Consider the following 288,358-nt stretch of genomic DNA (forward strand, 5'->3'; position numbering starts at 1 on the left):
TGCAACTTTGGAATGATCCAGGTCCAATATCTAGGTTACATCATAGATGATTAAGGCGTGCATGTGTATTCAGTTAAGATCCAAGTCATTTGGGATTGGCCAGCCTCAGCTTCTCTAACAGAGCTTCGTAGCTTTTTGGGCCTTACAAATTTTTATCAGAGGTTCATGTTGGGATTCTCCCATATAACTTGGCCTTTGAGTCAAATTACCAAGGGCAAAGCGAAAGAAAAGTTTCTTGGCCTGAGTCCCAACATAAGGCATTCATTGAGCTAAAGCACCACCTCTTCTTTGCACCTGTACTCACATTACCAAACTTGTAGCAACCATTTGAAATTGAGATAGACCCCTATGACTATGCTATTGGTGCAGTCATCACTGAGCACAAGCATCTAGTGGCCTATCGTAGTGAGACACTTTCTGATAAATTTGGAAGTACCCCACCTATGATAAAGAGATGTATTATATCATGCACGATTGTCGAAAATGGAAACATTATGTTCTGGGGAAGGAGACGGTTATCCACATTGATCACCGAGCCCTTAGGTTTATACAGACACAAGGGAAGTAGAAGAACAATCGATATCAGAAGTGGCCTACATATCTGCAACAATTCCACTTAAACATTAAATACATGAAGGTAGCACTAATCATGTTGCAGGTTGCCTCAACCAATCCCCAGTTGTAACATTGACTACTGTTCTTGAATCTTTTGGTCATGAGACCTATAGATGGCCGCAATTATACAAAAATGATCTAGAGTTCGCCATCACATACCAAATGCTAGTGGATGGCAATAAAGTTCCTGATTTCCACCTCTGGGGCATTGTTATGCTACCTGGGCCACCTTTGTGTTCCTTCAAGTGAACAGGTGAAGATGATTTTGGAAGCACATTATAGTCAGGTCACAAGACATTTTGGTGTGGAGAAAACTATGGTCATACTACATAAGTATTTTTATTGGCCAAAACTCTAGCAGGATGTTGGAAAATATATCAGATCTTGCACTTCCTATGCCATCACTAAGTCACCCATCAAGAAGCAATGTCAATATACTCCTCTGTCTACTCCCAGCCAACACTGGGAATCCATCTCCATGGGATATCTGTCTGGCCTCCCTTCTACCAAGCATGGTAATGACTGTGTATTTGTGGTCATGGAAAATTTTTCTAAGATGGCTATATTGGAAGCCTGCAAGAAGAGTATCACAGTAGAAGACACTACCAAACTCTTATTTGAACAAGTGTGGTGTTGACGGTGCTAGACCCGCCAACATTCAGGGGATCACTTCGGTATGAAGTCCCAACTAAACCTCACACCATTTAGTGTGGGAGACCCATCTGGTATGATGGCCCGGTTGCCATTGTCTTAAGGATCTGCCTCAACTCTTGCTTGTCAGCACATGAGAGTGGTTCGTTTTGTCTTCGAGAAGTGAGGTTCGCGTGCCTGGTGAGTGTAAGTGTACTCGTGTCAATCGTTCTTTCACTGTGAGGGGAAAAGGTGAAGGTGAGTTCCAGGTTGAAAGGGATCAATCCCAACTCGGCTAGGAACACACAACACAAAGGACATACACAAATTCGCAAAGCAGTCCACTTGGATGCAACAGTCACAACATACAAGGTAAGATAACACGTACAACACTCACAGATCAATCTGAGATGAGTGCAACAGTTGTTACAGCAAGGTTCATGTGAAAGTTTTGTCTGATGTCCGGCAGAGCAATCAACACGAACGGGACAGCATTAACAGCATATACAATACATTTCCATTAACAAATTATGCATTACAACAAATGAATCAGTTTAGATGTAGAACACATGGTTAAAAGCAACATGCATTACAAGTGTTAAAGATCAATATTACAACAAATACAATACATGTGTGAAAACATGTTGGCTTGTTGACAGGCTTCTGAATTAAGAGAAAGTTCCAAGACACATCGTTACACCGTACATCACTAGCCCCGTCAACGGGGTGTTGGAGCCACTACTTACTCCTCAAAGAAAAGATTATAGACTCTATGGCTATGTGGGAGGAGATGAGGTGAAAAGTCACTTCATGTATAAATGAGGGGGGTATTTATAGGCAAGGGTGAAACTTACCCTTGTGGTTGTTCGACTACTCATGACTGTTCGACTTCCATGACTTTCTGACTTACATGACTCTATATTCAACAAGTGGGCCTCTTGGACTTCCATGTTACATCACATTGATTGACAATAAGCCCATAGTAGATATGTGGGCAACATGACTCATGACTTGACATGACAATGCCGGTACATCCGTGCTGCTGCTGGAGTGCATGTTGAGCTACAGTGCTGCTAAGTGATGGATGTTTTCATGGTGTATCTTAGCTTCACCTCCACATGGCGAAGTGCACAGAGTCTTTGATGGTCCTGTTAGCTCTGCTACATGTTTGAGCACCTTTTAGGGTCATCGAAATCCTGGCAGCATTGTTGGTGCTTGAAGGAGCTCGCAGCGGTCTTTTCACCTTATCCTCCTTCAATTTTGTGTAAACTCTTAGCCCTCTGTCTCTCTGTTTTCCTCCTGAAACTTCTTCATTTTTAGCCTTATCCATATTCCTCTGCTTAATTCCTTTTACCCCTCGGCCTCTGTTTTATCTTCATAACTCTGCAATCCCGTTTTTCTTCTGGCCCCCGAGCGCTAAACTGTAGTCTCTATATAACCTAATCATACAGCTTGGCGCTATCATATTACCCGCCCTCGATCTACACCGTTGATTGCCCATGATCTAATGGTCAATTTTCATTTTCCCGTGCAAATTAAACCTCTCGCATGTTTCCTCCCATCTCACCATCCATCGGAGATCCGACGGTAGTCGCTTTCCCTCTTCGTGCGAACTGCTCGCCCTTTAACCCGCGGGGGCGGCAGTTTCGGGCTGCCACGCGGCGTTCTATTGTTGGATCGTGGTAGTCTATACGGAAACCGCCGAGCCCCGGAAGGCGGTGCGGGGAATACTACCCGCCTCCCAAAACCGTCCTCCCGTCATTTAAACATCATGCATCTTCTGTGTGCGATTGTCGTCTGATCATTCTCGCCCATGATCCGACAGCCCAAATTCATTTACCCACAATTTCTTCCGTTAGCTCTTCCCAATGTGATCGTAGCCATTGATCTATATGATCTGAAGGCTCACGATGCTCTCCCCACTCCCCTGTTTTCCGATAGCCCCTTCCACGCGATCTCCACCGTTGATCCATATGATCCGACGGCTGATGATCGTCCATCTCACGATGGCCTCCATAGTCTGATCTCCGCCGTTGATTTGTATGATCGACGGCTGAGATTCATTCCTATGTTTCAAGTCTGCTTCCACCATTCGGTTCATGCCCATAACCTGTCTTGAGCTCCACCATTCTGTTCTCCCCCGTAACCTGCCTTGAGCTACCGAGGAGAAAGCAACGATCTGCTGCCCTCTACCTACACAATTAAAGCTTCAGCAACTGCAATTAATCAACAGCATGGCCGAGAAGGAGAAAGCACTACCTCGAGTAGTTAAAAAGCATTGAATGGGTATGGGTTTCATGCATTTTTCACTCTACCTGTTCAGGAAGGACCGCACAGCACCAGAATGATCAAATTCATCCATTAAAATCAGCAGACTGTATCAGAGCCCATTTCTAAATGTAAATGTGGTTGGTGGTCATTTATTGACTCCACGCTTAATGTAGCAGATTGTTTGTAAACCAACCTCTATAAAAACCCGAGAGACACAATGTAATAAGTTGATGAGTGTTGGATGAGTGTTATTGTGCTGTAAGGTTCAACTTCTGGAAATTGTAACTGTTGTGATACCTACAGCGTCTGGTCTTCATTTTCAGCTAATGCAAGCTTCTTTTGTTGTTAATTGCTCACCGTCCACTTCTTCTTCTTGTTCCAAGTTGTGCCTGTTTTACATTTATTCATGTGTTGTTAATGTTTAGCATTAGAGGGGCTATCATCCCACCTCTGTGTTAGGATTTAACATGCATCATTGAATTTGTTTGCAGGTTTCTGTTCTTTAATGCCAGAGAGTTGTCATCCTGTCTGTGTGTTAGAAAACAGATTTACAGACCTTGTAACTAGTTGCAGCCGGCCATCACAGGGTCCTGTGTATCTACTGGTGTGGTCAATCCTCTCCATTATCACCTTATTCTCAAACTGTGAGTAATTGGTGGTTAAAAGCCTTGTAGTCCGGGGGTGTTCACCCATGTCTGGGGTTAAGCATAGTAGGAGTGGTTATCTGGCTTGAATATGTAGCATTTGTTTCATTCATCCACCATTTTTCCAACATTTTTGTTGAATTTGTAATGTTCCCGAGCATCCCTGATATACAACCTAGGTGAGTTTCTTGGGGTGATAACATTAATTGGAGTAGTTGCTGGGGAAAGGAGAATTGAAGCTCAACTTCCCTGGGAGAACAACACAGCTTCAAGCTTTGATGACAGACAAGGTTTGAGCACAGTTTCTAGTTGTAATTATCTGTCTAGCGACTCCATTTGAGGAAGACTGTTGGGACTCAGAAATGTCATATTTTCATCCACCTTTTTCTTCACTATTCCTTACATTTCATCATCCCATTAACATTTTATCATATCATTTTCATAAATACATTTGGGTTTCACCTTCTTATTTTCCATTTTATTCATTTTTGTATTACAAGTGAATTTATGATTAAATATTAGCAAATATACATATTTTTATATATCTCAAGAATATGTGAGTTTTGTGATGTGTAGGAAATATGTGAAGAATTAATTCCAAGAGACTTATCCATATCTCCTCCACTATATTAAGGAGATAATTATGCAAGCCTATTCCTAAGGAGAAAATCATGGAGAATTTGGTTGGCATATCTTATCCAATTCCTAAGGAGAAGATCATGGAGGAATTTGGTTGGCATATCTTATCCAAGATATGTGAGAAATTTGTGGAGGATTCAAAGGGATCATATTTTGTAATAATGGGAAAGTAGTTAAAAATGGTTGCGAGATTTATGGAACTAAAGAGAGACTAGTGGATGATCATTATGAGTTTGTTACTCATCCCATTGTATAAATAGGAGTACAATCTCCTCCATTTGTAATCTGGAAGTTTTTGTAATCTTAGAATTTTGGAGTATGTAATCTTAGAAGCTTAGAGTTGTAATCTTAGAGTTGGTTTGTAATGGAGATTTTGAAATAAAGGATCACACTTCAATTTTGCTTCTACATCTAAGTCTCCATTGAAGTGGTGTGCTTGTGGAGTTATGGAAGGCCCCCATGGCCTCACTTGCATGCTTATTTGTTATAATTTACTTTATGTTTTTGTTTGATTTCAGCTTTCAAGTTTTATTAAATGTTCTAATATTGGAAGGATATTATTTGAAAGTGTTTTTGTAAAAGAACCATAAGATCTCGTACAATGATTAGATCTAGGTTTACTTCATTTTTGCTTTTAAGTTCTAATTAGATGATCTCATTTTGGAAGAGATCTTGTAGAATCTGTTCTTGTAAGCGAATCATAGATCTCAAACAATTGTTAGATCTAGGCTTGATTAGTTATTGAAAGAGATCTTAATGAATATGTTCCTGTAAGGGGACTTTAAGATCTTGGACAAATTAGGAATCTTTCTAGATCTATATATTTTAGATAAGCACTTCTAAGTTTACCTTCCCGGGTTGACATTAAATTAAACTCTAATTTGCATCCGCATTTTAGACCACACATTTTGGCGCCGTTGCCGGGGAAGTGCAACTAGAAGGATTTAGTAATTGTTTTTATGCATTTGTTTTTATGGACTAATTTGTGGAACTTGGTGACAGCAAGTTCGTAAAAGAGTTCAAAGTTTGGAGCTTTTTTATTTTCGTACATAGTTATTTTAAATTTAGTTTTTATTTTAAACCCCTCATATCTCACTAATCCATCTACGGATGATGAATTTGACAATGTTGAATAGGTATTTCTTGGAGAGCAAGGACAATAACCTTGAGCCAACTCTAAGACAGGATTCTCACATACTTGCAAAACATAATGTAAAATTTGTAAATCTTGATGTGAGCATGTTCGAATTTTTAGTCCGTAGATGGCTTCATTGGAAGCATTCTTTTACTTAGAAAATAAAACATCTTTTAAATTAATATAGAATAGATTAGAAAATAAAAATGAGATCTCATTAGAAGTCATTAGAAGTCGTTATCATTAGAAGTTTTTAGTTTTGTTTTCCAAAAATAAAAAGAACTGCTTCATCTTTGCATTTCTATGTCTTGTTTCTGTATCACGGGTGAGCCAAGACCCTGATTATCGGAAAGATTTGTCTTGCGAGAGTCTAAATGCCCCCGCGACATTGCAGAAAGAGTGTAGATAATGCAAGGTTTTGTCGCAGATTTATTTATTTATTTATTTATTTATTTATTTATTTATTTTTGTCGCAGATTTTAATAGTGTTTTATCCATCCACGCTAACCTGCATAAAAAAAAATAAATAAATAAAATAAAAAAAATAATCAAGAGATTAGTATGCTATCTTCCCACGCTTCATGCGATCTAGAAGATCAGAAAATCTATTGATTTATTTCAAATAAAAATACTCTTGCTGGAGAACTAATCTGCAATGCGACAATAAAAAAAAATTGTGAATGAGTGAAAAATCATCTTAAAAAAATTTTAGATAAAACTTAGTCTTTTTAAATTTTAGTTTTTTTTTTTCTAAAAACTAAAAAAAAATTCCACATATAATAATATATATATATATATATATATATTATTGTTAAAAAAAAAAATAGCCATTTTTTTTAGAACGGTTACATTTCACTTTTAACAAAAAAAAAAAAAAATTAATTAAAAAAATAAATAAATAAATCCAAAACACAACCAAATGGAGTCATAAAAAAAAAAAAACCCAAAGTTAAAAAAAAAAAAAAAAAAAATTCCAACCATACAGCACACAATCACACGAATATGTTCAAAAGAATGGAACAAGGCTATTGCAGAAACAATGAAGGATGTTGGTGAGTGAAGTCCTGGCGTCGAGAACTCACCCCGAGATTTTTCTGCAAATGGTACCAATCTGTCGTGTTTTGAGATGGGGAAGGCGGTAATCGCCCTAATCTTAGCGAAAGCACTTGATTTCGCCCTTCCTTGATCAAAGACTTTCAAGCTCTTGCTTCTTCCACGATATAGACTCCAATGATAATACAATGGATTTCCTGTCCTGCGCATCTCCTACCCACATCGGAATCTCCTGTCATCTGAAAAAAAAAAACCTTGCTTGAACTCTTCAGATATCTGCGGATTCTGTATGCAGCATCTAATCTAGATGTCTCATTCGTCGTCTTCTACATAAATTGACTCACGACTCCCAACCATGTTTCTGAACTGAGACATATCTTCAATAAACTCGTTTTCCTCTATGGTGACACATAACCCCCACATTTGCGTGTCCGCCTTTTGATTCAAACGCTTTCATACAAATGGATTTTCAGGCTATATAGGCATGCTACGGCTGCTTTTATTCTTTTCTCTCGTCCACTGTGGGCCGCAATCTCTGGTTTCACACTGTAATACTCATTTCCAAATGCGCCATAGTGCTATCGCCAAATTCTGTAACAGTCCAAGGGGAAACAACGTTCAGTGTCAGGCCTTTGTGATAAAATGTACATCATGTCTACTCGGTCCCTTTATCCACAGCTCATGTGTAGCGCCTCGGAACCAATGGCATAGTTTTCTACCCCTTATCGTTGGGTTCCTTTATCATTTAACCCCAACACCAAACCACATCATATCATATTTCATGGACAAATTGGAACCCCCAGGTTAAAGTCGGGTTAAAATTGGGGTTTTGATATTCCGCTCTTGTCCTGCGATAGCATTCACTCTCTCTGAGAAGGCTTGGGTCGCAAAAACATACGAAATCTGAAAGTGTAACCTGTGCTTGAATTTTCTTGTTTCGTTCTGTGTACTTGGCAGCCCTTGAATTTAAATAAAGAAGACAATATGTCTGACGAGGACAACCATTTCGAGTCCAAGGCCGATGCGAGGGCTTCCAATATGCAATTTTTACCAGACTGGTCGAGCAATTTCATTCCTCTCCCTTGTCATTCCTAGGATCGACAGTTCCACCCCATCCCGTTAGTCCAGTTTTTGCCCTTTGTGAATAATCGATTCGCCCAGTTGGAATGACAATCATCGGAGCAACCCTTTGAATGGTAGCAAACGTAGCTGGGTCAGATCACCCCTCTATCTCTATATATAATGCATGCAGTCATTATTCATAACTCGGCTCAGTACTTAAAAATAAAAAAATGAAAAAAATAAAATAATAATAATAATAAATAAATAAATTACAAAAAAAAATTCATGCAGGTTTGAAAATAAAAAAATGGAACACTTGGAAACAAATTTTGAGGATCGATTTATCAAACATTTGGAGGATTCTATAAATGATGATATAGCTTCAAGTTGGCATAACATATTTCTGTTGAATGCTTTTATATCACATACTAATATGCAAACCACAACAGATCTTTCTAATGCCAATCTTTTTTCCGAGTATATTTCATCTGACCCAAACAGGGAGTATTACTTTTCATGGTTATTTTAAGAATGGATTCATTTTAATATCATGATTAAGTCAATTTCAACACTTTGATTGTCCTTAATATGTTTTATTTGGTATGAAATTTTTGCGTAAAAATCATGAAGGAAATGGCCATTTCTTCTTGAACACACTTATGTTTTCTTTCTGCCAAGTTTTTTTTACAGTTTACAGGATAATCAAGTGATCATAAGGAGATTATATTGTGACGACAATTGGTCTTCCAAAGGCTACAATTCATGAAAAATTCTAAAGACAAATCCAACTCCACAACCACTACCTTGCACCTCCCTTTTTGGAAGCAAATTTTGAATTCCACCAATTGTAAATCCATAAAGCATGACATTTTCATATCCATTTTTCACAGCAAGAGTTCATCTTCATACACCATGCATTTCCTTACATCCATTTTTGGACGCTCGAAGGAGCTAATTCTTCACTGCACATATCATGACATTTTCCACTACACAACGATCCTTTTGTGTCATGATTACTCCCTTTTTCCTTCCAAACGCCTAGACCATCCCTATGTTGCAGCCATCTTCCATTACCTTATCTTTCACGACTTCATGCACGCCTATTTTTCTGAATCGCATACATTCCTTTATCCTTTTCAGTTTATTTTTGCCTTCTAGTTTTCCTTTTGAATAAAACTCATTCCCTTTCCATGATTACATTGCCTTGTTTTCCTCGCCATGCTGATCCACACTGCTTGTCTATGAGTTCTTTCCATTTATAGTCCTACCAAATCTTTTTGTACAAACTCGCGTTGACTGATGTGGGATTCCTTAAGGCCCACCTTTCAACAAGTCTTGCCCCATCGACATCAGCACCTTATCTGGGAAATAGACTAGAGTTCCTTTTGAGTACCTAGAGGCTTGCATGCCTTAATGGCAAGTTCTCTCGCTGACGATCATGGGAATACATCAATGTCCCTTGATCTTCAGATCTTGCAAGTGGCTCGACCTCGACACATCCATTCGCACTTCGCAAGATGTACTCGGGTACCTTGGCACTCATTGACATCAATGGTGGGTTGCCTCGCATTGGTTAATGGCATACATCAATGGCCGGTAATCCAATGATTTCTATTCATGCTCGACATCGACATATTCTTTCGCATGATTAGAATTGTACCAAGAAGTTTAGTAGCAGGTGAAGACTATACACTTTTTCACGACTCCCTCAGTAGTTACAGCAGCATGAATTCTGATCTATGAGAGTACCACAGTTCCACTTTCAGCATTTATCTTTTCCATGATTCAACATCAGCAGTTCAGATTCCTTCATTTCCCAGGATCTAGTAACAACAACATCAGTCACATTTTCCTGATCCAGCAGCAGCTACATTCCTCTTGCATAGTTCATCATTCTTGGGTCAGTAGAGGTATGTTGTTTTCTAATCTTTAATCATGCAATTCCTTATATGCTAACTTGAATATTTTGGAAAATTCCCTCACCATGCTACATTTCCTTTCATGAGCCATGCCAAGTTGCATGAGGACATGCAACCAATTCAGTTGAGGGGGGGAGAACTATATTCACTTCCATGATTCCATTCACTTCCATGATTCCATTTCTTCACCACTATCACTCCATTTTTTCACATTTACCATTCACCAACATTTATTTTCCAATGATACTTTGTTGCACTTTGCTTCATACGTAATATTGGCATGCTTTATTAATATTACAAAAGGGCTTTCTTATGCACATTGATAGCTTATGATTTCCAGTGAGTGTTTACATTATTATTGAAGAAAAGAGAGCAGAAAACGAAATGAATGTTGTTAACACAAGAACCAACATTCTTTGTATTCATGGTTGTCACACAAGAACCAACCATAAGAAAATGTAAGTTGTTACTCATGTCTTTCACATATCCTGGAAACATTCATTATTAAAGACATCATCATATAAATCCAAAGTTGTTCAAGATGCCAAATGTTCTTAAAGAGACCCATGCATGGTTGAATGAGGACATGCAACAAGTTCAGTTGGGGAGGATGTTGAGACTCAGAAATGTCATATTTTCATCCACCTTTTTCTTCATTATTCCTTACATTTCATCATCCCATTAACCTTTTATCATATCATTTTCATAAATACATTTGGGTTTCACCTTCTTATTTTCCATTTTATTCATTTTTGTATTACAAGTGAATTTATGATTAAATATTAGAAAATATACATATTTTTATATATCTCAAGAATATGTGAGTTTTGTGATGTGTAGGAAATATGTGAAGAATTAATTCCAAGAGACTTATCCATATCTCCTCCACTATATTAAGGAGATAATTATGCAAGCCTATTCCTAAGGAGAAAATCATGGAGAATTTGGTTGGCATATCTTATCCAATTCCTAAGGAGAAGATCATGGAGGATTTGGTTGGCATATCTTATCCAAGATATGTGAGAAATTTGTGGAGGATTCAAAGAGATCATATTTTGTAATAATGGGAAAGTAGTTAAAAATGGTTGCAAGATTTATGGAACTAAAGAGAGACTAGTGGATGATCATTATGAGTTTGTTACTCATCCCATTGTATAAATAGAAATACAATCTCCTCCATTTGTAATCTAGAAGTTTTTGTAATCTTAGAATTTTGGAGTATGTAATCTTAGAAGCTTAGAGTTGTAATCTTAGAGTTAGTTTGTAATGAATATTTTGAAATAAAGGATCATACTTCAATTTTGCTTCTACATCTGAGTCTCCATTGAAGTGGTGTGCTTGTGGAGTTATGGAGGGCCCCCATGGCCTCACTTGCATGCTTATTTGTTTATAATTTACTTTCTGTTTTTGTTTGATTTCAGCGTTCAAGTTTTATTAAATGTTCTAATATTGGAAGGATCTTATTTGAAAGTGTTTTTGTAAAAGAACCATAAGATCTCATACAATGATTAGATCGAGGTTTACTTCATTTCCATTTTTAAGTTCTAATTAGATGATCTAATTTTGGAAGAGATCTTGTAGAATATGTTCTTGTAAGAGAATCATAGATCTCAAACAGTTGTTAGATCTAGGCTTGATTAGTTATTGAAAGAGATCTTAATGAATATGTTCCTGTAAGGGGACTTTAAGATCTTGGACAAATTAGGAATCTTTCTAGATCTATATATTTTAGATAAGCACTTCTAAGTTTACCTTCCCGCATTGACATTAAATTAAACTCTAATTTGCATCCGCATTTTAGACCACACAAAGACCATCCTTTGGCGACTCCACATTGAAGTTCTGGCGCAGTTGGTGAGGTATGTTCAGAGATATCTTCAGAAATCAGCAGCTGACCAGTGCCTAATCCTGAGAAGACCGTTAAACAGAAGAAATACTTTGCATAAAGGAGCAGCAGGGTCAAGTAAGCCTTAAAGAATTTTTATATATCTCTACCAGTGTAGAACTACCTTCATAGATTCATGCAGCTCCTTATTATTCATTTCCCTTTCGGCCCTCAGTTGAAAGAAGCATCCATGTTGTCCATCATATTCCTCTGTCTCCATTATCCTTTTTATTGATTCATTTCACTCAGTCCACCAATGTCCCTTTCGTATACCTCAGTCATGGCAGGCCAGCGAGCTCTCACAAAGATAGAAAGAATAGTTGCTGCTAGGTATGGACCTTTAGTCTTGCCTACCCCTTTGAATGCCATGCCTGCAGGAGATTATCAAGAGTTTATGCCGAAGTTTACTGGTGCAGAAGGATTATCAGCTGAAGAGCACCTTGAACCTTTATAGCTATGCTGATAACCTAGATATCAATGAAGAGGATGTCTGGATGAGGATTTTTGTCCAAAGCCTAGATGGGGAAGCTAGAAAATGGTTTAGAAATTTACCCCCTAGGTCTATTGCAGACATTGATGCTTTAGATGATGTTTTCCTAAAGCACTGGGGAAATAATAACAATCTGCTCTTTTATCATGAGGAATTTAGGAACTTGCAGAGAGGAGATGGTGAGCTGTTGTCTGATTTCAATATCAAATTCAATCATATGTACAGCAGAATGCCAGCTGAAATAAGGCCTACCCCTTCTTCTGCTATGATTACTTATGCCAATGCCTTCGATTCTCACTTCTGCCTGCTATTAAGAGAAAGAAGATGTACTTCTTTGGCTGACATGCAAGATGTAGCTTTTGAAGTTGAATCGAACATTCTTGCTGCAGAGAAACTTGAAGGTGATGCTGAAAGAAGAAGGTAGGCAGGTGAATCCTCATCACCCTCAGAGCCTGAGATAAATGAATTAGCTAGGATGATTGAGTTTTTGGCCTCTGAAGTTTCCAAACTGAAAGCTGAGCAGTATTTTGAGGAAGCAGGAGCTCATTGTTCCATTTCTTTTCCAGCTCCAAATTTATGTAGAGAAACACATGAGCATGTGCAGATTTTGCAAAGAAGCAGAGATACAAACGAAGATCAAAGGGTAAAGACCCTTTGTCAAAATATAGTCATGGAAGAATTGTAGCAAGAGGAGGAGGTCCATGGTTTGGAAGGTGCTCCTTTCCTAACAAGAGCTGCATATGAAAAAGCATTATCAAGAGGCACTGTTGGTCAGTTTGTTGTAGTTGCAGAACAACAAGCTTTTCAGTAACAGCAGAATCAAATAGCAGCAGATCCCTTTGTCCTCCAAGAATCTGAGCTTGAAGCCTGCTCATCTTCACATGGCTATGAAGATCTGCAAGTTGAACTTTTGCTTTCATCCCCAGTCCAGTGATTAAAAAGGGAGAGGAAAGCTCTCCATCATCTTTTGTTTCTCTGTCTAATCAAATGACAATCCCTCACAGTTGCCCCTTGAAAACTGAGACAGGAAATAGCTCAATGCTCAAGGCTGAGACTGATCACCTCAGTTTTTATGTTCTAAAACCTGCTCAGATGGCCTCCACACAGATTGAAAGGGCAGCTTTTCAGATGACAGAGGAAGAGGAGGCACAATTTTGAAATCCCTCTTTGGATGAGGATTGTTCAAAGGAAGATTCAGGAGCAGATAATGTTTCTGTGTCCCCTACACATGAACATATTGGTACTCTATTTATATTTATTGTGTAGGCCAAAGAAGACACAGACATGTACACAACAATAGTGGTTATTCAGCAGGTGTACAAAGGCTCCTCTAAGGAACATCCAAGGAAGCAAATACACAATAGGGAAATGAAATTTGATCCCTATCTGCCTATCAAGGTCAAATCTCCCAAACTCTTTGAGGTAGAAGATCAAATAAATCTTGTCTTGTTGATATATGATGAATCGGATGACAGGCAACAAATTTGATGGCCCATCAATTGGCCAATTTTTGAATATTGATGTTGTTTAAGGCTCTAAAGCCTTAGAGATTGTAATAATGTTCTTTTACAGGTTTCTGTGGTAGGCTTAGTTGACTCCATGCCCAATGGATACTGGGCATAGTTTTTTAAAGCTGAGTTTTGCATAAAGGCAGTGGTCTGCAGGTTCTTGAGACCTCACAGGGAGGATCTCATCCCTAGAAGGAGCCAATGTTAGCTCTGCTACATGTTTGAGCATTTTTTAGGGTCATTGACAGCTTGGCAGCGTTGTTGGTGCTTGAAGGAGCTCGCAGCGGTCTTTTCACCTTATCCTCCTTCAATTTTGTGTAAACTCTTAACCCTTCGTCTCTCTGTTTTCCTCCTAAAACTTCTTCATTTACCCCTCGGCCTCTGTTTTATCTTTATAACTCTGCAATCCCGTTTTTCTTCTGGCCCCCGAGCGCTAAACTGCAGTCTCCATATAACCTAATCATACAGCTTGGCGCTATCATATTACCCTCCCTCGATCTGCACCGTCGATCGCCCACGATCTAACGGTCAATTCTCATTTTCCCGCGCAAGTTAAACCTCTCGCATGTTTCCCCCATCTCACCGTCCATCGGAGATCCGACGGTAGTCACTTTCCCTCTTCGTGCGACCTGCCCGCCCTTTAACCCGCGGGGACGGTGGTTTCGGGCTGCCATGCAGCGTTCTATTGTTGGATCGCGGTAGTCTATATGGAAACCGCCGAGCCCCGGAAGGCGATGCGGGAATACCGCCTGCCTCCCAAAACCATCCTCCCGCCATTTAAACGTCATGCATCTTCTGTGTGCGATCGTCGTCCGATCATTCCCACCCATGATCCGACGGCCCAAATTCATTTACCCGCGGTTGCTTCCGTTAGCTCTTCCTGATGTGATCGTAGTCGTTGATCTATATGATCCGACGGCTCACGATGCTCTCCCCGCTCCCCTGTTTTCCGATAGCCCATCCCTCACGATCTCCACCGTTGATCCATATGATCCAATGGCTGATGATCGTCCATCTCACGATAGCCTCCATAGTTTGATCTCCGACGTTGATTTGTATGATCGACAGTTGAGATTCAATCCTCTGATTCAAGTTTGCTTCCACCATTTTGTTCTCGCCCGTAACCTGTCTTGAGCTCCCGAGGAGAAAGCAATGATCTGCTACCCTGTACCTGCACAATTAAAGCTTCAGCGACTACAATTAATCAACAGCATGGCCAAGAAGGAAAAAGGACTGCCTCGAGCAGTTAAAAAGCATTGAATGGATATGGGTTTCATGAATTTTTCACTCTACCTGTTCAGGAAGGACCGCACAGCACCAAAACGATCAAATTCATCCATTAAAATCAGCAGACTGTATCAAAGCCCATTTCTAAATGTAAATGTGGTTGGTGGTCATTTATTGACTCCTCCACGCATAATGTAGCAGATTGTTTGTAAACCAACCTCTATAAAAACGCAAGAGACACAATGTAATAGGTTGATGAGTGTTGGATGAGTGTTATTGTGTTGTAAGGTTTAACTTCTGGAGATTGTAACTGTTGTGATACCTGTAGCGTCTGGTCTTCATTTTCAGCTAATGCAAGCTTCTTTTGTTGTTAATTGTTCACCGTCCACTTCTTCTTCTTGTTCCAAGTTGTGCCTGTTTTACATTTATTCATGTGTTGTTAATGTTTAGCATTAGAGGGGCTGTCATCCCACCTTTGTGTTAGGATTTAGCATGCATCATTGAATTTGTTTGCAGGTTTCTATTCTTTAATGCCAGAGAGCTGTCATCCTATCTGTGTGTTAGAAAACAGATTTACAGACCTTTTAAATGGTTGCAGCCGGCCATCACAGGGTCCTGTGTATCTGCTGGTGTGGTCAGTCCTCTCCATTATCACCTTATTCTCAAACTGTGAGTAATTGGTGGTTAAAAGCCTTGTAGTCTAGGGGTTTTCACCCATGTCTGGGGTTGCATAGTAGGAGTGGTTATCTGGCTTGAATATGCAGCATTTGTTTCATTTATCCACCATTTTTCCAACATTTTTGTTGAATTTGTAATGTTCCTGAGCATCACTGATATACAACCTAGATGAGTTTCTTGGGGTGATAACAGGTCCTTAGTTCGCTTGATGAAGCTCTAGCATGTCATTCCTTGCTTTCATGTTGGAAGGCTTGACAGGCTCACTTGTTCGCAAAGGTGCATGTTCGTCGCGTTCGTCCTCTTCGCATGCTTCGTTCGTTTTTCCGCTTCGCATGTTTTGTTTGTTCGTCCATTGGTGAACCTGTTCATCTGCATGTGCTCCCTTCGTTCATCTCGTTCGTCGCCTTGACATGTTTGTGGGTGTACTTGTACCTGCATTCACTCATGACGAGACGGCATCAAATCCAAAACCTCCTAGTCTACCAAGACACATGATCATTTGGATGCGGGTGACGGGAGAGGTAGCACGGCTGTGATGCGGGGTAATGGCTATGGGCAACTACTGATGAAAATTGTGCAAGAGTCACTAAGAGATGGAGACAAATAATCTGAGTCGATCGTGACTATCTGCAAGGTCTGGCTTGGCTAGGAGGCAAAATTGCGCAAATTTTAGGAGGGGAAATCCGAGCTACAAGAGGGCAAGGCAAGCGTGCTCTACGCATTTTCCAGAACGAACAGTCAACAGGGACTGGACAACCAAATTTGCACAATTTTCTAGAGAAACGGGTCGGGCTGCATGAGGGGTCAGCAAGCAGGGATTGCACAATTTTTCTAGGGAACTACTCGAGAGACTGGCAGCCAGAACTATACAATTCCCAAAGGGAACTGCCAGTTTATTGCTGGGATCACCAGCAGCCAGACTTGAGCAATTCCCAGAGGGAACTACCAATTGGTTGTTGGGGTCACTGGCAGAGAGATCTTTGCAATTCCCAGAGGGAACTGCCAGTTGGCAGCTCAGTCACTGGCAGCAGAAACTGCACAATTCATAGATGGAATAAGCACTCTGCTGCTGGGCGCTGCTAGCTGGGAAAATTGCATTAAGGTCGGAAAATCGGCCTGTTGATCATCTCTGCACAATTTTCTAGCTGAGCTGACTGATGGGCAGCAGGAAGCTTGCTCATGAGCACTGCACAATTTCTAAGATGAAAAGTCGGTCCACTGTCCGGGTGGCCAGCATGAGTGTTGATTAAAATGATTGTGGAAAGCACAGCTTGAAAGAACTAGCTTGGTTCTTCTGCGTTGCTCTGGTTGACAATCGATCGAGTCAAAGGTAAGGTGATGGTTTGGATGTCAGTGAAGAGTCTAGTCGTCAGAACATCAACAAAAATGGCTAAGTGTGTGAACAGTCGAACGATGCATAGGTGATCACACGGACACACACTCGCACGACTTGACGACGAAATGACCAAACCATCCAGATACGTATGTTAAACATGACTGACTGACGGTGCAAGTGGCAAGCGCGACACTCATGATTGATCGTTCATGACTGAGACAACGCTTGCGCGACGGTGAATGTGACTCCGTGTGTTGGTGCAACAAATGCTTTCATGGCGAACACATCAAACACATACGAAGCAAAAACTTTGAGCATAACCAAAAAATGGTCGCAAGCATGACTTAGACATCAACATGCAGAGACTTGAGTGCAATAAACAAGCAAGGCGAATGTAAAGACTCACACGAGCTCATGGAATGAACTCGAGTGTGTGCAGTGATCAAGTAAAACTCTCCAAGGGAGGCTTCGAAATTGGTGCAGGCCAAAATTTTGGAGTGTGGTTGTAGCTACCACAACACTTGGCGACACACTAGTAGAAATCCAGCTTCTCTGTTTCGGTTCATTTCTAGCACAAGGCCTTGGTCTTTTTGGAAGTATTGAATCATTGTGTAGGTTACTTCAATTTCCCCACTTACCCCATGGACATACATGGTTCACCCTTTTCCAACTCAGTCAAACACAATCAAAAGTTCAGTTTAAATCTTAGTGTTTCGAATCTGGGAAGGGTAGTTTAGTTCGCGAGTTGAAGATTTTCAGAGTATAAGCTTTCATCTCTAATGTTGCTCCACTGCTAGCAGGCCTAGATAATACCCCGGTAGAGTCACGCAAGAACACACATATTTCTCCACTGCCAGCGAGCCTGGTCAGTACCCCGATGGAGTTGCATGCTTCACCTCTCTTCGCAGCAAACCTTTCTTTTCTTTCGTCTTTGTATTTTTTAAGAAAACTGTGCATAGGCACTTATTTATTTTTTGAGGCGAAAGAGGGATCTCGACTTATTGAGGGCAGAAGAGGTTGTTCCTTCAGAGAAGCATGTAATACCTCTGACATAGGTTTGCTTGTTTAGATTTTTACCCTTCTCCGTTTCTACTAATTGGATTAGCTTCAATACAGAGAGCAGAAGGCTGAGTATAGGCATGGGGCTTTCCAGTGTGGACATAGGTTCACGATTGGACCAAAGCTTCCCTTACAGACGGTTCGTATTTTCCGTCAGGACTTCATCGGTCGAAGGTTGTAACCAAGCACAGAGAAAGTGGACACAAGACTAGCCAAGTGCTGCAGTGTCACAAGTCTCTTCAAATTTCAGCCACATACTCTATTCAAAAGCCAGAACGTAGTAGTTGGCAGCACTTATTTCCAGAAACGAAAATAGTAATATATCAAACAAACAAAATGAACGTGAACAAAAATAGTAATCAGAATAAAACAAAGCAAAAGCAAAGATAATAAGCAAAACAAATCAAATGAAACAAAAAGCAGCAAGAAAGCTATGTACATGGCACAGGCGCAGCCCGACCTATTGGAAATAATGCTTGTGATCTTGGTCGTTGACAGAAGGTTGTCAATCCTCCCGTCGAGTGATTGCAAACGATATGTGTATGGGCCAAGCTTCTTGTGAATTGTGTACGGGCCAATCTGCAAGGACTGGAACTTCGTATGTTTTCCTTTGTCTTCATGGGGTTTATCCCATTTTAGAACTAAGTCATCCACATCAAAGCTAGCTTTCCCTGCAGACTTCTTATCGAACCACCTCTTGATACGGTTCTAATGGAGTATGAATTTTTCGTTTGCTTTCATCCTTTCTTCCTGGAGCTTATGGAGAGCATCCATCCTACGCTGAATCAACTGGCAAGGTTCCTGGGAAAGCTGAAGAGCAGGAAAGTAGATATTTGGCAGGAGGATGGCTTCTTTACCATAGACCAAGAAGTAGGCGAGGTGTTCAAAGAGGGGCTAGGTGTTACACGATCAGTCCATAATACATTCGTCAAGGCGGTATGCCAGTTGCATTGTTCAGAGAAAACGGTCTTCTTGATTATACATATGAGATTGTTATTTGTAGACTCTGCTAGACCATTTCCTTGTGGATAGTAATTCGATGAATGTTTTAACACAATACCATTTTGTAATGCAAAGTCATAGAGTTTCAAAGACGAAAAATAAGTTGCATTATCAAAAACAAGTGATACCGGAACGCTGAAGCATGAGATGGTATTCTACTGTAGGAAGTTGATGACCTATTTGTCGTTCACTTGTTTGAGTGGAATTGCCTCTGTCCAACCTCCAATACCTGAACCCTATGGCATGGAGTACCTCCCAAGCTACAAATCACAACACCCCCTCTTAGCGAGGGAGGTACTTCCAACACTAGGAAGTCTCCATCGTCGTCATATCCGGCGACACTAGCCCATCTGGCGTCCACCACTGCAGCATACTATATAGAATGAACCCTGCTATCTCAGTAGTGCCTTTGCATCATCACATCTGAACCTGAAGATCCCAAACCTCCATAGTGTTGCTCCCTTTGAAGCTAGACTCCCTCTAAGCCTACACGATCTCCACTAGCTCATTCTTGCAAGCACTCATCCTCCTGGATCAAACACCACTCGCGCAAATCCCTCTAATCTTGGATATGCAACATCACGATGTGATGAAGACTCTGGCCTGCCAATCTGTAGTCCATCACATGAAGCAATCTCGATCATCCTGATCTCATCCATGCCAAAGAAATCCTCGAGTTGTCCCAACCATCCATAACAAGTCATGGGAAGTCCACAATCAACAACCTATACTACAACAAACTATTGTTCACTAAGCTCTCCACCAATCCACCAGAACTCCCAACCAAACTTGTTGCCAACGCAGTCAAGGCCACATCTCCATGTCTTCAGCTAAACCCTCTACTCCATGATTTATACAAACCAGCTCCCTCTGAGTTGCTTCATTATGCATACTTTGATTCACTGGACCTTGAAAGTAGCTCAGGAACACTCTGATACCATGTTGTTTTTCCACGATAATTGTTAAAATTGGCAACTAGGGCAAAACTTCATGTGGGTCATCTTATTCATGGCTGATAATATGTTCATTAGATTCCTCTCGTTCAGAGGTGTAAGATTGATATAAATATCATCCAATTTCGATAAGTATTCATGGAGACATGAATTTATTTTGATTACGGAATTATTAGCAAGCTGACCTACAACTCATGTAGGCTCAGAAGCCCAACAATCGCATCTATTCAAACACCAACATTGTGTATAAATATAGGAGGACTTTTCCTCATTTGGACTCACTCATCTCATCACATCTCTCTCTCTCTCTACTCTGCAGAAAAGAGTATCCTCTCTACTGCGTAGAAAAGGGTCTCTCCCTCACACATGTGAAGCCGGAAGCTGCTGAAACTAACGCTGCAACTGCAGAAATAAAGTTTGACCTACGTAGACTAGAAGATCTCCTCATCTGAACTACATTGTAGGTTCATCTGAACCTCCTCTGAAAGCTGCAACTTTTGGTGGTGGAATCAAGTCAATCCGACGGACGGTTTGCAAGATATCGACTACCCTAGTTTGAAGGAAGTTGTTGACACTGAAGCTGCAACTGCATAAGTGAAGTTTGACCTGCATGGACTAGAATATCTCCTCATCTGAACTGCATCGTAGGTTCATCTAAACCTCCTCTGAAAGCCACAACTTTTGGTGGTGGAATCAAGCCGATTCGATGGTCGGTTTGCGAGATATCGTCTGCCTAGTTTGATGATGAAACCGCTAATACTGATGCTGCTGATCTAGGGTTTGCTACTGCGGATATAAATCAGATTTATTGTACTATTTCTCTCTGCTGAATTATTGAAGATAAAAGAATATTTGATCAAAGGGTTTGCCCACACATTGTGGGGTTTGTCCCTGGGTAGCCGCCACATCTTGTGTCTCTTGTCTTGGCTTGTTTTTTGTCAATCGTTTAATGTTCTATCTGCACTTTACTTTATGTACATGTGATTGCTAATCTGTGGAATATAATAAGAAAAATAAGTAAACTGTTATAAGCATAGAACATACCATAACTTAACAATAATAGTGTCTATGATAGAATCTTAAATCATTAACGCCACCAAACCAAGTATCACAACAAGTCTACTTTGCAACAGCGGAACAATATACAGCCGTAAATCAACACATGCACAATATAGACAAAATTTTACAAAATTTATACAACCCAACTTTGTTATATTAATCCAATTGAATAATACAACAATCTAGGGCTCATGTACCAAGGATAATGGCCTTCATACATCCACGGATACATGACTACAACAACAACTAGGGCTTGGTGTCTGTTGTAATGACCACCAATCTACCCTGAACAAGATACTTTGACCATCTGGCTCTAGCGCACTCTCTCAGCTCCTCTCGGTCGTACCCTAAACACATTTCCCCATTCCTTTGGCTCTTGATCTACAAAAACTACCTCTATCAATGCACCAATTCTATCCGGCCATTGAATCTTGGCTCCACCTGCTTTCTCGTTGATCGTTAGTCCTTCAACGCATCAACACATCAAGACTCATGTCAAGTTGTTCACAACTATGTTTGTTAACAACTCTCATGTGCCCATTGTTGCTCCTCAGCTACTTAGAGACTTCAGCCCATTATAGTCTTTCTACGCTTCTCCAATGAATACTAACATAGGGCACGGAGGGTTGCCACCTATCACCATCAAATGTCACTTCTCCAATGATGAACACAAGCTCCAACAATCTTCTCCTCTGGTTAGCCAAACCTTTAGCTCCAACAATTGCCACTCCTAACAGCCCTTAGTCCATCAAGTCACTGCACATAGGGCCCCATACTTGGACACTCTCACCATGCCCTCCAACAATGCACAAAAACCCAATCCAACACAAACAAACACGTCCTTCAGATCTACTCAAACATCAGCCAACTAGAGCTCTGAATATCGTCCCTTTTCTCTGCAATAGAGAAGTTATTGCGCAAATATAGGCACCCAATCACCATTGTAGCATCTACCCACTAGTTAGCGCTTCTAACATGCCACGTCAGCCCTACCTCATAACTGCTACTATCATCCAAATGCATATCATCTAATCTGGTCTAAAACTAGACCCAACACCTAAACATAATCCAACCATACAACCTCATGAACATACCTTCATGTTTCATGTTTGGGACTGTTTCTATTGTTGTAGATTTCTGTTTGGTTAGAGCATGTTACAATTAGCTAACAACCCTTTTCCTCTGCCCAGAAATGACCTAATAGTTGCGGCCCTCCTTGTTTAGTATCTTTCTCTAACTCATTTCCCTTAGGACTAATCTTCACACCCTTCTAGCCCTCACAACCCCTTCAAATAGGCACCAACAGAACTCGAGTCCTCCTGCAATCCACCACAGGTCTATATCCTACAGAAACAAGGAAAATGTGCCACAAAAACTCGCAGAAAATCAGATCTCCTACTCGGCCCTACTGCAAGGTCACTTGGCATCCAAAACAATCACAAGGAGGCTCAAACTAGCCCTCCTTTCCTTCATTGGAATTTTCCCTAGTTTGCGACCCAATCAGAGATGTCAATGAGGTTGAATTACTCACATGTGTTGCTCAAGGATGGTGCTCAAATGAATCTCCTCCACCTTGTATTTATACTAAACACAAATGCTTCAACAATTCATCCAAGAGGCATTGACAATTGTCATAAGGTCACTCAAACACCAAGCCGACCTTAACTCTTCATGCACAAGCCCACACTCTAACTTCAAAAATTCATATCTCCATTTCTATAGCTCAAATTTCAACAATTTTTTATTCCTCTAGTTGTTCTCGAAATCCTCTATCATCTCCATCACTCACATGTCAAATTTTCCTTATGGTTTTGGCCCCACACCGAGGGGTACAAAACCCCAAGCTTGGGTTCCAAGCCCACAAAGTGATTTTGTGGTGCCCCAACCTCCAATCCCTGAACCCTAGGGCTTGGAGTACCTCCCAAGCTACAAATCTCATTTGGAATAACTATCTTTTTCTATTTGTTCACTTTGGCAAAACCCTAACCTTTTAATTTTTAGGGTTTGTTGATGGTATTTAGCGCATAAGATAAAACACTAGCTTTTTAAGGTTTGATGATATTATCTAGGTTTTATGATAAAAACCCTAGTAAAAGTTGAAATAAGAGTCTAGGGCATGAAAGTGTAACCCTAGTTGATTTTCGCTATGATTGTGACCCTAACTAGGTTTAGGTTTTGAATATATAAAGTTTAATTTCTTCTTCAAAGTTTGAATAACCCAAGATGCTCCCCTTGTAATAACATGATAACCCTGGTTTGATAAAGTTAACTTCATGCTCTTATATGTGTGTGTGTGTGTGTGTGTGTACTTTGATGATATTTGTAGGTACAATGTTTTCAATAGGTTGTAAAGATGTATACCTACCTCATACTTGATGATGACTTTATGATGATACTTGATAATGACTTTGATGAGCATGATGGAAAGAGGGAGTTGTGAGAATACAGATGACATTAAAGTTAATATTGATGATTGAAAGTTGAAGATAAAAAGAATGCTGTCTCGAAAGGTTGAAGTTCTCTAATGACATGTTGATGCAAACGAAAGAGCATGTGTAGCTAGAAAAACAAAGTTGTTGATGATGGACATATCCCCTTAGTTGAAAGGGAGCTTGGATGAACGAAAGTGTATGTCCTCCATAGTTGAGAGGGATGACATGATGTGTCATGACTAACAATCGTACGCCTAGTGTACGCCTAGTGAAGGCCATGAGAAGAGAATGAGATTGAAGAATAGCTAAAGCACTATTAGTGGTTAGTTTTGATGAAGTAGTGAATAAGACTCGATTGTTTTGAGAAGTGTTGAGGCCAAGGTTGGTTCTGCTTGAAAAATTAGAAAAGGAAGCTTTCGTCATTTTGGATATTATAATGAACTAAGCAACATGAAAATGGTTGAGGACCCCTGATTTTATGCTAGCATATTGATAGTAAGAACCAATATATTGGAATATTGATATTGAAGTCTAATTGGGGTCGTGGAGCTACAGTATGTTCTGATGTATGAACAAGTAGTTGATGTCTTCATCTCTCCTTGAGAAGTTTGAATATTTGATAAGCATGCTTGGATTGGAGGATATCTCTAACTTGATTGAGAGGGGGAGATTAGTACCTTAGGTTTTGTGCCTCTATGACAGTACTTGGGAGGACATCTAGCCTTGTTGGTATTGAGATCTAAGTTATAGTTTGGCCTTGATGATGTCTAGATCCCCTGTGTGGGAGGAGCTTTGTTTTAGTGACGATATCTTGACCTTGACAATACCTAGATCCTTGTGAGGATTGGTGTCTTGGAATGTAAGCCTAGATGGTCATCTATATCCACTTGGAATGATACTAGGTTTGTAGCCTGATGGTACATGGTACCCATCACTTTGTGGGTGATATCCCTAGGAGAAATTTTTCTCCATGATGACCCTAAATCAGCAGCGAGTAGCCCCGTGATGCCTCCTACTAGCTCGTTGTGCCATTGCTCTGCCACCTGAGCCAGCCATGTGGTCCCTCACCCACCTATATTGATCGTATGTTTGAAGGTGGGCCTCCTGAATCTAAAGGTATGTCTTATCATTTGGTAATTGAGTATTGGGTTTACTTATCATGGATACTTCTAGGTATGGATTGATGGGGGGAATTGGTGGAAAGAGTGGACTTAATTTGTACTCTTGTCTCCTTGATCTCTTTTGGTTGCTACCCTTGGATCTTAGTCCCGTGGGATCTCCTTTATTGGCCATTTGGTTCTAGGGTAGTACTACTTGGGAAACCCCGACTTTGGGTGTGTGGTCCTGCTCATTTACCTGCACATACTACTTTTCCACTCACTATACCCCTATTCATCATTTCTCCCACATGGGTCCACATTCCCATTCTGGGTCCACATAGGGCTAGCCTCCCTATCCCCTTTGCCCCCACCTTGTGTCAAGCCTAGAATGATGCCCTAGAGGTTGACACAACTAAAAAGAAGAAGAAAAAACATAATTGGCCACATTTAACAGGAAATTGTACCACAAAATGCAAAAGATGGCCAGGACAAAAATAATTAACACGTCGGCAAAGGCCGACACATGAGCTCTACCCCATTCATGGCCCTAGATGAGCCTCCTCTATCATTCAAGAACCCATGATTGTCCCAACCCTTGGCGGGTAATAAATCGCCCTACCTCAAAAGGGGTAATCATTTTTATATTATACACATCATGCTCTTGTCGTTTGAGCCTCGAGCAATTAATTAAATAAAATTCATAGAAGGAAAAAGGCATATTAAGAAGGGTATAAAATCAAGTTCGGGGCACCTCATGTACCACGACTGCTCCCTCCTATATATTATATACCCAGGTGTGGGCTTCCCCTTATCTAGCTACCCCTATGCCCCATTATGTGGCTGGGGTTGCTCCACTCATTCCCTATTCCATCTCACCTATTTGTCAGTTGACACCCTCATTAGAAGGGTGTACTTTGGACATACTATCCCCTTTAAGGGTTGAAACCACCTAATATGGTACTTGGCTAACCCACTTTGGAGTTTGGAGACACTAGCACATGCCACAGCCCACTACGGAAGGGCATTACATCATGAAGTCCCACTTTGTTATCCATGGTTTGTAAGCTCCTTTACCCGATTATTCTAATGACTGATTGTACTGGAAGCCTAAGGGACGCATTGGGTCTTATGCAGGATTAGAGGTGGTTTCCGTTTGTGTTTGGATTCCCTATATGGGATCCTGACCCCCAGAGGTCCACATTGGCACATGTAAGGTGTGCATAGAGATCCATGGGCCTCCACAGCAGCAAATAGCACTCCAGAGATCTTCATGGATGTTCAAAGAATACTAGTGATCCGCTTTTGGGACAATGGTGACATGATTGGTACATGATGCCCAGCAGGGCCCCACAGGAGCCCCACATTATTGGCAAGTGTCCCAACACTTGTACGATGTCATGGCATCATCCATTCCACCACCTAGACCATTGTAGAGGATCTACAGACATCTCTGATTCATATGGAGACCCATGGGGTCATTGATGTGCCCTCAGACCCACTAAGAGCACCACAGGTCTACTACTCGGAAAACAAGGGACCACCCCCTTGTCCATCATATTCCGAGGAATTTATTCCTCAATATGGCACTTCAGGATGTTATTGAGTCATTGGAGGGCTCTACGACATGCATACATCATTATTTGGCCCCTTGTGAGGCTTGTTTTTACATTATAAGCTAATATGGTGGGCTTGTAACCATTAGGGGTTATTATTTGCACATTATTTTATCATTAGGGGCCCAGAGGCTAATTAGAATTCCTTAGGAGGCTATATATTGATGTTAGATACATTCATGTGCATCATCACTTAACTTCGAATCTCTCTAATCATAGAGAATTTTCCCACTTTTTCCTTGGTGGATATGTTTGGAGATGGATGAATTTTGATGTATGAGTTTGGGTTATTTCTCTTGTCTTGGAGCTTTATTGAGAAAATGAATTGTTGGTTGGATATAATCTGTAAAGTTGTAAATAAATTTTGATGCTATTATTCTTTTTGTTGCATACTCCTAAAATTAGGGCTAGTTGTTGCATTATCGAAATGTGGAATTGAGCATGTTTTAGCTAATTTAATGTATGGGCCAATGTTATATGAATGAAATGTCCTAGAGATTTATTTATCTCGAGAAGCTTGCATCATTTTCTTTGAAGTATAAATGCTTGAAGGTCACTTTTCTTTTCTATCTCTCAACATTGGACAAAGTTGACTTTCTGGGCCTCCTTGATCAAGAAACCAAGTTCTTACTCATCAATATCCTTGACTCCATATCCCCAAGTGAACTAGGCACTGATCCCTCAAAAAGGGTGATCATTTCAACCCTCTTTTAACCATTTTCCCCTTTTTCCCCAAGTCTAGCCCCATTAAGTCACCTAAGGCAGCAATTTCCTAGAAATTGACCCAAGGAAAAATTTATATCTCCTATAGACTATTGCATTGGTGGGTCCCCTCCCTCTCCAAATTTGAGGCAATTCTAACGGCGGAATCTTCGGGAATATCAAGCCCTAGCTTTATGATCGAATTGTGCCAGGCATCCTCAAGGCTAGACCTCAATATGATCAATTCAACCTTTTGAAGAAAGTATTCTTGTTTGGTCCTTTCCCCTCACCTTGTCCAGGATAGGAACATCATTGGTTGCTACATTCCATCCCGGAACCTGGGTTGGGTCCACTTGGACCCATGTGGTCCTACTTCTCAATCAAGACTATTTGTCAAGGACCATTTGGGAATCCAATTTTCCCAAAGATTATAGGAATTGAAAAACTTGTTCATAAGCCTATCCTTTCTCCCTCAACCCTCCAATCCTCACAACTTGTTCATAAGCCTATCCTTTCTCCCTCAACCCTCCAATCCTCACCCCTTATCCTTGGTGGACCAAGTCCCTTGCTTAAAGAGCAAGCAAGCTCCATTCTTCACTCCATCCTTGGGAAACGGTTTTTAGGGTCACTATTAAACACACATGGGCAGCAACATAATCTAAAGGATAAAACATGAGAATCCATTTTTATTAACAAGAGATATACATTTATAGTACATGGTTTGACCGTTGGGTTTCACATCCCAAGGTCTCTTAGACTCCTTTTGTCTATTCAGCTTCCACACTAACCCATTGAGGATTAGGTGTCCAACATTCCCTTCCTTAATCTGAAGGGTTATGTATGAGTCCAAGAAGAGAGTTGTAATACAAAATATGCAAAAATGCATGACAACACTAAGCTGAATGTGCTCTCTCAAATGTTGGTATAAAGGGTGGTGGTTTAAGGATTACCACCAACACTGGAATTCTTAGTGCAATTCCCGGAACTCTTCCAAAACTAGCAAGAAGTTGAAGTCTTCTGCTAGAGGAAGTGCTCCTATTGTTTTGAAGAGGGAAACCTTCAACCATGAAAGGGAGGTCTCACCCTGCATAAAAGGGAGAACTTCAACCTAAAAAGGGAAGTCTCAACCTGTGATAGTTTAAGGATGACCAACAACTCTGGAATGCATAATGCAATTCCTGGAACTCTTCCAAAACTGACAAGAAGATGAAGTCATCTGTTAGATGAAGTGTTCTCAATTTTGTTCCTGGAATTCTTTCGAAGCTTGCAAGAAGTTGAAGTCTTTTGCTAGAGGAAGTGTCCCAGATTCTTTGAAGAAGCATTACCAAATGAAGGCATGCTCAGGGGCATCTTTGTCTTTGGCTACAACTCTGAATCTGGTGTGACAAGTTGTGGCTCAGGGTCGCTTGATGTGGCTTTGAAGCCTGTAGATGACCATCATTGCCCCCCTGTCAGATACAAGGTGAAATGATGGGGAAAACTCAACTGCAAGATTGTTCAATACTCTGGAAAAAGTTCTGACATGTGATTGGAACATCTTCTTGGCTGTTGATGCCCATTGCCAAGAAGCGGTCCATCTAATATGAATCTTTGTTCTTGCAGAACGTTTGTTTCTGAAGCATTTGTTTGAAGAATCGCTGGTTTTATGACAATGCTTACATGGATGAAGATCAAAATAGTGATCTTTCAGATGGCCAACTCAGTCATAGTGTTGGCATTTCACAATCTATTGTTGTTGTTGTGGATGAGGGGCAGAATCTGGAACAGCTGGAGGTGAACTTTTATGAATGAATCCAGCACTTTGAAACTGAATGGGCTTTGAGTAGTCTGGAATATGAAAGGACAAGTCCTTGTCATATCCAAGACCAGTTCTGTGCTTGTTGTGGACAAGTTGTTCCCAATGTCTGATGATGAGCTTAGCAAGTGCAGACTGAGTTTCTGCATCTGCATGTACAACTGCTGCTATATTGGATACTAAATATGAACCAACTGTAGCATTATTGACTTGCTTCTGATGGGTTGCAGTCTCAATGTTCTGAACAGAAACATGTTCAGAATGACTCCTCTATTTTAATTCTTCTTGTTGTAGCTGAGATTCAAGCTACAAAAAATAAATTTTCTCTTGTGCATTTTGTAGACAAACCTGAATGTCTACAAGAGAAACTTTACTGACTTTTAATGTATCATGAGTAGTAGACAATATGAGAGTTTTGAGGAACTCTAATACTTCATTGATTCTGGCCATTTTTTTTTCTTCAATGTCAGAATTACACCTTAAAAAACTGAACACAACTACTACTCAATGCAGAAAAGTAATATCACTCATAGTACACAGCAATATCCTTTATAAATGTGTAGCAAATGATCAGTGTGCAACCAGCAAGCACCAATTACAATCCATATAAAAATAAGAGTTTATTCATGACCAGCGCTATGTTCTGACAATTCAACCGACTAAACTTTTCTCCACAAAAGATAAATTTTATTTGTCAAAACAATCACAACCTTTATACAGCCTACTAGACTCTTATGCAGCAGTCGAATCAAGGAATCAATGCATATATATGTAGACAAAAATGAGTTTTAAATACAATGCCATACTGGGGCAACAGCAACTGCAAACTTACTTAGATCCTTCAAATACTCCTTCACTTTCAAAGCAGAAATGATGGCTATCAAAACTTCAACAACTATAGCACCATGTCATGGACAGGACTTGAATGCTCATATATAAATACTTTGACTAGGGTACAATTCAATATTCTCTGATCTTGCCACTTTCTTCAAAGAAAACAATAGTCCACTGTAAGAAACCCAACCGGAATAACTAAGAGGAAACCACAAAGAGTCCTGAGTTTGTATTTTTTTTAAGTATAAACGCAATACCAGAGATTTTAACATACAATATTTAAGGTTTCTCTCAATGTCGCATTCCACGTTGAATTATACACGAAGACCAATGCTTCATTCACTATTTCAATCGTAATAGCATCACCACATATGTAATCTGATGTTTGGTATTCCATAGAATTTACTCTCACCACACAATAGGTTGCTACCATACACATATATACATCGTTAAACAAACCTTCTCAGGCCAACGCTCCATTTGAAGGTTCCAATTGTTGTGTTCACACCAATATTCAATCCAGGTTCCAAGCTGGTATGATCTCAATCGTTTAATCAGGTTCTTCATACGTCACCCTCATTCCAACCATCACTGATGCTGGCGTACTCTAACCCGTTCTGATCACTACTAGACTTAACTATTGCTTAGATACCATAGCACGCGTCCTTTTAATACCACTAGCAACAATACTAGAAACTTCGACGTACAACAAGGGTGATTCGTAAAACAAAGAGAGTAAAGGGAATTAGCCCCTTTCTGCACTATTGATTAGACCCAACTAGAAAGATTCTCGACCAACAATTTACACAGGTGGAAACACGACCTCTTTTAACTGCAACTTCTCCCAAACAACCACAGAAAATACCTTATACAAATTAATCTCAATGTCATCTCTCAAGATGAAACTTTGGCCAACAAGAAAACGAATCTTTGACACTTCAACACTTCTCGCTTGATGGAGACTTCATAAAAATAAATCTCGACCTTCAGCACTTCGATTTCAACCTCGTAAATCTGAAACATTACTTCAATAGAGTTTGCATATATCGGCCTTTTAGGAATATGTTTTTGTGACAGCACACCCAATTTTCACACACGATTTCCAACGTACATCAGTCAACATATAACAATACTCCTAAATGAGTTTCCATCATACCATTATTCAATGAAGAGATACCATAACCTCTCTTCTTGGACTTCAGGGAACCACACCCAGCACACAAACACGTTGCTTCTTTCAGATTCTAACCATGGAAAAATCGACCCCTTGACTGAAGATGAAGGGCCAACAAACATCAAACTCGTCTCTGCTACACACATAGAGATTTGACCTCACATTCTCCTTCAGAACTCGTTCCTTTCAGCAGTATGGAGCTTGGTCACTAAAATCCTCCTTTTTTTTTGGAATAAGAGAACCATCATTCAATTTAGAGAATCGCACAAACCAAGGCTCCATTCCCACACTATTTCAATGCACTATTCAATTGAATTACCCAAACGCATTGTTCAACGATATTCATAAGACAGGTAATGGCTTCAACGCATTTTGACGCACGTACAGATATATATGAACCAACGTAGCATATAAAGTACGACGTTCATTGTAAAAGGACCAGTGCAGAGATTATTCAATAGAAAATGTGTTGATCAAATGCAGACGGACAAACTAAGAGAAGTGATAGAATTAAACAAAATATGGGACAACGTAAATTCTTTTACGTAATACAAGAATGGAGCAGCGTTAAGCAACGGAGCCGTGTTAAACACTGACAGCAAACACTGAGTGTAAATATATGGGTAGCGTAAAACATATATGGGAGCAGCGTTAAAGCTGATGGTAGAACTATCACGTATGAGATTGGAATGGGGGATTCACCCCATAAGGATTGCAGAAGGTAAATGGCTTCAAAATTAGCAGTAGAGCATTTGGATCGTGTTTCACTGAAGTTTGAGTTTAGCTTGAACAATATTGAATCTCTGGTGCAGACGTGTATGACTACACTCTCTTCAAAGATTGTTAATCGATGCAAGTGTATGTTGGCTGAGATTGTTGTGCTAGCGTAGCCAAAGCAGTGCTTGTTGTTGCAGGGCGAACCAGAAAATATAAAACGTCTATAACACTGACGCAGTGAGACAGCGTTTGCAGTAGGTCTCTTGACAAAGGGCGAAGTCTTGATAGAGGTGAGCAGTGTAGAGGACAATACAGGAATAGTAATGAACAGCGGATTATATGAAACAACGTCAGGGCAACACAGCGTTACATGCAGGGGATTATAAAAACTGGTCAGAGAATAGCAGATACCAACAGCGTTATGGGCAGCGTACTAGTAGGGTATTATATGTCAGAGGTGGATGCGGCAACGGAATGCGGTAATTAGAGGATTGTCCAACGTTCTTCATAAACGGGCGCCATTTCTGGCATCAAACACTCAAAGCTCGTCAGAATCTCTGACAGAACCAACCACTGGCGCAAATGCCATGAATAGCCCTTATAATGCCAAGCGCTCAAGGCAACCTAAATGATAGGTCAATATTCGCAGGAAAATAATGGCTCATTATAATGACTCAAAATGGAGCAGGACCAACAATCGCCTGCTCTGATACCATGTTAAACACACATGGGCAGCAACATAATCTGATGTTTAAAACATGAGAATCCATTTTTATTAACAAGAGATATACATTTATAGTACATGGTTTGACTGTTGGGTTTCACATCCCAAGGTCTCTTGAACTCCTTTTGTCTATTCGGCTTCCACTCTAACCCATTGAGGATTAGGTGTCCAACAGTCACTTCTCACCTATCCATTGACAGATATTTTACAAGTGAATCCCTACACTACCGGGACTCCTCCCATCAATGAAAGTCCGTAAAGAGCGGGAAACTTAGTTGTGGTGACAGTGGGCTAAGCCTTCACAGTTTCCCTTGACCTAGCAGTTGCCCTTTTAGGAACCCTTTAGGTCCCCTGCTGGTTTGAATGGTAACATTTCTAGGGTCGTTGTCAGGGACACGAGACGTGTGTTTTGTTCCTCATACGACATATCGACATATCATTATTGGTGACTCCATTGGAAGAACGAAGCCCTAGTTCTTCATTGAACTTTAAAGTCGATGCTTATAGGGTGAAGCAAACATTTTTCTAGGCATCTTTAATTTCACCCTGGAAACTCCTACATATGTTTCATGTATATACCTCAAATAGGCTATCATTATTTCATAAATTTCCCGCTGTGGCCATTGTTATCATCCCTGGACATCCTAATCATGTTGCATGAAGGATGCTATGTGGGATGCTCGTATTGGATGGTGATCAACTCTCTGCAATCAACCACGTAGAAAGATTTAATGTCCATACTTCAAGAGAGAAGGTTATCCACCAGGAGGTCCTTATGTTGTTATTCTTTAGTTCTCTCTATGGTCATAACTCATGGTTGCAAAATCATGAACGTAGGAGCATCTCATCTATTGAGGAATTCATTGATGACTTTCTTAGGCATTTTCAAGTATGCCCCGCATTAAGCATTCAAGAGGAAGGCTTCATTGAGCATCATCAAGGCCTTGAGAATCCAAGTGATGAATGGGAAGATGAGTCCTCCTTGGCTCCACATGATAAAGAATGATTTTGAGAACACGTTTTGGGAAGGATGAGTCTTTGGAAAGTGAAATTGGGAAGGATGAGTCTTTGGATTTGCATTTGCTTTGGGATTTGTTGCACGAGTAATCATATAGGCAAGCATCTTTATATTGACTTGATCATAAGTTGGTTGCACTGGCTTTATGATTACACTTAGTATTAGCATTAATATATGCATGTTAGGGTAGGATGCATTGCATGATGATTTTTGCATTAGAACTAACCGCATATGTTGTTTCTCATGATAGATTGGATCACATAAAATAAAATATAAATAAATAAAAATTGCATATTTTATTGGTTTATGAGCTAACATTAAGCATGGGTGATCATCGGACACCGTGAAAAACATGTTGTCCTGTGGCTTTGATCTTTGACATGTGCAGATAATAGGTCTACGATGACCAAAAGATTGTTGGAGTTCTCGTGACCTCTCGTTCGAGCAGCCTCATCCACTTCTTCGAGAGATCATGTCCTAGTTGGAGCCAGATGTTATCCACCACTTTGTGGGTGATATCCCCATGAGATTTTTTTTCTCTATGATGAGCCTCAGTCGGCAGCTAGCAGCCCTTTGATGCCTCCTACTAGCTCGTTGTGCCATTTCTCTGCCACTTGAACCAGCCATGTGGTCCCTCACCCACTTGTATTGATCGTATGTTTGAAGTTGGGCCTCCCAAATCTAAAGGTATGTCTTGTCATTTGGTAATTGAGTATTTGGTTTACTTATCATGGATACTTATGGGTATGGATTGATGGAGGGATTTGGTGGAAAGAGTGGGCTTCGTTTGTACTCTTGTCTCCGTGATCTCTTTTGGTTGTTACCCTTGGATCTTAGTCTCATGGGATCTCCTTTCTTGACCATTTGGTTCTAGGTCGGTACTACTTGGGAAACCCCAACTTTGGGTGTGTGGTCTCGCTCCTTTACCCGCACATACTACTCCCTTTCCACTCACTATACCCCCATTCATCATTTCTCCCATATGGGTCCACATTCCCATTCTGGGTCCACATAGGGCTAGCCTCCCCATCCCCTTTGCCCCAACCTTGGGTTAAGGCTAGAATGATGCCTCGGAGGTTGAAGCAACTAAAAAGAACAAGAAAAAGCATAATTGGCCACATTTAACAAGAAATTGTACCACAAAATGCAAAAGATGGCCTGGGCAAATGATAATTAGCACGTGGGCAAAAGCTGACACACTAGCTCTACCCCATTCATGGCCATCACCCTAGTTCCGTAGGCCCCTAGATGAGCCTCCTCTATCATTCAGGAACCCGTGATTGTCCCAACCCCTAGAGGGCAATAAACCGCCCTACCTCAAAAGGGGTAATCACTGCAATATTATACACGTCATGCTCTTAGCCTTTGACCCTTGAGCAGTTAATTAAAGAAAATTCATAAAAGGCAAAAGGCATATAAATAAGGGTGGAAAGGCACCTCTTGTACCACGACTACTCCCTCCTATACATTATATACCCAAGTGTGGGCTTCCCCTTATCTAGATACCCCTATGCCCCATTATGTGGCCCAGGGCTGCCCCACTCATTCCCTATTCCATCTCACCTATTTGTCACTTTCCACCCCCATTAGAAGGGTGTACCTTGGACATATTATCCCCTCTAAGAGCTAAAACCACCTAATAACGTACTTGGCTAACCCCCTTTGGAGTTTAGAGACACTAGCACATGCCACAGCCCACTATGGAAGGGCATGCCATCATGAAGTGCCTACTTTGTTATCCATGGTTTGTAAGCTCCTTTACCCAATTATTCTAATGACTAATTGTACTGGAAGCCTAGGGGACACATTGGATCTTATGTAGGATTGCAGGTGGTTTCCATTTGGATTTGGCTTCCCTATATGGGATCCTGACCCCCAGAGGTCCACATTGGCATATGTAGGGTGCGCATAGAGAGCCATAGGCCTCCACAGCAGCAGACAACACTCCACAGATCTTCATGGATGTCCAGAGAATAATAGCGATCCACTTTTGGGACGATGGTGACATGATTGGTACACGATGCCTAGCAAGGCCCCATAGGAGCCCCCACACTATTAAAAGGTGTCCCAACACTTGTACGATGTCATGGCAACATTCATTCCACCACCTGGACCATTGCAGAGGATCTACAGACATCTTTGATTCATATGGAGACCCATGGGGTCATTGATGTGCTCCCAGACCCACTAAGAGCACCACAGGTCTACTACTTGGAAAACAAGGGGCCACCCTCTTGTCCATCATATTTCGAGGAATTTATTCCTCAATATGGCACTTCAGGATGTTATTGAGCCATTGGAGGGCCCTACGACATGCATACATCATTATTTGGCCCCTTATGAGACTTGTTTTTACATTATGAGCTAATATGGTGGGCTTGTAACCATTAGGGGTTATTATTTGCACATTATTTTATCATTAGGGGCCCATAGGCTAATTCGAATTCCTTAGGAGACTATATATTGATGTTAGATACATTCATTTGCATCCTTGGGATCTCTCTAATCATAGAGAATTTTCACACTTTTTCTTTGGTGGATATGTTTGGAGATGGATGAATTTTGATGCATGGATTTGGGTTATTTCTCTTGTCTTGGAACTTTATTGAGCAGAAGAAATGTTGGTTGGATATAATCTATAACGTTGTAAGTAAATTTTGATGTTATTATTCTTGATGTTGTATACTCCTAAAATTAGGGCTAGTTGTTGCATTATCGAAATGTGGAATTGAGCATGGTTTAGCTAATTTAATGTATGGGCCAACATTATATGAATGAAATGTCCTAGAGATTTATTTATCTCGAGAACCTTGCATCATTTGCTTTGAAGTATAAATGCTTGAAGGTCACTTTTCTTTTCTTTCTCTCAACATTGGACAAAGTTGACTTTCTGGGCCTCCTTGATCAAGAAACCAAGTTCTTACTCATTATTATCCTTGACTCCATATCCCCAAGTGAACTAGGCATTGATCCCTCAAAAAGGGTGATCATTTCAACCCTCTTTTAACCATTTTCCCCTTTTTCCCCAAGTCTAGCCCCATTAAGTCACCTAGGGCATCAATTTCTCGAAAATTGACCCAAGGAAAAATTTCTATCTCCTATAGGCTACTGTGTTGGTGGGTCCCCTCCCTCTCCAAATTTGAGGCAATTCTAACGGTGGAATCTCCAGGAATCTCAAGCCCTAGCTTTAGGATCGAATTGTACCTAGCCATCCCCAAGGTTAGACCTCAATAGGATCAATTCAACCTTTTGAAGAAAGTATTCTTGTTTGGTCCTTTCCCCTCACCTTGTCCAGGATAGGAACATCATTGGTTGCTACATTCCATCCCCAACCTGGGTTGGGTCCACTTGACCTCGTGTAGTCCCGCTTCTCAATAAACACTATTTGTCAAGGACCATTTGGGAATCCAATTTTCCCTAGGATTATAGGGATTGAGAAACTTGTTCATAAGCCTATTCTTTCTTCCTCAACCCTCCAATCCTCACCCCTTATCCCTGGTGGACCAAGTCCCTTTCTTAAAGAGCAAGCAAGCTCCATTCTTCACTCAATCCTTGGGAAAGGGTTTTCAGGGTCACTTCTCACCTATCCATTGACAAATACTTTACAAGTGAATCCCTACACTATCGAGACTCCTCCCATCAGTGAAAGTCCGTAAAGAGCGGGGAGACTTAGTTGTGGTGACAGTGGGCTAAGCCTCCACAGTTTCCCTTGACCTAGCAGTTGCCCTTTTAGGAACCCTTTAGGTCCCCTGCTAGTTTGAGTGGTAACAGTACCTGTTAGCTCCTCTACATGTTGCTGATTTTCGAGGAGGAGGAATAAACCCGGTCCGTGTTTGCTAGCTCAGAGATGGTCTACACTGGTTATCCTCGCCTTTCCCTATTCCCCTGCTTACTTCCTTTCACCCTGCTGCCTACATTTTATTCCTCTAAAACTCTGCATAACCCATATTTCTTTAGCCCCGGGCGCCGAGTTCAAACGGTCATATAACTGTGACCCACATAACCGCGCGCCTTCGCAAAAAAACGCTATAAGCCCTTTTTCCTCATCGCAATCGACAAATCGCTATAAGGGCATGCCCCCCTTGTCTTCCACCGACGCGATGTTGCGATTGCTCCTCCACCGTTGATCGTTTTGATCCAATGGTCCCCGCCGCCAAAACCTTTTTTTCCCACGCGCGTTAAACTTCGTTTGTTTTCCCCACCGTCCGACCGTCCGTCGCGTGATCCGACGGCGTTTTCACCTCCCGATCGCGCGAGTTTCCCGCGCGTTAACCAGCGGGGAAAGTGGTTTCCCGCCAGTCCCATCCGCCACGTGTCACGCATTCAATGGTATCGCACGCCCGTTGTACATTTACCGCCACCTCCGAAAAGCGGTGCGGGGAATACCACTTACCGCCGCCCGTCCCTGCGCACTATCTCCCGTGCATCTTTGCCACCCGATCACCGTCAAATCTGTCCGCCCGAGAGCCGACAGCTCACGATTGTCTGCCTCCCGTTTCTACCCGATTCCTCCCGCCAATGATCTCAGTCGTTCATCTGCGCGATCCAACGGCCGATGATTGTTCCCGTCATGCTCATGCTTCCGCCATGCGGTCTTCGCGCCCTTGACTGTTCTGTGCACCCGAAGGACAGAAGCGACCATCTATCAGTGTTTGGTGCATTACTACTTCAACTACCGCATTCAACAAACAAAGTGGCCGAGAAGAAAAGGACTAGCCTCGAGCAGTTAAATGCATTCAATGGTTATGGAATTTCATCCATATTTCACGCCACCTACTTAGAGAAGGACCGCCGAACAGCAGAAAAGGTCAATTTGTTCATTAAAGCCAGCAAATCGTAGCAGAGACTCCATCAGAGAGTTAAGGTGGTTGGTGGTCTATTATGACCCCTCCACGCATAGCACAGCAGGATTTTTGTAATCAACCTCTATATATACCCAAAACAGCGATGTAATCTGGGATGATGGTTGATGGTTGTAGTTTTGATGTAAGGTTCAACTTCTGGAGACTGTAACTACTGTGATACTTGCAGCATCTGGTCTTCATTTTCAGCTAATACAAGCTTCTTTTGTTGTTAATTGCTCATTTTCCATTTCTGCTATGTTTTAGGCTGTGCCTGTTATGAATTTTTCATGTGCTCTTGATGTTTCGCATTAGAGGGGCTGTCATCCCACCTCTGTGTTAGAATCTAGTATGTATCATTGAATGTGCTATGTAGGTTTCTGTTTGCTTAATGCCAGAGCGCTGTCACCCTGTTTGTGCATTAGGAAATAGATTTGCAGACCTCTTTACTGGTTGCAGTCAGCCATCACATGGTCTTGTGCATCTGCTGGTGTGGTCAGTATTCTCCATGTTCATCTAATCCTCAAACTGTGAGTAATTGGTGGTCTAAAGCCTTGTAGTCTAGGGGTGTTCACCCATGTCTGGAGTTAAGCATAGTAGAAGTGGTTATCCGGCTTGAATATGCATCATTCCTTCCATTCATCCATTTCCAACATTTTGTTGAGTTTGTAATGTTCCCAAGCATCTCTGAGATACAACCTAGGAGAGTTTCTTGGGGTGATAACATTAATTGGCGCCGTTGCCAGGGAGAAGAGATTGAAGCTCAGCTTCCCAGAGAGAACGACACAATTCCAGATTTTGATGATAGACAAAGTCTGGGCACATTTCTGGTTGTAATCATCTATCTAGCGACTCCACTGGAAGAATACCAACCTTTGGCGACTCCAAAGTATAGTCCTAGCTCAGTTTGTGAGACACACTCGAAGAAATCCTTAGAAATCACCAGCTGAACCAGTGCCTGACCCTGAGAAGATTGTCAAACCGAAGAAAACATCATAGAAAGGAGCATCAGGATCAGGTAAGCCTTAAAAGTCCCATGCATCTCTAATAGTGAAGAATTCACCTTTAGAGATTCATAAAGCTCCTTAATCATTCATTTCCCTTTCGGATTTCAGTCCAAAGAAAGCCTCCCATACAGTCCATCATATTCCTCTGTCTCTGTCATCCTTTTCATTGATCCATACCACTCAGTTTACCAGTATCCTTTCATATACCCCAGTCATGGCAGGTCAGCAAGCTCTTACAAAGATAGAAAGAATCGTTGCTGCTAGGTATGGACCCTTGGTCTTGCCTGTCCCTTTGAATGCCATGCCTGCAGGAGATTATCAAGAATATATGCCTAAGTTTACTGGTACAGAAGGAGTAACAGCTGAAGAGCATCTAGAGTCTTTTTATTATTATGCTGATAACCTGGATATCTATGAAGAGGATGTGTGGATGAGGGTTTTTGTCCAAAGCCTAGATGGGGAAGCTAGAAAATGGTTTAGAGAATTACCCCCTAGGTCTATTGCAGACATTGAGGCTTTAGATGATGTGTTCCTAAAGCATTGGGGGGATAAGAGAAATCAAGATGCAAACAAAGATCAAAGGGTGAAAACCCTTTTTCAGAGCATAGTCATGGAGGAAGAGCAGCCTGAAGAAGAGGAGGAGGTCCATGGTTTGGAAGAAAAGGGCAGTGCCCCTTTCCTAACCAGAGTTGCCTGTGAGAGGTCATTATCTATAGGCACTGCTCACTAGTTTGTTGTGGCTGCAGAACAACAAGCTGATCAATAGAAGCGGTCAGCAACAGGTCCTACCATCCTCAACGAATCTGAGCCTAAAGCCAGCGCATCTTCTAATGACTATGCAGATCTACAAATTAGCCAACCTGCTTTTGTCCCCTACCCAGTGATCAATAAGGGAGAAGAAAGCTCCCTATCATATTATGTTTCCCTGTCTGCTCAAAAGAGAATCCCTCACAGTTGCCCACTAGGCACTGAGGCAGGCCATAACTCAATGACCAAGGCTGATACTGATCATGTCAGTCTTGATATTCTGATGCCTGCCCAGGTGGCCTCCACACAGATTGAAAAGGCAGCTTGCCAGATGACAGAGGAAGAAGGTGTACAGTTGTGGGACTCCTCCTTGGATGAGGACTGTTCTAAGAAAGATGCAAGAGAAGATGATGTCTCTATGTCCCCTGCACAAGAATACAATGGTTCATCATTCATATTAGTTGTGCAGACCACAAATGACAAAGAGAAGTACACAGCATACATTATTATCTAGCAGGTGTACAAAGGCTCCCATGAAGAACATCCGAGGAAGAGAGTATACAGAAAGGGGATGAAATTTGATCTGTATCTACCAGATAAAGTCAAATGCCCTAAACTCTTTGAGGTAGAGGATCAAATCAACCAAATTTTGTTGATCTATGATGAACCGGTCAAGAGGAGGGGAAACAGTTTTGAGGGTCCAATAGATGGCCCGTTTTGAAGATTTATGTAGTTTTCAAGCCTTAATGTTGTAATTGTGTTCTTTTTAATATAGACTTAATTAGACTCCATGCCCAATGGAATACTAGGCAAATGTTTTTAAGCTGGTTTTATATCAAGGCATTGGTCTGCAGTTCTTGAGACCTCACAGGGAGGATCTCATCCCCAGAAGGAGCCAGTGTTAGCTCTGCTACATGTTGCTGATTTTTGAGGAGGAGGAATAAGCCCCGTCCGTGGTTGCTGGCTCAGAGATGGTCTACACTGGTTATCCTCGCCTTTCCCTATTCCCCCGCTTACTTTCTTTCACCCTGCTGCCTTTGTTTTGTTCCTATAAAACTCTGCATAACCCATATTTCTTTAGCCTCAGGGGCCGAGTTCAAACAGTCATATAACCGCGACCCACATAACCGTGCGCCTTCGCAAAAAAGCGCTATAAGCCCTTTTTCCTCATCGCAATCGACAAATCGCTATAAGGCTACGCCCCCTGTCTTCCACCGACGCGATGTTACGATCGCTCCTCCACCGTTGATCATTCTGATCCAACGGTCCCCACCGCCAAAACCTTTTTTTCCCCCACGCGTTAAACTTGGTTTGTTTTCCCCACCGTCCGACCGTCTGTCGCGTGATCTAACGGCGTTCGCACCTCCCGATCGTGTGAGTTGCCCACGCGTTAACCAACGGGGAAAGTGGTTTCCCGCCGGTCCCATCCACCACGTGTCGCGCGTTCAATGGTATCGCGTGCCTGTTGTACGTTTACCGCCACCTCCAAAAAGCGGTGCGGGGAATACCACTTACCGCCATCCCGCCCGTCCTGCGCGCTATCTCCCGTGCATCTTTGCCACCCGATCACCGTCGGATCTGTCCGCCCGAGATCCGATGGCTCATGACTATCCGCCTCCCATTTCTGCCTGATTCCTCCCGCCAACGATCTTAGTCGTTCATCTACGCGATCCAACGGCCGATGATTGTTCCCGTCATGTTCATGCTTCTGCCATGCGGTCTTCGCGCCCTTGACTGTTTTGTGCACCCGAAGGACAGAAGCAACCATCTATCAGTGTCTGGTGCATTACTACTTCAACTATCGCATTCAACAAATAGAGTGGCCGAGAAGAAAAGGACCAGCCTCGAGCAGTTAAACACATTCAATGGCTATGGAGTTTCATCCATATTTCACGCCACCTGCTCAGAGAAGGACCACCGAACAGCAAAAAAGGTCAATTTGTTCATTAAAGCCAACAGATCGTAGCAGAGACTCCATCAGAGAGTTAAGGTGGTTGGTGGTCCATTATGACCCCTCCGCATAGCACAGCACGATTTTTGTAATCAACCTCTATATATACCCAGAACAGCGATGTAATCTAGGATGATGGTTGATGGTTGTAGTTTTGATGTAAGGTTCAACTTCTAGAGACTGTAACTACTGTGATACTTGCAGTGTCTGATCTTCATTTTCAACTAATACAAGCTTCTTTTGTTGTTAATTGCTCACTTTCCATTTCTGCTATGTTCTAGGTTGTACCTATTATGTATTTTTCATGTGCTCTTGATGTTTAGCATTAGAGGGGTTGTCATCCCACCTCTGTGTTAGAATCTAGTATGTATCATTGAATGTGTTATGCAGGTTTTTGTTTGCTTAATGCCAAAGAGCTGTCATCCTGTCTGTGCATTAGGAAATAGATTTGCAGACCTCTTTACTGGTTGCAGCCAGCCATCACATGGTCTTGTGCATCTACTGGTGTGGTCAGTATTCTCCATGTTTATCTAATCCTCAAATTGTGAGTAATTGGTGGTCTAAAGCCTTGTACTCTGGGGGTGTTCACCCATGTCTGGAGTTAAGCATAGTAGAAGTGGTTATATGGCTTGAATATGCATCATTCCTTCCATTCATCCATTTCCAACATTTTGTTGAGTTTGTAATGTTCCCGAGCATCTCTGAGATACAACCTAGGAGAGTTTCTTGGGGTGATAACAGTACCTATAGTGGCAAGTTTCCTTGATGAAACCTTAGTCCTTGAGTTAGTGTCTTCGCAGGTAGCTTTGATGACACTTGATTAATACCTTCGCAATTTTTTGCCTTGATGGTATCTAGCATTGGATACGTTGTTGTACTCTTCTTAGAACACTTCAAACTGAGTTCATACTTGTACATGTTTGTACAATTATGAATACCTCCCTTGTTAAGTGGGAGTGTTGAAAATGTAACCAGTATCAGTCTTCATAATTGATGTCTAGCTCATGACATGATGTAATTTATATGTAGTTGTAAAAAGAAGAAAAGAAAATTTATCGTAAAGATCAAAGAAAATTATTTTTGTGAGCATTCTATTTATTATATTTCTAGGTCTAAGCACTCATTGTGTGCTTCTAGTGTTGAGTCATGAGTCATTGTCATTTTCATTATGTTCTAGACCCGTCTTGGGCTTATTATGTCAAAGAAAGAAAATTTATTTTATGTAATTTGGTCATATATTACTCCTCTGGCAAGTCCTTCGCAAGAGTTGTCGACCTAATGAAGGGAACTTGACCTCACAAAAGACTATATATAAATGGTGAATTTGACCTATTGTGGCATCCAATCAACAAGAATTTGATCTCCAATTTCTAAGTGCAGAAAAGAAGAGCGAAGAGCCTAAAAAGAAAGGTCTACATCATCACAAGAGAAGGACAATCATAATGAAGGAAAAAGAGACACTTGTCTAGCTAAAGGAGCCAAAATTTGTGTGCTTTATGCCACACGTGCGAGTGGACTGAGGTGAGTTGCAAGGTCGAAGGTACAAGCCGAAATTTCAGAGTTGTAGGGAAGGGTCTTGACCCTTGGAAGTGTTGACTTATGTTGGCATTTGAAGAAATTGACTAAAGTTTGACCGATCTTCTTGGATGGTTGACTTGGTGGATTGGAGATGGTCTTTGTCTTGCCCAAAGGGTCTTGGTTGTCTCATTTGATTTGGTTCTTGAAGAGAAGAGAATTTTTGGGTTTTCCCCTAGAAGAGGGGGTTTTCCCTAGTTGAGAGCCTACATCATGTCTCCTTATTGTTTTGATCTTCATGCATTTATGTTTTGGTAGTTGCTTTGATAAGAATATAAAAGAAGATAATAAGCAAAATAAGAATTCAAAAGTAAGATTTTCAAGATAAGAAAATATTTCTGCCTTTATGATTTTCTAACAATAGGCAACTCCTGATCATAGATCATTTCCCTCCCTGCCTCCAAGATGGTCCTATTCTTCCTCTCGATAACCCCATTCTGTTGAGGGTTGTAAGGTACCATGAACTCCTTAATCCCTGCCTCCCTACAAAAATTCTGGAACTCATTAGAGGTATACTCACCCCTATTATCATATCTCAACACCTTAATCTTCTTTCCAATCTGGTTCTCCACAAGAGCCTTGAACTCCTAAAATCGATCGAATACCTCATCCTTGGTCTTTAGGAAGTAGATCCAAGTCTTTTTGGAATAATCATCCATGAACATTGCAAAAATTATAAGGACCCTGTGATCAATGTTACAGACATAGGACCACAAATATCGAAATGCACCAATTCTAACACCCTTTGACCTAATCTCATTGTGAAGATACGCGACCTTGGCCTGCTTGTCAAGCGCACACCGTTTACACACTCCATCCTGCTCCACCTGAATCTTTGAAAAACTTGTAACCATCCTCTGCACCATACGAAGAGATCTGTAGTGTAGGTGCCCCATCCTCCTATGCCAAATCTCGCTCTGGTTGTCACTCTCATGAATGAGATAGTTCACCAGTTGTCATCTCAATAGAGAGAGATTCCTCTCCCTTTACCAATCCCCTGCTTCTTATTGAAATTGGTCTCGTTCGGCCCAACAACCACTTCACCTCCCATAAAGTTGACCTCCAGTCCTCTGTCTTCCATGGCCAAAACTGAAAGGAGATTTTTATCCAACCCCAGTACATATAAAACCTCGTTCACCTCCATGATGCCACTTAAGTCCATATGGAACTCGATACTTCCAATGCCCATGAGTGCATACTTGGCCTTGTCACCAAGCTCCACATGTACATCTTTGAGACCCTTGGTCATGTTGGTGAAGAAGTCCTGAGATCCTGTCATATGACAAGATGCTCCATTGTCCATGAACCTGACACCTCTTGTGATGTCCAAGAAGGCAAGATACTAAGGTGAATTTTTTCTCAAACTTCTCTACCATATTTGTGCAGTAGTTGTTGTAGCATTCTTACCCATTCCCTTCTTTTTATTAGGACACTGACTAGCAAAATGCCCGAACTTGTGACAAGCAAAGCATTTAACTTTGTTCATGTATTTTTCCTGCTTGCTCTATGAAGATGCTCCTCCGCCCTAGTTATGTTTGGCCTTCGCTTTGCCCTCTTTTGCTTGTGAAGTAAGAGCAAGCTCATCTTTCTCTTCTCCGCTCTTTCACTGTCCTCCGGTTAATGAGTTTTCCTAGATCTCCTTCTGGGTGAAGTCATCCCATAACTGGCTGCAATCAGGAAACTATTGACGAGCAAGAATCCTATCCACAAAAGTGGACCATTGCTTTATGCACCCCTTCAGAGCAATTTTGACCAACTCTAAATCATGCACAATTTCCCCAACAGTTGCAAGCTCATCATGAGTTTGTTGGACCCTCGTGAGATAAAATGTCATGGTCTTAGATTTGTTGATTTTAATAATGTTTAACATTTCCCACAACACCATTTTTTTGTTCTCGTTTGTTCTCTGATAAAGACCAACCAAAGCTACCCACATTTGTCTTCTGGTGTCCTGCTCCCATATGTGAGGAATTATATGATCCCTCACACCATCCAAAATTATGCAACTCACTTTCATATCCTTGGCCTTATGCTCTGTTGAAAGATTCAGATCTAAAGGAACTTGCATGTCTCTACTCATTGGATCCTAAAGACCATTCATCTTTAGAATATACGTAATTAGCTCCTTCCAGGGACTGAAATTTGATACCACGTCCAACCTGTCTTCATATCTCAAACTGCTCAATGATGCCATCTCCACAAATCAACCACGACCATAAAACCTAACTGCGAATTTAAGAAATAATTGTGTAGTTGCAAGAAAGAAAACTCGTTGCTACAAACCTTCATGATCTCATATCTCCCTTCAGAGTCTTCGAGATTTCTCTAATTGTTAAATTTCTAATACCAACTAGATTTATTTTCCCACGGCAATTTAATTTATCGCCAACAATTTATCTATTTGCCCAAAAAAATACTAAATAACCAAAAAATAAAATCACCAGTATTTTATCTTCTAGAATTAAATATATGCAACGGAAATAAACCAAAGAAATCAATCTCACATTGCGAAATAAATCACCCACAACAATTCTCTATTATTTATCTGGAAAATCTAGGTTTTTCAACTCACAAAGATACAAGGAAAAATACAAGACTTGGAATGAGTTACATAGCTTCCTCATAATGAATTAGACCCAAGGTAACTCGGCCTCAAGGAAATTTGCCTCCAAATGAAATTGAACTGGGGAACTCAGCTCAGCTACTCTACTAGCAACTCGACTTGTGCACTCCTTGCATGCTACTAATGTGCACTAGGGAAAACTTGACCCTCTAGCAACTCGACCTCCTCCAAATAAATTCAATCTCCATCCTGCAACTCAGCACTACAGTCTCCTCTTGTTTGACCCTGTTGGATTCACACAAACCCACTCGCACTTCTTCTTTGTGCACTGGCCCAATGAGCCACTCGCACTTAGAAAAAATCGCTCTCTGAATGATGACTGGCTCACACAACTTGAGCTCTTCATGTGCCTTCACCTCTTCGTTGGGCTCCCTTTATAATATTCATTGAGTCCAAATCCCTAACCCCAATCTCCCTTCTAGAACCATCTTGGAGATCAAAGGTTGAAACTATTTCAAGTCATTAAATAATTAAATTATTTATCCTTAAAAAATAACTCAATAGTACAAAATAATTAATTTACTTTAATTATTGTACTTTTCCTAAGTTTGACTTAGAAAAGAAAACATAAATCATTAGAAGAGGCAAATAATGTCTTCCACATGATTAGACCCCAAGCCTATGTAGAAGACCTTCCAAAACTACCACTCAAATCAACAACCCCCTTGGCCTTAAAAGAATTAGCCAAAAAAGAGATGAGAATTATATTGAAGTGGCAACGGTACTTCTCCTAGACTTACCTCATGGTTACATTGGAGGATGAAAACTTTTTCTACTTAGATGTGAATTGAAGAGGCAACACCTCGCAGTCTAGAATCCAAATGAACACCATATGAATCTTCTAGTCATCTCTTTGGCATCCATATAGTTTAAATGAGCTAATCTGATTGAAATCACAAGTCATGACACGTTGGACTATATGAGGGTCACAAAACGCTCACATCCTATAGACTAGTGGCATTTTCTTACGTAATAATCGACACCAAAAACAAATATTGATATCTATTGCAGTAACTGGAAATATGATATTCACTTGGTTGTCCTATCTATCAAAGCAAATTGGTTATTGAGATTTAACTTGGACAAGCATAGCATACTCCTGTCATTTATGTCAACAGGTTAGATTGCTTTACAAATCTCAATATAGAATATTATGATGTTAAGAAAAAATTATGTTTCAAAAACTCTTCAAATGATAATAGTTTCAGAAACCAAAAATTTCCATGCCACGAGATCACTCGTTAGCATTTAGATTAAAAATAAAAAATAAGGAATATACGTTATGCATAGACAATTGCATAAACCATTTTGAACATTGGATCCTGGTCTGGCCTGCCAGGGGACCTTTACATAAGGGAGGAAATAAATCTCGTGGAAGCTATTTGTAAATAGCCAAAAAAACGAATCAACTCTTGTAGATTTATATGTTGATTAATACCATTTGAATCATCCAATCATTGTTATTTGACATCCATACAGTCCAAATGAAATAATCTGACTAAGATCAAAAGTAATGCTGGGTTGGCCCAAATGAGGGTAATGGAACGCTCATATCCTTTTATTTAACCAAATGGATTGGTGATCTTTACACAATATCTGTTTACATGATAAGATATGTAAGAATCCAAGATCAACAATATATTACAATATATTATGAAATTCATTTAGCTGTGATATATCAAAGAAAATCCTCTCATTGGATCTAACATTGACAAACACGGCAATATTGTCATCATGTTGGCATGGTCGGTTGCTTCACAAGTCTGGATCTAGAATTTTATGAAGTTGATAGAAATTTATGTTTCAGAAACTCTTCAGTTGATAATCGTTTAGCTGTCAAAAGATGTTCACACCAACATTTCATTGGTTAGCATTTGAATTGAAAAAAAAAGCACATCCTTTCAAGAAAGTAAACTTCGTAGTTAATATATGTTATGCATCAACAAATGCAAACACGATATAGAACATTGCATCTTGGTCCACTCCACCTAAGGCCTTTACAAAAGGGAATCTACATCTCATGAAAGCTATTTGTAAAGACACAAAAAAACAGAAGGTAGACTTCTACCTGGATTTTGACACAATAACTTTGTACAGATATCAATACAATCCGGGTGCAAATCTGATAAAATGACTTCAGGGAATGGCAATATAGTACAATTTTTAATATTCTGAAGTAACTGCAAGCCACAAATTTTGAAGAGTCAGATGATAGCAATGATATTTATATTATCGGTTTTTGAAAGAACCTCACTTTTAGGAATAACGAAATCAAAATTACTTCTTTGAAATGAGAATACAATTAATAAAGAATTACTTTGTAGCTATGCTTCTATGGACCTTTTGAGCTCTACATTACCCTGTTTATCATATTAAAGAAGATAAAACGTAGAAATAAAGTGATATATCTTAGGTTGATTAACGGTCATCATTTATATCTGATCCTTGTGCTATTATTTCATGTTATACACAATATTCTACAGTACAATAAACTAGGTGTATAATCTACAATAGAAATGAATTAGTTTCTAGACTACGCTCTTAAATCTCAAACTAGAAAGCCCAAATGAGTAGCCTTGAAATGGTACCACTCTCTGGGAAATTGGTGGTAAATAGTACCTCCATCTATAACAAACTGAAATGAAAGTTGGCTTAAGAGACCGGAAGTTGCAATGATTAGGATGTTGTCAAAGTTCAGACTGAACCACAGCTAGCATGTTAACAGCCACCCAAAGTCATAGAATTAGAACTTTTAGCATTACAGAAACTTATCTAGTGAAAATTAACCTGAAGTTCAATTTACTATCACTATATTTTCTTAATATAGATCTATGTCGTTTTTTTTTCTCTGAAAAAAAAAATTGGCTGTCATCTTATCAGTTGGAGATACGGTAGTGGATCAACCACTGTTATTTACAAGACTTTGTAAATTTAATAATCAAATAAAACATGAAATGCTTAGAATAAATCTGAGTCTTAGTTCTTCAAGGAAGAGCGGAAAGTTGCTCATATGGTTTCCTTTGTACGAGAGTGTGGCCAGTTTAAAAGGGCCCACTGTCCTTTCCTCTCTTCCGAATAGCGTGGGAAAAATAATGCTAGAACTATACCGGCTAGCATTGGATATGGTTATGCAGGTAAGGGATCTTTTTTCCTGCCATCAAGGTCCTGGTCAACCCAGCCAGTAAGGTCCTAACCCTTCTAACGCAAAGTAAACCCTCCAAAACAAGTGATGGGGTATATTAAAGGTTTAAATATAGAATTGTATATATACAAAGAAAAATTAAAAATAAAAAACATAAACTGATTTATGGAAATAAGCAAAGCTTCATATTCATTTTCAGATGAGTCATCAGTAAAAACATTCAAACTTCAACTCAAACATTTGTCATTCATCAAATGAAAATTTGACATTTATGATTCAGAATTCTCATTCAACATTGAGTAATCACAATGATTAGAAAAACGATAAAGTTATCGTTATTGTTAATAGCTTTCAAATATTAAGTGGTTGCAGGTGATGTGAGAATTTCTGAATCTACACAACAGAAATCCTACTGCAATCACTGGTTTATCATCTCCTACTTGTTCTTTACATCAACAAGTTATTTAATTATTTAAACATCGATGAAAACACTATTGCAGACTACACATACAGATCATGAACTGAAATAAAATGAGACAATCACACAAGCGACACTGTTATTTTTGGACAATCGTCCCCAGAAAAACCCAATGCGCGAAAACCTATGCAACATATAGAGGGTTTGTATTATTATGCAGAGTTTTGGATACAACTAGGGTGCCAAATCCGACTCACCCAACAGAGAATAAACACGGCATAAGTACCTCTATCTGAAGACAGATATTTTGGTGGATCCAACAATTGGATGAACAAACCCCACAAGGGACTGCGCTGTCCCCGGTGTTGTGCAGCAACAACTGCTCCCAACTCTGCGCTAGGACTGCATCACCTCCTCTAGGAGCCGCATCACCCTCCCAGTGATCCTTCCCGGCTCAGAAATTGATCTGTTGAATTGATTCCCAATCTGACTCACAGAAACCCCAGCGCTGCCTCTACATGACTGCGTCAGCCCTCCAACTTCTGTGTCACCCTCTTAGAGTTGTGTTCTCCCTCCCTGGTGTTGCATTGCATCTCTGTTATGGATTCTCGGCCTTGGACGAAAGTCTCGCTACTGAACTGCCCCTCTCTGCACTAGAAGCTTACTCCGAAATTCCCAGCAAACCACGCCCAAAATTTCAATCTAGCTCAAGTATTGCTCTCCATGTGTGTGTGCGTTCTCCCACTAACCCTCAAGCCTCCTCTTATAATTTTCCTGTTGATGAATCAACGGTCGTGATCTAATCTCTAATCAACGGCTAAGATTAAAACAAGCTTGATCCTCGTCACTTAGAACCTTCTCACCCATATTCTTATTAATATCCATTAATATTTTTATTTTCCTAAGTTTAGACTTAGGAAGCCATTAAAAATATTAATTATTATAATAACTCCTCATCTGGGTGGAATTTCTCCAAACGATTTCTAGGTTTTGGAGATCTCATGTGTTTTAGCCCCTCCACAAAATTTCAGAGCTAGAGAACATCCGATACTCCCCAAAAATCCACACTCCCTCTTAGGGAGGAATGTGCTCTAACAATACTTCCCAACATAAGTACTACACTGATCCACTGCATCGATCCTCTATGTTGTTGATACTTGGCCAGGTGCCCTTCATTCACTGCGCTGCTACTTCCTATAATACTGCCCATGACTCGGACACTGCCACTGCTACATTTGTACTACAGCTCCCTCTCAAAATGTTGCCTCATGTTGCCCATAGCATTGCCACTGCTAATTGTTGCACCGCAACTCAGTTACTGAGAAGAAGTAACCAACACTTCACCTAAACACTGACATCCTGGTTAATATGGATGCCTCGTGATCCTAAAGCTACCTCTGCTGCTAATCTGTGTTGACCCTCTGCTGCCACTGCACTGCTATAAACTTCTCTATGCCTCTCGCACTACTACAACATCCACTGTGATGCCTCAGAGTTTGGCACTCTAGCTTTGCCACTATCGCTTCATCACACCTCGCTCCAACAGACACCCGTCATTTTGCTACTGTCATTAAGGGCTCCCGTAGCCGTATGTGATCCAAGAGTTTGGGCACCTCAAGGATCCTGCTCGCTCATGTAGTCCTCTCGACTACAACTCCATGTCAACCCACCTCTTCTCCAGAGGCACATGAGCACTCATGGCACAATCGTCATCCTTGTCTTCCTTGAACGCTTTCGTTGGAGCAGCCTTTGATTCAGAAGCTCCCCCCTTGCCCTTCTTCCTAGGGAATTGAGTGGCATAATGTCCCACCCCCCACAGTTGAAGAATTTGACCTTGGTGATGTCCTTCTTCTTTCTCTTCTGCTTCACTTGTTGTCCCGACGATGCAAGAGTTGCATCCTCCTCCTCCTTCTTGACTCAGGCTCCCTTCCCACTACTCCCTATCTTGGTCATCTTCCTGAGCTCTTCTTGTCAAAGAGTTGCCCACATCTCCTCCCAACTGGGGGAGAGTTGCTCTGCCCAAGATACTTTGGACAAAAGTCTCCCAGTCTTCAGTGACTGCATTTAGGGCAATCTTGACCATGAACTCAGGATCTGGTGTAGACCCCACTGAAGTCAACTGGTCACAAATCCCTTGCAACCTGAGAAAAAGGGGATCGATCTCCTCTCCTTTCTGCATCAGGTACTATCTTCGCTGATTTTTTAATAGCATATTCCGTTGGATGAAAGATCCTTGATACAAGGTGGTCAGTGCCTCCCACATCTCCCTTGTTGTGTCCTTCTCAGCATTGTGTGGTGCTACATGATCTTTGACCCCGTCTAGGATCATGCACTTGGCCTTTGCCTGGGCCTCCTCGTACTTCTTCAACGGATTAGTGTCGACCGGAACAACAACTAATTTCAAGGCATATTCCTTGATGCGATGTTTGTCTAGAATTGCCAGGATCCTAACCTTCCAGATGACAAAATTGGATGCTCCATCCAATCTATCCTGATCCCTCAACCCATTCACTGCCATCTCTACTCTAAAACAAATAGGATTGGTTCTATTTTCTCTCTCCTGTTGTCGATCTAGTAAGACTTGGATCTGGATTTCTTTGGCGCAAGAAACCCTCTAAGGAACAAGCTCCTTTAGACTCCCTCTGAGTCCTAATTTCCTTCACAGAAATATTCCCACCAACTGTCAAATCACTTCCTCTCCAATCCTCCTTTGTTGCTGTAACCCAGATCTAGATTTGTTTGGCTAGAAATCTGTCAAGGCAGTGACTCCCTCTACCTCAGCTTTGTCTCCACAGACACTATTCTGCACCAACAGCGACAGCATCCCACTAGCTCCTCTGATTCGATCTGCACTGCTCCCTCTACCCCAGCAAATGAAGAATCTGAGCTCCTCAAGCTCTGCACAGTCACTATGTGAGCTAGATCAGTTCCTCCTGGCCACTGCGTCACTCCTTCCATGCTCAGAAAGTTGACGTGGTTCTACATGAGCCTGATCCGCCCTTCCCTGCTTCTGCGCTGGTCTAGAAAGCTAATGCAATCACTGCGAGGGCTCCTCCCAGCTACTGCATCACCCTCTCTTAGCTCAGAATGCTAACGCAAGCACTGCATGAGCCTCTGTGTCACCTCTTGTGCACTGCGTCGCTCTCCCTTCTACGTCTCTGGATCTAGAACAGCGCTGTCACTCGGGATAGTTGCCTCTCTGCAGTAGATTTGTTGAATCTCCCGACTGATGGCTTTAGTGTCCTATGATCTAAAATGCTCTGATACCATGTGAGAATTTATGAATCTACATATCATAAATCCTACTGCAATCACTGGTTTATCATCTCCTACTTGTTCTTTACATCAACAAGTTATTTAATTATTTAATCATCGATGAAAACACTATTGCAGACTACACATATAGATCATGAACTGAAATAAACTGAGACAATCACACAAGGGACACCATTATTTTTGGACAATTGTCATTGGAAAAACCCAATACAGGAAAATCGGTGCAACATATAGAGTGTTTGTATTATTATGCAAATTTCTGAATACAACTAGGGTGTCAAATCTGACTCACCCAACAAAGAATAAACCCGGCAGAAGTACCTCTATCCAAAGATAGATATTTTGGCAAATCCAGCAATTGGATGAACACACCCTATAGGTGACTGCATTGTCCAGCGTTGGGAATGCGTCACCTCCTCTAGGAGCTACATCACCCTCCCGGTGAGCCTTCCCGGCTCAAAAATCAATCTGTTGAATTGATGCCCAATCTGCCTCACAGAAACCCCAGCGCTGCCTCTACATGACTGCGTCAACCCTCCAGCTTCTACGTCACCCTCCTGGAGCTGTGTTGTCTCTCCCTAATGTTGCATTGCCTCTCTGTTATGTATCCTCAGCCTTGGACGAAAGTCTCACTGTCGAACTGCCCCTCTCTGCGCTAGAAGCTTACTCCGAAATTCTTAGCAAACCACGCCCTAGAATTTCGATCTAGCTCAAGTGTTGTGTGTGTTCTCCAACTAACCCTCAAGTCTCCTCTTATACTTTTCATGTTGATGAATCAACGGCTATGATCTAATCTCTAATCAACAACTAAGATTAAAACAGGCTTGATCCTCGTCACTTAGAACCTTCTCACCCATATTCTTATTAATACGCATTAATATTTTTATTTTCCTAAGTTTAGACTTAGGAATCCATTAAAAATATTAATTATTTTAATAACTCCTCATCCGGGTGGAATTTCTCCAAACGATTTATGGGTTTTGGAGATCTCATGTGTTCTAGCCCCTTCACAAAATTTTGGAGCTAGAGCACATCCGATGCTACCCAAAAATCAACAGGTGATGGGAGCTCAATCTTCAACCTGGAAAACATCAAGAAAACACCATTGAATGGAAACTAGGTAGTGAGGCATTGGCTCTATTCCAAAAATCGAGGATTATTGATGTAAGTTACATGAAAGGACTTACTGTAATTGGGCATTTGGCATTAATTATAAAATTAATGCTTATAAGAACTATCAAGAGAATAAGAAAGGAATCCACTATGTTTGAAGTGTAGTACTTTCATATTGTACAGACAATTTTTCCGGTAAAATCACATTACATTTATTTGGTTGACACATTTCGAACCACCCAATGTGGTTCATCATCAGGGCTAAGATAGAGTGTATGATCTAAGCACACAATTAAATAATGTAGAGATGCAAAGAAGAAAAAAAAGTTCCAACAGTTAAATCTTGGTGGAAATAACATAAATCATTTAATAATATTTCTATTTGAATTAAAATATTATTAATCAAATGAAACATCAAAGAATAAATTAAGTACTAAATTATATAAAAGAAATTAAAGAGTTCAAATAAGAAATGGTATTAAAAGGATCATATATATAATAATAAAAAAAATTAAAATAATGAATTGAATTTAAAATAAAAATTAATGAATAATAAGAAAAAGACCAAAACAAAGTACTAAATTATATAAAAGAAATTAAAGAGTTTGAATAAGAAATGATATTAAAAAGATAATCTATAATAATAAATTTAAAATAATGAATTGAATTTAAAATAAAAATTAATAAATAATAAGAAAAATGACCAAAACAGATAAATTTATATATTAGAAAGAAGAAAATAATGAATCAAAGAAATAAAACAGGATTAGAAGAAAATCCACCATGAAATATGAGTCTAGAATAATATATATTTTAATCATACGTATTAATTCGTATTATTAAAATAAGAATTAATATATTTTAATCATTCTTATTTTAATAATAAGAATTAATTCTTATTATTAAAATACGTATATATATATATTATTCTAGACTCATATTTCATAGATGGTTGATTTTCTTCTATCTTGTTTTATATCTTTGATTCATTATTTTCTTCTTTCTAATATTTAAATTTATTTATTTTGGTCCTTTATCTTATTATTTATTAATTTTTATTTTAAATTCAATTCATTATTTTTAATTTTTTGTTATTATATATGATCCTTTTAATATCATTTCTTACTCAAACTCTTTAATTTCTATTATATAATTTAGTAATTAATAGGTTCTTTGACGTTTCATTTGATTAATAATATTTTAATTCAAATAGAAATATTATTAAATCACAGAAGAATTGTCTAAAGAATATGAATCACAGAAACTTGAATTCAGAGATTTCATATGGCTCTTTGCTCTATTCAATCAGGTTTCAAATTGGGGCTCTGAAATGGACTTTGGTTCTCTTTTGTGGGTTTATGAATTGCCTTTGTAGGACCTTGGCTCAAGTTATCTTGGCTTTGGTTTGCATGGCTTTGGATCACACAGCTCTAGCTCTCTTGGATTCAGTTCTCATGGCTTTGCCAGGTGGTCTAATGGGTCTGGTTCACTTGGACCTGTTTGGTTCTTCAGTTTTGGTGTGGGTCATTTTCTAGTTCAGGGGCCTCGGTTCTTCAGTTTTGGAGTGGGTCATTTTCTAGTTCAGGGGCCTCGGTTCTTCAGTTTTGGTGTGGGTCATTTTCTAGTTCAGGGGCCTGGATATCGTATATTATTCCTGAAGCCTCCAAGTCCTCTCTCTATGTGGAACAATCATATTGAAACTCACATAGGCATGCATGATAGTGAGAACTCTCGTGAGAGAAACCACCTAGATATGGAGGGGCATTAGGCCTCTAGACACACCTAGTGGTCCTTGTGACAAATTGCAAAAGGTGTGTCCTCTCTCAAACCTTCTACTCTACTATACTCTTTCTGAGGGAGTGTTGGAGAGCGAACAAACTGTTGGTTATGCTAGATTGTTACTTGTGGGTGAGGATAAGGTATTCTTTTATGAGGATAAGTGTTATGTAGTACTATCAGTATAGATCATGGGCATCATGAGAGATGTCCACTGTGTGAGACCAACAACATTCACAAAACTCTAGAAAGGCAAGAAGAGTATGTCACCAATAATAGGAACTCAATTTTCTCAAGTATTGGTAGGATGCATATTTCCAAGAAGAAACCCTAAATATGCCTTCATACTAGAAATGCTACATAGTCAAAAGAGACAAAATGAAGAACTTCAAATTGAGTGTGTTGCATTTTGAGTCTGGTCAAAAATATTACTTCAGCTAATTCAAATAATGTTAGGTTGTCAACTATAAGATGAGAGTATGCAACAACAATAAGAGCATGTGGAAATGTTGAATGTGGATTAGAACTTTCTGGCCAACATAGGGAACTAAGAGGAAGCTTACAATCATCATGCTTTTATTCAATAATTATGCTTAATGTTGTGTAAATTTTGCTTATTGTTAGGATTTCTTTTTCAAAATCTACACTATTATTAGTTATCAAGGATTGTTGTGCATCTATAATCTAAAATTTTGGATAATTTCTAAGAAGTATTTTTGGACAATTATCATATACTCATTATTATGCAACTTTATAATATAAAGTATAACCATTCATGTTAAAAAAAAATGGTTTTTGAATCTTAAACCAAATACATCTTACATTCAAGAATTGCCTAATAATATTTCCAAAAATGAAAAGGAAAAACAACACACAGAATTCCTCAAGGCAAATGTTCTAGTGCTATTGCACCCTCATCATCAGCAACATTGCTAAGGTCCTCACAAACAAGCTCTTCCGGTAATCATCACTCTCACTCAAATTTGCAACGATAACTGGAGGTATCTTGACGAGCCCATCTGGTTGCACCTCCTTATGCATATATATAACATCCTCTATGTATCAGTCCCATCTTTGGAAAGGACCCTCCATTTATCTTAGGTATTTCTAAGCAATAAGATGAAGTGTGTTAGGAATCTAGACAAGTTATTTGCCTTCTTTGATCCCATCCAGTTTCACTTTAATGAATGGATGAAAGAATAAATGTTCCAATCCCTCTCAAATGACAAGGAATTGGCTACCTATGAGAGTCACTATATGAAAAAAGCTTACAACTTGAAACGTCAAGTTCAACACTTCAAGGCCACAATCAAACACTAGGATCTTTGTTCCTACACCCATCTCTCAAAGTAGTATTTGAAGCAAACACACCTCATGCATGTGAAAATTGAGCAAAATGAGAATGTATGTTGGATGCATCTTCTATAGAACCATAAATATTTTAACAAGATTCATGAACCCTTTCACTACCTCTCTATCTTGGGGAGGATAACTCCTCCTTGTTATTGGACCATACCATTTTGGATTGATTAAATACCCTAACATATGAAGTCGGGTATCCAATGTATTCAACCACCCATGTATAAATGTTTTCAGTTGTACGACAAAAAATAAGAATTGAACTCACTGCCAATTATTAATAATTTAGGATGAAGACACTAACTTGTACTCCTTTTGGACTATTACAGCAAAATCTAGCAGGCCTAGTGCAAACACTCACTAGGCAACCTAAGTCTTATGGAACAAGAAATCAGCCACCACTGTCACTTCAATGGCTTCTCTCTAGCTATTTAGTGGTGGACGTTATCCCCACAAGGGAGGCTTCCCTACAAAAGATCACTAGAAAAATATTCAACTAAGAAGGGATCAATAGTGATGCAACGTATAATAATTGGAAAAAGATACTTGCCAAGCCTTGAAAACCTGAGATAAGAGTTGCCTAGATTTTTAGATTTTTACACTTTTCTGTATACTTTTCTAAGACCTTTATAATTTGGAAGAAGGTTGTTATAAGCTAGGGTTTGTATGAAATGCAGATTTTAGGCATGCAATGGCATATAGCACCTTGAAAAAATAGCCTGAGTGATAAGATCAACAGAGTAAATGATATGGAGGCAAGCCAGGGTTAAATAAACAATGTCTTTTAATGGCGGAAATTGCATACGACAGTATAAGTCACCAGGTTTGTGTTCGTGTTCGAGTTCGACGACCTTGAAATTTGAATAAAGTTCAGCACCTAAAATTTTGCCGATAAAGTTCGACATATAGAAATTCGAAGAAAAAATGTATATATATATAATAAAAAAAACAATTTAAAGTAAAATTCAAAGTCCATAATGCACATTGCAAACACATAAGATTATTGCTCAAACATTTAAATCATTTCCACATAATTTTATAAACCATGAAAGCGAGTGCCAAATTCCAATAAAGAACCTACTTCCATACATAGTAAACAAGGTGAGAAATTCATCATAAACATTGGCACCCATATCAAATTCAACAAAACCATGGGCCATATCAGATTTCATATATTGAAAAACAATCTGATAAAAAAGTATTCAAAATATATAAACTCAAAAGTTTAAAGTAGCTTGGTAGTTTTAGAAAATTGTTCATGCAAAAAGTAAACTAGAAATCTAAAACAGGAACACAAGTTTTATTCTTGATGTTCCTGTGGCCCACTTGTTATATCAACAAGTTCTATATCATCAAGAGCAATAGGCGCTGTCAATCCGCTAGATGCTTCAGCATCAGATTCATCAGTGAATTCCCTGTCAATGTATAAATCAGCTTCATCCATTGATGCATTTCGAACAGGATCGATCCACGGAGTAGAGGAATTGGATGACTCTTTAGCCACATTTTTCAAAGTCAACTATAAGTTACTACGAACATAAACAAGATCTTCTAATCTTCCAGATAACAATCTATTTCTTTTCTTGAAATGAATGTGGTCAAAGCAACTCCAATTCCTTTCACATGTTAATGCACTTGATTCCTGGCTTAAGATACGAATTGCAAAAATTTGTATTTTTGGTGCCCCTGTCAGGCTAGGCAGTAACTCCATTAAGCAAAAATTGATTCGTATTATCTATTCCATCGAGTAGGTCTGTTATATACATGAGGGAGAGACTATTCAGTTCATCTCCCGATGACTGTTCACATTTCTCATTTATTTATTTACATATATTTACCCAATCACAAGGATTAGGTGTCAACATTCCCCCCCTTAATCTGAAGGGATGTTGGTGAGTCCAAGCATCGTTCTGAATTGTTCAAGCTTTTCTCTTCCAAGCGCTTTGGTGAAGATGGCTGCAATTTGCTCATTTGTGGAACAATGACAGAGATGGATTGTTTTGGCCTCAACATGATGTCGAATCAGATGATATTTAGTATTGATGTGCTTCGTTTGATCATGGAACTTTGGGTTCTTGGCCAACTTTATTGCAGAGGTATTGTCAACCATGAGTGGAGTTGATTGTACTTGTTTTACCTGCAAATCTTCAAGAATTTTCCTGAGCCACACAATTTCTTTTGTTGCTTCAGTTGCTGCCACGTATTCTGCTTCTGTTGTGGAATCTGCTGGAACTGATTGTTTGTGTGATCTCCAGGAGACAACTCCTGATCCAAGACTCATAGCATATCCTGAAGTTGATACCCCGGTTTCTTTGTCTCCATCAAAGTATGAATCAGAGTATCCAATCAAGCTGAAGTCATCCACCTGTGTATACTTGATTCCAAAGTCTTGAGTTCCCTTCAAGTACCTTAGAACTCTTTTTGCAGCAGACCAATGTCCCTCACAAGGCTTTTGCATAAATCTAGAGAGGATTCCAACAACAAACAAAATGTCTGGTCTGGTGGTAGTTAGGTAGTTGAGACTTCCTACAAGCTGTCTATACTTTGTTGCATCCTCAAATTCTTTTCCTTCAATAGATGTGAGCTTTGAGTTTTGTTCCATTGGAGTAGTAAGAGGATTGCACTCTGTCATGCCAAACCTGTTCAACAGATCTCCAATGTATTTCTTTTGAGAAAGAAATATGGACTTTGGATGTTGGGTTACTTCAATGCCAAGATAGTAATGAACATAGCCCAAATCAGTCATTTCAAAACTTTTCCCCAATTCCTTCTTTATGGATGCAATGTAGCTTTCATTGTTCCCTATCATCAAAAGATCATCTACATATACCATAAGGTATACAACTGTTTTGCCAACTTGACAAATAAAGTTGCATCATCAAGATCAAAATGTTTGAAATTGAGTTTCAAAAGATGCTCAGTCAGTTTTTCATACCAGGCTCGCGGTGCTTGTTTGAGGCCATACAAGGACTTCACAAGTTTGCATACTTTATGTTCATGTCCTTTCACAGCAAATCCTTCAGGCTGGGACATAAAAACATTCTCTTTTAGATCTCCATTCAAGAAAGTCGTTTTTACATCCATTTGATGGACTTTCCAACCGTTCTGAGCTGCTAGTGCAAAGAGTGTTCGGATGGTAGCCCATTTTGCTGTGGGGGCAAAAGTCTCCTCATAATCGACCCCTTCCTTCTATGCAAAACCTTTTGCCACAAGCCTAGCTTTGTGCTTGTCAAGTGAGCCATCAGCTTTATACTTGTTCTTGTAGACCCACTTGCAGCCAATTGGTTTGGTTCCTAATGGAGGATCAACCAGCTTCCAAGTGTCGTTCTTTATGAGGGCATCATACTCCTTTTGCATCGCTTCTTTCCATTCATCATGAGAAGCAGCTTCTTTGAAGGAAGTTGGTTCAAAATCTGTAGACAAGTTCAATTCACAATCATAAGAAACATCCATATCAACAGGTGAATTAGAGTCATCTACATCACCTCCATTTTGCCAGTTTGAATTTCTGGTTCCTGTCTTTCCAACTTCATCAGGATGAACACTTTAAAGTGTCTTTGTCACCCACTTTGGGGGACCTTTCTGAGATGGTCCGGGCTACTCCATTGATTGAGTTGGAACTAAATCAAAATTGAGTCTCCCAATTCTATCAATTACATCACTTAAAGCATCATCCGTTGTTGGAGTTTCATGCAGGGGAGAGTGTTTTTCAGAAGAAGATTCCACATGTTGATCTAGTATAGGAATCCCCCCTTCAAGATGTGGAATCTGATTATCAAATTCTTGAAATGATTTTGCTTTTGCGAATCTATCCAAGCGATCAAGTTGCCACTCAACAACATTGTCGGTTTTGGATGATTCAAGGAAAATTACATCTCTAGATACAACAAATTTCTTATTTACTTCATCATAGAGGCGGTATGCTTTGGAGGTGTTTGAATATCCCAAGAAGATACACTTACGACTTCTAGCACCAAGTTTGTTTCTATGTACCTTTGGTATCAAAGCATAATAGGTGGAACCAAAGACCCTGAGATGTTTTACCGAAGGAACATGTCCATACCACATTTCATATGGAGTCTTGTTTCTTATAGCATTAGATGGACATCTATTCTTTATATATGCAGCACATAGAACAGCATCAGCCCAAAACATTATCTTTACATTTTTGAAGAAGAGGATGGATCGTACCATATTTAAGATTGTCCTATTCATTCTTTCAGCTACACCATTCGGTTGGGGATTATAGGGCACAGTTGTTTGATGTTTGATCCCATGTTGGCGAAGATAGTTTTCAAATTCATTTGATGTGTATTCTTTTCCATTATCAGTGCGAATAGACCCAATATGAGATTGTGCATCATTTTCAATCCATTTATGAAAATTCTTGAATGTTTGAAAATCATCATATTTGTTCTTCAATAAATAAACCCAACACATCCTGGTGTAGTCATCAATAAATGTCATGATATATTTATTTCCATTTGCAGAAGGAACAGGCATTGGACCACATAAATCTGAATGAATGAGTTCAAGTTTCCTATGTGCTCTTGAATGTGAATCATGAAAGGACTGTTTGCTATGCTTTCCTAGAATGCAAGCATCACATTGCTTAAGTTTCCTAGGAATTGTAGGCAAACCAGCAACACCATTTTTCTTCAGCAAGTGGAGATTGTCATAGTTCAAATGTCCAAATCTAGCATGCCATAATAAACTTGATGGAAGTGTACCTTCTTCATGATGAGAGATGTATGAGAAATGTTGTGCATGAGCAGAGGTTCCTTGCAGTTTGAGAAGCCTTTCTTCTTCTATTCCCCTCATGAAAAGTGAGTGGTAAGATGCTTTTCTTACCTCAAGCTTGCCATCAAACATATGAATGGAGTGACCTTGCTGGCGGATGTGGACCAAGGACAGCAAGTTTCTCTTGAGCTGTGGGAGATATAGAACATGATCCAGAAGAAAGTCTGGAAGACCAGGCAGTTTAAGCCTGATTGTGCCAAGCCCTGATGGCTTGATTTTTGATTTATCTGCAAAGTATACTGCTCCATCAACATTGTCAGTGAAATCTTCAAAAAAATATTTTCTATGAGTCATGTGGCAGGTTGCTCCTGAATCAAACAACCAATCATTTTTCCAAGAATCAAGTGAAGCATTAAATAGATCTTCATTTACTCCAATGTTACAAGGATTGGTTTGAGACCAGGGCAAAACCCATTATGGGGAAAACCCTTGCAAATTCTTCTTCTTAGATCATCATCAAATGATTTAGCAAAAGAGAGTACAATGATTCATATCTTTGTCTATGCAACTAACCAATAAAACAACTATGACATCCATGAAATGAACCTAATCATGCTTATACTCAAAAACCCTGATTTTGAGGATTGTAATGTACTGTCACTGTCTGTAGTCAACTGTTGAACACTATTGTCACTGAGTGGAGTCTTCGAAATACTGAAATTTCATCTTTTAGTCCTAGACGCACAGAGGAGTTGTGCGAGCGTCTATGGCAATCTTGGACGCTCCCTGGTGAACTGTATGTGTGCATCTGGGGACCAAATTGCCCAATCTGCTTCAAAAACCCCAGATGCTCTCTTCAGGCTACTGTGCAAGCGTCTGAGACATCCCAGACACACCCTTGACCACTCTATGTGTGCGTCCAGGGACCAAACTTCCCGATCTATCTCAGAAACCCCAAACGCTCCCTTCAAGCTACTGTGCAAGCGTCTGAGACTTCCTAAACACACCCTTGACCACTCTGTGCGTGCGTCCAGGGACCAAACTACCCGATCTGTCTCAGAAACCCCAGACGCACCCTTGAACACTCTGTGCGTGCATCTGGGGTCGAAAATGCTCAGTTACGTGTTTGCGTCAAGAAACAAAAACCCTAGATCCGTGCGAGCTTCAACCTTTTAGTTTCGGCCCCTTGTGTGAATTTCCTCTGTCAGACCTATGCGAACCAAGACCAGACAAATAGAAGAGAAGAGAAGATGGCTTGATCAATGTGTCCAAATGAGCTTGAAGTCTCTTCTATTTATAGGCTTCCATGAGGGTCCACTTCATGTTGAGGCCGACCTATCCAATTGTACATGTGCATAGGGCCAACCTAATCCAATATACATGAGTAGGAACATAAATTCAAAAGCCAAGTTCTTGTCCAAATGAGGTGATATTTAGGTCGATTTTGGTCCTCTTGAAAAAAGGAAGCTATTGCCATTATTATCTTCATCATATAAGTTGTCCAAAGTGGAATTTGACTGCAGTTGCATAATTTTAACACCAAAGACTAAGGAGGGACCAACAAAACGAACACAGTATTCAGATGAAGAGGAGGAGCGAGATGTTCCTTCGAGCTATACCATGAGCAGGTCGAGATGGGCCAAGCAAACCTTGGGGGATGCAAAGGAGCATGCAGAGGCTCTCAGTAGGACCTTTAGAGAGAGTAGACCACCAACCAGATTTTCTAGTTATTTAGCCTTAATGAGAAACATTAGTGTGTCCAATCCTTTTACCTTTGAGGACGCAGCTTTGGAGGGAGGCCATGGTGGAAGAGTATAGTTCCATATGTTGAAAAGTGTAACTAGGTTCGGTCTTCATAATGACATATAATTGTGATTTTTGCAAATGATATAAAGAAGAAAATAAAATTATTATTGGCTTGTTTCATGGGTTTCATGAGCAAAAGATTTTATTTTAGATGGCTCCCATTGTGAGCCTCTAGGAGTTGTTAAAGAATTAATGTCATGTATGAAGAGCACTTCTTGGGCATGTTACAAATGTATTCTAGTCTATAGGAAGAGGAGAAGCGAGATGTTTCTTCGAGCTATACTAGGAGCAGGTCGAGATGGGCCAAGAAAACCTTGGGGGATGTGGAGGAGCATGAGGAAGCTCTTAGTAGGACCTTTAGAGAGAGTAGACCACCAACTAGATTTTCTAGTTATTCAGCCTTAATGAGAAACATTAGTCAGTCCAAGCCTTCTACCTTTGAGGAGGCAGGTTTGGAGGGATGCCATGGTGGAAGAGTATAGTTCCATCTGTTGAAAAGTGTAACTAGGTTCGGTCTTCATAATGACATATAATTGTGATTTTTGTAAATGATATAAAGAAGAAAATAAAATTATTATTGGCTTGTTTCATGGGTTTCATGAGCAAGAGCTTTTATTTTTAGATGGCTCCCATTGTGAGCCTTTAGGAATTGTCCAAAGAATTAATGTCATGTATGAAGAGCACTTCTTAGGCATGTTACAAATGTATTCTAGTCTATAGGATTGTAAAATAGCCCTCCAAAGACAAGCATTGTCCTCCTCTTCAAGTCGGCCTCCAAATGAAGTAAATGGCACATGTCGGCTCACCAAAATTAGAGACACATCCCTTCGTTGAGGTCATGTCAGCTTATATACGGACAAACTACTATATATAGGGACCTCGGCCTATTCCACAGTTAGAGAATTTTGGATACATCTCTGAGTTTTTCAGATGGATTGTTAAAGGGACAAGTGCGGATTTCTTTGGGATTTTGGGTGGCCTAATGCAGAGGCAAGCTCGGATATCAGTGCGAGGAAAGAAGCTCAGATAGGGTACAGAACTACAGAGATCAGTTTGGTGTCAACATGCTGTCAAAGAATTCAATGTACCTCTGAAAAATTCAAGTGACAATTACAGTGACACAGTTCGGTACAACTCGGTGTTCAAAGGACACTACAATTCGATGAAGTATCAAAGGTGAAACTCTGTCTCAGTAAAGCAAGGAGAAACTTAATGATATCACAGTGATCAAGTAATAAAGGCTCAGTGCAGCGTTATCAAGGACTCATAGAAGTAAGGTCTCAGTTATAAGACAGCGAGGATATCTCACAGTAAAGGAGATCTCAGTGTGAAGACAGTAATAATATCTCGGTAATGCTAAGAAGGTCAAAGTGGAAGAGGAGACAAGAAGAAGAGTGACCGTCAAGAGAACTTGTATCTTGGTCTTGGAGTGGCAAATAGGTCAAGGGTCCTGGTCTTGGTATTCGTCAATTGGAATCTCTATAAGAAGAATTTGTGTGGGTTTTCCTCTCAAAGAGTAAGAGGTTTTGACCTTAGCTGATAGCCTACATTCTGTGTCTCTTGTCTATTTATGTTCATGCATTGGTTATTGTTTGATGAAGAAAAACACTAATAATCTAAGAAGAATAAGATTCTAATCTAAAGAAGGAAAAAGTATTCACAAGCAGTTACTAATGGAAGAGAAATGACCTAATGCTAATGCCCTAGATTTCTCAACATGGTATCAGAGCTAAGGTGACAGTTAAGGAAGGGCGTCTAATCAAAAAGACACTCAAGGATCGGGTTTCAAGGAAGGCATCAAAGCGAGTTGAAGGATATCAAAGTGAATTCAAGATCTACATCAAAGTATCAAACCCTAAATCAAAGAAGAAATCTACATCAACAAAAGTTTTGGATCAACATTAAAAGACCACGAAGACCCTCACCAAGAACAATGTAAACTTTAAAACGGAACTAATACGATTACCCGTTTTGTTGAGGTAGCAAAAAGGTCAACCGATTCTGAAAAGTGGTGATGCAGAATACATTTTTTCGAAGCATATTTTTGACACTTTAAATTTTCTTATGTATCAAATATAAACATTTGTTTTTAAATGTTAGTGATTTTCATGCTGATTTTGAAACGTGTTGTTGCAGCATCAACCCTTTCTTTAGAGGGCTTATTTTTGACACTTTAAATTTTCTAATGTATTAAGTGTGAATATTTTTTTTAAATGTTACATTTTTTGACACTTTAAATTTTTTTATGTCAATTTTTTTTTGAAATCATGATTACTTAACAAATTTTCTAGTTGTCTTATTTCTCTTTTTTAAATGTTGATTACTTAAAAAAACAAATATAAAAATATATATAAAGACAAAAATAAAAAAAAATAAAAATGTAAAAAAAATTATCTTGTAAACCATAAAAAATTGAAAAAAACAAAAAACAAAATTTTAAAAAATAATAAAAATAAATAAATAAATATAGAAAATTTAAAAAAACGTTAACAAAAAACTAAAAAATTAAAAACAAATTAGATTAAAAAAAAAAAAAAAACTACTAAAATTAGATTAAAAACATTTAAAAAATAAAACTAAAATTTAAAAAAATATATTTTTCAAGCTTTAAAAAAACAATGCGCCCCCACGAGCTGTCGGGCGGCTAAAGGCCGATTCTGAGAATCGGCCTTCAGTGGCCCCAGCGACAGAGCTCCGTCGCCAACGGCCGAGCCCCCACAGATCGTCGAACGACCGAAGTCCACGTGCACCTCCACCACCCAAGGCCCTGAAGGCCGATTTCTCAGAATTGGCCTTCAGCCGCCTGGTGGCCCGTAGGGGCAAATGTTTTTTTTTTATGTTTGAAAATATATATATATATATATATATATATATATTTAATTTTAATGGTTTTTTTTTTAATTTGAGTATTTTTCTTTTTTTAGGTTTTCTTTAAATGTTTTTAATCTAATTTTAGTAAAAAAAATTGTTCTTTTTGCTAATTTTCTAGTTTTTTTTAATTTTAAATCTAGTTAGTTTTTTTTTTTAATGGTTTTTTAAATTTTTGTATTTTTATTTACTTAATTTTATAGCTTTTTAAATTTTGTTTTTTTTCCCAAATTTTTTTATGTGTACGAGATAATTTTAGTTTTTAATTCTTATCTTTTATAGGTTAACTCTGTTTTTCTATTTTAACATTTTTATTATTGATTTCTTTTTTGTTAATTTATTTTTTTGTTTGATTTTTTGTCTTTTTTATATATTTGATTTTTTTTTTATTTTATGTTTTGTTTCTAATATATATTTTTATTTACGTTTTGTTATTTTTTATTAAATTTTTTTCATTTTTTTTTTTTACTTTTAATTCTTATCTTTTATAGTTAATTTTTGTTTTCATTTTCAATTTTATGTTTTCATTATTCTTTTGAAATTTTGATGTTTTTCAGAGTCATGATAAAATCTTTTACACATTATTTCAAAATGTTGAAAATTTATCCCGAAATAAAATTTAAAAAAAAAAATGTTTTTAATTCTCATCTTTTATAATTAATTTTTGTTTTTATTTTTAATTTTATGTTTTCATTATTCTTTTGAAATTTTGATGTTTTTCGGAGTCATGATATGTTAAAATTGGCAACTAAGGCCAAACTCCATGTGGATCACCTTATTTATGGCTTCTGATATTTTTCCTAGATTCCTCTCATCGAAAGGTGTAAGATTGATCTAAAGATCATCCGATTCCGATATATATTTATGGAGATATGAATTTATTTTGATTATGGACAAATTGTCAAGGTCTCAAAAGCCCAACAGTCACGTCTATTCACACTCAACATTTGCATATAAATACAAGGAGACTCCTCATTTGGACAATTCATTCACTCATCTTTTCTCTCTCTCTCCTACGCACAAAAGGAGCCCCTCTCTCTCTCACACAGGTGGCTGAAAGGAAGACATCCTAGGGCAAGGAAAACGCAAAAAAGATGCTAGGACAGCAGGTCATCTCTTTGACCAGCGTTGACCAAGTGTTGACCATCCAGAAGTGCAGATTGGGTGTGGTTGCCTCTCCTAGGCAAGGCGCAATTTTTGGCACAAAAATCAAGGTGATCTGACCTCTGGTTTGACCGGTGTTCACTGCCCTAGTTTAAGGCTGCAAGTTGACTTCAGAAATCTGCAAATTGACTGAACTTTTGAGGCTATTCAAGGATTGTTTCTTCAAGCTATTCGAGGACAAGTTGACCCGAAATTGACCAAGTATTTTAGAGATCAATTTCAACTAGTTTGACCAAATTTGACTTTGCTGATCTAGGGTTTGCTGCTGCTGATATAAAATTACAGAATTCAGATTTTGTACTATTTCTCTCTGCTGAACTATTGAAGATAAAAGAAGATTTGATCAAAGGGTTTCCCCACATTGGGGTTTGTCCCTGGCTAGCCGCCACATCTTGTGTCTCTTGTCTTGGCTTGTTTTCTGTTGATCATTTAATGTTTTATCTGCACTTTACTTAATGTATGTGTAATTGCTAATCTGTGGATAATAAGAAGAAAAATAAGTAAATTGCTCTAAGCATAGAACATACCTTAATTTAACATGGCATCGGAGCTGAGGTGAAGACAAAGCCCAAGCAAGAGCAAGAGCAAGAGCAATCACCGAAGAGAAGGTTGGCAAGGCTATCTGAAATAAATCATGGGGTCCTCAACACACTTCCCTGCTGAAGACAAACTCTGTGAGAAGTCTGACTATCACAGATGGAAGATGTCTCTCGATCTAACATTAGAAGAATAGGAAGTGTTGGACCATGTGAGAGGCGGAATTGTTGAGCATCCATCAAATGCATCCGCTACTACTAGGAACAAATGGACCAAGGGAGAATTCAAAGCAAGGAAGATCATCCAGGACTCTATCGACAAGCACTTGGTAGCCTATGTTTCCGAGCTGAACACCTCCAAGGAAATCTACAATAGACTAGTGAGTTTATTTAAAGTTAATGATGCAAATCAAGTCTTGTTTCTTAGAAATAAGCTTAAGGAAATTAAGAAGGGCAAAGATGAGAGTATGCAAGCATATTTCTTAAGGATCATCGAGATCAAGAACGATTTCCTATCTATTGGGGAAGTAATTCCTGACAGGGAAATGACACTCACAACTCTTGGAGGAATGGTATATATTCAGAACTACTCTTCTCAACAATAACGTAATTCCTGGATTTGAGGAATTAATGGCCAGATGCATTCAAGAAGAAACGAGGATGGAAGAGCAAGAAATGCCCATACTTAAAAGGACATCCCTCTGCCTTTCTTCTCATAATAAAAGAAGAAACGATTCCGGGGCTAAATTCAAAGGAAAGGTTGGACCAAAGGGTGGAAGAAAAGGGCGATGTTACAATTGCAATAAAACTAGTCACTATGCAAGGGAGTGCCCGGATAAAAGGGACTCACACCGGGACGATGATCAAAATCCCTCTCATGGCAATCAAAGGAATGATAGGTCAAATGTCAGAAGTAAAAGAAGTGCCAAAATCAAGGAAGAGGACAACCATTCAAGAAGGCAAGAAATTCCAGGTATGAATCTAACACTGTTAACAATAAGCAAGATGAATATTATCTACCAGCAGCTCTATCTACTACTACTCCCCCGGACTCGCTGGGAAATTGGCTTATTGATAGTGGTGCCTCAAGGCACTTCACTGGTTACAAAGAAGCTCTCTATAATCTGACAGAGAAGGAAACCAACCTGGAAATTGTTCTTGGAGATAATTCAAAATATCCCGTGAAAGGCATAGGAAATGTCACTCTTCAATTGAATCAGGGTAATACCATCCATTTACAAGATGTATTATATGTACCTGATCTCGAAAAGAACCTGGTGTCCATTTCGACAATGGAAGACAAAGGCTACAAGGTGGCCTTCAGCGATGGCAAGGTACGTGTATGGAAAAAAAACTTTAAATATGCTTTTACTCTTGGGTTTCGAGTTGATTCATTACATCAAGTCGGAGGAAGTCCACTGGGTGTCATGTCTTGTGACACATTGCTTCAGTCCGAACTACGGCATTGGAGGTTTGCTCACCTTCATTATAAAGCTCTACCCAATGTAAGAAAAATGGTGACCGGGATGCCCGAGTTCAGATTAGAGCAAGAAGGTGTATGTCCAGGATGTGCCGAAGGAAAGCTCAAAAGGGGACCATTCCCCTCAAGCCAAAGCAAGACCTTCGATATATTATAGTTGGTTCACTCAGACATATCCGGTATGATGCCTGTGAACTCCTTGGGAGGATATCTATATTACCTCACTTTTACAGATGATTATTCTCGCAAGATTTGGATATACTTCTTGAAAAAAAAGGATGAAGTGTTCTCCTGGTTTTGGCACTTCAAAGCCTTGACCGAGAATCAAACCGAAAAGAAGATCAAGACCTTAAGGACTGATAATGGGACTGAATATGAATCCAATGAGTTTCATGACTTTTGCAAAGAGGCTGACATTAAGAGGGAGACTACTACGCCATATACTCCTGAGCAAAATGGTGTGGCGGAAAGGAAGAATCGTACAATTGTGGAAGTTGTCCGTGCTATGCTCCATGATCAAAGACTTCCGAAGTTTCTATGGGCCAAAGCTGCAAATACCGCCATATATGTACAAAATCGATGCCCTCATCAAGCATTAGGTTCCAAGACTCCCGAAGAAATTTTCACTAGTAAAAAACCTGACGTATCTCATTTTAGAATTTTTGGAAGCCCTGTATATTTTCATGTGCTGAAAGAGAAAAGGAATAAATTGGATGCATCTGGAAAGAAAGGAATCTTCGTCGTCTATAGCGAAAATACTAAGGGCTATAGAATCTATGTAGCTAGTCAAAGGGAAGTCGAGATTAGTCATGATGTCACCTTTGACGAAAATATGGCTCTTAGCAAAGTAGACAATCTTCCTACTTTAAGGGGATCTAAAGAAGTTGACACTGGAGAACCGAAGGAAAAGGAAGATGAGACAATGCCCGAGGTGGAAGAACCTAGGATCCTATTGATCCTCCTCCGCAAGAGCCTTCCTCTTCTAGGAAGAGGCCTTCATGGCTCAGGGGGACACTTGATGATGCTGAAGGACACATTGCACCTAGAGGAACCTTCCGTGAAAGTAAGAAGCCGAACAGGTATCAGGAATACCTGACCATCATGAGCACGATCATCCAAAATGAGCCTTCGTCATTCACAGATGCTGTCAAGCATCAAGTATGGAAGGATGCTATGATCGAGGAATATGATTCCATTATGAAAAAACATGTTTGGGATGTGGTCCCCAGACCCCAAGACAAAGCAGTTGTCACTTCAAAATGGCTTTACAAGATAAATCATGCAGTTGATGGAAGTGCGGAAAAGTATAAGGCTCGTTTTGTCGCTCGTGGCTTCTCCGAGAAGGAAGGTATAGACTATGACGAGATATTTGCCCCTGTTGCCCGATATACCACCATCCATTCGATCATAGCCCTTGCTGCTTCACAAGGATGGAACCTACATCAGATGGATGTCAAGACTGTGTTCTTACATGGTTTGATCAAAGAGGAGGTCTATGTGGAGCAACCCGAAGGATTTGAAATTTATGATCGAGAATCTCATGTGTGCAGGTTGAAGAAGGCCCTCTATGGGCTAAAGCAGGCACCCCGAGCATGGTATGAGAGGATCGATAGCTACTTGATGAAGCTGGGATTCACTAGGAGTGAAGACGACCCTAACCTTTACTTTAAGGTTATAGATGACAAGCCTCTCATACTGGTGCTATATGCTGACGACCTCTTTCTAACAAATGCAGACCCTCTCATTCATGAATGTAAGAGGGAGTTGGCTTCTGAGCTCGAGATGAAAGACCTAGGACTTATGCACTATTTCCTAGGACTAGAAGTCTGGCAGAAACCAGGGGAGATTTTCCTATCTCAAGGAAAATATGTCGCGAAGATATTGGAGAGATTCGACATGGTGGACTGCAAGCCCGTAACTACCCCAATGGAGCTTGACTTCAAGAAGTTAAGCGGTAGTGTTGCTGGACCTGTTTTACGAAATGCTACCGAGTATCGTCAACTCATCAGAGCATTAATGTTCTTGGTCAACTCCCGTCTGGATATATGCTTTGCAGTCAACACATTGATTCAACATTTGGTTGAGCCTCACCACTCACATTGGATTGGTGCCAAGAATCTGTTGACATATCTTTGTGGCCCGATCACTCATGGGTTGAGATACACTGCCGGAAATGTGAGACTACTTGGGTATACTAATGTTGATTGGGCAGGCAGTGTGGTGGACCGAAAGAGCACTTTCGGGTGTTGTTTCTCTTTGGGATCTGCCTCGATATCCTAGATGAACAGGAAGCAGAAGTCGGTGGCTTTAAGCACCGCCGAGGCAGAGTACATAGCTGCTAGCATGGCCTCCTGTGAGGCAGTCTGGTTGCGAAAGCTCTTCAGTGAGCTATTTGGTTTTACATTGGATACCACCGTGATCCTGTGTAACAACCAGAGCGGGATCCGTTTATCAAAAAATCCTGTATTTCATGATCGCTCCAAGCATATCGATATCAAATACCACTATATTCGAGATATGGTGCAGCGAGGAGCAATAAGGCTCCAACATATCGGTACAAATGAACAGGCCGCCGACATTTTGCCAAAGCCCCTAGGAAAGGTCAAATTCCTGACTTTTCAAGAACAACTTGGTGTCCTTCAAGACCCTCTTATGAGGGTCGAGTATGATGTACTGAGCTCTAGGAGCTCCAAGGGGGCGCGGGGTACTTCTTGGAGCGACATGTGATCATAGGGTGACTCACCATCCCCTGGTGGTGCACTATGTACAGGGTAAAGGTTCAACCTTCCCATGTGACACCCCGTGGCGACTATGGAACAGGATGATTAGTTCTCCTATGGGCCAGGATGATTCGTTCTCCAAGGTGACTGTGGAGCAGGATGATTAGTTCTCCTATAGGCCAGGATGATTAGTTCTCCATGGCATCCACTGGACAGGATGATTCGTTCTCCTGTGGACAAGATGATTAGTTCTCCTGTCGAGGTATCCTACCCATGCAGTCTGGGACTCATGGGAAGTACCTCTCATCTGTTCAATGAGCAGGGAAATGAGGATAGGGACCATAGTAGTACTATCGATGAACGCATCGTTGTATCTACCGTACTCCCTATGCTAGGATGACCTCCAGTGATCTGGGATCAATGATACTGATCTGGGATCAGTGAGAGTGTTTCACACTCTAAGACTGACTTCGGGTCAGTGGAGGATGGTATGATACATCCTCGGTCATTTCTTCTTTTTTATAGTTCGAGCAAAGCAGAACAAAGCAAAGCAGAGTGGGGTCAAGTTGTACAGGACAGTGCATTTGATGGATGGAAGGCAGTGACGGTCCGACAGATTGCAGATGAGGTTTGCAGATGCGGTTCTCCCTAGTTAAGAGGGTGTGTTAAAATTGGAAACTAGGGCCAAACTCCAGGTGGATCACCTTATTTATGGCCTCTGATATTTTTCCTAGATTCCTCTCATCAAGAGGTGTAGGATTGATCTAAAGATCATCCGATTCCGATATATATTTATGGAGATATGAATTTATTTTGATTATAGTCAAATTGTCAAGGTCGGCCAGCAAACTTATGTAGGCTCAAAGCCCAACAGTCACGTCTATTCACACTCAACGTTTGCATATAAATAAAAGGAGACTCCTCCTCATTTTGACAAGTAAATAAAAAAAAATTAGTTTTAATTCTTATCTTTTATAGGTTAATTATGTTTTTCTTTTCTAACATTTTTATGATTGATTTTGTTATTTTTTTTGTTTACTTTTTTTTTTGTTTTCTCTCACTGTTTTAATTTTTGTTTTTATTTTTAATTTTATGTTTTCATTATTCTTTTGAAATTTTTATGTTTTTCAAAGTCATGATAAAATATTTTACGCCACTATTTCAAAATGTTGAAAATTAAATTTAAAAAATGTTTTTCGGGGTGTTTTTTGCAACAATTTTTGCACAAAAAATTGGTTTTCACTGCCATTTTTAAAACATGTTGAAAATTTACCCAAAAAAAAAAAAAAATATTCTAGCATCAACACTTTCACTTTTCGTTTTTAGAACTGTTTTTCATGTTTTTTGGGGGTTTCTTGGCTAGAGTTCCCGTTTTGAGTTTATAGTTCATGTTTCAAAGTTTACATTGATCAAGTCAAAAAGATCTGCAAGCAAGGTAGCTCAAAGCATAGACATCCAAGAGAAGCATTTCTGATATGCGCTCATTCACCACCGAGAAAGTCGAAGTATCTTGAAGGCCAGAAGGCATTGTCATCATTTTCAAAAAGCTATAAGGCAAGTTCCCTCTCATTGAAGGTTGTTCATCCATAAAAGGCTAGATCGAAAGGTGTTGTCATGAAAAGGAGGCAGTCTCCCCCTCGTTGAAGCAAGGACCTCCTTATTTTAAAAGAAGATCATCCAAGGAAGCATAAGACATCCTCATCAATCACCATCATCAAAGGGAGCTAGATCAAAGGCATTGTCATCATAAAGGGGGCAGTTTACTTTTATTGAAGAAGATCATCCAAAAGTGCATTAATACATCTTCATCAACCACCATCAAAGTGATCAAGTTGAAGATTTCATCTTCACTTGTCAAATAAGTATCTTTTATTCTACAAATCTAATCGAATAAAATGACTTCATTTCGCAAGGAGATCTATAAGTTGGTTGGGTCATCGAACTTCCTTGCATGAAGAAGGACGATAAACATAGTCCTCGAAGAAAGTGAAGTCATTGATCATATCAATGGAAAAGTCTCCTCTTAATACATGGAAAGGGATCAAAGGACTCGAGGGATTCTTATGAAATCAGTCAAAGGTCCCCTCATTCCTTATATAGCACATTTGGAGACATCAAAAGAGATATATGATAAGTTCGTCGAACTATTCTCTGAAAATGCAATAAAGAAGGTCATATCACTTAGATCTGATCTACACAAATTGAAGGTATCCAAGGACGAAGTGTATCTTCATAAGATCTCAACTGCAAGATCTGGGAGAGATGATATCGGATAAGGCAATAATCTTCATTGTTCTAAATACACTAATTGATGAACAAGGTAACAAATATGAGGAAAAGAAGGCTATCCCATTCAACAACTTGTGGTTTATATGCAAGATAGAAGAAGACAGATTGAGGGAAAAAAGTATTTAGATATTTGTCGAAAGGAAAGAAAAGCATAGCTAAGATTCAATGTTATGAATATTACAGGAAAGATTGACCTAAGCTTAAGAAGGGCAATAACAAGAAAGATAGAGAAAAAGTCCATTTCACCAAAGAAGTAGAGGAAGCTGAAAGAGGAAAAGCATTAGAAGTAAGAGCTCATGACATCACCATAGGAAACATGAAGGATGTCTGATAGTCAACTATGAAGGATATAGCTCTTGGGAACCTCATTGGAAACTTAAGGAAAGGAAGAAGTCATTTAGGACAAGGCTCATCATACATCAAAATGTAATATCTGCTAAATAGGAATCTTCATCAGAAGATTCACCGATCTAGAGAGGAAGCAAGTGTTTCATCAGGAACTCCAACTTGTGGAATTCATGGGATGATGGTATGATGACATAAGAGATGAAGCAGATCATGGGGTTGAAGCTCTCTTCAATCAAGGAAGTTGTTAAAAGAAGCCTAGATGACCTAAAGGTAAATGAGGTATGTATGCTTGTATTTAATATTATAAAGTCATGGTTGCAAGTAACATGGATCACTGCTCGATCTCGAGAAGCATAATCAAAGGAAAGGAATCTCCTCCTATGAAGGGTTGCTAGAAGGCATGGGTCACACCAGATAAAATCAACATAATATGTCCTCATATGAAGTATGAGGTGGTTGACTACAATTGAGGAAATCTGAATGGAAGCTCTTGGGAATGAAATGTGCGAGGAAAGGAAGGAAGAGATCGCAAGATATGCAGCGATGGTAAAGGCAATCAACATCCGAAAGACCAAGAAGATTTGACTAAGAAATCTCCCAAAAAGATATGAAGACTTTGATGGAAGTCTGAAAAAGATGGAGACTCTTGACAAGAATATCTTTGGGAGATGTGTCAACATGTATGTAGGATGCTAATACCTACAGGAAGCTGTCATGATGAAAGACCATCACAAAGGTAAGTCTGATTTAAGTGTTCATTTCTTATTTTTGAACAAATATCTGGATGGGCTTATGCAGGGCTACCAAAGGAAGAACTATGGATGTCTTATCAGAGGACCATGTAGAAGGATGTAAGATCCTTTCGAAGAAAATGGTATGAAGAAGGCAGCATGAGATGAAGCAAGCCCAGATGTAGACTAATGGATCACTTTCTGATAAAAGGAATGATGACATGACTAACTCATGAATGAAAGTGATGGATGGTTTGTGCCCTATGTAGACGTCCCAAACATGAACACTCCTAAATAGCTAAAAGAAATTCATGACATCGAAGGAAGGAGTTCTTCAAGCAGCTGGTTTTCCCATCATCTCCACCTAACGAGTTGTTGTAAGTCCCTAATTAAGAGGGAGCCTCGAAACAAGTTTCTTACTTGGAAGAAACTTGGAAATTCCTAAGCCAAGAGGGAGCTTAGGTACATTCCTTATGTAAATGAGTACATTCATTTATTGGAATAGATATGTCCTCCCTAATTGAGAGGGAGAGATAGACACATCATTGGAATGAAATGTGTGAAGAAAGGAAGGAAGAGATCGTGAGATATGCAGCCATGGTAAAGGTAATCAACATCCAAAAGACCAAGAAGATTTGACTAAGAAATCTCCCAAAAAGATATGAAGACTTTGATGGAAGTCTAAAATTTGACAAAGATATCTTTGCGAGATGTGTCAACTGTATGTAGGATGCTAATACCTACAGGAAGATGTCATGATGAAAGACCATCACAAAGGTAACTCTGATTTAAGTGTTCATTTCTTATTTTTGAACAAATATCTGGATGGGCTTATGCAGGGTTGCCAAAGGAAGAATTGTGGATGTCTTATCAGAGGACCATGTAGAAGGATGTAAGATCCTTTCAAAGAAAATGGTATGAAGAAGGTAGCATGACATGAAGCAAGCCCAGATGTAGACTAATGGATCACTTTCTGATAAAAGGAATGATGACATGACTAACTCATGAATGAAAGTGATGGATGGTTTGTGCCCTATGTAGACGTCCCAAACATGAACACTCCTAGATAACAAAAAGAAATTCATGACATCGAAGGAAGGAGTTCTTCAAGCAGCTGGTTGTCCCATCATCTCCACCTAACGAGTTGTTGTAAGTCCCTAATTAAGAGGGAGCCTCGAAACAAGTTTCTTACTTGGAAGAAACTTGGAAATTCCTAAGCCAAGAGGGAGCTTAGGTACATTCCTTATGTAGGAATGAGTACATTCATTTATTGGAATAGATATATCCTCCCTAATTGACAGGGAGAGATAGACACATCATTTTGGTCTTCACTTGGCAAGACAGAATGAAAGGATTGGGTAATCATTTGGCATCTGATATTCTTTGAGAATGAGATAGGGCATCCAAGATAAGAGTAGTCATGGAGGACCGACATTCTTTGAGGATTGGGGAGTCCAAGATAAGAATAGTCCTCATGGAACACACCCTGAGAACCCGGGTGGAGTATGTTCCAGGAGAGACAATGATGAGAGTGTCTATAACTCAGTGGTCTCGCCAGCATTGAGCTCAGATCTTGTGGAGAGATAGAGTTGTTAGTCAAGGCATTGCTATATAACAATGCTGGTTGATATGATGCTATACAAATGGGTTATCGATATGATTCTTATTATGAGAAATTCTTCAGATTGAATATGACCAAGTACCATTATGAATACCTCCCTAGTTAAGAGGGAGTGTTAAAAAATGTAACTAGGTTCGGTCTTCATAATGACATGTAATTGTGATTTTTGTAAATGATGTAAAGAAGAAAATAAAATTATTATTGTCTTGCTTCTTGGGTTTCATGAGCAAGAGATTTTATTTTTAGATGGCTCCCATTGTGAGCCTTTAGGAATTGTCAAAAGAATTAATGTCATGTATGTACTATGAAGAGCCCTTCATGGGCATGTTACAAATGTGTTCTAGTCTATAGGATTGTAAAATAGCCCTCCAAAGACAAACACAGTCCTCCTCTTCAAGTCGGCCTCCAAATGAAGTAAATGGCACATGTCGGCTCACCAAAATTAGAGACACATCCCTTCCTTGAGGTCATGTCAGCTTACGGACAGACTACTATATATAGGACCTCAGCCTATTCCACAGTCAGAGAATTTCGGATACATCTCTAAGTTTTTCAGATGGATTGTTGAAGGGATAAGTGCAGATCTCTCTAGGATTTCAGGTGGCCTAGTGCAGAAGCAAGCTCGAATATCAGTGCGGTGAAAGAAGCTCGGATAGGGTACAGAACTATAGAGATCAGTTCGGTGTCAAAGAGTTCAATCTACCTCTGAAAATTCGGTAGACAATTACAATGACAGTTCAGTACAACTTGGTGTTCAAAGGAGACTACAATTTGGTGAAGTATCAAAGGTGAGAATCTATCTTGATACAGCAAGGAGAAACTTGATGAGATTACAATGATCAAGTAATAAAGGATCAGTGCAGAGTTATCAAGGACTCACAGAAGTAAGGTCTCAGTTATATGACAGCAAGGAGATCTCAGTGTGAAGAAAATAATAAGATCTTGATAATGCTAAGAAGGTCAAAGTGGAAGAGGAGACAAGAAGAAGAGTGACTGTCAAGAGAACTTGCGTCTTGGTCTTGGAGTGGCAGATAGGTCAAGGGTCCTAGTCTTGGTATTCGTCAATTGGAATCTCTATAAGAAGAATTTGTGCAGGTTTTCCTCTCAAAGAGTGAGGGGTTTTGGCCCTGACTAATAGCCTACATGCTATGTCTCTTGTCTATTGATGTTCATGCATTGGTTATTGTTTGATGAAGAAGAAAACTAATAATCTAAGAAGAAGAAGATTCTAATCTAAAGAAGGAAAAAGTATTCACAAGCAGTCACTAATGGAAGAGAAATCACCTAATGCTAATGCCCTAGATTTCTCAACACCATCATGAGGAACGATGTGTGGGAGATAGTATAGAGGCCTAAAGGGAAGTCAGTGGTCACTTCTCAATGGATCTATAAGATCAAGCATGCAGCCGATGGCAGTGTCGAGAAGTATAAGGTGAGGTTTGTGGAGAGAGGGTTCTCCCAAAAGGAGGGAGTAAACTACAAGGAGACCTTTGCACCTATCACCAGACATGCATCTATTAGGGCAGTCATATCTATTGCTAAGTCACTGGACACATCCCTTAGGGTCTTGTCTCCCGTATCCCTCGCGTCGGACATAACACGAGCGATAAAATGTGTCAGACACAATTTTCATCGTGTCCTAAAATCATGACACATTTTTGGACCGTGTTAAAAACGTGCCCTAGCATATTTCGATTTTAGGATACGTTTCCCACGAAAATCCCCAATTTAAAACACTGCATCTTGGTTTTTAATCATTTTTCTATCTATGTTCGTGAGGTATTCCATAATCCAGTTTGTTGTTTGCATTTTCACATCTTGCTAGAGTTGAGACAATGCTTTTAAGTTTTCACCTTTTGCTCGCACGCCTAATTGAACTCGCTACGTCTTTTCTGAAAGCCACAAACTAGCACGAATCAACCTCAGACTAGCGTGAATCAACCAGGTAAGATAATAATTCTATTTACAAGTTAAATGAATCTGGGTATGAATGCGTCTAGACAGGGCCAAAGAGCATGATACCTCACAAGTCACCATACATGCATGGCCTGATCCTGTTCCTTTTTCGTTTGGGTGTAAGCATAAAAAATAAGAATTGAAACCAAAAATATAGAGTTTGTACTATGTGGGAAGTTATGAACCTAAACCAGCATGATAAGAAAGGGGTTCTCTGAGATTTGACTCTGCATTACTAACCCCAACAAGAAAGAGGTTGTATAAGATTTGAATTTTTATTGAGTATGTGGGAAGTTATGCACCTAAGTCAACATTGTTTGTTTATGAATCTAACTATACATTAATAATTTAATAAGAAAGGGTTTTTTATGAGATTTGATGTGGGAAGTTATGAACCTGAACCAACATGATAAAGAAGGGTTTTTTGAACCTGAGTCAACGTTATATAACTTTGTATAGATTGGTTGTTATATAACTTTGTATTGGTTGGTTGGTATATAATGTTATATCATTGATGTAGTAAATTAATAAACTAACTAGTTCTAAATTGTAAAATTGTAAATACTAAATTAGTAAATTACTAAATAGATATCATCATGATTCTATATATATATATATATATAACCTGCCCCCTATGTCCTCTTTTTGGGGTCGCCATGTCTTGTGTTGAATACTCGTATTTACGTGTCCTCGTGTCATGTGACTTAGATCTATTGCTTCAGAGATGGGGTGGAGGATACAGCAGATGGATGTGCAGAATGCCTTCCTCAATGGGGTGATTGAGGAAGAGGTATATATTGAGTAGCCTTAAGGCTTTCAGGTGCATGCCAGCATGGGAGGGAGTCCCATGTATGCATATTAAAGAAGGCCTTATATGGACTTAAGCAAGCACCTCGCGCATGGTATTCTAGGATTGATGGGTAGCTACTTGGTTTGGGCTTCAACAAGAGTGATGCAAACTCCAACTTGTACTATGTACATGTTGAGGGTGAGTCGCTCATCTTAGAACTCTAGGTTGACGATCTCTTGCTATAGGGATGTGCAAGGAGGACCTTGCTGATGTGCAAGGAGGACCTTGCTTCAAAGTTTGAGATGAAGAACATTGGATTGATGCACTACTTTTAGGGATTGGAGGTGTGGCAGCGGCAAAGAGAGATTTTCCCAAGGCAGGGAAAGTATGATGTTGAGACCCTGAAGAGATTCAAGATGGATGACTGCAGACCAATGCATACACCTATGATCGCCAACTTGAGGAAGCTAAGTGCTTTTGAGGGTGAGTTGGTGGATTACAAATGGTTGATTGGGTCCTCGATGTATCGGGCAACATTATGCGAAATATTTGTTTTGATGCAAACACGCTTAGCTAGTTTATGGTGGAGTCGAGGAGGTAGGTGGCAATAAAGCATGTGCTCAAGTATCTTCAATGTACAGTGAACTTTGGACTGAGATATGTCAAAGTTGGTCGAGTGCAGTTTCAACGCTACATAGATTATGATTGGGCAGGGACTGCAATGGATAGGAAATCTACTTCTGGATGTTTTAGCTTGGTATCAGCTATGATCTCGTAGTATAGCAAGAAACAACACTCAGTGGCACTTAGTTCAGTAGAGGCAGAGTACATGTCAGTGATTTTGACGAGTTGTGAGACAATATGGCTTCGCAAGATGCTCACGGGATTATTTGGTCTTGAGATGGGGCCAACTATGATTCACTATGACAATAAACGTTGAATTAAGCTCTCTTAAAATCCATTGTTTCATGATAGGTCCAAGCACATAAATATCAAATACCACTTCATCAGAGACAAAGGCCAGAGAGGTGACGTGAAATTGCAGTACATCTCCACAAAGGAGCAAGTAGTAGATATTCTTACCAAGCCTCTAGTGAAGGGGATGTTTGTGTTTTAGAGAGATAAGTTGGGGGTGGTGGAGAATCCCTTCCTTGCTAGGAGGGAGTGTTGAAGTTTTTGTAGCTTCAAAATGTTGAATTTTTAGGGATCTTCTTATCTGATAATTACTTCGTATGATTTGTTAATTTAATCTTTCATTCATTCAATTTCATCATAAAGAAATTACACAGAAGATCTTCAACCATAGACATTAGGATCATAAAGAGACAGCCAAATCAAGAACACAACCATTTACCCTGGGAAAACCGACATGGGGGAAAATCCCAACAACCTTTTCCTTAGAGAAATCATCAAGTTCAATAGAGATACATCAGTCAAATAAAAGGTCAAACAGACCAACAAATATAGCTAGGTCACACTTGGTCATGCTTCCCTCTAGTCAAGTCAATAATTTGCTCTGCAAACTCGTCCTTGATTTGCCAAAATCAGAATTTCATTATGCCAAAAATTCAGCCTCCTTCTTCAAGGCTGCTCCTTAGATAACCTCAGAAAAATTGTCATAGATTTTCCCTTTGTCTACTTCTTTGTTGGCCTCAGACATGCTTTTGTGATAGCCTTAGATATGCTTCCTTCTTGGCCTCAAACTCACTCACTTTATTTGCCTCAGATAGATGTCTTTCGTTGGCCTCAGACTTCTTCACTGACCTCAGATGGACCGATTTGCTTGGCTTGGATGTGTACCTCTAGAAGTTGAGGCCAACCTGACTAGAGGGGAGCCAACTTAACTACTTTTTGGAGCCAAAAATTCATATTTCAAAATTCAAATTTTCTCTTTTAATATGGACACGAATAACATGCCTTAATATTTTTCTTTTGACACCAGCATGAAGAACATGCTTTATATTTATCATTATAAATACATCAAGACCAAAAATATTAATTATGAAGACCAACCATAGCTAACAAATTCAACATAGTAGGCCTTATACATAAGCCTGGTGTCTTAGCATGTAGAAGATATTTGATTGCCTCTTTAGGTGCTTGCTTGGTGGAGCAAGTGATTTTATGATTTCTTTCCTAAAAAACTGGATTCATTCCTCAACCCTCACGTGTCCCAAATCGGGCGAATCAAACACAATTCGGTGGGACACATGTCCTCCGGATCATGTCTGAGCGTGTCCCGATTCTAGGACACGAACGTGTCCCGCTTTTTTGACCTCCATATTAGAATATTCCTATTCCTATTTAGTATTTAATGCTCATTCTTGTAGCTGTTGCTATTTTTATTCTTTTAGCAGTTTCTTAGATGAAACTGATTGTTTCCATATTCTACATAGAAACTTGATGTTTCTATTATTGTAAATATCTCTGTATTATTATTGAGCTTTAGCTTGCTCATGATTAATTAATTCATTTGGAAATCCATATGCGTTGTTCGCACTGTTTTATGGTATCAGAGCACAGGGATTTTTTTTTCGAAATAATTTTTCATAGTTTGAAAAATTCAGTAGTTCATTTCGAAACTGCTCTCAGGGTCTGTTTTTTCTGTTTTCAAGCTGGTTGCTCACGAGCGAGGTTAAGAGATTTCTTGAACAGTTATTCTCTCTGCATCCTAATCTCTTGAGTTCTTTCTTTCATTCATTTCTAAGGTCGAGCCCTCTGTAAGCCAGGTAGCCTTCACTGAGTCTTAGCCTCGACTTTGCTCACTGTGATAAAAGCTTACAGTCGTCTATCTCGATACAGAAATGGATTCTTCTCCTGCATTATCATTTTTCTGAGGAATTAAAAGTTGAAGAAACTCTTGGATCTGGTTTAGAACAAAATTCCTGGCATCATCATTTTTCTGAGGAATTAAAAGTTGAAGAAACTCTTGGATCTGGTTTAGAACAAAATTCCCTTGCTGGTATACCGATCCTGTTTGGATAATCGCTACAGCACTTTATGGCGGTGACCGTCTCGTAGGCGCGGGATTCGTTCTCTGGCTGGCTGACTCCGCCATATTTTTTTTTTACTGTTGAACTGCATCTTTTTCATTTCCAACGCAGCATCACCAGTTTGCATCACAACCTGGAACCCCAGGAGCTGGATCGCAGTGTTATGAGCAGCAGTCTATTTGTCGTTTGAAGCCGTGTGTCGCTGGGTTGGGGGGGGCTGTTTGCCTCTCAGTGACGTGCTCCAGACACTGGTCTCGTTGTGGCCCTCGTATTTTCTATTGGTCAATCGTAGCAGAGACGTCAAAATTTGAAACAACGGCATTCACCAACAGCCATACGCACAGCGAAGCATTTATATTCATTCATTTGCATTTCGCAAGCTTGGCGTTCCGGACGGACGAACTCAGCTAGATTGAGAGACCCCGGGGATCGATCTCGGCACCTCCTGTTGTTTTTAGGGCGCATGCTTGATTTCTCATTCTCCGACAGTTGGTAGCAGAGACGTGACGGCAGCGTGGGTTTATCAAAACGACGGCTCACGTGACGGCATTCTCCGACCGAAAGACTCGAAAAGAGACGCAGACAGTGTGCTTGGCCATGTTTTGAGATTTAAACTTATTCGCTGATTGACGGCTTCCTTGGCAAATTATTCCGGTAAGCTGCCGCTTCTACGTAAATCGAAATCTCAAATTCTGATTTAATTATTCCATCTAGCACGTATCTTTCCGTAACATCTCACCGGAAATGAACTATAATTCTAGTTCTTCTCACGACATATTTCTATGAGCACATAGATGCGTCTGTTTGTCCAGCAGAGAGAGAAAATCAAGGATTTCAGTAACAGCTCATTTGCGTTTCTTAGACAGCAAAACGCATTCACAAAGGGTATTTTTTTTCCTGTAGAAGAGTGATAAAATTGAAAAGCAGCATTATTTTTGTCTTAGTCATGAATCCTTTACGCTTTCTGGCAAAATTTCATTAAATAAGCCGATATTTTCTGAGTCAAAATCTGTCGTTCAAAAGCACTATCTTAAGCAGCAGAGTTTGGGAAGAAGTTCATTCAAGTAAATTTCTGCCTATGCCTGTGGGCCCAATTTGTTGATTATTCCTATCTAGTGTTTGTTTAAGAAAATTGTGCTTATTACGGTAAATCAGTTTCCTTTGGGAATCATTTCATTTTTATATCAGCATCTGTCAAATTTTGTCTGGATTAGCCAGCATCCGCATTGAAATCTGTGCAGGATTTTTTGTTTTTTCCATATCTTGGGAAACGTGCAGATGGCTTCGTTAACCAATCTCATGTAGGAAGGCATCGACTATGAGGAGACTTTTGCTCCTACAGCCAAGATGAGTACCATAAGGCTTGTGCTTGCCCTAGCCGCTCAGTTCAATTGGAAAGTTCATCAGATGGATGTAAAGAGTGCTTTCCTAAATGGTGATCTCCAAGAAGAAGTCTACATGACGCAGCCTCCAGGATTCAAGGTTGCTGGTCAAGAACAGAAAGTGTGTCGGTAAGCTAAAGCAATCTATGGATTGAAACAAGCTCCTCGGGCTTGGTACATGAAAATTGATCAGTACCTGACAGATCAGGGTTTTCAGCGGAGCCCATCTGATGCAAACCTGTATATCAAACATACTGGTGATGATATCTTGTTTGTGGTTGTCTATGTGGATGACCTTATCATTACTGGCAGCTGTGCACATTTGATCCATGGAATCAAACAAGATTTATGCAGAACTTTTGAGATGACAGACTTGGGACTTCTTCATTACTGTCTGGGGGTTGAAGTTTGGCAGACTGAAAATCAGATCTTTCTCTCTCAGTCCAAGTATGCCAAAAATCTTGTGGACAGGTTCAGAATGCAGCATTGCAAACCGGCCACGACTCCTATGGAACCAGGGCTCAAACTTTCAGCACAGTCATCCTCTCCCCTTGTGGATGAAACTTTATTCAGGCAATTAGTGGGCAGTCTCATCTATCTTACTGCTACCAGACCTGACATCAGTTTTGCAGTAAGCTACATTTCCCGCTTCATGTCAGCTCCTAAAGATGATCATTGGAAAGCAGCAAAGCGTGTGCTACGATATGTGCGTGGCACTTCTGATTAAGGTCTCCTATACACTCAAAGTTCCAAACCTATACTCCGTGGTTACACTGATTTTGACTGGGCTGGTTTGGTTGATGACTGTAAATCTACAGCTGGGTATGTGTTTAGTCTAGGATCCGGTGCTGTTACTTGGACTAGTAAGAAGCAACAGGCAGTGGCTCTCTCCTCAACAGAAGCAGAGTATAGGGGAGCAGTTAAGGCATCCTGTGAGGCAGTTTGGCTTCGACGTATGCTTGCAGATATGCATGTTTCCCAGACAGGGCCTACTTCTTTGTTTTGTGATAATCAGGGAGTGCTCAAACTTGCCAAGAATCCAGTCTTTCATGAATGAACAAAGCATGTGGAAACTCATTGCCACTACATTCGCCAGCTTGTTGAAGACGGCTCAGTTCAGTTGCAATATGTTCCCACAACAGAGCAGCCCGCCGACATTTTCACCAAGCCTCTTGGTCCTGATAAATTTGTAAAATTCAGAGGGTCTATTGGTGTTGTAAATAGATTGAGCATTAAGGGAGGGTATTAGAATATTCCTATTCCTATTTAGTATTTAATGCTCATTCTTGTAGCTGTTGCTATTTTTATTCTTTTAGCAGTTTCTTAGATGAAACTGATTGTTTCCATATTCTACATAGAAACTTGATGTTTCTATTATTGTAAATATCTCTGTATTATTATTGAGCTTTAGCTTGCTCATGATTAATTAATTCATTTGGAAATCCATATGCGTTGTTCGCACTGTTTTACTCCACGCGGCCATAAAAGGCCGATTTGGGCCATTCTAACATCACAATACTCATTTTCTCTTGTTGTGGGTTTGTTGTGGGTGTGTGAGAGCGAAGAGAAAAGTGTGTGGGAGCATTTTGGAGGTGATTCAAGCAAAAGGTAAGTGAATTTTGTCTCTATTTTTTTTGCATTTTTATTACAGCAGTTTCCATGTGCATTTTTTTTACAAATTTGTGCATTTTTTCTTTATTTTTTTACAACATTCATGGCTCAATCAAGGGCAGCAAGGAAGGGTAAGAATGTCCCCATTGGAGATGCCCCTCCTCTTCCAATTTCATCAGGGTCTGCAAGTGTTTCCTCTATTGGAAGTGGGGCTGCAACAACCCCTTCAAATGTTGAGGGAACGCAGCAGCCTCAAAATAACAAATATCTCTTGTGGAAATATGTCACAAGAGAGCAGGAGCCAAGCAACAAGATGAAGGGAAGAGGCAATGTTGCTTGGAAATGTTACTATTGCAGCAACCATTTCATAAGCACATATTATTGTGTGAAAGCTCATTTGTTGGCTTTACCAAGTTGTGGAATTGCAGCATGTATACAGGTGTCTTTAGCTAAGAGGAAAGAAATGGAAAAAGAGGCCAATGTTGGTATGGCAAAGGTAGCTGCAACATCTAAAAAAAACAAGAATGATGATCCCCTTCCATTCTTGAAGAAAAGCAGCAAAAAATTTCCATTTGAGAGTTCTGGTGGGGGTCAAGCAATAAAAAAAGAGGCAATGGCACTTGGTCCAGTGGACAAGATTTTTCAAAAAGAGAAACAGGAAGAGCTTGTTCTCACCATTGCAATTTTTTCTACCAAAACTTTATATCCTTTAATGTTGCACGCTCACCTTTATTTATTGAGATGTATCAAGCTCTAACTCAAGGGGCTCCATCAAGGTATGTGCCTCCTGGGTCAGAGAAGCTTAGAACCACATTGTTGACGAAGGCAAAGAAAGAGATGGACAAAATGCTTGAGCCTATTAAACCAAAATGGCCAACATCGAGGGTTAGCATTGTCTTTTATGGATGGGCAGATCCAGCACGGCACCCACTCATCAACTTCATGGTGTCTTCCTTGAATGGTCCAATTTTCTTGAAATCAGTGGATGCACTTGGACAATACAAGGATGCACAATATATGGGTGAGTTGTTTATTAAAGTTATTGAAGATGTAGGTGTTGATTCTTATGTGCAAATCATTACAGATAATGCACCTATTTGCAAGGTTGTTGGCATGATTGTGGAAACTAAATATCCACAAGTATTTTGGACACCTTGCATTGTCCATTCTTTGAATTTAGCACTTAAATCTATTGCTTCTGATGTGCTTTGGATTGGAAGCATTATTGAGGATGCACGACATATCTGCAACTTTGTACAAAATCATACAAATGCCCTCACTATCTACAAGGAGTACACCAATCTATCATTGTTGAAGATTGTGGATACATGGTTTGCCTCTTCATTCATCATGTTGAAGAGGTTGAGGGAGGTCAAGACCGCTCTTGGGGCCATGGTTATTTCAGAATTTTGGTCTTTTTGGAGAAAGACAGATCAAACAGCCTCAAAAAGAGTGAAGGACACAGTGTTAGATGATGCTTGGTGGGAGAGGGTAGATCTACTTATTCAGATCATGGACCCTATCATTTCTTTGCTTCGATTTGCAGATACAGACCAACCCATCCTAGGAGAGGTTTATGAGGGATGGGATTCCATGATTGAGTCTGTGAGGAGCATTATTTTACAGAGTGAGTGCCCCAAGTATAAAACATCATCAGAGGCGTTCTTCACCACCATACAAGATATTCTTGTCAACAGATGGGACAAGAATTGCACACCTTTACATTGTTTGTCTCACTCATTGAACCCAAAATACTACAGCCATGAGTGGCTAAATGGTGGACCTTCCCGCAGATTCCCTCCTCACATGGATGGTGAAATTTCACAAGGGAAGAAAGATGCATTGACGCAGAATCTTCATGATAGAGAGCATCCCTTGATGAGGTGGAGGATGCCTTTGCAGAGTTTTCCACTAGCACTAGTCGATTTGCAGGATATGATGTGATTAGAGACAGTGGGGCTAAGAAGCCCTATTCTTGGTGGGCAACTCATGGGGCAACAAGCCCTCCTCTACAATAGTTAGCCATGAGGCTCCTCTCTCAAGTGATTTCATCCTCTTGTTGCGAGAGGAGTTGGAACACATATGGGAATTTGTATAGTGTCAAGAAGAGCAGGCTTGAGCAGTCTAGGGCAGAGACAATGGTGTATGTGGACACCAACCTTCGCCTTATTTACAGGCAGAGGCATGAGTGGTTGAAGGGAAAAACAAAGATTTGGGATGTCTTTCCTGATGATATGGGTTTGGACAGCAGTATTGGCATTGGCCAACTTGGATCTTAATGAGCTAGTGTCAGAGCCTATCACTTTCGATGATAGTTATATTGTAGAGGGGTCATCCTCCACACCAGTAGATGCAAAGATGACATTGGATACAAAGGAGGATGCAACAGAGGAGAGCAGTGGTGACCATGATGATGAGTACAGTGATGTTGATTTTGATGATGAGGATTGATGACTCATGAGCTATCTACTGCCTTGAGGCTTGTAGTTGTTTTGTATTTGCTATTTCTATTTGCCATTGGCATTGTTACTACCTATGTAACACATTTTGATTTTGATAACTTAATGAGAAAACTACAAAATCTTGTCTCTCCTATTGGATCATTGAGGAATATGTATTATGTCACAATTGTATTTGTATGCATAATGTTACTTTGTAAAACTTACATTTAGATGAAGATCTATGTTTGAATCAATGAATTTGTATCATGAATGAGAATTTGTGTAAGAAATATCTAATTTTTAATATATATATATAGATATATATAGTGTCCTATTCCAGGGGGTCAATGTGTCTGTGTCCAACAATCAAATCTTCATGTCCTTCGTGTACCGTGTCCCCGTGTCATGTGACTTAGTTTATTTCCTATTGATATAATCTCAACCGTTGATCTTGTTGATTTTTCAAGTGCAATATATACAACAACAAATTTCTGAAACATTAATAATTACTTCTAATGATGTATTCTTTTAACAATTCAAGTTTATCATTAAGCAATTAGAAATTCAATCATAAAAGCACAAGGGCTGTATAGATCACAATGCACAAAGAGAAGACAAGATTTACCCTGGGAAAAACCAACAACCTTTTCCTTACAGAAATTCTTCAATTCAACAAGAGATACACCTAATGCAACTAGTCAACTGAGGTCAAACTAACCAACAATATTATGGTCAAACTTAAAAAGCGCCTTACCCCTGATAGTGAAATCACTCCCCGGATTTATGGAGCCCCTAAAGTGCACAAAAAGTCCCCTTAAGACCTATAGTCAACACTATAGGCTCTCCCACTTATGAGCTAGCAAAATATGTTGCTGGCATCTTGTCCCCTCTAGTGGGCAAAACCAGCTCTTACATTAAAGACTCCAATCAATTTGTCAATTTCATCAAAAATACCAAATTAGATCCTGAAGACAAGCTGGTTAGCTTTGACATAGTCCAACTCTTCACCAAAATCCCCCTTGATGAAGCTATTCAAGTAATCAAAGAAGTAGCTGACCCCCAAACTGCAAAGTTAGCTGAAATTTGTCTCCGCTCAACCTTCTTCTCCTTCCATGGTGAAATCTTTGAGCAAACTTCGGGTGTTGCTATGGGATCCCCTCTTTCCCCAATCGTCGCCAATCTCTTCATGGAAAAATTTGAAACCAAGGCGCTTGAGTCATACCCCTTAAAACCCAAGTTCTGGGTTAGGTTTGTGGATGACACCAGTGTCAACTGGCCTCACGGGGAGAAAGAACTCAATAACTTTTTAAAGCATCTCAATAGCATATCGGAAGACATCAAGTTTACAATGGAAGTTGAAGAGGACAACTGCATTCCTTTCCTTGACATCCTTCTCATTAGAAACAAAGATGGTTCCATAGGTCATAAAGTGTTCAGAAAGAAAGCTCACACCGACAACTACCTCCATGCTCACTCACATCACCACCCAGCTCAAAAGATGGGGGTTCTGCAGACCCTCTTCACTAGGGCTTGTAGAATTTCAGATGATAACCACACCGATGAAGAAATTACATACCTGAAAAGAACTTTCGCCAACCTAGGATACAACAGTAAAAGCATCCTCAAAGCTATTAATAAGGCAAAGACTGGAAGCAATATAAATAAAACAATAAACCCTGTAACTTCTAACGCCTACCTTCCATACATTCAAGGTGTCACGGACAAGATAGCCAAAATTCTCAGGAATAAAGACATCAAAACTTCATTCAAACCCCTGTCAACTATTAAACAAAATATGAAATCTGTTAAAGACAGCCAGGATCAGCTTCAGGGGAAAGGTGTTTATGTCATAAACTGCTCATGTGGTAAACAATATATAGGAGAAACCGGCAGGTCTGTAAGAATAAGACTCAAAGAACATAGCGCGGACATCCGGAGGGAAAGAACTCGCTCTTCTGCCTTAGCTGAGCATGTAGGTAAAACTAACCATCACATATGCCTCGAAGAAACCAAAGTCGTTGCTAGGGAAGAACACCATTTCAAGAGGAAAATTCGTGAAGCTATTGAAATCATAAAACATCCTAGTAACCTTAATAGGGATGGAGGCTGGGACATTAGTAAAAACTGGAACTCTCTGCTTAAAGAAAGTTATTCCCCCCACCCTCTGCATTCCCCTTCCCCCTCCCATATTTCCTTGTCTTAACTTGCCCCTCTCTCACCCTTAATATTCATGCTTCCGTTAGAATTGATGTCCTGTAGCCACCAAGGTTTATCTTTAATCATAATCATATTTGAAATCTAATGAAATAATAAATAAATTTATATCTAGGTCAGTTAAGCTATATAGTCTAGATTAATTAAACAACACAAAACCTAATGTATTAACTTTATTAATTAACATTATAGTCAAAATTGAAAAACAATATAAAACCAAATTAATTAAACATCATATAACTAAATTAATTACTCTATACAAATATAAAATAATTACACAATACATAGAAATATATATCCAAGTTAATTGAACATTAGAATCCAAACTAATAAAACAAATATATAAAACCTAGTGCATTAATCAGAGTTAATCAAACAATAAGCATCTAAAATAAAAAACAAAATAAAACTATCCTAATTAAAGCAACATAGATTTATGCAAATTATTCAATATAAAACTTTATTAATAGTAATAATAATAACAATAGAAAACTAAATCAATTAAAACATCATATAACTAAGTTAATTAATACAAATCTAAAATAATTACACATACATAGATAAATATATATCTAGGTTAATTGAACAATAGAACCTAAGCTAATAAAACAAACATATAAAACCTAGTGCATATAATCTAACAATGAGCAACTAAAATAATAAACAAAATAAAAACTATACTAAGTAAATATACAATATAATACTTAATTAATATAATACTTAAATATAATACTTAAATATACAATATAATACTTAATTACACAATACATAGATAAATAGATATCTAGGTTAATTGAACAATAGAACCTAAGCTAATACAACTAATTTATAAAACCTAATGCATATAATCGAACAATAAGCATCTAAAATAAAAAACAAAATAAAAACTATACTAATTAAATATACAATATAATACGTAATTAATTATACAATATTCAAATCCTTCATGAAATTTTTTTTTAAAGAATAGTCAAGTAAAATTAATAAAACCTAACAATGTACAGCGGCAAGGCTAGGGCATATCCAATTAGTAGCTTAAACAAAATGAAAAATTTAATAATTTATTAAATGAGCAATGGTCGGCTAAACTCCCAAGCTGTCATCCTTCACCATATTTATCGCAAATTCTTTTTCTTCTTCTCTGTATATCATGTCCTGATGATGAGTCTTGCTCTAGACTCGAAACGTCGACAGAAAAAGATGAACACTGTGGATGATCCGAATTCAATCTCTCAAAAACCACTCCACAGAAACCTGCAATCCAAAAATGGTCAAACTTGTTCAAGTTGTTGATTTGTGGTAGCATCAGATGTGCTCTAGCCATGAAAATTGGTGGAGAGGCTAAAGCACATGAGATCTCCAAGACCCAGAAATGGTTTGGGGAAATTCCACCCAGTTAAAGAGATATTAAAATAACTAATATTTTTAATGGAGTTTCTAAGTCTAAACTTAGGAAAATTAAAATATTAATGGGCATTAATATAAAACTGGATGAGAATGTTCTAAGTGACATGGATCAAGCCAAAACTAATCTTAGCCGTTGATTAGAGACTTAATCTCGGTCGTTGAAGACTCAACAAGAAAAGTATAAGAGGAGGATTAAGGGTCAATTGGAGATACACCAAGATTGATCAGTCAGTTCGATTTTATGGATTGGGGTTTGCTGAGAAAATTCGAACAAGTGATCTGAGTTGCAGCAAGGGGCAGTGAGTACATAGCAGAGAGGCAGAGATAGTGCTAGAGGGCAAGCGCAGTGATTGAGGAGGCTACGCAGAGCCAGCAGGAGCCACGCAAAGGCAGCTAGAGACTGCGCATAGGCTAGCAAGGCCTGCGTGGGTGATGGAGAAGGCCAGAGAGCTGACGTAGTGAGGCAGAGGGCTGACGTAGGGTGTTCCAGAGCTACACAGAGGCTATCAAGGCTGACGCAGAGCCTTGGAGAAGCGCAGGAAGGTTTTTCGTGGGGCATACTAGTGTTGAGAAGCTGAATATCTGCTTTCGAGAAGAGATATTACTGCTAGATAGAAATCTCTGTTGGGTGAGCCAGTTTGGCACCCCAGTTGTACTCAATAACGCTGCTTAATAATAAAACCCTCAGAATTGCTGTGCCGATTTTCCCAAGTTGGGTTTTTTTGGGGACGATTGTCCAAAAATAATGGTGCCCTTGTGTGTTTGTCTATTATTTCAGTTGATGATCTGTAGATGAGTTGAGACTGCATTTGTGTTTATCTTCAGTATTTATATAATTAAATAACTTGGTAAAGAATAAACAAGTAGGCGAAATAAACCAGATAATGCAGGAAGAATTTCTGAAGTGTTAGACTTAAAAATTTCAACATGGTATCAGAGGGTTGCAGATCATAGGAGGACTAAAGGCACCAGCAATATCAGAAATTTGCAGTAGTAGCAGTTGTCCCAAGAGACAAAGTTGCTCCTAAGCAGAAGGCAGCAGAGAAGGAGTGACGCAGAGGGCCTGGGTCATCATTTCAAGCCAAAGAGACGGCCAGCGCAGAGGCAGAGAGAGGCAGAGAGAGGCAGAAGAGGCTCACGAAGAGCCACGTCATCCCACTCAGCCAAGTAGGCTTGCCGCAGTTGGCCAGAGGAGTGATTCAGCCTTTGCCGGGATTGCACAGAGCTAGAAGGCTCAGTTTCTTCAGTTGTCGGGGCTTAGAGAGCTGTGGGCAGATTGTGGAGCTGGTGGGGTATTGTTTCTGTCGAAGCAGAACAGTCCCTAACGGGATAGAACCAAGGTAGAGGGAGTCGCTGCCTTGAGGGATTTCTAGCCAAGAAATCCAGATCCGAGTCGCAATTGCAAAGAGGATAGGAGAGGAGTGGATCGACAGTTGGCGGGAAGACTTCCAGGAGGGAAGTCAAAACTCAGAAGGAGTCTAGGAGAGAACTTCCAAGAGGGAAGTCGAGACTCAGAGGGAGTCCAAAAGAGGAGCGGAGATGGCAATGAACAGACTGAGGGATCAGGACAAGTTGGACGGGGCCTCCAACTTTGTCATCTGGAAGGCCAAAACCCTGTCTGTTCTGGATAGACATAGCATCAAGGGCTTCGCCTTGAGAACCATGGCTATCCCAGTCGAGCCATCTGCTAATGAAAGGTATGAGGATGCAATGGTGAAGGCAAAGTGCATAATCCTTGATGGGGTCAAGGATCATGTAGTACATCATATTGCCGAGAAGAACACAGCAAAGGAAATGTGGGATACCTAGACGACATTATATCAAGGCATTTCCGTACAGAGGAAGATGATGTTGGAGAATCAGCTGCAGTCGTATCAAATGCAGAAGGGGGAGCAAATAGATCTATACCTCAACAGGTTGCAAGAGATTCAGGACCAACTTACTTCCATAGGGACCACGCCGGATCAGGAGTTCATAGTGAGGACCACCCTGAACGCAATCTCCAAGGATTGGGAGACATTTGTCCAAAGTATTTTGGGCAGAGCTACTCTTCCAGGATGGGAAGAGATGTGGGCAACTCTTCGCCAAGAAGAAATGAGACGATTGACCAAGGTGGGGAGTAGTAGCAAATGTCTAATCAAGAAAGAGAAGGAGGAGGATGTGGCTCTGGCATCTGCGAAGCAACAGGGGAAGAGGAAGAAGAAGGACATCTCCAAGGTAAAGTGCTTCCATTGTGGGGAGTTGAGTCATTATGCAACCTAGTGTCCCAACAAGAAGAATAAGGGAGAGGCTTCTGACTCTAAGGCAGCTCCGGCTAAGGTGGAGAAAGAAGTCGAGACGGATGACCACTGTCCCATGAGTGCTCATTCACCTCTAAAGAAGAGGTGGGGAGACATCGAGCTATAGTCAAGAGGACTACAGACGATGAAGTGCAAGATGCTTGAGGTACCCAAACTCTTGGATCATATCTGGCTACGAGAGCCTCGAGTGATAGTAGCAGGATGTCAGTAGAAGCAAGATGCAGATGGAGCGACAAGGTAGTGCTAGAGTGCAGGGGTTTGTAGCAGCACAAAGATGGTTGTTGCACAGTGCAGTGTAGAGAGGCACAGAGGTGGTTGCAGTAGTGCAAAGAGGCACAGAGGTGGTTGCAGCAGTGCAAGAGGCACAGAGATGATGGAGCAACGCAGAGGCAGCACAAGGAGCACAGGATAGCAACAGAGGTATCTTTAGCAACAGGGGGCTTCTAGACTGACAAGGATGTTAGTAGTTGGGTAGATCACTTACTTACTTCTCGGTAACTAAGTTGCAGTGCAGCAGTTAGCAGTGGTAGTGTTATGGGCAGCACGATGCAGCATGTTGAAATAGAGTTGCAATGCAGATGCAGTGTTGGGAGGAAGGACCAGCAGCAGCACGAATGCAAAGGGAGCTGCAGTACAGATGTAGCAATGGCAATGGCAAAGCCATGGGCAGCAATGCACTGGATGTAGGGCAGTAGGCCCAACATCAGCACAGGTACCGGTAATGGAAGATCAGTGTGATGTTCAGTGGTGGAGCATTACTAGAGCACATTCCTCGCTAAGAGGAAGTGTTGATTTGTGGTAGCATCGGATGTGCTCTAGCCATGAAAATTGGTGGAGAGGCTAAAGCACATGAGATCTCCAAGACCTAGAAATGGTTTGGGGAAATTCCACCTAGTTAGAGATATTAAAATAATTAATACTTTTAGTGGAGTTCCTAAGTCCAAACTTAGGAAAAATAAAATATTAATGGGTATTAATATAAAACTAGGTGAGAATGTTCTAAATGACATGGATCAAGCCAAATCTAATCTTAGCCGTTGATTAGAGACTTAATCTCAGTCGTTGAAGACCCAACAAGAAAAGTATAAGAGGAGGCTTGAGAGTCAGTTGGAGATATACCAAGATTGATCAGTGAGTTCGATTTTCTAGAGCGGGGTTTGCTGAGAAAATTCGAACAAGTGATCTGAGTTGCAGTGAAGGGCAGTGAGTACATAGCAGAGACGCAGAGATAGTGCCAAAGGGCCAGCGCAGTGATTGAGGAGGCTAAGCAGAGCCAACAGGAGCCACGCAGAGGCAGCTAGAGACTGCGCATAGGCTAGCGAGGCCTGCATGGGTGACGGAGAAGGCTAGAGAGCTGAGGCAGAGAGGTAGAGGGCTGACGCAGGGGGTTCCAGAGCTACACAAAGGCTAGCAGGGATGAGCTCTAGCCATGAAAATTGGTGGAGAGGCTAAAGCTCATGAGATCTCCGAGACCCAGAAATGGTTTGGGGAAATTTCATCTGGTTAGAGAGATATTAAAATAATTGATATTTTTAATGGAATTCCTAAGTCTAAACTTAGGAAAAATAAAATATTAATGGGTATTAATATAAAACTGGGTGAGAATGTTCTAAATGACATGGATCAAGCCAAATCTAATCTTAGCCGTTGATTAGAGCTTAATCTCGGTCGTTGAAGACTCAACAGCAAAAGTATAAGAGGAGGCTTGAGGGTCAGTTGGAGATATACTAAGATTGATCAGTGAGTTTGATTTCCTAGAGCGGGGTTTGCTGAGAAAATTCGAACAAGTGATCTGAGTTGCAGCGAAGGGCAGTGAGTACATAGCAGAGAGGCAGAGATAGTGCCAGAGGGCCAGCGCAGTGATTGAGGAGGCTACGCAAAGCTAGCAGGAGCCACGCAGAGGCAGCTAGAGACTGCGCATAGGCTAGCAAGGCCTCCGTGGGTGACGGAGAAGGCTAGAGAACTGACGCAGAGAGGTATAGGGCTGACGCAGGGGGTTCCAAAGCTACGCAGAGGCTAGCAGGGCCGACACAGAGCCTTGGAGAAGTGTCGAAAGGTTTTTCATGGGGCAGACTAGTGTTGAGAAGCTAAATATCTGCTTCCGAGAAGAGATATTACTGCCAAATAGAAAACTTTGTTGGGTGAGCCAGTTTGGCACCCTAGTTGTACTCAATATAGCTACTTAATAATAAACCCTCAGAACTGCTACACCGGTTTTCCCATGTTGGGTTTTTCCGGGGACGATTGTCCAAAAATAACAATGTCCGTTGTGTGTTTGTCTATTATTTCAATTGATGATTTGTAGATAAGTTGAGACTACATTTGTGTTTATCTTCAATATTTATATGGTTAAATAACATGTTAAGGAATAAACAAGTAGGTGAAATAAACCAGATAATGCAAGAAGAATTTCTGACGTGTTAGACTTAGAAATTCCAACACAAGTAGCCCTCTTGTCAAGTCAAACTTTTGCCCTTCAATTTCGGCCCTCTTTGATCTACCTAGGCCAAATTTTGGCCTCCCTAAATATGCCCAAAATTTCAGCCCTGCTTCCCAAAACAAACTGCCCAAAATTTTAGCCTTGCTACCCAAAAGTTCACACGTGCAAAGTCAAGAGAGAGAGAGAGATAAATGCTAGAGATGAAGTCATCCTTCTTCGTTGAGATGCCCAAAATATTACTTGTCTTGTGTGAGATCGAATGGTGCCTTGTGGAGGAGGTTGAATGCTCTTTATATAGTGTTTTGCCTGTCCGAATGGGTGTGTCTCTTCACTGGGGCAGACTTGACAAGTTTGGACCCAAAAATTCAAAATTCAAATTTCGAAATTTTCTCTTTCAATGCCGACATGAAGAACATGTCTTATAATAATTATTTCAAGGGTTAATCAATGAAAATGATATGAATAACATGTCTTACAATTACATTATATATTTCAAGGGTTAAATATAAATTATGAAGACCAACCATAGCTACAAAAATTGTAATATCCCCTTCGGGATATTTTGCCAAATTTGCAAAAATTTAACTCAACCCAAATTTCACCATTAAATTATCATTCATTTGACAGAAGATTGCCATGTAAAATACAATAGATGAAATGCATGCAATTCCATGAAAAAATAGGCAAAAAATAATCTCAGCTTTATTATAATATAAACTGGGGTTTACATGCCAATACAATAAAATAGTTGAGATGGGAAACTGGCCTCAAAAATCTGCTCCCATATTGTGCTGGCCCTCCAAAATTGAACTGAAATATCATTTTTGAGCTCTCCTGTGAATTCTAGATGAATTCACCAAGGGCAGATGGGTACTCGCCCAATCTCACTGAATCACCCGAGGGTTTCCGACCTGGGGCTACTGCTTGAGTAGAAAATTGGGTTCTCAACCTCTCATACAAGAAGAAATATCAAATCCAAGATGTCCTCTAATGGCCTCTTCCTCCTCTTTTTATAGATCTAATGGACCCCTCTATAAGCTCTTGTTTTATTATTAAATCCCCTTAATTAAAATATTCTTTTTAATGTGGGAAAATGGTAAATTGGCCACCATGCTTCCTCAAGCCACCGAAAATCACTTCTAGCCATCCCATCCTGTAGATATTTTCGTTTTGATTCCAATGAGCTATTATACTAAGGTGTTCTGCCAAGTATCCCTCCCGAAATTCCACCTCAAGCGAAATTAATGGAGTCAGGCCCATTAATAACTCAGTTTTTTTGAAGTTGTCAGAATGCAACGGAACAAAAGGCAAACTGTGCGGATGATGGAATATACCAAGCGAATGACATCGGACCTTATAAAAACTCATCAAAACCCCATGAAACAACTCTTGAAACCTCTAGGCCCGCTCATGAAGTAAACCTGCACCTGTATCTCTCTGCCCCAGCACTAAAAGTCCATCCTAACCATGCCATGAGGAATACCAAAAAAAGGAACATTACAAGTCCTCCCGCCCCAAGATTGCTTGCCCTCAAGCAATCCAAACCTGTGGACCAGTCTGGTGGCCCAATGCAACTGAGACCCAATGCCCGAATCCCATACAAACCACTGGGTGATGCTCTGCCTCTGTGTCAACCCACCATGAACATACCCCTCAATGCCCAGATCCCAGGCCAATCTTTGATTGAACCTATCATCAACAAATCTTCCTAGATCCCAATGCCACCCAGAACAAGCATCAATGCTCCACGGCTCCTACGGTGCTATAGCTCTGGCTGTGAATGTTGCCCCACCGAATGTGTACCAACTCATCACCTTTCTCCAGTCCAACCCCTGACTCAATCCAATGCTAATTCTGCTCTCCTGATGTCGGGATGGAATGTTGAAGGGTTGTGGACCTGTATCCCATGCCAACTAGAGTATGCAGTCTCTGACATGTCTGGGGGTCCCTGCTCTACTACACCACTGACTGAGGATATCACACCATCAATAGGATACCAACTCATGATCTCTCGCCAATCCATCCTGTGGGACGGATCGGATGCATAGGCACCTGTATATGTGATAAGTCCCCTATGCTGCATGGTCCCCCACTCACGCAACTCTGCTTGGTCAGTCAACAATATCCATCGAGAAAACCCTGCCTCTCTCCCTGTAATGGGTACAAGTGGCCAAACTGTGATGCAAGCCCTGTCCATGTACTCTTGGAGAGGGTTTCTCCCTGAAAATACTGCAGCTCTGCCAGTTGCCTGTGCAAGCACCTGCACCTCATCAATGGGTCGGCCCAAAGATGGATGCACCACCATATCAAAAAGATCCACCCTCATCTGCCTCAAAACTCCATGATCCTCCCGTCTACCAACCTCATGCAAAGCTATCTTGTCAAACCCTCACACCTCCTGAGGACATGTGTCTGCAAATACTGCCACCCTGCGAGTTGTCTGTACATTTGCCTACTCCTCAACGATGGCTGGCCCCATGGATGGCTTCTCATCCTCCCCCATCTAATCAATGAATTAATTGAATTGATTTTCATGAGCAAAATGAAGCTCAATAAGTATTATAGAGATATTTACAGTAATAGAAACATCAAGTTTCTATTAGGAAATAGAAACAACTAGTTTCATCTAAGAAACTACTAAAAAGATAAAAATAGCAACAGCTAATAAGAATGAGCATTAAACACTAAATAGTATTATTCTATTACCCTCCCTTAATGCTCAATCTATTTACAACACCAATAGACCCTCTGAATTTTACAAACTTATCAGGACCAAGAGGCTTGGTGAAGATGTTTGCGGGCTGCTCCGTTGTGGGAACATATCGCAACTGAACGGATCCGTCTTCAACAAGCTAGCGAATGTAGTGGCAATGGGTTTCCACATGCTTTGTTCGTTCATGAAAGACTAGATTCTTGGCAAGTTTGAGCACTCCCTGATTATCACAAAACAAGGGAGTAGGAACTGTCTGGGAAACATGAATATTCGCAAGCATACGTCGAAGCCAAACTGCCTCACAAGAAGCCTTAACTGCTCCCTGATACTCTGCTTCGGTTGAGGAGAGAGCCACTGCCTGCTGCTTCTTACTAGTCCAGGTGACAGCACCGGATCCTAGACTAAATACATACCCAGCTGTAGATTTACGGTCATCAACCGAACCGGCCCAGTGAGAATCTGCGTAACCACTGAGTATAGGATCAGAACTTCGAGTGTATAGGAGTCCATAATCAAGAGCGTCACGCACATATCGTAGCACACGCTTTACTGCTATCCAATGATCAGCCTTAGGAGCTGACATGAAGTGAGAAATGTAGCTCACTGCAAAACTGATGTCTGGTCTAGTGGCAGTAAGGTAGATGAGGCTACCCACTAATTGCCTGAATAAAGTTTCATCCACAAGGGGGGAGGATGACTGAGCTGAAAGTTTGAGCCCTGGTTCCATAGGAGTCGTCGCTGGTTTGCAATCCTGCATTCTGACCCTGTCCACAAGATTTTTGGCATACTTGTACTGAGAGAGAAAGATGTTGTTCTCAGTCTACCAGACTTCAACACCCAAACAGTAATGAAGAAGTCCCAAGTCTGTCATATCAAAGGCGTTGCATAAGTCTTGTTTGATCCCATGGATCAAATGTGCAGAGCTGCCAGTAATGATAAGGTCATCCACATAGACAACCACAAACAAAATATCATCACCAATATGCTTGATATACAAGTTTGCATCAGAGGGGCTCCGCTGAAAACCATGATCTGTCAGGTACTGATCAATTTTCATGTACCAAGCTCGAGGAGCTTGTTTCAATCCATAGAGTACTTTAACTAATCTACACTCTTTCTGTTCTTGACCGGCAACCTAGAATCCTGGAGGCTGCTTCACGTAGACTTCTTCCTGTAAGTCACCATTTAGAAAAGCACTCTTTACATCCATTTGATGAACTTTCCAATTGAACTAGGCTACTAGGGCAAGGACAAGTCGTATGGTACTCATCTTGGCTGTAGGAGCAAAGGTCTCCTCATAGTCGATGCCTTCCTTCTGTGAGAACCCTCGAGCAACAAGACGAGATTTATACTTGTCTAGGGTTCCGTCAGCTTTGTATTTCACTTTATACACCCATTTGCAGCTGATGGGCTTTTTCCCTGCAAGAAGATCAGAAAGGGTCCACGTGTGATTCTTCTGAAGACTCTGGAATTCAGCTTCCATAGCCTGTTCCCACTTAGATGTACCCTTAGCCTCTGAATAGGTTTGAGGCTCAAAAACACCGTGTAGGTTAGCCATAAGAGCAAAATTTACTGTAGATTGTTGTTTGCTCTTATGTCTAGAAGTTCTACCTTCAAGGAGCTCGTTATCCCGGAGATCACCAATGGTTTTAGCCCACCATTTAGGCCGAAGAGTAGAGGAACCAATATCAGGAGGAGGTGGAGAAGGCTCAAGAACAATAGGAGCAGCAAGAGGAGGGTTATTTTCTGGAGGAAGCTCAGGTAGTGTATTATCAAACACTGATGCTGCATCATCCCTCCCATCACTAGAAGAAGAACACTGTGAAGCTGATCCTCAGAACACTGCTCAGAAGGAGAAGACTGAAAGAATCCTCTGTCTTCATCAAATACTACATGCCGACTAAAGCTAAGACGACTAGTGGCTATATCTATCAGCCTATAGGCCTTGTGATGATCACTGTACCATATCATCATGAGTTTCTGGCTTTTGGAATCCAACTTAGAGCGCTTAGCAGTTGGAATCCAAACATATGCAACTGAGCTAAAAACTTTGAGGTGACTGATCTTAGGCTTACGGCCAGACCAAACCTCTTCGGGAGTCTTCCCCTTAACAGCCTGAGTAGGTGATCGGTTAAGAAGATAGACAGCAGTAAATACTGCTTCAGCCCAGAATTTGTTCGGAACACTCCTGTGTTGTAACATGGAACGAGCCATTTCAACAACCGTACAATTGCAGCGTAAAACAACACTGTTCTGCTGAGTGTAGGGTGTAGTTAACTGGCGTTTAATGCCATGAGTATCGCAGAAGTTGGAAAAAGCAGAAGAACAAAATTCCCCCCCGTTATCTGTCCTAAGAGTCATGATATTACAGCCAAACTCTTTTGCAACTAAGGCTTTAAACTTCTGAAAGGTACTAAAGGCATCAAATTTATATTTTAGAAAATACACCCACATCTTTCTACTGAAATCATCTACAATAAGCAAAAAATATTTGCAACCAGTAATAGAAGATGTATTCATAGGACCACAAATATCAGCATGAATTAACTGGAGTACCTTAGATGCGCGCCAAGATTCTCCATCCTTGAATGAAGACCGATGTTGCTTGCTAGCTTGACAGGCGCCGCATACTCCCAACTGTTGAGTCTAAATATCTGGTAACCCTGACATAAGTCCCTCCTGAGAGAGCTGAGAGAGATACTGCATGTTTAGATGCCCATATCGCTAATGCCACAGAGTGTTGATGGGAGAAACACGAGCTGCTAGAGCCACTTCTGGAGAATCACCAGTGTCAAGAAGCCTGTATAGACCATGATCCTCTAGGCCAACAGCAACTGTAAGACTAGTCTCCCTGTCGATAATGGAGCACTTGTGTGCACTGAACACTACATCAAGCTAAGGAGAGTTCCTCATAATCTGGCTGACAGACAGCAGATTAATTTCCATACCAGGAACATAGTACACATTCAGGAAGATGAGTGTGCGCCCACCAGATTGGATCTGAACTGTACCTTTGCCAACCACTGTGTACTCTTCACCTCCGCCGAATACCACTGAATCACTGAAAGGTGAGAAGTCAATAAACCAGTCACGCCTATGAGAGAAATGGCGCGATGCACCAGAGTCAATGTACCACGCCGAAGACGGGACATGATCTGAAGACCTTTTAGCCATAAAGGCGTAAAAGGCCGATTCTGTCTGCTCGGAACGTTCTGCAACATTCACTGTCTGATGGGGCCCTCCCTGTTTCTTCTGTTCAGAAGCAATCCTCTGTCGGCAATCTTTCTTCATGTGGCCGAATTTGTGATAGTAATTACACTGCTCATTTTTCTTCCTAGCAGGATCAAAAGGTTGAGAAGAACCTTTCTGCTGAAAGGACTGAGAGGACTAATATTTGGCAGCAAAAGCATTTTCTGAGGAAGCTAATGAGGCACCACTACCAAACTGTTGTTTCCAACGATCCTGCTGCATGAGTTTGTTGCATAGCTCCGGAAACTTCAAATCAACATTAATGGAGGTAATGTTGAGTGTTTCTATGAAGTGCTCATAAGATTTTGGTAGACTTTTCAGAGTGATGACTACCATATCTTCTTCCTCCATGGTCCGACCAATGGCTTCAAGCTGATCTCGGATGTCTTTAATCTTGTTAAGATGTTCCTGTAAGAACATATGTTCGTCCATTGTAATGGAGAACAACTGATTCTTGAGAAAGAAAGCTCTGCTCTTGTCGAATGTCTCGTGCAATTCCTTCAGATGTTGCCAAATTTCAACGGCTATTTTGCTGAAAGGAATCTGCGGTAACTAATCATCAGTCACAGAAAGTTTGAGAAGCATAACAGCCTCTCAATTTCGATCATCAAACTTATCCTGATCAGTACCAGATATACCAGGACGGAGCTCTTTGTTCAGAACAAGCTAGTCAAGACGCCTATATTCAAAAATGGTCAACATTCTCTGTTTCCAGATGTTATAATTGGTGCCATAAAAGCACTGATTGCCTTCCAACATCAAATTGGTTAGCGAGGCCATCTGCACGTTTCCCAAGACACAGAAAACAGCAAAGAAGTCCAACATGGATTTCAATGCAGATGCTGGTTGATCCGGATAAAAAACTGACAGGTGCTGGTGCAATATGAAATAGAACTGGAAATCGTAATTTTTATGGACAGATGATACCTGTATCACACCAAAACAGTATATAAAAAAAACACAGCTCCGGATGTGCGTCCCCTCCTCGGTTCACTCAACGGTTGCTTTCTTCAACCTGGCAAATGACGCGCACTGCCTTTTTATTGAAACAACGCACTGTTGAAGCATGCAATCATAGAAAACAGAGCTGCGCAGTGTTAAAAACTCTATGTAAACCGAGGCAATGGAGATATGCGGTTGGCGGCTCTGCAGCGGACAGTTCCAACAAGCGGAAACAACGTTGGGTGGCTTTTCCTGTCGCAGAGGCTCGGCCTTGATAGACAGTCCTGACAAAATCTCAGTTCTCGATAAAGACGGGAATGAATTTCTCCACTGTTTTCCCTCGAGTATATCTATATTTCAGATTTTTTTTTTGCGGGGTGTTTGGCGACGACATTGGCAACGCTATTTGGAGCCGAGCCGAACGAGTATTTCTATTGCGAATTTGGTGGTCTGAAAGTGGCTCAACAAACATCGAGGGTTATCAAATCGTATCGGTCATTGTAGTTCTGCGACACGGAATTATGCACTTGCCGGATGCGAAATTGAGGTTTTCTCACAGATATTCTAGCGGGAGTTGAGGCAATCGGCAGAGAATGCCAGAGATCGATAATGGTCGCGCTTGGAACAGAGAGCAGTCGAGAAGAATGAAATGGTGCTCGTGATGGGTCACGCTGACGGCACTGTGCTACAACTCAGAATTCACGTCTTGCGTGAGAATGAAACGCACTTCAAGAACACCATAGATCCGTTGAACACGAACCTAAAAAAAATTCACACCAAATCGAACCGATAAATTACCACAATAAGATTCGATCCGGCTGTGGCACGAGCAACTGAGCAAGAAAACAAAAAACTCCACAACGAAGGATCGATGGGATCAAATGCGTCGAATTTGCAAGTGACAGATACGGTGTGAGATTCCTGTGGTGTTTTGCCAAGGCTGGTCGAACTCTAGCGAAAAACAAATAGGACGCCCAAAAAAAATTTCAGATTCCTAGAGAGCAATTTCGAAATGAAACACGAAATTTTTCAAATAATGAAAAATTATTTCGAAAAAAATACCTAAGCTCTGATACCATAATCAATGAATTAATTGAATTGATTTTCATGAGAAAAATGAAGCTCAATAAGTAATACAGAGATATTTACAGTAATAGAAACATCAAGTTTCTATTAGGAAATAGAAACAACCAGTTTCATCTAAGAAACTGCTAAAAAGATAAAAATAGCAACAGCTAATAAGAATGAGCATTAAACACTAAATAGTATTATTCTAATACCATCATGGGCTCATCATGCATATTGTGCCTATCATCATCCTCAGCTGACTCATGCTCCACCATATGCTGCTCCTGCTGAATCATCACTAGTGACTCATCATCCTAAATGTCTCCCATAGGGCCGATTGACTATTCACCATAAACACTAGAATATAGACATGGTCTGTTGTCAACAAATCCACATGACTGCTCATGCTCCCCAGAGGCACGCTCATATGACCCCATGGACTCATCCAAAGAAGAGTCCTCATCCTGAAAGACAGAAGGAATATCCTCCTATTCTACCTCTACCATCTCCTCTGCATCTCTCAAGCATGAGTGGTCAGGTCCCCAAGGTTCCTTGCAGATGAAGCAAAGACCCTTCCTCCTTAGCTTGTTCTTGCTGCATGGTTGGTCACCATAAATCCATCGCAACTCCTCCTTAGTCAACCGTCTCCTAAATAGTCCAATGTTCTGCTCAACTAACATTTCATCTAGTTCATAAGAAATAGGTGAAACCAACTGTTCCTCCCTCCAAATGGCCAACAACTTAGACTGCAACCTCCTGCAAATGGCATCATGGCCTCCCATACACGAGGACAAAATGGACTGCATGTGTGTTATGACTGTGTCAGGATGATGTTTCTTAATGTTGAGGAAGCATTAAAACATCTGCAAGATCAAATCGTCAAACTCCAAGTCAAACATGAGGTCATAAGATCTAACCAAAGCCATGGCTTCTAGAATCTCAAGCTTCTTCCCAAAAGTAGGACCCTCACTGTTATCCAAATCCTAAAAGGTCTCTACTATCAGACTGAAGATTGTCCTCATTATGCCATCACTATAAGGAGGTATGGGTGCAGACAACATCATGATACTGCTGAGACAGGAGGCAACTAGAAGTTTGACTCCTAGACAAGGGTGCTCCAAATACCTAGGTTGTACTAAGGTGAGCAAGGTTGGTTTTAGAGCCCAAATCAAGCTCCTCCCATCTGATTGATCCAGCTTGGAAAGGAGTGAAGCAAATTCTTCTAGTTTGAGAAGGGGTTTTACTGAAAACCCCATGCATTTTAAATTTGTCCCAAGTGTGAAGAGTTTGTGTATCATTTCATGTCCTTCTTGCAAACCATTTAGTTGTTCTTGTTGTAGTATAAAAAGTATCCCCTTGGAAAGGGTTCTGTTGATTGCTTCTGTTGATTTATTAAGGGAGTCTATGACTGTTTGATCTATGTTTTTTGTTGAATGATGTCAATTACATGACTTTGACTTAAGATTCTACCCAAACTCCTACTCAACTTTACATGACATTAATAATCCAGATTAGTGCACATAGTACTTCTACATCAAAGGTATACAACCATACACATTATGATTGCTCAAACCTTGACACAATTTTGACACACACTCAGATACATGGATAGCAACATACTATCAATTCATGGATATACATCAATAGATTTCGCTTCACACTTCAGCCATACCTAGAATGGATGTCTGCTAGTCGGAAATAACGTGGGGATCACTTAAGACCAATTCAACCTTCCCAGGAAGACTGCTACAGGTTCGTTGTCAAATCGGCCTCTACAGGTGTCAACTCAAAACGTCATTCCAATTGACTATGCTTTGCACATTGATGCTAAAATGCATTGCATCCACCCTTTCACCATCGAACCTTATGTATTACACAACTTACAATTCGATCTTGTTTCAGGTTATACGCACAAGATAAGACTCTGCCACCTCAACTCTGTCATGTGCACGGGGATGCTTATGTACACTGTCACATCTAGAAATGCAATTTATTATTGTCACTTGTGAACTCTATATGCAGACTTCAGCAACACCATTGTATATTGTCATACTCATATCTTCCTTGATGCTTCGTCCACTAGATCGTATTTTAATTGTATGCTAACTTCAATGTACAGCAGCAACTAAACCGGTGAATGTGCAGGGTATCTTTGTGGATCTCTCCGTTCACCTTAGTAACGACCACGGCAGCTTTGCTTCCACCCCGGTCTCCATGAGAACGAAACCCGATCTCTAATGCATTAACATTGTGCCCTCCCACGTGTGACTGATTGTGCACTCTGTCAATCGCTCTTTATGCATTTAAATCACCAAAATACGTACTTCAGACGACTATGACTCTCGGCCCTGTTGACGCATACAAGACTCAGATCTTGGTCTAAAGCTCTGCACTATCACCTTCTCCACATATGGCAACCATTTTCACACGCCAATCACAATTGGTTTTGAACACCCGATCACACGTTCACTGCGTATAGGTGTATGCTCACAATCGTTCCTTGTCTTTGATCAATTTGGCCGTGCAAAATGATTGTGATTGATACACCCCCAACGTCCCTAGCTCACTAAAACGGCTTTGCTAATGGTTCCTCCAACTGATGCGGCTTACATGGCCCCCACACAATATACCGAGGCCCAATCTTCCTCAAGATGTTGTCCTGTTCCCTTTCAGCCTCGGTTCTCTTTCAACTGGCGCAAACTTCCCCTCTAACATGTCCACACTCGTTCCCTTTCAGCTGGCATGGGCTTCCCCTCTAACACGTCCACGACTTTGCTCAGATCAGTCACGAGTGGCCCCCATGAAGACTATTGATCAAATTGTGGCCCCAATGTGATTTGACCCCTTTTAATAGTTTGATAGCCGATTCTACAATTTGACTTTGAGAAATATAATATTTGGTCCTTTTAATAATCGCTTGTAGCCAGAAGATTTTCCAGTATATGCGCACAACTTTTTTTTATAGCTTTTGGCTTAGATAATCAATCCTAATAATAATTCCACCAAACAAAAATTCGTGGAACAAGCAATATTTAGGAGACAATTTGTGTTGGGACCAAATGAGATAGAAAAATTGTTGAACTTTTAATATGCAGAGACAAAAATCACTAGATCATAATCTGGCACCTTCAAAATTAAACCCTCGAACTCCTTGCAACTGAAATTGGAACCGTCCAGGCTAGCAGGAAAAGCAAGCTCTGATACCATTGTAATATCCCTTTCGGGATATTTTTCCAAATTTGCAAAATTTTAACTCAACCCAAATTTCACCATTAAATTATCATTCACTTAACAAAAGATTGCCATGTAAAATATAGTAGATAAAGTGCATGCAATTCCATGAAACAATAGGCAGAAAATAATCTCAGCTTTATTATAATATACACTGGGGTTTACATGTTGATACAATAAAATAGCTGAATGGGAAACTGGCCTCAAGAATCTGCTCCCATACTATGTTGTCCCTCCAAAATTGCACTGAAATATCGTTGTTGAGCTCTCTTGTGAATTCTGAATGAATTCACCAAGGGGAGATGGGTATTCGCCCAATCTCATTGAATCACCCAAGGGTTTTCATCTTGGGGCTACTGCTGGAGTAGAGAACCAGATTCTCAACCTCTCAACAAGAAGAAATATCAAATCCAAGATGTCCTCTAATGGCCTCTTCCTCCTCTTTTTATAGATTTGATGGACCCCTTTAGAAGCTCCTATTTTATTATTATTTTAATCATTGAGCACATTTCCCTTAATTAAAATATTCTTTTTAATGTGGGAAAATGGTAACTTGGCCACCATGCTTCCTCAAGCCACCGAAAATCACTTCTAGCCATCCCATCCTATATATATTCTCGTTACGATTCCAACAAGCTATTATACTAAGGTGTTCTGCCAAGTATTCCTCCCGAAATTCCACCTCAAGCGAAATTAATAGAGTCAGGCCCATTAATAACTCAGTTTTTTTAAAGTTGTCAGAATGCAACGGAACAAAGGGCAAACTATGCGGATGATGGAATATACTAAGTGAATGCCATCAAACCTCATAAAAACTCCTCAAAACCCCATGAACACCTCTTGAAGCCTCTGGGCCCGCTGATGAAGTAAACCTGCACCTGTGACGTCTCTGCCCTAACCCTGAAAGTAAACCTGCACCTGTGACGTCTCTGCCCATGAACACCTCTTGAAGCCTCTGGGCCCGCTGATGAAGTAAACCTGCACCTGTGATGTCTCTACCCTAACCTTGAAAGTCCATCCTAACCATGCCATGAGGAATACCAAAAAAAGGAACATTACAAAAATTCAACAGATCTCATGTGAGGCCTACGGTTTAATCCCAGCCATTGATCACTTAAGAGATCAGGGTTAGGGATTTCGGCTTAATGAAATTATAAATAAGCCTAAGGAAGACATGAAGACACATAGTTGTGAAGGAAGCAATTTTCTCTAGAGCGAGAGGCTTGACTAGATTGAAGAGAAGTGAAGAAAAGTGCAGTAGGGAATATTGGGAGAAATTCAAGGACACTGTGGTCAGGAAAAAGGGAGGTCAATTTGTTGAAAAGGGGGAGCAAATTGTGGAGGCCTAAATATCTAGAGAGGCCAATTTTCTCACGTGTGCTAGGGTTGTACAAGGTGAGAAAAAACAAGGGTGATTTTCTAGTGAGACAAGTCTAATTCTCCAAGGCCAAGTTTCTTCAGGAGGTTAGATTTCTAGGAACCAATTTCCTTGAAGGCCGATTTTCCCAACAGGGACAAGTTTCTATGTATTCTCTGTAGGTTCCTAAGAAATTTAGTATGAAGGAATCTTATGCTGGGTACAATTTTTCTACTATAGTGTGATTGATCTCTCCATTTTATTTTTGAGTTAATATACTAGTGTGTTTATTTGATCAGCAATTTCAAAAATATTTAAGATAAATATTTTCTGGGGTTTTTAATAAATTGTTGAAGTAAATTAAATCAGATCTAGTATAAAAGAATTTAACACGTGCACTTAATGAGAACACCATCATGGATCTCCAACACCGTAGCGGAAATGAGGATTTTTCACCCTTGATTTTGTCCAACTAATTTTGTAGATCACTTTTGACGTATTGCATGTCTCATTCAGTCAAGATTTGGCTCTATTCTGCTACCTGGAAGCCCATGTGCTACTCGACCACCTTTGACTGCCATTTTCTTGATGGTGTCTTCACACTGGGAAAATTTCGTGGCATGTCAACTACATTTTATTTTGAGCAATCTGAGACAAAGTTGACTTTTTTCCTTCCAACCAACTGCATCGAGAAACACGTACTACCTCAGGAAACATTAACTGCTAAAAATTGTGAGCCTGCCATGTTAAGAACTAATTGATGAACACTGCACCAAGGCCCAGGACACATACAAACTCTATGGCACATGACATGTGGAGACATAGGTGTGCAAGATATGCACTGGGTTGGCCCCTATAATTGCGATCATGCCTATTGACCACTCTGTGTCAACGACCCCATAGCAGTACACCCCTTTTTTGCAAACGGGACCTATTATGTTCAAGTGTTCGCATCATTCATATTTCATCATCAGTCGGCAGTTCGTTAAAGATGTAAACCCATTATCCATGGTTATAATGAAAATTATCTTAATAAGACCATCATGTATATAACAACCTAGGTAAGCATAATATTTTGGTGACGATTTCTATCCTAGGAGGTTTTTTGTCTCACTGATTCATCTGTGTCTTTAGACACAAATGATCAGCAAAGTTTTTCCCTCCAACCTCACCCCAAAGCTAGGGTGGATTTTGTCGTCAAGATATTAAGTGAGTCATAGTGTTTTTTATCGAGTCCTTGTAAAAGTAATTTGGGAATAATCCTAGCTAATAGGTTAGATTATTTTATTACAAACTACTTGATTTTCTAGATCATATTTTGAGTCGCGGAATTCGCTGGATATTTGAGGGGTCTATAATGAACAAGTATTCCCCCTTCATGTATTAAATTGTAATATCTTGATGTAAAAAAATATTTAGTACATGCTCCCTCATAATTAGACACCATGGCTAAATATTAGAGGGTTGGAAAAATTATTAATCCCCTCATAGGTCAATTAATTAAATTTTCTGGAAAAATTAAATTAAATCCTAAGCCAGAAATTTAATTAGTTTTGTGTCCTAGGTAAAATTAAATTCTCCAAAGGTGAAATTCGTGGGTTTTAAAGAAATTAATTTTTGGAGGTCCCTGGCCAAGAGAATGTTGAGAAAATAAAAAAAAAAAATTGGAACCTTGGGCCTTGGCAATTAAGTCAAAGTCAAGTTTTTGAGGAAATTAACTCAAAATAATTAATTTTGAGTTAATTAAAAATCAATTAAATGAAAAATTCAATTTTTCCTCAAAAAATAAATAATTTTGACGGTGATGATTAAAAATTAATTAAATCTTTATGAACGATTGAGATTAATTTGATAGGGATCAAGCCAACTAGCTGTTGGAGATTTTATCTATAAATTAGAGGTCGGTGTCAGTTTATTTTTTCATCCGATCTTTGAATCGTGTACTAAGCTCTCAAGCTCTCTTGTCTATTTTTTGGAATAAATGCAAAAGTCTTTGGGGTTCCAATTTGCAGTAGTGTTCTTCTTCATGAACCTATGTTAACATTGTTTTAATTTATGCTTAATATTATGTGAAAACTATCAATCAATAACTCTCTTAGAATAATCTGAATACATGGCTCTTATTCAGTTTGTTGGATCTAGGGTAACATTTTTTATTTTGATTGAATTAACAGGTATCTCTATTTCTTCAGAATTTTATTGTTATTCTATTTCTCTACTTGGTTTCATGGTCGATCTAGTGTTTGCAAAAGATATCTCAGGTTTTTATTGAGCATTTGAGGATGGTCCTCGGTTCGACCCGCCAACTCTCAACACATATTTTTTGAAGAGCCTACCTCATATCAGCTTCAGGATTTATCTAACGATTAATTTTTTCTGTAGGAAATATTTGGGCTAGTACCTCTCTAAAAAAAAATTATCTTTTAAATATTTTGTGGAAAATTTGATAGATCTAGCTAGTAAGAGCCTTAGATCTTAAGATCTGGGAGCAGAGTTGGACTCATACTCCTCAGATCTTACAGATCCGCAACTCTTGTGCATAGATCTGTAAATATTTTGTATAGATCTGAAAATTTTATAGCTTGGGTTTCTGGGGTTTTTGTTTAGTTTTTTGTATATATCAGGATCTGGGTATTATTTTTGTTTTCCATTTTGCAAGTGTTGATCTGAAGGTTTGTTTTAAAGAAATTTTTCAAGATTTGAGACAGATCTATGCCCTACAAGGCAAGATCTTGTCTCAGAAATATTTTGTGTGTAAGAAAGAAATTTAAATCTGGGTTTGTTCATAAAAATTTTGAGATTTTTAAATAAAGTTCTGGGCAAATTTTTTTCAATTTTTTTGGGCTTCACCCTCTACGTTTTTTCCCTCAGCTCGCTACCTTCTCCTCATCCTCTACAAAATCACTCCTCTTTGCTGCGTTTTTTCTCCTCTCCTGCTACATTTTTCTCCTTACCCACAACCCCTTTTCTCCTCTTCCCTGCATCCCTTCCTCTTCACCTCTTCACTCCCAACTCTCAAATCTGTGTCCTTTTCTGCTCCGCGCTCCTCCCTTTTTTCCTTCGCAGCTCCCTCTACCCGCTATATCTCTGCTCGCATTTCCCTCTTCGCTGCCTGCAAACCCTTACTCGAGCTCCTTCCCTACCTGCTCATTCTTCCTTTTCTCTCTCGCGTCCCTCCATTCCCTTTCTTCCTGCGTTTTCCTTTCCTTCCATTGTTGCTTCCTTCCACCCACATCCACTTCTCCTCGATTATCCATCACATCCATCTTTCGTCGACCTGCAACCCTTCAATTAAAAAACACGAGCTCTCTCATCCCCCATCCTTCTTCGTGTCCCTCTCATCCCTCTTTGTTGCATTCCCTTTCCTCTCTCGCTACCTGTGAACCTCTATTTCGTTGCTTGCAAAACGCTCCCTCGGTCCCTTTTGATTTCATTTTCATATTTAGTTTTTATTTATTCCTTAGGGTTTAGTTTCAAAACAAAAGAAATCAAAAAAAAATACTCAATCATTTTTCATTTTATTTCATTTTCGATTTTAAATTTTTTAATGTGGCTTTGTTTGATGAAAGCTCTAATTTTTTTTATTTTTTTCTTTGATTTTTTAATGTGGCTATATTTGATTTTATTTAGTGTGCCTTTGATTTTTTAAGGTTTTAAAACTTCGAATTAAAATTGTTGTGGCCTTTGGCCCATTAAAAATTAAAATCAAACATTTTTTTATTTTCACACATTAAAATTTTACTCGTAAAATTTGTCACATTTAAATTTGCCAAAGGAACAATATATATTTTTTTAAATCTATAGTTCCTTTTTTGGGTTTTTTGTGATAAGGGTTTGGGATTTTTTAAAGCAAAATTTTTTAGGGGTAAAATTAAATTTCTTCTATAGTCAAGGCACATTTAAATTTTTTAAATTATCTCTAAAGTTTGACTATAGGAAAACAATAAATTTTTCTAGATTGGAGTACTTAAGAAAATAATTTTAAATCCGGAATTGTTTGAAGTGTTTAGCATTTGAGTTTCATGGTCCTTCATGGTAATTAATTTTCGCAATTTAAGTGCTTAGGTTTTATAATAACTGACATTGGGTTTTGTGTGCTTGACATCTATTGAGATTGCTCATCATTTAATCAACTCTAAGTGTGGTTTTAATTACTTGAATTATTGGATATTTATTGCATATTTCTTTGAGAATTTTTCAAGTAATCGTTAAGTATTCTTCCATGGAATTGTGGTAAATTGCATATCATTTGTTTCCTAAATTGAGTATCTTTGAGTATCTATACAATTGACATTGATATTAAATTGTAAAAAAGCTTTTGTTATCTTTGAGCTATAATTGCATTGGAAATAATCTAAATAAATTGAAGTGATAAGCTTGTGATTTAATTGGCCATTATATTGTGATATTTTTAGCATATTGCTGAGAAGTTTATCTTTCAATCTAGTGAAGTGAATATTCATTTTGGCGATTAAGGGTTTTGATATATAACTCAAAAATAAATCGTAGCATAAGTGCCTTCAATCCTTGAATCTAGCTTCATCTTGCTCTATCTTCTAATCATCTCATGCATTTGCATATTAGGTTAGTCCTACATAGTTAAAATTTATTTCCAAGCATAAGCTTGGTCGATAGAAAGATAGGGACCCATCCATCTTTGCTTGAGAAGCCTGCTTTTAATAGTACTTAAAACGGTGACCTTGCAGTCGTCGGAGCTACAACTCTATGCAGCGCCGAGGGCACCGGGTATGTTAGATTTTCAAGAGAGGTATTGTTAATCACACCTTAGTGTGCTTCACCTTGTATTCTCTCTGCCATTTACTACAGAATCAGGCTCAATATAGAAAGGATCGAAGGGTTAAAACTTAGATAGGCATTTAACTAAAATTAACCAAGATTCCTGCATCTCACATTAGTTTTAGGATCTGCATTTCATATAAGATAGTTATTCATCAAAGCAGCGGTTGTTCATCAATTATTTGGTCCTAAATTTCCTAGCAAGATTGTTGACTCCATAAGGCACTGGTATCAATCATTTAAATCTAATCGAATCCTATAAGACTTGCTAAATCTAAAACAAGTATTTGGTCGCTTGACTATGTCTCCCGAACCGGTTGGTTCCCAACTAGTTCTCCTTCATTCCATTTCCGTAGGGTCTACCCCCCTTATCCTGTGGTTGGGAGACAGCTTAAACAGTGAGATTGGGGATCAGGGTGACAGCCCCCGATCTGCGCCGTTGTCGTGGTGCCTAGACTTTATGTGCGACAACGCCTAAATAACCAAATTCTCTCATAAACCATGAGTCCCAATGTGATCCACTCCAAATCCTCCAATCCTATTTAGGACAAAAACAGCTAAGAGCGAAAACCAAAGGGACCGACCATGGCCAACTAGAATAGTCCTACCACATCTCAATACAAACACTCACATAGCCTACAAGACCTTAAATTGCATCCTTGGGCTTACAATGGTGTTATGCAAAATGAAAAAAAAAAATCAGTATATAGCCCTGCCAAAATTAGGGGTAACAGACCCACCACTCAAGGCTTTAATTAGCCTGGTTTTGTAACTCCCTTTTATTCTCTCATCTCTAAAAAGGAGGGTAATCTATTGTTCTTGGTGAGCCTATGAGAATCTGCTGTAGTTAGTAGCTATGTAATTTGTCTTTTCTGAGCTAATAGAAAGATACATGACTTCTGCTACAGGATTTCAGCCTCCTGTTCAGATTCTGTAGACTTTCTATATCTTAGATTTACCTTTTTCAGGTTGCTGTTTTGATTTACCATACATGATGCTGTGTTTGCACTCTCAAATTTTCATCTGTAGATTTCTGTTTGTGAAAGTGTAAAGTTTTGATAGGCAGATACTAAAGCTTCAGTTCTACAGTTAGGATTGAGTATTTATTTTACTGCAGATCTGTATCATGTGTTGAAAAATTAACAATCTTTCTCACATTGGGTTTCCCAGGGTTCAACTTGTGTTTATTGCATTCATGGTGTATTCATCTTATTACGGCAACTTTCTCTTATTTTTTTCAGTTAGATTTCATATGAAACACTTTGTGCTTACGGTGCTACCTCGTGGTTTTTGCAATTATAGTAGAGGATAACCTCACTGTTTTTGCAATTAATATTTGTTGAAGCTTGACATACAGTCCAATGGACTACCCACCACAGTTTACAGATCACAATGACGAGATAAAGGCTAGGAGAAAGAATCAAAATATTTGAAGAGAGTTCAAAACCACTAAAAAAATCACACAATACTACTCAAAGTACCATGCATGTGATTTATGTCTAGAGCTTTATCTCCCAAATCTAACAATTAACATCATGACGTAGAATTGCATTAAGACCAAGATCAATTGATATTTAAGGAGGTTAGATGACCAGTTCACATTGGAGGATTTTGACAAAACAAAAATCCTCCAAATCCGGGACAGAGACAGGAATAGAGAAAACAGACATCCAGCATAGGAACATTAACATGACAAGCAAAGCATACCCACATGATAGCAGCATGTGGGAAGCAAGAAAGAACAAAGAAAGAAAAAAAAATGTTTATAAGAATGGGGGCACCCAAGAACAAAAGAGATTTGCTTCCTTAGAAATATGGGAATATGTTAGATCACAACAGAAAGGAGAGATTAGAGAGAGATTTGAGATTGAAGCCCTCTTGAGGGATCACAGGTTTGTAGCATTGTTCAAGTGGGGAAACTTGGACGATATGAACAATGATCTGGAAACAGCAGAGAAGGTAGTGGCCAAAAAGATGGGGGGGAGTAGACCCAGTAATATCAGAATAAGGTCTCCTTGAAGCCCTTGAGAGCAGGGTGACATCCCAGGAAGGTCTACTTCTAACAGCAACCAGCTGCATCCATGATCTGCTAGTATTAGAAGTTGGTGAATGTTGATTTGGGGTAGCATCGGATGTGCTCTAACCATGAAAATTGGTGGAGAGGCTAAAAGCACATGAGATCTCCAAGACCCAGAAAGGGTTTGAGCAGATTCTAACCGGTTTGGGAGATATTAAAATAATTAATATTTTTAATGGAGTTCCTAAGTCTAAACTTAGGAAAAATAAAATATTAATGATATTAATATAAAACTGGATTAAAATGTTCCAAAAGTCATGGATCAAGCCAAATCTAATCTTAGCTATTGATTAGAGATTTAATCTCGGTCGTTGATGGACCAACGAGAAAAATATAAGAGGAGGCTTGAGGCTCAGTTGGAGAATACACCAGAGTGATCAGTGATTCATTTTGCTAGAGCGGGTTTGCTAAGCAAAATTGAATCAGTGATTAGCAGCGAGGGGCAGTGAGTATGAGGCAGAGAGACATAGACAATACTAAGAGACCAGTGCAGAAGCAGAGACAGCAAGAGCAGCAGCCAGTACAGGCTATACAGAGCCCAACAAAGGCAGGGCAGAGCCTAGAGAGACTGTGTCATCCACGCAGAGGGCAGAGGGAGTGACGCAAAAGCCTCCAGGGGCTATGCAGTGCCTCAGAGGGCTGACGCAGAGGGTCCTGGGGCTGACGCAGTGGCTAAAAGGGCCAGCGTTGTGCTTCGTTTGTGCCAAAGAGGATTTCGTGGGACAGGTTTTCTGAATACCTATTTCCGGATATAGAGGTATTGCTGCCATGTATTTTTCTCCGTCGGGTTAGTCGGTTTAGGCACCCAGATGTACTCTGATAAACTACATAATAATATAACCCTTTGAATAGTTGCACCAGTTTTCCCGCATTGGGTTTTTCCGGGGACATTGGTCCAAAAATAACGGTGTCACTTGTGTGCTTGTTTTCTTTCAGTTGATGATCTGTAGATGTTGATACTGTACTTATGTTTATTTTCAGTATTTACATGGTAAATAACTTGTTAAGTAATTAAAAAAGTAGGAAGAAATAAACCAAATAGTACAGGAGGAATTTCTAGCGGGTTAAACTTAGAAATTCCAACATGGTATCAGAGCGTGGCTGCAGATCACAGGAACACTGAAGGCATCAGCTTAACAGAGCATTTAAAGCAGATTTAGTTGTCCTGAGTGACAGAGTTGATCTTTGCAAAAAGCGACAAAGGAAGGAGTGACGCAAAGGCACTGCATCATCAGTCTGGGCCAGAGAAAGGCAGCGCAAAGGCTGAGGAGGGCAGAAACAGGCTCACGCGGAGCCACGCAGAAGCCAGGTGGGCTGACGTAGTTGGTTGAGGGAGTTGTTTTGCCGATGTCGAGATTGCATAGAGTCAAGAGGCTCAATCCTCCAATTGTTGGGGCATAGGAGGTTGTGGGTAGTTTTGTGAAGCAAAGCTGGTGGGGTATTGTGGTTAGAACAGTACCTAACAGGGCAAGACCAAGACTTAGAAAATTCAACAGGGCAAGACCAAGGGGATGGAGTCGCTGCTGAGGCGGATTTCTAGCCAAGGAATCCGAGTCAGTGGTGCAGTTGCACAAACAATCGGAGAGGAGCAACTCGACGTTGGCAGAGGGATTTCCAGAAGGGGAGTCGAACCGAGAACTTCCAGACGGGAAGTTGAGAGACTCAGCAAGAGTCGAACAGAGGACTTCCAAAGGGATGTAGAGAGACTCAGAGGATTCGAAAGAAGAGCGGCGAGATGGTCGTGAATGGGCTGAGAGATCAGGATAGGTTGGAAGGAGCGTCCAACTTTGTGGTCTGGAAGACCAGGATCTTGTCCATTCTAGACAAACATTGCCTCAACGGATTCGTCATGAGAGTGAAAACTGTCCCAGTTGACCCAGTAGCTAATGAAAGATACGAGGAGGCAATGGTGAAAGCTAAGTGCATGATCCTTGATGGGATCAAGGATCATGTGGTACCACATATTGCCAAGAAGGAAACGACAAAGGAGATGTGGGATGACTTGAAGACATTGTACCAGCATACTTCCGTGCAGAGGAAGATGCTGCTGGAGAATCAGCTAAGGGCATACCAGATGCAGAAGGGAGAGCAGATAGATGTCTTCCTCAGTCGCTTGAAGGAGATTTGTGACCAGCTAACTTCCATAGGGCCACGCCGGATGAGGAATTAATGGTGAGGACCGCACTGAACTTAGTTTCCGAGGATTGGGAGGTATTTGTCCAGAGCATACTGGGCAGGATGAGTCTTCCAGATTAGGAAGAACTGTGGACGGCTCTTTGTTAAGAAGAGATTAGACGGCTGACCAAGGCAGGGAGTAGCAGCAAAGGGGTCAGAATCAAGAAGGAGGAAGAAGAGTATGCGGCTCTAGCATCTGCGGGGAAGCAGGAGAAGAAGAAGAAGAAGGACCTCCCCAAGGTCAAGTGCTTCCATTGTGGGGAACTGGGTCATTTTGCGAAACAATGTCCTAAGAAGAAGAGCAAGGGAGAGGCTTCGGACTCAAAGGCAGCACCTGCAAAGGCGGAGAAAGAAGTTGAGGAGGAGGAATGAGTGCTCATGTGCCACTTGAGAAGAAGTGGGAAGACATCGAGCTGTAGTCAGGAGGACTACAAGCGATGAGGGGCAGGATCCTTGAGGTACCCAATCTCTTGGATTATACCTTGCTATGAGAGCCCCAAAGAGGAGTAGCAGGACTGGCGGATGTCAGTAGAGACGGATGCGGATGGAGCGGCAGAGAGTGCTACAGTGCAGGAGTCCCCGGGTAGCGCGAGGCTAGCAGGCTGCAACAATGCAAGAGGCACGGGAGTGTTGCACCAGTGCAGGATGGCACGAAGAGGTGTGCAACGGTGCAAGATGCAGGGAGTTGTTGCAGCAACACAGAGGCCAGTAGAGGGAGCACTTGTTAGCAGCAGAGGGAGCTTTAGCATCGGGAGTGTTTCTAGCCTAATAGGGATGTCAAAAGTTGGGTAGGTTAGTTACTTACTTCTCAGTAACAGAGTTGCAGTGCAATAACAGTATGCAATAGCACGATGCAGTGTGATGAGAGGGGGATGCAGTGCAGATGCAATGATAGGAGTATGAACCAGCAACAACACGAATGCAGAGGGAGTTGTCGTACGGATGCAGCAGTGGCAATGGCAGGGCCATGGGGAGCAGTACAAGATGCAGTAGTGCATAGGATATTGGGCAAGGAGGCCTAGTATCAGCATAGGGACTAGTGTTGGATAATCAGGGTGATACTCAGTGTGGAGTATTACTAGAGCACGGTCCTCGCTAAGAGGGAGTGTTGATTTGGGATAGCATCGAATGTGCTATAGCCATGAAAATTGGTGGAGAGGCTAAAGCACATGAGATCTCCAAGACCCAGAAAGGGTTTGGGCAGATTCTAACTGGTTTGAGAGATATTAAAATAATTAATATTTTTAATGGAGTTCCTAAATCTAAACTTAGGCAAAATAAAATATTAATGAGTATTAATATAAAGCTGGGTTAGAATGTTCCAAAAGTCATAGATCAAGCCAAATCTAATCTTAGCCGTTGATTAGAGATTTAATCTCGGTCGTTGATGGACCAACGGGAAAAGTATAAGAGGAGGCTTGTGGGTCAGTTGGAGAACACACCAGAGTGATTAGTCATTCATTTTGCTAGAGCGAGTTTGTTAAGCAAAGTTGAATCAGTGATCAGCAACGAGGGACAGTGAGTACGAGGCAGAAAGGTAGAGACGATACTGAGAGACCAGCGTAGAAGTAGAGACAGCAAGAACAGCAACCAATCCAGGCTACGCAGAGCTCAGAGAGACTGTGTCATCCACACAGAGGGCAGAAGGAGTGATGCAAAAGCCTCCAGAGGTTGTGCAATGCCTCAGAGGGTCGACGCAGACGGTCCTGGGGCTGATGCAGGTCAACAGAGGGCTAACGCAGTGGCTAGAAGGGCCAGCGCTGTGCTTCGATTATGCGGGAGAGTATTTTGTGGGACAGGTTTTCTGAATACCTGTTTCCAGATATAGAGGTATTGCTGCCGTGTATTTTTCTCTGTCAGGTTAGCCGATTTAGGCACCTAGATGTACTCTGATAAACTGCATAATAATATAACCCTCTGAATAGTTGCACCGGTTTTCCCGCGTTGAGTTTTTCTGAGGACATTGGTCCAAAAATAACGGTGTCACTTGTGTGCTTGTTTTCTTTTAGTTGATGATTTGTAGATGTTGATACTGTACTTGTGTTTATTTTCAGTATTTACATGGTAAATAACTTGTTAAGTAATTAAACAAGTAGGAAAAAATAAACCAGATAATACAGGAAGAATTTCTAACGGGTTAAACTTAGAAATTCCAACAGTGAAGCAAGTAGAAAGAGAAATAATAATAGGAAGGAGTAAGCTCTCGATTCTCAAGTCTCAACAACAATCATTTTTCTGTCCCCCTACTTTAGATGTAATCCTTGGATGTTTTCATAGTTTTCTATATTCCTCTGGCATTCAGTATATGCTAAGGTGGTCTGATGGTTAGAAAAAATCATTAGCACTAGGCCCACCTGATTTTTTGGTTATGGCAGTTTCCTAAGAACACTAACAGTCTATATGCCGCCTTTTGCCATGACCAGTAAAGCTTTTGTGCAGATGGCAACAGTTGTGACTATATAGTATAAGTTAACTGCCAGCCTGTTAGCATATTTTTTTAGTTTTTGGATGTATTAGCATGTGTTTAAAGCAGTGTTGCAAACATCCCGGTTTTATCGCAAAAAAAATGCAAAATTGCGATTTTTTGGCCTAGCCAATGTTTATCAATTTTTACCGATATTTTGGTGGTATCTTAAATTTGCTGATGTTTGCCAATACTTACTGATATTTTCTCAATTCTTATGACTTTTGGGTTTTCTGGACCCTTGCCGATGCCAATGTTTGCAACATTGGTTTAAAGCATCCACCATCCTTGTAAATCTATATTTTGTAATAACTTGAACATTACTCGTCATCAAAAGAAATGATTAATTAGCTGCAAGTGTTCCCATAAAATATACAGACAAAGACATATGGAAATGAACCTGACAGTTACTCCTCCCAAAAAAAGGTGGATGTCCATTTAGGAGCTCAAAAAGAATGGCTCCAATGCTCCACATATCAACCTGCAACACAAGAAAAATATCAGTTCAAACTTCAGGCCATTACTTAGAAGCTTTAAGATATGAGTATAACAAAACTATGCCTCCACCTTTGAATCATACTCCTGAAACTGCAAAACTTCAGGAGCCATATACAATGGTGATCCACAGACAATCCTTGCCTGCTCATCTGGAGACAGATATCTGCATTCAAATAATTTATCATTGACAAATAGTTTGGCACACTAATATGCAAAAACAATGAGCATATGTTGAATTTTGTAGGTATGGTCAGTGTTCATAATTTATTTTAGCCCTCCAAAGTCAAAAGAAATGATAAATATGATATGTATTTCAAGTCGGCTTCAGAAGAAGGAAATTAAATTTTTGAAATTTAAATTATTTGTCTCCACAAAAGTCAAGTCGGCCCTCCAAGAATTACAAGTCGGCCAGCCCCAAAAGACACCTATTTAGACTCATAAGATGACTATATAAATGCTACTCGTCCTCCTCCTCAAGGCACCAATTCAGATCACACGCAGACAATTCTTTTGTTCATCTATGAAGGAGAGAGAGAAAAGGGGACCGAAGTTGACCAGATCAGTCCAGCATTGACCAAGCTATCTTTCACCTCTGTTTGACTTCGCACATGTGGGAGCAGAACAAAGTTTTCTCTGTATCTTTCTGGGCAGCAGTCCGAATTCTGAAGAAGGTGCAGGAGGCCAAAATTATGAGAGGCCGAAATATCTCAGTTTGACCAGGTTTGACTTGGGCTTGTTTGCTAGGTAGTTTGACTTTATTTGACTGGAAAAATCAGATTGTATCTCTTGTTGAACTGGACAATTTCTCTAAAAAAAGGTTGCTGGGATTTTCCCTAGAAGAGGGTTTTCCCAGGGTAAAAATTTGTCTCGTGTTTGGCTGTCTCTTTATGATCCTACTGTAATTATTGTTTCTATTGTTGAGATATTCTATGTAATTGCTTAATGATAAATGTGAATTAAAGAATGATTAAACTAAGAAATCATTAGAATTAATTATCAGATTAGAAGGTCTTGTAAAATCAAGATGGAATCAGAGCTATGGTGAAAGAGCAGCCTTGATGAAATTCTAGTCCTATAACCCTAAGTTCAGGACAGGAAGCCTCAGACCAGCAAAAGGCAGATTAAAGATATTGGGTAATGTTGGCTTTGAAGGAAGCGGTTATGTGTTGATTAATGATGGAGCAATACATTTTATCTACTGTTGATTTGACCAATGTTGCATTAATCGTTATCGGGATAATATCGGTGCAGGAAAAAATCTGAAAAAATCGTAATTATCGGGAAATAATCGGAAATAATCGAAAAAAAATCGTTTGGTACAAAAATATTCATTTTTTTCCATTTTTTTTCAATTTTTTTAATATCTAAACCATCTACAACATAAAATAAATACATTGACACGTAAATATGATAAAGGAACTAATATATAAGATGTTTAATATCATTTCTAGTGCTAAAATCACACATAACATTGAATCATGTCCTGAATAGTAAGTCCTGACTCCTGAGTCCCAACTCAGCCTCAAAATATCAACAAAAAATATAATAATGTATCTCATCATGTCATAATGTCATATACAATAAAATGAAGAAAATAACTAAAGTCTAATCCTATTGATTTCCTCTGCCCCTCTTGCAAGAAAATGCCACAGCTTTCCCTTTCCCTCTAGATGTAGATGCTGGTGCTGGTGGAGTTGGCAGTGGAGTCTGTTGTGCTCTAGAAGCTGAAGAACTAGAAGTAGGAGCTATAGGAGGTAGACCACGTCCTCTATTGGTGGCAGGGGTAGCCCAGGCAGGTGGTGTCACCTAGAAACATTACAATCTCCCAATCCTGAAATCCTGAAAAACTGATAAGTCTGCTGGATTTTGAATGAAATCTAAAATTCTACTTTCCCCATATGAAATCCAATGAGGCCGGAACCACTCTCAAACATCCTGAGTCATTTCATGGTAATGTTAAAAATTTAAGTAAAAGTGATGTCACTTTTACTTTAAGCATTTAACATTACCATGAATAGCATATCAATACTAGGGCCTAGACTTGATCATTAAGCTGCCCCACTCAAAAATTATTTGTTTCTTTCAAAAAAATTGCATTTCGAACATTTAGCATCCCTTATAAACCACGCTGCCCCGACCCTCGGCGATAAATTGGGAAAAAAATCGAAATTTTTTCGAAAAAATCCCATATAAAAGAAAAACGCGAGTATTACTCGCAATAATATCGGCTTCGGGAAAAAACCGCGATAAAGCGATAATATCGCAATATTATCGTGATTTTAACAACACTGGATTTGACATGAGCAATATTTCCTGAAGCATTGTCTGTTGGAAGAAAATGATGTCAGCTACAACCATACATTGGACCCAGTCTGAGTTAGCACCTTGTAGTCTTGAGAACAATTTGTCCACTTATTAATACCAACAGAGTTGTAAATGGGCAAGTAAATTAGAATTGAATCTATGACAGAATTTGCACATACAGAGAGGGAGCATGTGTCAATCAGTTGGTACCTAAACACAGAGCATTGCAAACTCAAAATAACAGGGGCCTTGTAGTCATTCTAAAGACTGATATCCTTGTGTAAGTCTGAGAACAAAGAACAGAAATTTAAAGACAAGTTAACCAAACACCTCAGAATCTATGAATGTGACAATATGAATTACGAAGGCAATTTTATCTGCAAATAAATGATGTGTTCCATGTCAATTTTTCTGAGTACTACCCATGTTTTGCAAGGCTGTTGCTATAGACATGATTTAATGTTGTCTTGTCTACTGTCTTTGATCTGAGTATATCGAAGAACTTGTCCAGTAGAAGATAATTCTTCTGTTGATCATTTGTTTGTCTACAAACATGTAATATGATTTCTGATCTTGTATGAGAGGGCAGATGAGGCAAGCTTGGAAAGCATTATGGTTTGCAAAAACAATGTGGACGAATCGTTATGTCTGACTGTTATCAATGCAAGGGCTTTTAATCTAAATAATACACTACACAGAGAAGTGGATACCCAATTCAACAAAGCTATTGAGACTTGGCTTTGATACCTTAAGATATGAATCCAAGAGTGGTGCAGTGGTTAGGTGAAATTGGCATGCGATCTCAAGATGTGGTTTGAGTAAATCTTGCCTTAATCTTGTGATTAGTTAGACGAACATGATGGGAAAAATGAAGTCAAGAAATGTTTCTCAATCACACTCATACAAAATCTTGTACTAGTTCTTGAAGATCCTAATAACAGGATCAAAAACTGATTCAAGGGACTTCATTGACATACTTTGGAATTCTGTTACAGGGTCAGATCTCATTAAGAATGAGCAGTATTGATTCAAGATCTACGGCCTAGGTTAAGCTTAAACGAAGGCTCACGTTCAGGCCTGTTTGGGCAGACTTTGAATCCTGTTTAGAAAGCTATCTAAAGGTAGTCTCAAGAATGTCACTAATGACTCAATGAGAACTAATTCGAGACAAGATACAGCCTGCTCATGGGAGATGGACTAAGTATGATCCATACACCAGTACCAAGATCATTTGAAGCGTGTTGGATTGAAGTTTTTGTACGAACCTGTGAAGGGATATTTCCCTTGGAGATATTGCATTATATTCCAGGGTATGTGTTCGGAAGCTATGTTTGTACTGCTGTGAAAACATCTGATATGACTAAGGGCCCTTTCGTCAAGTATGCAGAAGATGCCTTGCATATGCTACTAATATGGTCTGTTGAGGTTATGATTGGATAGGTTGAGATATGTTCCCAATGCTATAGTGCCATTGCTTGATCCCTGCTGTTGCTGGATCAGATTAGTATGTGGCAGAATTTTCTTTCAATCATTTGAGATATGATTCAAGAAAGTAACTCCAAAGTCAGAAGGAGCTGAAGGGCTCTCTCATAAAACAAGAGAAGTCATAACATTTGTGTTAAAGAATGACCTCCCTCTTCGAAGAGTTGGTAGTCTTAGGGTTTTGTAAACCCTAGAGAAGACCTGAAGGATATACTTTGAATAAAGGTTTGTGAAACCCTAGAATGTGCCCAAGGATGTTGAATGCTAGAAAGAGCTCATTGTCTTGCAGCTGAGCCTTTATGGACAAATTCCGCTAAATGAAGAAGCCCTACCCTCATGCATTAGTAGCTGATGATGAGATCGAGAATGATTAGTTTGCAGATGGTTATCAATGATTGCTGCAAGAAGGCAAGGATCAAGAGGGAGCTGATAAATTTCATTTCATCCTCAAAGATAAGACTTAACATTTCTCTTCCTTGATTATTATTACTTTATTTTTGGTCAGCCTCTTGTCTTTTTATCTTTTGCTTGGTTATAATCGTTTCTTCCATGACCTCCTAGCAAGGGTTGCAGGTACATTGTAAAGGCTGCCAAGGCTTTGGCAGCAAATGAAAGCATTCAGAAGAACGAAGCAAAGCTTGTGACAAGAGGATTCTCCCAGAGTGATTTGTGTTCAAGAGGGAGGAATTGTACTAACATCTAGAACCATGTCTGATGACCGGAAGAGCTCCTAGTTCAGAGAGCAGCAGACCAACAAGTTTGGATGAAAGATGTGTGTGGAAATTGTGCCAAGATCTAAAGGGAAGTCAGTGGCGACTTCCAAGTAGATATACAAGATCAAGCATGCAGAAGATAACAGCATGGAGAAGTACAAAGCAAGATTCATGAGGATTCTCCCAGAAAGAGGGAGAAGGCTATCTGGAGACATTTGCTCCAGTTGTCAGGTACATGTTACCCACCATTTTGTGGGTGATATACCTAGGAGAAAAAATTTCTCCATGATGGTCCTCAGTCGGCAGCCAGCAGCCCCTTACAGCCACCAAATAGCTCATTGTGCCATTTCTCCGCCACCTGAGCCAGCCATGTGTTCCCTCACCCATCTGTTATGATCGTATGTTTGAAGGTAGGCCTCCCAAACCTAAAAATATGCCTTGTCATTTGGTAATTGAGTATTTAAGTTTATTTATCATGGAAACTCTTTGGCATAGTTAATGGGGGGATTCAGCAAAAAGAGTGGACTAAGTCTGTGCCCCTGTCCCCTAGGTCTCTTTTGGAATGTTGACCTTGAACCCTAGTCCTGTGGGATATCTTTTACTGGCCTTTGGGCTTCTAGGATGGTATTACATAGAAAACCCTGATTTTGGATGTGTGGTCCCACTCCCCGAATCGCATATATCACTCCCCTTCTGCTCATTATAACCCCTCATCTCTTCTCCCACTTGGGTCCACATTTCTCCACTGGATCCACATAGGGTCAACCACCCACTCCCCCTTGCCCACATCTTGCGTCGAGCCTGGAACGATGCCCCGAAAGTTGATTCAGATAAAAAGAAAAGAAAAAGCATAATTGGCCATATTCAACACAAATTGTACCACAAAATGCAAACGATGGTCGGGACAAACATGTTTAGTACGTGGGCAAAAGCCACTACATGAGCTCTATCCCTTCCATGGTCGTCACCCTGGTTCCAAGAGGTCCTAGATAAGTCTCCTTTATCATTTAAAAACCCATGATTTTCCCAATCCTGGTGGGCAATGAACTGCCCCACAATAAAAGGGGTATCCACTACTATACTTTATACATCATGTTCTCATTCCTTTGAGCCCCAAGCAATTAACCAAAGAAAATCATAAAAGGAAAAAGGCATACAAAGAAGGGTGGAAAAATCAAGGCTGGGGTAACTCATGTACCATGATTGCTCCCTCCTACACATCATTTACCCAAGTGTGGGCTTCCCTTTTTATTGGCTACCCTTGTACCATGGCATGTAACCCAAGTTGTTCCCCTTCATCCCCTACTTTGTTCCATCATTGTATCACATGCCACCACCATTTGAAGGATGTACCATGGACATATCACCCCCTTTGGAAGCAGAAACCACCTAATAGGATGATTGGTTAACCCCCTTTGGAGCTTGGAGACATTAGCACATGCCAAAGCCCATTATGGAAGGGCATGCCATTATGAAGTGCCCACTTGTTTTCCATGGTTTGTAAATTCTTTTACTTGATTGCTTTAATGACTTGATATGTTGGAAGGTACAAGGACGCATTGGATCTTATGCAGGATTGCAGATGGTCTCCATTTTGGGTTTGGTCTCCCTATACGGGGTCCTAACCCTCCAAAGGGCTACATTGGAAAATGTAGGGTGTGTGTAGAGAGCCATTGGCCTCCACAGCAGCAAGTATCATTCCATGGATCCCTAGAGTCATTCAGAGATCACTTATGGTTCACCTATTAGACGAAGAAGATGCACCTAAATCATCATGCCCAGCCAGCCCCATAGTTACATTATGCAATTGGCAGATCACCCAGGACTTGTATGATGATGTGGCATCATTTATACTATCATACGAGCCCTTGCAGATGGTCTATAGACATCTTTGATTTGTTTGGAGACCCATGAGGACACTTGTGTGGCCCCACACCCACTTGGGAGCACCGCAGGTTTATGACTTGGAGAACAAGGGGCCACCCCCTTGTCCACTACTTTTGGGAGTCATGTTTCACATTATGGCACATATGGACTTCGTTAGGCTTCCTCCAAGGCCCAACGACACGCATTATTGATCATTCGACCTCTTGAGAGGCTTATTCTTTTGATTTTGAGCTAGTTTGGTGGGCTTGTCACAAAATGTCAATTATCTTGCCAATTATTTTATTTTAGGGTTAAGCCTCATTAGGAAAATCAAATTCATTTGGACATGTATAAATACAAGTGATGTCATTTCATTATAGCATCATCACTTGGTTTGGACTTGTATCTCTTAAGAGATTTTCACTATCCTTCTTGGTGGACGAAATTTTGGAGCATGGAATGAATTTTTATGTTTGGATTACTTTCTCTTGTCTTGGAGCTTCTTGATTGCCAAAGTTTTGATGGTTGGATATATCCTTATACATGTAAGTGCAATTAAATGCTATTCTTTCTTTCTATTTTGTCGCATACATTGTTGCTGGAATTTCACTATACTAGGGCTAATTTATTGCATCCATTTATATGAAGTTGTGGAAATTTTGTTTCTAGATAGTGATGCTTCATGTATGTGCCATGTATAATAAATGAATGTTCTTAGGGATACTTCATTGAAGAAATTCATCTCGACAAGCAATCTATTTGCAAAACAAAGTGTAAAACCTTTGAAGTTGCTTTTCTTTTGCCCTAATGCTAAGCGAAGCTGTCTTTAAGGCCTCCTTGACATAGAAAATCAAATCCAACTTGATAATCATTCTTGACTCCAATCTCCCCAAAGGATTAGGCACTGGTCTACCATAGGTGATCATCCTAAAACCCTAAACGTTTCCCTTCCTTCTCCCTTTTCTAGGTCTAGCTCCATTGGGTCACCTAGGGCATCAAATTTCTTGCAAACCACCCATTAAAAAAGTTCGATCTCTTGGCTCCTACTGCACCAATGTGTCTCCTAGCTACCCTCCAATTTTGAAGACATTCTGACAATGGGATTTTGAGATATCTCAAGCCCTGCCCTCGAGATTGAATATTGCCCTTGGTTTCCTTAGGCTAGTAGCCTCATTGGGATCATCATATTGCCTTTATTGAAAATTGATTCTTTGATCCCTTTCTCTTCCCCAGTTGAGTCAAGTACATCAATGGTTGTCAAATCCCATTACCTTGACCTATCTGAGGGTCCACTTGGTCTGGTGTGGTCCCATTTCCTATCAAAGTTTATCCTTCAAAAACTAAGTTCCATAAGGATTTTAGGGATTAGGAGGCTCCTTTACAAATCATATTCCTTAAGCCTAGCCCTCAAATCCTCATCAACCCCTCCTATAGAACCCTACACCTTGCTTAAAAAGCAAGCAAGCCCTAATTTTGAGTTTCTCATGGGAAAGGGTTATTGGAATCACCTCCCATCCATTTCATTAATCTATCCTTCATAGGCGATTCTCTATATGTATGAGGTCTCCTCCAATCGATTAAAGTCTGTAAAGAGTAGGGAGCTTTAGTTGTGGTGACAATGGGTTATTGCTCCAATGTTTCCCTTGACCTAGCAGTTGTCCCTCTAAGATCCCCTTCTTCGAGGACCCCTGCTAGTTTGAGTGGTAACATTTTGGCACCGTTGCCGAGGACCCGAGATGTGTGTTGTGTTCCCCATACGACATATTGACATATCATTATTAGCGACATTGTTGTAAGAACGAAGCCCTAGTTCTTCATTAAGCCTTAAAGTTAATGCTTGCGGGGTGAAGCAAGCATCTACCAAGGCAATTTAATTCACCCTAGCGACTCCATTTTAATCCTAATATGTAAAATCATAGAAAATGGACTATAGTAAAAGAGAAATTAATCTTGGTTCTACATTTGCAAAACTCACTGACCAAGGCCTTCAAGAACTGCAAAAGAAGTTAGGTAAATATGCAAAATTTTATCAAAATGTATTGGAAGGTATGGATATGGAACTCATGCTCGAGTTTTTAGGTCACAACAAGTGCAACTCGACATAATGAGGGGTCTCTATGAGGAGGATCAATGTTGCCTCCTCGACATTGCTCGCCTAACCTGTGCTTTGAATATTCTGACTGAGCAAATCAATGATAGATGTTATAGTCAACCGCAATGTCCCACAAAGGGTAATCAATTAGATGACATTGAAGAAAACTAAAGTGTAAGCGAGAATGATGAGCAAATGTCAGTTATAGATTGGAAGACAATGGCAATGAGAAAGGGAAAATATCCTCTGAGGATGACAAAGTGTTGGATCTTGTAAGCCTCCAAATCACGAAAGAAAGAATGGATGAGTATAGTAGGTCATGAAGGGGGTTAGTAAGGGAATGTAATTCTAGTGAAATATTCTTCCGCTTACACGAAGAAGAGGTGAAGCTTCATAAGATGAAATGTGAATATAAAGAGAACCCTACTAGTGCTCTCCTCCTAGAAGCATGTTACCAAAATCATGTAAAAAAATACCTTAGCAATTATTCTTCAAGAGAAGAGGGAAGAAGAGAGCCCCCACTTGTCGACCAACCAAGATGAAGATAACCTTGAGGATCTCAATGATGAGCAGGAAAATGAGTCCTCATTGGGTCCACACGATGAACAGGATGATTTTGAGAAAACATGTGTTGGGGAGGATGAGGCTATGGAAAGTAAAGTTGAGGCTGACCTTACCTTTCTTGAGGGTATCACTCCTGATGACTCTCCTTTTGAGAACCTTGAGAAAGGTGATCCCATGAGCTCCTTGGAAGATGACATTAGAGATTATTTCCACATTGAAAAGGAGAAATGGGAAATTGTTGGTCCTCAATTTGATTATGCTCCCATCTATGATTCCAACAAAGAGGATAAGGCTGAGATTGTTTTTCCCTTTCTCCCGGGCATTACTTGCGATGACATATCTATCAATACCCTTGGGAAGGAGAATTATTATTTTCCCTTGCATGAAGAGGGACAGTTGGAAGTAATCGATTCTCCTTTTGGGAAAAATCCAATCTTTGATGCTTATAATGAGGAAGTGATAAGGCTCCTATCTATCCTCCTTGTGAAAATATATTTAAATCACTTGAGCCTTTAGATTATGATTTTCGGGAAGTAAAACCCATTGAATATGACACTTCACCCTTCCCTTTGCCTTTCCCTCTTATTCATCATCTTGATTCTTCCTCAAATGAGTCCCTCGTGTTGAGAAATCTGGGGCATTAACATTAGGTGATTTCTCTTCAATTAGTGACTGCTTGTAAATGCTTTTTACTTCTTTAGATTAGGATCTTTTTCTTCTAAGATTATTAGTGTTCTTCATCAAACAGTAACCAATGCATGAACATAAATAGACAAGCGACACATAATATAGGCTATGAGCCAAGGCCAAAACCTCTCACTCTTTGAGAGGAAAACACGCACAAATTCTTCTTATAGAGATTCCAATTGATGAATACCAAGACCAAGATCCTTGACCTATTAGCCACTCCAAGACCAAGACACAAGTCCTCTTGACAGTCATTCTTCTTCTTGTCTCCTCTTCCACTTTGACCTTCTTAAAATCACCAAGATCTTATCACTGTCTTCACACTGAGATCTTCTTTACTATGAGATCTCCTTGTTGTCAGAGACCTTGCTTCATATGATGTCACCGTGTCCTTCCACATGGTACCATTAGTTCTTTGATCACTTATTCCTGTAATGACATTATACCCTGCTTACTGTGGTATCACCAAAATTTTGTCTACCCTCTCTGCTCTATACCGCACTGTAATCCGAAAGGTCATATATATATATATACATACAGTTGTCTAGCTAACATGACAACGAATGGTAACATGACACCAAACTGTTCTTTACCAGACTTACTACTGCATTTTGTCCATTCGAACTCAAAGATAAATCCGAACCTCTGTTGACAATGGTTAGCTATAAATAGAACCTCGTTGTCCCTTCTTCATCCAAGCTTGTCTTTGTACTAGAGATCCGAACTCATCTTTTGTTCTACCCATCCGAAAAACTTAAAGAGATGTCTGAAATTCTCTGTGGAAATGTGAAGACCCTACACTCATATATATAGTAGTTTGTCCGTAAATAAGCCGACCTATAAAATCGAATAGGTGTGTCTTCATAGGGTGAGCCAACATGAGTTCTTTCATTCATTTGGAGGCCGACTTGAAGAGGAGGATTGTGCTTGTCTTTGGAGGGCTTCAAGACACTTTAATAGACTCATATAGATTTGACACATGCTCAAGAAGAGCTCTTCATACATGACATTAATTCTTTTGACTTTAATGACAAATCCTAAGGCTCTCAATGGGAGCCATACAAATAAAAACTCTTGCTTATGAAACCCATGAGGCAAGGCATTACAAAAATAATTTTATTTACTTTCTTTTCATCATTTACAAAGATCATAATTACATGTCATTATGAAGACCGAACCTAGTTACACTTTTCAAAACTCCCTCTTAACTAGGGAGGTATTCAAAATGGTACTTGGTCATTCTCAATCTGAAGAATTTCTCATAAGAAGAATCGGATTGGTAACCCATCTATCTAGCATCATATTTAACCAGCATTGTCACATAGCAAGACCTTGACTAACAACTCTATCAATTTCTCATAAGAAGAATCGGATTGGTAACCCATCTATCTAGTATCATATTTAACCAGCATTGTCACATAGCAAGGCCTTGACTAACAACTCTATCCACATGATCAAAGCACAATGCTGGCGAGACCAATGATTTATAGACACCATAATCATTGTCTCTCAAGGTACATACTCCACTCGGGTGTTCACAGAGTATGACCTACTTTGGACTATTCTTATCTTGGATAGCTAGTCCTCAAAGAATATCAGTCCTCTACGACTACTCTTATCTTGGATGCCCTATCTCATCCTCAAAGAGCATCGGATGCCAAATGTTTACCCAATCCTCCATTCTGTCTTCCCAGGTGAAGACCAGAATGATGTGTCTATCTCTCCCTCTCAATTAGGGAGGACATATCAATTCCAGTTATGGAATGTACTCATCCTACAGAAGGGATGTACCTAAGCTCCCTCTTGGCTTAGGAATTTCCAAGTTTCTTCCAAGTAAGAAACTTGTTTTCAAGTTCCCTCTTAATTAGGGACCTACAGTAGCTCCTCAACCAACTGCTTGAAGAGCTCTTTCCTTTGATGTCATGAATTTCTTTTTGTTATAGATTTCTGGAAGGGCACTGTGTGATATAAGTGATTCACCCAACGTTTCGGATAGGAACTCCATCCATCATCAGGGACCAAAGAGAACCTTGAGAGTAAACGAGTGTTGGAGCGCCTTTTTATAGGAACCTATCTGGATTATGTATTCGTTGATTAACGGTACAGAGATAGTAATAATATTAGAAATAATATTTGATTAGTCACATAATGATTGAAATTGGTTAATTATGGGTAAAGAGTTTAACAAGAAGGGCAAGGAAATTAGAGTTTTGACTAAAGGACGGAGGGAGGAGATAGTTGAAATCTATGTTAAGGATAGTAGATTGACAATTAATAGAGAGTTAAAATTCAATAAAGAATTAAAGAGATAAAAATTATATAAATAATTTTCGAAAATGGAAATTCAAAAAAAAATTGACCGTTTTCTTGGTTCAGATTTAATTAGATAATGATAGAGATTGATTAAAAAGGACTAGGAGAATTATGGTAAAAAGACTTAATAAGAGATAGTTATTTGTAATTAATTGAAGAATTGAAATTACTAGATAAATTAATGCCATATGAAAATTATATAAATGTGTTTCATTAATGTGAAATTTCACATGACGATTAAATTAAGGATTATTAAGATGAATGGAGATTAATGGATCACTAAAGAATTTCTTATTTTGTGGATGATGGATAGAAAATAAAAATTAAAGAGGTTAAGAATTAAAGAAGAGAGATAATAATAAATTTGTATGGGGCTAAGAGGTAAATGTAACTTTTAAGATGAATTCGAGAGCTAAAGAGAACGACAATTATTTAAGCTAGCCAACAAAAGGGAGAGAAAAAAGGAGGACAGAGATCAGGGTCAGGTCAAGAGTCATGGGTGAGATGGTAGATGACAGGTTTCCAGGATTGGCTGAGCCTGTAAACATCTTCCCTATTAAAATTATCAAGATTTTTCTAAATTTCGAGGGCTTCTCATATAATACGAGTGGTAAAAGGGTTAGAAGCAATTATATTTTATTGATTGAAACAAATTAAGTGCTTAGACTTATATGTGTGCTCTGCGATCGTAAACTTTGAGAGACGGTTATAGTTGGTGTCAACAATATGTTCCTTGAGGCGAACTTTGAACGGACGACCCGTTTGACCAATATAAGATTTACCACAAGAACACGGGATTTTATAAACCCTTGATCCTAGCATTGGATCTGATAAGTCTTTGGGTGAACAGAACAATTGCTTGAGGGTTTTGTGGGGTTTAAACATAGTTTTTATGCTTTTCTTAGCCAAAATCTTGGCAATAAGATCGGTGGTCCCTTTAATGTAAGGGAGGGTGACTTGGCCACAAGAGGGAGAGGGGTCTAGTTTTCTGGGTTTAGGGTGAGCAATAGATTGGAGCGCTTTAGAGATCTGAGCAGAGGAATAGCCATTGGCTTTGAAAGCCCTGACTAGATGGGATTTTTCAGTTGAGAGAGATTGGGGGGCAAAGATCTTTAAAGCTCTCGAGAAGAGGGTTTTGAGAACACTAGAATTTTGGGATGGGTGGTGATGAGAAAGGGCATGGAGATAACAGTCAATATGTGTCTTTTTTCTATAGACTTGATGAGAGAGGGAGCCATTGGGAAGGCGAGTAACAAGCACATCTAAGAAAGGGAGGGATTTGTTGGATTCAATTTCCATAGTGAACTGGATAATCGGGAGATGCTATTGAGATGGGACTGAAAGGCATCAAGGGTGTGGCATCCGTGTTGCCAAATGCAAAAGGTGTCATCAACAAACCGAAACCAACATTTGGGTTTGAGATGCCAAGAGTTTAGAGCTATGGTTTCAAAGTGTTCCATAAAGATGTTAGCCACTATTGGCGACAGGAGGAGCCCATTGTTGTCCTTTCGTTTGTTCATAGATGGTACCTTTAAAAGAGAAGAAGGTCGAGTTAAGGCAAATTTGGATTAAGTTGACGGTTTCTTGGTCAACTAATTGGGAGATCAAGTGAAGAGATTTGGGGACAGGGATCTTGGTGAAAAGGGAAACAACATCAAAACTGACCAACAGGTCATTGTCATCAATCAGGATGGATTTGGTCTTCTCAATGAAGTCCGCAGAATCCTTGACGTAAGAGGAAGTGGAGCCCACAAATTGTTGAAGATTGGTGGCTAGATATCGACTCAACGCTTGGGTAGGAGCTCTAATGGCACTAACAATGGGACGGAGGGGGATATCTTGCTTATGGATTTTCGGTTGACCATAAATTTTAGGGGTTGGGGGGCCTGGGGAATGAGCTTGCGCTAATGATGATGGACTCTCAAGGTTCTCTTTGCTCCCTGATGATGGATGGCGTTCCCATCTGACACGTTGGACAAATCACTTATATCACACTGTGCCCTTCCGAAAATCTATGACAATATGAATCACTGTGGAAGTCTTTGATCACTAATGAATTTATTTGTCAAGCAGTCTTCATCTTTTGGGGATTCTTCATAGGGCACAGACCATCCATCACTTTCATCCATGAGTCAGTGATGTCATTATTCCTTTCATCAGAAAGTGATCCATTAGTCTTCATCTGGCCTTGCTTCATGTCATGCTGCCTTCTTCATGCCATATTTTCCGAAAGAATCTTACATCCTTCTATATGGTCCTCTTGGAAGACATCCACAGTTCTTCCCTTAGCAAACCTGCATAAACCTATCCAAATATTTGTTCAAGAATAAGAAATGAACACTTAAATCAAAATTACCTCTGTGATGGTCTTTCATCATGACATCTTTCAGTGTGCATCAACATCCTGCATACATGTTGACATATCTCCCAAAGATATCCATTGTCAAGGGTCTCCATCTTTTTCATACTTCCATCAGAGTCTTCATATCTTTCCAGGAGATCTCCTAGTCAAATCTTCTTGGTCTCGGATGTTGAATGCCTTCTTCCATGGTTGCATAGTCTATGATCTCTTTCTTTATTTCTTCACATATTTCATTCCCAAAAACTTCCAATCAAAGTTCCTCTAATCATTGTCAACCACCTCATTTCATATGAGGACATATTATGTTGATTTTATCTAGTGTGACCCATGGCTTTCGGCATCCTTTCATAAGAGGAGATTCCTTTCCTTTGATTATGCTTCTTAAGATATAGCAGTGATCCATGTTACCTGCGACCATATGACATGACATTATAGTATTAAATACAAGCATACATACCTCATTTACCTTTAGGTCATCTAGGCTTCTTTCAGCAATTTCCTTGATTGAAAAGATCTTCAACCCCTTGATCTGCTTCATCTCTTATGTCACCATACCATCATCCCATGAATTCCACAAGTTGGAGCTCCTGATGAAACACTTGCTTCCTCTCTAGATCGGTGAACCCTCCAATGAGGATTCCACCAGAGAATCTTGAGGATCTCACATATCCTTATCTAGTAGATGTTTACTTTTAAGTTTTGACTGATGTGGACTTGTCTTGGATGACTTCTTCCTTTTTACTTGATCTTTTGATGAGGTCACCAAGAGCTATATCCTTCATAGTTGATTACCAGACATCCTTCATGTTTCCTATGGTGATGTCACAAGCTCTTATTCTAATTCTTTTCCTCTTTCAGCGTCCTCCACTTCTTTGGTGAAAGGGACTTCTTCCCTATCTTCCTTGTTATTTCCCTTCTTAAGCTTAGGACAATCTTTCCTGTAATGCTCATAGCATTGAATCTTAGCTATGTTCTTCTTTCCTTTCGACAAAATGTCTGAATCCTTTCATTTGATCCTTCAATACTTTTGCCCTCAACCTGTCATCTCCTATCTTGCATAGAAACCACAAGTTGTTGAATGGGATAGCTTTCTTATCCTCATAGACATTTGTTACCTTGTTCATTAGTTAGTGCATTTAGAACAATGAGGATTATCTCTTCCAGATCTTGCAATTGAGATCTTATGAAGATAACCCTTTATCCTTTGATACCTTCAATTTGTCTAGACTAGATATAAGTGACTCCTTTCTCGCATCTTCAGAGAATACTTCTACCAGCTTATCATATATATCTCTTTGATGTCTCCAATATTGCTATATGAGGGGACCTTTCATAAGAATCCCTTTCCATGTATTCAAAGGAGACCTTTTCATTGATATGTTCAATGACTTCACTTTCTTCGAGGACTATGTCTATCCTCCTTTTCCATGCAAGGAATTTCTATGACCCAACCAGTTTATAGATGTCCTTGCAAAACAAAGTCATTTTACCAAATTTGATTATAGAATGAAATATACTTACTTGACAAGTGAAGATGAAATCTTCAACTTGATCACTTTGATGGTGGTTGAAGAAGATGTATTAGTGCCCCTTTTGGATGATCTTCTTCCAAATGAAAAATCCCTTCTTCAACAAAGGAGATTGCTCCTTTTATGATGTTAACGCCTTTCGATCTAGCTTCCTTTGTTGATGGTGATGGATGAGGATGTTTTTTATGCTTCCTTGGATGATCTTCTTCAAGGATAAGGAAGGGATCCTTGCTTCAATGAGAGCGAACTTGCCTTATATCTTTTGAAGATGATGACAATGACTTCTAGCCTTCTTGACTTCAAGATACTTCGTCTTCTCGGTGGTGAATCAGTGCAGATCAAAAATGCTTCTAGGGTCTCCAAGATGATGTGATCTTAGTCCTAGAAATGCTTCTCTTGGATGTCTAACTTTGGGCTGCCTTGCTTTGTAGATCTCTTCATCTTGATGAGGGTCTTTGTGGTCTTTTGCTAAGGACTATAGGATCCAACAATCTTGCTGGTATAGCCTTTTAGTTGCCTTGATTTATGATCCCAAGACTCCTTCTAAAGTATACTTTCTTCTTCAATGTAGATCTTGATATGGCTTTGATATCCTTTAACTTGCTTTGACGCCTTCCTTGAAACTCGATCCTTGAGTGTCCATTTGATTAGATGCCCTACTTTAACTGTCACCTTAGCTCTGATACCCTGTTGAGAAATCTAGGGCAGTAACATTAGGTGATTTCTCTACAATTAGTGACTGCTTGTGAATGATTTTTATTTCTTTATATTAGGATCTTTTTCTTCTTAGATTATTTGTGTTCTTCTTCATCAAAGAATAACCAATGCATGAACATAAATAGACAAGAGACATAAAATGTAGGCTATGAGCCAAGGCTAAAACCTCTCACTCTTTGAGAGGAAAACCCGCACTGTAGTATACCTAGGGGGGATAATATGGGGTACAAAGGGAGGTACCCAAGGGAATAATGTAATAATGGGATGGGCCATAGTAATAAATAAGGTGGTTAACCTGTATCATATAAGGGACCACAAGTAATTGGTAATAATGTAATGGGCCCATGGTATTAGATAGATGGTATTGACGGAACCATGGTAATGACCCATGGTATTGTATGTATGAGGCCTATATAGAGGCTAGAGACTCCACATTGAGAGATGTCAAGCATTATTGTATGAATAGGCATATGGCTTGTGGAGTGTTCTCCTTCCTTAAGGAGTGAATGTATGGTGTTGCCCTACCTTAAGGGTTTGTTATTAATAAAGAGAAGAATTTATCTATATTCAGAACTTGTTATTTGTGGTGTTATCTAGAGTTATTGGGTATATTGGTATCATTTCATATATTTGCAGGTCAGAGCTATAACACGCACAAATTCTTCTTATAAAGATTCTAATTGACGAATACCAAAACCAAGACCCTTGACCTATTAGCCACTCCAAGACCAAGACACAAGTCCTCTTGACAGTCATTCTTCTTCTTGTCTCCTCTTCCACTTCGACCTTCTTAGCATCACCAAGATCTTATCACTGTCTTCACACTGAGATCTTCTTTATTGTGAGATCTCCTTGATATCAAAGACCTTGCTTCATATGATGTCACCGTGTCCTCCTTCCATGTGATAACATTAGTTCTTTGATCACTTATTCCTGTAATGACATTAAACCTTGCTTATTGTGGTATCACCGAAATTTTGTCTACCCTTTGTGCTCTATTTCGCACCGTAATTCGAACTGTGTCATATATATATATATATATATATATATATATACTGTTGTCTAATTGACATGACACCGACTTGTTCTTTACCAGACTTACTACTGCATTTTGTCCATTCAAACTCAGAGACAAATACGAACCTCTATTGACAGTGGTTAGCTATAAATAGAACCTCGTTGACCCTTCTTCATCCAAGCTTGTCCCTAGAATAGAGATCTGAACTCTTCTTTTGTTCTACTTATCCGAAAAGCTCAGAGAGATGTCTGAAATTCTTTGTGGAAATGTGAAGACCCTGTTAGCGCTTGAAATTTCACCCTAGGCTGAGAAAGGCAAACCTCAAGGCAACATCAAACCATTCAGCCTCGTAGCTAGCCCTACGGGGCAGGAGAAGGCTCTCTCCGGTCAATCTCGGCAGATCTTCAATGGGATGAGATGACCAACTAGGTAACACTGATATTAGGCTAGTAAACTGATTGAAATGGTTGATTTGGGGTGTTTTGGCATTTTGGTGGCAAATTGAGGAAAGGGCAATTTTGGGTGCGGGGATTGGACACAGTTTCTGCAGGGGGTTCCTTGGGGCGAGGTAGGAGACAGTGTTGATGCCTTTAACTGAGATGGATGGTCAGGAATGAAAGATAAAGAGCTAAAGAGAGCAAACAATAACTTTGAATTCTCTTTAGACAGAAGAAAACATTGAAATTAAACAAACTTAAAAGCAGAGCATGGCGAGCATGAATTCTTACTTTAACACTTCATTTGTTTAATGTGCAGAAGCAAAAGAAAGGAAATGATTCACATAAACACACTTACAAGAACATTGAGAAACACACCATCAACACATGAGTCCACAAGAATCCCAAAGAGGACTGCAAAACCCTGGTCTTCCTTAGCCAAAAATTGCAGAGATACAGTGAAAATATACAATGATAGCTGCTCCCTCAAGAGTCCAACCATGAAAATGAGCAAGAAAGTACATAATATAAATGATCTAACCTCTTTCCCTGCCTCCATGGGTCGAGCTCACTATCCTAGGAGCTGTTTCAACAACTTCTAAACTAGACACTAGAAAATAGGCAGTCAAAACAACTTGCCTCTATAAACTTGGAAACCAGTTCCTACATTCAATTTTTACCCTTTACATGAATGAATCTTCTAGAAGTGTTAAACAAGAGTAAAAGTATCTAAAAAGTGTCATAATTACATCCAAGAGGACCTTCATTAACCTCAAAAAGTCAAAAAGAGTCAAATCTGCGTTTTCTGGGCTGAACAAGTCAATTCTGGCAAAATCTGCTCAACGGGTCGCGCCCCTTTGGAGCTCTGTTTGAGGTACTTGCAGGTGGCCAAATTGAGCAAAAGTGGGCTTGTTGGAAAGGTCTGTGAGTCTACTTTCCAACTCAACTGGAATTTTTGAATTTGGAGGTCATTTGCCCTGTCAAAAACCAATTCTCCCAAGACAGCTTTCTGCAGTTCAAAAAAGTGGCAGAAAGTCAAATTTTTCATGTATTTTGACCTTCTGGGGGCCCAAAACTCCATAAAAACTCAAGTCCATCCATGGGCATATGTAACTTTGCATAACAAATCAGGAAATGCTGAGTTTTTGTGAAAAGGAGTTGCCATGATGAAGGATCTCACCGGGGGTGAGACCCGTTGAGGAGCCAAAACCTGTAAATTTCCAAAAATTGCCAAAATTACCCAAAATTCTCCAAATTTTTTGGGATTTGTGCTGTGGCTGAGCTAGTGAGTGCCATGATCTTTGAGGGATGCCTCAGCCAAGATACGGAGTGGATTGGTCTTCTTCCTCCGCCTAAGAGCCTCAGACAACCTCCTTTGAAACATTTTCATTTTGGCCTTGCATACATGCATTCTCGCCCAATAGTGATTCTTCATGTTTCTCAGCAGCTTTTTCTCTTGGTTGGCCTTAGCCAACAGCCTCTCCAAGCGGGCATTCTCCTGAATGAGCATAGACTCTCGGTCAGCAGGCAATGGATCACCGGGTCTTCTACGGTTCAAGACTCGGTCACTACGAATCCTCCATAATTCATCAAGTACTTTCTCCTCCTCCAGCTGTTTATTCCGCTGCTCCAGGTAAGTGATAGTCCATTGGGCACCCTCAAGTCTCCTCTGCAAAACATCATTTTCAGCCCTGAAATGCTGGATGATCTCCTTTGCCTCTCGGCTAGGAGAACTGGCCTCAAGATCAATCACCTCAGTGTCTGGAACTCCTAATGGACCCTCATGAATCATGGGCTGTTTGCCCCTCTGTGGTACCTGTGCTGGTGAAGAAAGCGAGGCCCCTTCCACCTGATGTGGAGATAACACTCGCTGAGCTGAAGATGAAGGCGAGACCCCTTCCACCTGCTGTGGAGATAGTACTCGCCTGGCTGCTGCAAATAAGGCCCTTGGGCCTTTCTGATAGGTGACCAAAGGTGAGGAGCTAACATGTCGAGTGACCGAAATGTCATGCTGCTGAGATGGTCCTCCCTCCTCCTGAATGACCTCTGGATGTGGCTGGGGTGGTGCTGTGAAAAACTCACGGGAAATGAACTCCTCCCATAAGATGCCCTGCTGAGTCAACTGATGCAAGACTATGAGCTAAATCAAACCATAATGACATAAACTCCTGTACTGCTGGGCCGGGGTTTTCTTCTGCAACATGGGCACCATCCTCTGAATGTTATGAAAGAAGAAGACCGGGATGTTCATTATCCTCACTCGGGTGAAATGCATCAAAAGGCGAATGTGATATGAGTACACCTGTGAAAATCTGCCCTCACAGGTAAAATAGTGCATAATAAGCCTCATGATGGGAGCATACTCGCTCCGGAGAAATCTGAATGGAAAAACACCCGCCAAATGTCTCATGAATGGTGGCCGGACATAGGGCTCAAAGTGAACAAAATCTAGCAACCTGCGCTTAGGCCACACCTCACCCACATTCGGTATCCCTGTAGCATGTGAGATCACCTCGGGTGTCAATGTAAAATCTACCCCTGCTAGGTTGACATGTCCATCATGCAAATGTAAAACAAAGAGGCGAGCTAACTCTCTGTGATGCTGAAGCCGAGAAATCCTCTCACAGAACTCATAACAAGACATGTACCGAAAACAAGTGACTGCCATAGGACAGGCCTGTAATTCTGCCAAAGAGGTGGGCTCCTCTCGCTTATGATGTCCACCCTTACCACCCTTACGAGGCCTCCTCTGTACCTCAACCTCTGTAGATGATGAATGGTCATCACTTTGCTCATAAGTTTCGGTTTCTGACATGGTTTAGGAGCAAAGTGGACAAACTGAACTGCTGTCTCTGCCTGCAAAAAGTGCTGAACTCTATGCTGTTTCAAGGGGAAAAAGACATGAGGGAAATGTTAGGGGAGGGATCTTTTAACAAGGAATGGGAATATATAAATATTACAGGGAATTTTTAAGGGAAGTTTTCCAAATCATTATGCATATAGGAACACATATTTGTAATTGGGAAATCATTTGCAAAGATTATTGCATATGGGAAAATCATGTATAAAAGTGAACATGGGAATATGTATACATGTTTAATAGGGGAAAAAAGGGAAACCATGCACAACACATGCTGATATATTCATCAACATTTTCTTTTGTTTTCACATGCATATTTTCTTTTGTTTACAAATGCATATGGTAGAGGGAGTTTAGGGTTTTGAAAACTTTGGGAGAGGGGTAGGGTTTACACTTTTAGTCATTAGGGATGGGGAAAGATTTGCATTTCATTTGTAAAATAATATGGGAAAAGAGATGAACATATAAGTGTGAGTGAAAGGGAAAGGAGGGAAACAAACCAAAGGGAAAAATAGCTTGAAACAACATAAACCCTAGCACAGTTTGCTCATTAACATTGCAGCTATATAATGTCTTTTCACTTGCATGATTTGATCATTCAAACATGTTTCAAGACATCCACCATTCATAACCAACAAGCTTCTTAAGATTAGAACACCTACCTCAAACAAATTTGTGGCTTGGAGGAAGATTGGGCAATTTGTTTGAAGTTTGCAGCAAGTCGGTTCAACGGGTCGCGCAGGCCGCCCAACGGGTCGCGCCCCTCCCAACGGGTCGCGCACGTTGTTTTTCTGAACTGTGGAAGACCCTCTGACGGGTCGCGCACTACCCAACGGGTCGCGCACCTGGCTCGATGGGTCGCGCCCCTCTCTGCTGCCCGAAATCGCTCCTCTTTCGCTCCTTTCTCTCAATCACTCTCTCAATCTCTCTTGCAAGTGCTTAGGGTGTACAATGAGAGTGATAGGAGGGAATTTGGGGTTTTATAAACTCCATTTGAAAAAATTTCATTCATAAACCCACTTTCTAAAGTTTATTTTTGACACTTTTATAACACTGATTTTTGGTTTCCTTTATCCTGAATTTGACTCATTGAGTGCTTTGACTTGGTTCTTTTTGCAGGTAGATCGTCTGAGGGACCTTGGCAAGGGGACCAGGGTTGCATTTTGTCTGCTGAAGATTTTTGAAATTTCATCACTTATTTACAAAAACTGAGAAAATGACCTTGGCTTTAAAAACAGAGTTTTTAAATCCAAGGTGAAAGTTCACTGTACAAGATAAAAAATATGGAAGAAACATGTTTACAATCCTCCCTCTGGCTTGCTGAGCACTCAAGGATTTTCAGAGACATGACCTTGCAGAGATAAATGACCAAAACCCTAGACCTAGGACTTTGACCCCAAGACAAAACAAGACAATCTTGAAAACACTTAATGGCTGATATAACCTGATCCAGCAAAGCCAAGAGGGGTATAAATAGACCAGCTCCTCCATCAGGGTTATGGCATGCCTAACGGGATGCAAAATTTGACACTGATGAGACACCTACTAATGCAAATGCAAAGAGTTTTGATTGCTGATGGAGGGCTTTCAAGACCGACACTAACAGACCCTACGCTCATATATATAGTAGTTTGTCCATAACTAAGTCGACCTATAAAATCAAATAGGTGTGTCTTCATAGGGTGAGCCGACATGGGTTCTTTCATTCATTTGGAGGCCGACTTAAAGAGGACTGCGCTTGTCTTTGCAGGGCTTCAAGACACTTTAATAGACTCGTATACATTTGACACATGCTCAAGAAGAGCTCTTCATACATGACATTAATTCTTTTGACTTTAATGACAAATCCTAAGGCTCTCAATGGGAGCCATCTAATTAAAAACTCTTGCTCATGACACCCATGAAGCAAGGCATTACAAAAATAATTGTACTTACTTTCTTTTCATCGTTTACAAAGATCATAATTACATGTCATTATGAAGAAAGAACCTAGTTACACTTTTCAACACCTCACCCCTTTTCATGTGATCCCAAGTGACCATGAGCCCTTTCCCCCTTCCGAATATGGTGTCAAGGAAGAACCCATCATTGAATATATTTATCTCCTTTGACTCATCCATAGGATTATGATCACTCCGCAACCTCCCCTCTTTAATATGACCATCACCGTGAACAACTTATTTGTTGCACTCCTTTTATCCCTCGCCCTTCATTCCCTTTTAATCACATCTTGTGGCATCTACAAAGCATAATAATATAAGCAATGATTGTGATAAGGAGTTCTTGAGAATGATCTTTCATTCCATCATTGTGTACTCAGAGGGAAAGCCCCACACTTCTAGATTGACATATCCCCCTTCTCTTAGGGCCTCCTTTTACATCGAATGGAGATCATGTTTTCCCACATCCCACCCACTTCACCCTCCATGTGATTATGTTCGCATTTTCTTTGGCTTTTGTTTCACGGTAATCATACTGGCAGGCATATGTATAGTGATATGATGATATGTTGGTTGCACTGGCTTTATGATTACACTTAGTATTGCCCTTACTATATGCATGTTAGGGTAGGATGCATTGCATGTTTATTTCGTATTAAAACTAATGTCATATGATATTTCTCATGGTAAGTTAGCTGTATTTAGATTAAAATTTGCATATTTTATTTTTCTATTGATTTTATGGCCTAAACACTAAGCATGGGTGATCATAATTCACCATAGAAACATGCTTCCCCATGGGTTTAGTCTTTGATATGTGCAGGTAATAGGTCTACAGTAACCCAGAGATTGTTGGTGTTCTCATGACCTATTGCTCGAGCAACCTCGCTCACTTGCCCGAGAGCTCATGTCCCAATTGGAGCCACATGTTACCCACAATTTTGTGGGTGATATCCCTAGGAGAAAAATTTTCTCCATGATGGTCCTCAGTTGGCATCTAACAACCACCAAATAGCTCACTGTGTAATTTCTCCGCCACCTGAGTCAGCCATGTCGTCCCTCACCCATCTGTCATGATCGTATGTTTGAAGGTGGGCCTCCCAAACCTAAACGTATGCCTTGTCATTTAGTAATTGAGTATTTTAGTTTACTTATCATGGAAACTCTTAGGCATAGATTAATGGGGGGATTCGGCAGAAGAGGTAGACTAGGTATGTGCTCTTGTCCCCTAGGTCTCTTTTGGGATGTTAACCTTGAACCCTAGTCCCGTGGAATCTCCTTTACTAGCCTTCGGGCTTTTGGGATGGTATTACATGGGAAACCTCGATTTTGGATGCATGATCCCGCTCCCCGACTCGCATATATCACTCCCCTTCCTCTCATTATAACCCCTCTCATCACTTCTCCCACTTGGGTCCACATTCCTCCACTAAGTCCACACAAGGTTAGCCACTGCCTCCCCCTTACCCACATCTTGGGTCAGGCTTGGAACAATGCCCCGGAGGTTGATGTAGATAAAAAGAAAAGAAAAAGCATAATTGGCCACATTCAACACGAAATTGTACCACAAAATGCAAAATATGGTCAGGATAAATATATTTAGCACGTGGGCAAAAGCCACTACATGAGCTCTACCCCTTCCATGGTCATCAACCTAGTTCCTAGAGGCCCTAGATGAGTCTCCTTTATCATTTAGGAACCCATGATTGTCCCAACCCCTGGTGGGCTATGAACTGCCCCACCTTAAAAGGGGTGTCCAATGCTATACTTTATACATAATGCTCTCATTCCTTTGGGCCCTGAGCAATTAACCAAAGAAAATCATAAAAGAAAAGATATAAAGAAGGGTGGAAAAATCAAGGCCAGGTTGACTCATGTACTACGATTGCTCCCTCCTACACATCATTTACCCAAGTGTGGGCTTCCCTTTTTATTGGCTACCCTTGTACCATGGCATGTGACCCAAGTTGTTCCCCTTCATCCCCTACTCTGTTCCATCATTGTATCACATGCCACCACCATTTGAAGGACGTATCATGGACATATCACCCCTTTGGAAGCAGAAACCACCTAATAAGTTGATTAGTTAATCCCCTTTGGAGCTTGGAGACATTAGCACATGCCAAAGCCCATTATGGAAAGGCATGCCATTATGAAGTGCCCACTTGCTTTCCATGGTTTGTAAATTCTTTTACTTGATTGCTTTAATGACTTGATATGCTGGAAGGTACGAGGCCGCATTATATCTTATGCAAGATTGCAGATGGTCTCCATTTTGGATTTGGTCTCCCTATACGGGGTTCTAACCCTCCAGAGGGCTACATTGGCACATGTAGGGTGTGTGTAGAGAGCCATGGACCTCCACAGCAGCAGGTACCATTCCATGGATCCCCAGAGTCATTCAGAGATCGCTTATGGTTCACCTATTGGACAAAAAAGATGCACCTAAATCATCATGCCCGGTTGGCCCCACAGTTGCATTATGCGCTTGGCAGATGATCGAGGACTTGTATGATGATGTGGCATCATTTAATCTATCATCCAAGCCCTTGTAGATGGTCTACAGGCATCTTCGATTTGTTTGGAGACCCATGGGGACACTTGTGTGCCCCCACACCCACTTTGGAGCACCATAGGTTTATGACTTGGAGAACAAGGGGCCACCCACTTGTCCAATGCTTTTGGGAGTCATGTTTCACATTATGGCACCTATGGACTTCGTTAGGCCTCCTTTAAGGCCGAACGACACACATTATGGATCATTCAACCTCTTGAGAGGCTTATTCTTTTGATTTTGAGCTAGTTTGGTTGGCTTGTCACCAAAAGTTAGTTATCTTGTACATTATTTTATTTTAGGGGCTCAATTAAGCCTCATTAGGCAAATCGAATTCATTTGGACATGTATAAATACAAGTGATGTGATTTCATTTTAGCATCATCACTTGGTTTGGACTTGTATCTCTTAAGAGATTTTCGCTATCCTTCTTGGTGGACGAAATTTTGGAGCATGGAATAAATTTTGATGTTTGGATTACTTTCTCTTGTCTTGGACCTTCTTGATTGGCAAAGTTTTGATGGTTGGATATATTCTTACACATGTAAGTGCAATCTAAATGCTATTCTTTCTTTCTATTTTGTCACATACATTGTTGTTGGGATTTCACTATACTAGGGCTAATTTACTGCATCCATTTATATGAAGTTGTGGAAATTTTGTTTCTAGATAGTGATGCTTCGTGTATGGGCTATGTATAATGAATGAATGTTCCTAGGGATATTTCATTAAAGAAATTCATCTCGACAAGCCATCTATTTGCAAAACAAAGTGTAAATCCTTTGAAATTGTTTTTCTTCTGCCCTAACGCTAAGCGAAGCTGTCTTTTAGGCCTCCTTGACATAGAAAATCAAATCCAACTTCATAATCATTCTTGACTCCAATCTCCCCAAAGGATTAGGCACTGGTCTACCATAGGTGATTACCCTAAAACCCTAAACTTTTCCCTTCCTTCTCTCGTTTCTAGGTCTAGCCCCATTAGGTCACCCAAGTCATTAAATTTCCTGCAAACCACACATCCAAAAATTTCGACCTCTTGGATCCTATTGCGATGGTGTGTCTCCTACGTACCCTCCAATTTTGAAGACAATCCGACAGTATGATTTTGAGATATCTCAAGCCCCGGCCTCGAGATTGAATATTTCCCTTGGTTTCCTTAGGCTAGTAGCCTCATTGGGATCATCATATTGCCTTTATTGAAAATTCTTTCTTTGATCCCTTTCTCTTCCCCAATTGGGTCAAGTACATCATTGGTTGTCAAATCCCATTACCTTAACCTATCCGATGGTCCACTTCGTCTCGTGTGGTCGCATTTCCTATCAAAGTTTATCCTTCACAAGCCACTTGGGAAACCAAGTTCCATAAGGATTTTTGGGATTAGGAGGCCCCTTTGCAAGTCATATTCAATAAGCCTAGCCCTCAAGTCTCATCAACCCCTCCTAAAGAACCCTACACCTTGCTTAAAAAGCAATCAAGCCCTAATTTTGAGTTTCTCCTTGGAAAGGGTTATTGGAATCACCTCCCATCCATTTCATTGATCTATCCTTCATAGGTGATTATCTATATGTACCGGGTCTCCTCCCATCGATGAAAGTATGTAAAGAGTAGGGAGCTTTAGCTGTGGTGACAGTGAGTTATTTATCCATTGTTTCCCTTGACCTAGCAATTGCCCCTCTAGGATCCCCTTCTAGAACCCCTGCTAGTTTGACTGGTAACATTTTAGCGTTGTTCCCGGGGATACGAGACGTGTGTTGTGTTCCCCATACGACATATTGACATATCATTATTGGTGACTCCGTGGGAAAGCCCTAGTTCTCATTAATCCTCAAGGTTAATGCCTGCAGAATGAAGCAAGCATCTACCAAGGCACTTTAATTCACCCTAGTGACACCATTTTAATCCTAATATGCAAAATCATAGAAAATGGACTATCGTAAAAGAGAAATTAATCTTGATTCTATACTTGCAAAACTCACTGACCAAGACATTCAAGAACTGCAAAAGAATTTAGGTAAATATGCAAAATCTTATCAAGATGTATTGGAAGGTACAGATATGGAACTCATACTCAGGTTTTATCGGTCACAACAAGTGCAACTCGACATAATGAGGGTTTTTTTATGAGGAGGATCCTAGTCGCCTCCTCGACTTTGCTCGCCTAACGTGTGCTTTGAATATTCTGATTGAGCCAATCAATGATAGATGTTATGGTCAACCACAAAGTCCCACAAAGGGTAATCAATTGGATGATATTGAAGAAAGCTCAAGTGTAAGCGAGGATGATGAAAAAATGTCAGTTATAGAATTGGAAAACAATGGCAATGAGAAAGGGAATATCTCCTCTGAGGATGACAAAGAGTTGGATCTTGTAAACCTCCAAATCACGCAAGAAAGAATTAATCAATGATAGATGTTATAGTCAACCGCAAAGTCCCACAAAGGGTAATCAATTGGATGATATTGAAGAAAGCTCAAGTGTAAGCGAGGATGATGAGAAAATGTCAGTTATAGAATTGGAAAACAATGGCAATGAGAAAGGGAATATCTCCTCTGAGGATGACAAAGAGTTGGACCTTGTAAACCTTCAAATCACGCAAGAAAGAATGGATGAGTATAGTAGGTCATGCAGGGGGTTAGTAAGGGAATGTAATTCTAGTGAAGTATTCTTCCCCTTACACGAAGAAGAGGTGAAGCTTCATGAGATGAAATGTGAACATAAAGAGAACCCACTAGTGCTCTCCTCCAAGAAGCATATTACCAAAATCATGTAACAAATACCTTAGCCATTGTTCTTCGAGAGAATAGGGAAGAAGAGAGCCCCCGCTTGCCGACCAACCGAGATGAAGATAAGCTTGAGGATCTCAATGATGAGTAGAAAGATGAGTGCTCATTGGGTCCACACGATGAACAATATGATTTTGAGAACACGTGTTGGGGAGGATGAGGCTATGGAAAGTAAAGTTGTGGTCGATCGTACCTATCTTGAGGGTATCATTCCTAATGACTCTCCTTTTGAGAACCTTGAGGAAGGTGATCCCATGAGCTCCTTGGAAGATGACATTGGAGATTATTTCCGCATTGAAAAGGAGAAATGGGAAATTGTTGGGCCTCAATTTGATTATGCTCCCATTTATGATACCGACAAAGAGGATGAGGTTGAGATTGTTTTCCATTTCCCTCGGGCATTATTTGCGATGACATATCCATCGATACCCTTGGGAAGGAGAATTATTATTTTCCCTTGCATGAAGAGGGTCAATTGGAAGTAATTAATTCTCCTTTTGGGGAAAACCCAATCTTTGATGCTTATAATGAGGAAGGCGATAAGGCTCCTACCTATCCTCCTTGTGATTATATATTTAAATCACTTGAACCTTTAGATTATGATTTTCGGGAAATAAAACCTGTTGAATATGATACTTCACCCTTCCCTTTGTCTTTCCTGTGGAAATTTATGAATCTAACACATGAGAAACCCCTACTGCATTTTCTGGTTTACTATCTCCTACTTGTTCTTTGCATTAACAAGTTATTTAAATGCATAAATATCTAAGTAAACACAAATGCAGCCTTCACAAATATAGAGATCAACAACTGAAATAAACTGAGACAACACAAAGGACACCGTTATTTTTCGACAATCGTCCCTGGAAAAACCCAATGCAGGGAAACCAGTGCAGCAGATATGAGGGTTTTATTATTAAGCAGATTTTGAACACAACTAGGGTTTCAAAAATGGCTCACCCTTCAGAGAATATCCTTGGCAACAATACCTCTATCCGAAGACAGATATTCTGGTTGATCAGCAACCGGATGAACATCCCAACAGTGACTCTGGTTGTTCCTTGTGTTGCACAGCGAAAGCTGCTCCATGCACTCCTCTGGAACTTCATCACCCTCTTAGCAACTGCGTCACCCTCTCTGGCTCTGCGTCAGCCAATCAACTCTCAGTCTGTCCCACAAAATTACCTCAATGCAACCTCTGAAGCTGTCTGCGTCAGCGTCCAAGACCTCTATGTTAGCTCCTTTGGCCCTCTACGTCCTCTACGTTGGCCTCCTTAGCCTCTGCGTTAGCCCTCCTAAGCTCTGCGCTACCTCTTCCAACACTCTGCTGCCTCTCTGATATGTATTCTTCAGCCTTGGGTCGAAATCCCTCGCTACAACTGATCACTCGATTTCCTCAACAAACCCTGCCCCAGAAAATAGAATTCTTGATCTCTTTTTGGTGTGTCTCCAACTAACCTTCAGGCCTTCTCTTATACTTTTCCTGTTGACGATTCAACGGCTAAGATTAAGTCCCTAATCAACGACTAAGATTAGATCTGGCTTTATCCTCGTTATTTAGAACTTTCTCACCCATATTATATTAATACACATTAATATTTTAATTTTCCTAATTTTAGACTTAGGAACCCCATTAAAAATATTAATTATTTTAATATCTCTCCATCTGTGTGGAATTTCCCCAAACGATTTCTGGGTCTTGGAGATCTCATGTGCCTTAGCCTCTCTACCAATTTTCATGGCTAGAGAACATCCGATGCTACCAAAAATCAACACTCCCTCTTAGCGAGGAATGTGCTCTAGTAATGCTTCACCATAGAAACATCACACCGATCCTCCGCATCGGTACCTGTGCTGATGCTAGGCCTGCTACCCCACATCCACTACACTGCTGCTTCCTGTACTACTGCCCATGACACTGCCACTGCCACTGCTACATCTGTACTGTAGCTCCCTCTCAACATGCTGCATCATGCTGCCCATAGCACTACCACTACTAACTGTTGCACTACAACTCAGTTACCGAGAAGTAATTGACTTCTCCCAACCACTGACATCCTGGTTAGTCTGGAAGCCTCATGATGCTAACGCTGCCTCTGTTGCTAACCCGTGCTCCCTCTGTTGCCACTGCGTTGCTGCAACCTCTTCTGTGCCTCTCGCACTGCTGCAACCTCTACTACACTGCTACAAAACTCTGCACTCTAGCCCTGCCTTGCTGCTCCACCACACTTTGCTCCATCTGACACCTGTCATCATGCTATTGTCGTTAAGGGCTCCTGTAGCCGAATTAGATCCAAGAGTTTGGGCACCTCAAGGATCCTGCCCCTGCATGTAGTCCTCCTGACTACAACTCGATGTCACCCCACCTCTTCTCTAGAGGTGCATGAGCACTCATGGCACAATCGTCATTAGTCTCGACATCCTTCTCCACCTTTGTTGGAGCTGCCTTTGAGTCGGAAGCTTCTCCCTTGCCTTTCTTCCTGGGGCACTGAGATGCATAATGTCCCAACTCCCCACAGTTGAAGCACTTGACCTTGGAGATGTCCTTCTTCTTCCTCTTCCCTTGTTGTCTCACAGATGCTAGAGTCGCATCCTCCTCCTCCTCTTTCTTGACTCGAACTCCCTTACGACTATTGATTTTTGGTAGCATCGAATGTGCTCTAGCCATGAAAATTGGTGGAGAGGCTAAGGCACATGAAATCTCCAAGACCCAGAAATCATTTGGGGAAATTCCACCCGGCTGAAGAGATATTAAAATAATTAATATTTTTAATGGAGTTCCTAAGTATAAATTTAGGAAAATTAAAATATTAATGTGTATTAATATAATATGGATGAGAAAGTTCTAAATAACGAGGATCAAGCCAAATCTAATCTTAGTCGTTGATTAGGGACTTAATCTTTGTCGATGAATCATCAACAGGAAAAGTATAAGAGGAGGCTTAAGGGTCAATTGGAGATACACCAAGTTGATCAAGAATTCGATTTTTTGGGGCAGGATTTGCTGAGAGAATCAAGTTAGTGATCTGTTGCAGTGAGGGGCAATTCGGTAGAAGGTCGAGAATACATATCAAAGAGGCAAAGAAAGTGCCAAAGAGACAGCGCAGAGCCTTGGAAGGTTGACGCAGAGGCTAAGGAGGCCAGCGCAGGGGACGCAAAGGGCCAAGAGGCTGACGCAGAGGCAGCAGAGGCTAGCAGAGCTGACGTTGGGCTGAAGAGGCAGCGCTGAGGAATTTTTGTGGGGCAGACTGGGAGTTGAGAGGCAGACGCAGAGCAGAAGAGGGTGACGTAGTCCCTGGAGGGTGACGCAGTTCCAGAGAGAAGCTTGGAGCAGCTTTCACTGTCCAGCTAAGGAATTGTCAAAGTTGCTATGGGATCAATCATCCGATTGTTGATCAGCCGGAATATCTGTCTCCGAGGAGAGGTACTTCTGCCAAGGAAATTCTCTGAAGGGTGAGCCATCTCTGGCACCCTAGTTGTATTCAGAAACTGCATAATAATAAAACCATCATATCTGTTGCACCGGTTTTCCCGCATTGGGTTTTTCCAGAGACAAGTGTCCAAGAATAACGGTGTCCCTTGTGTGATTGTCTCAGTTATTTTAGTTGTTGATCTGTATATGTGTGAAGGCTGCATTTGTATTTATTTCAGTATTTATATTTATAAATAACTTGTTAATGGAAAGAACAAGTAGGAGATAATAAAATAGATAATGCAGTAGGGATTTCTAATGTGTCTGACTTAGAAACTTCCACACGATATCAGAGCATTACAAATCACAAGAGGACTGAAGACACCAACGGAAATCTGAAAAATTTGCAGCAGAAGCAGTTGTCCTGAGAGACAACATTGTTCTAGAGCAGAAGCAGTAAGAGAAGAAGTGATGTAGGGCCTGCACCATCATTTCGAGCCAGAGGAAAGGCCAGCATAGACGTAGAGAGACGAGGAAGAGGCTCACGAAGAGCCACGTCATCCTACTCAGCCAGGTAGGATTGACGCAGTTGGCCGAAGGGACAGATTCAGCCTTTGTCGGGATTGCACAAAGCCAGAAAAGCTCAATTTCTTCAGTTGACGTGGCTTGAGGAGCTGTGGGCAGATTGTGATTTGAGGAGCTAGTGAAAGTTTCTGTCGATACAGAATAGTGTCTAAGGAGACGGAACCAAGGTAGAGGGAGTCACTACCTTGATGGATTTCTAGCCAAGGAATCCAAATCCGAGTTGCAGTTGCAAGGAGGATTGGAGAGGAGCGGTTCGACAGCTAGCCAAAGGATTTCCAGGAGGGAAATCAGGACTTAGAGGGAGATTTCCAGGAGGGAAGTTGAGACTCAGAGGGAGTCTATAAGAGGAGCTGAAATGGCAGTGGATTCACTGAGGGATCAAGACAAGTTGGATGCGGCTTCCAACTTTGTCATCTGGAAGGCCAAGATCCTGGCAGTCCTGGATCGACATCACATCAAGGACTTTGCCTTGAAAGTAGTGGTTATCCCAGTTGACCTGACTGAGAATGAGAAGTATGAGGATGCAATGACAAGGGCGAAGTGCATGATCCTACACGGGGTCAAAGATCATGTCATACCACATATTGCTGAGAAGAACACAACAAAGGAGATGTGGGATACCCTAACACCTTATACCAGGGCTCTTCCGTGTAGCAGAAGATGCTATTGCAGAATCAGGTGAGGTCATATTAGATGCATAAGGGAGAGCAGATAGATTCATTCCTTCTCAGGTTCCAAAAGATTCACGACCAACTTACTTTCGTGGGGTCTACACCAGATCCAGAGTTTATGGTCAGGATTGCCCTAAATGCAGTCTCCGAGGAGTGGGAGACAATTGTCCAAAGTATTTTGGGCAGGGCTACTCTTACCGGTTGGGAGGATATGTGGGAAGCTCTTCGACAGGAAGAGATCAGGAGGATGACCAAGGCAGGAAGTAGTGGTAAGGGAGATCAAGTCAAGAAAGAGGAGGAGGAAGATGCAGCTCTAGCATTTGCGGGACAGCAAGGGAAGAGGAAGAAAAAGGATATCTCCAAGGTTAAGTGCTTCAATTGTGGGGAGATGGGACATTATGCATCCCAGTGTCCCAGGAAGAAAAACAAGGGAGAGGCTTCCTATTCAAAGGCAACTCCAGCTAAGGCAAAGAAAGAGGTCGAGACTAATGACGATTGTGCCATGAGTGCCCATGCACCTCTAGAGAAGAGGTGAGGAGACATCAAGTTGCAGTCAGGTAGACTACATACTAAGGGCAGGATCCTTGAGGTGCCCAAACTCTTGGATCACATCCGACTACGGGAGCCCTTAACGACAATATCATGATGACAGGTGTCAGGGGGACCAAAAGTGTAGTGGAGCAGCAAGGCAGTGCTTGAGTGCAGAAATCTGAGGCAGCGCAATGAAAGTTGCAGCAGTGCGAGAAGCACAGAGGTGTATGCAACAGCGCAGTGGCAGCAGAGGTAGCTTCAGCATCACGAGGCTTCCAGACTGACCGAAATGTCAATATTTGGGAGAAGTCAGTTACCTACTTCTCGATAACTAAGTTGCAGTGCAGCAGTTAGTAGTGGTAGTGCTAGGGGCAGCATGGGCAACATGTTGAGAGGGAGCTACAGTACAGATGTAGCAGTGGTAGTGGCAGTGTCATGGACAACAGTATAGGGAGCAACAGTGAAGGGGATGTGAGGCAGCAGGCCAAACATTGGCACAGGTACCAATGCAGAGGATCAGTGTGATGTTTCTATGGTGAAGCATTACTAGAGCACATTCCTCGCTAAGAGGGAATGTTGATTTTTGGTAGCATCAGATGTGCTCTAGCCATGAAAATTGGTGAAGAGGCTAAAGCACATGAGATCTCCAAGACCAAGAAACCGTTTGGGGAAATTCCACCCGGATGGAGAGATATTAAAATAGTTAATATTTTTAATGGGGTTCCTAAGTATAAACTTAGGAAAATTAAAATATTAATGTGTATTAATATAATATGGATGAGAAAGTTCTAGATAACGAGGATCAAGCCAAATCTAATCTTAGTCGTTGATTAGCGACTTAATCTCGGTCGTTGAATCGTCAATAGGAAAAATATAAGAGGCGGCTTGAGGGTCAATTGGAGATACACCAAGTTGATCAAGAATTCGATTTTCTGGGGCGGGGTTTTATGAGAGAATCAAGTTGTTGATCTGTTGCAGCAAGGGGCAGTTCGATAGAAGGCCGAGAATACATATCAGAGAGGCAGAGAAAGTGCCAGAGAGACGGCACAGAGCCTTGGAAGGTTGACGCAGAGGCTGAGGAGGCCAGCACAGGTGACGCAGAGGACCAAGAGGTTGACGCAGAGGCAATAGAGGCTGTGCAGAGGCTAGCAGAGCTGACGTTGGTCTGAAGAGGCAGCACTGAGGAATTTTCGTGGGGAAAACTGGGAGCTAAGAGGCAGACGCAAAGCAAAAGAGGGTGACGCAGTTCTAGAGAGAAGCTTGGAGCAGCTTTCATTGTCCAGCTAAGGAACTATTGGAGTTGTTATGGGATCAATCATTCAGTCGCTGATCAGCTAGAATATCTGTCTCTGAAGAGAGGTACTCCTGCCAAGGAAATTCTCTGAAGGGTGAGCCATCTCTGGGACCCTAGTTGTATTCAGAAACTGCATAATAATAAAACCCTCATATCTGTTGCACCGGTTTTCCCGCATAGGGTTTTTACGGGGACGATTGTCCAAAAATAACAGTGTCCCTTGTGTGATTGTCTCAGTTATTTTAGTTGTTGATCTATATATGTGTGAAGGTTGCATTTGTGTTTATTTCGATATTTATATTTATAAATAACTTGTTAATAGAAAGAACAAGTAGGAGATAATAAACCAAATAATGCAATAGGGATTTTTGATGTGTCAGACTTAGAAATTTCCACAACCACTACTCCCCGCCTTGGTCAACCTCATGATCTCCTCCTATCGAAGCGCTGCCCACATCTCTTCCCAACTAGGGAGAGTCGCTCTGCCCAAAATGCTTTGGACAAACGCCTCCCAGTCCTCGGAGACTGCATTCAGAGCAGTCCTAACCATAAACTCTGGAGCCGGTGTAGACCCCACAGAAGTAAGATGGTTGCGAATTGCTTGCAACCTGAGGAGGAAGTGATCTATCTCCTCTCCTTTATGCATCTAATATGACCTCAGCTATAGCCTGATTCTCCAATAACAGCTTCCAATGCACGGAAGAGCCCTGGTATAAGGTGGTGAGTGCCTCCCACATCTCCCTTGTTGTGTTCTTCTCAGCAATATGTGGTATGACATGATCTTTGACCCCGCCTAGGATCATGCATTTCATCTTCGCCTCGGCCTCCTCATACTTCTCATTAGCATTAGGGTCAACTAGGACAGCGCCAGTCTTCAAGGCATAGTCCTTGATGCGATGTTTATCCAGGATTGCCAGGATCCTGGCCTTCTAGATGACAAAATTGGAAGCCCCGTCCAATCTATCCTAATCCCTTAATCCATTCGCTGCCATCTCTGCTCCTCTTCTAGATTCCCTATGAGTCTCGACTTCCCTCCTAGAAATCCTCCGGCCAACTGTCGAATCACTCCTCTCCAATCCTCCTTTGCTGCTGCAACTCGGATCTGGATCTCTTGGCTAGAAATTCGTCGAGGTAGTGCTTCCCTCTACCTTGGTTCCATCTCCTTAAACATTCTTCTGCACAGACAGAAACAGCGTCCCACCAGCTCCTCAAATCACAATCTGCACAGCTCCCTTAGCCCCAGCAACTTAAGAATCTGAGCCCTTCTGGCTCTGCGCAATCACAGTGAGTGTTAGATCAGCTCCTCTTGACCTCAACGTCGTTCCTTCCTGGCTCGGAAAGATGATCGGGCACTACGTAGGCCTGATCTGCCTCTGCGCTGGCCTTTCTCTTGGCTCAGAATGCTGACGCAGGCTCTGCATGAGCCTCTACGTCACCCTCTTAGCACTGCGTCACTCCTCTTGCCTCTTCAGCTCTGGAGCAGCGTTGTCTCTCGGGAGAGTTGCTTCTCTGCTGCAAATCCTCATATTTATTCTATTGGTGTCTTCAGTCCTCCTTGATCTGCAATCCCTCTGATACCATGTGAAAATTTTTGAATCTAACACATCAAAAACCCCTACTACATTTTCTGGTTTACTATCTCCTACTTGTTCTTTGCATTAACAAGTTATTCAAATGCATAAATATCAAAGTAAACACAAATGCCACCTTCACAAATATAGAGATCAATAACTGAAATAAACTGAGACAACACAAGGGACACCGTTATTTTTGGACAATCTTCCCTGAAAAAACCCAATGCAGGAAAACCGGTGCAGCATATATGAGGCTTTTATTAGTAAGCAGATTCTGAATACAACTAGGGTGCCAGAAATGGCTCACCCTTCAGAGAATATCCTTGGCAGCAATACCTCTATCCGAAGATAGATATTTCGGCTGATCAGCAACCGGATGAACAATCCCACAGTGACTCTGGTTGTTCCTTGTGCTGGATAGCGAAAGCTGCTCCACGCACTCCTCTGGAACTGCATCACCATCTTCGGAACTGTGTCACCCTCTCTGGCTCTGCGTCATCCAATCAACTCTCATTCTGTCCCATAGAATTACCTCAACGCAGCCTCTGAAGCTCTCTGCGTCCTCTACGTTGGCCTCCTTAGCCTCTGCATCAGTCAGCAGTCTGCACTGCCTCTCTGATATGTATTTTTCAGCCTTGGATCGAAATCCCTTGTTGAACTGCCCCTTGTTGCAACTAATCATTCACTCGATTTCCTCAACAAACCCTGCCCCAGAAAATCGATTTCTTGATCTCTCTTTGGTGTGTCTCCAACTGGCCCTCAAGCCTCCTCTTATACTTTTCATATTGATGATTCAACGGCTGAAGTCCCTAATCAACGGCTAAGATTAGATCTAGCTTAATCCTCGTTATTTAGAACTTTCTCACCCATATTATATTAATATGCATTAGTATTTTAATTTTCCTAAGTTTAGACTTAGGAACCCCATTAAAAATATTAATTATTTTAATATCTCTCCACCCGAGTGGAATTTCCCCAAACGATTCTGGGTCTTGGAGATCTCATGTCCCTTAGCCTCTCCACCAATTTCCATGGCTAGAGCACATTCGATGCTACCAAAAATCAACAATTCCCTCTTGTTCATCATCTTGAGTCTTCCTCAAATGAGTCCCTCACCCCTTGTCATGTGATCCCAAGTGACCATGAGCCCTTTCCCCTTCTAAATATGGTGTCAAGGAAGAACCCCTCATTGAATATACTTTATCTCCTTTGGCTCATCCACATGATTCTGATCACTCCGCAACTTGCTTGCTTGATGTGGCTATTTTATTGATTGTTCTTGGAGCAATTGAATCTATTACAAAGCAATTTGTCTCTCTTGAGAAAGCATTCTGCTTCACACACAAATCTCAGCTGATACAACTAATCTTGGCCTGCCTTGATCACAACTTGATCTCGGTTCCTGCACACAATACTTCCTCTGCTGCCTCCTTGACTTTCTCTGCAAACCCTTTTGTCTTGCTTCAATTTTGCTCCTCCTTCCTTGCGCACTTGAGCCCCTTATTCGTTGCATTAATCTCCTATTTCCTAGCGCACTTGTGGCCCTATTTCTTATGCACTTCAGCCTCCTATTCTTTAGGACCCAACTCCTTTCTCCTACGCAAAATCAATTCCTAAATCCTAGCGCACTTGTGGCTCCTATTTCTTTGGACACAATTCCTGCGCTCCACAATCAAGGCTCTCTCACAAACTGGTGAGCTTTGTCTTGTCACAAACCTTTGCACACAAAACAATTGCAATTTACTTATGCCTTCTTCCTCTCTTTGTAGGTGAACTCCGATCCATGTAAGGAGGCCCATCTTAATTTAGAACTCAAGATCTGATAGCAGGATAATTGAGAGTGTTACTCGATCTCCTTCCAATCATCACTAGAGTTGTTAACTCGTGCTCTCTCCAATCAACACTGGAGATCTAACTCGCTCTTCCTTCAATCAAGACTGAAGACTAACTCACTCTAACTGAACTGCTAACTTTCACCTTGTTTTGTAGTCAAACTGATGAAGACTCCACTTAACTAAAGCTCCAATTCTACGCATGCTATCTTGATGATTATTCCAGTGCTGCCATCAATGTCAAAGGGGGGAGATTGTTGAATATTGGTTTTCATTGATGTCAACTCCAGTAGAAGCCAAAAGAAGCCCTACTTTCCCTGCTCTTGTTATGGAAAACGATCATGAAAATGCAAGCTAGGCCATCATCATCTAATAGTGCTCATCATGTCGATCCTAACAGTAGGTTGCACGCCATGTGGCTCCTCATGGTTGAGGAGATATGCCTTCCTAAAGATAAAGCCCCAAAGGCATGGTCAAGGTGCCCCAAATGAATGATGTTCTGTTCCAAACTTTGCCATAAAATTTAATGAAAAAATGTTGGACTTTGGATAATATGGGTCCTAGCAGTTACAAAATGATGACCAAGTCGGCCCTCAGAAAGAGGAATTGACATTTTAAAAATGGTTTCAAAAAGGGGAGTTATGGTCGGTCCCATAAAATTTAATTTTTTGTTTAATATCAGGTCGGCTACCTAATTTTAGAGGTGTTTTAGTAGGACGGCCTCCTTTTAGCCCGCTTGCAAAAGTATAAATAAGGGTAGTTGTGAGGGTATCATTTTTCTCACAAGCAAATCGTGAAAACAAGCTCTGAAATTCTGAGGCTAAGGGCATAGTTGAAAATATGAAGCAGGGCCAAAGGGAATTCGTTTTCTTGGGTTTTATTTTTGTTTTCTTTTCTGAGCTGACTTGTTGGGCGAGACCAAGTTGCAAAGGGGTAACAAGGCCATTTCTGAGGCAAAATTCAGCCTAATCTGAAGCCATGTCAGAAGCAAATTCAGCCTGATCTGAGTCATATTTGGAGTTGTTTCAGCCTGATCTGAGGCATGGTCTGAGGCCACATCTAAAGTTAAGAAGGTTGAGTTAGGGTTGCGCATAAGGGTTGTTTGAGTGCGAAATTGAGCTACAAATAAGGGTCGAATTAGGCCTGTGTAGGCCACAGGCAAGGGACCGAGTTCTGGCCACAGAGGAGAAATTAAGGCTGCAGTCTGAGGTTATTTTGAGTCATAGTTTGAGCCTGTTTTGGGCCACATTCAGAGGCCAAGGAAACGGTTGTTCAGGTCACAGTCAAGGGGATTTCAGGACATGGTTTAGCGTAGAATTGAAGGCAGAATTAAAAGGTCAGGTTAAGGGTTGTTTAGGCCACTTTCACAGTGCATACTTGAAGACAAATCTCTGGACAAGACAGTAAGCAAGGAGGCACATAAATAATGACACCAAAACCAAGCTTGATCTCCAACTATAGCATGATCAAACCCCTTTCAAAATTCATATAAAGATCTGAGGTATGAACTAGAGGTTTCTTCGTCTGTTAAAATGTTGGGACTGTACATTGAATTGAATGAATGAATGCCTTTACAAGGTTTTGTACAAGTATTAAAAGTCAAGACGAGGGAAACTTGAAAGATTGTGTTGAAGTGATTAACTTGATCTGAAGTATTAGCAGAGACAACAGTGAAGTGACTATTGACAGTGACTGATTACTATTGTAAGTGGGGCATTATCCCTAGTACGAGAGCCCACAAATCCTTGTTCTTCCATCTTTTGTTTTCAAGGTGGTAGTGTGACGGAAGGAGGAGATTGAAGTCTCTTGCAGGTATGTTCCTGAGAATACTTCAGGGTGGTGCTAGGGCAGCAAATTGATGCTAGCAGGGTGTTGGTGCATCCTTTCAGGGAGTTGGTGCTACCTGATAAAACTGAATGCCTTTCTAACTGAGTATTAGGGGGTTGGTGCTTCCCTTCAGTTGGTGCTAATAAATTACCAATGTTCCACCAAGGTTCCGGGACGAGGGGGCGAGGGAGCGAGGGGGCGCGAGAGCGGCCTATGCAAAAGCTCCCTACCATTTTTTAGGAAACGTGGGGGAGCGTCAGGGTCTTAAAAATTTATAAATATAAAATATAATTTATTAATTGAGTCCACTATGACAATTTGGTTTGAATTGAAAAGCTGCAAAGCATGATCATTGATATGAATATCATTTGACATTATCCAAATTTATAATATCATATAAAATAATAAATTTAAAATTTTAATTCAGCTTGGTCAAATTCTAATTTAGATTTTGGTCAGACAAAAGGAGAGCTTCAGCTTGATAAGGTAGCCACTGAATTCTGTGAAAAGGTAAATGAACAGATCAGGAACACTGCATTGGCAGTAGAAGGGGCAACTACAATGGGTTGTCCAGCTGTATTGGATCCAACAGCTAGAAAGTTTGTTATATTATATATAATATAGACAGTACACCATATGCTGAAAGAAGAGTTTTATTTCCAAGAGAGATGAGAAGATCACATGAAAGAGTTTCTGACAGTTTACTATCAAATGACATTGACTGCAGCATGACCATCTGCGAACCAACTTGGGTGACCAACGATGGCATGGATAATTTGTCTACCTTATTAGAGCAATGCCATGCAGTTCAAACTTCAAACTAGCAGTGTATTTCAGGGGTGAAAACAATTTTCAGACCTGAGAATTCAAGCTGAGCCACTGTGCTCTGTGTAAATTTTGTAACTGTATAAATTCATATATAACGACAGTTCCTGAGATTTCTTGTTGCCCATAGTATTTTGTCATGCTTGCAGTAAACGCATGTTAGTCTATATTCCCCCCAATTATTGCCCACATGACATAGGTGCTGCTTCCATAGTTTGTATGTCAAATGTCATGCAAATTAAAAACACAAACTGAATGTCTCATATTCTTTGCCTGTCACTCCAGTTATCTCCCCATTGTAATCCAGCCATCACTTGAGAAAAAAAGGAGAAGTTTTAAAAGGGAAAATTCATGTACGTCCTATATGGTCCAGCAAATTTCCATGATACTGACCCTCTAAAATAATGCTTGTTGAAACCAAAAGACAGCACAAGACGTTGTCCCCATACAGAACATGAGTAGCTTTGTAGCACTTTAGGTCTATTAAATCATAAACTATAAGCAAGGCCATTTTTTTGGAAGCGTGGGGAAACGTCCCCTCAGGGAAGGGAAACGTTTCCCTGGCACGTCCCCCCGAGTTTCCTCCATTTTGGGAGTGTGGGGAAACGTCCCCTACTCGTCCCCAAGTCCCCGGAGTGCGAGGGAGCGAGGAAACTAGACCCCTGGGGGGGGGGGGGGGGGGGGGGGGGGGGCGAGTCCCCGTGGAACACTGTAAATTACTATACTCATCAAATATATTTCAAAGCATTCCGTGGTTTTCTCTCGCATTGGGTCTCCACGTAAAATTTCTCGTGTATTGTTCATCTAATGTGATGATGATTTGATATTTGCTAACAGTATTTAATGCTCTGAAAGTGCAAGATTAATTAAAATTAAGTGGAAAGAGGCTACTAACTCTGAAATTTACAACCTTCAAATCATGATTTATCAACAAAAAGCCTCTGAATGTCACTCCCTGTACAAAATTGAAGCATGGCGCCAGAGAATCTCGTAATTGGAGGACGAGGTGGACGCCTTTTGCAGCGTAATAAAGGATCTCAAGCCTCAACAGGAGAAACAACCCAGCCAATGGATCCAGTTCGGAACTTTGACCTCAATAGACCTGCAGATGTTTCTGAGTAAAGTTTCGTTAATTTTTTTGTAATGATCGGCTACAAATGCTTATGGTTACTGTTGCAATTTTGTCAGATATACACCACTAGACTAATAAGGGTACTCACCGCATATGGGGCTTTTGATGTAATATGGGTATGGGTAGATAGTTACATTCAGGCATCTCAGATGCCTAAGAATAGCTTGTCAATGTAACTCTCCTGGGTATTTGCAGCAACCGGGTGCGGATTTAATGCAAGAGTACTCATTCCTGTTTAAAAAAAAAAAAAAAATTAAGTGAAACACTGATTCAACCCCCTCTTAGTATTTCCAACATTTACAACCTTACACGTCTCTTCTCATGTGCAAAACTTTTCCTTCTAAAGCTTATCCCGTCAAGAATATACAATAAATACCCAACATAAAACCTAAAATATCCAAGAGAAAAGATAAATGGAAAGACTCACCTATGCTTGCTTGTACCTTCCCAAGCTACAAGTTATCTTCAATAACAACCTCAAGATGAAGTGAGCCATTAACATATGCCACATTAGATATTTTATTATAGCATAAATCTTCGTCAACATCCACAATTAAATCAAGAGCTAAGGAGGATTTACAACCTCACACTTGGTCTCTTCTCATGTACAATTTTTTTCCTTCTAGAGCTTATCCCACCAAGAACATACAATAACTACTGAATATAAAACCCAAAATATCCAAGAGACAAGATAAATGGAAAGAAAACCTCACATATGAGTGATTTTACCTTCAATTCCACCTCCTACACAATCTCCAACTAAGCTTAGAGATGTTTCCCCTATCTATCCAACCATAAATGATAATGAGGAAGGGATTATCTTTATATAGAGTCTAGCTCTACTTCCTTCACAATAAAATAATTAAAATGGATTTGAGATCCACTTTTCTCACCAAGAAGAAACAACAAAATAGGATAGAGCCTTCTGGATCCATGTTTTCTTCAAGGAAAACCATAAAATAGCATCATTCTCATAACCAACTCATATGACAAGTCAACAAATGAATCAAACAATCAAATGGTTATGCCATATGTCACCTCCCCAAGCTAGATGTCTTCGTCATCAAACTATGAAATCATAAAATATGCTCCAAAGGCCACATGTGGCCTTCTCCAAGTGAGACGTCCCATCAAGATGCATGAACATGTGCGCAATGTGTCGTCAGTAAGTGTGATGCCTTCATTGAGGATTTAAAGGCCTTGGGATACTTCAAGCAAGCCCAAAATAATAAAAAAATGTTAGGGCATCATCTCTAGAGGTAGCACACTCAAGCTTTAAGGTGTTAAAGCCACCAAACCACATGGAAACTATTAGATCCATGAAGGAGTGCTCCCACCATGTGCTAGCAATAAGTCCATGTGAAAGGTCATAAAAGTAGCCAATAAGAGTAGTCCAACCATATCCTGAAGAAAGATCATGGCCCCATCCAATAAGCAATATAAATGACCACACCTCATCATATGTGCAAATAAGGGGTAACCATTGGAGCATTCCACTAAGAATGGTATTCTAACTCATCAATCCTCCATCCGTATACCAAGAATATCCAATCAAGCAAGGGCATCCACACAATGAGCCTCAAGTCATGCTACATTATGTCAAACATAACTGCTGAGAGGGCTAGATCCATCTACGAAAATGTGCATATGAGGGGTGTTGTCCATGAGTGTGATGCCAACGTACCAAGATGCAATCCATGTATCAAAAAACACATAAATGCTAGGGCACCCATAAAATGAAATCCATCATTATCCAATCTCATCAATGCCTAGACAATGTGAAGGCTAGATCAACCACAAGACGAAATGCAAAGGTGTGGCAGTCCCTCCATAATGAAGTGTGAATATGCTAAATATACCATCACTATGCCAAATATGCCCATTTGCCTTAGGGTGCTCTTCCACAAGAGCCACATCTCATTATACAATAATGCAAGGACTGTATCACCATAAAAGTAGAGTGCTCTCTAGAAATGATGAGCAACTATACCAACAACATCACAATGTTGCACAAACCATGTGATCTACTGCTCCTTAACCCAAAGCAAGGAACCCATGGAATCATCAGCATAGTCAATGTAAAGATGATCCAACATGGAAGTAATAGACATGGTCAATGTAAAGATGATCCAATAATCAAATGCATGCAGCACGTCACCACATGAACTAATAAGCATGACATCCAACCCAAAGCAAGGACTGTATCACCATAAAAGTAGAGTGCTCTCATAAAAGTAGAGTGCTCTCTAGAAATGATGAGCAACTATACCAACAACATCACAATGTTGCACAAACCATGTGATCTACCGCTCCTTAACCCAAAGCAAGGAACCCATGGAATCATCAGCATAGTCAATGTAAAGAGGATCCAACATGGAAGTCACTGACATAGTCAATGTAAAGATGATCCAATAATCAAATGCATGCAGCACATCACCACATGAACTGATAAGCATGACATCCAATCCAAAAATGAGAACAAGGGATCTGCTCCAATCATAGTACTAAACCAAATCAATCAAGTGATTGCACCGTCTCTAAGCAAAGTGTATGTATCCATAGTCCGCCAAATGTTTCATATGTGTCATCCTGCAAACCTGGGACACGTGTGATGAAAATCACAAATGTAGACCTCCTACAAAATGAGGGGTAACAACTATCAATGATATGATCCTCCTTATCATTATTAGTATCACATATGATGATACCAGTAAGGGTATCCAAGTCATATTTTGATTGATATAATCTGTGAAGCTGTTACATAAGAAGGCTTCATCTTGACAAAACTAAATTCTTGGTCACCTAAAGAAAGAACATTGACAAAAAATGCAAACGATGCAAGACCTTAGTATGTTTAACCTATCTAATCACTACATAAACCATGCATTTACAGATTTCAAAACTCTCTGAACATGAAGTCTACTCATAAACCCCTACCTCCTTGAATGGTCAGTATATGATCAATAAAGAAAGTATGTTTACAAGACTTTACCTGCACAGACCAAAATCTGCTATCTTCAACACAGCATCATCCTCATGTGTAGAAAGAAGAAGATTCTGCCGCAGAAAAATTGATGCATGATTACCTGCCATGAATTTAAGCCTTGCTTGCAAATGGAATGCCTTTATTTACTCTATTTCTTTCCTTACAAGAAATTTTTCAGTGGAATAAAGGAATATATGGGGAGCATATGCACTAGGCCATAATTGGAGCTTCCTAAAATTCTCAAGCTATCCAAACTTTAATCAGTTGCTTCTAAGTTCTAACCTTAAAACAGAAGAATGTATAAACTGGATAGATCTTACCTCTGGTTTCAAGTCCCTATGAATCACATGATGTGCATGCAATACTTCCAAACCAGCTCCTATATTTATAAGAACCTTAAATACTTAGTATGATGCATAATCACATCAATGGAGAACGAAAGATATAACAAAATTATTATGAAATCATATCAGACAAAAAGTAATAAATAAATAAAATCACCTAGTTGCCTCATGAAATTTCTTGCAATTTGTTCTTGAACTCTCCCATATCTCTGAATATAGGCAGCTAAATTACCCCCAGCACAGTACTCCAAAACAAGAAATAAATGATCTCCATCCTAACATATAATCAGTACAAGAAAACCATCAAAATGGATATTTCAATGGGTTGATCCTAAATAGACTGCAGCCCAAATCACTGATGACACAATTTCAAACTGTTAAATTATGGTATGTTCTATGCTTAAGAAATGTACTTCAAATTTTCTTATTAGCCCAATATCAATTTCCAGAATGGCAATCACATCAGCATAATAGTAAAATGCAGATAGAACATAAATGTAAACAGTAGAAGACAAGCTAAGACAAGAGGACACAAGATGTGGCACCAACCAGGGACAAACCCCAATGTGGAGAAACCCTTAATCAATTCTTCTTATATTCTTCAATAATTCAGCAGAGAGAGAGAGATAGTACAATTACACAAATCTGTAATTTTATGACAGCTGCAACAAAACCCTAACCAGCAAAGTCAAGGCTGGTAAAACAGGTCAGAATTGACCTCAAGTCAACCCTAGTCAACTTGGCCTCCAACAGCAAGAATGTACAGCCCAAAACAGTCTGAAATGATGGTCAAACTGCAGTCAACGAAGGTGCAGGTCTGCAGTCAACCCTCAACAGTCAACACTGGTCAAATGTGTGGTGAAAACAGGTCAACGAAGTTGCCCAGAAATGCAGCCTGCCTAGGAGAGGCTGCCCAACTCAAACCACAGTCAAGGAGACCCTACACTGGTCAACGCTACCAAGAATCAGTCTTTCTGCTCCACGGTCAACCCAAGTCAACACTGCCCTAAATCAGATCTGCGTCCTCCTTTCAGCCACACGTGTGAGGGAGAGATGCTCCTCTAATGCGTAGGAGAGAGAGAGAAGAATGCGTGTTGAGATGAGTGGAATAATGCCACAAGGTCTCCTCATTTTATATGAAACGCTGAGGATAAGTTGGGGGCGAAAATCATTGTTTTGCTTGTTGGCCGACCTTGACAAATTGTCAAGAATACAAATAAATTCATATCTCCATGAATACATGTCGGAATCAGATGATCGTTAGATCAATCCTACACCTCTTGGTGAGAAGAATGCAAGAAAAATATCAGCTGCCATAAGTAAAGTGACCCACATGGAGTTTGGCCCTAATTGCCAATTTTAATACTCCCTCTCAACTAGGGAGAACTCCATCTGCTAATCCATCTGTCTGTCGGTACTATCTCTGCCATCAATGCACTGCTCTACTCTGTTGAACTATGAAGAAGAAGAAGTGATCGAGAATGCATCATACCATCCTCTACTGACCCGAAGTCAGTCCCAGATAAAAGAGGGTATCTAATAGCACTCTTACTGATCTGAAGTTAGTCCCAATGAAGAGAGTGTGTCATACCACTCTTACTAATCCGAAATCAGTTCCAAATAAAGAGAGTGTCTCCTAACTCTTACTGACCTGAAGTCAGTTCCAATTGATCCTAGATCAATATCATCCTAACATAGGGAGTACAATAATTACACGATGCGTCCATTAGTACTACTATGGTCCCTATCCTCATTTCCCTACTCATTGGCCCAATGAGAAAGGTACTTCCCATGAGTCTCAGGCTGCATGGGTAGGATGTCTCAGTAGGAGAAGGATGAACCACTCATCCTGCCTACATGTCGCCATGGGGTATCACAGGGGAAGGCTAAACCACTCACCCTATGGTTGCTCATCACTCCAAGAAGTACCCCAAGCCCCCCGAAGCTCCCAAAGCTCAATGTACATATCATACCGGACTCTCATAAGAGGGTCTCTCCACGACTCCTAGTCGTTCTTGGAAAGTCAAGAATTTGACCTTTCCCAGGGGCTTCATCAAAATGTCGGCGACCTACTCATCAGTCCCAATATGATCAAGCCTTATTGCTCCTCGTTGTACCATATCCCGGATAAAGTGGTACCTGATATCGAGTGCTTGGCGCGATCATGAAATACGGGATTCTCTAATAAACGAATCCCACTCTGTTTGTCACAGAGGATCACAGTAGTATCCAACGTATGTCCAAACAGCTCACTGAGAGCTTCCGCAACCAGACAGCTTCACAAGAGGCCATACTCGCAGTAATGTATTCGGCCTCAACGGTGCTCAATGTCACCGACTTCTGCTTCCTACTCATCCAGGATATTCAAGTAGAACCCAAAGAGAAACAGCACCCAGAAGTGCTCTTTCGTTCCACCACACTACCTGCCCAATCAACATCGGAATAACCATGCAGCCTCCCATCTCCGGCAGTGTCTCTCAATCCATGAGTGATTGTGCCCGAAGATATCTTAGAAGATTCTTGGCACCAATCCAATGTGAGTGATGAGACTCAACCATATATTGGCTCAGCGTGTTGACTGCAAAACATATATCCGAACGGAAGTTCACCAAGAATATCAATGCTCCTATGAGTTGACAATACTCAGAAGCATTTCCCAATACACGTCCAGCAGCACTACTGCATAACTTCTTGAAGTTAAGCTCCATCCGAGTAGTCATGGGCTTGCAATCCACCATTCCAAATCTCTCCAATATCTTCACCACGTATTTTCCTTGAGATAGGAAAATTTCTCCTGGCTTTTGCCAGACTTCCAACCCTAGGAAATAATGCATCAATCCTAGGTCCTTCATCTCAAATTCGGAAGCCAACTCCCTCTTGCATTTGTGAATGAGAGGGTTTGCACCTGTCAAAAAGAGGTCATCAACATACAGCACCAGTATGAGAGGCTTATCATCTTCAACCTTAAAGTAAAGGTTCAGATCAGCTTCACTCCTAGTGAATCCCAACTTCATCAAATAGCTATCGATCCTCTCATACCAAGCTCAGGGTGCTTTCTTCAACCCCTTGAGAGCTTTCTTCAACCTGCATACATGAGATTTTCAATTATGAATCTCAAACCCCTCGGGCTTTTCCACATAGACTTCCTCTTTAATCGAACCATGCAAGAACCTGGTCTTGACATCCATCTGATGTAGGTGTATGGGGCAACAGGTGCAAATATCTCATCATAATCCACACCTTCCTTTTGAGAGAAGCCTCGAGCAACAAAGCAAGCCTTGTACTTTTCAACACTCCCATCAGCTCCATGCTTGATTTTGTAAAGCCATTTCAAGGTGACAACTGATTTGTCCTAGGGTCTAGGGACCACATCCCAGACATCATTATTCATGATGGTCTTGTATTCTTCATTCATAGCATCCTTCCATACTGGATGCTTCAGGGCTTCTTAGAACGATGTAGGCTCGTTTTGAATGATGGTGCTCATAATGGTCAAGTATCCCTGATACCTAGTTGGCTTCATGCTTTCACGGAAAGTCCCTCTAGGTGAAATATGTCTCTCAGCATCTTCAAGAGTCCCCCTAAGCCATGAGGGCCTCTTCCTAGAGGAGGAAGGGTCTTACGAAGGGGGATCAATAGGATCCATAGGTTCTTCAACATCGGGCATCGTTTCATCTTCCTTTTCATCTGGCTTCCTGGTGTCAGCTTCTTTATTTTTCCTTAGAATAGGAAGATTTTCAACCTTGCTAAGAGCCATATCCTCGTCAAGGGTGACATCGTGACTTATCTCGACTTCCCTTTGACCAGCCACATAGATTCTATAGCCCTTAGAAATTTCGCTATAGCCCACAAAGATTCCTTTCTTTCCAAATGCACCCAATTTGCTTCTCTTCTCTTTCGGCACATGAAAATATACGGGACTTCCAAAAATTCTAAAATGAGGGACATCAGGTTTCTTACCAGTGAACATTTCTTCGGGAGCCTTGGAATCCAATGCTTGATGAGGGCATCGGTTTGATTTTAGATCAAGGCTTTGAAGTGACGGAACCAGGTGAACACTTCATCCTTCTTTTTCAAGAAGTAGATCTAAGTCTTACGAGAATAATCATCTGTATAAGTGAGATAATATAGATATCCTCCCAAGGAGTTTACGGGCATCATACCAGAAATGTCGGAGTGGACCAACTACAATATATCTATAGACTTACTATGGCTTGAGGGGAATGGTCCCCTTTTGAGGTTTCCTTCGGCACATCTCAGACATACACCTTCATGCTCTACTTTGAACTCGGGCATCCCTGTCACCATCTGTCTCACATCGGGTAGAGCCTTATAATGAAGTTGGGCAAGCCTCCAGTGCCATAGTTCAGATTGAAGAGATGTGTCGCAAGACATGAACCCAATGGACTTCCTCCAACTTGATATAAAGAGTCAACCTGGAACCCAAGAGTAAAGCATCTTCAAAATTCTTTTCCAAACACGCACCTTGACATCAATGAATGCCACTTTGTAGCCTTTGTCTTCCATTGCCGAAATGGACACCAGATTCTTCTTAAGATTAGGTACATATAAGACTTCTTGCAAATGGATCGTGTTACCTTGATTTAATTGAAGAGTAAGATTCCCTACACCCTTTACGGGATAGGTGGAATTGTCTCTAAGAATATTCTCCAAGTTTGTCTCCTTCTCTATTAGATTAGAGAGAGCTTCCTTGTAACCAGTGAAGTGCCTTGAGGCACCACTATCAATAAGCCAATTGCCCAAGAAGTCCAGAGGAAAGGTAGTGGAGAGGGCCGATATCAAATAATACTCATCTTGCTTATTATTAACAACATTTGATTCATACCTGGAGTTCCTTGCTTTCTTGGAGGGTTGACCATTTCCTTGATTTCCCGCATTCCTCTTTCCTTTGCCATTGAACCTGCCATTCCTTTGATTGTTGTTGGAGTTGCCCTTGGAGTGATTTTGATCATCATCATGTGATGTGTCCTTTCTATTCGGACAATCTGTTGCATAGTGGCCAAATTTATTGCAAACAAAGCATCTTCCTTTCCTTCCACCCTTCGATCCAGGCTTTCCTTTGAAATGACCTTTAGACCCAGAATTATTTCTCCTTTTGGCATGAGAGGAGAAAGCAGTGGGGTTGCCTTTGCTTGAAGGCATTTCTTGCTCCACCATCCTTGTCTCTTCTTGAATGCATCTCGACATCAATTCTTCAAATCCCGGAATTCAATCATTGTTGAGAAGAGTGGTTCTAAATATATACCATTCGGATGGGAGCCCTCCAAGGGTAGTGATAGTTAGTTCCCTGTCAGGAATGACTTCTCCAATTGATAGAAGATCATTCTTGATCTCAGTGATCCTTGAGAAGTAGGATTGAATATCCTCGTCCTTGGCCTTCTTAATATCCTTCAACTTATTTTGAGGAACAAAACTTGATTTGCATCACTAACTTTAAACAAGCTTACCAATCTGTCGTAGATCTCCTTGGAGGTGTTCAGCTCGGAAATGTAGGCCACCAAACGCTTGTCAATTGAATCTCAGATAATCTTCTTTGCTTTGACTTCACCCTTAGTGTACTTGTTCTTTGTAGCAGCCGGTGCATTTGATGGAGGTTCTGTAATTTTACCCCTCACATAGTCCAACACTTCTTGCTCTTCCAATGTTAGATCAAGAGACATGTTCCATCCGTGATAGTCAAACTTCTCACGGAGCTTGTCTTCGGCCAGGAAGTGGGATGAGGAACCCATGAAACCTTTTGTCCTTTCCAATTGTCTTTGGTGATTGCTCTTTCACTCTTGCTTGGGCTTTGTCTTCACCTCACCTTTGATACCATGTTAAATTATGGTATGTTCTATGCTTAAGAAATTTACTTCAAATTTTCTTATTAGCCCAATTTCAATTTCCAAAATAGCAATCACATCAGCATGATAGTAAAATGCAGATAGAACATAAATGTAAACAGTAGAAGACAAGCCAAGACAAGAGGACACGAGATGTGGCACCAGCGAGGGACAAACCCCAATGTGGGGAAACCCTTGACCAATTCTTCTTATATTCTTCAATAATTCAGCAGAGAGAGAGAGATAGTACAATTACACAAATCTGTAATTTTATGACAGCTGCAACAAAACCCTAACCAGCAAAGTCAAGGCTGGTTAAACAGGTCAGAATTGACCTCAAGTCAATCCTAGTCAACATTGGCCTCCAACAGCAAGAATGTACAGCCCAAAACAGTCCGAAATGATGGTCAAACTGCAGTCAATGAAGGTGCAGGTCTGCGGTCAACCCTCAACAGTCAACGCTGGTCAAATGTGAAGTCAAAACAGGTCAACGAAGCTGCCCAAAAATGCGGCCTGCCTAGGAGAGGCTGCCCAACTCAAACCGCAGTCAAGGAGACCCTACGCTGGTCAACGCTGCCAAGAATCAGCCTTTCTGCTCCACGGTCAACCCAAGTCAACACTGCCCTAAATCAGATATGTGTCCTTTCAGCCACACGTGTGAGGGATAGATGCTCCTCTAATGCGTAGGAGAGAGAGAGAGAAGAATGTGTGTTAAGATGAGTGGAATAATGCAACAAGGTCTCCTCCTTTTATATGAAACGTTGAGGATAAGTTGGGGGCGAAAATCACTGTTTTGCTTGATGGCCGACCTTCACAAATTGTCAAGAGTACAAATAAATTCATATCTCCATGAATACATGTCGGAATCGGATGATCGTTAGATCAATCCTACACCTCTCGGTGAGAGGAATCCAAGAAAAATATCAGCTTCCATAAATAAGGTGACCCACATGGAATTTGGCCCTAGTTGCCGATTTTAACACAAACGCTCTCCGAATTTAGGGAAATAGGAGGAGTCCAACCCCTAGTTAAGTAATTTTTTATTCTGACAATTTACAAGAAAATCCTTTTACTGAAAATGTTACGAGGAAAAAACAATACACAAATTAATGGCTCTTGCTTTTATGGCCTCTCCAGAAATCCTTTTTCTGTATATCCACAGTTACAATGTGGAAACAAGCAAGATAGGAAAGCTTAAACACAAAAGGAGTGCTAAGAGAAATAGAATCTTATTAACTGTGATGGATTCAGAGTTTACTGTTTTTGAACTGATAGACAGATATTTTCAAAAAATTCATTTAACCAACACTCTGGAACACTAAACAGATAGTTGTGTAATTGCAAAAAGATTATAATGAGCCAGATGGGAAATAAAGGGTTCAGAGTTTAAAACTTGCAGGAAATACCTGCTGGGAGAGAAAATCATAAAGTTCCAAACTCCATGGAGAAATCAGGGACAGATTTTAAGGAGTGCTGCTCATTTTCTGAGCATAAATTATAACAGCCTTGCTACAAAAAATGAATCATTGCCCAAGCATAAAGTCTCATGAGGTTGCATTCTAAAAGGGAAAACTAAAATTACTAAAGAAAATAAAACAAAAACTGTTCTAAAAAACATATATCTTCAAGGGTTAATTGTAGTAGATCATGATTTTTAGAACCTATTTAACATGGTTCCAGACTGGATAATTTGTTAACAATTTATTCTCAGTGTTACTTATTTCAGACATTTAGGGTCATTTGAAAATGCAAATAATAGGCCCGATTTGTGGTCTTATGTTCATGTTCAGTCCCTAAGTGACACTACATTAGGCAGGGGTTCTATAAAGCCCAGCAATTTAGGGGTGGAGGTAGGAACATGCTTCCAAATCCTACTAATTGAATAGCACAGTACAAAGCATATTACAAATAAAAAGGGCAGCAAACTGCATGCCAGCAAGTAACTGCAAAATTTCCAAGCAGTTAATCCCTCACCATCATAAAATGCCTCATAAGGGTGACATCATCATGCTAGAGCATGACATCACCATGTCATCATCATTGTCAATCACTATCAAGAAAAGAGTAACATCCATCAAGAAGGTACAATGCCAGCCTCCGGTTGTCCTATCATCTCTTGGGTACTACACCTAATGTCTAAGCAACATCTAAGGTCCTAAGGCTGAGGGAGGGTCTCAGCCATTGTCCCAAGTCAACCTAAAGGTCAATGTCAATGTCCCTCAAAAGGTGCCCAATGTCCTCTGTCAAACTGCTGTATGCCATCATCAAATTGGTTATACATCATCTTTGAAGAATTGGAGAAGCATAATATCACATCCGTCGAGGGATCCTAGTTGCACCTGGAAAAATCATCTAACATACACTCAAGGAATCAAATGAGATCAGCATCATGGGTACAAGAACCATAAGAACATCATGGTGGACTGTATTCAATGTCAAATCCAACAAAATACTTCACAAGTATCATCTTCAAATTTCTTACTAGATTATGATTGTATACATGTTACTATACTTAGATATGGAAGATTATCACATGGCCCTATTAGGTGCTTCCAACCCTAAGAGGAGGAACAATTCTAAAGCTGATCCTTTCAAACAAGAGGTGCAAGAGATAGGTGTTATGGGTTGGGGTTTAATTCAAGAAAGGTGTTATGGGTTGGAGTTTAATTCAAGAAAGGTGTTACAGTCTTATACTAGGTTATGTAAAACCATCTTTTATGAGTGTCTTTGTAGAGGGAGAACTTAGTCGCTTGAGTTACATTCCCTTGCCTTTGTTTTCCCAAGCCCCTTTATTTGACTTTTTCTTCTTTTAATATGGCTCATTTAGCCAATGTTTTAAAAATTGGCCTAGTTTGAACCAAAACCAATCAAACCAACCAATTGGAAAAAGCATGGCAACAAAATGACCAATATGAATAACTTAGACGGGTGGTCCAATTTGTAACCAATACAAAGTTAACCAGCCCAAACCAACCAGTCCCAATTTGAACCTGTTGCTGCACAAACTAGCAGGCCTTGTAAAGAGGCAAAAGCTAGAGGACACAACAACACTTGGGACAGAGGTCCACTGTCACCATAGCCTAAGTCCCCTACTCTTCTCAAATTTTCACGGACAAGAGGAGTCACAGTAATACTCGCTTGTGATAAAATATTTCCCTTGGTAGGTTTGAAGTGAGGAAAGGTGGTTCATTCAATGGAAAGGTTCAACAAATGTATGAGCTTTGGGAGAAGCTAGTAAAACTTTCCACGAAAAAACCCTTTGAAAGATAGCTACACGACAGCAAGGGTTGAGATATATGATGAGATATGAGTACATCCAAGGTCAAGGTAGATAATAGAAAATGCAATGTATGATCTACTTCAACAAGTACTAAAGCACATGCCTTCAAAGAATCCCTAAGTTGAAGGATTATCTTCTAGGGTTCCCTCTCGATGTGATGACTAGGGCATCAAATTTACGAAGAATCCACCGTGGGAATTCCACCAAAACTTGAACACCACTAGAGGAGACAAAGGAAAAATTATATCCAAACAAAATTCAAAACGTCCTCCTCCAAAAGATTTTGCACCAAGCCCTAGGGGAGCCTCCCTATTCTTTAAGGGACGAAAAATAGAGATGAGAAGAGAGATAAATTTTGAGTTGTGAGTGATAACAAAGGATCCAAGACTAGTGCCTGGCCATTGGAAGGTTAGGAGTCATAAAAATCGTGATATGGGCAACTCGCTCTTCAAGGAGACCTAAAGGTTAAGGCTTTCACTACCCCTTTAGATATTTATACTTCTTTCACACTTGTTAGTGGAGTTTCAAGGATAAAATGAAATGATCCCCTGGGAATATTCATTCATTCACCATCCAATGAGTAACACATGCAAAATCCTCAAGAGTTACAATTTCAACAATATTCAATAACTAGGGCACGTTAATAACCATGAGACATTATTCCATGCATTAGACATTAGCAAAATTCAGCAATTTAACAATAAAGAGCACTTACAAGATAGTGCAGAGTATATCCATCCATAACAACGCCAATTAAAAGCTCCAAAAAATGAGACAAACTTATCCAAACATTAAAATTCATCCATAATCCTCTAAAACCATCCACAAATTGCAGCTATGAATTCTCTAACTGGGGTGAAAATCCAGGTGATGATGGTTTAGGATGAGACTAGGTCTCACCTATTTATACAAGTGTTATGAGTTCAAATTTCAAGAGACAAAGCCCCTCCATATGCCTAATATGCTAAGTAACCGGCCCATGGTTACAAGCCAACCATGATAGCTTCAAAATTAAATCAAATTTCCCTCCTAAGCCCACATAAGGATGACATCATGCATGCATGGAGGCGAATAGAGGCCTCTTGTGCTAAAATTATGAGAGAGGGCCTCAAAAATCATGATGAAGACGGTGGTACCCTCCTGGTGCTATAAAACATCTCCAAACCCCTATTTGGGCTTTGTGGGCTCCAACTAGGTCTCATGGGTCTCCAAGTGGCTCAAAATCAAGTCGATGTCCATCAATGAGGGCCAGAAGATGAGACATGCCATCCCATGTCTCCCTAGGAAAGACATAGCCTCCTCTGGGCCTCGGATCAACTGCCAAGTGTTGGGTGCAATGAGTAGTCGACTAGGGCAACATGGTCCAAGTGTGTCATCATCTCTAAATAACAAGGGCACGAACAAGCAAATGGTGCTGAAGAAGCCCATGGTGTGGCAATCAACACTCTGAATGGATGGAGGCCCATGGCTCCCAATGCTCACCACATTGTGATCCTCTAGAGGGCTTGGATCCCATATAGGGAGGCCAAGTCCAAGACGAAAACCCACCTACAATCCTGTATAAGATCCAATGTGTCTCCTCACCTTCAAATATAATGATTCATTAGTGCAATTGAGTAAATAAGCTTGCTAATCAAATGGCAAAAGTGGACATTTCATAGTGGGTTTACGTTCCAAATTGGGACTTTGAAGTTTTGAACATGTAATAGAGTTGCGTTCCTAGTAGGAGTGGTTAACGAAGGACCCTATTAGGTGGTTCCAACATTTAAGGGAATGACAAATCCAAGGCACATCCTTTGAATGGCAGGTGTCATGTAAAATAATGAAGTGGGCGATAAAGGGAAGGCTCGAAGCCACATGCCATGATACAAGGGCAGCTATGATGAGGACAACCCACACCTTGGGTATATGAATGTAGGAGGTGTAAAAGTTTCAAGTCTAATTGCAACAACTAGAAATTTATTCTTCTAATTGCTATGGAAAATAACAAATAAATCACACTGCAATTTTTCACGATAAAAATACTATGGAAAATAAAATGTTGGAAACTGAGAAAATGGTAGCACGCACACGCACAATAATTTTGACATAGTCATTTTAGGACAAATGTCCCCAGAAAAAACCTAACGTGGGAAAATCGGTGCAACAGCTAAGGGTCTTTATCATTAGGCAGTAGTGAAATTTTTAGTACAACTAAATGCCAAAAACTTGCAATCCTCTACAAGTTAAATTGGCCACAAAATTAGTAAGGCATATCATGCCTCACACGACATTGATCCGACTCCAAATATTGGCACAAAATTGGGCTGCCCAAACCCCTTTAGCAGCCTTCTATGCAAATGTTGCCCAAGCCCTCACACGCACTGCCTGGAAGCTGCTCTAATCTAAGTCGTCCAGCCCAACTCAGCCCTAAGAATAACTCACTAGCCCTTTCGAAAATTCTTCGAGCCTCCAGCAACTAAATCGACCCTCACACCAGCTAAATCGAACTGTCTCTGAAGCTTCTACCCAGCCTCACTAAGGAAACTCAACCCTCCTGTAGCTAACCCTCTGAAACTGGAAAACGTCCTCCAGAGTCACTGTCTCTACGTCCCTTCCGGCTCAAACTCTCTTCCTCAGCTCAACCTTTGAAGCTAGATAGCTCGAGCTGCCAAGCAACTCGCACTATTGGCATCTCACTCATATGTTCTCCATTAACCCCATCGACCTCCTCTTTAATCTCCAGATGGATCACCAACGCCCACAATTAAATCCTTATTGATGGCTGAGATCATTTATGAGTTGATCTGTGTAAGTTTCAAGAGAAATCTCACCTTCCTCAATTAATTGTTGTTAATTAATTATTTTATGTAAGTTAGACTTAGGAAAATTTTAATTACTAATTAATTAACTCAATTAAGGCATTTATAAGTGGATTTTCCTAAAAAAATATGGGTTCTAGAGTCCTAGTGTTTCTTAGCCTCTCTGACAATTATCGAGACTAGAACATCATCTGATGCTACAAAAACTAACACTCCCTCTTAGCGAGAAATTTGTTTTCCAACTATGTCCATAAGATCCATACACATCGTTGATATCTAACATTGACAATCAGCCACTGCCCACCAACTACTGCACAACTCTGAAAATGTTGCATTTGTGATACTACTAACACTGCACTATACAACTGTACTGCTGCCAACACTGTTATTGTGTTGCAACTAATCTCATTCTGCTGTTGCTGCAATTGAAATCCAAAATACTGAGGCCCTGCTACTGAAACGGGTTCTCCACTATACCCATCTGCTCTCAAAAATAAATGAACTTAGCTCTCCCTAGAGCTTTTGTGAGTATATTTGCAACCTACTCCTCTGTGGGAACATATTGTAGCTGGACTACTCCATGCTACACACAATCTCTGATGAAATGACACCAATATCAATGTGTTTCGACCTGTCATGAAACACTTGTTGATTTCTCGTAGCATCAGATGTGCTCTAAGTCTCAAATTTTGCAGGGAGGCTTAGACACATGCATTCTCCAATACCCAAAAATCGTTTTGGGAAATTCCACCCAAAGACAATTTTATTAAAATAATTAATTATTTTTAATGGCACCCTAAGTCTAAACTTAGGAAATTAAAATAATTAATGGATATTAATCTAAACTATGGGTGAAGCTTCTAGAAGAAGGCGGAGATCAAGTCAATATGATCCTAGCCATTGATTAGGATCTAATTTGGGTCGTTGATTGATCAACAAGAGGATTATAAGAGGAGGCTTGATGGGCATTTGGAGAACACACCAAAGGCAGATACTCAGTTACCAGAGTAAGATCGATTTTCTCACTGGTCGAAATTCGGCAAGAGAAAATCAAATCAAAGGGGGAGTTGCAGGTGAGAAAGAGAGAGAGGGCATCAGCATCAGTTGGGAGTACAAGGCAAGAAGACGAAGGCAGGGAGAGCCAGCGCAGAAGTGTGACGCAGAAAGAGGCAGCGCAGGGCAGGTTGACAGTGGGACTGCGTGAGCAGTCTAACGCTGGGCCAGCGTGGAGAAAAGTGACGCAGAGGGACGCAGAGACACTGAGGAGCACTTCACCTAGACCAGAGATTTGTCAGGAAGTGTCTTTAAATTTTCTCAATTCTGTTATGTTGGTCGTATATTGTACAACAGATTTTTGCTAAAGAATAATAAAGAAACCCTCATCTGCTGCACCAGTTTTCCCCCATTAGGTTTTTCCGAGGACAATTGTCCAAAAATAACTGTCATTGTGGTTATTATTATTGCATTCGCTTTTAGAATTTTATTTGTGAAGACTGCAGTAGAATTTATTTTCATATTCACCGTAAGAACACTGTTAATAACTTATTTCTGAGTTAATAAGTAGAAGATATAATATTATCAATGTAGTAGGATTTCTATTTTGAAATTTTCACATGGTACCAGAGCAAGGTTAAGCAGGAGTGCAGACCAGAAGAGCCCTTGTTGAGGAAAAGGAGGGAGTTCGAAATTACTGCAAAGGCAGAAAATCAAAACCCTAGAGAATTGCGTAGTTCTCAGGAAAGGACGCAGTTTATTCTATAGCAGTCATTGGGGTAGGATAGCATCAAAAAACAACACAAAGATGGACACTCAAAGTAACTCAGAATTGGCTTCTAGACTCGTAGAAAAATTCACATGCCTAGCAAGTTCAGCGTCAGCAGATGTTTGGTATATTGATAGTGGGGCTTCAGCTCATATGACTGAAGTCGAAACTTGCCCTACCATCCCGAAGGCTAGTACCTCGTAGGGTCAAAACGACATCTTCAAATGAAAATATTTTCTTTGATCCTTCCCCCCACCTTGTCTAGGGTAAGAATATCATTGGTTGCCACATACTTTCCTCATACACTAGACCGGGTCCACTTGGCCCCGTGTAGTCCCACTCCTTTAAAAGATCATTCTTCAAGAAATATCTAGGATACCAATTCTAACAAGGATTTTAGGGATTGGGGAACTCCTTCACAAGTCGTATCCCATAAACCTAACCTTCAAATCCTCTTCCTTTCCCTAGAATACATAGTACCTTGTTTAGAAAGCAAGCAAGTTCCATCCTTCAAACTCTTCTGGGAAAGGGTTTATTTGGGTCACTCACATCCATTGACTTATCATTCATTGGTGATTCCATACATATCGGGTCTCCTCCCATCGATGAAAGTCTATAAATAGAAGGGAGCCTTAGCTGAGGTGACAGTGGGCTAAGTCTCCATTTGTTTCCCTTAGCCCAACATTTTCCCTTTAGGGATCCCCCTTAGGTCCCCTGCTAATCTGAGCGGTAACATTGCCCAGATACATGAGAGAATTGATAAGTTGTCTATATAAGGTGGGGTCAACATCCTTGTCCTCTCTCATGTGTCTATCTTACTCCAATTGGTGATCATGGGCGTAGACATGGGTCTACAATCCTGCATCCTGAATCTCTTCAAAGCCTTTGTGGCAAAACTACCTTGACCAAGGAAGATCTCCCCATCCTTCTACCACACTTCCAAGCCTAGGAAATAGTGCATCAACCCCAAATCCTTAATGTCAAACTCCGCTGCCAAATTCCTCTAGCATTCCTCTATAAGTGTCGATGACCTTGTCAAGAAGAGGTCATCCACATACAACACTAGGATGAGTGACTCATCCTCTACCATCAAGTAGTAAAGGTTGGGATCTGCGTCACTCTTAACGAATCTCATCTGCTGCAAGTAGTTGTCAATCTGACCATACCATGCCCTAGGAGCATGCTTGAGCCTGTATAGAACTTTCTTTAGCCTGCACACATGTGTGCGCCTCTCATGTGTCTCGAAGCCCTCTGGTTGTTCTATGTACACCTCCTCCTCTATCACCCCATTCAAGAATGTTGTCTTCACGTCCATCTGGTGAATTTGCCATCCCATCTATGTTGTTAGGGATAAAACTGACTGGATAGAAGTGTATCTGGCAACTGAGGCGAAGGTCTCCTCGCAATCTACACCTTCCTTCTGCGCATACCCCTTTACCACGAACTTAACCTTGTACTTCTCCATGTTGTCGTCTGCAGTATACTTTATCTTGTAGATGCATCGAGAGCCCACAACTGACCTATCTTCGGGCCTCAGCACAACCTCCCAAACATCATTAGTCATGATAGAACTATACACTTCTACCATGGCATCTATCCATACCTGATGGTGAGAGGCCTTCTGATAGTTGGAAGGTTCTTCAACCTGTGCCACCAATGCTTAGTACCTGTCTAGTTGTCTGTGTTCTGTCTTGTTCGTCTTAGGAGCTCCAATAAACTCCTTTGCATCTCTCAATATCTAATGAACTTCCTTGTTGGTTCGATCACTAGTGGTGGGAGGCTCAACCAGCTCCTCATCCTGCCTCTGTTGCTCCATCTGTTGCAACTAACTGGATCTCTTGCACCTGAGGATATGTTGGTAATGGTAATAGTGTTAGATCCCTGTGATTGTACTTGCGGTAGTCCTAGCAAAGTGGCCCTTGTGGCTGTCCCTGCTGCTAAACCAATGGAGCTTTTGCTGGCTCACTCTGATCACTTGTTGGCATCTCATGAGACCTCTTGAAGGCTTTATCTTCCATAAACTTCATGTCTCGTCTCACTATGATCTTCCTGCTACTAGGAACATATATCTTGTATGTCTTGGAGGTTTCGCTATACCCAACGAAGTAACCTCTCTCTACAGTCTAATCCAACTTGGTGAGCTTCTCATCTTAAAACGGCAATAAGCTATGCTACCAAAGATCCTGAAGTGACTGACACCTGGCTTCTTCCTTGAGAAGACTTCTTCTGGTGTTATCTTCCCTAATGCCTTGTGAGGAACCCCATTCCATATATACACAGTCGTGTTACATGCCTTTGCCCATAATAACCTAGGCAAATCATGGTCATATAACATTGCTTTTCCAGCACCAACTATCGACCTATTCTTTCGCTCTGCTGCCCCATTTTGTTATGGGTCAAAGCACCTTGATATTTTTCCCTGTTGCATTCTCAACTAGAGCCTTAAACTCCTTGAAGTGATTGAAGACCTCGTCACTGGTCTTCAAAAAATAGATCTAGGTTCTCCTAAAAGTAACAAAATACTCATACCCCCTGAGAGATCTAGTGGACATAGCACCTCAAAGGCACATGAGTTCTAAAGAACCCAAAAACCGTTTGGTGAAATTCCACCCGGATTGTATTTTATTAAAATAATTAATATTTTTAATGGGATTCTTAAGTCTAAACTTAGGAAAATTAAAGTATTAATGGGTATTAATCAAAATATGGGTGAGAATATTCTAGAAAGTGAATCAAGCCAAGTTTCTAATCTTAGTCGTTGATTAGAGACTTAATCTCGGTTGTGAGAAAAGTATAAGAAGGCTTGGAGTTCATTTAGAAACAAACACGGAGAGAAAGAATTTATCTAAAGTTCAAAATTTCTAGGGCTAGGAAGCTGAGAAATTCGAACTAAGTGATCATTCTGCAGTAGAGGGGCAAGAATAGTTCGAGAACACTGGGCAGAGAGGCGAAGAGCCACTAGTGGAGGCAGCGCAGCACCTAGAGGTACGGACACTGGGTCCACGCAGGCTTGACGCTAAACCAAGGAGAGCTAGTGCAGAGGAGAAGCTGCCCTCACGTAGAAATTAGGAATTTTGTTGGGGAGCCGACGGAACAACCAAGAGAGGTTGACGCAGAAGAGACAGCACAGGGCTGACGCAAGGCCAACACAGAGATAGTCGAGGTTTGCCAGTTTTGTTGCCGAATCAACGGGAAACTGTCGGGTGAAGTAAGGTAACCTCACTCAGTGTTCCGCCATTATATTTTTCTCTGTAGCTGGATTGCAGGGAGGGCATCCAGCATTGTATTCAGAACTACTGCTTAATATAAAACCCTCAAAGTTGTTGCATCGATTTTCCTGCATTGGGTTTTTTCGGGGACTATTTTATCCAAAAATAACGGTGTCCTATGTATCTTTTTCTTTGCTCAGTTTCTTGTTTCATGTAACCAAATTAAATTGGTGTAGGTTGCAGAAGTAATTTACTACAGTATTTTTTAGAAAATAACTTGATAATGTATATTAAAATCAAGTAGGAGAAGTAAATTCAATTTTGCTTCAGTAGGGGTTCCTTGAGTATAGGACTTTTCACAATCTAGACCTCTTGATGCTATCCTCATGGACCCTGCCCAATCTAGCATACTGGAGTATCATACTCCTCCCCAATCTAAGGATAATGTTGCAAACATCGCGAACTCATCCTGCAATCTGTTGGACAAGTCATCAATCTCTGCCAAAGTTGTCGTCTGCTACCCTTGTTTTCCCTTCTTCCTCTTCGGACACTGGCTGATGTAGTGACCAATTTCACCACATCCGAAGCACTTGACCTTCAACAGGTCCTTTTTCTTCTTCTCTCCTTTCGAGTTTTATCCCTAGTTGGGACCCTTCGTCACTTTTCCCATCCTTGCAAGAGCTACATTTTCCTCCTCCTTCTCCACCTTTGATCTCTTTCCACTAGTGTTGGTAGCACCATTAATGAGACTAAGCCTTTGCTCCTCCTGAGTGAAGTCACTCCATAGGTGCTCCCAACTAGGAAGCGTTTCTTGCCGAGACATTACTTGGATGAATGTATGCCACTCCTTGGTAAACCCGTTGAGTGTTGTGCAAAACATATCACTTTCTGACGGTTTCTCCCCAACAATTGCAAGTTCATCTTGACAGCCTGAATCGTGATGAGATAGGATGTAAATTTCTACCCTTTTGCATTCTAACAATTCTCAGCTTCTCCTTGAGAATCATTTTCCAATTCCCAAGCAAGTCCTGGTACAACTTCTGTTAAAATTGGCAACTAGGGCCAAATTCCACCTTAGGACAGCTCATATGATAGAGATGATTATTGCATTGGATTCCTCTTTTCCGAAGGTCCAATTTTGATATAAAGATCATCTCATTCTGACGAGAAAAAGTGGAATTTTAAATTTATTCTCTCTCATGCACAAATTGTCAAGGTCGGCCTTACTCAAATGTAGGCTCATGAAGCCCAATGGATGTGTCTCCTCACCCTCAACAAATTGTATAAATAGGAGTGACCTCTCTCCTCATTTGGACATCACTCAACACATCACATCATCTCTCTCCTCTCTTAATTGGTTCGTACAGCTCAAGGACAGCCTCTCTCTTCTTCACACGTGTGGCAAGAGGCCGAATTTCTGGGACTAGTTGGCCGAAAATTTCTGGATTATAGGGCAGCATTGACCATTGTTGTTTGACCAAATTTTGCCTGCGTTTTGAAGGCAGAATTTCGATCTTTGCAGACCGCATTTATTGGCATAGAATTCAAGGAGTTTGGGACAATTTGACCAGGGTTGACTTCAATGTTGACTTCAGATTTGACAGCATAAATTACAGCAGTGTTTCTCTCTCCTTTGACTGGGTTTCACTGAACAGTTTTGGGCTTGACTTTGACTCTCTTGGAAGACCAAATTAGACTGTTGTTGACCAAGTTGCTTGGAGGACATTTTGGTGCTTCTTTGACCAGAGTTGACTTTCTGGTTAGGGCTGCAGTTGACTGTTGATTTTGACAAGACTGTTTTGGGCAAGTAAATTTGATATTTGTACACTCTCTCTTTGCTGAACTATTGAACAATAATAAGAAGATTTGATCAAAGGGTTTTCCCCACATTGGGGTTTTTCCCTGGCATCCACCAAATCTTGTGTCCTCTTATCTCGGCTTGTCTTCTACACATGTTTTTATGTTCTATCTACATTTGCTATCAATATATTTAATTTAATGTGATTGCTACTGGAAATAATTGGAAATTGTCATTGGGTTGATAAGGAACATTGAAGTAAATAGTTCTAAAGCATAGAACATACCATTGTTATCTAAAATTAACAGCATCACGACAACATCCCACATTTCCTTCGTTGTGTTCTTGTCTGTGATATGTGGGACGATGTGATCTCGAACCCCATCTAAGAACATCCTCTTCGCTTAGGCCATGTCCTTCCTGAAATCATGTAACTAGATAGGATCTGTTAGCTTAGCAATAATTGTTGTCACGAACTCCTTCAGACTGTGCTCATCCAATAGGAATTGCATCTTGGCCTTCCAGATGCCAAAGTTGGAGGCTTCGTCCAACCTGTCCTGCTTTCTCAAGCCTGTTGTGGCCATCTTCTACGAAGACTGCAAAACTCAAATAAACATGAGAAATATGCGTTGGGAAATCTCCTTCTCCTTTCGACAAATTAACTCACTTTGTTCCTTACTACTCACACTCTTGCCTACAACTGGATCCTGCAACTCGCACTGGACTGCACAGTACTGCCCTAGGACTTTGATTTTGCCTCTAGAAACCCTTTCTTGCACTGTCATTTCTTGCTGCTGAACATTGGAGTTGCTCAATCTACCTTCGATCTAATACTAGCACACAATCTGCAACCTTTGCAACACACACTGGTTCACTGTGTAACTTGCACTGGCAATCAAACTATCTGCAATGGTCTCTTCCAATGGAAATCACTGCCTCCTTTCCACTATTGGAAAAGTAGAAACCCCCTAAGAAATTTTCAGAAAATTTTGTGTGCTTTTCTCTTCCATGCCATGCGTTGATCTGCCACAACAAAACCCTTGCTGCAAAATCATAGCACTAGATCTACTCGCGAATTCACTGATATGCTCACTGAAAACCCTTTCTGACACTCCTTATTTCCTGTTGCTACTGCTCTGGGACAGATCAAACTTTTGCTTCAACCTGTACTAGAAATCAATCTGCTATCTCTCCTACAATTCGCACTATCTGGCTAGGCTTGTTCACATCTGAAATTTTGAGCTTCAAATCTCCCTCTGAATCTGCACAATTTCACTTTCTTCAGCCTAAAGCCTTTGATGCAATCTTTGTTGCTCTGATACCATGTGAAAATTCCTTGAATGCAACAACTGGAGTTTAATCTTCTAACTGTTAGCAGTTTATTTGTCTTATGAAATATTATTCGACAGATAATGATTAAATCACTATTGCATTCTTCATAAATTAAACGTTGTCGAAATATAAAAACTAGAACTGAGAAATAGATGAACACACAATAAATTGACACCATTATTTTCGGACAATTGTCCCTAGAAAACCCTTGAAGGGCGCAACGAATGAGAGTTTTATTATTAAGCAACAATTTGAGAAATATATTGGTTGCCTAACTGGCAAGCCTTCCGCAATCTACTAGAAAAATATTTGGAAGACACCCTCGTCCTCCTCTGCAACTGATTTTTCTCTCTCCCGGCAACTCACACTCTTCCCAGGCTATTCACACTACCTTTGCGAAATGCGCACTACTGCTCAAGATAAATTTGTACAGCCTCGGATCTACCTCTAGGTGAGACATGTATCCTCCCTCTGCCTCTGGAACCAACTCACTCTACCTCTGGAACCAACTTGCTCTGCCTCTGAAACTCTGATCCGACCACTGGCAACTCAAACAAGTCTCTTTCGGCAACTCGAACTAGGGTTTCTGGCTATTCGCACTACTATGTACAGCCTCCTCTTTCGTGCCTCTCAAACCCTAGAAATACTAAGGAAAATTTCCTCCATAATCTCTACCCCCAAATCTTTGTTGCTCCCTCTCTAATGCTTTCCCTAGCTTCAACTACACCCTTGTTGAATGTTGCAAATTGGGTAGGTCAAACTGCTCAAACTCACTTAATTCGATGCTTCTTCTCCAAACCCTTGTTAACATTATGCAACTCCGGTCAAATTCCACTTTGGACAGCTCAAATGATGAAGACAATAATTGCAATAGATTCCTCTTTTTGAGAGGACCAAAATCGACCTAAAGATTACCCTATTTGGACAAGCAAAAGTTAGTTTTTGAATTTATTTTATCCACTCATGTATATTGGAATAGGTTGGCCCTAAGCACATGTACAATTGGACAAGTCGGCCTCAACATCAAGTGGACCCTCATGGAAGCCTATAAATAGAAGAGACCTCAAGCTCATTTGGACACATTGATCAAGCCATCTTCTACTCTCTTCTATTGTCTTGGTTCACACAAGTCTGACAGAGGAAGTTCACTCAAGGGTTTGAAATTACAAGGTTGAAGCTTGCACGAATATAGAGTTTCTGTTTCTCGATCGCTGGCTCGTAACTAAGCATTCTCGGCCCCGGTCGCACGCACAAAGTGGTTAAGGGTGCGACTGGGAGGTCTTAGCCGCTCACACAGAAGTTTGAAGGGAGCAACTAGGGTTTCTAAAGCAGATCAGACAATGTTGGTCCCTAGACGCTCGCACAGTGAGGTCAAGGGTGCAACTGGGCAATCCCAGTCGCTCGCATAGTAGCAGGAAGGGAGCGATTGGGGGTTTGGAGCAGTTTTATGTGTGTTTGTCCCCAATAGCACATATACAATCTTCCAGGGAGCGTCCAGATGAGACACAATCGCTCACACACAGTGGCTAAGGGAGCGACCAAGAGGTTTCAATCGCTCGCAGTCTACCTTGCTAGGAGCGTCTAGGGGTTTGATCTAGGGTTTGACAGTTGGCTTCAGTAGTCTAATGCATAAAAAGTTTCTCTCTGTTGTTCTGTAGTTCTGCAGTCTACTTCTATTCTATAAATATTTGCTGCAAGTATTTGGCTCATTGTACTCTCTGCTGAAACATTTTATGACGATCTAATAAAAAAGAAGATTTGAAAGGGTTTTCCCCATTGTGGGGTTTTTCCCTAGTCTTGGACCAATCTGCTGTCTCTTATGGTTGTGATGTTGTCTTCTTTTTCATTGCATATATTGTTCTATCTTCAGTTACTGCTTATGATTGAAAACATTGTTAATAATTGGATGTATTGCTTAACGAAGAATTGGATTAGGCAAAAGTAATTGAAAAAGCATAGAACAATCTGAAAAATTAACAACCCTCGACTTGCTCTTTTAATCTTTTGTTGGACAACCAACTGCCAAGATCTAATCCCGATCAATGGCTTAGATCACTTTGACTCCATCAATAGAAGTCTTTGGAGCAAAATTGAATTACCTTGATTAATTAACTATTAACCAACTTTCCTAAGTTAGACTTAGAAAATAATTAAATTATTCGCTAATTAATTTAAGGTGTTTTTGAGTCTTATCTCGTGAAACATTTTCTGGGTTTTGGAAATCTCATGTTCTTTTGCCTCTTAGACATCATAGAGACTAGAACACCTGTCCGTTGATACCCTATACCCTATATCCATAAACTAGCAGTTCTTGCCAACATGCAAATTGGTTGAAGCACCAAGATCTATAAGCTTTACTTTTCCCTCGCCTCAATAAAACACAATAATTTTCAAGAGTCTCATGTGCTTCCTCTATGCTACATTAAGCATTTCATAATTCGTAAGCCCAACGTTGGAGCCCTTTTTTACAAGATCTTTATCGACTATAGCCTGCCCCATGGATCCAACATTATAAACTAGGACATTATCTTGAGACAATTGGCTGCTAAAATCTTCTTTGGTACCAATCTTTTCCTTTATCTCATCAAAAATAAGGCTAGAAACCCTCTCCTCAAGACTGCAAAACTTCTCCTCTTTGGCTGTCTCATTTAAATCTAGGTGTGCCTTCTCAAGGTCCATTTCATAGACCCCCTTATATTTGTTGACAGAACTGCCAATGGTAACATAGTCCTTCTGGGCTACTTCCATTTAAGGCATACAAAGTATGCCCATTTACAAACCTTCGAAGGTGACATCAATTTCCTTCAAAGGATGGGCCCGATCCATATATTTGATGGAACAAAAATCTTGCAGGGACATAGCTACATGGAATTCTTTCATAAGAGCCTAATACTCTCTTAAGTAATCCCAAAACAGATCACCTTGCCCTTGTTATCCTCGATTTTCGGCATTGTGTTGGTTCCCCTATATGCTTTCCACAAACTGAGTAATGACCTGCACCAATTCTTGTTGCCCTCTTACCAAGTTATGCACCAACTCTTGTTGCCCCCTTACTAAGTCATTAAGGCATTCATAATGCCCTATAGGGCCTATTCTCTCCTGTCACCCATGTCTTCCGTATTCATTGAGATGGCATGGATTCACAGTATGGCAGGAAAACTGGCTCTGTAATTTCCCCTACTAATATTACTGGATTAAATTGTAAAATTTTCAAATTTTCTTTCAGGTGTTTCGACAATCACTTTGCCATCAGCTATTTATTCAAACACTTGGCACAAAATAAAATTAACATACAACTCTTGGCTAACTTTTATGTGGTAAATCCAATAGACACCAAATGCTCCAACCAAATTTTATTAAAACTAAATCAAGTTTACAGGCGAAAATTATTTATTACTAGAACCTGGAAATAGCTTCGGCACTGGCAAAATTTCGCTGCTAGAATGTAGAAAATGGCCTCCACAATGACAATACTCGATCTCCACAATTAACTCAGCCCTTAAGAATGAATAACTCAGCCTGCTCCAATTAATTCAGCCACAAATACGAGCTGCTGCAATAGATGAATCATTGCACCCTCCAACTTGTTGAATTTTGTAACTATGGTCGGTCTTCATAACGTATATTGATGTGATTATTGTAAAGCGTGTTCTTCATGCTAGAGTCAAAAGAAAAATTATATTTTTGAGTCATGTCCTTTTGGACTTTTAGAAAAAGAATTTGAATTTGAAAATTTGAAAATTTTGGCTCCAAGTTTGTCAAGTTAGCCTCCCTCCAAGCAAGTGAAGGACAAGAAGGACAAGGAGGACAAAATACGTCTCTTTCTCTCTCTCTCAAGCTCGCACGTGTGGCAAGACTCTCTTCCACAATTCGCAAATTTTCTGGGCAGCTTCTGTTGCAGGGGCTGAAATTTATTGGGTAACTACAGGGGCCGAGACTCCAGGTTTTTGGGCAGAACAAGGAGGCCGAAATTCGGCTTAGGGCAGATCAGAAGGTGGTGTTGCTGGATCAAATTGGAAGGCTTGACTTGGAGGGTTTTACCAAGTTTGACCATACATTTGTTGAAGTTCAATTTGACGTAGTTGATAACTAGAAGGTCTAGGTGTGTCTCTTATTGAAGAGAAAAATTTATGTATTGAAAAGGTTGTTGGGTTTTTCCCCTTAGTGGGTTTTTCCAGGGTAAATCTTGTGCTCTCTTTGTGCATTTTGATCTCTATTATTCTTGTAAGGTTGAATTTCTGAAGTATAATTGCTTAATGATATACTGGAAAAATTAAAAGAAGATCAACATCATTAGAAGTAATTATCAGTTTTAAGAGATATTGTGCTTGTATATATTGCACTAGAAAAATCAACATAGCTGCCCTGATCTATAGCTAATGAACTTCTTTGATTGAGCACCTATGAAAAACTAGGATGATTCCTCATCCTTGACTAGCTAGGATGGACATCTCTCACCACCGAAACCAATCTTGATTAGCTAGGATAGATATGTCTCACCACTTAAACTAATCCTCACTAGGATTTTCACCCTTTTCTCATAAGCTCCAAGAGTTCACCAAATCAATTTACACAAATAACCAAATGCATGCCCAAAAGTGAGCTCCAATTCTCTTTTTACAACTTTTATCATTAAAATGCCATGGGTCATCAATATGCCATGGGTCAATACCATGGGTCATTGAAATTCCATGGATTATTTTTCCCTTTGTTCCTGCTCAATAATATAAAGTAATTGTATAAAGTTTTTTTATTTGTCTCCATAGTCACTTTTAATTTAATTAATCAGTGCCACTTCTATACGTTGTTCTTTTCACCTGAGTGATATTCAAACAATTAATTGATCCTCTCTTTCCCTTCCCCGTATAACCTACGGGAACAAGATAGGCTACTAAATCAGTCTCCAGAAATAATAATTTGGAAAGGGACAATAGAAATGGAAAGAAGTTGCTTTTGTATACATAGCCAAATGGTGGTATGATGCAGATATCACCTTCAATGTCACCCACTCCCCTTATTACCAAGCTATGTGGGACTCTATTATTGTTGTAAAAAGGGGCTTCAAAGGCCCTAGTATGCATGACTTGAGGGGTCTCTTTTCCGAAAAGAGGTTTTGTCAATAGATGAATATTTGAAGGAGTTTAAGGAGTCATTAAAGTGATTGCATGAAGTTTTTTTATTTGTTTCCATAGTCACTTTTAATTTAATTATTCATTGTCACTTATATATATTGTTGTTTTCACTCGAGTGACATTCAAACAATTAATTAATCCTCTTTTTCCCCTATAACCTACAAGAATCAGATAGGCTACTAAATCAGTATCCAAAAAATGATCATTTGGAAAGGGACATTACAAATGCAAAGAAGTTGTTTTCATATACATTGCCAAATGGTGGTATGATGCAGATATCCCCTTCGATGCCACCCACTCCCCTTATTACCAAGCTATTGGAGACTTATTATTGTTGTAAAAAAGGGCTTCAAAGGCCCTAGTATGCATGACTTGAGGGGATCTCTTTTCCAAAAAGAGGTTTTGTCCATAGACGAATATTTAAAGGAGTTCAAAGAGTCATTGGCCAACACAAATTGTTCCATCATGTTTAATGGATGGAATGGACTGATAGAAAAAATCATACTATCATAAATTTCCTTGTCTATTGCCCTTAAGAAACCTTGTTTTTGAAATCAATTGATGCATTTGATAGGGTAAAAAATGCAAACCTAGTATTTGTGCTTTTGAATGAAATGGTTAAGACAGTGGGGCAGCAAAATATTGTGTAAACCATCACAGATAATACCCCAAACTATGTTCTTGCTTGAAAGATGCTAGAGTCCAAGCATAGGGCAATATTTTACACCCCATGTGTTACACATTGCATAGACCTCATATTTGAGGACATAGGCAAAGTTATTTGCATAAAAAGCATTGTAGAGAATGCCAAGTGTAACACAAAATACATCTATAACCACTCATGGGTATTGAGCCTGTTACCCACCAAAAGTGGTTAACCTATAGGGAAAAAAATTCTCCCCATTCGATGGCCAACCAGCCAGCAATCCTATGATGGTCAGCACAAAGTAGCATGCCAAAATTCTCCACCCATTACCCCTGTCAGATCTCTCTCCCATCTGGCATGTTTCTTGAAGGATGGTGGATCATCTATCAACAGGCACTCTAACGATTTTAACAATCATGTGTTTTCATTTAACGTTATGGGCATACTAACATGGATCATGGGGAAAACTAGATGATTGACCAATCTTGATTGTACCCTTGTTCCCACAATTCACTTGGGAGGTTAGCCTTTGACTCTAGTCCAATGGGACCTCCTCTAAGGCATTAGGGTTTAAAAACAACACTACTAGGAAGACACTAAATGAGATAGCATGCCCAAGGAAACCCATGCTTACTATCCAACTCTCCCAATTATCCATCTCCATCCTTTGGATTAATAGTCATAAATCATTCAGATTGGCACCCTATATCCACATACTTGAGCCAAGGCCCAGAAACTTGGCCCAAGGGTTGATGCAGCTAAAAGAACCATAAAAGCATATTAAGCCACAATGAAAGAAAATGTAAAATGCAAAAGATGGTTGGAACATATTTAGCACATGGACAAAAGCCTAGCATGACCTCTACCCCCTTCACTAGCATCACCCAATTCCCCAAGATTTCAATGATTCATCTAAATAAAGGAACTATTGAATGTCCCTATCACCCACCAAAAAGTGGGTAACCCTATAGGAGAAATTCCGTATCCTTCTTTGGACAGTGAGTCAACAGCCCTTCATTTGTTCAGTGTATGATGATATGTCACATTCCTCCACCATTTGCACCGTTCAAACACCTCTTGCCATCTAGTATTCCTCTTGAAGGAAGGTGGGTCACCATTCGACATGTACTTTAACCATTTTGCAATCATGTGCTTTAACCTAATGTTTTGAGCATTCTAACATGGATAAAGAGGTGATCTGGATGATTGAATGATCTTGATTGTAAACTTGTTCTCTCACCTTACCAAGGGGTTAGTTTTTTATCCTGCTCCAATGAGACCTCCTCTAAGGCCTTAGGGTTATAGGAGGGGCATTACTTGGAAAATCTGGATTGAAGTAATGTGTCCATAACCTTTCCATACATGCCACCATTCACCATTCCCTTGAATTCATGTTCATCCTTCGAGTTTGTTGTCATTGGTTCATTGAAATAGGCACCCTCATATCCTCATCCTCGAATCTAGGCCAAAAACTTTCCCCTGCAGGTTGATGCAGTTAAAAAAAGGCAAAAGCTTAAGATTGCTGATTTTTTGTAGCATCAAGAGGTATTCTTGCATGGCAAAAGGGATCTCCAAGTGGACCTAGAAGAATTAAACAAAAATTTAATTTTTGAATGACAAGTCAGGCCAAAAAAGTTCAGCCCAGCAGGGTGAAGGGACGTGTCCCTTTGGGTTATCACACCCATTCATCTTGTATAAATAGATATTGTGATGCCTCATTTCCACACCAAGAAAAGGTTATATTGGCTTGAAGGATGAGCCTCCATGTACTTGGAGGTGTATTTCACCCTTAAAGAGGTATTTTGAGATAAATGAAAGGCACATTATTTGATGCTTTCACCTTCGAAAAAGACTATGGGATAAGAACACTCTGTTCAAGGCATTACCTACATATTTGGAGGAGCTCATCACAATAAATTAAGGAAATGAGACCCCCATGAGGAATCAATAAATGAGAGAGAGAGAGAATCATTTTATCATCATTGATTTGGATTGGAATATCTCTGTTTTCTTTGAGTTGAGACTCTGAGGGTTTGAAGACCCATTTTTCCTTTATTAGTTTTGGTGAAGGTGATTCCACCCTAGCTACTCTTCTCCTTTTCTCTATCCAATTCCAGCCTAATATTTTGGAGCATCTCTCATTTGGTTTTGGCAAGCAAGGAAATCTTTGTGGGTTGGTTGCCTCAAGGAGACAAATCTATGACATCCACATACATCTTGAGGCTTCTATGTGGGAAGTGAGGCATTTGGAGGATTCTATCCAAAAACAACAAAGCAATTTGAGGCCAAATGTAGCATAAAAACTATGGCTGAGGTAAGAAAACTGATAGCTTGTAGGCTTAATTGTTAAAAATACACACAGGTATTTAATAATAATTTATTAATATATATAAAATGTATAAGATGATATAAGATGATACAATGAGGCCCTGCTTTTATATCTTAGCAGGTGACCTTTCGTGAATGGGCATGTCTTTTAGACATGCCTTTTCACTTAATTTAATGACTATTTAACCTAAATAATATTTAATTATTTAATATTAATACTTATTTTATTTATCTAATTGTTATAAATTATATTCATAACATAGCTTCTCCCTTCGGAAGCTTTGTCCTTAAAGCTATATTGCTGGCAATCGTCTTTACGGTTGTCATCTTGGCATATGAAAGGTGGAGAGTCTCTGTCAGTGGTGGCTCAACGTCTATAATTCGATAATAACTCTATTTTGAGTCCAAGGTTTTTTATTTTTATTTTTTTTACTCTAATTATATATATATATATATATTCCCATAATATTATACCATATCTATATATAAATTTGATTTTATACCCCACCTTACTCACCGAATCGACGCCTTCAATGGTCATGCTGCCTCGTTGACCATTTGACGGATTCGTGACAGGCCCCCCGGATTAGTGGACGATGCAGCGGGCGTACTGAAGGATAAACTGGGGCTCAAAGTAGCGGGAGTACTAAAAGATGGGGTTGGTACAAAGGACGTCGGGGTACCGAATGGGAAACCCACAGATGACGCCGGGTTGCTAAAAGCGAAAAAAGACGTGGCCGAAGTCAAAACAGCGGTGCCAAACAGGAAACTAGGGGCTGAAGCCTAGGAAGAAGCAGGTACCGAAGATGCAGAGGTACCAAACGAAAATGAAGGTGTTGGAGCCGAGGACGAACCTAAAGAAAAGTTAGTGAACGAGGGAGCAATGGATTTAGGTTGAAAAGTGGAGCCACCGTCGAATGAGAACGTAGGCGTAGATGATGGTGCCGAGGTCTGAGACGACGAGGTTCCGAAATTTGAAGGGGAAGACAACGGTGTTCCAAATAATGTAGATGATTGCATTGAAGATCCGAATAGTGATTTCTTTCCAATTTCCAAGAACACTAGATGACCCCCTTCAGTGTTTTTTAAAACCTAAGTAGCATTAGTTGTTCCGTCTTGAGATGGAGTGGAATTTGAATTAGGAAGCCCGTTGGAAGAAGGTACAATTGAGCCGTAGACGTCCCGCTTCTGCCCAAGAACTGGAACACGACTGTTATGACTTTGTGGATTCCCGCCCCCAAATTGAATAGGAGGATATTTTGACTGGAACCTCTGTTTTTCCATGGATTCAACTCTGTCCTTTTGCTTCAAAAATTGTGTTACAATTTCATCATCCACCACATCGTTGGTATTTTCAAAGTTTGTTGTCACATGCTCTGGGAAAATATCTTTTACAACCAGCAACCAATTTATATTATACTCCTTTACATCAATGTTGGCAACTAAAGTAATTGTGCTACTCTTGTCCACTTCATTGATAGTCCCAAAAAATCTCTGCTCACCTTCTCTTTATACACTTTTAACTCTTTATGCAACCAATGCAAGATTTGGCTTGCTACCTGTTGTAACAAAAATAATGCGAGATCATCCAAACCACATCTGTATTCACTTATTGAGTGCACCTCAGTTGTTGTGCCCAAGAAAAGACCACCAACACATGGTGTTGGTCCACTTTCAATAGTGAGGGACTCCTTATGCACTACTATCTTACAATAGTATCTTAATCTTACGTTCTTTTGTGCTTCATTCCATTCTGAAACTTTAGTTTGCACCCTGCATATTACTGTTTCAGGTATATCAAGGTAAAGGAACCAAGTAGATGTGTAGGGAGCCCACGTTGGATGAGAAACTAGGCAAAGGTACTGGATATGAAGCATGTTTTCTAGCTCATCAAGAACTTTGTAGGAAAAGATTTTGTGGCTCATAGTCAAACAGAAATGCCTCAATACATTCATCGTTTTACTTGGTAAAGCTTCTTGTCCTTCACCTACTACAATCCCTGTTGTAGCTTCTCCTGCTTTCACCATCATCAATTCCTTGTCTCTAATATACAAACCCATTACCTTTCGAAGAATAATCAGTTGTCAGTACACCTCAAAGCTAAGTGGAGTTGGATGCTTTTTCTTTTGTCGTGAAAATCTGCAAGTCTCTTCCTTCTTATCTCCAACCTCACTTTCCATATGATGTCCTAAATCCCTGTTTATCATATCGACATCACTTTGAATAGATTTCTGATTATGCACAGGAGAAGATTCCTTATTATCCTTTTGGTCCTCTTGGTTAGCTACACTCTTTTCTTGTGTGTTACCTTCAATCTGAATTTTTTATATCCCCATATGTCATATCGGCATCACTTTCAACAGATTTCTGATTATGCACGGGAGAAGATTCCTTATTATCCTTTTGGTCCTCTTGGTTAGCTACACTCTTTCCTTGTGTGTTACCTTCAATCTGATTTCTTATATCCCCATCTGTCATATCGACATCACTTTCAACAGATTTCTGATTATGGACAAAAGAAGATTCCTTATTATCAATTTCTGCATAAGTCTCCTTAAAACATGTTGTAGCTTCAGCACATGATTTTTCTAAATGCTGAAATACTTCTTGAATTTTATTAAATTCTTCAACGTAATTAGGTTGTGAACGTAATGGCACATTGTGCGGCAAACTACGTTCAAAGGCCCGCACGATTATATCGTGTGCCATGGCTCTAATACCACTGTAGCATAAAAACTATGGTTGAGGTAAGAAAACTGATAGCTTGTAGGCTTAATTGTTAAAAATGCACACAGGTATTTAATAATAATTGATTAATATATATAAAATGTATAAGATGATATAAGATGATACAATGAGGCCCTACTTTTATATCTCAGCAGGTGACCTTTCGTGAATGGGCATGTCTTTTAGACATGCCTTTTCACTTAATTTAATGACTATTTAACCTAAATAATATTTAATTATTTAATATTAATATTTATTTTATTTATCTAATTGTTATGAATTATATTCATAACACCAAACTAAGGAATTTTTGTGGTTTTCAAAGGAAGCTGCAAGTCGCAAACTGCAAGCAGGGCCTCAAGGTCGACATATGGCCACAGACCACAAGACGCAAGCAGGTGTAATGTCCCCATTTTTAGTTTCCTCTATAGTACAACCAAGATGGATTTCCAGGGTATGTGACGATCAAGTCACAGGAGCAAGATTACGCCATTAAAGGTCCCAGAGGGGTTTTGAGGAGCTTTATGGGGTCCAACGATGTTCACTTGGCATATTCCATCATCAAGATCAGTTACACAGCTTGCTTTTGGTTCCACTGCATCCCAATAATTCTCGTAAAACAAACAAGGTTATTATTGAGCCTAACTTAATTAATTACGCTTAAGGTGGCATTCTGGGAGGAATATTTGATGGAACACCTTAGTGTAATAGCTCATTGGAACCGAAACAAGAAGATCTACAAGATGGGATGATGAGAAGTGACTTCCAGCAGCCAAAGAAAGTATGGTGGATGATTTACCATTTTCCCAAATTAAAAGTGACTTTAATTAGTCACTTAATTAAATAAAAGAAGGGGAAAATGATTAATTGAAGGAAAAAGGCCAAAAGTGACTTAAGTAAAATAAAATAAAATTAAAAGTCACTTAGATGAAGTCAAGGGGAGCTTCTAGAATAATACTAAAATAATCAAAATAAAATACTTCTAGAAGATTGGAGATCTATCTATTGAACCTTTAAAAGGAGGAGGATGAGATCATTTGGGACATCTTGGATTGCAGTATTTTTCTTGTGGAGAAGTTTTGAGAACATAGTTCTCGACTTCAGTGAGCCACAAGATGAAAACCCTTGGGTTTCCTTTGAGAGTTGGACAAAACCCAACCCATTGTTGAGGGGATTTTATCCAGAAATCTCACAAAGCGTCATCAGCAGCATTTGTGAGCAAATCTGCCACAGTTTTACGGATCAAGAGTGGAGATCATTCAGATCTTCAATGGGAGCTTCATCTTCAATTCATTTTGGAGGCCCGGACTAGTATTGCAGCAGGTGTTCTAGGAGGCTGTCATCTTAGCTATGTTCAAGTTATTCAATAATGGCATGTAATGTGATTAAGAGATATAAAAAAGTTGAGATTTATTGCATGTATCTATTGTCCAATTTGAGTTGTAGTTATCATATTGAAGTTTATCTGGTTTGTCATTAATTTCCTTATGCAAATTGTGTAAATTCTATGTAAGAGATTTACGGTTTAATTATTTGAAGCAATATCCCAAGAAATTTGCCAAATTTAATAAATGACATATTACAGTGGTAGCAGAGTTGTGCGTACTCTCATCCTGAGGGTTTATTGCAGATTAATTTCAAAACAAGATCGAGGGTTTCAGGAGAAACAAGTTTCAATGATCCGCCATAATCACCCTAGCTAAAATCTTGTCAATTTCGGTGGTTCTCTATAGCCACCCTAGTTGACTTAATATTATTTGCAGGAGATATTCCAAAAAAAAAATAATACTATATTTTGGAATATTGTTATTTGCAAATGATCTCAAATTTGTTCTCAAGGTGCCAAAGGAGATTTATTTGTTGGGTTCGAGCTTTTTTAGAGGCAAAATTTTATATTGTTTCCAAGGTCAAGAACCATTCCTTAACAGGCCAAATCCATACGTTTTTGGAGGCCGATATTGACTTGTGTGAGGGTCAATTTGCCCAACTTACAATGGTTTGTCTATTACTCATAATTTAGAGGGGTCGATCCCATTATTTTGTAGGACGAATAGCTCACTGAAGAGGCTGAGATTTATTATACCAGGTGCCAAATCTTCGCTGATCAAAGGGTCAAATTTACTTCACATTCTTGAGGCTGAAATTGAGGTTGCATTGTGAACACAAGGGGTCGAATTTCATTGGTAAATCTTCATAAGTACAAAGGCCGAGTTAGCAAAATTCCTTAGGGTGCATTATTCAGAAAAGTCAAGTTTCCTTTCAAGATCAAGACGGTAAAATCATTCTGCAATCAAATGTGTCAAGACATAAATCCATTTCCTTGTAGCAAACTGGATGCTTCTCTGGGAGGGAGGAGTTAAAGTGTTTATTGAAGGCTGAGGTTTGTGTGATCATAGAGGGTTGAATTCTCAAATCTAAAGGAGGTCAGAGTTGATTAAAACCCAGTGCCAAGGAAGGACGAAATACACTAGCTGTTGGAAGACCAATCCATTTCCTCATTGTAGAGCAAACCATCGTTTTCTTGTGGGGCCGAGACTACAGACTCAGAGACCAAATTTGATCAATTCACAAAATGTAGCTTCAGCAAAATTTTGGCTTCAGCATTTGTATATTGGAAACCAAATCACCTCTCCAACAAGCCTGACTTCTTAGTCAATTCTGAACTGAACTAAAGTAGAGATTGCCATCAGTTTGCATAACCAGTGAGGAATATTTGTGGAGGCCAGGAAGCATCATCAGAGGAGACGCCCTTGTCTGAGACAGTGAGGATCAATCACTAATGGTAGGACAAATTACTTGTGATCCAGGGCCGAGTTGCCTCTATTTGAGGGGACCAAGTGTACAAATTCTTTGGAGGTCGAATTCAACCTTGCGCTGAAATCATCTGAACACGATCGATAACAGTTCGAATTGATGCATGTGGCTGAGGGCATAAACAAGTCATTAATTCGTGACCTGGGATCAACGTGTGATTTTGTTGGCAAATGAATACGCCTATATTCTGACAGAAACTCCAATGAATGATTAAAAGGTTGAGTGCACTGGTGTAATCGTGGAGCAAAGGTAGAGCGCAAGACGGACAATTGCAAGCTAAGTGAGCACATGCAACGTTGCTATGGGGAACATTGGCGATTGGGTGCATTATCATCATACCGTCGTAGTCAACATCTCGAAGGTCGAGTCTTAGATCATTGAAAATTTCTTGTTTAATTGCTCGAATTAGGCCGAGTTTTCCAACACCACTTTTTTCGCGCTTCTTCACGTGGCTAGATTTTAATGTATATGCCCATGACTCATTTCAGGTTCAACAGTAGCAAATCAAAGTTCCAAAATTTCAAGGGGCATAACACAATAATAAGAGCGCACATTGACAGTGCAGGTAGGTTGTGCGAAGGGCCACAACAGCAGGTTGATCTTACAGAGGACCGTAGGGTATTGCCTGAGTCATGGTTGAATGAGATTGTAGTTGGAGGTTTGCAATCCTTATTTGTGGCATAGAGTGGGTCGATCCACTGTTTGATGAATACAGGGATGCGTAGAGGGCTGAGGATTGAAGAGAGAGGAGCCAAAGAGATTGAATTCAGCCAAGACAGGACCGGTGCAGCTTTATTTCCTTCTTCTCAACCAACATTCTACAGTTCCAAGGGGGGATACGACCATCTCGGTAAGAATTTGCACATTTTATTCAGTTGCTCGTATTTGTGGGGATCTGCGTGGATTCAAGGGAGTTTGTAAAAATTTGGATCACCTTACTTATTTATGGGGCTACAATTTTGTTGGGTATTGTTTTATTGTCCACAGAAAGTATTGTCAGGTTGATTGTCATGAACCTGTTTCTAGTGCTCACTTTGTACTAGCAGAAATCTGATGTGTTTGGCTGAGTTGAAACTCACACTTATGCTATGTATTGTTGTTCATGTCTAGTACACCAAAATGTGAGAAAATGTGTTGATGAGGTCAAAGACATTTGGAAATGTTGTTGTTGTAAAAGGTTTCACATGATACCACAGAGGTTATGTGTGTGCTATGTTACCGGATCCGGCAGAGGCAAGAGGAACATTGCCGGATCCACGGATCTGAACCGGATCCGGATACGATACACCAAAAATACGTCTAAAATACGTATTTTATAAATATACAGTTTTTGGAAACGGTAAACTTTCCCAGGATACGGATCCCGCTGGTGGCTGCCGGAAACAGTGAAATGGTCGCCGAAAAGTCAGAAAAAGCGGAATTTTTTTAGGTTTCGATTGTCGCTGTAAGTTTAGATTGTCGCTGTAAATTTATGCTATTCTGACTTTCTACCCATTAACGTTTCTAAACTCCCAGCAGCCGCAAAGATCGTTTCACGTTATGCGGGCAAATTTTTGATAGGAAGATGTCACGTTTTCTCTCTCTGATTTTATAAATTAAATATGATTCCTGAGTCTGGCACTTCAGGCAATTCGATTAATTTTGACTTCTTAATCTGGATAGCTCTATTTCCGTTCAGGAGAGAAATGGGAAACAATATAAATTCATATAATACACAAGCATCTGCACGCGCGTAGGCAATAAATTAGAAGTGCAATAATAATTTCTAGAGTTTTGATTTTTATGTGTTTTAAAAAAAAAAATTTGGGAACCATAGATTTTTTAATATTCTTAAAATTTGACAAAAATAATTGCCTTGCCCTATGTCTTTTATATTTTTAGAATATTTTAAAATTTACTATAGCATAACCATATATATTTAAAAATTAACATATGTTTTTTATTTTTATATAAATTTAATTAATATTAATAAATGATACATTAAATATGAAATTATCTATACAATAATTATTTATTGTATGTAAAATTTATATATTTAAAAACTAACTTATGATTTTATTTTTATATTAATATAAATTTTAATTTTAATTTTTTTTTTTTTATTTGCTTGTACTTGACGTTTCCTTGCCGTTTCCGGATCCTGGCTTTTCAAAAAATTAGCGGATCCGTATCCGAATCCGTATCCGAATCCGGATCCGGATCCGAATCCTGGTAACTTAGTGTGTGTGGCTGATTGTAAAGTGTCTTGAGTCATTGATGTATGGCTAAATGAGAGAAAATCCAATGATGGCCATGTATTGTTTGAATGAGAGGGTTTGTATTCTTGAGAGTCATGGTATGGGCTGAGTTTATTTTGTGCCAGACTTTGTATTGCTACAATAAGCCTTGTAAAATTGTGAGTATGAGGGGTTGAATAGGGTCTTACACTGGTATCGCTGATTCAAATTTGAGATGTTTACGAGTATCTGTTAAAATTGGCAACTAGGGCCAAACTCCATGTGGGTCACCTTATTTATGGCTGCTGATATTTTTCCTAGATTCCTCTCATCGAGAGGTGTAGGATTGATCTAAAGATCATCCGATTCTGACAAGTATTTATGGAGATATGAATTTATTTATAATTACTTGACAAATTGTCAAGGTCGGCCAGCAGCTAAGTGTGTGGCGCACATGCCCAGTGTTTCATATAAATAGAAGAGAGGTTGAGTCATTTGGAACTCATTCAATCACTCATCTTCTCTCTCGTACGCATCAAGGAGCCTCTCTCTCTCACACGTGTGGCTGGAAAAGAAGACGCAGTAGGGCAAGGTAGACGCAGGAAGAAGGACGCAGGGGCTGCAGGTCATCTCTTTGACCAGCGTTGACCAAGCGTTGACCATCTAGGAGTGCGGATTTGGTGTGGCTGCCTCTCCTAGGCAGGCTGCAGATTTTGGCACGAAAACCGAGGTGATCTAACCTCTGGTTTGATCGGTGTTGATTGCCCTAGTTTGGGGCAACAAGTTGACTTCAGTCAACTACAGTTTGATTGAGTTTTAAGGGCTGTTCGAGGGTTAGTTGACCAAAAATTAACCAAACATATTGGAGGTCAATTTCCACTCGTTTGACCAAGTTTGACTTTGCTGATCTAGGGTTTGCTGCTGCTGATATAAAATTACAGAATTCTGATTTTGTACTATTTCTCTCTGCTGAACTATTGAAGATAAAAGAAGATTTGATCAAAGGGTTTCCTCGCATTAGGGTTTGTCTCTGGCTAGCCGCCACATCTTGTGTCTCTTTCTTGGCTTGTTTTTTGTCGATCATTTAATGTTCTATCTGCACTTTACTTTATGTATATGTGATTGCTAATCTGTGGGTAATAAGAAGAAAAATAAGTAAACTGCTCTAAGCATAGAACATACCATAATTTAACATGGTATCAGAGCTGAGGTGAAGACAAAGCCCAAGCAAGAGCAAGAGCAATCACCGAAGAAAAGGTTGGCAAGGCTATCTTAAAGAAATCATGGGGTCCTCAACACACTTCCCTGCTAAAAACAAACTCCCTGAGAAGTCTGACTATCACGAATGGAAGATGTCTCTCGATCTAACATTAGAAGAGCAGGAAGTGTTGGACCATGTGAGAGGCAGAATTGTTGAGCCTTCATCAAATGCATCCACTGCTGCTAGGAACAAATGGACCAAGGGAGAAGTCAAAGCAAGGAAGATCATCCAGGACTCTATCGACAAGCGCCTGGTGGCCTAAGTTTCCGCGTTGACCACCTCCAAGGAAATCTATGATAGATTGGTGAATTTATTTAAAGTTAATGATGCAAATCAAGTTTTGTTCCTTAGAAATAAGCTGAAGTAAATTAAGAAGGGCAAAGATGAGAGTATGCAAGCATATTTCTTAAGGATCACCGAAATCAAGAACAATCTCCTATCTATTGGGGAAGTAATTCCTAACAGGGAAATGACACTCACAACTCTTGGAGGACTGCCATCTGAATGGTATATATTCAGGACTACTCTTCTCAACAATAACATAATTCCTGGATTTGAGGAATTGATGGCTAGATGCATTCAAGAAGAAACAAGGATGGAAGAGCAAGAAATGCCCGTACTTAAAGGCCATCCCTCTGCTTTCTCTTCTCATGCTAAAAGAAGAAACAATTCTGGGTCTAAATTCAAAGGAAAGGCTAGACCGAAGGGTGGAAGAAAAGGACGATGTTACAATTGCAATAAAACGGGCCACTATGCAAGGGAGTGCCCTGATAAAAGGGACTCACACCGGGACGATGATCAAAATCACTCTCAAGGCAACCAAAGGAATGGCAGGTCAAATGGCAGAGGCAAAAGAAATGCTGGAAATCAAGGAAGAGGACAACCCTTCAAGAAGGCAAGAAACTCCAGGTATGAATCTAACACTGTTAACAATAAGCAAGATGAATATTATCTACCAACAGCTCTCTCTACTACTGCTCCCCTAGACTCGCTGGGAAATTGGCTTATTGATAGTGGTGCCTCAAGGCACTTCACTGGTTACAAAGAAGCTCGCTCTAATCTAGTAGAGAAGGAGACCAACCTGGAATTTGTTCTTGGGAGCAATTCAAAATATCCCATGAAAGGCGTAGGAAATGTCACTCTTCAATTGAATCAGGGAAATACAATCCATTTACAAAATGTATTATATGTACCTAATCTCAAAAAGAACCTGGTGCCCATTTCGGCAATGGAGGACAAAGGCTACAAGGTGGCCTTCAGCGATGGCAAGGTACGTGTATGGAAAAGGAACTTTAAAGATGCTTTCACTCTTGGGTTTCGAGTTGATTCATTATATCAGGTCGGAGGAAGTCCGTTGGGTGTCATGTCTTGTGACACATCCCTTCAGTTCGAACTATGGCATCAGAGGTTTGCTCACCTTCATTATAAAGCTCTACCCAATGTGAGAAAAATGGTAACTAGGATGCCCGAATTCAGATTAGAGCAAGAGGGTGTATGTCCAGGATGTGCCGAAGGAAAGCTCAAAAGCGGACCATTCCCCTCAAGCCAAAGCAAGACCTCCGATATATTGCAGTTGGTTCACTCAGACATATCCGGTATGATGCCTGTGAACTCCTTGGGAGGATGTTTATATTACCTCACTTTTACAGATGATTATTCTCGCAAGACTTGGATATACTTCTTGAAAAAGAAGGATGAAGTGTTCTCCTGGTTTTGGCACTTCAAAGCCCTGATCGAAAATCAAACCGAAAAGAAGATCAAGACCTTAAGGACTGATAATGGGACTAAATATGAATCCAATGAGTTTCATGACTTTTGCCATGAGGCTGGCATTAAGAGGGAGACTACTACACCATATACTCCTAAGCAGAATGGTGTGGCAGAAAGGAAGATTGTACAATTGTGGAAGTTGTCCGTGCTATGCTCCATGATCAAAGACTTCCGAAGTTTCTATGAGTCGAAGCTGCAAATAAAACAGTGCGAAACACACATGTGAAAGAATATCGAATCAATTCATTAGGAATGAGCCAACAACTCAATGATAATACAGGGATATTTACAATAATAGAAACATCAGGTTTCTATGTAGAATATGGGAACAATCAGTTTCATCTAAGAAACTGCTAAAAGAATAAAAATAGCAACAGCTAAAAGAATGAGCATTAAATACTAAATAGAAATATTCTAATACCCTCCCTTAATGCTCAATCTATTTACAACACCAATAGACCCTCGGAATTTTACAAATTTATCAGGACCAAGAGGCTTGGTGAAAATGTCGGCGGGCTGCTCTGTTGTGGGAACATATTGCAACTGAACTGAGTCGTCTTCAACCAGCTGGCGAATGTAGTGGCAATGAGTTTCCACATGCTTTGTTCGTTCATGAAAGACTGGATTCTTGGCAAGTTTGAGCACTCCCTGATTATCACAAAACAAAGAAGTAGGCCCTGTCTGGAAAACATGCATATCTGCAAGCATACGTCGAAGCCAAACTGCCTCACAGGATGCCTTAACTGCTCCCCGATACTCGGCTTCTGTTGAGGAGAGAGCCACTGCCTGTTGCTTCTTACTAGTCCAAGTAACAGCACCAGATCCTAGACTAAACACATACCCAACTGTAGATTTACGGTCATCAACCGAACCTGCCCAGTCAGAGTCAGTGTAGCCACTGAGAATAGGATTGGAACTGCGAGTATATAAGAGGCCATAATCAGAAGTACCACGCACATATCGTAGCACCCGCTTTGCTGCTATCCAATGATCAGCTTTAGGAGCTGACATGAAGCGGGAAATGTAGCTTACTGCAAAACTGATGTCAGGTCTGGTAGCAGTAAGATAGATGAGACTGCCCACTAATTGCCTGAATAAAGTTTCATCCACAAGGGGAGAGGATGACTGTGCTGAAAGTTTGAGCCCTGGTTCCATAGGAGTCGTGGCCGGTTTGCAATCCTGCATTCTGAACCTTTCCACAAGATTTTTGGCATACTTGGACTGAGAGAGAAAGATCTGATTTTCAGTCTGCCAAACTTCAACCCCCAGACAGTAATGAAGAAGTCCCAAGTCTGTCATCTCAAAAGTGCTGCATAGATCTTGTTTGATCCCATGGATCAAATGTGCAGAGCTGCCAGTAATGATAAGGTCATCCACATAGACAACCACAAACAAGATATCATTACCAGTATGCTTGATATACAGGTTTGCATCAGATGGGCTTCGCTGAAAACCCTGATCTGTCAGGTACTGATCAATTTTCATGTACCAAGCCCGAGGAGCTTGTTTCAATCCATAGATTGCTTTAGCTAACCGACACACTTTCTGTTCTTGACCAGCAACTTTGAAGCCTGGAGGCTGCGTCATGTAGACTTCTTCTTGGAGATCACCATTTAGGAAAGCACTCTTTACATCCATCTGATGAACTTTCCAATTGAACTGAGCTGCTAGGGCAAGGACAAGCCTTATGGTACTCATCTTGGCTGTAGGAGCAAAAGTCTCCTCATAGTCGATGCCTTCCTTCTGTGAGAACCCTCGAGCCACAAGACGAGCTTTATACTTGTCTATGGTTCCATCAGCTTTGTATTTCACTTTATACACCCATTTGCAGCCTATGGGCTTTTTTTCGGCAGGAAGATCAGAAAGTGTCCAGGTGTGATTCTTCTGAAGACTCTGGAGTTCAGCTTCCATAGCCTGTTCCCACTCAGATGTACCCTTAGCCTCTGAATAGGTTTGAGGCTCAAAAATACTGTGTAGGTTAGCCATAAGAGCAAAATTGACTGTAGACTGTTGTCTGTTCTTATGTCTAGAAGTTCTACCTTCAAGGAGCTCATCATCCCGGAGATCACCAATGGTTTTAGCCCACCATTTAGGCCGAAGAGTAGAAGAACCAATATCAGGAGTAGAGGAACCAATATCAGGAGGAGGTGGAGACGACTCAAGAGCAATAGGTGCAGCAAGGGGAGGGTTAGTTGCTGGAGGAAGCTCAGATAGAGTATTATCAAATACTGATGCTACATCATCCCTCCCATCAGGTGGACCGACCGGAAGAAGAACACTGTGAGGCTGATCCTCAGAATGCTGCTCAGAAGAAGAAGACTGAAAGAATCCTCTGTCTTCATCAAATACTACATCTCTACTAAAGCTAAGACGACCAGTGGTTATATCTATCAGCCTATAGGCCTTGTGATGATCACTGTAACCTGTCATCATGAGTTTCTGGCTTTTGGAATCCAACTTAGAGCGCTTAGCAGGTGGAATCCAAACATATGCAACTGAGCCAAATACTTTGAGGTGACTGATCTTAGGCTTACGACCAGACCAAACTTCTTCAGGAGTCTTCCCTTTAACAGCCTGAGTAGGTGATCGGTTAAGAAGGTAAACAGCAGTAAATACTGCTTCAGCCCAGAATTTGTTTGGAACACTCCTGTGTTGTAACATGGAACGAGCCATTTCAACAACCGTGCGGTTGCGACGCTCGACAACACTGTTCTGTTGGGGAGTGTAAGGAGTGGTTAATTGACGTTTGATGCCATGAATATCACAGAAGTTGGCAAAAGCTGAGGAACAAAATTCCCCCCCATTGTCGGTCCTAAGGGTCATGATATTATAACCAGATTCTTTTTCAACTAAGGTTTTAAACTTCTGAAAGGTACTAAGAGCATGAGATTTATTTTTTTAAAAATACACCCACATCTTTCTACTGAAGTCATCTACAATAAGTAAAAAATATTTGCAAGCAGTGATAGAAGGTGTATTCATAGGACCACAAATATCAGCATGAAGTAACTAAAGTACCTTAGATGCTCGCCAAGATTTTCCATTTTTGAATGAAGACCGATGTTGTTTTCCCACTTGACAGGCGCTGCATACCCCCAACTGCTGAGTCTGAATATCAGGTAATCCTAACACAAGTCCCTCCCGAGAGAGCCGAGAGAGATACTGCATATTTAGATGCCCATATCGCTGATGCCATAGAGTGCTGATGGGAGAGACACGTGCTGCTAAAGCCACTTCTGGAGAGTCACCGGTGTCAAGTAGCCTGTATAGACCATGGTCCTCTAGGCCAACAGCAACTATTAGACTGGTCTCCCTGTCAATGATGGAGCACTTGTGTGCACTGAACACAACATCAAGCTGAGGAGAATTCCTCATAATCTGGCTGACAGATAGCAGATTAATCTCCATACCAGGAACATAGTATACATTCAGAAATATGAGTGTGCGTCCACCAGACTGAATTTGAACTGTACCCCTGCCAGCTACAGTGTACTTTTCACCTCCACCAAATACCACGGAATCACTGAAAGGTGAGAAGTCAATAAACCAGTCACGCCTGTGAGAAAAGTGACGTGATGCACCAGAATCAATGTACCATGCAGAGGAAGGAACATGTTCTGAAGACCTTTTAGCCATAAAGGCGTAAAAAGCAGAATCTGTCTGCTCGGAATGTTCTGCAACATTTGCTGTCTGATGTGGCCCTCCCTGTTTCTTCTGTTCAGAAGCAATCCTCTGTCGGCAATCTTTCTTCATGTGACCGAACCTGTGACAGTAATTACACTGCACACTTTTCTTCCTAGCAGGATCAAAAGGCTGAGAAGAGTCTTTCTGCTGAAAGGACTGAGAGGACTGGTATTTTGCAGCAAATGCATTTTCCGAGGGCACTGATGAAGCACCACTACCAAACTGTTGTTTCCACCGATCCTGCTGCAGAAGTTTGGTACATAAATCTGGAAACTTCAGATCAACATTTGTGGTCGTAATGTTGAGTGTTTCTATGAAGTGTTCATAAGATTTCAGTAGACTTTTCAGAGTAATGACTACCATATCTTCTTCCTCCATGGTCCGACCAATGGCTTCGAGCTGATCTCGAATGTCTTTAATTCTGTTGAGATGTTCCTGTAAAGACATATGTTCATCCATCATGATGGAGAACAACTGATTTTTGAGAAAAAATGCTCTGCTTTTGTCAGATGTCTCGTGCAGTTCTTTCAACTGTTGCCAGATTTCGGCAGCGGTCTTGCCAGAAGGAATCTGTGGTAACTGATCATCAGCGACAGAGAGCTTGAGAAGCATAACAGCCTCTCGATTTCTATCATCAAATTTATCTTGATCGGTACCAGCTGTACCGGGACGAGGCTCTTTCCCCAAAATGAGCTGATCAAGACGCCTGTATTCAAAAATGGTCAGCATTCTTTGTTTCCAAATGTTATAGTTGCTGCCATTAAAGCGTTGATTTCCTTCTAACATCAGATTGGTGAGCGTGGCCATTTTCCTAAAGACAATACAGAAGTCTGACAAAAAAAATGTAGCTGCCTGCTTAAAATTCCTCTTTCAGGATGACTGTACCAAACCTTAACAAATTCTGCTTTGAAAGAAATAGGCTTGCACAAAAAAAATAACTCAGATCTGTACCAGATCAAAACACCAGACCAAAACACCAGATCAAAACACCAGACAAGAGGTCACATGTATCTTTATAAAATTAAAGCTGATGTGAAGAGAAAAAAAATACGTAGACTGAAGCTGTCCACGCTGTTCTGGTCCCACCACTTTAATGAAAAATGCCGTCACTAAAACTGATTTGAAAAAAAATACGTAGACTGAAGCTGTCCACGCTGTTCTGGTCCCACCGCTTCAATGGAAAATGTCGTCACTATAAAATGGCGTCCGTGGAAAGTAATACACGAAAGGTAATCCCTCCATCACCTGTCCGCTGCGGAGGGCGTCGAGAAACGGAGCTTCGAGGTCGGAGAACGTGTTGACGAGAATACCCGAAGCTTTGGGGAGATTGGTGCCGCTGGAAAGTGCCTTACTGAACTTGATATGTTTCGGGCGTGCCTCGATTCGAAGCTGGCTAGTCCTCGATTCGAAGCTGTTCTGGTCCGATCTCTCAGATCACGTGTTCTAAAGACTGCTCCGACGATTGGCTTTCATTCCCCTCTATCGATTGATAGTAATTTTTGCACTTTGTCGTTTTAGAGCTTGGGCCCCCGGGGTTTCGAATCTTGGTTCTTCGAAGACGTCGGCGATCCTGCACGGCTTCCAAATTCGTTGATCGGGTGGCCACGAAATAAACAAGACTTCAAAACAAATAAACTGTTCAACCGACAAATCGACTGCTGCCCCCGGATTCGAAATGCCGGAATTTAATTTCAAGGCAATTTCACGATTCTGAGCACCGCCACAAAGTTAATTCCTCATAAAATGATAATGCAGGAGAAGGATCCCTTTCTGTATCGAGATTGACGACTGTAAGCTTTTATCACAGTGAGCAAAGCCGAGGCTAAGACTCAGTGAAGGCTACCTGGCTTACAGAGGGCTCGACCTTAGAAAGGAATGAAGGAACTCAAGAGATTAGGATACGAAGAGGATAGCTGATCAAGAAATCTACAGACCCTGAGAGCAGTTTCGAAATGAACTACTGAATTTTTCAAACTATGAAAAATTATTTCGAAAAAAAAATCCCTGTGCTCTGATACCATAAAACAGTGCGAAACACGCATGTGAAAGAATATCGAATCAATTCATTAGGAATGAGCCAACAGCTCAATGATAATACAGGGATATTTACAATAATAGAAACATCAGGTTTCTATGTAGAATATGGGAACAATCAGTTTCATCTAAGAAACTGCTAAAAGAATAAAAATAGCAACAGCTAAAAGAATGAGCATTAAATAATAAATAGAAATATTCTAATAGCAAATACCGCCATATATGTACAAAACCGATGCCCTCATCAAGCATTGGGTTCCAAGACTCCCAAAGAGATGTTCACTAGTTTTAGAATTTTTGGGAGCCCTATATATTTTCATGTGCCGAAGGAGAAAAGGAATAAATTGAGTGCATCTGGAAAGAAAGAAATCTTCGTGGGCTATAGCAAAAATACTAAGGGCTATAGAATCTATGTGGTTGGTCAAAGGGAAGTCGAGATTAGACATGACATCACCTTTGATGAAGATATGGCTCTTAGCAAAGTAAACAATCTTCCTACTCTAAGAGGATCTAAAGAAACTGACACCGGGGAACCGAAGGAAAAGGAAGATGAGACGATGCCCGATGTGGAAGAACCTATGGATCCTATTGATCCTCCTCCGCAAGAGCCTTCCTCTTCTAAGAAGAGGCCTTCATGGCTTAGGGGGACACTTGATGATGCTGAAGGACACATTGCACCTAGAGGAACCTTCCGTGAAAGTAAGACGTCGAGCAGGTATCAGGGATACCTGACCATCATGAGCACAATCATCCAAAATGAGCCTTCGTCATTCACAAACGTTGTCAAGCATCAAGTATGGAAGGACGGTATGACCGAGGAATATGAGTCCATCATGAAAAACGATGTTTGGGATGTGGTCCCCAGACCCCAAGACAAAGCAGTTGTCACTTCAAAATGGCTTTACAAGATAAAGCATGCAGCTGATGGAAGTGCGGAAAAGTATAAGGCTCGTTTTGTCACTCGTGGCTTCTCCGAGAAAGAAGGTATAGACTATGACGAGATATTTTCACCTGTTGCCCGATATACCACCATCCGCTCGATCATAGCCCTTGCTGCTTCGCAAGGATGGAACCTACATCAGATGGATGTCAAGACTGCGTTCTTACATGGTTCGATCAAGGAGGAGGTCTATGTGGAGCAACCCGAAGGATTTGAGATTTATGATCGAGAATCTCACGTGTGCAGGGTGAAGAAGGCCCTCTATGGGCTAAAGCAAGCACCCCGAGCGTGGTATGAGAGGATCGATAGCTACTTGATGAAGCTGGGATTCACTAGGAGTAAAGTCGACCCTAACCTTTACTTTAAGGTTGTAGATGACAAGCCTCTCATACTAGTGCTATATGTTGCCGACCTCTTTCTAACAGGTGCAAACCCTCTCATTCACAAATGTAAGAAGGAGTTGGCTTTTGAGTTCAAGATGAAAGACCTAGGACTTATGCACTATTTCCTAGGATTGGAAGTCTGGCAGAACCCAGGGGAGATTTTCCTATCTCAAGGAAAATACATGGTGAAAATATTGGAGAGATTCTGCATGGTGAACTGCAAGCCCGTAACTACCCCAATGGAGCTTGACTTCAAGAAGTTAAGCGGTAGAACTGCCGGACCTATTTTATAAAATGCTACCGAGTATCGTCAACTCATCGGAGCATTGATGTTCTTGGTGAATTCCCGTCTGAATATATGCTTTGCAGTCAACACATTGAGTCAACATATGGTTGAGCCTCACCACTCACATTGGATTAGTGCCAAGAATCTGTTGAGATATCTTTGTGGCACGATCACTCATGGGTTGAGATACACTGCAGGAGATGTGAGACTACTTGGATATACCGATGCTGACTGGGCAGGCAGTGTGGTGGACTGAAAGAGCACTTCAGGGTGTTGTTTCTCTTTGGGATCTGCCTTGATCTGCATAATGAGATCTATGACAATTAATAAGGTATTACAGACTCATATGCATGGATTTGCCTATGTTATTTTATGCAATGGATCGATAAGATTGTGAAATACATAGACAATGAAGCAGTAAAAGAGCATAATAGACAAACACATATAAACACAGCAAGTTTAATAAGGAGTTCACCCAATACTCCTGGGCTACATCTCCTGGTCCAGCCTTCAGTGGTGACCTCTCTATTATGTCTTCAGAACAAAGTTTTACAACAGTGTGAGCTCAACTTGAGTCTCAACACACAACAGATACAACAACAAGAGTTTGCTTGAACCTCTCAAGCTTCTCTGAGTACACAGACTCTCTTAATCACTCTCTGTCTTGGCACTGCCTTCAATACTGCTTGCTTTTGTTTGCTCTCTGTCTGTGGCTTTAAAGCCAATCTGGGCTACTTGTTTGTTTCTCCTTCTTGACTTTCTATCTCCCGACCTCTGTCCACTCGAATTCCTCTTCTAAAGTTACACAATCATTGCATAACGCATTAAGGGGAGGTGGCCACCTATTTTGCAACGTACGAGTGCCTCGGGCCTTTGGAACCCCTAAAACAGCCACTCTCTGTTAACACAGAGAAATGTATTCGAAACTGAGAATATCTGCCAAAAACATTGTTTATCGGACTTCAAAAGTCCTCAAATCCAGTCTATACTCCTATCGGGTCCGCCCACAAGTCGATGTCGCAAGTCGCAATGGCCTGTCCCTTTGCATTTTAAAAATATGTTAAAACTGTGAAAATAACGTAAAAACGGCTTATGACGGATTTGAAATAACATACAATAGCCTTAAGGAACCCTTTCGGGCCCGGCTTATTGCATCGGCGCTTCGTCCTTTGTATTTCGTTTAATAAACGAAATACGCAAATACAAAGGAAATGGCGGTTTCCCAGAACTCAAATTATATCAAATGCAATTGATAATGTTATCGGGTCCGGTCAATTGCATCGCATATATGTATGTGTGTATAGCCTCGCTCTTCAGTGTAGGTCCGATGTGATATTGCGATATCGCAATCGCAAGTCCCCCCGTCTCTAGTCTCCATAAGCCTTCCCCTTGGTATTTCGACAATGTGATATCGTGATTCAACTTGGGTCGTTGATTTGCGCGCTTAATCGACGGTCCTCGTTGATCGCACCGATCGCTATCGCGAGTTTTCTATGGTGCGCTTCGATTTCCTCCGCCTGTTACCGCCGATTTGCGATTTGCCGATCAAATCTGGACCGTTGATCGGCCAGATCCGACGACTACTGTGCATTCACTATTTGCTCCGCCGATAGCTCTGTTTTCACCGTTTTCCTATGTTTTTCGCCTCCCGATAGTGTTTTCCAGGCTTTTCTAAAAGGTTTGCCCATGCGATAATTTTGATCTTTTGAATGATTTTGAAGACTTGAAGGATAAATGAATCCATTTTGGATCACGCCTTCCCACTGAAAAAGGCTTTTGGACCACCAAAAGTTGGTTTTCAAGCATCGCTCAAGTGAGGATATAGCTTCCTCACTTGTCCAATCTCTATCAATTTTGCACTGCTGGGTTTTGAACCTTTGAGTCCAATTCTTAGGTACTCAACATTCCCTTTGCGCGTGGTTCTCACCTTCCTATCCAGAACTGTATCTTCCTGCAACTCATTGAGATATTCAGGCAACAGATCATCAATAGAAGGCAATTGACTTTGCTCTTCGGGATCTTCAATTAATGAAGGTTCAAACAATCTTAAATTTTCTGCATTTACCACTGAATAGATGTGCATGTAAGCTGGCAAATCAAGGCGAAAAGCATTCTCACCAATTTTCTCAAGTATCTTGAAAGGCCCATACCTTATTGGCTTCAGCTTCTTTCCTTCACCTTGCATTCTGTCTTTGCTGATATACAACCAGACTTGATCACCAACTTGGAAGTTGTGCTCCATCCGATGCTTATCATGCCCTGCCTTGTACTTGGCTTGGCTCTTTTCCAGTTGTTCCTGCACTGCTTGGTGAATTTCTTAGATCTGTTCAATGAACCTGGTTGTTTTGTCCACATCGTTGTGTCCATCAACCGCTATGTCTTTTTCAAAGACAAAATCCAAGGGAGACCTTGGTATAAAACCAAAGCAAGTCTCAAAAGAAGATCTCTGTGTAGAAGAACGTTTAGCACGGTTGTAAGCATGTTGCACATAACATAGATGTTCATCCCAAAGCTTGGAATGCTTGCTGCAATAACCCCTGAGCAACTGGATCACTGTCCTGTTGACCACCTCTATTTGGCCATCTGTTTGTGGATGAAAGGTTGTGCTCTTCTTTAGTCTAGTGTCCATCAATTCCCACAGACTTGACCAAAACTTCCCAACAAATCGGGAATCTCGATCAGATACTATGGAAGTGGGTAACCCAAAATGCACCCAGACATGCTGAAAGAACAACTTTGTTGTTTGTTCAGTTGTAATCTGCTTGTTGCAAGGTATTAAAATACACATTTTGTTGAACCTGTCCACAATAACATATAAATAGTCATGACCTTTTCTAGATTTTGGCAGTCCCCCAACAAAGTCCATGGAAACACTTTCCCAAGGATGAGAAGGAACTGGAAGTGGAGTGTACAAGCCTAGTTTTCTATTGTTGGGCTTGCTTTTAGCACACATGGTACACCCTTTAATATATCTAGAAATTGTTTCATGCATTTTTGGCCAATCGCAAAATCTTTGCAGCTGTGCAACTGTTTTACTTACACCAAAATGCCCTGATATTAGAGAAATATGTGCTTCCCTAATTATGTTAACTCTCTCAGTTTGTGGAATGCATAGCTTTCCCAAATGATACAAGAGTTGGTCCTTAACATGATAATCCAATTCTTCTACTTGTTTGCCATGACTTAAAGTTGCATATACATTTTTAAAATCTATATCTTGAGCATACTGTTCAATGTAGCTTTCATGCATTACTGAGTTATGCTTAAGTATAGTTGATGCATTTATAATTGGTCTAGACAACATATCTGCAACTTTATTTTGTATGCCCTTCTTATAAAGTTATATCTGATGACTAGATGAAACTGCTGTAGGAAACCCATCCACCTATAGTGTCTTGATTGCTGCAATTTAGTTTGTGAGTGCAAATACTGAAGTGGCTAATGATCAGTATGTATAACTGTTTCTTTGCCCATTAAGTAATGTTTCCACTTTTTTACACTCTGTACTAATGCATACAATTCTTTATCATATGTGAGATAATTAACTACTGCAGAATTAAATGTCACGGAATGGTAGCATATGGGTTTACCATGTTGCATCAACACTGCTCCTATGGCATAGTCATTGGCATCTATTTCAATCTCAAATGGTCTTTGAAGATCTGGCAAATGCTAGTACTGGTATTGTACTAATTTTTTTCTTTCAAGGTGTCAAAGGCTTTCTGCTGTTTGCCTCCCCACTGAAACACCTTGTTCAATCCTGTCAAAGAATGTAAGGGAGCTGCAATTAAGGAAAAGTTAGCAATAAACTTTCTCCAATACTACTACTCCTAGGAAGCTTCTAACTTCTGTAGCAGATTTGGGTTTAGGCCAGTTTACAATGACTTCAACCTTAGAGGGATCTATCTTCAATTCACCACCCCCTACAATATGACCCAAATAATTTAAAGATGTTTTGCCAAATTCACACTTTGATAATTTAACATAGAGATTTTATTTTTTCAAAACATCTAAAGTCTGCTTTACGTGCTTCAAATGTTCTTCCCATGTTTTACTGAAAACAAGAATGTCATCCAAATATACAATTACAAAATCATCAATAAAAGGCCTAAGTACATCATTCATAACTCTCATGAAAGTGGCAGGAGCATTAGTTAAGCCAAAAGGCATAACTAGCCATTCATACAGCCTTTGCTTTGTTTTGAAAGCAGTCTTCCATGCATCTTGCTCTGCTACTCTGACCTGATGGTAACCACTACGCAAGTCTAACTTGGAAAAGTAAACAGCTTCTTTCAGCTAATCCAATAGATCGTCAATGCGAGGAAGGGGATAACGATTCTTAATCGTTATTTTATTCAGTGCTCGGTAATCAATGCACATCCTCCACGAACCATCTTTCTTCCTCACCAACACGATTGGAAATCCGCATGGTGATGTGCTTGGTCTTATGAACCCTTTCTCGAGCAGCTCTTGTACCTGCTTCTTGATCTCTGCATTCTCTAAAGCGGATAACCTGTACATTCCGATGTTAGGCAATGGAGCATCTTGCTGCAAATTAATATCATGTACAATTTCCCTTTTGGGTGGCAGAACTTTAGGTTCTTGAAATAGGATATCATATTCTAAAACAATTTTTCTAAATCGGCTTGTTGTTTAGCATCACAGCCTTCAAATATATTGGTTTTATCAGGTTTTTTTTCCTTTACAACCATCAGTAAAAATTGCTTGCATGAATTTACAATTCTTTTCATCTGCCCTGAGTTTATGAGAGTATAATTATTCTTGAGTTTATGAGCTCTTACAATATATTCTATTCCATCTTTAATGAGTTGATACTTATTTTCAGCTCTATAGAAAATGGTTTTTCTATCATACAAGTAAGGACTTCCTAAAACGATTCCACATATATCCAAGGGAACAACATCTAACTCAACCTCATCTACAAATGCTAACCCAAAAGAAAACCTAAGTTTACATTGTCTAGTCACTTGTAGCTTTGCTTTATCACATACCCAACCTAATGGATATGGCTTCTTGTGAGGTGTGGTTAGTAGTCCCAATTTCTTTACAATTGCTTCAGAAATCAAGTTTACTTGTGAGCCACTATCAAATAAAGTATCAATTTTTTGATGCTTGGAAATAACTCTAATATGAAAAAGCTCATGTATTTTCCTCTCATTTTCTTCACTATCAACAATTTGTGCAGAATTACTAGTAGATGCTTCACAATTTTTACCTTTTATCCCTGTGGCTGCAATGGTTGTTTCATCACCTGAGTCTGACCCCAAATCTTTCTGTATAGCAACAGCAGTCTTCTTCTTCTTACCATCGAACTTCTTGGGTTTCAGCTTCGGATGCAAAGACCAGCAATGTTCATCATCATGTCCATCCTTCTTGCAGTGAGTGCATGAAGGTTTGTCTTTATGTACAGCATTTGCCTTCCTCTCTTTCCATTTCTGCTTCCTCTTTTCCTTGTTCTTACTTGCAGTGGGTTTTGATGATCCCCCAATCTCTGGGTTCATATTCTTGCCTCTAGCCTCTAGATGTGTAGCTTGAACAGATACCTCATCTATGCTAGTAGGGTTAAACATGAGAATGGTGTGCCTCAAATAACTATGCAGACCACCTATATACTTCAGCAAAGTTTCAAGGGAGTCTAAAGAAATGCCTAGAATCAAAGCTCTTTTTCTAAATTCTTGGGTGTAACTTTGTACACTTTGCCCTTTTAATTGGCGAAAAGTTTGCTAACTCATCATAGCTTGTTGCATATAAGCTAGTGGATAAAATTGTTTTTTAATGGTAGAAACAAATTCACTCCAGACAAAAAGAATTTTACCATGCTTCTTCAAGTCAGCTTTTGTTCTGCCTTCCCACCAGACTAAGGTAGTTCCTCCAAGGCGTAGGCTGGCCAGCTGAATTTTACTCCTGTCTGAATCAATATTTTGCACCCTGCAATACACATCAATCTGTCTAATCTAGTTATCTAGCTTCTCTGCATTTAATTCTCCATCATATATTGGCAAATCAAATTTAACATCTAATTTAATCAAAGATGTTTTCTTCTTTTTATTTTCAGGGCTATCAGGAGGTGTGGATAGAGGAGCCTCTTTTCCTTTCCCTTTTCCTTCAGAATGGCCATCTAGAAGAGATTCTTCTGTTCCTTTGTCTTGTTTGGAGGTTGAAGAATCTTCACCTCTACCTTTCTTAAATTCTCGATACATCTCTTCTACCATGGATCTCATGGTCATGAAACTATCCATGAACTGAGAGTCTGATTCCAAGGGATTTTCTTCTGCCATTTTCCTCCTAGGATAGACTCTTCCTATTTCTGGGTTAGTCTCAACCAATTCTCCTTCTCCTGATTTGAGCTTTGACCTAGTTATCATTCACCAATCCAGCGCAAGCTTGTCTAACCTTAGCAACCTAAAGCTCTGATACCACTTGATCTGCCTAATGAGATCTAAAACAATTAATAAGGTATTACAGACTCATATGCATGGATTTGCCTATGTTATTTTATGCAATGGATCGATAAGATTGCGAAATACATAGACAATTAAGCAATAAAAGATCATAATAGACAAACACATATAAACACAGCAAGTTTAATAAAGAGTTCACCCAATACTCCTGGGCTACATCTCCTGGTCTAGCCTTCAGTGGTGACCTCTCTATTATGTCTTCAGAACAAAGTTTTACAACAATGTGAGCTCAACTTGAGTCTCAACACACAACAGATACAACAGCAATAGTTTGCTTGAACCTCTCAAGCTTCTCTGAGTACACAGACTCTCTCAATCACTCTCTGTCTCTGTCTTTGCTCTCTGTCTTGGCACTGCCTTCAATACTGCTTGCTTCTGTTTTCTCTCTGTCTGTGGCTTTAAAGCCAATCTGGGCTGCCTGTTCATTTCTCCTTCTCGGCTTTCTGTCTCCCAGCCTCTGTCCGCTCGAATCCCTCTTCTAGCGTTACACAATCATTGCATAACGCATTAAGGGGAGGTGGCCACCTATTCTGCAACGTAAGAGTGCCTCGGGCCTTTGGAACCCCTGAAACAGCCGCTCTCTGTTAACACAGAGAAATGTATTCGAAACTAAGAAAATCCGCCAAAAACACTGTATCGAACTTCAAAAGTCCTCAAATCCAATCTATACTCCTATCAGGTCCGCCCACAAGTCGCTGTCGCAAGTGGCCTGTCCCTTTGCATTTTAAAAATACGTTAAAACTGTGAAAATGATGTAAAAACGGCTTATGACGGATTTGAAATAACATACAATAGCCTTAAGGAACCCTTTCAGACCCGGCTTATCGCATCGGCACTTCGTCCTTTGTATTTCGTTTAATAAACGAAATACGCAAATACAAAGGAAATGGCGATTTCCCGAAACTCAAATTATATCAAATGTGATTTATAATGTTATCGGGTCCGATCAATCACATCGCATATATGTATGTGCGTATAGCCTCGCTCTTCAGTGTAGGTCCGATGCGATATTGCGATATTGCAATCGCAAGTCGCCTGGTCTCTGGTCTCCGTAAGCCTTCCCCTTGGTGTTTCGCCGATGCGATATCGCGATTCAACTTGGGTCGTCGATCTGCGCGCTTGATCGACGGTCCTCATTGATCGCGTCGATCGCTATCGCGAGTTTTATATGGTGCGCTCCGATTTCCTCCACCTGTTACCACCGATTTGCGATTTGTCGATCGGATCTGGACCGTTGATCGGCCAAATCTGAAGGCTATTGTGCATTCACTGTTTGCTCCGCCGATAGCTCTGATTTCACCGTTTTCCTGTGTTTTTCGCCTCCCGATAGTGTTTTTTAGGGTTTTTTAAAAGGTTTGCCCATGCGATAATTTTGATCTTTTGAATGATTTTGAAGACTTAGAGGGTAAATGGATCCATTTTGGATCATGCCTCGATATCCTGGATGAGCAGAAAGCAGAAGTCGGTGGCTTTGAGCACTGCCGAGGCAGAGTACATTGCTGCTAGTATGGCCTCCTGTGAGGCAGTCTGGTTGCGAAAGCTCTTCAGTGAGCTGTTTGGATTTACATTAGATACCATCGTGATCCTGTGTGACAACCAGAGCGGGATTCGTTTATCAGAGAATCTCGTATTTCATGATCGCTCCAAGCATATCGATATCAGGTACCACTATATTCGAGATATGGTGCAGCGAGGAGCAATAAGGCTCCAACATATCAGTACAGATGAACAGGTCACCGACATTTTGACAAAGCCCCTAGGAAAGGTCAAATTCTTGACTTTTCGAGTATGACTTGGTGTCATTCAAAGACCCTCTTATGAGGGTCGAGTATGATGTATTAAGCTCTGGGAGCTCCAGGGGGGCGCGGGGTACTTCTTGGAGCAACATGTGACCACAGGGTGACTCACCATCCCCTGGTGGTGCACTATGTATAGGGTAAAAAGTTCAACCTTCCCCTATGACACCCCGTGGCGACTGTGGAACGAGATGATTAGTTCTCCTGTGGGCCAGGATGATTAGTTCTCCGTGGCGACTGTGGAACAGGATGATTAGTTCTCCTATGGGCCAAGATGATTCGATCTCCGTGGCGACTGTGGAACAGGATGATTAGTTCTCCTATGGACCAAGATGATTAGTTCTTCGTGGCATCTATTGGACAGGATGATTCGTTCTCCTATCAAGGCATCCTACCCATGCAGTCTGGGACTCATGGGAAGTACCTCTCATCTGATCAATGAGCAGGGAAATGAGGTTAGGGACCATAGCAGTACTATCGATGGACGCATTGTTGTATCTACCGTACTCCCTATGCTAGGATGACCTCCATTGATCTGGGATCAATGATACTGATCTGGGATCAATTAGAGTGGTACACACTTTGAGACTGACTTCGGGTCAGTGGAGGATGGTATGATACATCCTCGGTCATTTCTTCTTCTTCATAGTTCGAGCAGAGCAGAGCAAAGCAAAGCAGAGCAGAGTAGAGCAAGGGTCAAGGCAGTTCATTTGAAGGATGGATAGTAGCGACGGTCAGACGGATTGCAGATGGAGTTCTCCCTAGTTGAAAGGGAGTGTTAAAATTGGCAAGTTGGCAACTAGGGCCAAACTCCATGTGGGTCACCTTATTTATCGTTGTTGATATTTTTCCTAGATTCCTCTCATCGAGAGGTGTAGGATTGATCTAAAGATCATCCGATTCCGACAAGTATTTATGGAGATATGAATTTATTTCTAATTACTTGACAAATTGTCAAGGTTGGCCAACAGCTCGATGTGTGGCACACATGCCCAGCGTTTCATATAAATAGAAGAGAGGTTGAGTCATTTAAAACTCATTCAATCACTCATCTTCTCTCTCTCCTACTCATCAAGGAGCCTCTCTCTCTCTCACATGTGTGGCTGGAAAAGAAGACATGGTAGTGCAAGGCAGACGCAGGAAGAAGGATGCAGGAGCTGTAGGTCATCTCTTTGACCAGCGTTGACCATCTAGGAGTGCAGATTTGGTGTGGCTGCCTCTCCTAGGCAGGCCACAGATTTTGGCACGAAAACCAAGGTGATCTGACCTCTAGTTTGACCTATGCTGATTGCCCTAGTTTGGGGCAGCAAGTTGACTTCAGTCAACTACAGTTTGACTGCATTTTCAGGGTTGTTCAAGGGTTGTTTCTTTAGGCTGTTCGAGGGTTAGCTGACCAAACATATTGGAGGTCAATTTCCACTCGTTTGACCAAGTTTGACTTTGTTGGTCTAGGGTTTGCTGCTGCTGATATAAAATTACAGAATTTTGATTTTGTACTATTTCTCTCTATTGAACTATTGAAAATAAAAGAAGATTTGATCAAAGGGTTTCCCTGCATTGGGGTTTGTCCCTGGCTAGCTGCCACATCTTGTGTCTCTTGTCTTGGCTTGTTTTCTGTCAAATCATTTAATGTTCTATCTGCACTTTACTTTATGTATATGTGATTGCTAATATGTGGGTAATAAGAAGAAAAAAATAAGTAAACTGCTCTAAGCATAGAACATACCATAATTTAATAGTATCGCTGATTCGAATTTGAGATGTTTATGGGTCAACCCTCAAATCAAAATTTGATGTAAGTCTTGTATTCAAAAATGAATGTGGAAATTAAAAAAACCATAGCAAATATCAGAAAGATATCTTCAATGACTTCGAAAGAAAAAAGAACCAGCAACAGTTTGAGGCAGCACTTGCACTTGGTTCTTTGCGCTGCAATGTCTCTTTGGACCAAAGAGCAAAACCACACCACAAACCCTTTTCAAAGGGATTACATGCTATCCTACAGCTGGAGCAAATCAGGGATTTGTAAAAGCAGCTGGAGGTAGGGAATTGGCTCTTTACACTTGGGCCAGATCTAAAGAACATGACAATAACCGCGAAGACTCCCTAATCTGGAAAAATTGGAGTCACACCTTTCTAAGGTGAACTAATCAGACTTGAGGGTCCTAAATTTGGGCACTCGAACCAACAATGCTTGCCTTAATCCAACAAAGATTCTAGGAGCACCCTTGTGAAGGCGTCAAACTTACCATTGCCTCCTGTTTCAGTGAGATTATCAGAATAACTTCACCTATGCTTCCTTACAATGATGACATTATGGGAGATGTGTTCCAGCTGATAGAAGAAAAACTTCAAGAACTACATGACACCTTGGGTCCTACCATTGAGAAGGGACTCAATATCCTAGAGATCATGGCTGGAGTTAAGGGTAACCAAGATGCCATCTGCAGGATGCTACAGACTAGATTGTTGGCCATTTGGAGAAAGGAGTGGGTTGTTTCATTCGTTGCTTCTGAACTAGCTGAAAGGTTGTTTGAGCAAAACATAAAACTATTCAAAAGGCAATTATCCAAGGAAGAGTTGAGAAGAATGTGAGTTAGAGATGATAAAGGTGCAAAGACCCAAACATGCAGCAAGAATGAGCTAAGGAGGAAAGGTCTTTGCTCCGTTTGCAAGGGACCTTGGGAGCCTAGCCACTCATGCTTGAGTGATATGGATGAGTTAGAACAAGAGGAGACTCCTGCTGATGAGAGTGAGATGGGTTCTACTATTGGTGTTGAGCATGAGCCGTCATGTGGAGATGTTGACAGTAGCCCAGTTATACTTCCATGTTTGATGATTGGTGATGGTGAACAACAGATTAAGGAAGAGAGTGAAGGAGAAGACATTCAAGGAGACTTGTGGGATGAGACACCATTGATGAACCAACACGAAGATCACACAGAGGTGCATAGGCATGAGGAGGAGGATATGCATAATGTGCATGATGAACCATCCTTGGAGAGCTACTTGAAGGCTCAAGTTGGAGACGTGGTGGAGGTGGTTGAGCATCCATCTTTGGATCCACCCATTGATGAGGTGCAAATAGACACAGTCACACAGAGGCAGCCAGCGAGGCTGCAGCACTTTCAAAAAGTAGTCAACAAGAGAAGATTGAGCATTTAAGGACAAATCTTATGTTGTTGAAGCAGAAGACCAAACAATCTGAGACACCATCTTGCGGCAGAATAGTAAAATTAAGGAGCTTAGAATGAAGTGTGTTGAGTCAGCAAATGAGTTGTCTAGAGTTGAGGGACAATTGAGGTTCCTAGCAAGGAAGCAAGAGGAGTACACTTGGGCGTTTCTGAGCAGCCCTCTTCAGGAGTACATCAAAAGGGCTTGCAGCGCTATCATCCCACTTTTGTACATTGGAGAGAGAGTGGCAAAGTTTTCTAGGAGGATCTTGTTGGTTGACTAGGTGGATCAACATGAGTTGAGCATCGAGCAACATCAACATAGTAGACTTGTTCTATGTGCAATTATTCATGCATTCGATAATGCAAGAAAAAAATCTCCAGAAATGCGAGAGAGAAATCTCCACTAGATCTGCCAATGATAAAACAAAATAACAAGCTTCCAATAAATTTGCTAACAGTCAGAGAGATAAAAATACTTATGCAAGGGCTCTATCACCAATGCGAAAGAGATCACCTATGATGATAAGAAATCTACCACTGATAATCAGATATCTGCCACTGATAATAAGAGATCTGCAAATGATGATAAGAGATTTGCCAATCTGCAATAGATCTGCTAACAATAAGAGATCAATCAAGATAGCTTCCACAAGTTTTAAGGTCTTCTTCACAATGTCTTCCAGCTAGATTTGAAACAAGAGGTTGATCCTCTCACCATACCACAGAGACAGATCTCATATATTCTTCCCTTCTGAGGCTCAAACTTGAGATAGAATACAGCTCTGTGAAGGCATAAGCTCGGACCAAATCACAATTCAAAAATGGCTCAGATCTAAATCAGTGGAGGCATCCTGAGGTGGCTTGGATCTAGATCTGTGTGAGGCAGATCTGAAATGTATTAGATCTAGATCTATGGAAGCAGATCTGAAGTAAATCTCGGCCTAGTTACAGGCCTGGAGCAATTATAATCTCTGACCAATCAATGAGCTCAGATCACAGAATAATGAACAACCAAATCACAGTCTTCAATAAAAGATAGAAGAGAAATTTCTTCACTTGATCTGACCTTTAAACATCTCTTTGAATACCTTCGTGTAGGAGAGCAGATGAGCAATGTATGCATGATCAAATTACATATCAAGGAAAGCAGATTAGCCTTGTATTCATTATAGCCATCATCTGATCTAAATGAAAGTGTTTCAAGGCAAGCCAACTAGGCATCATGTAAGTTTCTAGGCAAGTCGAATTGACCATCTAGAAGAGCCAGCCTAGCACTTGTGGAGCAACTTGAAAATAATTCACTTCAGGGTTTTTAAAGGAAATTTCTCCATTAGTTGCACAAATTCAACACAATGTCCCAGTTGGCAATTGCTAGGGCACCTGTAAGTTTACAGTCCAATAAATAGTGAGTTGTTAGTAATAGCATAACTGGATTTAATTAGTAGTGTTTCATGTTATCAGGGTTGTCCTCATTGTTGCAACAACCCTAGGGTGAACTCATTTAATAGCTGGAATTGTATTGGTGAATCATTGTATTGCTACTGTTATTGTTATAGGCTCAGAACTGCTGGTGAAACATTGTATTGCTACTATTATTGTTATAGGCTCAAAAATGCTGGTGTGATAACCAGGATTAGTTGTTAAATTGAATTGTTATGAGTCATTGATTGTGTTGCATATTCCTGTCTGGAGTTGAAAGGAATTTTGTGAAAAGGCAACACAATTTATCTTGCAAAAACTACAACCCTAAGGGCAAAAATCCCCTAGGGATTCTGTGAAAAGGCAACACAAATTATCTTGCAAAAACTACAACCTTGAGGGATTTTGTGAAAAGGCAATACAATTTATCTTGCAAAAACTACAACCCTAAGGGCAAAAATCCCCTAGGGATATTACATACTGGCTTGATGGATGAGCCTCCACGTGCTTGGAGGTGTATTTCACCCTTAAAGAGGTATTTTGAGATAAAGAAAAGGCACATTATTTGATGCTTTGACCTTCGAAGAAGACTATGGGATAAGAACACTTTGTTCAAGGCATTATATAGTATATACATATTTGGAGGAGCTCTTCACATGAGAAGAAGATGCCATGCAGACTTGGCATTATCTACAAATTTGGAAGAGCTCTTCACAAGAGAAGATGCCATGAAGACTTGAATGACGTTGAATATCTTTAGGGAGTTGGAAGAAGAACTGTTAATTTTTGGTATGTTCTATGCTTAAGAGCAATTTACTTCAATTTCTTTATTAGCCCAATATCTAGTTTAGCAATCACATCAGCATGATAGTAAAATGTAGATAGAACATAAACATAAACAGTAGAAGACAAGCCAAGACAAGAGAACACAAGATGTGGTACCAGCCAGGGACAAACCCCAATGTGGGGAAACCCTTGATCAATTCTTCTTATATTCTTCAATAGTTCAGCAGAGAGAGATAGTACAAATTTACAAATCTGATAATTTATGACAGCAGCAGAAAAGCCCTAACCAAAAAAGTCAATGTTGGTCAAACAGGGCAGAATTCTTACTCTAAGCAGCTCAGTCAAACCCAATCAACTTCGGCCTCTGACAGCAAACCCAAACAATCCAAAACAGGCCGAAAATGTCCAGTCAAATTATGGTCAACTGAAGTCAAACTGCAGCTAGCAACTAGGGCAGTCAACACTGGTCAAACTAGAGGTCAGATCACCTCGGTTTCAATGCCCAAATCTGCGGCCAGCCAAGGAGAAGCTGCCTCACCCAATCTGTAGTCAAAACAGGTCAACACAAGTGGTCAACGCAACCAAACAGTCTCCCTGCAGCTCGATCAACGCTGGTCAACGCAGACAACTCCTTCCTTCGCACGTGTGAGAGATGGTTGCCCTAATTTGTGTACCCAATCAAGTGAGGAGAGAGAGATGAGTGAAGATGAGATGATGAAATAATGACTTGAGGTCTCCTCCTTTTATATGCAATGTTGAGGATGAACTGGGGGTAAAACTGTTTGTTTTGCTTGTTGGTCGACCTTGACAATTTGTCAATAATATAAATAAATGCATATCTTCATTTTTACATGTCGGAATCGGATGATATTTAGATCAATCCTACACCTCTCGGAGAGAGAAATCCAAGAAAAATATCATTTGTCATAAATAAGATGACCCATGTGGAGTTTGGCCCTAGTTGCCAATTTTAACACTCCCTCTCAACTAGGGAGAACTCCATTTGCTGGAGTTTGGCCCTAATTGCCAATTTTAACACTTCCTCTTAACTAGGAAGAACTCCATTTGCTATTCCATCTGTCAATCGGTACTATCTCTACCATCAATGCACTGCTCTGCTCTGTTGAATTATGAAAAAGAAGAAGTGATCCAGAATGTATCATACCATTCTCTATTGACCCAAAGTCAGTCCCAGAAAGAGAGTGTGCCATACCACTCTTACTAACCCGAAGTCAATTCCAATTGATCCCAGATCAATAGCAGTCATCCTAGCATAGAGAGTACAGTAGTACACGATGCGTCCACAGGTAGTACTATGGTCTTTATCCTCATTTCCCTACTCATTGGCCAGATGAGAGGTACTTCCCATGAGTTCCAGACTGCATGGGTAAGATGTCTCAGCAGAAGAAGGATGAACCACTCATCCTGCCTACATGTCGCCACGAGGTATCATAGGGGAAGGCTGAACCACTCACTCTGTACACAGCAAACCACTAGGGGAAGGCTGAACCACTCACCCTATGGTTGCTCATCTCTCCAAGAAGTACCCCAAGCCCCCCAGAGCTCCCAGAGCTCAATGTCCATATCATACGGGACCCTCATAAGAGGGTCTCTCCACAGCTCCTAGTCGTTCTCAAAAAGTCAAGAATTTGACCTTTCCCAGAGGCTTTGTCAGAATGTCGGCGACTTGCTCATCGGTCCCAATGTGATGGAGCCTTATTGCTCCTCGTTGTACCATATCCCGGATAAAGTGGTACCTGATATCTATGTGCTTGGAGCGATCATGAAATACGAGATTCTCTGATAATCGGATCCCACTCTGGTTGTCACAGAGGATCACGGTGGTATCCAGCACATGTCCAAACAGCTCACTGAAGAGCTTCCTCAACCAAACAGCTTCACAAGAGGCCATACTAGCAGCTATTTATTCGTCCTCAGCGGTGCTCAAGGCAACCGATTTCTGCTTCCTGCTCATTTAGGATAACGAAGCAGAACCCAAAGAAAAACAGCACCCAGATGTGCTCTTGTGATCCACCACATTGCGGGCCCAATCAGCATCAGAATAACCCATGCAACCTCACATCTCCAGCAGTGTATCTCAGGCTTCAGCCCATGAGTGATTGTGCCCCGAAGATATCTTAGAAGATTCTTGGCACCAATCCAATTATATGATGAGGCTCAACCATATATTGGCTCAACGTATTAACTGCAAAACATATGTCCGAACGGGAGTTCACTAAGAACATCAGTGCTCCTATGAGTTGACGATTCTCAGAAGTATTTCCCAATTCAAGTCCGACAGCACTACCACATAACTTCTTGAAGTTAAGCTCCATCGGGGTAGTCACAGGGTTGCAGTCCACCATCCCAAATCTTTCCAATATCTTCACAACATATTTTCCTTGAGATAGGAAAATTTCTCCTGCCTTTTGCCAGACTTCCAACCCTAGGAAGTAGTGCATCAGTCCTAGGTCTTTCATCTCAAATTCAGAAGCCAACTCCCTCTTACATTTGTGAAGGAGAGGGTCTGCACATGTCAGAAAGAGGTCATCCACATAAAGTACTAGTATGAGAGGTTTATCATTTTCAACCTTAAAGTAAAGGTTCGGATCAGCTTCATCAGATAGCTATCAATCCTCTCATACCAAGCTCGGGGTGCTTGCTTCAAGCCATAGAGAGCTTTCTTCAACCTGTATACATGAGATTCCCGATCATGAACCTCAAACCCCTCGGGTTGTTTCACATAGACTTCCTCTTTAATTGAACCATGCAAGAAAGCGGTCTTGACATCCATCTAATGTAGGTTCGATCCTTGCGAGGCAGCAAGGTCTATGATCGAGCGGATGGTGGTGTATCGGAAAACAGGTGCAAATATCTCATCGTAATCTACACCTTCCTTTTGAGAGAAGCCTCGAGCAACAAAGCGAGCCTTGAACTTTTCTGCACTTCCATCAGCTCCATGCTTGATTTTGTAGAACCACTTAGAGGTGACCACTGATTTGTCCTGGGGTCCAGGAACCACATCCGAAACATCATTCTTCGAAATAGACTCGTATTCTTCATTCATAGCATCCTTCCATACTTGTTGCTTCATGGCTTCTTCAAATGATGAAGCCTCATTTTGAATGATAGTGCTCATAACGGTCAAGTATCCTTGATACATGTTCGGCTTCTTGTTCTCACGGAAAGTCCCCCTAGGTGCAATATGTCTTTCGGCATCTTCGAGAGTCTCCCTAAGCCATGAGGGTCTCCTCTTGGAGGAGGAGGGCTCTTGGAGAGGAGGATCAATAGGATCCATAGGTTCATCAACATCCGGGATCGTCTCGTCCTCTTTTTCACCCTGCTTTCCGGTGTCAGCTTCTTTGTCCTTCCTTGGGATAGGAAGGTTGTTGATTTTGCTGAGGGCCATATCTTCGTCAAAGGTGACATCATGACTTATTTCAATTTCCCTTTGACCAGCTACATAAATTCTATAGCCCTTGGAATTTTCGCTATAGCCCACAAAGATTCCTTTCTTCCCTGATGCACCCAATTTGCTTCTTTTCTCTTTTGGCACATGAAAATATACATGACTTCCAAAAATTCTAAAATGAGAGACATCGGGTTTCTTACCAGTGAACATTTTTTCGGGAGCCTTGGAGTCCAATGCTTGATGAGGGCATCAGTTTTGAACATACACAGTGATATTCGCAGCTTCGGCCCATAGAAACTTCGGAAGCCCTTGATCATGAAGCATGGCACGAACAGCTTCCACAATAGTACGATTCTTCCTTTCAACCACACCATTCTGCTCGGGAGTGTACGGTGTTGTGGTCTCCCTCTTAATGCCAGCTTCTCTGCAATAATCATGGAATTCATTTGATTAGTACTCAGTCCCATTATCAGTCCTCAATATCTTGATTCTTTTCTCGAATTGGTTTTTGATCATGGCTTTTAAGTGACAGAACCAGGTGAACACTTCATCCTTCTTTTTCAAGAATTAGATCCAAGTCTTGTGTGAATAATCATCTGTAAAGGTGAGATAATATAAGTATCCTCCCAAAGAGTTTACGACATCATACCAGATATGTCGGAGTGGATCAATTGCAATATATCTGTGGTCTTGCTATTACTAGAGGGGAATGATCCCCTTGTAAGTTTTCCTTTGGCACATCCCGGACATACACCTTCATGCTCTACTTTGAACTCGGGCATACCTGTCACCATCTGTCTCACATCGAGTAGAACCTTATAATGAAGATGGGCCAACCTCCGGTGCCATAGTTCAGATTGTAGAGATGTGTCGCAAGACATGGCTCCCAATGAACTTCCTCCAACTTGATACAAAGTGTCAACCCTGAACCCAAGAGTAAAAGCATCTTTAAAATTCTTTTTCCAAACACGTACCTTTCCATCGATGAATGCCACCTTGTATCCTTTGTCTTCCATTGCCGAAATGGACACCAGGTTCTTCTTGAGATTAGGTACATATAGAACTTCTTGTAAATGAATCGTGTTACCTTGATTCAATTGAAGGGTAACATTCCCTACTCCTTTCACGGGATAGGTGGCATCGTCTCCAAGGATAATCTCCAAGTTTGTCTCCTTCTATCAGATTAGATAGAGCTTCCTTGTATCCGATGAAGTGCCTTGAGACACCACTATCAATTAGCCAATTCCCCAAAGTGTCCGGTGGAGAGGTAGTGGAAAGGGTTGATATAAGATAGCATTCCTTTTGCTTATTGTTAACAACATTTGATTCTTCATGCCTGGAGTTCCTTGCTTTCTTGGAGGGTTGACCATTCCTTGATGTCCCACATTCCTTTTTCCTTTGCCATTGAACCTATCATTCCTTTGATTGTTGTTGTTGAAGTTACCCCTGGAATGATTGTGATCATCGTCATGTGATGTGCCCCTTCTATTTGGACACTCCCTTTCATAGTGACCAAATTTATTGCAAACAAAGCACCTGCCCTTCCTTTCACCCTTAGATCCAGGCTTTCCATTGAAGTGACCTTTAGACCCTGCATTATTTCTCCTTTTGGCATGAGCGGAGAAAGCAGTGGAGTTGCCTCTATTAGAAGGCATTTCTTGCTCCACCATTCTTGTCCCTTCCTGAATGCATCTCGACATCAATTCTTCAAACCCTGGAATTCGATCATTATTGAGAATAGTGGTTTTAAATATATACCACTCGAGTGGGAGTCCTCCAAGGGTAGTGATAGTAAGTTCCCTGTCAAGAATGACCTCTCCAATCGAAAGTATAAGAAGTAGGATTGAATATCCTCGTCCTTGCCCTTCTTAATATCCTTCAACTTATTTTTGAGAAATAAAATTTGATTTGCATCACTAACCTTGAACATGTTGACCAATTTGTTGTAGATCTCCTTGGAGGTGTTCAAATCGAAGATGTAGGCCACCAGACACTTGTCAATGGAATCTTTGATAATCTTTTTCGCTTTGACTTCAGCCTTATTGTACTTGGACTTTGTAGCAGCCGGTGCATTTGAAGGAGGCTCAGGGAGTTTCCCCCTTCATATAATCCAACACTTCTTGTTCTTCTAATGTCATATCAAGAGACATCTTCCACCCATGATAGTCAGACTTTTCACAGAGCTTGTCTTCAGCCGAGAAGTGGGATGAGGAACCCATTGAGCCTTTTGTCCTTGTCCAACTGTCTTCAGTGATTGCTCTTTCACTCTTGCTTGAGCTTTGTCTTCACCTTAGCTCTGATACCATGTTAATTTTTGGTATGTTCTATGCTTAAGAGCAATTTACTTCAATTTCTTTATTAGCCCAATATCCAGTTTAGCAATCACATCAGCATGATAGTAAAATGCAGATAGAACATAAACATAAACAATAGAAGATAAGCCAAGACAAGAGGACATAAGATGTGGCACCAACCAGGGACAAACCCCAATGTGGGAAAACCCTTGATCAATTCTTCTTATATTCTTCAATAGTTCAGCAGAGAGAGATGGTACAAATTTACAAATCTGACAATTTATGACAGCAGCAGAAAATCCCTAACCAAAAAAGTCAACGGTGGTCAAACAAGATAGAATTCTTCCTCTAAGCAACTCAGTCAAACCCAGTGAACTTCAACCTCCAACAGCAAACCCAAACAGTCCAAAACAGGCCAAAAATGTCAAGTCAAATTCTAGTCAACTGAAGTCAAACTACAACCAGCAACTAGGGCAGTCCATTGTTGATTTGGGGTAGCATCAGATGTGCTCTAGCCACGAAAATTGGTGGAGAGGCTAAAGCACATGAGATCTCCAAGACCCAAAAATGGTTTGGGCAGACTCTAACCGGTTTGGGAGATATTAAAATAATTAATATTTTTAATGGAGTTCCTAAGTCTAAACTTAGGAAAAATAAAATATTAATGTGAATTAATATAAAACTGGGTTAGAAGGTTCCAAAAGTCATGGATCAAGCCAAATCTAATCTTAGTCATTGATTAGAGATTTAATCTTAAACGTTGATGGACCAACGAGAAAAGTATAAGAGGAGGCTTGAGCGTCAGTTGGAGAACACACCGAGAAAGATCAAGAACTCGATTTTCTGGGGCAGGGTTTGCTGAGGAAATTGAGTGAAGTGATCTGAGTTGCAGCTGAGGGGCAATGAATACATAGCAGAGAGGCAGAATTAGTACCGGGAGGATCAGCGCAGAAGCGGGGAGAGGTTGATGCAAAGCCAGCTAGAGGCCACGCAGAGGCCACGCAGAGGCAGCCAGAGGCCACACAGAGGCAGCCAAGAGCTGCGCAGAGGCAAAGAGGGCCAACGTGTGAGACGCAGAGGGTCCAAAGGCTGACGCAGAGCCCCGAGAGGCTGACGCTAGGCCAGATTTTCTAGGGCAGGGTTTGCTGAGGAAATTGAGTGAAGTGATCTGAGTTGGAGCTGAGGCGCAGTGAATACATAGCAAAGAGGCAGAGTTAGTACTGGGAGGATCAACGCAGAAGCGAGGAGAGGTTAACGCAGAGCCAGCTGGAGGCCATCACGCAGAGGCAACCAGAGGCCACGCAGAGGCAGCCAGGAGCTGCGCAGAGGTAGAGAGAGCCAGCGTGTGAGACGCAGAGGCTCCAAAGGCTGACGCAGAGCCCCGAGAGGCTGACGCTAGGCCAGATAGGTTGACGCTGGGATAGAGAGGTTGACACATGCCTTAGAGGCAGCGCTGGGAGATTTTCGTGGGACAGATTGGAGCTGGAGAGCTGGACAGGGTGACGCGGTCCCTATCAGGGTGACGGAGAGCAGTAGACGCTGCAATTGTTTATGTGGGATCGTTCATCTGATGATTTAGGTGGAATATCTGTCTCCGACTGAGAGCTACTACTACCGAGGGCATTCTCTGTTGGGTGAACCATTTTTAGCACCCTGGTTGTATTCTGAAACTGCATAATAATAAAACCCTTTGAATAGTTGCACCGGTTTTCTGGCATTGGGTTTTTCCGGGGACATTAGTCCAAAAACAACGTTGTTTTCTTTATGTGTTGATACTGTACTTGTATTTATTTTCAGTATTTACATGGTAAATAACTTGTTAAATAACTGAACAAGTAGGAAGAAATAAATCAGATAGTACAGGAAGAATTTATGACAGTTAGACTTAGAAATTCCAACATCAACGTTGGTCAAACCAGAGGTCGAATCATCTCAATTTCAATGCCCAAACAATCTCCCTGCAGCTCAGCCAACGCAGTCAACTCCTTCTTCCTTTGCACGTGTGAGAAATGGCTGCCCTAATCTGCGTACCCAATCAAGTGAGGAGAGAGAGAGGAGTGAAGATGAGATGATGAAATAATGACTTGAGGTCTCCTCCTTTTATATGCAATGTTGAGGATGAACTGGGGTAAACCTGACTGTTTTGCTTGCTAGCCAACCTTGACAATTTGTCAATAATATAAATAAATTCATATCTTCATTTTTACATGTCGATATCGGATGATCTTCAGATCACACCTCTCGTAGAGAGGAATCCAAGAAAATATCAGCTGTCATAAATAAGATGACCCATCTGGAGTTTGGCCCCAGTTGCCAATTTTAACAAGAACGTTAGCTAAGTTGAAGTTTCTCAATCCCTTTACTCTTTTCATGGATTATTAGGATCTTCTAGTATTATTTATATTGTTTATAAAAGCTACGGCTGCCCTTTGTTCCTAATTTCAATGTTGCAATGACACATCTTGTAATTTCATATTCAAACCCTTGTTCTAAATGTGCCCTAGCTCCATAACACCATTGGACATGCACTAGTTTTGGTAAATTCCACCATCCATGTTATTTAAAAAATAGAATTAAAACATTTTTCTTTTTAATACTTATCAATTTTCCAGCAAGGTAACAAATTGGCTCAGCCCAGTAATTGTACTTGCCCTCATGGCCGTGGACAAGTTGAATTCCTCTAATAATAATAATAACCCTATATTTTCTTTTTTAGGGAAATCATCCTCTCTCAGCCCAAGGTCAAGTGTGAGGATCAATACAAAATCACGTTTATAGCCACATAACTATTACATCATCATCATGTCACTCTCAGCTTGAACTCGGTAGGGAGATAACAACCCAACCATGGGTTTCATCATGGTACTAAATTCTTCCTAAAACGTGCATTTTAAAGGTTGATAACAAATTATATAATCTTTAACATGTTCTTCCGCAGATAATGTATTTATATTTTAGGCATTTGTTATATTTATCTTTTCCCTAAAGATGCTACGGTGAGCCTCGCAGAACATAAATAGGTTCAAAAGGACGCCAATCAAGGGAAAAGAAAGAAAGAAATTACCTCTATTGTTTCTAGAAGACGGATGATGTTGGGATGGTTGACGCTTCTGAGAAATTTGATCTCGCAGTCAAGGCAATCTCTGAGATGTTTATTGAGCTTCTGCAAATCGACATCTTTTATAGCCACCTGGTTGCCGTGGAGTGTATGCCTGGCCTTCCATACCTCTGTAAAGGACCCCGCCCCTACCACCTTCGTTGCCATGTAATCTCCAAACATCTTTATCTTATTCGATGGTAATGCGATACGTTCCGGTGCCATCTCCAATACAGCTGACACAAAATTATTCCCCACCCCAAATCAAAATATACATACATTGCGAGGAGCTCGGAAGGCTCCAGACTGATGCTCCCATGATGCAGAGACCAGAGTTTGGTGCGTTACATAACTGGAATATGGTGGTTTGGCTATGGTTTAGTTGGGAAAGAAAAACTGCGTTATGGCGGTTTAATGGTTAAACAAGACGCTCTGTCGAGTTGCAACTTAAATTTATTGGTAAAATAGAGATGATATTATAAAAAATCATTGTAGGGACCAACACCCTAAATAGATAACTTAAATTGAATGATAAAGTAGCATGATTAACTTAATAAATTATTAAAAATATTTGATATAAATAAACTTATAAAATGTATAATTTAATGGAAATAAAGGATAACTATCATATTTTTTTAATTTATTTTATTTTTAATAATATAAAATATGATATTAACTAATTTTATAATTTCATTAATGTTTAAATTGATTTTAAAAATTATATTAGTCTTCATATTTTAAATTTTTATCATATATAAATTGTATTTAGTAAAACTATTTTTTTTTTAAATAATAAGTATTGTTTTTTATCATATATAAATTGTATTTAGTAAAATTATTTTTTTTTTAAATAATAAGTATTGTGCTAACAAGGTGTAAAATAGATGGTGATGGGGTATACTATTAAGTCACTCAATGATGTGAAGGTTCTCCCTTCAAAACTTCGTAGGCAAAAATTTAGTCATGTTAAAGGCTGGTGTGGCCCAAGTCGGGTGCAATCCATAAGTGATTTTAACAGCTTAGATGCCCCCACGTCGCAGTTTCTCAAGCCAAAGGTTAAGCTTGTAGTCATCTCTAGAGAACACAAACAACTTGACAAACAAAAAAAACAATAATAATAATAATAAGTATTGTCTTTTGGGGTAGTTCAATTGACGCTTGTCGTGATATGAAGTATTTGTGATGTATGTGGTTTGTAGTTCATATCTCATATCCCCCTGACTAGCCATGTGAGTCATGTGTTGGGACACACATGGATTCACCTAGAGATTTAGTGGTGGCAATGGAAATCAACCTCATCTCATATAAGTACAAATCCTACCTTTAAATACAAAAAATAATAATAATAAACATCATCATTATCATTACTATAACATTTACAAAATAAGAAAATAATTGTATATTTTTTATATTAATTCTTTTTTTAGATGACTAAAAAACTAAAAGAACATGTACTTAAATATTTAATTTTATCTTTTTTACTTTATTGCCATTATTAGTTTTCATCCTTATCTTTTCTCATAAATAATAACAAATAAAAAAATATTCACAAAAACAATACAAAACGTATAGGCTTTGTTTTACTTTGAGTGATTACCCAATACCATGTAAGTTTACTTGTTTTCCAAAAGGTTCATACTTGTTTTCTAGAGGGTCATCATATTGTGAGCATAGTCATAATTGTCATGAGTTATGTGTTTTATTATGTCATTGTATAGTGACATATATCATCGTTTTTTTCATTAATTTCACCCGTATAAGCAATTTTTTTCATAATTGCATAGTTAACCATTAAGTTTTGAGTTTTTATGGTCACTGATGTCTACCTGCTGCCAACACCAAAGCTACATAACCCGAGGCAAGACGTTAGCTAACCAACCATTTCATAATTGTACGTTTGGTCGGAGAAGAGCAACAGCATAATCAATTAGGTGATAACAGTAATGGTCTGCAAGGGGGCCAAACAATGAACCAATATTTTGACAGCAATAGAGGTATCTACAACAACATTAAGTGAAGAGGAATAGATGTTGGGCATGGCAATCATCGCAGAGCCCAATTACAAACTTCATACATGAATAAGGCCAAAGCAAATGAAGCAATAAACTAGGCATGCAAGACAACTCATGTTGTGAGCATAGTAACAATTGTCATGAGCATAGTATAGTAACAATAAACTATGTTGTGAGCATAGTAATAATTGTCATTAGTTATGGGTTTTATTATGTCACTGCATAGTGACGTATAATATCGTTTTTTTCATTAATTTCGCTAGTATAAGCAATTTTTTTCTTATTTGCATAGTTAACCATTAAGTTTTGAGTTTTTATGGTCGTTGATGTTTGTCCGCCACCAGCGCCAAAGCTAAATAACCCAAAGCAAGACATTAGTTGGCCAACCATTTCATAATTATACGTTTGGTCATAGAAGAGCAGCAGCATAATCAATTAGGTGATAACAGTAATGGTCTACAAGGGGACCAAGCATCGAACCAATATATTTTGACAGGAATAGAGGTATCCCTAATCTCTGCAACAACATTAAGTGAAGAGGAATAGATGGTGGGCACGATAATCATTGCAAGGCCCAATTACAAACTTCATACACGACAGAGGCCAAAGGAAATGAATCAATAAACTAGGCATGCAAGATAACTCCTGTGCAAGGTTTTAGAAAAAAACATTGTTAGTGTTGTGCACATGGGATGTGATCAAGGATTTCAAAGTACCTAGCAGGCATGCCAATAGAGATACAAGTGCAGAACAACTATATACTCACGAGAGATAGATTACAATAGAATAATGTAAACCAGTACTTTGATCCACCTGCTCTAAAACAAATTTGTATTGACGTTTCAATGAATCCATGCATCAACCAAGGGATTGTGCCATTGTACGAATTTGATAATATTCAAGGCATCAAATCATCTCATACCCTAATTGCTTTGCATACTCTCAAACTTTCCCACGTTAAACGACTGTTGAAAAATGTTTGTGGTTATAACTCCCATACGCTTCGATTTTGGTCACATTCGCCATATTTCTGGCCTATAACACAATATATGTATGTTGTGATGGTTAGCCCCCCTTCACCAAGGGCTCTAGCATTCAACACGATGTGGCCATAGAGCTTGATCCTCCGGTGGCCAACTGGAATCACATACATGGATTCTCTAGCATGCCTATACCTAATGTGATGTTATCGACTCGTGAAGGATTGTGGACTATCTGGCGACCCACAAATATCGAGTTCAATGTGTCAGAGGTTATCAACAATTAAATCCAAAAGGATAATATGGCAGATATGGTGTCTATGCAAATAATGGATGGCCTTGACATGCTAAATTTATTCTACAAAATTACATTCGTACTTGCAACTTGCCCACTCATGATGGAGATTGACAAGTGACATGTATTAAATTTTCCCCTAAATTTTGATGTGATAAGTTGCGTAGGTGGAGCCATTCATCTTTCTTAAGTGAAATAATTATTTTTTTTAAACAAGGTCGCATAGCTAGCGTTCTCTATGTCTTGGTTTAATTATTGAACCTTAAAATGTATGAACCAACTGTCACATTTGAGCAAGGGCTGCATTGTAGATAATTTCGCTTAATTTAAATATAGTTAAAACAGAGTAAAAAATGAAACTTTCATTTGGGGTGATTGAGAGAGATGTAATCATAATAATGGGAAAAGTATAAGCCTTAGTTTTAAATTCTATGTGTGTAGAGTGTGAAGTGTTGAGTTTAATTGTGTTAACATTCATGAATCATCTTTTTTAAGTTAGTTGTTTCATATCTAATATTATTTTGACCAAATCATTTTACAAAATCACAAACTTTTCGCAATAGATCAATCATAATGTAAAATTATGAGGTTGTTAAATTGAAACATTTTTATACTTGTATTTAATGTGGTAAAACCAAGCACCTTGCATAGTCACAAAAATGTCTAAGTTGGAACATCCAAATGTTAATTACAATATAAATACACTCATCATATTATTTTTAAAAGTTATTATTAAAATTATATGTAGTGAAAGGGATAGTCTTATATTATGGCCTTATTCAATTCATAGAAAATGATACTCGATTTTGTTAAAAAGTTTCCTATGTCTTTTGTTTTGAACATGGCATGTTATCATTTATTTAAATGTAATTTTTTAAATATGGAAAATTAAATTTTTTAAATTTATTAGGTGAAAAGATTTGAGAAATAAAAATAATTTGATTTTTTTAATATACTATATTATGATCAGTGGAAATTTTAAAAATTATACCTAAAGTTTAGTAATATTGGTCTCTCAAATAATAAGAAAATATTAGATATCAATGTTATGAGCATTTTATATTTGTGAACATTTTAAATGCTTTTTTTTTTTTTTTTTTTTTTCGATGTGGTTCGCGGAGCACCGGAGGTGGGCCGCTACGTCCACGTAGAGAAGCACGGCCATCAGGCCTGACCCCGAGGGCGTCGAGGAGATTTGACCCCGTGACCTCCCAAACCGGGAGAGTACTATCAACGAGAACTCGACCATTTGAGCTATCCCTCGGGGCTAACATTTTAAATGCTTTTAAAGTAAAAGAACATATTAATATGACAAAAAAAAACAACAATTTAACCTCATTTCATCAAATTTATCAATGGAACCTTTATCACATATTTGTAATAAATTTAGTACATAAATTTAGTCAATGTACCCTTTATTACATATTTATAATAAAGTTGTGTCTCATTATAATTTACATTTTTATTAATTATTAATTATTTGAATTTTTCATAAAATAAAAAATATATAACATTAAAATAGTAAAACACACACACATATATATATTAAATAACATATTAATTATCATATTAAAAAAATAATAATAAATGTAACAGATCAATTCAAGTAAATGACTCGAATCAGAAACATAAACATGAAAGCACAGTTAAATTTTAATGTGGATATGTTACAATAATGTCAACAAGTTGTGTATTGTAAAGATGACGAAAAGTGTATATATATATATTTCAAAATGTGACGTGATACGAAGCAACAAATGTTAAAACATGTACATTTTCGTTAAAGCTCAAAGGAAGGCTTTCAAGTCACATGGCATGGTCTTAGTGGAAGTAAATATGTAAGTTTACTTATGGTGACAACCATTCTTTAAAACAAATAAAAGAGAAAGCATTATCTTTCAAATAATAAGCTTAATTTGTACTAATGAGGACTTTCAACATGCATGGATGTTGAGATGTTGAGTGAGATAAATGCTACTTAGAATGCAATCCCCCAAAAATATAAGAAAAGTCATAATACGAAATCAATTTAATCGTTTTATTTTTGCATATAAGTATTCACATAGCTACTAGAATCTTCATATATCGTGATTGACTCTACTCAATTTAAAGCATTTGTTCCTTCATTCTCCACTTTCCCTAATAGTGTTGACTTCTTTTAATTTTTTTATGGTTAGTTATTCCTGCGACTACACCTGGCCTTCATAGTACGTGAACTTGGTTTTGAAATCTATGTAAAGGTGAAGTGTAGTCTGTATTGGTGGGTGTCAGTATTGGTAGTATGATCTGGTACTGCAAATGCAACTAGTGACGGTGCAAACATAATTGTATAATAAGACTCCAACACAGAGAACTAATGAGAATTAAAATATTTAAAAAAATGTTTATAATGTATATTTTACATATTTTTTGTTTATTATTTAGTCAACATAGGGATAATAGCAAGGTCAATGCATTATCGAATGCGTTATACCTTGTTGTCGCAGGGATAACAAGGTTTTTGACGAGGATTTTATAATTTTAAAATTATTTGGTTATTAGATTAATCTTCCTCTTCTTTTTTTTATTATTAACAAAATTGACGCTTGGGATGGCCTTGTATTCACATACATAAGAAATGTTGTGGTTCATTGATGGTACCACTCTAAGCATTGTGACATAATATAAATGGTGAAATCAAACCAAAAGTCTCATAGCATATTATATAACACATAATTACATATTTTATCAAATATATTCTTTGAAAATGACACTTTATACATATAAGTGGAAGTATATTCTTTTTCAACATATATCCAACATATATTCTTTGAAAATGAACATTTTATTTATGTAAGTAAAAACTTCCATAAAATGGTATTTATATATCTTATTAAAAACAAACTTTTATAAAATAGTGTTTATATGTTAGTTAATGTGTCTTTCATAAACATTGAAATTGCATTATGTGTTATTGCAATGTAAATCTGTATGGATATATAGCTTTATATGGTTAATATTATTCAAAGTGTGAATATGAAATTACTTCAATTTTAAAATTAGTTTAGATCTCCACAGTTCAGATTTTTGGGGACTCATTAAATGCTATCAAATGGGCAAATGATCAAAGCAGATGTCAAAATTACATATTGTATCCTTTATTAGAAGATATTCAGCATTTAAAACTATCTTTTAATGCCTTCTCTATTCATCACATCTACAGGGAACGCAACGACGCTGCAGACAAGCTTTCTAAAGAAGGTCTACAACATGATATGGGCAGCTGGAGAATAGTGGAAGAAAACAATGGAGGCACTCACCTCTCGGACCAGCCTCCTTATGTATAGATTGCATGCTTATGCATATAGTAGAGTTGGTCATACTAGGTTCTTTTTGTTTATAGCTGGAAAGCCTGCTTATTGAAATTTGTTCTAGTATTTTATGATAGTGTTGCGCATTCTTTTTCGTCTTGGGTTGTTTTCCTCAATAGAGGAAACCCGGGGAAAGATGCCAGTAAATGTTTTTGTTACCATAAACATTAAACTGTTGACTCTTTTTGATAACGCTGAGGAAGGGAGCTGTTTTCCTCTTTAGAGGAGGCTCTGCTTATGCTCAGAATGACCCATAACTCTCAATTAAAGGAAGGTAGAATAGCCTTCCAGCAGGTATTATGATGCTCTATCATACAACAAAAGGAAGTTGCGGCATGTATATGTAACTTTTTATTATTACTATAAAAAGTTCGTTTTTTTCTTTGGGAAAAAAAAATTAGTTTAGATAGAGGAATTTAAATTTGATAAAAGATATATTAAAATCTCAAATTAAATTTTTGAAAATAATTGAAATGAAGTTTTTTTAAATATTTATAATTAAAAAAAAATTGAAAAATAAAATTAAATTAACAAAAAAATAGTTTAAATTTCAAGATAATTTTATTTTCATCAAAGTTTTGAAAAGGATTAAGTTGATTAAAAAAAAATTGCAATCTAAAACATCAATCTTTTCACAAATATGAATTTAATTGTATTTATATATTTTTTAATATTTTAATAATAAGAAATTGCTATACAATTTTTAAAACAATATTTTTATTAAAATATATTTATAGACAATCAATTGTTTTCCAAGTTATTTATCTTTTTATTTAATTAATTAAATTACTTATTTCCTTTGTTTTCATTTTTTTATTAAAGTTATTATAACCAGAGCTATGTGGTAGCAATGTAAAAAAAACAAAAACAGTGACCTACATTATCATTAGTCTCTTTAGTATTCTTTTTCATTTATAATTCATGATTTAGTATTCTTTTTCATTTATAATTCATGAAAATAATCATGGCAACATATTTATTATCTTTTGTATCATTATAGTTTATAGTTTAGGATAATAATTATTATGATATTGTAACATATTTAATATTTTACATAGAGTGACTAGAATATATTACTAACCAATACTATGTAAGCTTATTTGTTTTTAAGGAGTCTAAGGGGTCACGATGTTGTGATCATAACACTAATTGCCATGCATGATAATGATCGAGTTATGTGTTTTATTTAATGCTTAAACCCTCCTTATTAACATACATGATAATAATCGTTATGGCATTGTAATATATTTATAGTAAATCCAAGTTTTTAATACCAATGTGTGAGCATCCTACGCTTGCTTTGGGTTTCCCTCGGAACCCCCTATATACATCGTCTAGTTATAGAATCGTCTTGGTTAGAGAAGGGCCTAATAATCACACCATGAGGGCAGGGGAAAGGAGGGTTTTAAATTATCAAGGATTAAGAAAATGTCAGTAAACTAATTCATATATATGAGAAAAGAAAGGTAATGATACAAATTGGGATTAAGAAAATTTTAGTTTAATTTTGTTTTTGAATTAAATTGAGAATAAAATTATAATTTTACATTTCATGACAACTTGTATTAGTTAACTAAGTTAATTTGACGTATTTAGTTTAGTTAATTCGAGTTGAGGGTCTAATTTGAGTTATGTAGAGTGTCTCTTACTTTATAGGAGCCCAGGTTGAGTTTATTTTGAGTTGTAATTAATTAACTCAGTTTAACTGAGTTAAAGTTAGTTAAACTAGTTCCAATTATTGGAGGAACTAGTGGGAGGTCTAGTAGTGTGTGTAGAAATTCCTTGTAGATTCAAATTGTTAATTTTAATTTACTAAAACAATAGATTTGAATCTACTATACTCATCAACGAAAACAATTAAACAATCACGAAGCATACAAGATAAAGAATTCAATCAACACATTACACAATAATTTCTCGGGGAAAGACACAACTAAAAACCACAGCTATCTGTATATTGTATTAGTCGGAAAATATGAGAAGATTAAATGATTTGCTTAAGCCCAAGCAACCTCTGCACTATCTATATCTGTCTCACAACTTCCTAGACAAGCCTAGGCCAATACTTAACCAATTTTTTTCTTACCCGACTCCCTATTTCCTTGCATTGTTTCCTTCGAAATTACCCCCTATTAATTAGGGAAATTCCTCAATTGGAATTGTGCAATCTTCATAGGCCTTCCTTTGACTGAATGCACCACCTGTACAATTTGGATGATTATACAATTGATAGTACACAATTCCTAAACTCCAATCTCAACTGGGTAACTCTCAGATCTGACATGCATGAGTTATTTATGATTGAATCGTCAATTCACTAGTTGATCGTTGCAGGCAACACCACACTACTAGACCTCCCACTAGTTCCTCCAATAGTTGGAACTAGTTTAACTGACTTTAACTCGGTTAAACTGAATAATTAATTACAACTCAAAATAAACTCAACCAGGGCTCCTATAAAGTAGGAGATACTCTACATGACTCAAGTTAGACCCTCAACTCAACTAACTGAGCCAACTAAGTCAAATTAACTTATTTAACTAATACACGTTGTCGTGAGATGTGGAATTACAATTTTACTCCTAATTTATATCAAGGACAAAATTAAATTAGGATTTTCTTGTTGCATTTTCAACACTCCCTCTCAACAAGAAAGGGATTATCTACTACCCCAATCCCGCCTCTATGAAACTCAAATTTGCATCTTGACAATGCCTTTGTCAAAATATTTGCATCATGTTCTTTCGTATGAATGTACTCTAGGAACATGATTCTCCTTTGCACACAATATTGTAGATGGTGATACCGGATGTCGATATGCTTGGACCAATCATGAAAACCTAGGTTCTCAAAGAGTTTGATACAACTCTGATTGTCACAGTAAATCACTGTAGGATGCATTTGTTGACCAAATAACCCAACAAGGATTTTCCTCATCCAAATAGCCTCACAAGCTAGTAGACTAGCAGCGATGTACTCTACTTCTCGCAAACTGAGTGCAACTGATCTCTGCTTCCTATTGTACCAAGAAATTATTGCTGACCCAATACTAAAGATTCCCCTGATGTGCTCTTCCTGTTGAATGGACTCCCTTCCCAATCTACATCAGTGAAGCCTTGAAGCTTCACTCCCTATGTTCGCTTGTACCAAATACCAAATTGAGTGGTGCCTCTATGGTATCTCAACACATGTTTAGTTGCCTTCCAATATAGTTCAATTGGCTTAACCATTGCTTGACTAAGCTGGTTAACTGCAAAACATATGTTCGGTTGTGTGTTCACCAAATACATAAGTGAACCCACAAGTTTTTTGTAAATAATATCTTCCACTACTTCACCTGAAGTAGCGTCTTCCTTCCTCCAATTCCATGCTAGAGGAGTCTCCATGGGTTTATTTCTCTCCATGTGGAACTTCTTCACTATTTCATTGGCATACTTGTCTGAGAGACAAACAATTCCTCATCTCCTTACCATACTTCCATGCCAAGGAAATAATGCATGAGCCCCAGGTCCTTCAGCTCGAATTATCTTGCAAGATCCTCTTTGCAAGATTTTACCGGCTCCTCATCACCTATTAGAATTAAATCATCGACATATAATACTATAATCAACAATTTACCTTCAACAACAATATGGTAAAGGTCAGCATCTTCTTCACTTTTGGTGAAGTCCAGCCTGATGAAATAGCTATCAATCCTGGTGTATCAAACATGGGGTGCTTGTTTTAATCCATACAGTGCTCGCTTGAGTCTGCACACATGTGACTCTTTGTTGAAGGTCTCAAATCCTTCTGATTGTTCCATGTACACCTCTTCCTCAATCACATCGTTGAGGAATGTTGTATTCACATCCATTTGATGTATCTTCCATCCCATCTGCATTGAAAGTGTTAGAATAGATATGATTGAAGAGTACCTTGCTACTAGAGCAAAGGTCTCTTCGTAATCAATTCCCTCCACCTGAGAGAACCCTCTAGCCAAAAATCTAGCCTTGTGTTTCTCCACACTCCCATATATTGCTTGCTTTACCTTGTAAATCCATCTGAAACTCACCACTGACTTGTCTGCTAGTCTTGGGACCACTTACCAAACACTATTTTTGATAATGGAGTCATACTCCTCAACCATGGCATCAACCCATATTGGTTTTTGCACTGCTTCCTCGAATGAGGATGGCTCAATCTCTACACTCTCGCTCATCAGAGCCATGTAGCCAATGTACTGATCTGGTGACCTCCTCTATATGCATTGTGATGTGGGTGCTCCCACATTCTCTCTAGCACCATGCATCAATCTGCCAACCTCTCTAGTGCGCTTCCTCCCATCTTTAGAAGTCTCTGCGTGAGTGAGTGCTTCCACTCTTTGCTCCTCTGCATGTGGTTGCTCCACATCATCTTGAGGTTCTTCCTTTGGAGCTAAAAGCTCCTCATCTCCATGCAACTGAAATTCCCTCTCAAGAGAACATATCATGGCCTTCACTTCATCGAAATTCACATCTCTACGAACCACTTTCATCCTGTGAGATGACAGGTACACCTGATATTTGTGAGGTGTATAAAATATTTTTCGGAAGAATTCACATTTAAGATTTTGGTCAACGTGTTTCGAACCAACAAGTGTGGTTCATCTTCAGGACACGGTGAAGAAATAGATCTAGGAAGAGGGTTAAATAGGGAGATAGTTGTGAGGTGTATCAGTGTACCCCCACAAATATGCCCAACTCAACTGTTGGTTCTAGCTTTTTCCTTGCATCCTTGGTAACATGACAGTAAACTGATGAACCAAAGATCCTGAAGTGTGCCACATATGGTTTCTTATCTGAAAAAACTTCTTCTGGTGTACTCATCCCGAGAATCTAATGAGGACTCTTGTTTTGCACATATACAGTTGTTTTGCATGCTTCAACCCAAAAGTGCAACGTTAGGCCCTATTCATGTAACATTGCTTGTTCAACTCCCACAATACTTTTGTTCTTTCTTTCATCCACCCCATTCTATTGTGGGTTATGGGGTGTTATTAATTCCCATTGAATGCCTTCTGATGCACAAGAGTTCTTGAAATCATTCAACAAATATTCTCCATCGTTATCGCTCCTAAGAGCTTTAAGTTTCCTGCCAGTGTCTTTCTCAACAAGTGCTTTAAATTCACAAAATTCAGCCAATGTCTGATCTTTCTTCTGCATGAAGAAAATCTAGCACTTATGAGAAAATCCATCTACAAATATTACGTAATACTTATGCTTGGTCAGGGAGGCTATCGAGAATGATGAACTTCCAAGCTTATCCCGACATTGGGTGAACTTGGTCAAGTACTTTGGTATTGTGTTTCCCTTCTCCATCTTGATTTTCCAAAGCTTTTCCTTCAATGCCAGCTTCCTGTGGTCATTGTTGTTTTGAAACAGGTTTGTCAAGGCCTTCCACTATGCATATGGAGTCTCCTTACCATGGAGGTTCGAGACAATATGATCTCGAACTCCTTCTAGGATAATCTTTCTCGCCTTTGCAACACATTTTATCCACTCTGCTAGATCTTGAGCATCAGCTGCTGGAGGCATAGGAATATCTTTGTCTAGGAATTCCTTAAGCTCATTGTCTTCCAACACTACTTCCATCCTGTCCTTCCAAGCAATATAGCTAAAACTACCATCAAGGGCATATTCAAGTCTGAACCTATAGAACGACATCCTTTTGGCTCTAAAGTATGATACAACAAATTCAATTTCACCTGCAAAAGACAAACTCGTATTCTCTTCTTCTAGAGTGGTTTATGCTCTGATACCATGTAGAAATTCCTCATGGATTCAAACTGCTAATTGTAATTTACTAAGACAATAGACTTGAATCTACTCTACTCATCAGTGGAAACAATTAAACAATCACGAAGCATACAAGAGAAATAATTCAATCAACACATGACACAATGATTTCATGGGGAAAGCCACAGCTAAAAACCCCTGTTATCTATATAGTGCATTAGTTAGAAATTATGAGAAGATTACAATGCTTTGCTCAAGCCCGAGCAACCTCTGCACTATCTTTATCTGTCTCACAGCTTCCTGGACAAGCCCAGGCCAATACTTAACCAATTTTCTGCTTGGTCAATTCCCTATTTCCTTGTGTTGTTTCCTTGGGAGTTATCCCCCTATTAATTAGGGAAATTCCTCAATTGGAATTGTGCAATCCTCACAGGCCTTCCTCTGACTGCATGCACCACCTGTACAACTCGGATGATTATACAACTAATAGTACATTGTCCCTGAACTCTAATCTCAACTAGGTAACTCTCAGATCTTACATGCATGATTTATTTATGAGTGAATCATCAGTTTACTAGATGATCACTGCAGGAAATACCACACCTTTGAAACTACAACAAGAAAGTACTAATTTAATTTTGTCCTTGAATTAAATTGGGAATAAAATTGTAATTCCACATCTCATGACAACTTGTATTAGTTAACTAAGTTAATTTGACTTAGTTGGCTCAATTAATTCGAGTTGAGGGTCTAACTTGAGTCATGTAGAATGTCTCCTACTTTATAGGAGCCCTGGTTGAGTTTACTTTGAGTTGTAATTAATTAATTAAGTTTAACTAAGTTAAAGCTAGTTAAACTAGTTCCAACTGTTGGAGGTACTAGTGGGAGGTCTAGTAGTGTGGTGTTGATTGCAATGTAGTGTGGTGTTGCATGCAGTCATCAACTAGTAAACTAATGATTCACTCATAAATAATTCATGCATGTCAGATCTGAGAGTTACGCAGTTGAGATTGGAGTTCAGGGACAATGTACTATTAGTTGTATAATCATCTGAATTGTACAGTTGGTGCATGTAGTCAAAGGAAGGCATATGAGGATTGTACAATTCCAATTAAGAAATTTCCCTAATTAATAGGGGTCTAATTCCCAAGGAAATAACATAAGGAAATAGGGACTTGGGCAAGCAGAAAATTGGTTAAGTATTGGCATGGGCCTGTCTAGGAAGTTGTGAGATAGATAGAGATAGTGCAAAGGTTGCTTGGGCTTGAGCAAAGCATTGTAATCTTCTAATATTTTTTAACTAATGCAATATACAGATAACAGGGGTTTTTGGCTGTGGCTTTCCCCAGGAAACAATTGTGTAATGTGTTGATTGAGTTATCTCTCTTGTATGCTTCGTGATTTCACGATCATTTAATTATTTCCATTGATGAGTAGAGTAGATTCAAGTCTATTGTTTTAGTAAATTACAATTAGCAGTTTGAACTTACAAGGAATTTCTACATAGAGAGGAATGAGAAATAAAATAGAGCAAATAGAAAGAGATGAAGAAGATCGATCATGACGAGATTAGTGGTCAAGGTGATGAATGATGGGTTGCCAATATGAGGATGGGGGTGGGGAAAAATATTGGGTAAGTTATTATAATTTGCAAAATATTTCCCCCCACACCAACCCTTGAAATATTGGGTAAATTATTATAATTTACCCAATATTTCCCCCACCCCCCCACGCTCACCCTCATATATGTATAATTTACCAAATATTTCCCGCCACCCCACCCTCATATATGTATAGTTTCAAGTGAATTACATTTAAACAAGTTGAGAGGCATGAAATATGTTTGTATTGTTTCGTGTAAATATTACACATGAATGGGAAGGTTAAGGTCTAAATTTTTCCAATTCATAGAAATTGATAATTAAGTAGTTGAGGATACCTTTGATGGTCAGACCTCTTCATTGAAAAATTGGAGATGGTTAGATCCCTAGGGTAAGATAACATATTTAGGACACATTGGGGTGTAAACATTTTCAATTAAACCTTGACAAATATACCAAACTTTTGTCCATGTGATATATGACATGGGAAGTTATGATAACTAGGGAGAAATTATCAATATTTAGAGGAATTGATATATGGGAAAAGGTGGATTGTGTTTATAATGGGGAAAGGGTGCTTCCAATCGAGTTTCCAACAATTTCAAATCTTTAAAAGTTAAAGATTCAAGGTTGCAGTGGTTGGCAAAAGAAGGGAAGGATAATCAAATTTTGGGCTCGATTGAGTTTGTGAAAAATGTGTTTCTATGCAAGAGATGACATAGGGAGATCTATCAAAGGTCCACCCTCTTCCAATTCCTATTAAGTCTACATATCCCTCTAACTCTTCAAATTTTGAAATAGAGGCTTTTTCGTTAGGCTCTGATTTCTTGTTGGTTTTGGGGTTTATAAAGAAGCGTATACTTATGATTGCAATATAGGGAAGATATCTAAAGGGGGTTGAAGTCAAATCTTTCCAAACTAAGGGAACTCATGGGAGGTGTGCTCCATGGTAGTGGGGCTTGATAGACCTATGCATAATAAAGAAAATTATAATGGAACATGGGTGCAAGATCATTCATCAAAGGTTGATGTCTCTAAACTTCCTCACCAAATTAGATACTTCTTGAGATAGATACAAGCTACTATATACTTGAATGGCGTAGGTACCAAAGGAGGGTTAAGTTTGGATTGTATAAAAGAGGTTTTTCATTCATAAAGAGGGAACATATTATAATTGAACCCTCACCTAGACTAGAGAATATATAGCGATTCAACCAAAAAAGCAATAAACCTTAGAGGGGCATTTTGATCTATATTAGAACACTATATTATTTGTTATCTATCTTGATGCTTTTGGAGTGGAAATTTTAGAGGAATTAGCTTGTAGGTTTTACCAGTAGGTTCTAGTTTGGAGAATTGGGATTTGAAACCTTATGGGGTCATTTTGAGGCATTAAATGATTTTTTATAGGTCTAGAATTTATTGCTTGTGTCATACCCCTTTCTTTTGTTCTACCCTTAGATACTTTTCCAATTATGCAAGAAAGATGTCAATCAATGTTCGTATTCAAAAGTTATGCCTCATGGTTCGAGAGGATGCCACATTAGCCCTCATTACTCATGCAAAAAGGGTTAACCATGTGTAGGCTATGAATAAGACTCTAAAAGGGTCAAGGTTGTAACTCTAGTTAAGAGTTGAAGGAGTCAAACTTGGCCCCTAGTTGGCTAGTGAGAAAATGTTAAAACCAACCCATTAGCAGGAATAGGGGTTCCCTTCTCTACTATTTTATCATATTCCATAGTAAAGAAAAGTTATTGGGAGTGGGTGTTAGAGAATACAATAGAGGGGGTTAGTATTTTGTAGCAACCTAATAGGCCATAATTTTAAGGTAACTCCATAGAGAGTGCATGTGTCTTCTCCTTTGTACTTGAATTATTTCCATACCAGAATTGAAAGAAGATAACCTCACCTTCTAGCCAGATTTTCTCCTATGAAGGTTTCCTACAACAAATCCTTATATTCATTGTGGATGGTGTGTAATTGTATTTTTTGCATTTTATCTATTTCATGCATAAGAAAAAAAAATATAGTAATTAACAAATCTAGAATCTATAGGAATTTAACCTTCATAGTGTAGATTTTAGTTTATTTGATCAAATCCACTATGATGAACTATATAATGGATGACAGTTTACAGATCGCCCTTAAATTAGGCAAGGCCATGAAAGGTTCTGCATGATTTTATTGTCTTTCAATTATAAGGTTTGGGTAGTTCCTAAAAAGAATGACACTAGGTAGATTATCCACAATTACACAAATATGATATTGTCTTAATCCAAGAAACCATGGGGAAAGACAAAAAAATACTTGAAGATTTGCCTAATATATTGAGGGATTGGGATTTTTCTTTTTGTAGATTTAGTAGGAAGATATAGGGAACAAGTTAGTAGTTGTAAGAAGATACCAATGACAAGTCTATGATTTTCGACTCAATTCTAAGAGCATAACTCCTCCTTAGAGATAGGGGAAAATTGTATATGTTTCCAACATACATGGGCATTATGAGGAGAATGTGGCCTTATGGGAAATGTGGATGGCATGATATTTTTTAGATGTAGGAAGGTCATTTTGGGAGATGATTTAAATTTTACCATCGAAGGGGTAAAACTAGGGGAATGCAACCAAAGAAAACCCTCTGTCATATTTTGTTTTGAATATGACTGAAGAGGCTATATTGGTGGATGTCAAAGAAATTAGAATGGTTCATGCTTGAAGTAACATGAGAAATAGGAGATGCAAAGGTGTAGAGAAACTCAGGTACAGTCCTAGTCTCAGAGTCCATCATGTCTAGTCTATTCAAGGTTAGATCATGAGTGGTGCTTGATGGTGAATCAAATCATCCAAAAATACTGCTCTAGATTGCAAGAGAATATGATAACCTCCAAGGCATTTAAAATTCAACTTTACTTAGTTGGAAGATGAAGATTTTATAAATGATCAAATCTTAATGGAAGTTCTGTGATGTTGAGTTAAGGGAGTCAACAAGTATCAACTTTGTCATATACCTTAAGTTAGTTAAAAAAAATAGTATTGCCTTGGGCACAAATTGAATGAAGGAAGAATAAGAAAGCATTAATCATAGTTGAAAATCAAATAATTGAGGCATATGATCAAAATGTAGAAGATATGAAAGAAATAGTATGGATTTTGGAACAAACTAAAAGGAAACTATTAGTAGGCAGGGGATATTTTTGGGGCTAAAGACGAAGGATCTATGGGTGGCCAAGGGCAATGAAAATACTAAGTATTTCCACAATCATGTTAGTCACAGAAAAAGCATAATGTTATTTGGGAAATGCAAAGAGAGGATGGATCAAAGGCTAGAAATTTCGAGGATATTGTTGATCTAGGCATGACACACTTTTAGGGGGTCCGCAAGGAAGAAAAATATAGCCAATATAGTAGAAATTGTAAAGATGGCCACTTATTTCCAAGTTTTGTGATCGAGGAATCAAGTGAGAGGTTGATGGAGGAAATATGCATGGAAGAATTGGAAATGGTTCTTGAATCTATTTGGAAGGATAAAAAGTGCCCATCCAAATGGATGGATAGGGATCTATGCAGATCTTATAGAATAATATTTGTTAAGGGTAGTAGAGGAATCAAGGCATACATGAAAGGTTGTGGGAGCCTTTAAGACAACCTGCATTACAAGGATCCCTAAAAAGGAAATTTGGTTCCCTTTGACTTCAGACCCAAATTCTTGTGTGGATATATATATATATATAGCTTTAAGTGTGATTTCTTTCTATGAGTCTAAGGAAGAGTTTGGTCTCCTTCATGGAAGTCAAATCCATGATGCTATTGGAGTTGTACAATAAATCCTACATTTATACAATTAATGGAGCTACCAATGATTATCATTAAGGTGGATCTCTCCAAGGCATATGATAGAGCTAATCAGATGCATTTGAGATTAATGTTGATAATCATGGGTTTTGTGTCTCAATGGTGAACTAGATTTTGGGGTGTCTATCCTTAGTATCCTATTTGTACCAATTAATTGTTTATCAATTACTTTTTCAATCCCTCTAAAGGACTAATGTAGGGATGGAGTTCATCACCATTGTTATTTGTTCATCATGGTCGAAGCCCTTGGTAGGTCAATATTGGAGACTAGGAGAGCCAAAATTTTAAAAGATATATGGTTTGAAGGATCTATTTACCTACTACATTTCATTTTGAAGGATGTTTTATTGTTTGGTGATGGTTGAGCAAGAGATGAAAATAAGACAAAAGGAAATATTAGATGATCCATAAATTACCATGGATATTCCATTGGATAATTTGTCACAACATATCTAATGAAATTATACTTAAAATATAAAATCTACACTGTGAGGGTTAATTTATCCTTAAATTTATGGTTTTGATTGTGTTATGTTTATGCATGCAATAGATAAAATATGTAAAAAATAGAGAAAAATGAAATGAAATTCACAACCCACAATTGGCACAAGATATAACTTGGGAACCCTTTTGGGAGAAAACCCAGTTGGAAGGTGAGGTTGTTTTCTTTCTTTCTCTGAAGGGAAAATGGATGAAAGTACAAAGAAGAAAGACATGTGATCCATGGGCTGCTATAATGCACAATCCCTCTCTATTTTCTCTCTCCCTATCCACTTTCAGCTACTTTTCTCATCTATGGAAGAACATGCACTTAAATAGAATGGAACACCTTTTCCTCCTAATGGCTTGGTTACAACACAGCCTGATAGCCTACTAGAAGTTAGGTTTGACTCCATCTCTTAACAATCATTACAATATTTACTCCTCTAGAGTATTCTTCATGACAATGTGGATAACCCCTTATCCACGAATAATGGGGGTTGATGTGGCATCCTCTCTATTTATGGTGGTCAATTTTGAGCGGTCAACTTCTGGGAGGCATAATTTTTTCATACAACCTTTGATTAACACAATTCTTGCACTGTTGGAAAGATATCGGTGTGTAGATTATGAAATATAGGTCCAAAGTTGGAGCCATAAAATTTGTTTATATAAGGCCTCAAAATTGCTCTTGTTGTTTTTTTCCTGAGATCTTCAATACTGGGACCATTGATAAAAATGGTCATGTGCTCTAATTCATCCAATTTTTCCACTCTAAACGCATCAAGATGGATGAAAAATAATACAATGATCCAATCCATAACATTATATTCATGCAACATACCCACTAGAATGAAGGTAAATATGCAAAAATCTACTATTTGTTTTCATGGGTTTGAAGATGACAAATCAAGTTGCTATTTTAGTTTTTTCCAGTTCAACACATAGAGTTTCAAGTTAGTTTTAAGTATTTAGTTTTTTTTGTCTTGTGTTTTCTTAAGTATGATGGTTATGGAATTAAAGATTGGAGATGTTTCATATAAAAAGTAGAAAAGAGAATGAAATTTTGATGAAATATATGACTTTCTAGGGGAAGTAGACTAACTCTAGTGACATCTATACGAGAAGCAATTCCATCTACTAGCACTATCCCCAAAGGATTTTTGTAAAAGATTAGAAAGAATGGATTTGGGTTTCTATGGATTGGAAAGAGAGAATATCAATTCACCCCTTTGATTAAGTGGAAGTACATAGATAAATTGAATGTAATGGGGAGTTAGAGCCTAAAAGATATCTATCATTTTGGAAAGGCCTTGGTAGACAAGGGTTTATGGAGGTTTTTATGAAATGATGGCCTCTAAACTCAAGTAATTACCCAAAATTACATTCAACCTCACAACATAGAAGTTTGGATCAAGAGCCCTTGAATTAATATTCATAATGGGGAAAGCCATTATTTTATCCTTTACTCTCGTGGGGAATTTAATGGTTTGGAGGGTAGGTAATGAACAAAAGTATAGAGAAGGATTTGATTCATGGGTGGAGAGTGGTGATACAAACTTAAACAGGAACACAACATAATAAAAATATAACCATAATTACAGAGTTGCAGTAGAAACAACACTTAATTTCATTAATATCAAGAATTGAAATATGCTTACATAGAGAATGGAAATAAACTAGCTCGAGCGATGGTCGCTTATCTCTTAAAAGAGATGTGGCGGCTACATGCCTCTGAATTGTGTTACAATGAGGCTCAAAGGCCTATTTATTATTGAGAAACAATGGAAAACCCTAAACATCCAAAAACCTAACCGTAGGAGATGAAGTGCCAAAATTGTGGGCCTCGTTTGGGTAAATTGGTACATCAACTTCCCGAGGTCGTAACTTTGGCATACAATCTCCATTTGGCTATCATAATACCTCGTTTAAAATATATCAAAGAGGAGGCTGAAAGCACGTAGTTATATTGGTTTGGGACTTTTCTAAACTCTTCATTTTCCTTCTTTTTTTTTAACCAAAAAAAAAATACCTCTTTTAGTCCCTCAAAATGGCTTTGGAAGTTTAGGACCTGAAACACTGCCAAAAATAGTAAGATGTGCTGCAATTAAGGAACTGAAAAGAAACAATGGTGGGGGTCCAAGTGGAATAGGTGGGTGGCCACAAATATCAACTTGGACCAACCCCCCCCCTTAGGAAGCAATGGTCCCCATTGCATTGAGTGCCTCCATGAGATGAGGAAATTTCTACTGAACTTAGTCCTTCGTGAGCCACTTGCCTTGGTGCAGGCGTTGGCCAACTTTGACAACCCGATACAGTTGGATCTTCTGCTGGCGAGTGTTCTTGATCTACATGTCCATGATCCATTCATTTATGGCATATTCCATGCACTCTGGGTTTAACTTTGTTGGTGTGAGATGTTTAGCAATGTCTGATGTGTCTAGTAATAGTGGAAAGTATGGTCAAAGGTGGTCCACATTGAACAATGAGTTTAGGCCAAAGAATGGTGGAATGTTGAGCTCGAAATCATTTTTCCCCTACAACCTTAGTGATGGTGTAAGGCCCATATTGGAGCGGGCGAAGCTTGCGGTGGGGCCTAACGAGGTGCTCCTTCTACAAATGTAATCAAACTTTGTCACCTAGCTGGAACTTATGTGGAACTCGATGTTGATCATGACATTGCTTGTACTTAACATTGGCTTTATCCAATATGTCATGGACATGCTGGAGGATGTGTTGAATGTGCTCAATGAAGTTATTATCCCTCTCAGCTTCAGACTAGACATGAGCCAAATCTGCCCAAGTAGATGCAAATGATATGGCCACATCAATGGGACATAGTGGTTGGAATCCCAACCCAACTTGAAAGGGGTTCTGGCCAATTGAGCTATGGAGAGCTCTGTTGTAGTTGTGCCAGACATAGGGGTGGATTTCATCCCATGTGTGTGGATGCTTCGAGTTGTACATATGCCGAATGTGTACGATCATCCTATTGACGACCTTTGTTTTGCCATAATTTTCGGGGTGGAAAGTCGTGGACTTAGTGAGCTTGGTATCCAACATCAACCAAAGACATGACCAAAATGTACTTAGGAACTTGCTATCCCAATATGAGATAATGGACTGTGGGATCCTAAAGTGTACCCATACTCATTCAAAGAAGAGATTAGCAGTGGCTTCTATTGTGGTAATATTCTTGCAGGTCGCCATAATGATCATCTTAGAGAATATGTCGATGACCACGAAAACACATTCATTGCCATGCTTAGTAGAAGGAAGGCTCAACATGTAATCCATGGATATGGATTTCCAAGGTCGACTAGGAGTAGGCATAGGAGTGTATAGGCCTTTCTTTTTTATGGTTGGTTTGGCAATGGCACAAGCAATGCAGGATATGATGTACTTCCCAACATCCTCTTGAAGGTTCGACCAAGAAAAATACTTTTGCATCACTACGACTGTTTTCTCTACTCCAAAATGTCCAGCGACCCTACTGTAGTGTGCCTCCCAAATCATATTGGCATGCTCGCCTCACGGAACACAAAGGTGTCCAAGCTGGCATAACAATGCATCTTAGAGGTGAAAAATTGGAACTTTCTTACCCTCTAGGAGCGTTTGGTATGTGTTGTCGAATTGTGGATTTCTCTTGTAAAGATGCGCCCACCCTGAAGTCTTGTGCCCACAAGAGTCGAGCACAGTGGTCAGCGCCATGACCGACGGTCGTTTGAGGTACTATATAACATTATTGGTGCTGCCCTTTTTGTACTTAATGTTCAAATGGGAATGTTGCAGGTATGTGGACCATTTCTGATGACGATTGTTCTACAACTTCTCTTATGTATGCATGAACTAAAGGGGTCTGTGGTCTATGCGGATAACTGTTTCCTTCCCCATAATGTAGTGCTTCCATTTTCGGCAAGACTGCACAATGGAGTACATCTCCTTCTCATACGTGGGATACTTTCAGGCTGTGTCTGAAAGTGTCTCACTATGATATGCCACTGGATGCCCCTATTGAGTAAGAACTGCACCAATAACATAGTCGAAGGCATCTGTCTCAATCTTAAATGGCTGCTGTAGGTCTGGTAATGTGAGCATTGGTGCAAAGCAGAGGTAATGCTTCAACTCAGTAAATGCCTTCTATTGGGATTTAGACCAAAAGAACTTTGCTTTCACTCCGCCCTTGGTGAATTGACTTAAAAGCCAAGTGATATGAGAGAACCCCAACACGAACCTACAGTAGACATTGGAAAGACCCAGAAAGTTGCAGAGCTCTGTTATAGTGGTTGGTGCTGGCTAATACCAAATGAATTATATCTTGGTTGGGTCCACATGAACACCCTGCTCATCAATAATGTACCCCAGATATTGAACCTGGGTCATACCAAAAGTGCACTTGTCCAAATTGGCACACAACTTGTGTTGTTGCAGGGATTGAAGGACATGTCGAATATGGTGGAGGTGTTCTTTCCAACTCTAGCTAAAGGTCAAGATACCATCCAAATACACCACAATGAATGAGTGGGTGAAAGATCGAAAGATGTCGTCCATTAGTCTCATGAAGGTTGCGGGGGAATTCGTCAACCTGAAAGGCATGATCAACCATTCGAAAAGACCCTCCTTGGATTTGAAGGCATTCTTCCACACATCAGAGGGTTCGAATGGTACCTTGTGATAACTAGAATTCAAGTCAATCTTGTTGAAATATTTGGCCCCCTTGAGCTAGTCCAGAAGGTCATTAATCTGTGGGATTGGATACCTGTTCCAGATAGTGATCTTGTTCAGCGCCCGATAGTCAATACAGAGTCTATAGGTGTCGTCCTTCTTCTCTACCAAAATGATCAAGCTCCCACAGGGTGACAAAATTGGCTTGATGTGCCCTTTCTTCAACAACTCCTTAATCTGCCTCTTGATTTCATCGTTCTTGAGAATAGAGCATCGATAGATTGGTCCATTGGGTAGAGGTGTGCCCGAGGTCAGATCAATGGAGTGCTTGAATTGACAGTGTAGAGGTACCCTTGTGGGTGAGGAGAAAATGTCTCTGTAATCCTCCACGACCTTGTCCATCTGTTGATGCCATGCAAAGGAGCCCTATCTAGAGGTTGTGGCCATAATCTTCTTCTTGCCCTCAGGGTGAATCATAAGGAAAACAAATTTCACGGTCTAGGAAATGATCTTACTGCATTACTTCGCTCTAATCAAAGATAATGTGGTAGGAGGTGATACCTCTGGTATCCTGTACAACTTATTGCCCGAAGTAATAATAACGGTGTGAGTCCTAGACTCATATATAGCATAGTCATTCAACAAGTAGTGTTTTCCTACTAATACATCCCAAACTTCAAGAGGAGCAACATCACATAGTACCTCATCTGTGAAGGGCTTGATGTTGTAGGTAAGGCGACACTACCGACTGAGGTGAAGATCTTGTCCTTGTTGAAGTCACCCGATGGTGTATGGCTGCAAGAGTGTTGTGGTCAGTAGGCCCAGCGCTTCATGACCTTTGCTAAAATGAGGTTTTTTTGGCTCCTGTTGTCGATAATGAACTGTAGCAGGGAACCCTTCACCCACATCTATGAGTGGAAGAGGCGCTCACCCTCCTCTAGATCTTCAAGCTCATTCTTCTTGATCTTGGTGGTGGCAACGGTGGCATTAGGCTTCGCGTCAATAATCTGCTTCCCTTTATCATTCCCCTTATTGGGATTTGACTTAGAGTTGGAACATGCATTTGATTCATAAGCCTTCAACTTGGCCACTAGTGACTACTTGAACCGACACTCACTTATGTTATGAGTGGGGCTCTTATGGAACTCACACCATTTTCCCGTGTCCTTCTTTGTCTTTGTTGTGTTGTTCTTTGCTTACAGCTTTGGCGGGTTGTCTTGGGTTGCCCACTTTGGCTTTGTCCTTTGTTCTGTGGTTTGGGGAGTGCCTTTCTCTTGCTTCGGATTCACAGATCCAAAGTCTCGGTTTTTCTATTTAAATTTATGCTCGATCATGACAACGTATCGACAGGCCTCGCTGAGCGAGGAGATGTCCAGGAAATCCATCTCGTCCTGGATATACTTGTGTAGACAACCATGATAATTGAGTACCAAATATCTCTAAGAATCCTTGATACCCAACTTCGTGCGAAGGGCATGAAAAATATTTGTGAACTTCGACACATCTTGGTCCCTTCCCTGCCGCAACGTTGTTCAATTTATGTATTTATCCTCATAGCTCTCAAGAGGGTAATACTACTCCTTGATGGCATCCCGTAAATAATTCCAAGTGGGGGCATTTGAAAATAGTGAGGGTGTAATCTCGTCCCTTTTCTCATAGTAGGTTTCCCACCATTCCTTGATGTGGGGGGGCGACTTTGAGGAGTGCACAAGTAATATTTTCCCAGTTGGAAGAATCATGAACTGAAAATATCATTCTAGTAGAGTTAACCATTTATATATGACATCTGCATCTATCTGACCTTCAAATATGGGGATGTCAAATTTAAATTGTACCTTAAAGGGTGTGGCACTTGTAGAGTAGCTGCTGGAAGGAGATGTGTCACCTGTGGGTAGCCACCGAAGGATCTGGGCAAAGTTGTCCACCATTATGTTACTCTGTCGCTCAAGGGATTCTTTGAGCATATTCTAAAAGTATCTCCTGCCCCCTCATCTTTCTTTTATTTCGCTATGGGAGGCCGTCAGGGTTTGTACAGATGGTCTTGCAAAGGTTCAACCAATTCGAGCCCTAATTCCTTATACCTTGACCTTGTTGGGGACATGCAAAGAAATACAAAGAAAGAGTAGACCACCTTGATACCACTGATTTGAACTTAAAAATAATGCAACATAATACAAATATAACCATAACCATAAATAGAGAGTTGCAGCAGAAATAACACTTCATTTCGTTAATATCAAGAACTGAAATATGCTTACATACATAATGGAAATAAACTAGCTCTTATCCCTAAGAAGAGATGTGGCGGCTACATGCCTCTGAATTGTGTTACAATGAGGCTCAAAGTCCTATTTATTATTGAGAAACAATGGAAAACCCTAAACATTCAAAAATCTAACCTAGGAGATGAAGTGCCGAAACTATGGGCCCCATTTGGGTAAATTGGTACATCAACTTCCCGAGGTCGTAACTTTGTCATACATTCTCTGTTTGGATATAATAATACCATGTTTCAAAGATCTCAAAGAGGAGGATGAAAACAATCAATTAGATGAATTGGTGACTTTTCTAGTCTCTTTGTTTTCCCTAAAAATGTCATTTAGTCCCTTAGAAAGGTTGCAGAAGTTTAGGACGCGAAAAACTGCCAAAAATATTAAATTGTGCTACAATTAAGGAAACTGAAAAGAAACAATGGTGAGGGTCGAAGTGGAAAGGCGAGTGGCCACCAATATCCGCCTGGATCAATCCTCTCCCCTTAGGAACCAATGGTCCCCATTGCGTTGAGTGCCTCCATGAGATGGGGAAACTTCTGTTGAACTTGGTCCCTGGTGAGTCACTTACCTTGGTGCAGGTGTTGGCCAAATTTGACAACCCAATACAGTTGGATCTTCTGCTTGTGATTGTTTTTTATCCATGTGTCCATAATCTAATCAGTTTTGGCATGTTCCATGTAGTCTGGGTTTAACTCTGTTGGTGTGAGTTGTTCTACAATGTTTGATGTGTCCAGTAATGGTGGAAAGTATGGTCAAAGGTTGTCCACATTGAACACTGGGTTTAGGCCAAGGAATGGTGGAATATTGAGCTCGAAATCATTGTCCCTACATCCTTAGTGATGGTGTAAGGCCCATATCGTAGTGGGTGAAGCTTGCGGTGGGGACTAGCGAGGCACTCCTTTTTCAAATGTGACCAAACTTTGTCGCCCACCGGTGTTGGAAATAATACTGAGAGGGGGGTGAATCAGTATTATCAGATCAATAATCTTATTTCCCCAACAGATGTATATACACTACTTCAGTGAAGTGAACTAGTGTGTACATGCAACTGTGCTCAAAGAAACCAGCGTATATGCAAAGAACTTGAGACTTAGACAGTTTATCATGTGTTGGGCTTAAACTAGTATATCAGAGATTTATTAGACAGTGCAGTAAAAGTAGAATAAAGCATCACACATAAGCAACACACATGAACACCAAGATTTAAGGTCGAAACCCAATGTGGGTAAAAACCACCTGCTGCTGTCATCTCTGTCTTCTTTTAATAATAATAAAATCTATTTAAAATCTTGAACTGGTGCAGACTCGTACCAGTACACAAGCTTCTACCTATAGAAGGTTACAACCTTCTCTCGTTTTCCAACTTCCACTGGAAGGGAGCTACAACACCCTAGCTCTTGTACTAGCCAATATGTTTACTAGTACGTAGGTGCCAGCCTACAGAAAACTCCACTCTTCCACCAGGGACCATGTTTCATGAATTTTCAAATTGGATACTCCTGGATCACAACACCACAAGCTGAAGGCCACGTTTCATCAAATTTTCACACTGGACCCATCAAAGCCTTTTAAAGTTAAACTGCATCAACCAATATTCAGTTAATCTGAACAATCAGATCACTGATGCCAGAACACTGTGCTGAACCCAAAACCCTGCATAATCATTCAGACTCAGTTGTAACCTCAAAAATCATGGATTAGAGTGTATACACTACTTGGTTGAACCCAACCTGCATGTATACATTAATTCCTTTTAACCCAACCTGCGTATGTCTCTAAAGATACTGAATCATAAACTTTTGAACCAAAGGCTGTACCAATCAGTGACATTATGAAGATCTACTGTCATATTACAGAGTTCAAAACAGATAGCAGCAAGGATCACCCTTCCTTCTCAATCAATCAATCAAACAGACTCAATTTCCGTATACAACAATTCTATGTTTAGGTCTAAGAGGACTTCATTGACTGATAGTAGTAAAACAACAAAATTTGATCAGATAGATCAGTCAGATCTGAACATAAGCTTTTCTTTTGTATACGCTACTTGGAAGAGTCGAACCTACATGTACACCTGCTTTGGTCGAGACGAACCTGCGTATAGATCTGCAAATTTTGACTCAGAACTTTACTGCAATTCCAGACTTCAGACAAACCCAGATCATGATAGATAAAAAATAGAACAGGTGCAAAACATCAGATCTGGTCACTCCTAATATCAGATGATTCAAGAATAATTCATATAAAGTCTCATGATTCCTGATCCAATGTTGAACTCAAGGTGCATGTGAATATTTCAGATCTAGCCCGAACATAACCCTGCAACATAATATATACTTCAGATAAAAGTATTCATTAGAATCTCATTGCTTGCACACTATAGCTTAATGATCTTCTCCTCCTTATATACTCTTAGGCCTTTCTCAATACCTTGGACCAAAACCACTTAGGATCAATACCTAGGGTCAATACCTTGGACCAAGTGCCTCAGACCAATTACCTTGGACCAAAATAGCTTGGATCAAATACCTTGTACCAAAAACTTGGTTTTCCAACATGTACGCGCTTTTCCTCCTATGAAAGTGCGTGTATACATTATACACTACTTTTGTTCTGTTAAACCACGTGTATACGCGCCTTGGACAAAGTGAACCAGTGTATACCTCTCTTTCTTCATTCTTTGGAGTCTGATTTGTAATCCTTTGCTGTTGACCTGCTGCATTGTGAACTTTCATCTGAGTAAGTTGCCATCAAGGACAATACTTGTATCATAATGCCAACAATCTCCCCCTTTGGACTTGATGGCAACAACACACCAAGACACTCTCCCCCTTTGACATCAAGGGCAAAGGGCAGACCAAGATATTCTCTCCCCTGTGTTGTTCATGCTCCCCCTGAGTACATGTTGAATTCTCTGATTGAGCTCCCCTTTGTACATGCTGAGATGCACTGAAACCATCCATGCTCCCCCTGAGCATAAGCAGAGTCTGCAAACATATTGTCCAAAAGAATAACATGACTCTATAACTCAACTATGTGAGTATGACCTTCCTATCACCAATGATGCATACATACATCCTTCTCCCAACTAAGTGGGGATATACCAAATTTGACTCATCCACCCAACCAAGTGGGGATATACCAATTGTTTATACATGACAAAAATATAATTAAATCATCCATCCTATGCAAAGTGTGGATACAAATTACATCATCTGTCCAATAGGACTCATCCAAATGTATGAGAAGACATATCACACCCTAGACTTCTACATGAATTAAGCAACAAAAAGTATAAATATCTGAAGCCATGGCTGGACTCAACAACCATAATGCCAACAATGCAGAATGCCAGTGAAGGCTAATGCTCCCCTGAACCTGTGCTACCTGTGCATTGTTAACAAGTCAATAATCAAGGCATCTTTGTCAATTAGATAAAAATTAATGAACAGAGCATATCAATAGACTGTAATCATCAACATCAGACAGAGCACCCATATCAGAGCCTGCCCCACTGTTTTTCTTGTCTGAAAAACATATACGCTCCTTGACCCATAGAAACTCGCATGTGTACGCGACTATACTTCATGAAACACGCGTACAATAACCTTTCTCTGAAAAATTAGTTTTAACAGCAGGATGATGCAGCAACTAATCCCAGATTTTGTCTAAGATATTCAAATGTTTCTCTGGGAAGTGGTTTAGTGAATATATCATCAACCTGTTCCTTGGAGGGAACATACTCCAATTGGACCTTTTGTTCAAGCACTTGTTCATGTAGAAAATGGTATTTGATGGGTATGTGCTTGGTCTTGGAGTGCATGACTGGATTCTTTGAAATACTGATGGCACTTGTATTATCACATAGAATGGAGATGGGTGGAGTATATGTGATCTGAATGTCTTGCAAGGTTTGCATCATCCAAAGTAGTTGTGTGTAGCAAGATGCAGCAGCCACATATTCTGCTTCAGCTGTAGATAAAGCAATTGAACTTTGTTTCTTGCTAAACCAAGACACTAACCTGGAACCCATATAGAATGCACCACCACTAGTGCTTTTTCTGTCATCAACACTTCCTGCCCAATCTGCATCTGTATATGCATGAAGAGTAAGATCTGCATCTCTAGGATACCATAAACCAAAGTCCTAAGTTCCTTGAAGATATTTGAAAATTCTTTTGACTGCCTGAAGGTGTGATTCCTTTGGATTTGCTTGGAATCTTCCAACTATTCCTACTACATGCATGATGTCAAGTCGGGTACCTGTTAGATAAAGCATACTGCCAATCATGGATCTGTAAGTTGGTTGATGTACTACTGCTGATTCATCATTTGAGCTGAGACTGCATCCTGTTACCATTGGGGTACATACAGGTTTAGAATCTTCCATTCCGTACTTTTTCAAGATCTGTTTGAGATATTTGGTTTGTGAGAGAAAAATACCATCTCTATTTTGTTGAACTTGTAGACCAAGAAAATAGGTAACTTCACTGAGCAAGGACATTTCAAATACTTGTTGCATTACTGAAGCAAAATTCTGACTCATGGATTCTTCATTGCTACCAAAAATGATATCATCAACATAAATAATAATAATTAGCAATTTATCAGTTTCAATCTTTGTATATAGATTGCTATCTGCTGAACCTTTTGTAAAACCTTGTTGGTGTAGATATTTGTCAAGGCGGTAATACCAGGCCCTTAGAGCCTGTTTCAGACCATAGAGGGCCTTTTTGAGTCTGCATACAAGTTTTGCATCATTTCCAAGAATGAATCCTTCTGGCTGTTCAATATAAACTTCTTCTTCTAAATCTCCATTCAAGAAGGCTGATTTTACATCCATTTGGTATACTTTGAATTTCTGAAAGCTAGAAAGAGCAAGAAACATCCTTATGGCTTCAAGTCTGGCAACAGGTGCAAAAGTTTCTTCAAAATCTATACCTTCTTGTTGAGCATACCCTTTACAAACAAGTCTGACCTTGTTTCTAATGACTTCTCCATTTTCATTCAGCTTGTTTTTGAATATCCATTTAGTTCCTATAATATTTTTATCATGAGGTCTAGGAACTAATTCCCAAGTATTATTTTTTTCAATTTGCTCAAGTTCTTCATCCATGGCCTTGACCCAACATTCATCTTTGCATGCTTCTTTTACATTTTGAGGTTCGGTGGAGGATATTAATGCTAGATAGCTTGAGGTCCTTGTAATAGTTCTTCTTGTCTGTACACCTGCCTCTTTTTCCCCTAAAATTTGAGTTTCTGGATGATTTTTCTGAACATACCTGGACGGAGTCTTTTCTTCTACCATTATCTCTTCTTCTGGTGCTTCATTGGTTTCTTCTTCAATATGATTTTGATTTGATGTGGGAAAATAATCCCCATCTTCTTCATTGTCATAATCTTCTGTTGATTCTATCTGTTTTGGATTTTTGCATGCTTCATCAACTACAACATCAATGCTTTCAACAATTTTTCCAAGTCTTTTATTATAACATTTATATCCTTTACTTCTGGAAGAATAACCAAGAAGAATACCTTCATTTGCTCTGGGTTCAAACTTACCAAGTTTTTCATCAGTCCTTTTGATATAACATTTGCTTCCAAAAAATTTAAAGTATTTTACAGTAGGAGTCTTACCATACCAAAGTTCATGTGGAGTTTGAGTGTTGTTTACCCGAACATTTGCTTGGTTGAGAATAGTTACGACAGTGAATGCAGCTTCACCCCAGAAGGTTGCAAGAGTTCCAGATTCATCTAGCATAGCTCGAGCCATTTGTTGAACTGTTCTGTTCATTCTTTCAACCACACCATTTTGCTGAGGAGTCCTTGTGGTGGAGAATTGCCTTTTTATTCCATGTTGTTCACAAAAGTCAAAGAATTCATCCGAGGTAAATTCCCCTCCTCGATCAGATCTAAGGCATTTGATTTTTCGATCTGATTCATTTTCAACCAAAGCTTTGAAGGCTTGGAACTTTTCAAAAGCTTCATCTTTATGCTTTAGAAGACCTATCCAACACATTCTGGAAAAATCATCAATGAACAAAATAAAGTATTCTTCTCCACGAGGTGACGTTTTCCTTGATGGTCCACATAAATCAGTATGGACAAGTTCAAGAGGCTTACTAGCTGATCCTTCCTTTTCCAGGAAGTGAACTCTGGTTTGCTTGCCGAATTGACATGGTTTGCATATTGTATTTTCTAGGATGTTGATATCTGGAACATCATGAAAAACCTTGAATCTGCATGCTTTTCTTATTTGAGAAAAGCTTAGATGTCCCAATCTTCTATGCCACAACTAGTTTTCATCATTTTTGCTTAGATAGCACTGTTGTTGTCCTCCCTTGAGTATGTATAAGTTGCTTGGAGTTTTTGTACCTTTGATCATGGTCTCTCCTGTATCAAGCTCATGAACAATACATACGTTTAATCGAAACACCACTTCATTTCCTTGATCACACATTTGACTGACACTCAACAGGTTATGCTTTAAACCGTCTACATACATAATATTTACAACATTAACCTTTTCTTTCAAGAAAACAGAGCCTTTACCCTTTATGATAACAGGAGTGTCATTTCCAAATGATACATTCTTTTCCTTTTGTAAGGCATTATATGAGTGAAGTTTTTCTTTGTCACCTGTCATGTGTTTTGAGCATCCACTGTCGATGTACCACTGATTTTCTTGTCCTTCTGCATACAAGGCTATACCACATCTTTCTGTTTGAGATTCTTTCCTTCTCCATATCTTGGGATTTAATGGAGTTTGCTCAGTTTGAGATGTTTGCTGAAATTTTCTCTTGCATTTAGATTCTTCATGACCAAAGTTGTTACAGATTGAGAATTCTATTTCATTTTCAAGAAGAGAAAAGTTATTATAGGAACTTTTCTTGATCCCTGTTACATTCCTTTGATTTTGTGCTTCTCTAGTCATGATGGTTTTTTAAGCAACACATTGAGCAGCTTTGTGTCCAAAATTATGAAATGAAAAACATTGCCCATTAAAGAAGTTCCTGCGACTATCGAATCTATTGACCTGGTGATTGTAGTTTCTATTGATATTCATCTTTGGAGCAAATTGAGTATTATTTACTTGAGGTATGTTGTGGCTTCTATTCATCCTTGGAGTAAATTGAGTCTGATTTACCTGGTGATCTGCTTTATGCCTTTGCTGACGATTGTCATACTGTTCACTGGTCTTTGCTGCATTAAGATAGCTTTTGGTGGAGGTTGATGGCTTCTGTGATTGAGATGCTTCTTCAGTATATCCAAGACCTGTCTTTATCAGAGGAGAATGTTGAACTTTGATAATTTCATTTAAAGTTTTTGATCCTTTAGCAAGTCTAAGATTGAGAGATTTCGTTTTCTCAAGATCCTTTCTTAGACCCACAATTTCACATTCAAGTTTTTCATTGGGTTTTTCTTTTTCAGCGAGTTGGTATGTCAAGGTATCTATAATCATATTCTTTTCTTCTAAGCAGATTTTGAGTTTATATATTTCTTCATGAAGGTCTTCCTCTTCTAAAGCATCCCAGAAATTATCATTGTCATAAGCCATGAGAAGTCTATAATCTTGTCCAGTTTCATCTTCATCACTATTAGATAAACCATTGCTATCTTCATGAGTATAGTAACTCCTTTTATTCACAACTTGTTTTCTATTCCCTTTTGCATATTCCTTTGCTTTTTCAAATTTATCTTTATGAGGATATTTTGGCAGCATAATGACCGACTCTGCCACAAAAAATCATTTGAAGGGTAACTTACCTCTAAACCTTCCAAAAACCCGTTGAAGCTTTTTGACAAAGTTTACCTCATCTTCTTCTTCTGAAATATGTCATGATTCATTGTGTTCTTCCTTTCCTTTTGCTAAAGATTTGAATGCGGCTTCTCTCATATCTGATGGTCCTCCTTTTCTCATCTCAAAGGCAGTTAAGATTCCGTGAAGCTGCGTCATAGCGATATTTTGCAGATCCTATTTTTCTTCTATGGCAGACACTTTGGATTCAAATTTAGCAACAGGGATCTCAAAACATCTCAACTAAGGTAAATTCCTTAATTTCTTCACCCAGATTCTTCATACAATTGACAACCTCATCTATACGTAGGAAGTAACTAGCCATGCTTTCATCACTATGCATCTTAAGAGTTTCATACTGAATTCTGAGAGTTTGAAGCTTAACACATTTTACTTGAGAGTCTCCTTCGTAGCTCAGAATGATTTTGTCCCATATTTCTTTGGCTGATTTGAGCTGCATGACTTTGACAAACTTTGATTGTGACAAACTTCCCAATAAAGTATTGACAACTTTGGCATTGGTTTCATATTGCTTTTTACTTGCCGTATCTGTAGGAATTGCTGTTGGAAATGTATATCCTCCTTCCACAATTTCCCAGACATCTGTTCCAAGCGATTGTAGATAGGTTGTGGTTCTTATTTTCCAATAAACAAAGTTTCTCCCATCGAAGATTGGCGATCTGATGGATCCCATGCTTTCTTGATTATTCATGTTGATGGATCTCCCTTCAAGCGATCAAGCTTCTTCTGAAGGACCTACTCTGATACCAATTGTTGGAAATAATACTGAGAGGGGGGTGAATCAATATTATTAGATCAATAATTTTATTTCCCAAATAGATTTATATACGCTACTTCAGTGAAGTGAACTAGCGTGTACACGCGACTGTGCTTAAAGAAACCAGTGTATATGCAGAGAACTTGTGATTTAGATAGTTTATCATGTGTTGAGCTTAAACCAATATATTATAGATTTATTAGATAGTGTAGTAAAAGCAGAATAAAGCATCACACATAAGCAACACACATGAACACCAAGATTTAAGGTGGAAACCCAATGTGGGTAAAAACCACCTGTTGTTGTCGTCTCTGTCTTTTTTTAATAATAAGAAAATCTGTTTACAATCTTGAACTGGTGTAGACTCGTACCAGTACACAGGCTTCTACCTGTAGAAGGTTACAACCTTCTCTCATTTTCCAGCTTCTACTGGAAGGGAGCTACAACCCCCTAGCTCTTGTACTAGCCAATATGTTTACTAGTACATAGGTGCCAGCCTACAGAAAACTCCACTCTTCCACCAGGGACCACGTTTCATAAATTTTCAGACTGGATACTCCTGGATCACAACACCACAATATGAAGGCCACGTTTCATCAAATTTTCACATTGGACCCATCAAAGCCTTTTAAACTTAAACTGCATCAACCAATATTCAGTTAATCTGAATAATCAGATCACTGACACCAAAACACTGTGCTAAACCCAGAACCCTACATCATCATTCAGAACTAGCTGTAACCTCAAAAATCATGGATTAGAGTGTATACGCTACTTGGTTGAACCCAGCCTGCGTGTATACACTACTTCCTTTTAACCCAACCTACGTATGTCTCTAAAGATACTGAATCATAAAATTATGAACCAAAGGCTGTACCAATCAGTGACATTCTGAAGATCTACTGCCATATTACAGGGTTAAAAATAGATAGCAGCAAGGATCACCCTTCCTTCTCAATCAATCAATCAAACAGACTCAATTTCCTTATACAATAGTTCTACGTTTAGGTCTAAGAGGACTTCATTGACAGACAACAGTAAAACAACAGAATTTGATCAGATAGATCAGTCAGATCTAAACATAAGCTTTTCTTTTGTATATGCTACTTGGAAGAGTCGAACCTACGTGTACACGTGCTTTGGCCGAGACGAACCTGCGTACAAATCTGCAAATTTTGACTCAGAACTTTACTGCAATTCCAGACTTCATACAAACCCAGATCATGATAGATAACAAATACAACAGGCGCAAAACATCAGATCTGGTCACTCCCAATATCAGATGATTCAAAAATAAGTCATTTCAAGTCTCATGATTCCTTATCCAATGTTGAACTCAAGGTGCATGTGAATATTTCAGATCTAGCCCAAACATAACCCTGCAACATAATATATACTTCAGATAGAAGTATTCCTTAGAATCTCATTGCTTTCACACTATGCCCTAATGATCTTCCCCTCCTTATATACTCTTAGGGCTTTCTCAATACCTTGGACCAAAACCACTTAGGAATAATACCTTGGACCCAATACCTAGGGTCAATACCTTGGACCAAGTGCCTCAGACCAATTACCTTGGACCAAAATACCTTGGATCAAATACCTTGGACCAAAAACTTGGTTTTCCAACATGTACGCGCTTTTCCTTTTGTGAAAGTGCGTGTATACGTTATACACTACTTTTGTTTTGTTAAACCGCGTGTATACGTGCCTTGGACAAAGTGAACCAGCATATACCTCTCTTTCTTCATTCTTTGTAGTCTTATTTGTAATCCTTTGCTGTTGACCTGCTGCACTGTGAACTTTCATCTGAGTGAGTTGCCATCAAGGACAATACCTGTATCATAATGCCAACACCTGGAACTTGCATGGCACTCGATGTTGATCATGATGTAGCTTGTAATTAGCATTGTCTCTATCCAATATGTCATAGCCCTATTGGTGAATGTGTTGAATTCACTCAATGAAGTTGTTAGCCTTGTCAGCTTTGGACTGGACATGAGCCGAATTTGCCTGAGTAGCTGCAGATGGTATGGCCACATTGTTAAGTTATGGTATGTTCTATGCTTATAACAGTTTACTTCTTTTTCTTATTATATTCCACCAATTAGCAATCACATGTACATAAAGTAAAGTGCAGATAGAACATTAAACGATCGACAGAAAACAAGCCAAGACAAGAGACACAAGATGTGGCGGCTAGCCAGGGACAAACCCCACAATGTGTGGGGAAACCCTTTGATCAAATCTTCTTTTATCTTCAATAATTCAGCAGAGAGAAATAATACAATAAATCTGATTCATATCAGCAGTAGCAAACCCTAGATTAGCAGCATCAGCATTTGCAGCTTCATTATCAAACTAGGGGAGACCATATCTCACAAACCGGCCGTCGGATTGACTTCATTCCACCACCAAAAGTTTCAGCTTCCAGAGGAGGTTCAGATGAACCTACAACGCAGTTCAGATGAGGAGATCTTCTAGGCCACGCAAGTCAATCTTTACTTCTGCAGTTGCAGCTTCAGTTTCAGCAATTTCCGGCTTCAAACTAGGGCAGTCGATATCTTGCAAACCGTTCATCGGATTGACTTCATTCCACCACCAAAAGTTGCGGCTTTCAGAGGAGGTTCAGATGAACCTACAGCGTAGTTCCAAAGAGGAGATCTTCTAGGCCACGCAAGTCAATCTTTACTTCTGCAGTTGCAGCGTCAAATTCAACAGCTTCCGGCTTCACATGTGTGAGAGAGAGACCCATTTCAGCGCAGTAGAGAAGAGACTCATTTCTGCGTAGTAGAGAGAGAGAGAGATGTGATGAGATGAGTGAGTCCAAATGAGGAAAAGTCCTCTTATATTTATACACAACGTTGGTGGGTGAATAGATGCGACTGTTGGGCTTCTGAGCCTACATGAGTTGTAGGTTGGCTTGATAATAATTCCATAATCAAAATAAATTCATATCTCCATGAATACTTACCGGAATCGGATGATCTTTATATCAATCCTACTCCTCTCGATGAGAGGAATCTAATAAAAATATTATCAGCCATGAATAAGATGACCCACATGAAGTTTTGCCATGGTTGCCAATTTTAACACTCCCTCTCAACCATGGAGAACTTCATCTGCAATCTGTCTATCAGTCATTACTATTCATCCATCAAATGCACTGCCTTGTACAGCCTTGCCCTTGCCCTGCTCTGCTCTATTCTGCCTGTTCTGCTTTGTCTTGTTCTGCCCTGCACTGATCTGTATTGTTTGCTCTGTTCTGCTCTGCTTTTGTCCGAATTATGAAGAAGAAGAAATGATCGAGGATGTATCATACTGACTCAAAGTCAGTCTCAGAGTATGTACCACTGGTCCCAGACCAGTCTCAACCAACCCGAAGTCAGCGTCATAGTGAGTACAACTCCACTGGTCCTAGACCAGTATCATCCTCCACTGACTCAAAGTCAGTCTCAGAGTGCATACCACTGGTCCCAGACCAGTCTCAGCCGACCTGAAGTCAGCTTCATAGTAAGTACCACTCCTACCACTGGTCCCAAACCAGTATCGCAGTCTCAGAGAGTGTACCACTGGTCCCAGACCAGTCTCAACCGACCCGAAGTCAGCGTCATAGTATGTACCACTCTCACTGGTCCCAGACCAGTACTGCACTGACACGAAGTCAGTCTCGGAGTATGTACCACTGGTCCCAGACCAGTCTCAACCGACCCGAAGTCAACATCATAGTATGGTACAACTCCTACCACTGGTCCCAGACCAGTATCGCAGTCTCAGAGAGTGTACCACTGGTCCCAGACCAGTCTCAACCGACCCGAAGTCAGCGTCATAGTATGTACCACTCTCACTGGTCCCAGACCAGTACTGCACTGACACGAAGTCAGTCTCGGAGTATGTATCACTGGTCCCAGACCAGTCTCAACCGACTCGAAGTCAGCGTCATAGTATGGTACAACTCCTACCACTGGTCCCAGACCAGTATCGCAGTCTCAGAGAGTGTACCACTGGTCCCAGACCAGTCTCAACCGACCCGAAGTCAGCGTCATAGTATGTACCACTCTCACTGGTCCCAGACCAGTACTGCACTGACACGAAGTCAGTCTCAGAGTATGTACCACTGGTCCCAGACTAGTCTCAACCGACCCGAAGTCAGCGTCATAGTATGGTACAACTTCTACCACTGGTCTCAGACCAGTATCGCAGTCTCAGAGAGTGTACCACTGGTCCCAGACCAGTCTCAACCGACCCGAAGTCAGCGTCATAGTATGTACCACTCTCATTGGTCCCAGACCAGTACTGCACTGACACGAAGTCAGTCTCAGAGTATGTACCACTGGTCCCAGACCAGTCTCAACCGACCCGAAGTCAGCGTCATAGTATGGTACAACTCCTACCACTGGTCCCAGACCAGTATCGCAGTCTCAGAGAGTGTACCACTAGTCCCAGACCAGTCTCAACCGACCCGAAGTCAGCGTCATAGTATGTACCACTCTCACTGGTACCAGACCAGTACTGCACTAACACGAAGTCAGTCTCGGAGTATGTACCACTGGTCCCAGACCAATCTCAACCGACCCGAAGTCAGCATCATAATATGGTACAACTCCTACCACTGGTCCCAGACCAGTATCGCAGTCTCAGAGAGTGTACCACTGGTCCCAGACCAGTCTCAACCGACCCGAAGTCAGCGTCATAGTATGTACCACTCTCACTAGTACCAGACCAGTACTGCACTGACACGAAGTCAGTCTCGGAGTATGTACCACTGGTCCCAGACCAGTCTCAACCGACCCGAAGTCAGCATCATAGTATGGTATAACTCCTACCACTGGTCCCAGACCAGTATCATTGATCCAAGATCAATGGAGGTCATCCTAGCGTAGGGAGTACGGTAGATACAACGATGCGTCCACCAGGGGAGGGTGAGTCACCCTGTGGTCATATGTTGCTCCAGTAGGAACTGCAAGCCCTCAAAGCTCCCAGAGCTCAATGTATGCAACATGCAGGACCCTTGTACAAGGGTTTCTTATCGACTCCAAGTCGTTTGGGAAAATCACAGATTAGATCTTTCCTCGGGGCTTTGACAAGGTGTATCAACCTGTACATCATCTTAATGTGATGGAGCTTCCTTGCTCATCGACTTACCATATCCCAGATGATGTCTATCTGCTGGAGCAATTGACGAATACATGATTCCTCAATAATCGAATCCCACCTCTGGTTGTTACAGAGAATCACAGTGGTATCCAATGTAAATCCAAACAGCTCACTGAAGAGCTTTCACAATCAGACTGCCTCACACGAGGTTATGCTAGCAACAATATATCTTGCTTCGGCGGTGCTCAAAGCCACCGACTTCTGCTTCCTGCTCATCCAGGATATCGAAGCAGATCCCAAGGTGAAACAGTACCCGGAAGTGCTCTTACGGTCCACCACACTGCCTGCCCAATCAACATCAGCATATCCAAGTAGTCTCACATCTCCGGCAGTGTATCTTAATCCATGAGAGATTGTGTCCTGAAGCCATCTCAGAATATTCCTGGCATCAATCCAGTGAGGCTCAACCAAATATGAGCTCACAATGCTAACTGCAAAACATATGTTCGGATGGAGGTTCACCAAGAACATCAATGCGAATGAGTTTTTGAAACTCAGAGGCATTTCCCAAGTCTGGTCCGATATCACTACCATATAACTTCTAAAAGTTAAGATCCTCAAGGTAGTCACAGGCTTGCAGTCCATCATACCGAATCTTTCCAATATATTTACCACATATTTTCCTTGAGATAGGAAAATTTCCCTTGGCTTCTGCCACACTTCAAGTCCTTGGTCCTTCATTTCAAATTCAGAAGCCATCTCCCTCTTACATTTGTGAATGAGAGGGTTTGCACCTGTTAGAAAGAGGTCATCCACATACAACACCAGTATGAGAGGCTTGATATCTTCAACCTTAAAGTAAAGGTTAGGATGAGCTTCACTCCTAGTGAATTTCAGCTTCATCAAGTAGCTATCGATCCTCTCATACCATGCTTGGGGTGCTTGCTTCAGCCCATAGAGAGCCTTCTTCAACCTACATACATGAGATTTTCAATCATAAATCTCAAATCCTTCAGGTTGCTCCACATAGACCTCTTCTTTGATAGAACCATGCAAGAACGCAGTCTTAACATCCATCTGATGTAGGTTCCATCCTTGTGAAGCCACAAGGGCTATCATCAAGCGGATGGTCGTATATCTGGCAACAGGTGCAAATATCATAGTCTATACTTCCCTTATGGGATAAACCACAAGCAACAAAATGAACCTTATACTTTTCCATACTTCCATTTGTTGCATGCTTTATCTTGTAAAGCCGTTTTGAAGTAACAATTGTCTTGTCCAGGGTCTGGGAACTACTTCCCAGACATCATTCTCCATAATAGACTCATATTCTATGGTCATAGCACCCTTCCATAGTTAATGCTTGACGACATCTAAGAATGATGAAGGCTCATTTTGTATGATCGTGCTCATGATGGTCAGGTATCCTTGATACCTGTTAAGTTTCTTACTTTGACGGAATGTTCCTCAGGGTGCAGCATGTCCTTCAGCATCATCAAGTATCCCCCTAAGCCATGAAGGCCTCTTCCTAGAAGAGGAAGGCTCATGTGGATGAGAATCAATCAGATCCATGGGTTCTTCTACATCAGGCATTGATTCATCATCCTTTTCTTTCGGTTCGCTGGTGTCGGCTTCTTGAGAGCACCTCAAAGTCGGAAGATTGTTCACTTTGCGGTGAACTTTTCTTTAGGAGTCTTGGAACCAATGCTTGATGAGGGCATCGATTTTGTACATATACAGCTTTGATTGTAGTTTCAGCCCATAGAAACTTCGGAAGTCTTTGATCATGTAGCATGGCCCGGACAGCTTCCATCATCATGTGGTTCTTCCTTCCCTCCACACCATTCTGCTCAGGAGTATGTGGTGTAGTAGTCTCCCTCTGAATGCCAACCTCAGGTATGCCTGAGTAAACCAATTGTAATATATCGGAGGTCTTGCTTTGGCTTGAGGGGAATGGTCCCCTTTTGAGCTTTCCTTTGGCACATCCCGGACATACACCTTCTTTCTCTACTTGGAATTCGGGCATCCCTGTTACCATCTGTCTTACATTGGGTAGAGCTTTGTAATGAAGGTGGGCAAACCTCCGATGCCAAAGTTCGGACTAAAGAGTTGTGTCACAAGACATGACACCTAGCGGACATCCATAGACCTGATATAATGAATCAACACTAAACCCAAGAGTAAAGGCATCTTTAACATTATTTTTCCATATACATACCTTGCCATTGCTGAAGGTTACCTTGTAGCCTCTGTCTTCCATTGCCAAGATGGAAACTAGGTTCCTTTTGAGGTCAGGTGCAATTAATACATCCTAGAATTTCTAGCCTTCTTGAATGCTTGTCCTCTTCCTTGATTCCCATCTCTCCTCTTACCTTTGTTGTTGAATTTGTCATTCCTTTGATTGCCATCAGAGGGATTTCGAGTTGCACCACTGCATACTGTACCATGCTTCTCTAATCATGATTATCATCATGCTGCCCATGTCCATGATTTTATCCATCATAATGCTGCTCAAACTAGTGTGCATCATCATCATGCTATCCTATATGTCCATGATCTCATGTTGCCCTTTATGTCCATGATCTCATGTTGCCCTTTATGTTCATGATCTCATTCATCATGATGCTCATGATCTCATACATAGTGACTTGCTTTATCGCAAATGTAACATCGTCATTTTCTTCTAGCCTTAGGTCCAACCTTTCCTTTTGATTTAATCCCGGAATTATTTCTTTTCTTTGCATGAGAAGAAAAGGCAGCAGGAGGACCTTTAGGCATGGGCATTTCTTGCACTTCTTCCCTTGTTTCTTCTTGAATGCATCTAGCCATTAATTCCTCGAAACCAGGAATTACATTATAGTTCAAAAGAGTAGTCCAGTCTATCGTAGATTTCCTTGGAGGTGTCCAGTTCAGAGATGTAGGCCACCAAGTGCTTGTCAATAGAGTCCCGGATGATCTTTTATTGTTTTGACTTCTCCATTTTTTCATTTGTTACAGGCAGCAACGGATGCATTTGATGGAGGCTCAACAAAATGCCTCTCACATGATCCAACACTTCTTGATTCTCAAGGGTTAGATCGATAGACATCTTCCATCCGTGATAGTCAGCTTTCTCACGGAGCTTGTCTTCAACAGGAAAGAGTGTTGAGGACCCCATAGTTCTTTTAGGATAGCCTTGCCAATATTCTCTTCGATGATTGCTCTTGCTCTTGCTCGGGCTTTGTCTTCACCTCAGCTCCGATACCATGTTAAGTTATGGTATGTTCTATGCTTATAACACTTTACTTCTTTTTCATATTATATTCCACCGATTAGCAATCACATGTACATAAAGTAAAGTGCAGATAGAACATTAAACGATCGACAGAAAACAAGCCAAGACAAGAGACACAAGATGTGGCGGCTAGCTAAGGACAAACCCCACAATGTGTGGGGAAAACCTTTGATCAAATCTTCTTTTATATTCAATAATTTAGCAGAGAGAAATAGTACAATAAATCTGATTCATATCAGCAGTAGCAAACCCTAGATCAGCAACATCAGCATTTGCGGCTTCATTATCAAACTAGGGCAAACCATATCTCACAAACCGACCGTCGGATTGACTTCATTCCACCACCAAAAGTTTCGGCTTCCAGAGGAGGTTCAGATAACCTACAGCGTAGTTCAGATGAGGAGATTGTTGGGTCGTTAATATGCCATTATTATTGTCACTTGTGAACGTTTATTCCACCCATTTCTACCATTCTTCATCATGTCATTTATTATAATTTATTATATAAATCCATTTTATGATGATTTATGCTCTTACATTATTTATTCTCCTTTATTTCTAATAAATTGATGATTATGCATTATTTTACCAATGATAGTTCTAATAAGTTGGTTATAACATTATTCACCATTTTTAGCCTCCAAGGTAACTTCCAGATTGAAGATTTGATTTTTAAATCTGCCAACTCAGAAATTCGCTGGTTTAAGGAGTGACAGTTTTGCGGTTGAGATTCTAAGCAAATGAAGATGAATTTGAGAAATCCGGAACATGGGTTTTGTCCAGAACGGGCCCAATTAACTTTGTTAAAGAATGGTTTGGCCAAATTCGGCTTGTATAGGGAGAAACGCAGGGTTCTTTGAGCACGATTTTCTCAGATTTGCAGTTGCGGCCGTCCTCCAAACTTTAGCTGCAAACCCAAATTTGTCTTGCTTTTGTTGAGAGATGAAAGGAAATATATTTTCTTGTTGATCATCTGGTTAGAATCAACCCAAATTTGTAAAACAAATCATGTTGTAATTATCTATGCTCTCTGATCTTTCTCTATTTAAATGAGAACAAAGATCAGAGAGAGGGAGACGTGATGATGGATTTGGGGAATGAGAAATGATGGACAACGATGGTGGATTATTCATGCTGTAATTCTTAAGTTTTTGCTGTTGTAATGATTCCACAATTGGCTGATTAATAAATGATTTGGGAGTGCTGTTCATTTTTCTCATTCTAAAGTAACCCCGCAGCGTCCGCTGGCGGCTAAGGGCCCAGCCTCTGGTGGAGTACGCTGCTGCTGTTGCTGCTGTATATTATCTTTTTGGTTTATGCGTGATTTGTATTATGAGCTTGAATTGGTAATCTGGTGTGTTTTATTATTGCAGTTCTGTTATATTTCATATATCATTCTCTGCAACAAGAAAGTCGTAATGTGCATTCTGATCTTATAACGTATTGCTATCTCTTTAAAGTTGTTAATGTAACATTGATGTTCTCTACAGAATGCTATTGTTATTTAATTGCGGAGTAATCAAGCTGCAACCTTCTTAAGTTGGTATTACTGTATTTGTCCATGGTTTATACTTCATACGATTGCTGTTCAATTGACATTGTGGTTCCATCATGAATTGTAATCGTTACCCTTTCTAACCAGGATTAATACTTGCGTATCAGACTCAGATTACCGTTTCTTAATATCCCTGTACGCTGTGTGTATTATTTATTTTAGCACCGTAGGCTGTTCCATATTTCATTTCTAATTAGTTGCCATTCTATTTCCGTTTGTTGTCTGATTTATTTGATTTGGCTTGGTTGTTGTTTGCTTCCATTAAATTAGAGTTTGCCGTTCAGTTCTTTTAATTCCAGTTGCTATTCCATTTACGGCCGTTCCATTTTAGACTTGCTATTCCATTTCCTGTTTGCTGTTCTATTTTACTTTCTGCTGTCCATTTACTTGCATTTATTGCTTTGGTGTGAGAGAAGGTCCAAGGCTGTCGTGAGCCTCAGCAAATGCTACCACGCTCCCTGATCCATGGTCCATGCTCTAATTCCTTTTGCATCAATTTCTAGAGGACTGAGTTATTGCTACTATATCCTCGATTGATGGTTGTTTGAATGAATGATTGAGTTTAGAACATTTCAGTTTCTTGCTGTTCCAATTAGATTCTTTTTCAAGCATTCATTTACTTTTGGGTTTTAAGCACTATACTGCAAAACATTACTCTTAAGTAAATAGCCGCCTCAGACAGAGTACACTCTTGAAATAAAAAGTCGTCCCTGGGTTGATAATTAATGTGAAGGTAATTAGGAGTTCAAAAGACACCTTTTTATCGCTCCACATTTTGGCGCCGTTGCCGGGGAGAGTGTAGCCATTTCTAAAGAGTAGTGTGAATCTGATGAGTGCCTGCTAGGGAAGAGTTGGATCTTAAAAACGGAAGGTAAGAACCTGCGTACGGAGCATGTAAAAGCCCTGCTCCCCCGTCCGCTTTCCAGCAGGACTGTTAAAAGAACCTAGGGTAGAAATAGATGTTTGAATTTTTTGTGTGAATGATTAGGAAAAAGATAGAAATTTTTAAAAAATGAATCACATGATCTCACGCAAGTGGTGATGTAAGCACCACCCATTCCACTAACCGATTGATAGGAACATTTGAAGAAGGAGCCTTGAAGAAACACATGAAGAACATCTTAAACTATGGTAAGAAATGGCTCACGTTTCTACTTTTGAATTTCCTATCAAAGATCTAGGAGTGACACAAATGCACATAATTCCCCCATCCTTACCAAATTTTCATGGTTTAGCAAATGAAGAATCCACATACATTTATGTTTGAGTTTGAAATACTTTGTAGAGGATATGATTATAGTACTAATGATCAAAGATTGAAAGTGTTTCCTCTTACTCTAAAAGGAGCAGCTCTCCGATGGTTCATGAGCCTAGGTGGGAATTGCATCCAATCATGGGAGGACATGAAGAACATATTCTTGAAGAAGTACCAAGACTATTGCAAATCCAATGAAGATATTTTCTATATGATACAAGGGGAAGATGAAAGTTTGGAGGACTATGTAGATCGATTTCATTATAACCTTCAAAAATCAAAGCATAAGCATTTGGAAAAAGAGATCTTAAAAACACTCCTTCTTAAAGGAATCAAAGATGAATTTTTAGAACTTTTAAATCTGATAGGAAAAGATGATGTTTTTCAGTTATCATATGATGATGTTTGTGAGTTGTGCATAAGGTATTCAAGAGGAATCTCCAAGGCTGGTAAGAATCCTAGAGATGTTTTTTCTTTGTTTTCCAAATCTGCTACAAGAACAGGAGACATAGGAGCTGAAATCAATGTGTTATTTGAACATTTTAAAGTTGATTTTATTAGCTCTCGAAATGAAAAATTGGATGTTTTGCAGGTTCATAAAAATCAAGAATTGGATGAAGTGTTTTACCCTCAGGACCGAAAGGAGCATCTCATAGATACTCACTCTTCCTTATCTAGGATGGAAGTAGCATATCAAAGAGGTAAGGAAGCTGCAACAAGGTCAAAATCACATAAATCATGGCCTACAGGTATGGTTCAAAACACTCCCTCTCCACTTTCTTACTTGCATAATCCATTATGGAATGCTAATGTGTTAGGGCAGCCATGTCAATTTCAATATAACCACCTATCTTGTTTACAAGTTGGGCATGGTTCATCTTATGATGGCATGACTACTCTCCCTCATCTTGTAGCACAAGCACATTCTCCATATTCTCCACCAGCTCTTTCACAACACCTTGCTTGCCCATCAAAACCATTCACACAACCCAATCAGCCACATCATCAAAATGCTCCATTCCATATACATTTTCCTGCTCAACTAATTCCACACCCTCACCATAATAAACCAGTACAACATGCTTACAATGTTGAACTGGAAAATTTACCCACCCTTCCCACCCATTCTATCTCACATGTGTTATTAGAGAAAACCTACAATGAGATTCAGAATGTTTCAAATGCAAAAATTGTAGAAGCTATGGAAGAAAATGAGGTTTCTTTTACTATGCATCAACAAGCTATTTTAAAAGCTCAAGAACTTCATGATATGATGGCTATGCGAAATCAAGAAAATAAAGGATATATTGAAGATTGGTTTCACTCCATCATTTGTTTGCAACATCACTCCATGCTTCAACAATTTTTGATACCATTTTTTGAAGGGAAGTTGGCTTCTCATACCCTAATATCCATTAACATGCATTTTTCAAATTTGGGTATGTGCATACGTGAAGCCGTATTTCGAAAATGGCTTCACTGGAAGTACTCATACACGTAGTCATATTCATCCTTCAATCAAAGTAGGTTAGTGAAAAAATAAAATAAAACAAAATAAGGACATAAATAAGTGCATTTTGTTCTTTTGTAAAACTAGTTGTTTTTGTTGCAACATGCTATCGAAATCAACATCGGTGATAATTTTTTTTAATAATTTGTGTATGTAGATGAATCATAATGGAAATAATAAGTTCTACAAACACTCATTTTCATTTTTATCACCAATTTGAAAAAATGCTTGAATTTCATTTTTTTGGCTTGCGGGCTTGATGAACTTTCTAGAAAAACAGTCGGGACAATCATGTTTTGAGGGACCAAAAGTGAATATTTTTAAAACCTGTTTCTATCCTAAGTAGCCCTTGATGTCTACTTTCCAATCCAATTTGAATCACTCAATTTGGATTTGAAACGAAAAAGTTAGAGCCAAAACATTGACCGGATGTCTAGCGGGCAGCTCAGGAACAGAGTTGGGACAGTCAGTTTTTGGAGGCCTAAATGAATGAATTTTTAAAACCTGTTTCTATGGTAGATTCCCCTATGAATCTAGTTTACAATGCAATTGGAATCACTCATTTTCGATATCGTATGGGGAAGTTATGGTCAAAATACTGACTGTCTATCGTAAACCAGCACTCTTAAAACTCTATCTTTCTGGCTGTTCCTTACAATATTTGACCTATCAATTCTTCTTGTATTAAAAACCTGTTTCTATTGGAGATCAATAAATGAATCTATTTTCATTTCCAATTTGAATCATTCGAATCTGACATCAAACGAAAAAGTTATGCTTGAAATATCAACTGTTGGTCTAAGCCGGGTAATCGAAAATGACTCTATTATGCAGGTTGTTCTAAACAAATTTGACATATCATATCATTGAGTTTTTAAAACCTGTTTCTATTGGAGATACACCTTTGAATTAGCTCTCATTTGGCTTTGGAATCACTCAATTTGGACGAAAAACAAAGAAGTTGTGATTAAAACACTGCTGGTTAGTATGGTCGACCACTGCTCTCCCGCAGGTAACAAATAAATTTTACTTTGTTATTTTCTCCTTGGATTTGTTCTATAGAGTAACTAATTGTTATTTTTTTGCATAATTCTTGGATTAGGGGAGCCGTGCACCTCTCTTTCTCCATGATTTAATGTTTTATTGCAAGTAGACACTCGTTTTTTGCAGGTCCTAGGAGAAAAAGAACGTCAATTTATGGACAAGTGATTCTTGAAACAAATTTTAATAAAACAAAGGAATTTCATCCAACTCATTACCCAATGGATTCATAATAGAACAAATGAAGAATTGATTTCAATTTCAAGATTCATGTCTTGTTACTGCTGCCAAAACATTTTTCAAAAAGATCATTTTTTTTACATAATATCATAGCTGTTGTAACTTAATTTACATATTGTTTTTTAAATAAAATGTTGTTTCTTTTCTAATTTCTTTTATATTTTGTGTTTCAGGTGTTGCTTCATTCAAAAGCATCAATGCAGTGAACAACTAATTCATTCTTTGCGTGTTTGCATTTTATGGTTGTGTATTTTGCTGTTCCTTTTCTAAAGGAACAACATTTGTGTGCATTTTTGTCGTTCCTGCTGTTCCTTTTTCAAAGGGACATCATTTTTGTTTTGCTATTTATTTTCTAAAGGAATAGCACTTTTTGGTTCAGCCATTCATTTTGTTGTTCCTTTTTCACAGTTCATTTTGCTGTTCCTTTTCGAAATGGAACAACTGCTGTTCCTTTTCGAAATAGTTGTTCCTTTTCGAAATGGAACAACACTTTTGCACTTTCACGTTGGGTGTGTTTTTGCTGTTCCTTTTTCAAAAGGAACAACATTTGGTGTGTTTTTACTGTTCCTTTTTCAAAAGGAACAGCAGTGCGTGTTTTTGCTGTTCCTTTTGAAAAAGGAACAGCAGTTCGAGTTTTTACTGTTCCTTTTTCAAAAGGAACAACAGTTCGTGTTTTTGCTGTTCATTTTTCAAAAGGAACAACAGTTTCAGTTTTTGCTGTTCCTTTTTTCAAAAGGAACAGCAGTGCGTGTTTTTGCTGTTCCTTTTGATGTTCCTTTTTCAAAAGGAACAGCAGTTTGAGTTTTTGCTGTTCATTTTTCAAAAGGAACAGCAGTTCGTGTTTTTGCTGTTCCTTTTTCAAAAGGAACAGCAGTTTCAGTTTTTGCTGTTCCTTTTTTCAAAAGGAACAGCAGTGCGTGTTTTTGCTGTTCCTTTTTCAAAAGGAACAACAGTTTGAGTTTTTGCTGTTCCTTTTTCAAAAGGAACAACAGTTCGTGTTTTTGCTGTTCCTTTTTCAAAAGGGACAACAGTTTCAGTTTTTGCTGTTCCTTTTGAAACAGTTTCAGTTTTTGCTGTTCCTTTTTTCAAAAGGAACAACAGTGCGTGTTTTTGCTGTTCCTTTTTCAAAAGGAACAGCAGTTTGAGTTTTTGCTGTTCCTTTTTTTCAAAAGGAACAGCAGTGCGTGTTTTTGCTGTTCCTTTTTCAAAAGGAACAACAGTTTGAGTTTTTGCTGTTCCTTTTTTTCAAAAGGAACAGCAGTGCGTGTTTTTGCTGTTCCTTTTTCGAAAGGAACAACAGTTTGAGTTTTTGCTGTTCCTTTTTTTCAAAAGGAACAGCAGTGCGTGTTTTTGCTGTTCCTTTTTCGAAAGGAACAGCAGTTTGAGTTTTTGCGTGTTTTTGCTGTTCCTTTTTCGAAAGGAACAACAGTTTGAGTTTTTGCTGTTCCTTTCGCGTTTTTGTGTGTATTTTTGCTTTTTTTGGTATGCATTTTCTTTGTTGTTCCCTACACAGAACACCACTTTCTTTTTGAGTGTTTTTGCTGTTCCTTAAAAAAAAAACAACACTTTGAGAGTATTTTTGAAAGCAACCCTTCCTTTCTCTTGTGGGATTATTCATAGTTCATCTCAACAACATTTTCCTGATTCTCTTTCATGGCATGAAGTACACTACTTTTATGAGGACAAGAATTATGGATTCTATTGAAGCAAGTTAATATCATTCACGTTATGATCTTTAACAGGACAGCTCCTTGATGATAGATTCTTTTCAGAAGGGACACAATTATTTATATACTACTTTACTGCATTGTTTTCTGTTGAACATGATATTGATTGATCATCTTAATACCATGCTGGTTCCATCACCCCTAGTTATAATCTTCTTTGTCTGTAATAAATGAGATTATGGGTATATTTTTTTCTATTGACATCTTCAACTTCTTCCGCCATCCCTGCTCTTAAGGAGTACTGAGCCTCCCTCTTTTTATCATAAAAATGTGTAATAATAACAAAATTTTGTTCACAGATCGAGGATAGGGGGTCTCATTATGAGCCAGCCTACCATGTTCATAAGGCTGTAACAAAGTGACATTCCCATTATGGCCACCACACCAGGGTTATGATCCATTGGATAGCCAAATTATCCTTGGAACAGGAGGTCTCATCACGAGCCGGCCTGATCACTCTTGCTACATCCTAGTGAATGGCAGTGTGGTTATCTGGTTACCATGCCAGCACATTGATATCTTCTGTAGAACAACACTGAAACTCTTTAGTTATAAATTGAGGATTCTGGCTCATATGGGTTAAAAAGCAACCCTGCCGGGCCTATGGACGCCTGCTGGCAGCAGCGGCTCTGCTTATGGTATTGAAGTTATATCTTATCGTCAATTATTATTATAATACCCTTTTCTTATTTTTCTTTTTATCAGAGAAGTTATTTCCTTAATCTTTTCCCTGTTTTGAACCTTTATGCATGAGAAATTGTTTTATGATCAATCACATCATTTTCAGCTAGAATACCGTCAGTAAAGCATTTTTTTGGCATATTGCTGTCCTTTTTCTCTTTTCATAACATATCATCAATCCAAAGCGTCCTATCTCTTATTCATAACTATCTTTACACACTTTGCTCTCAATATAACCATAACTTTCACCGTCCTATCATTGATAAGTGTACTCTGCCTCCCTTACTGATATATTGTTCATTCCATTGCCTTGCCGTCAGCACCACCCTTTTCATATGCTTTATGGTTATATTAGAGGGGGGAATGTCTACATTATGGAATTGCATGCGATATGATTACTACACTTTGCCATACCTTGTTGATTTGACAACATATTAGTATTGCATGTATACATAAGTTTTTCTAATTGTAATTTTGCATGCATCTTATCTGTTGCTATTCAAAGCTAACACTATGGATTGAAGCACATTGTATGCAAAATAGTGCTTTGTTTACAGGAGAACAACAAGTATGGGTAGAATTCTATTTGTAGCATGACCACACTATTGCACTTCACAGTAGAGGCTCGCGAGCGTGAACAATTCTTCAGACATGATGTGCTTCCCTGGATTCCACCTTTTGCATCACTTTCAGCACCAACTCTGTCTACATCAGCTTCAACAACTGCCAGTCCATATATGTCATTCCACATTTTTTGGAGGTAAAACTTGAGGTAAAATCGCATAGTTTTCTAATTTATTATGAATTTTGGAGAATTTAATGAAAATCTATTTTGAGCATTATTTGTCATCTTTCATTCCACATCTTTACCACTTCCCCTTTTTCAGCAGCATATCATTTTCAAGTGTGGGAGAGTGTTCCTTTTATTCATTTCTTTCTTATAACCACGTCATTCATATTCTTTATCATCCATTGCTATTCTTATTCATTCTCAACGCCTCCCTTATTCCATGTTGTTTTACACCAAGCATAGACTTCAACAGATAGTAGCAACCACCTCAATTTGTTTTCTAGCATCGCATGAGGGCATGCTAATTTTTCAAAGAGGGGGAGGAATTGCTATACATGATGGATATTTTCTACTTTCTTCCTTATTTAAGACATACAATTTCATTTTTTTGATTTCCACATATTTTTAAAACTATGAACCCAATTCTTGTAATTTTTGGAAAACACATACCTATCATTAATACAAACCCACACAATTTCAAGAAATAGTGGTTCATAAAATTTCGGAAATCATGCACTCTCACCTACAACCATTTTGTTTATGATCCATGCATCAAAACGATCTGATTTTTGGATCATAGAAGCCTTCATATATTACAAATCTACTTGCAACATTTCAACAAAATCTGGTTTGTAGTTTTTGGGAAAATGGTTAATGAAGTTTGTTGTTATCTATGTCATATTTTGCTGCAACCTCATACATATAGTTGAATGTCAATGTAAAAATTGTCATGCCTTCATCGAGATTGCTAAAATTGAATATTCATTAATTAAGGAAGCATTCATTTATTCTCAAATTTTTATTGCTTGGTTAACACATGGTTTTTGTCTTTGGGTTGCATGAGGACATGCAATATATTCAGTTTTCGTTGCATGAGGACATGCAACATATTGAGTGTGGGGGTATGTTGGGTCGTTAATATGCCATTATTATTGTCACTTGTGAACGTTTATTCCACCCATTTCTACCATTCTTCATCATGTCATTTATTATAATTTATTATATAAATCCATTTTATGATGATTTATGCTCTTACATTATTTATTCTCCTTTATTTCTAATAAATTGATGATTATGCATTATTTTACCAATGATAGTTCTAATAAGTTGGTTATAACATTATTCACCATTTTTAGCCTCCAAGGTAACTTCCAGATTGAAGATTTGATTTTTAAATCTGCCAACTCAGAAATTCGCTGGTTTAAGGAGTGACAGTTTTGCGGTTGAGATTCTGAGCAAATGAAGACGAATTTGAGAAATCCGGAACATGGGTTTTGTCCAGAACGGGCCCAATTAACTTTGTTAAAAAATGGTTTGGCCAAATTCGGCTTGTACAGGGAGAAACGCAGGGTTCTTTGAGCACGATTTTCTCAGATTTGCAGTTGCGGCCGTCCTCCAAACTTTAGCTGCAAACCCAAATTCGTCTTGCTTTTGTTGAGAGATGAAAGGGACTATATTTTCTTGTTGATCATCTGGTTAGAATCAACCCAAATTTGTAAAACAAATCATGTTGTAATTATCTATGCTCTCTGATCTTTCTCTATTTAAATGAGAACAAAGATCAGAGAGAGGGAGACGTGATGATGGATTTGGGGAATGAGAAATGATGGACAACGATGGTGGATTATTCATGCTGTAATTCTTAAGTTTTTGCTGTTGTAATGATTCCACAATTGGCTGATTAATAAATGATTTGGGAGTGCTGTTCATTTTTCTCATTCTGAAGTAACCCCGCAGCGTCCGCTGGCGGTTAAGGGCCCAGCCTCTGGTGGAGTACGCTGCTGCTGCTGCTGCTGTATATTATCTTTTTGGTTTATGCGTGATTTGTATTATGAGCTTGAATTGGTAATCTGGTGTGTTTTATTATTGCAGTTCTGTTATATTTCATATATCATTCT

The 288,358-nt window shown here is 39.9% G+C and overlaps 1 protein-coding gene across 2 annotated transcripts; it reads right to left on the minus strand.

Moving 5' to 3' along the window:
- Positions 1-47,407: 47,407 nt before the first annotated feature.
- LOC149141306 (serine/threonine-protein kinase ATG1t-like) lies at positions 47,408-235,884 on the minus strand. Of its 2 annotated transcripts, XM_089446925.1 has the most exons (8): positions 235,421-235,884; positions 166,903-167,020; positions 166,722-166,780; positions 166,408-166,472; positions 121,580-121,673; positions 121,413-121,493; positions 48,087-48,198; positions 47,408-47,851 (listed from the first exon to the last, which is right to left on the minus strand). In XM_089446925.1, exons 1-8 carry the CDS (start codon positions 235,676-235,678, stop codon positions 47,796-47,798), a joined length of 843 nt encoding a protein of 280 aa, XP_089303051.1. In that variant the 5' UTR covers positions 235,679-235,884; the 3' UTR covers positions 47,408-47,795. The 2 variants fall into 2 exon arrangements, with proteins under 2 accessions (XP_089303051.1, XP_089303052.1); XM_089446926.1 differs by lacking the exon at positions 48,087-48,198.
- Between the last annotated feature and the right edge of the window lie 52,474 nt (positions 235,885-288,358).

The sequence above is a fragment of the Pinus tabuliformis genome, chromosome X (assembly GCF_031772625.1).
Source record: "Pinus tabuliformis cultivar Carrire ecotype Pingquan chromosome X, CPIR1, whole genome shotgun sequence".
Lineage (NCBI taxonomy): Eukaryota > Viridiplantae > Streptophyta > Pinopsida > Pinales > Pinaceae > Pinus > Pinus tabuliformis.

Coding starts and splice junctions, on each gene's coding strand:
- LOC149141306 (XM_089446925.1), bottom strand. CDS start 235,678: ATGGCACCGGAACGTATCGCATTACCATCGAATAAGATAAAGATGTTT. Junction 121,674..166,407: donor GCAGATTTTGGTCTGTGCAG/GTAAAGTCTTGT, acceptor ATTTGAATGCAG/ATATCTGTCTCCAGATGAGC. Junction 121,494..121,579: donor TTCAGGAGTATGATTCAAAG/GTGGAGGCATAG, acceptor CTTGTGTTGCAG/GTTGATATGTGGAGCATTGG.